Raw genomic sequence first — 288,358 nt, 5'->3', positions numbered from 1 at the left:
CAGGTCAGAGGCACCGGCAGCACCCCACCCAGCTGGAGATTCCCTGGCGGCACCAGGTAGTAGCCGGCAATGTAGCACCCTTTTCCAGGGCCACGCAAGGAGCCGGGCATTGGAGTTTGGAATGGGGAGCGACGAAAGTGCAGAGGCCGGCACCGCGGTCGCCCTCACCCCTCAGTGCCTCCGGCCCCCAGTCGACCCTGGCTTCTCGCCGCTGCCCCCCCTCCCCCCGATCTGCCCCCCCGATCCACCCCTTTCTTCAGCTCCTCCCACAGTGGTGGCTGCAACGGCGGCGAGCGCTTGGAAAAAAACCTTCTTACAGCGGAGGTCGGTGAAGCTTCTTTGGAATGTTGGGGCCGCGTGCACGCGCGCGCGCTCCCCATCCCCCTGCCAGCCCACCCGGAACATTTAAAATAAGAAAAAGCTTTGCCGGCCTCCACAGAGAAGAAAGGGAGAGAGAGAACAAGAGAGAGAAAGAAAGGAAGAGAGAGAAAGCGAGAGATAGCAAGAGAGACAGAATGAGAGAGAGAGAAAGAGAAAGAAAGAAAGAAAGAGAGTCAGCAAGAGGGGGGAAGGAGGGAGAGAGAAAGAGAGCAAAAGAGAGAGGAAGGAAGGAAGAAAGAAAGAGATAGCAAGAGAGACAGAATGAGAGAGAGAGAAAGAGAAAGAAAGAAAGAGACAGCAAGAGGGGGAAAGGAGGGAGAGAGAAAGAGAGCAAAAGAGAGAGAAAGGAAGGAAGAGAGAAAGAAAGAGATAGCAAGAGAGAGAATGAGAGAGATAAAGAGAAAGAAAGACAGAGAGTCAGCAAGAGGGGGGAAGGAGGGAGAGAGAAAGAGAGCAAAAGAGAAAGGAAGGAAGAGATAAAGAAAGAGATAGCAAAAGAGACAGAATGAGAGAAAGAGAAAGAAAGAAAGAAAGAGAGAGAGAGAGAGAGAGAGAGAGAGACAGCAAGAGGGGGGAAGGAGGGAGAGAGAAAGAGAGAGGAAGTAAGAAAGAAAGAAAGAAAGAAAGAAAGAGGGATGGAGAGAGAAAAAGGGAGGAAGAGAAATTTTTTTGTCCAAACTTTTTTGCCCCCCCCCCGCTCAATGTTCCCCAGGATTTTGAAAATGTAAATAATGTGCCGCGGCTCAAAAAAGGTTGGGAAACACTGCTCTAAACTTCCCCTAAACTCTGCTGAAAATGTTACCTAGCCTGGCAAAAACAAAGCAAAAAAACCCCATTCAAAAACCAATCCACAAGCTGGGAGACCAAAATTTCAAACTCATCCTTTTAATGGTTTCTGCACCCTAACATGGGATGAGCAGAGAACACTTAAATAAAGCATTAAATGGCAATGAAAGATAGATTAGATTTAGCAATCATTACTACCTTGTAATTTTTTTGCATGCTACCTTTCCTTTAAAACTGTTGAAGTGGAGGGATTTTGAACTATTTTTAAGAACGTTGGGATCTGTCGATAGATTGCAAGAGGGGGGAGGAAGAATTCATCAGCCAATGGTAAAGGCCATTAACATTTTCATCATTTTTATTTTATTATCTTTAACACATTTTGTTTCCTTAGTTCTCTAATATCAAGTATAAAAGCTGCAATACATATAAATGGGGAGGGCTCAAAAATATGAGGGGCTCAATATTCCATACAGCCCTACCAGTTTTGACTATGCTTGCAATGTCAATTAATAAAGTAAATGAAATGTGTATACAAATATTGGGATAACATACCAAATAACTAATATAAAGGAATTTGTGGATCTTTTAATATGAATTATTTTAAGGAGTATCCTTCTGGGTATAGTTCCAAGTGGGGAAAAAGACACTGGGTTCATGGAATCAATTCAAGCTTCGAAAGAAGGTTTAAAGGTGGACAGGAGCACATGGCATGAGTTCCTGGACAGAAAAGGTGGATCACATGCTTCCAGATGTTGGGTGAAGAGAAAAAAAATATTGCTGAGACTCCGTGAGCTTTTATAACCTCTATTGGGCCGCACCTCAGGGTTTCCTATTTCTGTGTAAGAAATGCACTCTGATAGACAGTTAGACTCCCAGGGTCCATGCAGGGGTAACTCTGTAGGCTGTTTTTGAGTTCAAGTTTGACTGACCCTTGCTAGATGATGGTGTAATGAAAATGTTTGGGGCAATTCCCAATGTATGTATGTATGTATGTATGTATGTATGTATGTATGTATGTATGTATGTATGTATGTTTGTTTACTTACTTACTTACTTACTTACTTACTTACTTACTTACTTATTGGATTCGTATGCTGCCCCTCTCCGCAGACTCGGGGCGGCTAACAACAGTAATAAAACAGTATATAATAATAATCCAATACTAAAAACAGTTAAAAACCCATTATTATAAAAATCAAACATACATCCAGATATACCATGCATAAAATTGCAAAGGCCTAGGAGGAAAGAGTATCTCAATTCCCCCATGCCTGGTGGCAGAGGTGGGTTTTAAGCAGCTTACAAAAGGCAAGGAGGGTGGGGGCAATTCTAATCTCTGGGGGGAGTTGGTTGCAGAGGGCCGGGGCCGCCACAGAGAAGGCTGTTTCTGAAGGTGGCAGATCTTTGTTATGTAGAATAGACTAGTCCAGACTATTAACAAAGGTGGGAGGGGATGACCCTGATGGCACATTGATAAAGGTGAAGGCTACTAAGAGTGAGTCTTTTTCTGTCTAAAAGCATATTTCTAGGGATATTCCATATAGTATTCTACCTTTTTAATATTTTCTAGGTTATTTTATTTTTCTAGGAAAGGGATGGATATTAACTTCCAACAGGAAAAAAATAACTGCTACTCATTTACCTATTACTCATTTACTCAGGGGTGCTAGGAATTATAGTCCAATAATGTCTATAGGATCACAATTTTTAAGAAAAAACATTTCTAGGGCATTTTTGACATCATTGAACCTGTAAACATGGAAAAACCAGCACCCTTACACCATTTTACCTTGTCAGGCTTAAGAAAGTATTCCTGGCTCTAAGCAAAAACCCTATAAATTCTTCCTGACCAAAAATAAAGAAATATTAATGATTCCAAAACAAGCAGGATGACTGACAACAAGCAGAGAGACTTGGTCCATTCAATTACTTTAGGCAGACTAATCAGCAGAAAAGCAACAAAATAACTAGCTGAAACTGTAGATGTTTCATAGGCAATTAAGGACCCATGTGTAACCCCATCAATGTTCCACCACTTGTTAAGGAAACAATGGCAATTTCCAGCACCACTGTTTGTTACAAAAAAAGTGTGGCTTTTTGGAACAATATAATGGCTCCATTGTATACATAGAAATTAATCGGGTTTTCTTCCTATGGTCTAAAATTCTTAATAGGAAATCAGAGCCCTAGAATTTTGTTTCTTATTTTACAGTTCAAAATTCCTAGAAAAGACCTTATTTTCTACTGTCCTCTGTTCCTTATTCTATAACCTGGACCCAACTATCAGTGCTTTAATTAAAGTGTATAAACCTCCTTTCACAGAATTGGACTCAATTTTTACCATCCATAAAATTTAATGAAATACTAGTTTAAATATATCAGTGGAAGGCAAAGATGAAGCTTTTTTATATATAAAGGAATAGACGTAATGAGACAAGAAAAGGAACTGTTACAGTATGTAAAACAGCTTTGCATGTGTGTTAAAATCCTGGAACATGAGTATAAGGATCCACCTGAAACCACCTGGGTAAGAATAAAAAAGGAAAAATAAATGGTGGGTGCATGTTATAAACAACTGAGCAAGACTAAAATCTAGATAAATTGATCCTGGACCAGATTATGCAACAACATTGCTAAGAAGGCCTCAAGAGTTGTTAACCTAATCCTACATAGCTTCTGCTCTGGAAATCTCACACTACTTACCAGAGCTTACAAAACTTTCACCAGACCCATCCTCAAATACAGCTCATCTGTCTGGAACCCATATCACATCTCAGACATTAACACCCTTGAAAAATGTTCAAAGATACTTCACAAGAAGAGCCCTTCATTCCTCCACTTGAAACAGAATACCCTACAAAACTAGACTTACAATCCTGGGTCTTGAAAGCTTAGAACTATGATGCCTTAAACATGATCTAAGAATTGCCCACAAGATCACATGCTCCAATGTCCTGCCTGTCAAAGACTACTTCAGCTTCAACCACAATATATTCAAGCTTAATATTAATCGCTCCAAACTTGACTGTAAAAAATATGACTTTAGTATTCAGGTTGTCAAAGCGTGGAACTCATTAGCAGACTCTGTAGTATCATCCCCTAACCCCCAACATTTTACCCTTAGACTATCCACGGTTGACCTCTCCAGATTCCTAAAAGGTCAGTAAGGGGCGTACATAAGCACATTATAGTGCCTTCCATCCCCCGTCCTGTAGTCTCTCCTATATCTTGTATTTCTTCTCTACTATATCCTCTATAACCTTCATTGTGTATTATTGTGCATTGGACAAAATAAATAAATAAAAATAGGAATGGTATTTTTGAAGCAGAAATCATGGTTTTAAAACTTTGTTCCAGCACACGCTCACTTCCACGTCTCTTCCAAAGAAAGGAGTTGAGTCTCCATGCCCTATTTCCCACAAATGTATTCCTTTATAATGCCTGGAAGTGACATCACGCTTCAAAGAGCTAAGACTATAAATTAACACCTTCTACTCTGTAACTCTTCTTGCCTCTTAGCATTCTTCTATAGCAAGGATTTATCCACTGGTTTTCCACTCTCATGTCTCCTTCACTGTCTGACTGGGACTACTCTCCCAATGTCACCTCAACTCCTTCTAGTGGTTCACTCAAGTCACTTTCTGCTTCATTCTTGTTATCATCTTCCTCTGGCAAATCCCCTGGTCCAGGATACCCAGAGTGGCTTGGGTCATCCTCCTCAGAATCTGACATGACCTGAGATGGACAAGGAGCACTCACAACAATAAGAGATCATAGTACACAGCAGTATATGACATTGCATAAATTTATGGGTACTCAAATTAAGAAAAATCATTGACAAACTAGAGCATAACCACAGGAGTGCAGCCAAGATGATAAGGAGCCTGGAATAAAGCACTTATTAGGAATGACTGTTAGTTATGGATATATGATAGTGAAGATTGCTATCTGAACACTTGTTGTTTAGAACAGAAGAAAACTTCTTTAGGGTTGTTCCTAGGTTAAAATAAAAAAGTTGCAGATCTAATCGGAAATCAGGAAAAACCCATTTATAATGGTAACAGCTATCTAGCAATGGAAGAGTATTCATTGGAGATATTTAAGCAGACCTTGAATGGCCTTCTGTGATGGGTACTATACTAGTGCATTCTTAAACCAGGTAGTGGTTAATAGATTAATTCCAAGGTCCTTTCTAATCCTGACATGCAATTACTCTGTGATAGCTTTAATCTGTGATAGTTATTAATCTGACACTCATTCAGAGTTATTTCTTAAGAAGATGAAGCAATAAACCAAGACAAATGTGACAGTTATTTTATCACACACTATTTTCCCTATTTAGCTGACTACTATTTTATCAATGAATTGATTATCTTGTGGAAGCTGATGAATTCACTGTGGTTGATACATAAATGCACACAATTAGGCACGATGGATATCCTTGGTCCACAGAACTACTACAGTCATTCACTAATATCAGTTATTATCTTAATAGCAACACGAAAAAGTCAAGGTGGTGGTCTATCTTGCAAGGATAAAGTGTCTTGATTACTATTGATCTTAGTCCCTGAGATTAGAGCTAGTTAGAAATTGGAAATTGTTTTTTCATGATGGGATTTACAATTTCCCATTAGTTTTGCAATTATCCAACCAATGATACTCTATTCTTTTTAAAATGCTAAAGCAAAATGGATTAAAAGGCAGGGTAATGGTTGTGTCAATAAATGATACATCTTCTACTCCTTTTGGCTGATTTTCTTATGATGCTCTAATATTTTCATTCACTGTTTATACCACTGTAATTAATGACTGATCTTTCATAATTATCAGCCTATTTAACAAAAAAGAATTATGTTCTTGCTGTCTTATATCCCAGTTGTCCTGCACTGTTACCCTGACTAGAAATCCATGATGCAACCAGAAATAAGTACAACCATTAATTAATGCAACTTTTAATTATTTTACTCTGGTAATCTGAGATGAAACATTTTGGGTGGAAAGGCAACATTTGTTTTTCTAATCCTTTTTGTTAATTTTTCAATATTTATTTGGAGCTTAGTGGAATGTATTTCTAATTAGAAATGCATAAGATTTCACTGTTAATTATGATTGTTCTCCAGTAAAATGACATTTAAAGCCGACATGTTGGTTTTCATATGACACTGCTTTGGACTGTAGATTGGAGGGATGATGTATAGTAAAATTCTGTCTGAAGGTAACCTTATTCATTTGCTAAATTCTACAATATAAATTTAAGAAGAACATTTATTGCAGTTGTAGATAATCTAATCTAGTTTTTAAATATATTCTAATTTAATTATTCCTCTTTCTTTGTAGAGGTATTTAAGCTGTATTCTTTAAATAAAATAAAGAGCTACTGAAGAAAACTATTTCACACCTTAAGTTTAATATAAGTTCAACTAAGAATTTTAAAATGGGTACTGGTCAGGTTTTTAAAAAAATTATCATCTAGAATGAATAAATCAAAACATGCATTTAGAATATAAAGAACGCCCCTCTTTTTATAGCAATGTTATGAAGGAAAAATGCTCTTAAAATTGTTTCAAAGATGAAAATTCTTTTGAACCCATTACAGTCCCCCCCCCTCCATTTTTAGTCACAGGTTGATCAAGAACTGTTACCTGATGTCCTGCTTTGCAGCGTACGATCTTCCTGTGTTTTAAAAACTTACAAGTTAATGTGGTATGCAGAAACACCTACTCACACTACTAGAACTTTAAAAACTATATTATCTCTATATTATGAGATGTAGAAAGAATATAATGAACCATGAATGTGTATTGTGTTGTTTTCATATGCTGCCTTTAAAGCATTTTTTCTTCTAACAAGTCCTTTTCTTTCTTTGTTTCTTCTTCCATAAATGCTCCCTTGTATTATTTTTCCCAACGTGGACTCCTTTATGATAACAGCATGTACGTCTTTTATTTTTATGTTGTTTTCTCCCAGCCTTATTTTCATTTCTTTGCCCCTCTATGCCTTTGTTTGTAGTTTCTTTTATTTTGTAGAGGAGTCTTAAAAATTTGCATATAATTGTTTTATAGTACTTGTAAACTTGTAATTCAAATTCTCAGAATTTGCTGATTGCTGCCTAGGAAATTCTCTGGGTTAAAGTCTAAATATATAAAAGTTGCTACTCTAATACATCTATTAAATAGAATAGAATAGAATTTTATTGGCCAAGTGTGATTGGACACACAAGGAATTTATCTTGGTACATGTGCTCTCAGTATACAAAAAGAAAAAATAAGTTAGTCAAGAATCATAAGGTGCAACACTTATTAATAGTCCGGCTACAAATAAGCAATCAAATCATATTAGGAATCAGTCAATATAAATTGTAAGGGTACAAGCAACAAAGTTACAGTCATGTTGTCATTTGTGGGAGGTAAAGGGAAAAAGGAGAAGATTAATAGTAGTGCAGACTTAGTAAATAGTTTGACAGTTTTGAGGAAAATATTTGTTTAGCAGAGTGATGGCATTTGTGGGGGAAACTGTTCTTCGGTCTAGTTGTTCTGGTGTGCAGTGCTCTATAGCATGGTTTTGAGGGTAGGAGTTAAAAAAGTTTGTGTCTAGGATGTGAGGTGTCAGTAAATATTTTCACAGCCCTCTTTTTGACTCGTGCAATATACAGGTCTTCAATGGAAGGCAGATTGGTAGCAATTGTTTTTTCTGCAGTTCTAGTTATCCAAATGAAAAATACTTCATGAAGAAACAATTAATTTTCTATAGGGATGTGTGTGTTTGTGCGCGCGTGTGTGTGTGGAATGAGTTTACATATCTATCCCATAATATTCTGAAACATATTATGATTTTTTTCACCTGGATTTGAAAAAGACTAGTTCCATGACGAGACAGCAATATAAATGGAATAAATAAATGGCATCTCAGATGTCAATTTCCCCTCATATTTTGATGGTTTGTAATTCAGAGGCAAATGATGCATTAAATGTCAGCATTTTAAGTGGTTTCACTAGTCATTAACCCCTAATTCTCATTAGCTTTCCAAAAGTATAGAGGTGTAGGAGGGCAATGAATGATGGTTTGTAGTCAGAGTGTGATGTGGTTGCAGAAGAACAGATAAAGAAAGACTTACCTTACTCTAATTGAAATTTTCCATAAAAGGAAAATATACTCCTGCAAGCCCTTTGCTTTATAAAACTATGTATAATGTGAAATACTGAGGGATAAAACCGTGGGCCTTGAATTAGACAAGGGATTATTCTGTGCTACCCATGATGTACTTTGTGTATTTCTTTTTACAGATTGTATTATATAAATAAATAAAATATACTCCTGCAAGCCCTTTGCTTTATAAAACTATGTATAATGTGAAATGCTGAGGGATAAAATCGTGGGCCTTGAATTAGACAAGGGACTATTCTGTGCTACCCATGATGTACTTTGTGTATTTCTTTTTACAAATTTTATTATATAAATAAATAAGAAACTGACCATTTTTAGCAGCAATGTTTTTCTATGATTCTCTTTGTCCTTTTCCTCAATGTTTTATTTGAAAATGTGCCTTTCCTTGAGAGTGGAGGAAACACACAAACAAGTCAACATCCTCATCCATTGCTCTGTGATAAATGACTATTTTGTGAATGGTCCACTGCTCGGATCATTCTCTAAATAAACTATCTTCTCATGACAGCCTTAGTTTGAGAATGGTAAAAAATGTTTATATATTCTAAATTCTAACCCTTTGTCTTTGAATAGTGTTGGTCCCTATATTAAGTCAAAGAATCTATGGGAAATGTAGATTAAAAGTATTCATATTGAAAGAAATCCACTTTAATTTTATAGGATGTGCCTTTAAAAATGTAATCCCATTTATATAATTAATTATTGTTCACTTAGATCCCAATATTTGACTTAAAATTCTTTATTACTTAGTTGTTTGAGTTCCCTGAGATACAAGTTTATTTTGTTTCTGGGCACATGGAATTCAATTATTACTAAAAGTATTTGAAAGAAACCAAGCTTGCCTTGTTCATGATTCTTCTTCATTTACTGAAAAACCAAGAGAAGAAAACTAAAGTAATTGTAATAGGAAAAAAAACATTGTAAGAGATAATTAAAGTACAAAGGTTTAAGATCTAGAGTTGCAACCTAGTCATAACTAATTTATAAATAGCCATCTGTTTTCCAATTTGCTAACAAGGATCAGTGAATTTCCAGGTGATCCATAGAAGAATTTTAATGAGTTTCGTTTCCAGCTGAAAGAGCAGTAGGAAAAAGGATAAAATGGAGCAAGAAGCATGGTTCAAGTGAAATTGCATCTTTTAAAAATATGAGTTATATCTAACAGACTATTTAAATTAATTACTGTTTGGCACATTATAATCTGATACATTAATGCCACTAGTATTTTTGTTACCTTTTATTTTGTTACTAATTTTTGTAAAATTAGTAAATCTTTGCAACCTTAACAATTGCATCTTAATTTATACCATACAGAATAGCTAAGATTAAAATGTATCTATTTAAATCAAGAAAGAAAATTTGGATTAACTCCACAGATTTCAGTAAAAATAGTTTTACGTACAATTACATATACAGTGGTACTTCTACTTAAGAACTTAATTCATTCTGTGACCAGGTTCTTAAGTAGAAAAGTTTGTAAGTAGAAGCAATTTTTCCCATAGGAATCAATGTAAAAGCAAATAATGCATGCAAACCCATTAGGAAAGAAATAAAAGTTCGGAATTTGGGTGGGAAGAGGAGGAGGAAGAAGAAGAGAAGGACAGTCCCTGCCCAGAGCGAAGTGAGTGTTTTTTTTCTCTGGGTGCTGGCAGAGGTTTATTCCCTCTCCAAGCACCTAGAGAAAGGAAAATGCTTTGTTCGTTCTGGACTGCCAAAGCCTCCTTAAGCACCACCGAAAGGCTCCTCTGGCAGCCCAGAAAAGCCCAAGATGGCTGGGATTAAAGGGGGAAGGGCAGGAAACTAGCCACTGTGCCGCTTTCAAATTTCCTGGGAAATTTTTCCAGGCTTGGGTTCTTAAGTAAAAAATGGTTCTTAAGAACAGGCAAAAAAAGTTCTTATCTAGAAAAGTTCTTAAGTAGAGGCGGTCTTAAGTAGAGGTACCACTGTATTTTGCACATTCTGTTTAAATAAGCATTTAAGGCATTCATAATACCCAATAAGCCACTCTAATTTAAGTTTGGACTAACAGTTATTTTATTGGGCAGGAATATATAGCACATTGACATTAATTTGATAAGTTGATATAAAATAAAGATCATGACTTGTTTTTGTTGAAAGTAATTTAAATGTACTTAAAAAGTGGAAGGAGCTATGTGCCATAGAAGCTTTTAAATTATATCTTCTCACTTTTGCTAAGGAATCAGATAGCCATAGTGTTGAGTTCTAAAATGAGAAACATATAAATCAGTTACTCCATCTCTGTGTCAGACATGGGATCAGTGCCGACATTATGAATTTTGTATAATGAGGTTCATGTTTCAAAACTTTCAATGGCAAGAGTTAATGGATACCATTAATCCAAATCTGAAATCCAATCCTTAGAGTTGCAACTTCATTCTAAAACTCTCCAGGATGCTTCCAATATAATAACAAGAATGAAGACTTCAATGGATTAATGTAAGTTTATTGGCAAAACCAAGAAATCTGAGACAGAACAGAAACATCTTTCTTGCAGAATATACTGAATATGTTCTTGTCCTTGGAGCAAGAAAGACAGTTAAGGTATAATTGCAACCGTGTTCAGATATTATTCATTTCAGTGGAAAGGAACTCTTTGGTTTTGTATTTCAATATATTTATTTTTATTATTCATAAAAAGGTAGAGCGCAGCTTTGCTATCTAATAAAACTTTAAAATAACAGAAATGGTGATTATATAAATTATAGTAAATATGATTGTGTACGTGTATGTATCTTTTCTATACATTTATTCCCATATATTATATGCCAGTTTGTATAGAGTTCTTTATAGAAAGGGTTTTTTTTAATTTTATAGAGCAACAGTTTGGTGTAGTGGTTAAAGCAGCACCTAGAACAGTGATGGGAAACCTTTTTTCCACTTTGGTGCCAAAAGAGTGTGTGTGTTATGCACATGTGTTCCCACACCCATAATTTAATGCCCCATGTACCCTGTTCCCTTGCACATGCACACGTGACCCTACCTGTGCTGCCCCACCTCCCACACATGCACATATGTTCCCCCCTCCCTCCTTCATTTCCTGCTCCGAGTCTTCGGAGAGGGGCGGCATACAAATCTAAATAATAATAATAATAATAATAATAATAATAATAATAATAATAATAATACCCTGTTTCCCCCGAAAATAAGACATACCCCAAAAGAGATTTTGCAGAATTTGCTAATATAAGGCACACCCCCCCCCCGAAAATAAGGCGTAATCAAGTTTACATACAGTATGGTGGAAAAACATACGGTACCATTCAAAGCTGTTCATAGCGGTACCATAATAATGTGGCATCCCCTGCTGGCCCCTTCCATCGCTTTGTACCATCCAGTACAGCAGACACAGTCTGATGTTGTCTCACCGCCATTACAGTCTCCACTACAATGCATAGACTATAGTTCCTCTGGTGGCCGGAAGCTGCAATAGCGGGAGTATACTGTTGTACCATATAAGTGCCATCGTTTGTGTGGGTGGGTGCCATACTGACAGGTACCATACCGTAATCAGTATACCGTACGGTACACTTTCTTTGGGGGTGTCAGCTTTTCTGCCTGTGAATTTGTCTTATTTGAGAAATATAAGGCACCCCCCCGAAAATAAGACGTAGCACAACTTTTGGAGCAAAAATTAATATAAGAGGAAACATGGTAATAATAATAATAATAATAATAATAATAATAATAATAATAATAATAATAATAATAATAATAATAATAATAAACAACTTCCTGTGGCCCAGTAGGCCTATTTTTTGCCCCCCACTAGGCTCTAGAGGCTTCCCTGGAGCCTGGGGAGGGTGAAAATATCCTTCCTTTCCTTCACCCCCAGAGGCCAAAAACACTCTCCCAGAACCTCCATGCAAGTCAAAAATGTGCTGGAACTGAACAATGACTTGCATGTCAGCAGATATGGATTTGCATGCCACTTGTGGCACGTGTGCAATAGGTTCACCATCATGCACCTAGAAACTGAGAGACCTTGAGTTTTAATCCATTTTAGGCACAAAGACAACTGGGTGCCTTGGATTAGTCATTTGCTCTTGGCTCTAGAAGACGGAAATTGCAAACATTTTGGAGGAAAAAAATGCCAGGAAATTGCAAAGACTTATGAAGGCAGTTTCTGAGATTTTCATTATCTATCTATCTATCTATCTATCTATCTATCTATCTATCTATCTATCTATCTATCTATCTATCTATCTATCATCTATCATCTATCTATCTATTTATATTTCTATGCCATCCAACTCTCTAGGGACTCAGGACAGCTCACAACAAAAATGAACCTGAATCACTATAAAGTTTCAGAGGGAGCTTGGGAAAATTCCTGACTCGTTTGTCTGTAGTCTGGCTGAGCCACTGGTGACGGCATGGAATAAGGCCGCATCAGGGACTCTGGACTGGATTGCACCTTTGCAGCATCTCCGAAGCAGTAGACCTTGGAGATCTCCTTGGTTTACTAAGGAACACCAGGATGAAACACCAAAAAAGATGCCCAGAATGACTATGCAGGGTCAATGACTCCGAGTCAGACTGAACACAGGTAACAGCTTTTATTAAGACTTACCTGGTGGCAATAGAGGCCGCAAAGTCTGCGCACTTTACCACCCTTATTGTGTCTGCAGATTCTTGCCCATCCACCCTGTTAGGGTAACCCATCCCCTTCTTCCTAGGGACCTTTGCGCAGGTTCGTGTGATATATCAGTTGCAGCTCTACTTTGACCAGGAGGCTTTGCACACAGTCACTTAGGCCCTCTTCACCTTTCATCTTGATTATTGCAACACACTCTACATGGGGCTACCCTAGAAGAGTGTTCGGAGACTCCAATGGTCCAGAATGTAGCTGCGCTAGCTGTCATGGGTATACCTTGTTACATCCATATAACCCCTATGCTCTGCAAGCTGCACTGGCTTCCTTTAGTCTACGGGCACAATTCAAAATGTTGATTATTACCTATAAAGCCCTACATGGCTCAGGGCCAGACTATTTACAGGACCGTATCTTGCTGCATATCTCCCAGAGACCAATAAGAGCACACAGACTTGGCCTCCTCCAGGTCCCGTCGACTAAGCAATGCAGGTTGGCAGGACTGTGGGGGAGGGCCTTCTCTGTTGTGGCCCCGGCTCTATGGAATCAACTCCCCACCAATGTCCATATTGTTCCCACCCTTCTGGCCTTCTGCAAGGCCATGAAGACCTGGGGGGCATGAATTAACAACTATCATGGCCAAATTGTATGAATGATTAGTATTCATGTTGTTGTGATTGGTTAATTTATGAGCTTTTAATTAGGGTTTTATAGTCTTTTAGATTTTAAATGTGACTTCCTTTCATTGTTTTGTATCTACTTTAGTGTTGTAAGCTGCCCTGAGTCCTTCGGAATTGGGCGGAATAGAAGTTAAATAAACAAATGAACAAACAAACAAACAAATAAATAAACAAATAAACAAATAACCATAATAATCTGGCCCTCCCACCCCCCAGAGATCACCACCCCCACCCCATTATCCCTCTTCTTCTCTGGCAGATTATTCATGCCAAGCCAGGCTCCATAACATGGTCCCCACCTGATTCTGTTTGCACACTTGGCAGGGAGGGCTCCATCTTTCATTCTTCCAAATGTAATCACTCCAACCACTCTACACATTCTCACACTTACACCCAACCCTGCACCCCAAAGATAAGGTATCAATGTAAAAACCACATTGAGTTAATGCAGAGACCTGCAAAGAAAGCATGTATGGCAACTGCCAAATCAGCCAGAGTTTGTCCTTTCTCTTTGGTGTCTGCTGTAACAGATGGTAGCTCTCAGGGGAGGAAATATCCTCTGCACTTAAATGAAATTTTCAAGAAAACCCTATAGTCCCATAACTGACTTGTTTGCATAAGTTTTCACTTGGATATAATCTTTAAAAAGGGTGTCTTTCATAGTTTTATAAGGCTTAAGAAGGATAAAAGGACTCATACTAATTCATAAATGCTTTAAAAATGTGCATCTACCACCTTCTGAGTATATATACCTATACATAAGGGATAAAAAGGAGATATTTTATGTCTACTAGTGTGACTTCTATACTAATGTATTATGCAAGCTCTGTAAAAATTGAATTTTATTCCTGTTTTGGCCAACAAATAATATTTGATCTTATATAAATAGCTGTAGCTATCTTCTCCACATATCCAGCAGGCATAAGAGAGTACAGTGGTACCTCTACCTACGAATTTAATTGATTCTGTGACCAGGTTCTTAAGTAGAAAGGTTTGTTAGAAGAAGCAATTTCTCCCATAGGAATCAATGTAAAAGCAAATGATGCATGCGATTGGGAAAACCACAGGGAGGGTGGAGGCCCTGTTTCCTCCCATGAGATTCCTAGAGAGGCTTCTCCCCACCATTGCCAGCCCTGTTTCCTCCCAGGAGATTGCTAGATAGGGCCCAGAGAGGCTTCTCCCCACCTTTTCCAATCCTGTTTCCTCCCAGATGATTCCTAGAGAGACCCCACAGAGGCTTCTCCCTGCCTTTTCCAGTGACAGTTTAGGAGGCTTGGGTTTGTAAGTGGAAAATGGTTCTTGAGAAGAGGCAAAAAAAATCTTGAACACCCAGTTCTTATCTAGAAAAGTTCATAAGTAGTCCTTGGAAAGAGGCGGCATACAAATCTAATAAATTATTATTACTATTACTATTACTATTACTATTACTATTACTATTACTATTACTATTACTATTACTATTACTATTACTATTACTATTACTATTACTATTACTATTACTATTACTATTACTATTACTATTACTATTACTATTACTATTACTATTACTATTACTATTATTATTATGTCAATAAAACACAGCAAACGAGATCACTATGCTGGATTTCATATTTCATCACCAGTCGGGCGCTTCCCAAGCACCTAGGACTGTGTGATGTTGCAGCGAATTATGTTTGCCGATCCCAGTAAAGCAGACTTTTGCAATTGACAGATGGAGAGTTTGTCAATTCCGATGGTTTTCAAATGTCTGCTGAGATTCTTTGGCACTGCGCCCAACGTGCCAAGTACCACTGGGACCACTTTCACTGTCTTATGCCAGAGTCGTTGCAGCTCGATTTTTAGATCTTCGTATTTCACTAATTTCTCTAGCTGCTTCTCCTCAATTCTGCTGTCCCCTGGGATTGCAATGTCGATGATCCATACTTTCTTTTTCTCTACAATCAGGATGTCTGGTGTGTTATGCTTCAGAATTCAGTCAGTCGGAAGTCTCACAGTAGTTTTGCTTGCTCATTTTCGACCACTTTTTCGGGCTTATGATCCCACCAGTTCTTTGCCACTGGTAAATGATAGTTCTGACACATGTTCCAGTGGATAATCTGTGCCACAGCATCATGTCTATGCTAGTAGTCAGTCTGTGTGATCTTTTTGCAGCAGCTGAGTATGTGACCGATTGTTTCATCTGTTTCTTTACAGAGTCTGCACTTTGGATCGTCTGTTGATTTTTCAATTCTGGCTTTGACAGCATTTGTTCTAATGGCCTGTTCTTGTGCCGCCAGTAGTAGTCCTTCTGTCTCCTTTTTGAGTGCTCCACTTGTAAGCCATGACCAGGTCTTTTCTTTATCCACTTTGCCTTCAATCTTCTCCGAGAACTGGCCATGCAATGCTTTGTTCCGCCAAATGTCCATACAACATTGAGTTACAGATTTTCTATACTGGTCCTTGGTTTGCTTCACCTTGAGAAACTTCCTATTGTTGACCTCCATCAATGCTGACTCTTTGCTCTCCTTCACATAGTCAGCTAATGCATGCTTCTTTTGTTCCACTATTATTATTATTATTATTATTATTATTATTATTATTATTATTATTATTATTATTATTATTATTATTATTATTATGTCAGTACAACACAGCAAACAAGATCACTATGCTGGATTTCGTATTTCATCACCAGTCGGGCACTTCCCAAGCACCTAGGACTGCGTGATGTAGCGGCGAATTATGTTTGCCAATCCCAGTAAAGTGACCTTTTGCAATTGACAGATGGAGATTTTGTCAATTCCGATGGTTTTCAAATGTCCACTGAGATCCTTTGGCACTGCGCTCAGTGTGCCAAGTACCACTGGGACCACTTTCACTGGCTTATGCCAGAGTCGTTGCAGCTCGATTTTTAGATCTTCTTCTTGTTCTTGTTCTTCTTGTTCTTCTTGCTCTTCTTGCTCTTCTTGCTCTTCTTGTTCTTCTTGTTCTTCTTGTTCTTCTTGTTCTTCTTGTTCTTCTTCTTGTTCTTCTTGTTCTTCTTGTTCTTCTTGTTCTTCTTGTTCTTCTTGTTCTTCTTCTTGTTCTTCTTGTTCTTCTTGTTCTTCTTGTTCTTCTTCTTGTTCTTCTTGTTCTTCTTGTTCTTCTTGTTCTTCTTGTTCTTCTTGTTCTTCTTGTTCTTCTTGTTCTTCTTGTTCTTCTTGTTCTTCTTGTTCTTCTTGTTCTTCTTCTTGTTCTTCTTCTTCTTCTTCTTCTTCTTCTTCTTCTTCTTCTTGTTCTTCTTTTTCTTCTTCTTCTTCTTCTTCTTCTTCTTCTTATTATTATTATTATTATTATTATTATTATTATTATAGTAGACGTGTTCTTATGTAGAGGTACCACTGTACTCACCAGTTTTACTTGGATGTCTAATCTTGCAAATCTTATTCTTTATAATGGAAATGTAATAGCAAGAGAAATAGCATTCAGACTTATATACCACTTCATGGTGCTTTTATAGCCCATTCCAAGCAGTTTACATGGTCAGCATATTTCTCCCAACAAGCTGGCTACCCATTTTGCTCATCTCTAAAGAATGGATGAATGAGACAACCTTGAGTCTGGTGAGATTTAATCTGCCACATTGTAGTTAGCTGGTAGTTAGTAGAAGTATCCTGCAGTACTGCATTCTAAACACTGTGCCAACAGGGCTCTTATAATTATATTCCAGCTTTAGTATTAATAGAGAGACTAAATGTATATACAGTGATGCCTTGTCTTACAAACTTAATTGGTTCCGGGACGAGGTTCTTAAGGTGAAAAGTTTGTAAGACGAAACAATGTTTCCCATAGGAATCAATGGAAAAGCGCTTAATGCATGCAAGTCCAAAATTCACCTCTTTTGCCATCCGAAGCGCCTGTGTTTGTGCTGCTGGGATTCCCCTGAGGCTCCCGTCCATGGGAAACCCCACCTCCGGACTTCTGTGTTTTTGCCATGCTGCAGGGGAATCCCAGCAGGGGAATCCCAGCATCGCAAAAATGAGCGCTTTGCTGGCAAAGGAAGTCCGGAGGTGGGGTTTCCCAGCAAAGGGAGCATCAGTGAAATTGCAGCATTGCAAAAACACCAAAGTCCTTGAAACCCCACCTCTGGACCTCTGTGTTTTTGTGGTGCTGCGATTTCACTGAGGCTCTCCTCGCTGGGAAACCCCACCTCCCGACTTCCGTTGCCAGTGAAGCACCCATTTTTGCAATGCTGGGATTCCCCTGCTGGGATTCCCCTGCAGCATCACAAAAACACGGAGGTCCGGAGGTGAGGTTTCCCATGGAGGGGAGCCTCAGGAGAATCCCAGCAGTGCAAAAACGGGTGCTTCGCTGGCAACAGAAGTCCGGAGGCGGGGCATCCCAGCGACGGCGGTGGGTTTGTAAGGTGAAAATAGTTTGTAAGAAGAGGCAAAAATATCTTAAACCCCAGGTTTGTATCTCGAAAAGTTTGTATGACGAGGCGTTTGTAAGATGAGGTATCACTGTATATGTCTTCATCAAAGTTCTTTTAACTTTTTAAGAAATACATTCACAACTTCTAGTTTGGACTAGAATTCAGTCATCTAAGTCTTTGCACTTGAAACTGAGGTTAAATTGATGTTATTTGAAAACTGTTTTGCTTAATTGACATAACAAGGCATTTTAGTGTTACCATGGATCAGAGACAACTAAATGAGACTTGTGTAACCTATCTGATTAATGTTTGGCCTCAATTGGCTTTAAGAGAGTGTTGTCTGAGGTGAAAAGGGTACTTAATGTAGGTTGGTATAAACAAGCCCTTTTTAAATTGAGCTTGTTTATGACATCTTTTTATTTTTATTTCCAGGAGTAAAGGAATACATTTATTCCTGCATGATGAGAAAAGCAGAACCCATGTCATGTGATCTTCTTCACTGAATCTTCCATATAATCTGATATATAGTTTTAATAATGCCTGAATTAATATGCATGACTGATCAAAAGATGAAATTATTTTCCTTTTGGGTGACAGGTGAGTAGAAATTTTCAATGTAAATTTTGATGAAATGTCATTCTATCATTTAATATTGTAGATTATAATTGTTTTATATTTCTTCCTTACTCAGATATTTTCCAATGTTGTATTTATTGTGGACTTTGTAAATAAAGTTATTGATTACATTATTGATGAGTAAGGTATCAACATTTCTATGGATATTTAACTTAATTGACAACTATTATTTACACTAGCAAGTTTTCATAAAGAATTATATTTAGAGTATTTTGCAAAAATAAATGGATTTAACCCTTGATAATCTTTTTAGAGATAAATCTATCTTAAATTCACTTTAATTCTTTGCCATTCTTTTCCAAATTTCAAAATCAAAGTATTCAAATATTTGTTTTGCACTTTTTGAAGTAGTCAATGTAATGTCAAAATTCTAAAACAAAATCTGAGTGATTTTGAGTGTTTTATGGATGTGTCTGTGTAAAAACAAAATGTAATATCTGTTAGTAATGTGTATACCACAAAAATTATTCAAATTTAGTGAGTTGATGTTGTTCAAACAAAAATGGTATCAATTAAAATGATTACAGTATTCTCAGGTTTCTAAGAACCAGGTAGTAAGACAAATGTTTATGCTTACAGAAGAGCCAATCAATTATGTTTATGATCAATTGATTATGTTTCAAGCATCTTCCTATATTGAATAATGACTTTCGTGCCTTGATACACACAGTTGGAGATATATATACCCCACCCTTAATTAGGAGAGAGCATAGTAGGAATATGCTATCAGATTTGGGTTCTAGCGAGTGCAATTTTTGAAAGTTTGTACCTACTGTGTACATGATGTGAAGAGTTTTTATATAATGCATGATGTATATTTCCTAAGCAGAACTGGAGTTTGAGTTCTTAGAATCATAGAGCTAAATCACCAAATTCAATTTCATATTTAGTCCAGGCATCCAAATTGTTCCAAACAAATGGCTTTCTAGCCTTCAGTGCTTACCACTGTATAACTGAATTCACTAGCAGAGTATACCTACCATTTTCCTATATTCAACTTTAATCTGCTTTCCATAATGTAAGAATATTTTTTGCAGAATTGGGTATCTGAGGAATACTCCAAAATGAAAATCAAAACAATTGAGAATAACTTTTTCAGTGTGAAATTGGTTAGGTACTTGAAATTTGTTATTCATATTTCATCTCATTTTTCTCATGTTCATATCTGATCAGTTTTAGAGTAGATTACAGACTTCAGATTGCTTTGATCAACTTAATGAATTATTTTGTTTCTGAAAGTTTGCAGCAGTGGGAATATTGACTTTTTGGGATGCATGACAGATCCTTGAATAGTGTACTGCTTTGTGGTAAAAATTGAAGCTTCAGAACTGTATTCTGTCTCCAGTGCTTTTCCATAGCTGAAAAAGTTTAGATTTGCTAAACTGTACATTTTAATGAATCCCTAAATAAACACAGAAGCTGATACTACTATGCAAATTAATAATTGCACTCTTAACTATTTATATGCAAATAGTTACAAATCCAAAAGAAATAATAAAATTTAAATTTAGGTGACTAAATGTGTAAAAATCTTTGTCTACAATTTTCATAAACCTGTGTGGCAATTATCTATGGAAATTCTCAGTGACCCAGGTCATGATTTTTTTATTTATGTATTAAGTGTCTACGCCACCCATTGCACCTACAGTGTGATTCTAGGAGGCTTACAAATTACAAACTTTGGTTGTTTCAAAGGTGTTTTATTGTCTTGTGTTGAGAAGATGGAGATATAACGTCTGTATGATGTTACTATTGAACACAAGTATAGGCTGTTGGGGATGAGTCTGTGTTGCCTGCATCTCAAGTTGAAGCACAACTAGCTCCTTTGGTCTGCAGGTTTTTTGGAAGTTCATTTGTATTCTTGCATCATCAAGATATCCATCCCAAAGTGTGTGGCTAAAGGTCTATGGAGATTTTAAGTTATCCAGTCATGATTATCCTAGTTGAATCTTTGAAGCATTCAAAATTTGCAGCTATCCTAATTGGGCCTCTGTGAAACAAAAGATCCAGTAGGACCAACTTTACCACAGACAGAGACAAAGAGATCAACAAATGGAACAACATTATCATTCCAAATGTTGCAGGAGTAGCTTGGGAAGATTTTAAAAAACCACAGCATAATGTATACTTTAAATCTCTCCTCCCTCTCTTTCTGTCTCCTACTTGGGAATAATTCTAAATCCTTCCATTAATTAAAATTCAGATAATCATAAAAAACTTTATACTTGACTATAAATGAATGATTTTTGATATATTAGTCAGAAAAAGAAACCTAAATCAGCAATATATAATTTATATCTTGGATTTAAGATTGACCCAAAGTTAGTCTTGCATTCAATTCAATTCAATTTATTAGATTTGTATGGCGCCCCTCTCCAAAGACTCGGGGCGGCTCACAACAATTGTTTTTTGTTATGTCCGAAGTTATTAAAAAGGAATTGTATCTAGGTAAATTTCTAATAGTTGTTGTTAAGCAGAAATCATCAAATGTAATGTAAACTGTTTACCTGTTTCCTATTGGTTGTTGTATTTGGCGCCAAGATTGGATAGCTGTCAGCCGCCGCTTGTTGCTGGGCTAAATGTTATAAATAGGACGGCTTCTGGTCTTACGCGTCTTCTGCAGAGAGCGCGCCTAAGCGAAAGTGTTACAGCCGCTTGTTAACCTCCTGCTGTGAATAAAAGAAGAAATAGTTAGAAATTGTGTATCGCATTTATTACAGTGGCGACGAGGGTCTAGAGGTGATTTTTTTCCCCACAAAAAATCATAATGTCGACCCCATCGATCATTCAACCTCCTGAGCTATTTGACCCCGAGAGGTCAACTTGGACTGCCTATATGGCAAAATTCGAAATATTCCTTGAGGCAGCAGGAATGAAGGATGCTGAAGACGGCAGGAAACGAGCTTTGTTTCTTAATTACTGTGGCTCCCAAATTTTTGATTTAGTGGGTACCTTGACTGATCCAGAACCCGCTAACTCCGTGCCATGGGACACATTGAGGGATAAATTGGCATCTCATTTTAAACCCACGAAACCTGCGAGGGTTTACAGGCATCAGTTCTCGCGCACAGCCCAGGCTGAAGGAGAGTCTATCAACCAATTTGCTACTCGTCTTAGGACAATTTTAGCAAAATGCCAATTCGAGAATCCTGAAGCACGATTAATGGATGCCATCATTTTTGGCATGTGAAATGTGACAATTAGAAACAAACTGCTGGCAGCAGAGGATTCAACCCTACAGGATGTCATCAAAGCGGCTCAAACAGCTGAGGTAGCCGAAGCCGCTGCAGCTGACCTGAAATCCAATGACAAGCTGCCAACGGTTTGTAAAATTTCTGACGCTCATCGCACCCCAGGGAATCGTCCCCACGACTACCATCCTGCTGTCAAATTCGAGGACCACCAGCGAGGCAGCCCCATCAACCGTTCCCGCCCTGTGCCGGATGCCGCGGCCAGCACCCAAGATCCCGATGCCCCTTCAAAGACGCCTTCTGCCGCCGATGCGACAAGCGCGGCCACATTGCCGCCGTCTGCCGGGCCACTCTACCTGATGACCTCTCTGGCAACCAAGATTTGCTACCCACCTTTTCTTCCCAGTGCTATTATCGCCCCTTCAGGCAGCAAGGCAGAGGGAGCAGACGTCCGTGGAACCCCTGTGGCACCTATTTCTCCCCCCCTAATAAAATTATTGTCCCACTCCTCCTAAATCACCAGCCTTGCCACATGGAACTTGACACTGGCTCAAAGTTTACTTTAATGCCGTGGCATAAGTTGCGGCTCTATGTGCCAGCGTTGTCTCGAGACTCTTTACAGCCACTGGACATTGCAATTAATGACTTTCAGGGACACCCTATTCAGGTATTGGGGAGAACTAGAATACCTGTCACTTTTAAAAATGTCCACCATGTGTTGCCAATCTTAGTTGTTGAAGGGGCAAATCACTCCCTGTTGGGACTGGATTGGATGGCTCCCTTGGGGTTGGCTGTCACTGGCCTCCACAAAATAACCACCTGGGGGGTGCCTAATTTCATCCACGAATTTCCGGAGGTATTTCAAGAAGGTTTGGGTATGTACAAGGGTCCTCCTATTTCCTTTTCCTTGGATCCCACTGTCCCCCCCCTTTGTTTAAAACCACGGAGGGTACCACTGCCCTTATTAGAGAAGCTGGATGCACAATTACAGAAACTGCAGGTCCAAGGCATCCTAGTCCCTGTTGAACATGCCCCTTGGGAGACCCCTATAGTGACCCCCTTGAAGCCGGACGGCTCACTCAGAGTATGTGCAGATTATAAATCGACCCTTAACAAAGCGTTGCAGCACAACTCTTACCCCATACCAGTTGTACAGCAGTTGCTGCATACCCTAGGGGCTGGGAAATTGTTTGCAAGGCTGGACCTTGCCCAAGCATACCAGCAATTAACCGTTGATGATGCCACAGCAATGGCACAGACAATTGTTACACACCGGGGTGCCTTTAAGTGTACACGGTTACAATTCGGGGTCAGTGTGGCCCGTGGTATTTTTCAAAGGTTGATGGAAAGACTGCTAAGTGGGCTTAAAGGGGTAGTCCCCTATTTTGATGACATCCTAATTTGTGGGGACACCCCTGGGCAGTTGCATGGCAGAATTAGGCAAGTACTTTCTCGTCTACGGGATAAGGGTTTAAGACTTAAGCCTGAGAAATGTGTGTGGGAGACACCCTCCGTTGATTTTTTGGGATTCCGTATAGATGCACAAGGAATCCACCCCACTGACGATAAAATTAAGGCTATCAAGGATGCACCAGCCCCCACATGTAAAGCAGAGCTGCAAGCCTTCTTGGGGCTATTAAATTTTTATTCCGTTTTTTTGAGACAAAAGGCATCCGCAGCTGAGCCGCTTCATTGGCTCCTCCACAAGGGGGCAGCTTGGGAATGGGGTGAAAAAGAACATCTAGCTTTCAAAGCTGTCAAAAATCTTTTGACATCGAATAGTGTTGTTATTCAATACAGCTCGACCCTACCACTTAGACTCACATGCGATGCTTCACCATACGGTGTGGGTGGGGTACTCGCCCATGTATTCCCTAACGGGAAAGAAGCCCCAGTGGCTTATTTCTCAAGGACGTTATCCATGGCCGAACGGAACTATGCCCAGATTGACAGGGAGGCATTGGCACTGGTGGCTGGGGTGAAGAAATTTCACCACTATTTATTAGGACGACCCTTCCAATTGGTCACTGACCACAAACCTCTATTAGGTCTGCTAGCCACTGGTCGCCCTACTCCTCCATTTATGTCCCCCCGAATGTCTAGGTGGGCAATATTCTTAGCTGGGTATGATTATGTTCTCATTCATAAAGGAGGCTCAATGATAAACCATGCAGATGGACTTAGCCGCTGCCCCTTAGGTCAGAGGGTAGAGGACCCAGCCCCTGCAGCTGGTGTCCTCCTCATAGATTTAAATACTGACCCCTTGGTTACAGCCAAAGAAGTGGCTATTGAAACAAAGAAGGATCCTACCTTACACAGGGTGCTACAATATATTTTAAAAGGATGGCCACCCAATGGAGAAGACCCCGGGGTGGGGGAATACAAAGCTAAACGGTTGGAGCTGTCAGTCATGCATGATTGTATTCTGTGGGATGACAGAGTGGTCATTCCCACTACTCTAAGGCCACAGGTCATGAAGATGCTACATCTGGGTCACCGGGAGTGGTCAGGATGAAAGCCCTGGCCAGAGGCTATGTATGGTGGCCTGGATTGGATAAAACAATTGAGGATTGGGTTGCCACTTGCGCACAGTGTCAAGAAACGAGACCAAATCCGCCAAAAACCACCCCTGCACAGTGGGACATGCCCCAAAGTCCATGGTCAAGGGTACACATAGACCTGGCAGGACCGGTAGGCAACCATATGTTTCTAATTGTAGTGGATGCATACTCAAAGTGGTTAGACATTATTTTGTTGGAGTCCACTACCTCCACTGCTGTTATAACTGCTTTAAGAAAATTATTTTCAATGCATGGGTGTCCAGACGTTCTAGTGTTGGACAATGGACCCCAGTTCACTTCAAGGCAGTTTGAGGTGTTCTTGGCACATCTAGGGGTCAGACATGCTTTAACATCGCCCCACGCAGCATGGTCTAATGGGATGGCGGAGAGATATGTCCGTGTGGCCAAAGAGGCCATTAAAAGGTCATCACCAGGGGAGATGCAAGAGAGGCTGGACACCTTTCTCCTTACTCAACATATTACACCCAGTTTAACCACCAACAAGAGTCCAGCCGAACTGCTTATGGGGAGGAAGTTGAGGTCTCCCCTGGACAGACTGAACCCCTCTTTTGTACAATTCAAAAATGTAAATATGTCTATTCCAGAAAGGGCAATGTGCGTAGGTCAACCAGTATTTGTTAAAAATTTTGACAGGGGCCAACAATGGGAACGTGGCACGGTGACCGAGCAATATGGCCCAAAGACTTATATGATCAAGTTAACTGATGGACGCCTATGGAAACGACACATAGATCACATAAGGGGAAGACAGGAGACAGCCAGTATGAGACAAAATGGGGATAACAATAATAATGTTATCCTACTCCTACTCCTTCAGTCCCTGCAGGGAGTTATAACAGACCCACTACTCTAAGGGCAGAAACCAGGAACAAATAGACTGGGACTTACCTGGGCACACTGACCTCTCCAGCGCTGCCCCTTCTCTGCCGCATGCCAGTCGTGGAGAATCGTATTCATCAGGACATGAGGAACCCTCCTCTTCCGTAGACACCCAAGTATCCCATGATACTCGCCGATCAGAAAGGACACCCAGAAGACCTGCCGGGTTGGATGATTATATTACTTATTTGTCAGAATAATCGGTAACAAAAAACTAACCAGAAGGGGGAGGGGTGTTATGTCCGAAGTTATTAAAAAGGAATTGTATCTAGGTAAATTTCTAATAGTTGTTGTTAAGCAGAAATCATCAAATGTAATGTAAACTGTTTACCTGTTTCCTATTGGTTGTTGTATTTGGCGCCAAGATCGGATAGCTGTCAGCCGCCGCTTGTTGCTGGGCTAAATGTTATAAATAGGACGGCTTCTGGTCTTACGCGTCTTCTGCAGAGAGCGCGCCTAAGCGAAAGTGTTACAGCCGCTTGTTAACCTCCTGCTGTGAATAAAAGAAGAAATTGTTAGAAATTGTGTATCACATTTATTACATTTTTTGTGCTTACTTTATGGATTTTTCTTGAAGCTTTTATGAATGTAAAAATACTGACAGCTAGATTCCAAACTACTGTTATAGAAAATACATGATACAATGGTGGTACTGAAATTTTGCAGCCATTATTTAGTTCTGTCCATTCTGGATTTTAGATATAAAGGCAGATTCTTATAAAAACGATTCACAAAATGAAATTTTAATATTTAATATTTCTATCTAGGTATATTTCTATAGTTACAATTTAATTTATGTAAAATAGATTTATTTTTGGAATATGTGCTTAATGCATTTTGCTTTTAATGCATTGTAAAGATGGTTGTAAAGATTTTATATTATAATGAATAGACTATATAAACTATATCTATCTACCAAACATCTGTACCTTATCTATCAATAAATCTATCAATCTATCCACTTACATAGAAGATGAATATTGAAGAATATTTAATAATTTGGGGTAAATGTTTCATTTTGTTACATTGCAAATAAATAAATCACTGTTCAATAATATTGCTTTTGACTGTTTTCTGAAGAAATATTTGCCTGCCTGGATTATTTTCCTACTAAATGATAGAATTATCAATTATCTTTGTATGTCTCGCTTTTGTATGCTTTAATTCTTTTTTAGCATAGGTAAGGTGGCCGTGATCATTATATTCATCTTTGTTCAACTCATACTTGCTGACATCCATGTGCCCTGCTGGCATTTTTCTAGCAATCCAGTTTTATGCACTGTTTGCATTTGTTCCAGGAACACATGCACACATGGCATTTTCAAAGAGAATGAATTAAATATGAAAGGAATAATCGTGACTCTCCTGACATTCATTGGTCAGGGGACAATAGTGACTGACTGACAGAGTGTTCTCTAATAACATTATGGTGAATCAAAGCTGTACAAGAAAGAAACTTCCTAAAATAGAAAAGTTTGAATTGCAGGCGATTTGGTGTTTCATTGAATGGGATAGAAAGTGGGAATCATATGGTAATCTCTTTTAATTAAAAGATCAGATGGTACAAAGTTGTAGATTCCCGTCATGGATTCTATCCTGCAGTCTGCATAAGCTGCTTAAATTTTATTACAGTACTGATTGTCAGTGGAGAAAATTTACAATAGCAGCATGCTTTCAATCGTGTATGAGGTGAATCTGGATAACAGTTTAAATGATCAAGCAGTTCTAAGGAAAAGGGAGCCTCTTTGACATTATCTCACGTTGGTTCTAAAGTCCTGTAAAAATGACAAAGTGACAATACATGGCAGTTAACGATGTAATCATTTAGAATTCTCAGAGATTTTGAATCCCAGGGGCAAAGGTAAATAAATATCTCCCTGGATTAAAAGCTTTACATTTTAGCTGTCTCTGGAGTACCATTTTTCATGACATTTGGAAGTAATTTAAAAGACTTTGCAATGATATTGGAACTAGTAAGTACTTTTTAAAATTAATTATAGCTATAAACCAGTGCCTTATTTTAGTAGAGCGATAAGTTAATCACATTGTACAAAACAGAATTTGGCAGTCACACACTGTGTCTATTTTGTAAGAAGGAAGGATCCGTTTGGAATTGAACAGGATACTTCACTATCCATTATGATGATTCAAAGAACATATAAAAATGTTTTTTTTCCCCTGAGTTGATTCAAAACTACAAATCAATGGTGTAAAATGATGTTTTGAATTTGTCTTTCAAATCAAACCCTAAGAGAGCCGATGTGATGCAGTGGTTAGAATGCAGCACTGCAGGCTACTTAAGCTAACTGCTAGCTGTAGTTCAGCAGTTCAAATATCACCTCTGGCTCAAGGTTTACTCAACCTTCCATCCTTCCAAGGTAGGTAAAATGAGGACCCAGATTGTTGGGGGCAATATGTTGATTCTGTAAACTGCTTAGAGAGGGCTGTAAAAGCACTAAGAAGTGGCATATAAGTCTAAATGCTATTGCTATTAAAAGTTCATGTTTGAGACTTTGACCATTTTGTTGGAACAGCATGAATTTTTTTTATCAGCTTTTTGAAGTTTATTGAGTTTCAGATGAATATCAAAACAAGCTAAAAAATAAAATGTCCTGTTAGCTAACTAATAATAATAATTAATAATAATAATAATTTATTGGATTTGTATGTCTCTCCTCTCCACAGACTCGGGGCAGTTAACAACAATAATAAACACAACATGTACAATCCAATAATAAAAAACAACTAAAAAACCCTATTATAAAACCAAACATACACCCAAACATACCATGCATAACCTGTAATAGCCTGGGGGAAGAGCTATCTCAACTCCCCCATGCCTGGCGGTATAAATGAGTCTTGAGTAGTTTACGAAAGACAGGGAGGGTAGGGGCAGTTCTAATCTCTGGGGGGAGTTGGTTCCAGAGGGCTGGGGCCGCCACAGAGAAGGCTCTTCCCCTGGGGCCCGCCAAACAACATTGTTTAGTCGACGGCACCCGGAGAAGGCCAACTCTGTGGGACCTTATTGGTCGCTGGGATTCGTGCGGTAGCAGGCGGTTCCGGAGGTAATCTGTTGAACATCTTGTTAGATGACTACTGTTAGGTAGTCATCTAGCAAGAAAATCACATGTGTAAAAGAATCCAAAGTTAATAAGTTATAACGTATCAGTTTAATTAATAAGTATGGAATGATTGATATTTTTGGATCTAAGATTCCTTTCTACAAATGAAAGGGTTCCTTTCATTAGTAGAAATAGCCAATTCTTCACTTAAGAATTCCTATTCATTTCTCCTTGTTTCTGAAGATCCATCAACATTAGTGTTGGGCGAACCGAACCCGCACAATTCGAGTCCGTACCGAATTTTGTGGTGTTCGGCATGCCGGACCTGAACCTGAATTTTTGAAAAAATTCATGCTTCGGTTCGGCGTTTGTGCCGAACTCTGCGAAAGCCACCACCCGGCTGTCCTATGCTAAGAAGAAGAGGTGGAGCCGGGCGCCGGTGGTGGCAGAGGAAGATGAACACCAGGGAGCTGTCAGCCGGTCGGAGGCTGGGAGGGAGGCACAAAAGGAGCTGAGGAATCCCTCCCATGAAGAGATTCTGGGGCGGAGCTTTGACGTCACGTATACCGGCAGGTTGCTAAGGACGCCAAGGTGATCATATCCTGGATTCCATGGAATCCAGGAAGTGATTACCTTGGCGTCCTTAGTAACCTGCCGGTATGTGTGATGTCAAAGCTCCACCCCCGGAATATCTTCGCAGGAGGGATTCCCCAGCTCCTTCAAAGGGAGGTCTTTTCATGTAATTTTTTTTTTTTTACGAAAAAGGACACCGCAAAATGACCTCTCTTTGCTTGCGGTGCCACTGCAGCGTCCTTTTTCGTAAAAATAGAAATAAATAAAAATTAAAAATCCGTTAAAATAAAAAACGATGGGATTCTGGGGGCGGAGCTTTGGTGCCATGGACTGTTTGGATTCGGGTTCAGGTTCGGCCGAACTTTGCATAAAGTTCATCCAAACTTGCCGAATCCAAACACCGTTGGGTTCGCCCATCACAAATCACCATCTCACACACTATTTATAAAGTATTCTGATACTTATATTTTTGAAGCTATGAGTAGCTGTAAATATTAGAATTTACAGCTCTACTTGTCATTTGCTCATAAGATCATCCAATTCCAGAAGTTAAATTTGTAACTGAAGTATAACAGGATTTTCAAAATCTTCAGTCAAATTTTGAACAGAGAAGCAAAGTGGGTAATTTCTCTAAATGTCTACAATAGAAGGGAAACAACTGCACCATTTCTTAGCATTTTTCTTTCTACTGACAATAGAATTGCTATTGAAAAAGCCTAGACAAAAGGTACTGTCATATCTTTCTTTGGAATTTAACTGCTGCATAGGGAAATTAGGCAGGCTTCAGATCACTGAGAGATAATAGAATGAAAGTCTTGGATGTTCATTTGCACCACATTTGGAAGTTTAAAAATACCTCACTCTGTGGATTCTGTTCTGTTTTGAAAGAATGTTTGAATTGAATTACCTTTGAATGAATTGAATTAAAAAATGCAGATTCAAAGTAGTTCCACTACACAAACCTGACCAAAGTTGTGTGGCATTCCTTGGACAGACAAAGTCAAATAATATCTTGCCTGAAACTATCAACTATCAGACCTTCGATTTCTTCTCAGCTTTTACCGAAGCAGTACTATATTGTATAGTATGTCTTATCTAAATAACAACATCCATATTTTTTATAATAAAAATCACTCCTATTTCTTTAGAATTATAATAATTGTTTCTCCATGCATGTGCAGAAGTCAAATGTTGTGCAAAAATGAGCACACGATTTCCGGGTGGGTGGGTGGGGGTTGCTTCTGCACATGCGTGAATGCAAAAAGACCCAGAAGATGGGAAGAAGAGCTGCCGGTTGCTCTGACGCGACCAGGAAAACAAAATAAGAACTGCCAGTCCTCTCTGGTCCATTCGCCTGCGTGGCGTGGGATGGAGGGATGAGCCGGCAGAGCTGCCCCTCGCGGCAGAGTGGGCAGGCCACTCATGGCAATGCTGGTGGATGGCAGAGGCTTGCGGCATGGAGAGGGATTGTGGCACAGTGGGGGTTGTGGCACGGTGGAGGGGTGAGCAGCTAGTCTGTCAGCTCACCCCTCCATCATTCCACAAGCCCCTGCCATGCCATAAGGCCTTGGTAACCCCCGGTGCCACCACAAGCGTCCTGCCCACTCTGTGGTGAGCGGCTGCTCCATCGGCTTGCACATCCACTACACTATGACCCTCCACCATGCTGTAACAGTCCAATGTGCCGCTAGCCCCCGCCACACCATGACCCTGTGCCATGTCACGACCCTACACTGCTCCACCAGCCCCTGCTCTGCTGCCAGCCTTCGCCGTGCCGCCCCCTGGCCCCACCATGAGTGGCAGTTCTGTCCATTCGCCCCTACACCATGCCATTCTAGGCTCTGCAGTGGATTCGGCTGCTGCGCATGTGCAGCAGCTGAACTTTCACGCAGACATTCTTGTGTCAGTGAGATTTGGGCAAAAATTGCTGATTTCTTTGCTTCCGCGCATGCGCTGAAGGAAAAAAACTGGTAATTTTTACCAGAATCGTGCCGGTTGCATGTGCACGACACGTGCATGCCCGGTAGTGATGGAGCAAGGTTACACGCTCCATTTCTGCCAACGGAATGGCGTTCCTGCTGTTCCAGTTAGTAGCCCATGCCTACTTTACAAACAAAACATTACAACTGGTTATTTATGAGGCAGCACTTTTGGAAACACCATAGATCCTTGGATAACTATACCCCATTCCAGCCCTGAACATGTTACTTGTGGCCCATACATATAATAGCTAGATGCATTTCTGCAAGTGAAACTTCCCTCACTCTGTGCCTCCCCGGGTTTTGGTTATGCAAGTCACTCAGCTTATTGGATTCTTCCAGGAATGAAAGCATAAAAATAAAGAGATCCTAACTTCTAGTTTCATTGAAAGTGTATTCAAAAGGACACTGAAAGGCATAAAAATATTCTTTAGATAGTATATAGCTCATAGCACTTTTGATTCTAAGATACATAAAAGTCAAAATTACAAAGGTGAAATTTATTCAAATTAATAAAATGTAAAAAACTAATGATGGAGTCACAGTGATTTCTACTGAGAGTGATTTTCTCATTTAAAATGTCAATAAGACTGAAATAATTATACATTTTAAAAGTGTGATAATTTGCAGAGTTTAAATTGCAGGGGTGAAACAGGCAAGGAACTTTACTAATCAGTAGTTATTAGTTTGAATTGAGATGAAAGCCTTTCATAATCCAACTGATTCTTGGTTCTTTACCTATAAGTTTTTCATGCTTTTATATTTTGGTCTTGTTTTAGATTTCTTTAAAAACAAAGACTTTATTTTAGTTAAACATAACAAATAGCACTGATTAAACAACAAAAGATGCCTTTTGAATGTAAATAAGAAGTTCTATTTGATATCCTTACGGATAAAAGCCTGCTCAGGAATTATATGTGTGTTTCAATTCAATATCCGAGTGTTATTAGTGAGTAATCCTTTCCATCTTTAAATCATACTGGTGATATAAGTAGTAAAATGGTTCTAAACTGGCAGTGTAATTTTTAGCAGTATGAACTCTTTACAGCAGTGGTTCTCAACCTTTCTAATGCCGCAACCCCTTAATATAGTTCCTCATCTTATGGTGACTCCCAACTATAAGTTTAGCGCCAATTCTTCCAACAGATATTTAAGCTGATTGGCAAGAGGTCAGAGGGACACTCCCCTGTAAACACCTGATTGGTTGGATTGTAAAAGTATGTTCCGAGATGCCAGAATAGCTTTAGTTGCTAACATCATTGGAAATTTGTCTTTTCCCATAGTCTTAGGCGACCTCTGTGAAATGGTCATTCGACCCCCAAAGGGGGCCTGACCCCAAGGTTGAGAACCACTGCTTTACAGGAATGTGAATGTTTACATGTGATATTAAAATTATAATGCATATGGATGTGACCATATATGAGTCTTGAAGGAATCATTGTGAAAACACAAATATTATTTCATTGCTTGCATCATCAGCAAGGCTAGGAGAAGAGAGTTGCTAACTGTTTCTTAAGTGTCAGATTGAACATGTGAAGTTAATATTGCAGTATTTGGATTTTCGATAGAATTTTCTGAACTCTTCTGGAAGATTAATTCTAATAAACAGATATATAGTTATCTGGAATAAACACAGCTGAAATCACTCCTGAAATATTTTATTTATTAATTAACTACAAAATAGTAGCAATATAAAATATCAAATGTTGACAATTCATGATTTCAATTAGCAGAAAAACTACATGAAATATGTGATTTAAAAAAGGAGAGAAAAAAAGGAAATTGTGCAAATATACAGTACAGTCTTTTAAACAGAGCTATTTACAATCACTTATAATTTTATATGCAATAGTGGGTAAAACAGCTTAAAAAAATTTAACGGGATGCCTGGAAATCTTCCTTCTTACCCATAATTTAAAATTGTAGTTAAATATTTGTTGGGGCGTATCAAATACAAATATTCTTCTACAGTTGTACAAATAATACATTTAGTTTCATCAATCCAAAGATACTGTGATGAATTCCAAATAAATAGCATATAACCCTGATGGCGAACCTATGGCATGCATGCCACAGGTGGCTCATGGAGCCAAATCTGCTGATACATGAGCTGTTACCCTAGCTCAGCTCCAGTGCACATGTGCATGCCAGCCAGCTGATTTTCAGCTCACACAGAGGTTCTGGGAGGGCATTTTTGGCCTCCAGAGGGTCTCTGGGGGGAGAGGCGGGCATTTTCGCCCTCCTCAGTTGCTAAGAAAGCCACTGGAGCCCGGGAGGCAAATATGGGCCTAAAGGCTGGGAAAAATTATGGAAAATAAATTATAAGATAACACTATCTATACCTTACAAAGAAAATCTATACAAAATGTTTTTCCGTTGGCACTACGCCCCGGCAAGATTAGCTAAAATTCATACTAATACAAGTAACCAATGCTGGAAATGAAAAAAGAGGTAGGAACCTATTATCACATGTGGTGGCTATGCGTAGAAGCAAGGAAATATTGGAACCAAATTCAGATCTGGATGGAAGAAATATTAGGTTATAAATTAGAGTGGAATCCTGAAATGTATTTACTAGGAATAATTAGAGGACAACACAGTAAAGAAAATTATTATCTAATAATCCATATATTAACTGCAGCAAGACTGGCATTTGCGCAATTTGGAAGCAAGAAAAAACGCCAAATGAAGAGATGGTAATCAAAAAAATATTAGACTGCGCTAAATTAAGCAAATTAACTTACGAAATGCAAATTCAACAAAATAAAAACTACTACAGAGTATGGGAAAAATTGTATAATTGGATCGAGAGAAAAAAGAAAAGCTAGCAGCAAAAGACTATTATGTACAGTAAATGGAATTGTAAAAAAATCAATTTGTGTTCTATGTATATAGGGAAATGTAAATGTTTAATGTTAAATGTCTGTGTGTTGGTTTGTCAAAACTCAATAAAAAAAATTAATTTAAAAAAATGGGCCTAAAGGGCCCACTGGAAGTCAGAAAATGGACAGGGATTGTATGCACATGCACAGGAGGCATGGCAGCATGGGGAGCATGTGGAGGGCATTGAATTATGGGTGTGGGTATGCACATATATATGCTTTCGGCACCGAAGGAAAAAGAATGTTCACCTTCACTGGCATATAACCAAAAGAGAATGTGTATCATTCTGAAACTATGATGAAAATTCTGTGAATGTCTTACTAGACTTTGGAGCAGGTAGATTGATTGATTTATTTATTTATTTATTTATTTATTTATTTATTTATTTATTTATTTATTTATTTATTTATTTATTTGTTTGTTTGTTTGTTTGTTTGTTTGTTTGTTTTGTCCAATACACAATAATACACAGTGAAGGTTATAGAGGATATATACGAGTAGAATGTATCAAAGAGAGTATAGAAGAGAAATACTGTATAGGAGTAAAATATAACTAGAGAGAATAGCAGAAAATATAAGAGATAAAAGATATAATAGATAGATGATGGATAGAATAGATAGATGAGATAGAAGAGAAGATATAGTAGATATAGGAGAGACTAGGACAGGAGACGGTAGGCACTCTGGTGCACTTATGTATGCCCCTTTTATTATAGGATTATAGGATAAAAGATGAGAGAGCTGGAAACTGCAAAGGAAATTTTTTGCATGGCCCTTTTTTATTGCTACAAAGAACAAAGCAATCTACATACTCAGCCTAGCTAATAAACTTTGTCTGTCAATGGGGAATTATTATGCTATCACTTTTACAAAGTACATATGTTATAACTCTGCCCGATTAATTTGAAAACTTTTACATCAGAATTTTGATCATGTCCACATATGTTCCTTTTTCATATTAGAATGAAAAAGGAACATATTTTCATCTTTTACAAGCACACATCCTTTTAAAGTAGCCTAATTTGTTCAGTAAATCAATAGTATGTCAGTCTGTTGCAGACATTACTATATGGTTCAAAAGTTTGGCCATTTTAATCCAGTAACTGGCTTGGGTCAATGATGATACAAAATAAATATACTGTGAAAACAAAATGGTTTTAATATATTAGATCTTAACTGCCTTTAGGGTTTTACATGCTTTGTTAAATTGAAATTTCATACACAAGAGATATATCCAATATCATGGTGTTCCTAATATCATGCTTTAGCAATAATTTCCTTTCCTGGGAAAGAGGTGAAAAATAAATGTAATTGCTTAAATTCTGAAAAATGTTTTTCCTTGAACTCAGTGAAGCACAAAGATGAATAGTGTATTACGAAAGGGAATTCAGCTCTGTTTATGTCTGCTTGTACTGTGAAATTGGCTGTTTGTGATCTCTACAGACTGGTTTTATTTTCAACATTTTACATTATAGTTCAAACCATTAAAATGGTGTGAGTAAATGTCATTTTGGGTATTTTTATGGTTATGAAAAATATTGTGCTTGTTTTTCATAACTTTGGGATCTGGTATAATAAATGTAATTAAAAAGCACTAAAAATAAACAGCAATAGATTTAGATTTAGACTGATATTTTCAATTTAAACTAATTGTTAGAGACTATTAAGGTAGATAAAATTGTTTTTATCTATAGTCGTTCAGTTCTTTGTCTCACCCATTAGACACATCTTGATTTAAATGTTTTAGAATTATATTGCTCTGAGGATTAGAGAATTGTTGGGGAAACCTTTGCTATCTCTAGAAATAAAGTTCAAATATGACATGAAAACTAGGATATGCTGCCCCGAGTCTTCGGAGAGAGGCAGCATACAAATCTAATAAATTAAATTAAATTAAATTAATTAAATATGCACTGTATAGTTTTAAAATTCAGATTCATCTGAATATTTCTGTTTCAGCATGGCAGTGGAACCATTACAGCATCAAATAATTAAGCTTTAAAATGCATGCATTCGTTAGATATTGTAGAAGTTCATCTTGGCTATTCTAGTACATTAGTTTTTAACATGTGGTCCGCGGAGCCCTGAGGGGATGCAATTTAATCACAGGGGATTTGCAAAGGCATGAAGAAATTTTATGATTTAAATTTTGAGTTAAATCTTGGTGGTTGTTCTGTCTGGGTCACTCCGGAAGCTATGACCAACCCAAAAAGATAAGCCAGACACACCGGTAGAATCCAAACACAGTTTTATAATGGTAAAGAGAAAAGAAGCCAACAGAAAATGTCCTTACAAATCAGGAAAACACTGGAACTCCAAATGGATACATAAAGGCAATTGTTTGTACAGAAACACAGAATCCTTGATGCCAAGATGAGGCTGTAGATAACAGACATACATCTCTCACGGGTCTTCAAGACTGCTGGGCCACGAGCCAGGAACAGAAATGCTGAGAGACAATGCAGATTACAGCAACTCCCCTCTGATAACAGTCCACACTGCCGAAAGAGTTTGCCTGCCTTTTAAACCCTTCCCTGCTAATGAGGACCACACCCAACCCCCTGGTGTTCCTCATTCAATGCTGATAATATTTCTTCAATTGATTCCTCCTTTGATCTATGCGTCTCTGTCGCATACTAATGATATCTTGTGCTTCGTCACTCAATGACTCCAGAGACTCCAAGCTACTGGCTTGAGAGAGCCCCTCCCCAGGGCTCCCAGGCCGTTCTTCCTCGTCAAGTTCCTGACTGTAATCTCCCCTGTCCGACTGCCCAGAGCTCTCCTCTTCGCTCTCATCCTCCCCCTGGCATGGAGCCAGCAGAGACGCAGTTGGTCTTTCATCTGACTCAGGCTGAACCACAACAGTGGTCAATGCCCATGAAGTTTATTTAAAGGGGGTATGTGGTGGAGAAAAAGTTGAGAACCACTGTTCTACAATATGTAGTTCTGATAAATCTTTTAATTAAATTATTTTTGAGCCACTACCTTCTATAAGAATCTGAAACCTTCAAAACAAGACATATGCAATATTATGTTCAAATCTGGTAGATTTCTGAGATTCCATAGATCACAGATGTCAAGCTCGATTGTGTCACGTGACGTATTGTGACATATCGTGACTTTTTTTGCCTTTGTGGCAGGCCTGCCATAGATGTTGATTAAAAAGAATAACAATTTCATTCACAAAATTTGAGGAGAGGAATAAGAAAAATTAATACAAGTAGTGAGATAAAGGAATAATAAAGAAAATATGATGTGCGTAGTAAGGGCACTGTAGAATCAACCAAAGCATTCTCATGAAAATTCAAAGTATGAAATGAACATCTTTGCATATTCTTTAAAAATAAAAGTGAGACTCTAATTTAAAAGAATCAAAAGTCTACTATAATATAAAAGAATCAATATTCTTTTATATTCTGCCATATTCAGAGACTTATTTTGTTGACACTGTAGTTCTCTGTTGATACCAGATTATTAAAATAACTTTTTCAGAGTGAGGTACATTCCGAAGGCCATTAGTTTCGAGAAACTGATTTTTGGAACTTTTCTGATTCAAATATAATAAACATAATAAAAACAGAACAAAATATTATTGTACAAAACTGTTTGTATTTTATTAAGCTGTCTGTCTCTTATACAAAATAATAGAAACTATTGTTAATTGTTATGCCACATTTATAAACAATTCTGAGATTTTGATAGAGGATGTTCTGCAGTGAAATAAAAGATAATCTTTTACTGGTGAAATAAACTACAGCTCAAATTGTGCATTATGTGAACATATTGCAACCAGAAACCTGCATATGATATCGAATGGATAGATTATCACTTGTGAAAGCAGTAAAATATAATGATTCCCATTTTCAGAGAGAGGTCCTGATGAATTGTGGTCTTAAGATTTTATTACTACATTCTACTCCTTATGTGGGCCAAGATAGATGTTTTGTTTCAGATAAGACAAGGCAAGATTTTGTTGATAGGAGACAATTTTTATGGTTAAGTGGTATAGTCACACAAATATATACACACACACATATAGACAGACACACATTTATGAAAGTGCACATTACTGTCTTTCCACAAAGTGAGATTTTAGTAAATAAAGCTGCTCATGCTTTGGAACTCAAGTGCAATAATTCAAATAAACCTAGAAAATAGAAATTGATACCAATTTATTATAGTGTATTATAATAGGTTAATTGTTATGCACTATTAAAAAATATTGATGTTCAGATCCCAGCCAGAAAAGTGTAATGTCTGGACACTGAGAGAACATAAATAAAAAGTCTGATATCATTGGATCTTACTTTGAATAAAATGATTGTTTGGCCTTTGGGCTTCTATCAGAGTGATTGATGAAGGGTTTTCTTTTCTTACTGTACAAAATTCAAAGTAATAAAAAATGTATCTGATACTTCCAATCCTGAATGTTCCCAAAAGTTTCCCTCCCCAAAAATGATTGAGGACTACAAATACAGAATGTGAAGGACAGCCGGCTTTGCAAGAATATATGAAATGGTAATATTGGCTGCAGAGAAACCAGACTGAATTCAAAGGGACACATAGCTGTAAGATATGTTCCTGTAGTAAATGTTAAAACCCCATTATTTAAAAAATTACAAACAATAAAAGCAGTATTCATTTTTTTTAAAAAAAATAGTACTTAATCTTTTTTTTAATAGTGACTGAATGGGGTGTTGGTCTTATCTGATACACTCCTTCTCATAGGGTGGAGTCATCAAAGAATGGGTTGACCTCATCTGTTCAATATGTAGGACTGAGTCTGTCAGAATTGAAATGCCCTGCCTCTGTTGCTAGGGCTCCCAGCTTTGGCGAAGATGAAGGGACAGACTCAATGTGTCAAAGATCTCCCTCACCAATTGAGGACCAGACAGTCTTTGGGTGGGATTGGATGCTAGCTCCTCCCTACGAGAAGTAGCTTATCAGGAAAGCCCAATACCCATTCTCCATAGTGAGTGGAGCTAATATCCAGGAATGGGACATACCAAAGTGGGATGCCCTATGGATGAGCTACAGTCTAGTTTGAGAACTGTCCCTCCATATGGACCCACTGGAGGACCTGGTGGCTGAATGCCATCTCCACCAAAGCAAAGATGTCCAGTTTGTAGTGCTGCCCTGCAGATTTCCTCAAGTGAAGCCTGCGTTGATCACACCATCAAGGTTGTTGCACTCCGAGTTGAGTGTGCTGTCACATGTGCAAGTCTCAGAAGAGACTGAGGTTCAAATGCTTTGATTATGGTTCCTCTCAGCCATTGATCCACCATTATTATTATTATTATTATTATTATTATTATTACTACTACTATTATTACTATTAATTGTATTTCTATGCTGCCTCTCTCTGAGGACTCAGGGTGGCTCACAACATATAAAATATATAGCACACAATGTTTTAAATCCAATGTTCTTGCTGGAGCTCAGGCATTGTAGATAGCACAGGGCCAGGTAGACTGCCCATAACTCCAGCAAATTGAAGTTGCACCTTCTTTCAGCTAGGGTCCACCAGCCCTAGACCATGTATGAATGGAAGTGCATTCTCCAACTGAATAGGTTGGTGTCTGTGGTCACTGAAGAATGACTATGGCTTCCAGATTTAGGTAGGCAGTTTTACTTCTAGGGAGCTCTAGCATTGCTGAGGATGCATGCACAGTACCCAAAATTCATTAAAAAAATGTAAAAAGCCAAAAACACTACCAGTGCACACAAAGTGGTTTGAACTGAGAGGAGCCCATCCCTGCTCCTGTCAGTTGCAGATGGCATTGGGCCTATCCAGGAGAGGACCACTGTCTTTGGATGATGTCCACAGAGAGTTTGGGCAATGGTATCACTTCTGCCTCAGCCATGGGCTCAGAGAAGAGCATGTCAGTTGGTGTTGCTAAAGGTTCTATTGGGTTAGCCCTTTGGTCTCCCAAACTAGCAGAATTCTTGGCTTTGAATAGCAAGGATTTTAATTTTGTTTGCCACTGTTCTGACCAGTCATCTGCAATTGCTGTACATTGTTGTGCTCAGCCGCTATTGATCAGAGGTTAGAGCCCTTGCTTTAGTGTCAGCCTGAGAGTACAAGCCAATATCAATCTCCTAGTGGACTTTCATGTTAATGCACAGACAGGAAAACAGCTGTTAGGCAGTGCGCTGTCTCTGAACTCTTAGTTCACATAGGAGACTTGGCCATTAGCCATTTGAACTGGGGATAGCCCCTCTCTGGAGCACAAAGCTCCTGTAGGCTAGCAAGTCACTCAAATGTGAAGCTCCTGCAACCTGATGAATTGTCGAACACTGGCTTGTTTGAAAATGCATTGGCAGTTAGTTCAAGTGGAACACAGAGCTCCTGTGGCCAAATTGTTACTTGAGTGCAAAGCTTCTGCGAATGGAGTTGCGGCTTCAATGCAGATAGGTTCCTGCAAATAGTTGTCTTTCTATTGGCCTATGGAGGAAGCACAAGCTCCTTACAATTGCAACAATCTCCAAAAACCGCTAATGGAACATAAGCATCAGATGGTAACTGTCTGTGGGCTGCTATTTTAGATGTGGAGTGCAGAGCTCCAAGGCCACAAACCACAGTACTGAGTTAAGGCATCGGGCAGACAAGGCATGATGCCTCTTGCCAAGTTGCCCAGCCTGCAGAAGATCTACAATGGAGCTCAAAAGATTCTGTGGCAGACTGAGAAGCCTAGGCCTCCAATCAGTCACAATACCACAAAGCTATCAGGCATGGAGTTTTAAGGCCTTTCATGAATAGAGCCAAAGCACTGCGCTGCAACCAACCCAGCAACTCTACCAGGTGGATTGGGAGTAATCTGGGGAAAAACTCACTGATAGAAGTCCTTCTAAGTTTCCAATTTCATCCAGAACTTAAATCAGGGATGGGAGAAACTTTGACATGTCTGTCCAGTCTGAAAACTGAGTCAAAGCTAGTAGTCCTAGCAACAAAGTGGGCATTTCAACTCTGACATATTCAGTCCTACATACCAAACAGATGGGGTCAACCCATTTCTGGATGTTAGCTCCACCCACTATGGAGAATATGGTATTCTGTCCCATAGTATAAAAAATGTAATGCTGACTTCTAAAAGATGAAAAATATTTCAATATTCTAGGCCATTCTTCTATTCTAACAAATTCCCTTGTGTGTAAGAGAATCGCTAGCATTCTGTAATACTTTATATATATCAAATAAACATATTCTGTCCTATAACCATTTTCAAATCAATAACATAAACCAATCTTTCATTATTCTTGATAGAAAAACAAGTTGATAAGAAGAATCTTAAAGCACTGGATTTTTTCCCAGTAATGGCAATCACTGTCTATTCAAATGATAGAAATTTATGCAGAAAAATTGCCAAAGCTTTTAGCACTCAAGTAAAAAATAAGAAGCATCAAGTACTATTATAATTTCAGAAAATTATCTCCAAACTTCAATTTAAAATTCCCTAGCATTCTTAGTGAAATATTTAGTTATTCAATTCAATCAATCCTCCCCCCCCCCAAAAAAAAAAAATTAGCTCTTTTTAGCAATGATTATAGATAAATTAATTACCCAGGTTTCTAGTCCTGGGCCTTATTATATATTATATTTCAAATTGCTGAAATAATATATACATTATGAAATAGATATACATTGTAGATATACATTATGAAATAGATTCTATACATACACAAAGAGACATGATATTGTCTTTCTTGATGTGTGTACTTGAGTTAGAGTATGTGTGTGTATGTATACAAATTGAAACTTGTTTTATTAAATTATATTTTAAAATTTCTCTTCTCATATGAGGATGTTTTCACCATAAACCAGGAATGATAAAAGTGTTTCATTAAGTTCGCTTGTTCTCATTCATTAAACTCTTGAATGTATTTACTTCTTTGAAACACCTAGGGTTACAGTTTTGATGTAAATTTTATCATTTTGTTTTAATTATCCTGTTTATCATCCTGTTTTAATTTATAGATTGGTTCTACCTTGGCAGGGGCTGCATGTGGATGTGTGTGTGGAAAAGGTGTTGGGATGGATTGGGAGTGACTGAGTCTAGAGGGGGGGATGAGTGAGCCAGAGGCAAAGAATGGAGCACCCTCTGCTGAATGTTTAAAGAGAAGCAGATGGGGACCCAGATATAACCCTTGGCTTGGTATGACTGGGGAGCCTGACCTGCTGGGAAGGAGGAGGGTTGTAGATATGGGGAAGGGGATCTATAGGGTGTTTGAGAGCTGGAATATCACAGTCATAACTGGGAGAGATAGATATGGCAAGAAAGAGGTAGGCTGTTCTCGGGGAACTAGGTGATTACTTGTTCGGGCCTCTCTTGTATACCTGGTGATTTGGGATGTCAGGACCCCTGGCCTCAGGTTGCTGTTATTTAATGTCAGGTCTGTTGTTAACAAAGCCCCCCATTCAGGTTTTAATTCTGAAAGAGGAGGCTAACCTGTCATGCATAACTGAGACCTAGCTGGGTCAAGAGTAGAGTGTTCCCCTCTCAGAGATCTGCCCAGATGGGTTTCAGGTTTTATATCAGCCACAACTTCAAGGAAGGGGTGGTGGAGTGGCAGTCATTGTCTGGAAAAATCTTTGTCCTCTTAGGATCCCTGTCCCGGAGATTGTTGGGTGTGATAGGGAACATCCCACTCTTGACCCAGCTAGGTCTCAGTTATACATGCCAGGTTAGACTCCTCTTTCAGAATTAAAACCTGAACCGGGGGGGGGGGGGGGCTTTGTTAACAACAGACCTGACATTAAATAACAGCAACCTGAGGCTAGGGACCTGACATTCCAAGTCATCAGGTATACAAGTCTGGACTCAGAGGTTCTGCTGGGCTTGTTGTTAACATAGATGCCTCCCAGCTTTGCTACAACAGCCCTGCCTACACTTCTAGAGGTGGTAGCCGGGTTGGCGGTGGAATTCCCCAGGCTTATGGTGCTTAGGGACTTCAATTTGCCATCACTTGGTGATCCCTCAGGTGCAGCTCAGGAGTTCATGGTTTCCATGACAACCATGGACCTGACCCAAGTAGTTCAGAGTCTGACTCATAGGAGGATACACACACTCGACCTGGTCTTCCTCTCAGGGCAGTGGAGAGATGACCTGAAATTAAGGGTTATAGATTCTTTTCCCTTGTCATGGTCAGATCATTTCCTGCTGAGGTTAGATTTTAGAATACTACTCCCACACCACAGGGAGCAGAGCTGATTAAGTGGCTCTGCCTCAGATGCCTAATAGACCCTGAAGGGTTCCAGAAGGAGCTTGGGGTGATACAAGATTCCCCTGTCCACAATCCAACTGAGTCCCTGGTAGCTGTCTGGAATATTGCGGCATTGGGTCACTGGACTGGATTACATCATTGTGACCTATCTATGGTGATGGATCCAGGAAAGCTTTCTGGTTTACCAAGGAGCTCCAGGAGATGAAGCACCAGAAGAGATGTCTAGAGCAATGCGTGAGGACCAGTAACTCTATTTTGCCACCCGTATCACTACTAAGTAAGTCCTAATAAAGGGTCTTTATTAGGACTTCACTGAACACTTTTAAGAGCCTTTATTAGAACTTATTTAGTGGTGATATGGGTGGCAAAATGCTCATATTTTTCTGCACTTGTTACATCTGCTGATTTGTGCCCTGCCACCCTATTTAGGGTCTCATTCCCTCCTTGATGGAGGGGGAATGGATTAGCCTCTGCAGGGTAGAACTGAGGAGTTTGCACAGTTTCTATCAGATAAAGTTGCTCAGATTGAGACCTGGACTCTGATTGGGAAATTCTGACCAAGTTGACAGGGGCAGACCGTAGTCCTATTATATGGGATGAATTAGAGCCTGTGACTCCTGAGGAAGTAGACAAGGCTGTGGGAGCGATGAGTTCCTCCACTTGTTTGCTTGACCTGTGTCCCTCCTGGCTGGTTTTGGCCATCAGGGAGGTGACACAAGGCTGGATTCAGGCTTTAGTCAACACGTCCTTGAGTGAGGGGTCCTTCCCACAACCATTAAAAGAGGTGGTGGTGAGACCCCTCCTCAAGAAGCCTTCCCTTGATCCAGCAGAATTAAAGAACTTTTCTCGAGTCTTCAACCTTCTCTTTGTGGGAAAGGTTGTAGATAAGGTGATGGCATTTCAACTCCTACGGTCATTACATGAAATGGATTATTATTCTTTATTATTCTTTATTAGATTTGTATGCCGCCCCTCTTCGAAAACTTGGAGAGGATTATCTGGACCCTTCTCAATCTGTCTTCAGATCTCGCTATAGCATGGAAACTGCTTTGGTCACACTAATGGATGATCTCTGGCGAACCCGAGACAGGGGTCATTCCTGTATCTTGATGCTACTTGACCTCTCAGAGGCTTTCAATACCATTGACCATAGTATCCTTCTGAGACAACTAAGGGAGCTAGGGTTGGGGGGCACTGTGTTGCAATGGTTTTCCTCCTATCTGGTCATTCACAGTCGGTGTTGGTATAAGAACAGAGGTCAACCCCTAGACCCCTTGTTTGGGAGGTACCTTAGGACTCGGTCTTCTTTCCCCTCCTATTTATTTCTACATGAAAGCACTGAGTGAAGTCATCTGATATTTGGGGTGAGGTATCAGCAATATGCTGATGATACCCAGCTGTATATCTCCACCCCATGTTAGTTCAGTTAAGCAGTGCATGTGATGTACCAGTGCCTGGAAGCTGTGAAGTCTGGATGAGTGTTAACAAGCTCAGACTTAACCCAGACAAGACCGAGTGGCTGTGGGTACTGCCTCCTAAAGACTGTATTGATTGTCCATCCTTGGCTCTAGGGGGTGAGAAATTTTCTCCCTCAGAACAGGTTCACAATTTGGGTGTCCTCCTAGACCTACAGCTAAGATTAGACCAATACCTAACAGCTGTGGCTAGGCGGACCTTTGTACTGGTTCATCTGGTGCACCAATTGTAACCCGACTTGGATCAGGAGGCTCTCCTCACAGTCACTCATGCCCTTATAACCTCACAGTTGGAATACTGAAATGCACTCTACATGGGACCACCCTGAAGAGTGTTCAGAGACTACAATTGGTCCAGAATGCAGCCCTGCTTGTGTTTTTGGGTGCACCTAGGTACACTCACATTACCCCAATCTTCTGCTAACTGCACTGGCTCTCTATTGGTCTCTGGCCTCAATTTAAGGTGTTGGTTATTACCTTTAAAGCCCTATATGGCTGAGGGCCAGGTTGTCTTTGAGATCCTACAGAGTAGGTGTCTTCCAGGTCCCATCAGCTAAACAATGTTGGCTGGTGTGCCTGGTGTGCCTTCTCTGTGGCTGCTCTGACCACTCTGGCACCAACAACCTGCTGAGAGCCGGACTGCCCCCACTCTACTGGCCTTCTGGAAAGCACTGAAGACCTGGCTTTTCCAGCAGCCGTGGAGCCAGTGATCTCACAATTTATGTGATCCAGCCTTAAATGATATGTTATGCATGTGATTTTTAAACTGTTTTTTTTCTTTAATCTTTTATGATGTTTTAAATGTATTTTCTATATCCTGTTGTAAGCTGTCCAGATTCCTTTGGGAGTTGGGCGGCATAGAATTAAATTAAATTGAATTAAATTTAATTTCTGTTCTTATTGAAAGGCATGAAAATAATTCCCAATCTCATCTTCCATGAGGACATAGCTTAAAGAAAAATATTGTATTTTTATTCAGATTGTGAGAATCAGAAGCATTTTGATTCTGTCATAATTTATACTATTGTTTCATATGTGCATTTAGTATTAAGCAAAGTTCAGACCACTTGACTTTAAAATTAATTCCTTTGATATTTCAGTGGAAAAGATTATCACTTACATTAAATTTCCTCAGTAAATTAATGACACAAGCAGTTTTAACTTAATTAAATTATACCATTTATTATATAACTCACTCTGTAAGGTGGTTCATGGAATTTTTCTTCGGATTCTCATTCATGCTTATTCCACAAACTGGATGAAGGTGCTAAATTAATATAAAGATTTGCACATGATACTTTGTTATTCTTGAGATATTAACATGAAACTAACTTGCCTTATGTTTTAAATTAGTATGTTTAAGACCTGGGTCTTAAGTCAGGGATGGGTTCAAATTCTTTTTACTACCACTCTGTGGCTGTGACTTATTTTGTGGATGTGATGCCGTGTGATGGTGGGTTTGGCTTGTGGTCATGTGACAGGGTGGATGCTGGGTGGTCATGTGACAGGATGGTCATGTGAATGGGTAGGCATGGCTAACTTGACATCACTCACATTAAGCGTTAGGGTAAGGATGCCTGGCCTCTTTTCGCCTCAAATGCCTCAATGAAATTCAATTTCTCTATCTATTTACTACAGCTGCACAACATAATTAAAACAGGAAGGAGGCAAGGACAGAAAATAGGAAAAGGGTATTTTTTCAGCCACTTTCTGAGACTGAAAAGTTGATGGGACCCAAGCAGAGATGGATTCTAACTTACATCACTACCAATTTGCTTCCTGAAGATGGTGACCACATACACAGTGCCGGAAACTCGGCTTCTGCACATGCTCAGAAGAAAAATAAAAAAAAATAATAAAAAATTAAATTAAATTTAAAAAAAGAAAACTGAAAACTAGATAGCAGCTGCCTGAACAGTGCCAGAAACTCGGCTTCAGCACATGCTCAGAAGAATTTTTTTTTTTAAAAAAAAGATGGCAGTGCCCATGGACTGGTACCGGCCGATCCATTTCAGTGATATCATTGTGATGTCACCAGCGGGTCACTAAGGGTTCGGGAAAACTGGTCCCAACCATGAGGAACCCACCCCTGGTATCAATATAGGGGACTAAATTCTGCCAAAATATATTTTTACAGACTAGCAATTATTTCAGCAAGACAGGAAATTAAACAAAAAGGAGTGTTCTCCATTGTCATCTGTTCGGGAACAAAATACAAGATTGCCTTGCTCTGGTTGTGCAATGCCTGCCAAATCATTCTGCTCAATGATACCAGGAAAAGATCTTACATTGAAAATACAAACTATCTTATGAACTCTATTGATTCTAGGACACAAGGGATTGATTCACATTTCTAATATATATGATTAACAAAGACATTTAATTGGCATGCTGAGCTATCTGCTTTGGAGATTTATTTTACTTTTGTATTGTATCACATACTTTAAATATTAAAACAATCAACCCTATTGTAGTGTGTTAAAAAGGTCTATAATTATAATGAAGAAAGTCTGATTAAATTGGAGCACATTCCATTTAGAATTGCATTGCATTGTGTTCAGATAACTGTTGATACACTCTTCTTATTTCAAATCAATTGTCCTTCAGAATATGAACTTCTCTGGATAACTGCCTGAGGATAAGGAATAAGTCCAAGCATCTCTATTTCAGAAAGTAAACTAATTAATAAACCATGAAATAAGAAAGCAGATGTAGCATCAAATTGCCAGGTTTTGAAAACAAAATATCTCTTTTGTCATTTGAAAGAAACCAAGGTAATTTAGCTAATTTTAAATTGATTTAGAGTTTTAAGATAGATGTTCTTTTAAAGAATGAACAATAATCCCTTTCAGGATTGTTTCAATTATATATTGCAAACATGGGGAAAAATAATGTCACTGTCACTTTTATGATCCAAGACTTTGATGAATCAGCTGGAAATCTGGATGTGAACACTTAATTCTACAAAGTTTTATACCTATACTTTGGAACCACAATCATGCAGAGTTCAGTTTAGTATAGTAGCTCTTCACGATATATATTGTGGCCTTCACTATCTTCAATCTAGTCTGTATTTAATCAACAATGGTGCTTCTAGATATTCATGTTTTTTTTATATCTTCATTAGTAAACTTGAAAAACCCATTTTGTTGATTTCACATATAATTTCCAATTGGTTCCACCTATTTCCAATTGGTTTTATCCCCTTTGGTACAATGAATATAGTGGCCGATGGCTTGACCCCTTGTAAAAAATACCCTATCTGTTTATGAATGTCTGACAAATTGCAAATATTACTACAATCCATTTGGAAAAGGGTTTCAGGATGTCTTCAGTAAAAGTGAGCTTATCTTCAATGTCTCAGGTAGTAACATCCACTTTTATTGCCATATATCTTTTAAGTTTTACAATATTATATAAGATCACCCTCCATTCAGTGAAAATAGAACTCCATTTTATCTATTACATTTGAATGCAATATGTGAATGCAAACTGCCCAAGGAGCTGCTGATACAGTTCTATAGAGGAATTATTGAGTCTGTCATCTGTACCTGTATAACTATCTTGCTTGGTTCTGCAACCCGACAGGACAGACACAGACTTCAGAAGATAATTAGAACTGCAGAAAAAAAAAATTACTACCAACCTGCCATCTATTGAGGACCTGTGTACTGAACAAGTCAAAAAGAGGGCTGTGAAAATATTTGTAAAACCTTTACAACCTGGACATAAACTGTTTCAACTCCTACCCTCAAAATGACACTATTGAGCACTGCATAATAGAACAACTAGACACAAGAACAGTTGTTCCCGAACGCCATCACTCTGCTAAACAAATAATTCCCTCAACACTGTCAAACTATTTACTAAGTCTGCACTACTATTAATCTCATTCTATCTCTTCCGACTAATGACTGTATGACTAACTTTGTTGCTTGTATCCTTACAATTTATATTGACTGATTCCTAATATGATTTCATTGCTTTTTTGTACCTGTATTTGTACCAATCATAAGTTGTACCTCATGATTCTTGATGAATGTATATTTTATTTTATGTACACCGAGAGAATATTAACCGACAAATTAATTGTTTCTACAATCACATATGGCGAATAAAAAAATTCTATTCTATTCTGTTCTATTCTATTCTATTCTATTCTATTCTATTCTGTTCTGTTCTGTTCTGTTCTGTTCTGCTCTGCTCTGTTTTGCTCTGCTCTGCTCTATTCTATTCTATCCATGGGGTGAAAGTGATATACAGTGTTCCCTTGATTTTCGTGGGGGATGTGTTCCAAGACCGCCCACGAAAGTCAAATTTCCGCGAAGTAGAGATGCGAAGTAAATACACCATTTTTGGCTATGGACAGTATCACAAGCCATCCCTTAACACTTTAAACCCCTAAATTACCATTTCCCATTCCCTTAACAACAATTTACTCACCATTATTACTGGTATTCACCATTGAATAAGACACTTAGTAATCCTGATATTTATAAACATAATTATTTATTAACAATAATTATTTTTTGTTATTTATTTGCAAAAATTATTAGTTTGGCGATGATGTATGACGTCATTGTGTGGGAAAAACCGTGGTATAGGGGGGAAAATCGTGAAATATTTTTTAATTAATATTTTTTGAAAAACCGTGGTATAGGCTATTCGCGAAGTTCGAACCCGCGAAAATCGAGGGAACACTGTATATTCAATTCCCCCATCCAGCTTCGGGGGGGGGCATACTTTATTCCTTCCATTTGGCAGAATGACTAAGGACTTTTAAAAAATTTCTATACAATTTCAAGATTCCCAGAGTTAAGCAATAGTTTAAATAGTTTAGTTGTCTGAACAATCACTTTAAAGTCCTCTTTGGCTTTGGGGTGTAATTTGCAGCCAGATGAAGGGATGAGGAGAGGCACTTCAGAAGCACTCCTCCATTTCCCAGGAAGGCCAAGAATAAAAGGGATCATTTCTCTGTTTTCCACACAGCCAAATCTTAGCAAATTGGAGTGAAGAATCATGGCTGGGGTATTGAGGTGCAGATGGGTTATCACCCAGATCTTCTATCAAGCAGCAGCTGAGCTGATGCTTGAAACTTCCTCCAACCAGGTGAGATAAAAGAGTTACCTGAGGGGCTCTTTAAAGGCGGGTAGAACATTCACTGTGAGATGAATCATGAAAATGGAGAAACCTTCAAGGAGAAAAAAGCATGCATCCCTGGCTACAGACTGGGCCTTGAAGATGGGGTTTTGGGGAACAGGGGGTGCCATTTATATTTTTTCAGATACAGCCCTGATTGGCTAAAGGTGATGTTTTCCCATCCTTGGAGGCTAGTTCCACCTACTATAAAGAAGAGCACCCAAAACCCTGCACTTGCTATACACACTCTTTTGTTATTTTGAAATTATTAACAGGTCACACAAATAGTAAATATGAATTCAGATTTGCAGATTTTTGTTTAGCTTTGTACCATGTAAATTTGTTCCTGTTTTTATCTATTTGCAGGTTGGTTATTTAAAACATGCAATTTAATTGAAAATGGATAAATCTTTTCACGACGCACTTCTATGAAGTACTGACTGTTGACCATGAATTTAAATACGAGTATTAGAGGGTACTTATCTTCTTAAATCCAATAGATATGAGGTCTGGTTTTCAAGAGGAAAAAAACAAACTTTCTTTTCTTTTTTTAGAGAGGTACGATGGTAAATAGAATGCTTGGGGTTGATTGCTCAAGCAAGCAAAATGTTTAGAAGTGTTGCATTGGTGTATTATTTCTCCCACACAATATCTGCCTTCTGTAGCTTTGGAATTGAGTACCAAGTTTGAAATATTCCATGATTTTTCCACAAATCAGTCCTATGAATACATATTATTTTTTCCAGTGCCTTACTACACATTCATAGTCTTGGTATCTTGTAAAACTCATGGGAATTACTAGAGACAAGCTAATTTAAATATTATTAACCTTTTTTTTCAATGTGACAGCACTAATACAGCAGAATAATCAGAATAAATTTATCTGACAGAATCAGTAATTATCATTTTGAACTCCAATTAATTCTGAGAAGCCAAGACAAAATTCAGATCTTTTCGTGAACTTATCTACACATGCATGTACATAAACAGCCATACAAATATAAACCCTTACTGTATATATCTACAGTACATACACAACCTTTCCTAAATATTCAGAATAGTGCAGTGTAATTAATAAAATAATAATATATGTATTTAGCAGCTTTTCCCCCCAAGTAATTTTATTTTCTGCTATAAAAAAATTAAAAAGTGCAACTGCTAATAAAATCCATGTCTCTGAAACAGATACCTCATTATATCTTTGCAGTTTTTAAGTAATATAGCTTTTTATTGAGAGAGTCCCATGAATATGGAAAAATGGATTAAAAAATTTAAAAAGTAATCTGAATCATTTATTTCTAGCACAGCATAAATCCATTATCTTAAAATTAATGACTCCTTGCACACATTTTATCTCAGTACTGAATTTCATTAGAATTTGTGTTTGTTCTATGAATTTATATTACATTAATGATAAATATTTGTTAATCTAAACAATATTTTCTGATCTATGACATTAATATTTTCCTACAACTTTGGAATTTATGAGGAATTGAAAAATGTTTCTATCTTATGCAAATAGGTCATGTATTGTAGCTACTTATTCTGAAGCAATTAATACTTCTCTTTGTTGTGGGTGGCTTTGAGCCAACTCCTGCTCCAAGGACTGTGGGGGTTGATGTGGGAGAATCCTCACATTATCAGAGGCCAGTTTTACTGCCAACAGCTTCCGACAGCGAAGCGTCTGTGTCAGGGGAAGATTCTAGTGAAGTAGGATCAACGGAGGAGGTAATTACAGGGAGCCCATTAGCTAATTACCCCATTAGTGAACCATCATCAGCTTTATACTTATTATATTCAGAAGAGGAGGCATTCATAGATGTTCGCAGACGCAGGTTGATGTCAAGGAAGGAACAACTGCGCAAATATTATAGGAAATAAGGGAGAACACCTGTGGTTGGGGCAACCATGCTAATGGAGCTGCTGATAAATTGCCAGTGGTGTTGTCTCTTGGCGTGGGAGTTTATTCGTTTTGAGAGAAAGAGACTTGTTTTTTGCTTCAGAAATTTACAAAGACTTTTGGGAACAGCTTCAGGATTTACAAAGACTTTGTGTAACAATTCACAGTTACGTTTAAGTGTGAGGACTCTTGAAGGGGATGTGGCTGTGACATCTTCACAGCTGCTTTTTATCCTTTGCTTTTGTTTTATGTTTTTCACAGCATTCAAGGCTTGTTGTATGTGGGACAGCACTTTGGCTGATTAAAAGTGCGTTTTGGATAGTATTTTCCTTTTCATAAACCAACTTTGTTTACTTTACAAATGTGTGTGTTTGAATTTCTTCTTTGGACTTAATTGGGGGGCTTGTAACGTGAAGCCCGGCATAACACTCTTTACCTTATCAAAAGTTTGACTTTCTGTATTTCTTCTTAGGTAATTTCATTGAAGATAAAGCAGGCTGCACAAGAAATTTACACCTTTTGGGAGATTTTTATCTGATTTATTTTATGACATTGTCTGTATTTGGGCAATAAGTCAATTTATTTCTGATTCTGTGTTATTTCACTGAAATCATCACAAAACAGGTATTTTCCTTTGAATCACTGCAGGTCTACTGATCATGTGGGAATCCAATTTCCCACTTGATTCACCATGCCTTTAATTTCTGTTCCTAAGCCGCCCATTACTCCTATCCCTTGGAAGTTTAGCATCTTATTTCTGGAGTATATCTATCTATTGTTATACTGATTAACTTTTTTTCCTCCCTCAGAATTAGCTATTGTAGCATCCTACAACGATAATCATAGCCAACTCTACAGCCAAAATTTCCAAAATTGTGTTAACAAACTAGTATCTCACTTTCACAATTAAAAAGAACTTTTAATACATCAGATGACCGAAGAGTTTAGTGTTTGTATTTTTTATGATTGACATTTCCTCCTGTAATGTCCTACAACCATCAGACAAAAGTACTTAATTCTATGTACTAAGATACATGTATCTCCATGTGTAGGAGGATTAGCAACTTTTAACATTTCTTCTTCCAATCTTTTGCAAAGCCTTAAAAACCTACCTCTACCGGCCGGCATGGGGGCCGTGAGTGATGAGACTGTGGTGATGCCGATATGAGATATGATTGCATTGGATGAATGTATGTGAGTGTTCATGGTTCTTTTAAATGTTTTTTAGTAAATTTTCATATTTTAGAGATATTAGATTTCTCATATATTGTTAAATGAATGTTGTATGCCGCCCTTGGTCACCTCAAGAAGGGCGGCATAGAAATCTAATAAATAAATAAATAAATAAATAAATAAATAAATAAATAAATAAATAAATAAATAAATAAATAAATAAATAAATAAATAAATAAATAAATAAATAAATAAATAAATAAATAAATAAATAAATATTTTATGTAAGCATTCTTTTTCTTGAATAGACTTACTTTATAGTTGGTCATAGCTTCGGGGATACAGATAGTCTTGACTTATGACCATTTAGGGACCATTTGAACTTATGACAGTCCTGAAAATAAGGGACTTAGGACAAGCCATCACTCTTATTTATTTATGTATTTATTTTATTAATTGGACTTATATGCCGCCCCTCTTCTTGGCTTGGGGCAGCTGACAACATTTCAATAAAAAGACAATATACAAAACACTTCTAAATCCAATTAACAGAACAATTAATTTAAAATATTTTAGAAAGCTAAACATTGAAAAGTCAAACATTCAGAAACATACTACACTGTTCCCTCGATTTTCGCAGGTTTGAACTTCGCGAATAGCCTATACCACGGTTTTTCAAAAAATATTAATTAAAAAATGCTTCACGGTTTTTTTCCTATACCACGGTTTTCCCCACCCAATGACATCATACGTCATCGCCAAACTAATAATTTTTGCAAATGAATAACAAAAAAATAATTATTGTTAATAAATAATTATGTTTATAAATATCAGGATCACTAAGTGTCTTATTCAATGGTGAGTACCAGTAATAATGGTGAGTAAATGGTTGTTAAGGGAATGGGAAATGGTAATTTAGGGGTTTAAAGTGTTAAGGGATGGCTTGTGATACTGTCCATAGCAAAAAATGGTGTATTTACTTCCGCATCTCTACTTCGCGGAAATTCGACTTTCGCAGGCGGTCTCGGAACGCATCCCCTGCAGAAATCGAGGGAACACTGTACAGCATCCTACACATTCACTGGCCAGAGTCTAGTGACTCCAAGCCTGGTGGCATAAATACGTTTTCAAATCCTTACAAAAGGCAAGGAGGGTGGAGGCAGTGTGAATCTCTGGAGGGAATTGATTCCATAGGGCCGCCCCCCCCAAAGAGAAGGCTCTTCCTCTAGGACCTGCCAGGTGACATTGTCTAGATCAGTGTTTCCCAACCTTTTTTGAGCCACGTCACATTCTTGTACATTTACAAAATCCTGGAGAACATTGAGCGGAGGGTGGGGGGGCTAAAAAAAGTTTGGACAAAAAAAATATCTTTCTTCCTCCCTTTCGCTGTATTTCTCTCTCTCTCCCTCTTTCTCTCGCTCCCTTCCTTCCTCTTTCTTTCCCCCCTCTCTCCATCCCTCTTTATTTCTCCCTTCCTTTCTCTCTTTTTTGCTCTCCTTCTCTCTCCCTCCTTCCCTCCCTCTATGTCTTTCCCTCACCCTTCTTTCCCCCTCTTTCTCTCTCTTTTGCTTTCTCTCTCTCTCTATCTTGCTTTCTCTCTCTCTCTTGCTGTCTTTCTCTCTTTCTCTCCCCCTCTGTCTCCCCCTCTCTCTTTCTTGCTATCTCTCTCTTTCTCTCTCTCTCTTTCTCTCTCCTCTATCTTTCTCTCTCTCCCTCTCTTGCTATCTCTCTTTCTCTCTTTTTTGCTATCTCTCTCCCCTTTCTCTCCCTCTTTTGCTCTCTTTCTCTTTTTTGCTTTCTCTCTTTCTCTTCCCCTCTCTTGCTATCTCTTTCTCTCTCTTTTTCTCCCCCCTCCCTCTCTCTTTCTCTCTCTCCCTCTCTTGCTATCTCTTTCTTTTTCTCTCTCTCTTTCTTTCTTTCTTTCTCTTTCTCTCTCTCTCTCTTTCTTTTTCTCTCTCTTTCTCATACACCACACCGCAGCAGCAGCATTGGGCAGTAGCCATGGGGCAGTGGCAGGGTGGTCAGCTGTGAGGCGGAGCTTCTGAATGGAGGCACTGACGGCGGCTGGACGTGCTGCTAGATGCCGTACATGCTGGCGTTGCACTGGGCATGGGTGTGGGGCTGGAGCCTCCGTCCCGGCCCAGCCAGCAGGCAAGTGCCAGCCACGCAATTCCAGCATGTCTAGCCGCCGCTGTCGGTGCCTCTGTTCTGGAGCTCCGCCTCACAGCTGACCATCCTGCCGCAGCCCCATGGCTACTGCCGCTGCCACTGCCCTCCCGCTGCGCACCACCCTCCCACTGCCACCGCCCTCCCACCAGGCCCCAAAGCTCACCTGCTGCCGCCGCCAGGGAAGCTCCAGCCGGGTGGGGTGCTGCAGCTGCCGGAAAACTTGGAAGGCGCAAAGAAGGAAGCTCAGCTTCTGGTCTCACAACTTTTTGCTCTTTGCACTCTCAGCAAAAAGTTGCGAGACCAGAAGCTGAGCTTCTTTCTTCGTGGCACACCTGACCATGTCTCGCGGCACACCAGTGTGCCACGGCACACCAGTTGGGAAACACCGGTCTGGATGACGGGACCTGGAAATGGCCAACTCTGTGGATTTAACTGGATGCTGGGATTCGTGCAGCAGAAAGTTGTCCCTCAAGTAATCTGGTCCCATGCCATGTAGGGCTTTATTGGTCATATCCAACACTTTGAATCAGGTGCGGAAACCAATTGGCAGCCAGTGAAGTCCGCGGAGTACTGGAGAAACATGGGCATACCTTGGCAGGCCCATGACTGCTTGCGCAGCTGCATTCTGCACAATTTGTAGTTTCCAAACACTTTTCAAAGTTAGCCCCATGTAGAGAGCATTGCAGTAGTCAAATCTCCAGTTAGAACACTGTTTTTTTTCCTTTTTTATAATTTTTGAAATTTCTATGCATGTGAATATTAAAAGCCAGTATGGGACATTGGTTAAAACATGGAACTGGGACAAAACGATCCAGGAAACCTCCCATTAAACTTGTTCTGCTTTGGGCCTACCGGATCAGAACACAAAAGCCCCCACAAGCAAAGGATTCAATTCAAACACTTTTTATATCATTAAAGATGCTTTAACTATATAGTTAAAGGTGGGAGGCAGGAGCAGACCTTTCAGTTCATGTTGGCAGAGACCTCTCTCAAATTGGCCAAGAGATAACAAACCCCAGCAGCTGAGGGGCAGAACCAATTAGCACATTCTTCCTTTAGATAAGGTCATTTAACTTTATTCTTCCTTTAGATAAGGTAAATTACTCACATATCCTCACAGATCTCCGGGTTTCCACAGCAGTTTCTCAGCCTGGCAGTTCTGGGACTCTGGATCAAAGTCCTCCACCATGACGAACATGGAAACCTCACACCTCTTTACCCAGAAACCCTCCCTTATATACCTTATATACTGGGTGTGGTAAACTATTTCCTAGAGCTATAACTAACTAGACTACCTTTCATAGACTCACTTTATGAACTTTTTCCCATAAAGATATTCCTGTCTGCTTCTTGACTTTCTGACATAATAGGGGCTCCTGACCTCCCATGTCCCTCTTCACCTCTAACTCAGACATTACCATCCTTGGGTTTTCTATAGTTTCTGGAGGTTCCTCCTGTTCCAATTCTCCCTCACTCTCACTCTGATCCAGCTGGCAAGAACTCTGGCCTAGGTACCAAGATGGGCCCAGCTCATCCTCCTCAGAATCTGTCACTGACCCAGCCGTGGGCCACTCAGAACAAAACTGAATGAATTTAATGTTTAAAATGTTTTGAGAATTACCATCATCAGATAATTCCCGAAACCTTTGTTCTTTCATTAGGAGGAGATATTGAAATCTCCCATCATTACTAGATAAATGGTCAAAGCAATGGAAACTGCAGTTTAATGTTTCCAAATGTAAAATAATACACTTGGGGAAAAGGAATCCTCAATCTGAGTATTGTATTGGCAGTTCTGTGTTAGCAAAAATTTCAGAAGAGAAGGATTTAGGGGTAGTGATTTCTGACAGACTCAAAATGGGTGAACAGTGCAGTTAGGCGGTAGGGAAAGCAAGTAGGATGCTTGGCTGCATAGCTAGAGGTATAACAAGCAGGAAGAGGGAGATTGTGATCCCCTTATATAGAGCGCTGGTGAGACCACATTTGGAATACTCTGTTCAGTTCTGGAGACCTCACCTACAAAAAGATATTGACAAAATTGAACGGGTCCAAAGACGGGCTACAAGAATGGTGGAAGGTCTTAAGCATAAAACGTATCAGGAAAGACTTAATGAACTCAATCTGTATAGTCTGGAGGACAGAAAGAAAAGGGAGGACATGATCGAAACATTTAAATATGTCAAAGGATTAAATAAGGTTCAGGAGGGAAGTGTTTTTAATAGGAAAGTGAACACAAGAACAAGAGAACACAATCTGAAGTTAGTTGGGGGAAAGATCAAAAGCAACATGAGAAAATATTATTTTACTGAAAGAGTAGTAGATCCTTGGAACAAACTTCCAGCAGACTTGGTAGATAAATCCACAGTAACTGAATTTAAACATGCCTGGGATAAACATATATCCATCCTAAGATAAAATACAGAAAATAGTATAAGAGCAGACTAGATGGACCATGAGGTCTTTTTCTGCCGTCAGACTTCTATGTTTCTATGTTTCTATCAGCAAAGAGTAAATAATCTGAGATGATTATTTGATTGACAACTTTTTATAGCATCTCGAAGACTGAAAGTTTTCCAAATATCCCACTCTCTTTCAGTGAATCTGCTGGATTAGAGTGTTTTCTGTCAGTGAAAGGATGCTAATTAGAGACAATCTAATATTCACTCCTATTTCATTCAGTGCATCTTCTACTAGATTAAAAAGTTTTCTGTCAGTGAGAGGAAGCTAATTAGGGACAATCTATGTTCTTTATTTGGGAAGAGCACTGGTAAAGGATGCTGTGATGCAAATTATTGTCCATTAGAGGTGTATCATGCTGTGGAATTTTGACAAGGTACAGAAGGCAAAACACAGGAATATTTTTCAGAGGTGGCATGAAAGCTCAATTTTCAACTGACTGGCTTGTACAGTTTATGCAGATCCATAGGTTTCAGGTAAAAGGCACAAATTACTTTTGTTTCAACTACAAAATTATGCAGCTGTAGCACTGGGGAGAGGAAAATAAACATGAGAATAATAGATATTTTATTATCTGAAATGCCTACAGTGTAGAAGTGAATGGATGTGGTCCAACATTCTTAAAGTGCTGATTCCTGTGAATCTTTGATTGTAGAGGGAGAATTTCTTAGCTTTGTTTCTGAGATGAACACTGTGACACTCTATAAAATCTGCATGATTATAATGCTGTCTTAATTAAAAACATTCCTTTTTTTCCACACAGCTGTTAAATGAATGCTTGGAGACCTTTAAAATTCTTTTTTCTTTCTTTTCTCTGTACTTTCTCTGGCAAACTTATTGAATACAAAGAAGCTATCTATGTTAGAGATTTGTGTTAATTATAAAATTGCATGAATAAACAGTGGATAAATGTTCTGTAGTCACTTCTTCTTTTTCCCATTTGAAAAGGTGTGAGCGGTGGTCCACAGAGAGGCTTTGCCTTATATTAATGGAGAAGCAACATAGCTGCTTGAAGCATAAGTTTAAAAAAATGGTGTATACTTTTAAAGCACAGTGCTGCAACTTTGAAATCTTGTAAATATTATAAAATAAAAAAACCTTCCTTTTTATGACTGTATAATCCCTTAATTCGTGGTAGAATTGAGGTGACATTATTGAAGGTGTCCATAACCCTGGGGGGGGGGGAAATTATTGACCCCCTCAGAGAGGGTCTGCAACTTGGGCGTCCTACTCGATCCACAGCTCACATTAGAGAAAAATCTTTCAGCTGTGGCGAGGGGGGCGTTTGCCCAGGTTCGCCTGGTGCACCAGTTGCGGCCCTATCTGGACCGGGACTCACTGCTCACAGTCACTCATGCCCTCATCACCTCGAGGTTCGACTACTGTAATGCTTTCTACATGGGGCTACCTTTGAAAAGTGTTCGGAAACTTCAGATCGTGCAGAATGCAGCTGCGAGAGCAATCATGGGCTTCCCAAGGTATGCCCATGTTACACCAACACTCCACAGTCTGCATTGGTTGCTGATCAATTTCCAGTCACAATTCAAAGTGTTGGTTATGACCTATAAATCCCTTCATGGCATCGGACCGGAATATCTCCGGGACCGCCTTCTGCCGCACGAATCCCAGCAACCGGTTAGGTCCCACAGAGTTGGCCTTGTCCGGGTCCTGTCGACTAAGCAATGTCGTTTGGCAGGACCAGGAGAAGAGCCTTCTCTTTGGCGGCCCCGACCCTCTGGAACCAGTTCCCCCCAGATATCACAGTTGCCCCACCCTCCTTGCCTTTCGCAAGCTCCTTAAAACCCACCTCTGTCATCAGGCATGGGGGAATTGAAATTTCCCTTCCCCCTAGGCTTATAGAATTTATACATGGTATGCTTGTATGTATGAGTGGTTCTTTAAATTGGGGTTTTTTAGATTATTTTTAATATTAGATTTGTTTTCATTGTCTTTTTATATTGTTGTTAGCCGCCCTGAGTCTTCGGAGAGGGGCGGCATACAAATCTAATAAATACAAATACAAATAAGGTGAGCATTTGCTGGCCAGGTGCTCTTCCTGACACCATACAGAATTTACAGCAGCTATTTCTTTTCTTTGCTCTTTAGGAGAGAAATATCTGCTGCTTCCAAGACCGAACTCTCAACATTGACCAATAGTGTTATTTACATGTGCATAAAAGAATAATTTGCTAGGATAATAGTTCCCAATCAACAATCTGCAAATCACTGAAGGCTGTTCCTACTACCAGTACAGAAAAAAAAAGTGTAAAATTCTTCAGAAAGTCTCTTTTTTGGTAATGTCACTTTAAATATCATGACATTTTGGCAGGAGAATCAACAAGCCTAAGATATGATAGCCTTATAAGATTTGGAGACTTATGTATGGAACTGAAAAGGTTTTTTAAAGTTTTTTTTTTAAAAAAATAGTATTTTATTTTTAAATGCTGTTTTTTGGGTTGGCAATAAGAAGTATACTTATACAGAAAGAAGAAAGTGATTGGGGTTCAGACACTGCCTTTTGATATTGTAACTGAGTTGAAAATAACCTTGAGGAAGAAAAAAGATAATACACAGACTTACTTACATTTCCAAGAAAAATGAGGGGGGGGGACATCTTACAATAATATTAATAATATTAATAGGATGCCTATCCTATGATTTAAGAAATATATATATATTGTCGGCTATGAATAAATTAACTGCCTTGGAAATGGTCCTGGGTTGGGCCGAGAGGCAAAAAAGGAGCTGTGAAGTTCCTTCAATATACCAGGGTGATTCGACACAAATAACATGTAACCCTTCCCTAGTACAGATCTGAAGGGATTGAATACTGTAGCCTAGAGGTTAATTCTCTGTCTTACAAGGCCAAGGTTGCAGGTTCAAATTCCAGTGAGGGTATGGCTAGCTGATGAGGACAAAATGAGGCAGAAATATATCTATCCTAGTCTCCCTTAATTTTCAAATTCAGCAAACACATGTGACACACACACACAAACACACACACACACACACATATATCAGAACTGATGATGGATGAACCAGTTTTAAGGCTTATTTTATTGACAATGCAAGTAGTTTTGACAGTAATCACAATTGGGATAGGCAACTCTATCATAAGGCACCATGGCAGCTAAAGAAAACCTCATGTAACTATGGTGGGATGTAACCAGTACCATTTCCCATTCAGTTATTAATTCAATCATCTTGGTCATTAAGTAGAATATTATCCAAAGCATGGCAAAAGGCAATGGATGGAAACTGATCAAGAGAGAATGAACCCAGAGCTAAGGAGAAATTCCCTGATAGTTAATCAATTATTCAGAGGAATGATTTGCCTCCGGAAGTTGTGGGTGCTTCAGCAATGGAGATTTTTTAAAAAAAAGAGATTGGATATTTGTCTGAAAGGGTGTAGGATTTCCTGCTTGAACAAGGGGTTGGACTAGAAGACCGCCAAAGTCCTCTCCAACTCTGTTCTTCTGTCCACATTCACCATTAACTTTCTTTGTCAAAAGCTGGTTCCGAAGCATCATAAACAAATGATGATTATGTGACTTTGGGACCTGCTATGATTACAAAATGCAAGGATCACATTCAAACTGCCCCCTCCCCCACCCCACTATTGTAAGTATGAATGATCATTGAAGGATGCAGGAAGCAAGGGCTACTTCTACAAAGGTGGGAGCTTTTCCTATCTATGTACAGTAATATAATTAATTCTTCATAACTGTTGATGCACCTTTTTATATCCTTTAAAATTCTCTGCCAATCTATGCTAGATCTGCAGGTCTGTGATCACTGCTTTGGGTCATTTTAATAAAGACACCTTATTTACATTGTTTTGTTTCATATTTTAATGGATCGTTATTATCCCACAACACATGGACTATGAAGAAAATCCACAGATTTTCTGTGCTGCACTTTAGTGGACATGCACTTGGTGTCTCAATATAAAGCAGCATGTGAAGTAAGGATAATGGTAGTTAATAAATTAAACTGTCTTAGGCATAGAGTAATAACTCATGTGTTTTGACATGCAAATATGTCTATAGTTTACCTAGAAAACTTTCATTCTTGTCATTCCAAGAAGCAGATGTAGATACTAGTCTTTGTGAAAATAGAAGATGCTCTTAAGACCAAATCTAAGCCTGCTGGTCATCTTGCTGGTTTCCCTTCTGTTGATTTCACAAACAATTCAGCTCTATTCTTGGTTCTTGTTCACATTCTCTGCAGTTATTAGTCAAGGGTCCACAATTCAGGATTTTCCACATGATGGAAAATAAAATCTTTTAAGCCAATAATAATGGCAAATTCTGATCAAGTTGGGCAGACTGAAATCTAAGTCAACTTTCAAACAAATGTCAAGTTTTAGTCTTCCTTTAATATAGCCTGACTGAAATGGCACAACTAGGATATATCTCAATAGGGCTACTTGTCAGATCTTTATTGTGCAAATTATTTTTTTAAAAAACAATGATTCTACGTATCTTCTGCTCTGGAAATCTCACACTTCTGACCAGAGCCTACAAAACCTACGCCAGGCCCATTCTCGAATATAGCTCATCTGTCTGGAACCCTCACCACATCTCAGACATCAACACTCTCGAAAACGTCCAAAGATACTTCACCAGAAGAGCCCTCCACTCCTCCACCCAAAACAGAATACCCTACGAAAACAGACTAACTATCCTGGATCTTGAAAGCTTAGAACTGCGGCGCCTAAAACAAGATTTAAGTATTGTCCACAAAACCATTCGCTGTAATGTCCTTCCGGTCAACGACTACTCCAGCTTCAACCGCAACAACACAAGAGCATACAACAGCTTCAAACTCAATGTTAATCGCTCCAAACTTGACTGTAAAAAATATGACTTTAACAATCGAGTCGTTGAAGCGTGGAACTCATTACCTGACTCAATAGTGTCAACCCCCAACCCCCAACATTTCTCCCTCAGACTCTCCTCGATTGACCTCTCCAGGTTTCTAAGAGGCCAGTAAGGGGCGTACATAAGTGCACTGATGTGCCTTTCGTCCCCTGTCCAATTGTCTTTCCTTTCCATTTTATCATATATATTCTTTCCTTCCCACCTACTTCTCTTCCTCTTCACTTCCTATCTTTTATATATCACTTAATGTCTATTCCCTTTCATATGTATTGTATATTGGACAAAGAATAAATAAATAAATAAATAAAATAAAAAAATAAATAAATAAATAAATAAAAAAACAATGTTGAAATCTCAGACTACTTCCCCAAATTGCACTTTTCCAATGATTGTTTTGTTCTGCTGCCCCAACTTCATTGTAAACAGTTAATATAGATTAGATTACCTAGCCTTATAGACTTCTCAGATGTGCTTTTATTAAAAAGTTCTAAATATCTACCTTCGATATAACAGTGAGTATTTATGGCAGAGGCGCCATTTTTATTGGGCAAAGGTTATGTTTGCCCACATAATTAAAATTCAACAGATAAGGTAATAACTGTTTAGTATTTAGTACTTTTCTAACAAACTAAACATTAGGATTTGGTAAGAAGATATTAGGGTGAGGGATAGTAGTTATAAAAGAAAGGGGACAAAGTATAGATCTCACTTAAGATCTACTTCCTATCTGAAGACCTCCATTGTAGATAAAATCAGTAGGAACTTAGGCTTCACACCACAGCTGTTCATATTACATCTGGCCACTTTGATGCATCCTCATTACATTTGTAGATCATCAGTCAGTGTTAATATGTATAATTGATGTATGGTTGACCATTGATGGTGATGTAGCCTGGATAAATTTTCTTGCCTTTCTGAAGATCTGCAGCAGCATAGATGCCAATGCAGAAAGCAAAATGCAATGATTATTCTTGATGCCTTTGCACAGATAGGATATGTTATTCAAAAAGAACTTCTATCTGATATTTTACTATAGGGACACATTAATATTTCTTGTACAATCATAGAGTCACTGGTGGTGTAACTGTAAAATAATACTAAATCAGAATCAGTTTATCTGAATAATCTATTTATATGTCCAGACCATTTTCGATGACTAACCTAGTATTATTATATAGGGTTTGAACAACCAGTAGTTGACAGTAATGCTTCCGTTTCTCTTTCTTGACTTCTAATAGTCACATATAATATATAATATATAATATAAACTACATATCATATGATACAATATATATCTTTGTAAATTACATATATGATGCAATATAATATATTGTATTTGATAAATATATATAATAGGACTATATCTAATAAGAGAACTAGTAGAATCCTAGTCAAGTAGTATTTTTATATTTTGAACTAAGACCAAACTGTGTTTCTTAGGTGAGAAACCTGAGAACAGAGAGCAGATATATTCTTAAAAACTAGGATGCAACCTTTAATGAAAAAAAATTAAGGGAGAATATGATGATGAGGAGGAGTGTACAATATTACAATAATAATAATAATAATAATAATAATAATAATAATAATAATAATAATTATTATTATTATTATTTATTAGATATAGGATATTCAGCTGAACTTTTTTCTCCACATACATATTGAAGGGGCTCATTAATTTTATGAAATCCCATTGGATTGTTGGGGTAGGGGTGTAATTAAAAAAGGATTAATTAATTCTGAAATTAATGAGGGGCCTGATGGCTATTTGGGAAGGTGGTGGTTGAAGTTCATGGCATGCAGACAATTAACTCCAAAGAAAATTTTCCATCCTATTTGGACAGGTAGTTAATGGACATGAGCTAATGATGCAGAGAAGTTAAGCTGACTGATTCTCCCTTCAGTATTACAACAGATGAATTAAAATCCTATCTCAATACAAATTCTAATATTGGATATCAGACTTTATGTAATGATTGTTCTGAGCAAAGAAAAAAAAAGAAAAGAATCTTAGGAATCCTGACATCTATTTTTCTATCTTAGTCATTTGATAAATGCTTTAGTTAAGCCAGTGTTAAATCAAGGGCATTCCGGTTATGATGTTCATGGATAGTAATCTTATTTTTCTTCATAAATTGTCTTATTTCTTTCTCATGTGCCACCTGAAAGATCAGGAATCAACTATTAAATGGTTTTTTTAAAAAAAAATATTATATAGGGATATAATAATTCCACTACCTACTACCCTTCCCTTGAGTGTAGAGTTTCTGGAAATGGTTTCAAATCTAAAAATATTTCTGGCAGAAATAGTTGCACCAGACGTCTTAATTATTATGTTTCCAAGGAAATGACAGCCTGCCTAAAAGAAGCTGACAAATCTTCCCTGCAGCTATGTTCTTTTTATATTGGAACTTTAAGTTATTATAAATTACTCAGGACTGAAACTGGCTTGAACACAATGCATCAGATTTAAACCAGCAGGCAGGTTATGCCTTGGGTCCATTAACTCTTCATTGCCCACAGTACATCTGTCTCCATGCCATGTGGCTGTTTAAAAGAAACTAGGCTAAGGATTTCAAGGTTTTCAAAGGAAATGATGAAAGGTTGCCTGCAGCCCCTCCCTTTGCTAGCCTACACCTATTCATTTCAAGTTATCAAAATGAACATGAAAGCTCAGTACGCCATTTGGCTGGAGCACTCCTCTGCTTGCTGTTCTCAACAGCCGTTGTTTGATTTGAGGCATGGCTTGATATGTTGACTGCCAGATCTGCACATCAAAAGACGCATTCAATCTCCATGCCTGCTAGCTCCTAGTTAGAGGTGAAAGGAAAAGGCAGGAAAGTGCTCTGGCATTTGCTGTGTATACTATAACAATGTTCAAAGTCAAGTAAACATACTGAACTAGATCCTGCTGAGCAGATGCTTTGGGGACTGCAGTGTCACCCCAAGACTTTTGGCCTGCCAAATTAACCTATATAATCTACAGGAATAAGAAAGGGAATCAAATACCTTTGCAAAAGAAATATTTTTGGAAGCTTCCAGTGAGTATTCATGACAAATTCTATGTCCCAGAAGAAGGCATTGTGATGGAGATCAGCAGCCAGCACTCTGTCAATCTGCATGACAAGTCTAAAAAAAAATAGAGAGATGGTGAGATTGCCCACTTGCATACTGGTCAGCTGCTTCTCATGAGTAGACTATAGGAAGTGCCACTTCTCTTCCTGCTCCTGTTAACAGTGGTGTCCCTCAAGGTAGTGTTTTAGGACACACACTAATTCATACTATACATAAACGATCTTTGCGATTGCATCACTAGCAATTGCGTTCTCTTTGCAGATGATGTCAAACTATACCACCGACAATGCTGCTACCCTTCAAAAAGACCTTGACCACGTAGCAGAATGGTCTAAAACCTGGCAACTTCAAATCTCCACCACTAAATGCTCTGTCTTACGCATTGGTAAAAAGAATCAGAATACTAAATATAAACTTGGAGGAATTGAACTTATTGATAACCCTCAATCTGTCAAAGACCTTGGAGTACTCATATCCAATGACCTAAGTCCTAGAGCCCAATGCAACAATATTGCCAAAAAGGCTTTAAGAGTTGTTAACCTAATCCTTCGCAGCTTCTTCTCTGGTAATTTTGAACTGCTAACAAGAGCTTAGAAAACATTTGTCAGACCAATCCTAGAATACAGATCGCCTGTATGGAACCCACATTGCATATCTGACATCAACACAATTGAGAGAGTCCAGAAATATTTCAGAGTCCTTCATTCCTCTTCTCACAACAAAATACCTTACTCCACCAGACTTGAAATTCTTAGTTTAGACAACTTACAACTCCGTCATCTCCGTTCCAACTTAATTATAGTTCATAAAATCATATACCAAAATGTCCTACCTGTTAATGACTACTTCACCTTCAACCACAACAACACATGAGCACGAAATCAATTTAAACTAAATGTCAACCGCTCCAAACTTGACTGCAAAAAATACGACTTCAGCAACAGAATAATCAACGCCTGGAATGCACTACCTGATTCTGTGGTTTCTACTCCTAACCCCAAAACCTTTAATCTTAGACTATCTACAATTGACCTCTCCTCCTTTCTAAGAGGTCTGTAAGGGGCGTGCATAAGCGCACCATTGTGCCTACCGTCCCTGTCCTATTGTCTTCTTTTGTTACTTCTTATCATTACTTATCTAATGTTTAATATGTACAAATTATCACCCTATAATTGTTTGACAAATAAATAAATAAATAAATAAATAAATAAATAAATAAGAAGAACTGATATTTCTGAAGTTAGCTCATGAGTTGAAGGATTTAAATTAAGATCAAAGTTGTAATGCAGTTAATATGGACATAGGTTCACAAGGGCTGATATTTCTTAACCACTTTCATATTAACTAATTTAACTAAGCAGGGATTTTTTTTTAAAGGCATCTGGATAAGAACATTATGTTAACGTATGCATTCACCGTCATTTTCGCCCAATTGGGTGGCACATGTATTCAATATGTTTGCCACTTTGAGTTAAAGTGTTTGTGAAAATAATAAAGGTGGGATAAAATAAATCATAAAGCAAATTCCTCCACTGCTATCTCAAAATCAAGCAAGTCAGGTAAGAAAGTTGTGATGCAGCAGGCCAAAAGATTCAGTAGAGGTAATTCTACCATGTTTTCCCCAAAATAGGACATGTCCTGAAAATATGGCCAAGCCTGATTTTTGGAGTGGGCATATATACCGTATATGCCCCCCTGAAAATAAGCCTTAGTGAAGGGATGAGAATGGGCAGCACAGAAGGCAGCCCTTCCCTTCCCTGGGCAGCTGGTAGCAGTTGGGCCCCTTAAACCTGACCTTTGGATCAGCTGAGCTGATCAGGAACGTCCCCTCTGTTCTCTCTCCCCCCAGTGTTTTGGTGCTCATCCACCTTCCATCCATCCCCCTTGCCTGCAAACTCCCACCTGCAAACTCCCGCCTGCAGGAGAGCAGCCTCCCTTAACCTCTTGCCCTTCACTGCCTTCTGCCCTGGTTGCCAGAAGAAACAGCAGCAGGTGGCAGGTGGGAAAATCGCAATACATTAGTGAGATTTATTTCTAAATAAAAAAAAGAATAGGACATTAAAGCCAATGCATTCATTTAAAAGATGTGTTTTAAAAAACAAAATATGATATCACTGATTCTTGAAATACGTTCATATTTTTGAAAGAATTTAGAAATATATTTCAACAAACTCTATTAATTTTAAATCTATTTTTTTCTAAACTGATCTCACCTTTTTAGAAACTGCAAACATTAAATCTATTTGCATTACATGAAATAAGATATAGAAACATAGAAGATTGATGGCAGAAAAAGACCTCGTGATTTATCTAGTCTGCCCTTATACTATTTCCTGTATTTTATCTTAGGGTGGATATATGTTTAACCCGGGCATTTTTAAATTCAGTTATTGTGGATTTACCAACCACGTCTGCTGGAAGTTTGTTCCAAGCATCTACTACTCTTTCAGTAAAATAATATTTTCTCACGTTGCTTCTGATCTTTCCCCCAACTAACCTCAGATTGTTCCCCCTTGTTCTTGTGTTCACTTTCCTATTAAAAACACTTCCCTCCTGAACCTTATTTAACCCTTTAACATATTTAAATGTTTTGATCATGTCCCCTCTTTCCATTCAGTTCTCCAGACTATAGAATTCATTAAGTCTTTCCTGATAAGTTTTATGCTTAAGACCTTCCACCATTTTTGTAGCCGATCTTTGGACCCGTTCAATTTTATCAATATATTTTTGTAGGTAGAACTGAACACAGTATTCCAAATGTGGTCTCACCAGCGCTGGTGGTGATATTATAATAATAATAATATTATGATATTAATATTATATATTACAATATTAATATATCCCTAACTGATCAGTCTTATCCTAAATCTTTCTCTGTATCAAAATTTCAATCTTTGAGAAAAATCTAATGTATCAGGAAAAAAATAGATATATAAAAATAATTGGAATATTGAATTGCTTGACATAAAATTATTGCTCATTTGTACACATTTTATCTGCACTTAATTCATTTGAAATGTGAAAGTAATAAAACACAGAGATACTCTTATAGCTTTTATTAACTATCCTATATTCATAGAACTTAGTGCTTTAAATCACAAGCTCAGCTATTCTACAGGAATTCTATTATGTAGGACAACTGCATCCATTTATACATCCTAGTACTTTGAAATGTACTTCAAACTAATTTCCAAGATAATTTTCCTGTGAACAAACATATTTCAGAGGAAATTATTTTATTTTCAATGTACCTGGTAAGTAGGTATGCTGAAAGTCACTGCCATAAGGTTAATTTTACACACAAGAAAAGAAATATAACTTCATGCAAGACATTCTCTTACTAACCTATTTTGTTACTTATTTTAAAAGTTATTAAATTTATTATTTATCCAAGCTAATACTGGACTAACACTGATAATGTTACCTTTTTTTGGCTAATGAAATGTCTGCAAGAAAACAACCAAGCTCAGAAAGTCCCAAAAATCCCTCATTTCAACTGTGACCTACAAATATTTTTCTTTATTGGTATCTTTACAATTAATTGTCTTCCAAAATTTGGCAATCAAACATTTTTTTTACTAAGTCTGCACTTCTATTTCTACTAGTTTTTTTCTCATCATTCCTATCACCCTTTTCTATCACCACTGAGGACTGTATGACTGTAACTTGTTGCTTGTATCCTAAAATTTTTATTAATATGGATTGTTTCTTTGTTGCTTATTTGATCCCTATGACAATCATTAAGTGTTGTACCACATGATTCTTGACAAATGTATCATTTTCTTTTATGTACGCTGAGAGCATATGCACCAAGACAAATTCCTTGTGTGTCCAATCACACTTGGCCAATAAAGAATTCTATTCTATTCTATTCTATTCTATTCATCAGAATTGCAAAACTCAAAATGATTAAGTCATCTCCCACCCATAGCGACCCCCTGGACAACATTTCTCCAGGTCTTCCTGTCCTCTACCAGCTTCTGGAGTCCATTTAAGCTCATGACTACTGCTTCATTGACTTGATCCAGCCACCCCATTCTATGTCATCCCTGTCTTCTTTTCCCAGCATGAGGCTCTTCTCCAGTGAATCCTTTATTCTCATTTGGTGGTCAAAGTATTTGAATTTCATCTTCAGTATCTGGCCTTCTAAAGAGCAGTCAGGGTTGATCTCCTCTAGGACTGACCAGTTTGATCACCTTGCAGTCCAAGGGACTCGCAGGACTTTTTAGGTTTATTAAGTATGTATGTGTGTGTGTGTGCGTGTGCGTGTGTGTGTATGTGTGTGTCACATACTTTTGCTGAATTTGAAAATTAAGGGAGACTAGGATAGATCTATTTCGGCCTTGTTCTGGCCTCATCAGCTAGCCATACCCTCACTGGGATTTTATATGTGTGTGTGTGTGTGTGTGTGTATGCATAGTATGATAGATTTGAAAGACATACTATCCATATTACTGATAAGACAGATATATGAATAAGTGCAAGTTACGTTAATGTGCTTAATACCTTCACCCACTTTATAAAATTATTCAGAATAGAATAAAATAACAGACTATTACTTAATGTTAAGAAACTCCAGGGACAAAGCTGAAATTTTTATCAGAATGCTTTGAATGCCAAACTCTTTAAATATCTCTAAAATTAAGTCTGTTGTGTTGTGAATTGTATCTGTTAAATTTGCAACTGTAGATTCGTAAGAATTTTCCTGAATGAATTCTTCTTTAATAAAAATTTGCCCTTATTCACCATTCCTTGAAACTGGGAAGGAAAAAAATTGACATTTATGAAAAAAAAAATCAATTATAGATGCCATCAGGCTTGGATATCTATTAAAATTCAAATGTGTGAGTATGTTGCTTGTCTCTTCCATATTAAGGGGCTGCAAAATGTGATGAAATGGTCAGCATCTGCTATTTAGTACTGTGCTGGGTTGTGCTACCAATTGATTATTCTGAGGTAAATTTATTGGCTTAGTTGGAAAGCAAGTAGATAGATCAAAATGACCTTGATAAGGAGAAGATAGATTTAATCTAAAAGATCCTTTATGGTGGAACTTTTACCTAACAAGCTTTCCATGTCAAATCCTATAGCTAGCAATAGAGTAAAAGTGAATTGCATGCCAAAGCTGGAAAAGTGGAAACTATGTTTCATATGAATCAATTTGTTGATTTCTATTAGAGCAACCTTTCTAGAAGAATCCACAATGGAAATGAACATTAGGTCAGTTCATATTACCCTCACATTAAAAGTTTTAGGAGTTGCTTCACAATCCTTTAACTTTTCTATGTAGTAACTTTCTTGTTTTTCCCTTTAAAAAAAATCCTTGTCCCACTTTTGCTTTAGAGGGAAAAAACCCCTTGCAATTGGAAAGTTGAAGCCATAAAAATCAAAGAAAAAATAATTCTGAGTACACCTTTGGTTTCTGATAAGTTTTACTTTGTCTATGTAAATTCAATAAATTCAAGGCTTAAAAATGTCTTTAAAACATTTTGTCTTATTTTTGATGGCTGTTCCTATGTAATGCACTTTTGTAAAATAAATTAGTCAAGATAGGAAAATTAATTATAGCTTTAGTCTCATTATTAAAGCCAAAGCACCTTTGTCAAGCAATAGTTTTTAGTATTTTTTTGGTGCATTTATGACATCCTGAAGTTAGTTAACTCTAAAACACTCATGAGAGAAATACTTTCTAATGATCAAATATAATCTCTGCCTTTAGTCTTTGTTTGGTACAAAAGGCAGATGTGCTAATTAATACATGTCAAAAAATTAAACATTAAATATAATTGTCTTTTGAATCCTGTGAATTAAACTGCCTACATTCTCTTATTGAAATTACTAGGAATAATAATGGCATTTCTGAGAATTTGCACTGCTTATGTACTTCCTATTTGAAGACCTCATTGTCCATCCTCAATACATGGGAATACATTCACATTTTTAAAACTAAATTACTGTATAAAATGTGCCTGATAAAAAAATTATTCATATAAATAACTAAAGTTAGAGAAAGCGTAGAATTCAATCCCTTGTGATGATTTAATCTATTTTGTAAAAGAAAAGTTGCTTGTATTAGGAAAAGTAATTGCCAATGTTTTGAGAAGTAATTTTAATTTTTTCTAGAACTTTCCCTGGATAGCAACAGTGCAACAGAAAGTCTCTTATAATGAAAAGTATGAAAACTTTTAAGTGTGTAGATAAATGTAATCTTTCTTAGTCTTGAATAAACAGTTATTTATTTTTGGGGAATTTTATAGTTGCATTGCACTATATGAAGCTAAACCCATTAGCAAAAATATCACCTGAGGTATGTTTCCAATTGCTAAACAGCTTGGGCATTATCTGAACCTCTTATCCATAAAGCACTTAAAACGACTTTGTAATGAGATTTTAGAAGGACATGGATTGATTAGCTTTAATTCTCATTTAGGAAATGATACCCCCTCCAAGATTTTAATGTCTGTTTCACTAATGCCCATAGTTTAAACCTTGTAATATATTTAACTCTGATCTGGCAATGTTCTTCAGAAGAAATGTCATTAAGGTTGAAATGAGCTGGATTTAAATGAACTGGATTCAAATACAATCTTCCAGTACAATGGAATTAACAAATGCCAGCACTGATAGTTCTATATATAATTTCTAGTCTGTCCTTCTTAACCTTCCCTCTCTATATATGTAATTAATTACAAACTGAATTGATTTTCATTATATTGAATTGTAGGTCCTATACTATAGGACTATTATAAAAATATGGCAAAACAATTGAAATAGAAGGGTTTTTTTGTTATCTAATATTCATCTGAATTTTGCAGCCCAGGTTCATACAACATAATCTATATTGTGTTCCATGCATTTTGATTGTTATCGTGATATAGGAGTAATTCTAATTTAAAGCAATGCATCAATTTCTTAAGCCTCATGGTACTGAACACCTGATAGGCAAGCAGTGGGCCTAGGGAATTTGAATTAATGTATGTAATATGCAAAAAAAGCAAAACGTTATATATAGCCTTTATAAGCAAAGTTAAACTCCACTTAGTTCAATAAAACTATATTCTAGTGTTTATAGCATTCCTGCCTTAACAAATTTCAAATTTCAAATTTCCAATATATATATTTCTCATTCTGCACTTTGTATTCAACTCTCACTAATTTTTTTCTTATTAATGGATATTGGAGTTGTAAGTTCTATTTTCATGTAATATAGACTTCTTTACATATGAAACAATATGACAGTTACCTTTTGAAATGGACAAATGATCTATTAGTTCATAATATATACAGCTCAAATTTTAATTTACTTGATTTTTAAAAAACAGTTTCCTTGAATTTGAAAAGGAATACATGGATAAGACTAAGTTAATCTCTTTTCCATTTTTTTTGCATCGGACCAGAATATCTCCAGGACCGCCTTCTGCCACACGAATCCCAGCGACCGGTTAGGTCCCATAGAGTTGGCCTTCTCCGGGTCCCGTCGACTAAACAATGTCGTTTGGCGGGACCCAGAAGAAGAGGCTTCTCTGTGGTGGCCCCGACCCTCTGGAACCAGCTCCCCCCAGATATCAGAGTTGCCCCCACCCTCCTTGCCTTTCACAAGCTCCTTAAGACCCACCTCTGTCGTCAGGCATGGGGGAATTAAAATTTTCCCTTCCCCCTAGGCTTATAGAATTTATACATGGTATGCTTGTATGTATGATTGGTTCTTTAAATTGGGGTTTTTAAGATTATTTTTAATATTAGATTTGTTTACATTGTCTTTTTTATTGTTGTTAGCCGCCCCGAGTCTTCGGAGAGGGGCGGCATACAAATAAATAAATGAATGAATGAGTGAATGAATGAATGAGTGAATGAATGAAAAGGAAGTTCTTGTTTTACATATAGGAAAGCATTATAAACCATTATAAATATTTCTCTCTTTCAGTGATAATGTACATTCTATTACCTTGGGGTTAATCAACAGTATCTTTACGCTTAAGTGAAAGATAATATTTGTGGAGTCTAATAATTCAGTCGTATGGTCTTATTGATGTGCACCCTAGAGTCCTTAAATCAGGATAAAAAATTCTGCCTCTCTAATAAAAATGCCTATTGATTGATCTTTAGTTTCAATGCAGGACAAGTTAAAGAAAACACTTGATGTTTCTGGCTGCATTCTTTCTCCCTTTGATAGAACAGTCTCTCAGAATGGGAGTGTGACTGCTTAGATATCATAGACTAGAAATAATTCTATGCCTCTTTATCACCTGAGTTATTTATGAATAGGGGTCTACTCCTTTATAAAACAATATTAAGTCCTTGTTCTCAAACAAAATGAGTTTAATATTTGATTAGAGTTGCAAGGCATTAACAGTCCAGATAGATATTAATCTTCTCAATGCTCCCATCACCCATCTCCTCCCACAAATGACTGTATGACTGTAATTTTGTTGCTTGTATCCTTACAATTTATATTGACTGGTTCCTAATATGATTTGACTGTTTATTTGTACCCGAACTATCATTAAGTGTTCTACCCTTTGATTCTTGATGAACTTATCTTTTTTTCTTATATACTCTGAGAGCATATGCACCAAGACAAATTCTTGTGTGTCCAATCACATTTGGCCAATAAAAATTCTATTCTATTCCTATAATATTATATTATAATATTTTGATATTTCCTAGGATATTTCATTTTTATAGGCGAGGGGTAGTTGATAACTTTCTGCAATGTGATCATTTAACACTAAATAATTTGGAAAGGCAGCTAACCAACCATTAATGAATCATCTAACCTGGAAAGCAACTTTTTGAGTTTTCATAGTAAAAACTTGCTAACCTCTAGCTCAAATGATGAGAAAAGAAACCTTCAGTGCCAGTAAACCTTGGGTAATTTTAAAGGATTAATTGCTAAATTGCCAACACAGAAAATGAGTACAGTATTTATCTGCAGGGAAATAGATTCTGACATCAGAACATATCATTGTTCTTTCTAGAGATTAAACTATTTGTAATATAAACAAAACAAAACAAAAATCTAAAGACCTTGAAAACACAGATCAGTCTTGTTAGTGGAACAGTTAAAGCATAGTTGTTATTGATTGGTAGCACATTCCTTAATTGAAATTGCTTTTACACATAATAGTCTCCAATAAGCTTTTTTCTTTGTCTACAGTATAACTAATGGCTTTCTAGCAATTGTCACAAATGTCTGAATAAATAAGGCTGCTGCTAATTTAGGGTTACTTGTTGTGTGTCTCTAGAGAAGTATACATTTAGATAATTGTGGACAAGGTCAAAAAGTTGTAGTTCAGAAAATTAGAACTCAACTGTATTGATTTTGTTTTTGGAACTATAAACATGCAAATGTTAAGGACATATTGTTCATTTCGTGCTATCATTAAAAGCAAAATTTTACAGTAGTACAAATTGGTAGTCACAAACTTGATTGATAATGTGAATGGATTAAATATAAAATTTGAACTTGAACTTGAGTTAAATATATTGGAAGCAGTTTGCTTACAAAACAAGAATAAATATGAATAAAAATTAGCACAGTTTGAAGTGAATGGTTCTGAGGCTTTGAACTTTCTTAAAGCAGTAACTATCATGGTTACAACAACTTTCCAAAGGAATCTCATATTCAGATATATACAAAAACAGGAATAATGATTCCATGAAGAATTTTGATGTTTGACAGTAGTAACTCTAGTTTAATTTGCAATAGTGTTTATGAAACCTCTTTTTCAAAGACCTTCCTATGAAACTAATGTGTCTATCAAAATAGGATCTGGTTTGATTTTTGCTACAAGATTCTTAATTCTATTAAAGGTAGGGCAAAAGTTAATACATTAACATTTTTTTAAAATGCTTCATTCTGATCTCAGATGATATTTTAATGAAAGAATGAATTAATTTAATGATTTGTTTTCTTCTTTTAAACTCCAGTGGGGCTTACTTTGTCTGTTTGTTGTAGAGCTTAACATCCTACTAACTGTTATGAATATTACAAAAGTTGAAGCCTCTCAGTAGATCACGATGTAAATATTGATGAAAGCTGAGGTGAATTTTAAAACTTATTAGTTTGTTCCTGGAAGACTAATTATGGTGGAAGCAATGGTTCTGAGCCCTACACAAAAGCAGAACCTACAGAAGTAGGAATACATTTTGTTCAAGGCAGTATAACTATAAGGGTGATTTTACTTTGTTTCATTTCACACTGTCTTATTTAATGGTCCTGGGATAAAATTATTTTAATAAATAATATAATAGAAATAGAATCCAGTAATAAGTACTGGCTTTTTTTAAAAAAAAAAAGTAAAAAAGATTGAAGAGCAAACTGTTTCTTTGAAGATTTTTCTAATTCTACCAATGCTTGTGCCTGTATTCTCAAGAAAAGCAGCCATAAAAATATAAAAGAATATAGTTTCCTATCAAAGGTACTTTATTGAATATTAACCCAGCTGCCAAACTGCTTTGCTTATCTCATCGTGGCTGGGAAGAACATCTTATTGTCCTCATAAGAAACTTATATACAGAATAGAAAGCCGTTTGAAAATAAATAAAACATTTCAATTATTATTTATTTACTCAATGTATGGCTGCCCATCTCAACAAGTTCCTCTAATTGAGGAATAATTATAAAATTTAGTTTTTTAAAAGTGATCATAATAGATATATTAAAATATGCAAAACATCCAAGGAAAATGTTATGATCCATCATTTTTAACAAAACCACGAGACACAACCCTCAAAAATATAATCATAGAAGCCCAACACAATACAATCCCTATGAAAAAGAAAAACAGGAAAACTAAAAAGAAATCAGCATGGCTAAACAGACAACCTAAAAGAAAAAAAAAGCCAAATACAAAAAAATGGAAAGAAGGACACATAACCAAGGCAGAATTTCAACAAACAGCAAGAATCTGCAAACAAAAAAATAAGAACAGCAAAGGCCCAACATGAACACTACCTAGCAATCAAAGTCAATGACAACAAAAAAAGCTTCTTCCAGCACATAAACCATGAGAAGAAAATCAAGGAAACAGTCACTACACTAAAAAATGAAGCTGGTAAAGAAATCACAGACAACAGAGCTAAAGCACAGCTGCTCAACCCCTATTTTGCATCAGTCTTCATACAAAAAGGAACCACCAACCAACCAACCTGAAACTAAACTGCAATAAACAGGCCTGGAACTGAACTCAACATAAATAAAAACACAGTAAGAGATCACTTGTGCGAGCTCAATGACTACAAATCGCCAGGACCAGATGGACTACACCCCAGAGTCCTAAAAGAACTGGCAGACACCATTGCGGAACCACTTCTCCTCATCTACCAAAAGTCCTTGACCACAGGAGATCTACCGGAAGACTGGAAACAAGTTGATGTAGTCCCCATCCACAAAGAAGGTAAAAAGACTGACCCAGGTAACTACAGACCAATTAGTCTAACTTCTATACCTGGAAATATACTGGAGAAAATAATCAAAAAACAACTTTGCCACTACCTAAAAACAAACAAGGCAATATCCAACAGCCAACATTGGTTTGTTAGAAACAAATCATGCCAAACCAATCTCATATAATTTTTCAACACCATAACCAAATCAGTAGACCAACACAACATAGTTGACCTCATATACTTGGACTTCTGCAAAGCTTTTGATAAAGTAGATCACAATCTCCTAATCCACAAATTAGGAAAAAATGGGGTAGCTACAACACATGCAGATGGATAAACAGATGGCTGATTAACCGCACCCAATGAGTTGTCCTCCACCTCTCCAAATCCACATGGAAGAATATAGGCAGTGGGGTACTACAGGGTTCTGTCCTGGGCCCTGTGCTCTTCAACATTTTCATCAATGACCTAGATGAGGGAATAGAGAGGGAACTAATCAAATTTGCAGATTACACCAAGCTTCCTGAGATAGCCAACATCCTAGAGGATAGGCTCAAAATACAGAAAGATCTAGATAGATTAACACTGTGGGTCCAAACTAACAAAATGATGTTCAACGTCAAGAAGAGTAAAGTCCTTCACCTAGGTAAAAAAAAACCCCTAGACACGCATACAGTCTGGAAGGAAACCTACTTAGCAGTAGTGATTGTGAAAGGGATCTCAGAGTCTTATGGATAATCAACTAAATATGAGCCAGCAATGTGCAGCAGCAGCTAAAAAGGCCAACACAATCCTAAACTGTATCAACAGGGGGATACACCCCAAGACCAGATATGTATTAATATTACTCTATAACGCCCTGGTCAGACCACATCTGGAGTACTGCATTCAGTTCTGGTTGACACACTTCAAAAGAGACATAGAAACTCTGGAGAAGGTACAAAAAAGAGAAACCCATTATTAGGGGACTAGAAACCAAGACTTATGAAGACAGATTGCTGGAACGGGCATGGATTGCCTAGAGAAAAGAAGGGCCAGGGGGGACATGGTAGCAGTCTACAGGTACTTGAGGGGTTGCCACAGAGAGGAGGAGGTCACGTTGTTTTCCAGGGCACCAGAGGGCCAGACGAGGAACAACGGTTGGAAGCTGACCAAGGAGAGATTCAACCTAGAAATAAGGAAGAACTTCCTGACGGTCAGAGCGATCAACCAGTGGAACGGCCTGCCAGCAGAGGTTGTGAACTCCCCAACCTTGAACATTTTCAAGAGGAGATTGGACTGTCATTTGGCATTTAGGATTTCCTGCTTAAGCAGGGGTTGGACTTGATGACCTGCACGGTCCTTTCAACATGCACACACATATATATACATAAATACAAATAAAATAAAATAAAATAAAATAAAATAAAATAAAATAAAATAAAATAAAATAAAATAAAATAAAATAAAATAAAATAAAATAAAATAAAATAAAATAAAATAAAATAAAATAAAATAAAATAAAATAAAATAAAATAAAATAAAATAAAATAAAATAAAATAAAATAAAATAAAATAATAAAATAAAATAAAATAAAATAAAATAAAATAAAATAAAATAAAATAAAATAAAATAAAATAAAATAAAATAAAATAAAATAATAAAATAAAATAAAATAAAATAAAATAAAATAAAATAATAAATAAAAGTTCTTATTAGAGGCATAAGTGACCAGGCTCAAATTATCACATTCAGGACATATTATATGAGGACCTAGCTTTAATGAGAAGTGTATATTGGTGGGAATGGTGAAAAGAAGGAGTAGAAGACTGCCATTAGTTGTAATAGTGGTGGAAGTAGAATTGGAAGACTTGAAGGCCCACGTCTTGGGAACCGATTATTTTAAAGGGAAAAAAGCTATTCAGTAGCTAATAGACTTGATAACATATAATAATTCAATCAGTTGATACTAACTTAAAAATCCATCAATTATAATTTTTAACTCTAAATATTCAGTGTTAATTTGAATATTCAAATATTCAAATGTTATAAATATTTCATAATCTTAATTTGAAAATGCTAAATCTTCATTATAACTGATGATTGTATATGATGGCTTTGTTGTTGTTTTTGAAATTAATTTACTGTTCAATTATTTACATTTTCAAATGAATTTTCCTATTAATTATTAAGTCATTCAGTATTTTTACAATTCTGCTTTTTTTCCTCAATTGAAGACTATTTTTGAAATGATGAACAGTTAAAAATGTGTTACTAAACAGCAAACAAGGAACATTCCCAAACACCGTAGATGTTTTTCCTCTTCAAAATAACATTATTGAAGGTCTGATTATGTTAATTAAAATTACTGAGGAATCCACAATTGAATTTACTTCTGGGAGAAATGATAATATGCCCTTTAAAACAAGAGTCCCTTTTGAGCTGCAGTAAACTTCAGATGTTAATATAGCAACCCTACTTGAAATTCTGTGACCTCAGCAAATATCAAACATATTTCTAGCAGGTTTAAAATATGCTTCTTAAATATGTCACTCAATTCAATCTTTTAAAGTTTAACCTGCTGTTCCTGTGGTGCACCTGTGACTACTTTTCATAAACCATGCATTCAAGCAACATCAATCAACATCTAAACATTAATTCCCCACTGATCCCCCCCCCAGCCATTTCTGGGTTGATATAGCCTTCTGAGTGTTCCATCAATGAATTTTAAAAGCCAATTTCACAGTTAGCCTTCCATTATTCAGTCACTGCTACTTCAGTTTTCATATTTTTGAATTGAAGCGGTGCATAAATTTTGAATTAAAATGGTCCATAAATTAAGACTGAAATCCAGTGTTAACATGAACTCACAAATATCTCATTGTGAACACAGACCTTTTCTATTGATGTGGCTACAAACTTAGTAAAAAATGCAATCTCTGTTTCTAAAACAGACAATAATAACCAGTCTCTCAGAGCCATAATTACAGCTTTTTTAGATAACATAAGGAGAAGTATATCCAAAAATCAGGGTCAAGATTTTTAATGACATTTAATGTTAATTATTTCATTTGTGTTTACATTTGTTGTTCTGTTGGGCTCTCTAGTAGAATCCTCCAAAAAATTCACAGGTACAAATTTAAGACACACACACGTTTGAAAATTCAAAACAATGTTCTTTATAATGAAAATTCACTTAAACTAAGCCCTCTTTTGGTATAGCAAAGAGCACTAGTATCCAAACAAACTGGTAATTTATACAAGTCCCTTATCAGTCCTGTGATACTTAGCTTGCAGCTTTGAGGCAATTCAAAGTCCTTCTTTCACAAAGTGAAACATACTTTGCTCTGGTTTAGTTTCAAAGCAGGGAAAAATCAGCACACAAAAAGGCAAAGTCAGTAACGCAGTCATGAAACACAACGATCAGATAACCCTCCACAATGGCCAAACCCACAGGCTGCTATTTATAGCAGCCTCACTAATTACCACAGCCCCACCCAACCACAGGTGGCCTCATTTTCTTTGATAATAATCTCTCAGTTGTTGTTGCCTATGCATCGCTCTCCGCATGCGTGGCTGTATCATTAACTCTTGTTCTGAATCCAAGGAGGAGCTAGATAATTGATCTCCTTCTGAGCTGTCTGCCACACTCTCCTCCTCCCTGTCACTCATGTCTTCTTGGTCAGAGGAGCCTTCATCATAAGATTCCACCGGGGGCAAAAACAGCCCTGCAGCATGTGGATGTCTCCTCCACATCCACAGTCCTTGGGGCAGGAGCTGGGCCAGAGCTAACCACAACATTTGTTAACTTTTACTTTTGCAAGCCAACTATGGTAAAGAAGGAGTAGATGCTTATATTGTAGAATATTTAAATAAAATGTGCATGATAGGAGCATATCGTTTAAATGTTTAAATTTAAATATTTTCAGTAAAATGATAATATATTCAAATTTATAAATCAGCATGATTTATAATGCTTTCCATTGAGGATGGCCTGCACAAGTCAGAAGGAGGGCGGGTGAAAAGAACTAGAGACCTCTCACATCACGGACACAAACTGTTTCAACTTCTTCCCCCAAAACAAAGCCATAGGACATTGCATGCCAAACTAGACACAAGGACAGTTTTTTCGCCATGCCATCACTCTGTTAAATAAGTAATTCCCACATTACTGTCAAACTACACACTAGGGCTGAATTACTATTACTCTTCTCTTTCTTATTATATATTTCCTTATGACTATAACTTTGTTGCTTGCATCTTTTGGTTTAATTGTTATATTTTGTATCCTAGTATGATTTATGTTGATTTGTTATTTAGTATCCTATGACTATCACTGAGTTTTATGATGAATGTATTTTATGATTATGATCAGGATTTATCACTTGTTGCTTGTATGTACACTCAGAGTTTATGCACCAGAAACAATTCCTTCTGTGTCCAATCACACTTGGCCAATAAACATTCTCTCCTCTCCTCTCCTCTTCTTCTGTATTTAAGCCCTTAAAAACTCATCAGTCTTCACAATTTATCATTGTCCTTTTTATAGGGTGGATGGCCATCCTACCAAACAAATGACTTTTCTGCAACTCTTCACCATTGTCATTTTCTGTTGTGAAACTAGAGGCATGTCTGGAAATAAGCATACCATACCCTGTTTCCCCGATAGTAAGACACCCCCGATTGTAAGACGTATCGGGGGTTTCAGGGGGGTCGGCTAATATAAGCCGTACCCCAAAAGTAAGACATATGTCTTACTTTCGGGGAAGCACGGGGGTATTGCCAGGGGGGAGCCCGATGACGTCGCTTCCAAGCTCCCCACGCACCCCTCGCCTTCGCCTCGCCGCGGCGCCACCGCCTCTTCCCCGGCTTGGCAAAGCGAAGGACGGCGCTGGTCTGAAGCGAGCCGAGCGGGCGGCGCTCGTCCCAGCAACCGAGTCCTGCTGAGGCTCGGCTGCAAGCGGCCAGCGAGGCCGACCAGCTCTGAGGTGAGCGGCCGGAGCTGCGCCCTCCTTCGCCCGCCTCCTTTCCGGCAGGCAGGTGGGGCTGCCCAACTGCGCAGAGAGGCTCCTCCCCTCCAGACACACGCTTCCCCGACACGCGTCTGTGGCTCCACGCGTGCACGCCGCTTGGAGCCCTGAGGTTGAACTTGGAAAAGGGCTCACGAGGCTCCTGTCCCGCGGCTGCCCTTCTGGACTCTGGGGAGATGCCTTCGGGAACGCGACCTTTCAATTTTTTTCCAATGTAAGACATACCCCAAAAGTAAGACGTAGTGGGGCTTTTGGGGGTAAAAAGAAAGTAAGACACTGTCTTACTTTCGGGGAAACACGGTATTTTTCAGAGTATAAGATGCAACCCCAAAAGAAGGTGAAAACTGCACAGGAAGTAATAAATTTCACTGTATGCTACAATTAGATCTATGTGTTTGATTTATATTTTTATAACAGGTTAAATAAAGTGTTTCTCTCACAGTACAGGTCATTTTTGAAGTAGCCATGTTTCCTGTTATTCAACAATGCAACCAAAATGAGGCCTTAGAGGCCGGTCATTGTTAGTAGCATTGTGAGTGTTTGGAATTTAGTTAGATTTTAAATTTCCTTGAGTTTAAAAACTTTGTTTCACACAAGTCAAAAATATGCTTTTTCTTCCGTCAGTTCTAATTAATCTGGTAGCAGAATTTGCTTTAATTTTTTTTTATCCTGTGACAAAAAACATTTTTATGGGCTGACTGTGCTATTCTTATATTTGTTTAGTTATAAGCTGATAAAGTATTGTGCATAAATATTTAGAACACCTTAATGACTTCCAGTTAAGAAGATTAACTTCAATAAAAGTACAAGCTGGCTTATTCTTCACATACTTAGTTGGCAGGTTTACTGTTATTAAATAAAACACACAAAAACTATCACAAATACTTTTTTATTCAGGTTAAAACATATCGGTTCTTGTGTGTTATTGAGAATGTAACTTCAGTGAGTTCCCAAACTTAAAAATATGCACTACACATCTGCATTATAGACAGAATTGATAAGTTGCTGAGTTGTCAGAATATCAAATAGAAAACCTATATAACTTTGTTTACGCACTTTGTAGAAGGTTGCCAGTTACAAAAAAAGGATGTGTTGTACATATGCATTAAGAGGAAGCATCTATTCAGCAGCCATCAAATTCCATTTTTGTCCTGTTCTATTTTGCTCTCGGTTGTTCTGAAGGAAATCTGCTGCTATTTCTTAATTTCATGTCTGTTTGTAGAGACAGTCTGCTTCCTGTAGCTAAGCTTAGTTCTGGATCATTGGTTACTTTGAATATTTGAGTGAATTTTTAAAAGGTAGGCAGTATTCCAATGTCATCTAGTTTAGGGGTAGACTAAGTCTATATTTACAAAAGGAACAAAGGACTTTTAAAAGTTATCCTTAGTTCGCATAAGGCAGAATGATAGCTTTTTAAAAGTTACTCTTAGTTTCTATAGGGAGGCATGATGGCTCAGTATTTACAGTAAAACACTGGGCTTATCAGCTAGAGAGCCGACAGTCTAGGTTCGAGACCCAAGTATCACACAACAGAGTGAGCTTCTGTCCTTCCTTAACTCCTGCCAACCTAACAGTTCAATAGCTTGCAAATATGAGTAGACACTTGGTACCACTTCAGTGGAAAAGTAACAGTGCTCCATGATGTCATGCTGGTGATGTATGACTATGGAAATGTTTTCAGACAGTGCTGGCTCATGGTTCTTGAAATAGACATTTTTTAAAATTTATTTGAGGAATATGACTACATATTCTACATACATACATACAAAGACTACAGTCATTCAAACACATGATGAACTTATGTCTATTTCAATTTTAATTTAAGTTTAAGTTATTTAAACTCAACTTAAACTTAAATTACTGCAGAAATGGGGGAAATCAAAAGGATGTGTGTGTGTGTGTGTAATATTATTCTTCATTAGCTGTGAGCAATTACTGGCAAAAAGGCCCCAATTGTTTTACATACGCAGAACTTTCTGGCTGAGTATGGTTCTTTGAAAAGGTTATATTGTAAAATACAAAGTTAGATTGTTAAATATTATGTGTATTTGATTGACAAACATGGTTCGTTAACATTTATAGATGGTTAAATTAAATGTAGGAGGTTTGGTGCGAGAGGTTCTATATTAAACACAAAATGTAGATGATACTGCTTGAAAAAAATGTTGTCATTTCAAAAAAAACCAAACAAACCTAAAGGGAATGATATCATTTGTGCAATTTCCTTATATAATTACAAATCATCAGGTAATCCATTTTACTAAAGAAAAATAAACTATTAATATAACAGATGTTATTATTCATACACTGAAGGCTCTCATGTAAATAATAAATGGCAAATATAAGATTATTCACCTCTTCAGGTTTATTGGATTTCCTTTTTTAAAGTGGGGGTGGGCATTTAATTTTTCCAAAGGACCATATGGGAAACTGGGATGCATAAGGACAAACATGTGCACATAGAAAAACTAAAACAAAAATAGCAGTCACTTTCAATAAAAGCCGTGCAGTTGTATTGTACAAATGGTGTAAATTTATTTACCTTCAATTTCTAATTTATGATTGATCTCATGTGGGCCAGACAGTGACAGTAAAAGTGGCAATAAAATGCCCAAACCTCTACTAAAGGGACTAATTACTTGATGGCCACAATCAATGCAAATACCTTTAAGAATTCCATTGTACGCAGTAAGATGTATTTCTATGAAAGTAGGTGAATGATCGGGCTTCATGATTTTTAAAAACAGAAAATATTCTAATCTAAGCTATGTGCAATATATATAATATATATTGCATATACAGTGGAACCTCGACATACGAGCAGCTCTACTTACGAGCTACTCGAGATAAGAGCTGGGAGGGGAGCGACATTTTTGTTCGCCTCCCGAGCTCACATTTGGGATACGAGCGCCAAGGAGCTGTCTCCTGAAGCCGAACGCTAACTTCCGCGTTCGGCTTCAGGAGACAGCTCCTTGGCGCTCGTATCCCGCATGTTTTAAAAGGTTGCAGCCGGCCTGGGGGGCTCGGGGGGGGGGTACTGGCAAGCCCCCTAGGCCGGCTGCAACCTTTTAAAACACGCGTGCCGCTTCGCAGCTGTCTCCTGAAGCCGAACGCTAACTTCCGCGTTCGGATTCAGGAGACAGCTGCGAAACGGCTCGGGTGTTTTAAAACGTCGCAGCTGGCCTGGGGGGCTCGGGGGCTTCCCCCCGAGCCCCCCAGGCTGGCTGCGACGTTTTAAAACACGCGCGCCGCTTCGCAGCTGTCTCCTGAAGCCGAACGCTAACTTCCGCGTTCGGCTTCAGGAGACAGCTGCGAAGCTGTATGACTGGACTGTTTAACTTGACTGCGCTACTTCTAAAGTAAACACTATTTTATAAACTTTAATGTATCTGTTTTGTATGACAATAAATTACTCATATCTCCTGGATATCTGATGGAATCCTACATTTCCTCTGTGCATGTCCTTGGTAACTCAAGAGTCATTCTGCACATTCCTTAACATTATGGACAGCTGTTCCAGGTAAACCAGACTGAAAACACGAGTAGATGACTTAATTCTACTTCGTTCTAAAGCAGGGGTACGCAATTAATTTTGCCGTGGGGCTGCATGAGAAATTGGGATGGTTTTAGAGGGCCACACTAATATAATTAACTCAGTTTGTATATGTGTGTGTGTGTGTGTGTGTGTGTGTATATATATATGTAGATTGTTCTGAGTTCGGGTTTTGCCCCGTGTAATATTTTGAGTGTCTATGCGACGTTTCGGTGAAATCACATTCACCATCATCAGGCTGAAGTTGTAAGCTTCGTGCTGCTGTAAATATAGAATGTTTGCAACTGCCATTGAGGGTGGAGATTTGGTTTGAATGTAGCAAATAGATTGGGTGACTATGTTTTAATGATTTGATTGGTTGGTATCTTGTGATTCTTGATAAATGTATCTGTAACTTTGTTGCTCGTATCCTCATGATTTATATTGATATTGTTTCCCAGTATGATTTGTACCCTATGACTATCATTAAGTGTTGTATCTTGTGATTCTTGATGAATGTATCTTATATTTTTATGTACACTGAGAGCATATACACCAAAGATAAATTCCTTGTGTGTCCAATCACATTTGGCCAATAAAGAATTTCTATTCTATTATTCTATTCTATTCTATTCTATTCTATTCTATATTTTTCTGAAAATCTGAACACTATACCCACCATTACAAAATAACTATGCTAGTGATATTGAGGATGCAAAGATATTCTGATATACCATATAATTAGTGTGCCGACATCTTAATAAATATCTTAAGAGGAAGGAATAATATCACCTTCAAAAATCTTGAATATGTAGAATCTTATACCAGCAGTAGTCTACAGCATACAGGAAAGAATGACATTGAGAATGCTTCCTTTCTTATACTAAAAAATTTCTTTAATTATTCAGATTTCCTAGTGCCATTGCATTTAAAGATATCTAGAATAGCTAATGAATCTGTCTATGTCCATGGATAGAACTGAACAAGTAAATGTCTTGAGAGGCAACAACTGATGACTTGATTCTTGCCAAACTGGATCACTATATTTATTTACTAGGTTTAAAGGAGAGAAATTTAGAAAATTGAATCATGACTCAATTCTCTGAATCTACAATTGTATGATGATGAAATGCCTCTTATTTATGAAGAAAAAGGCAAACATTTCTTCTTCATGCACCAACATAATATCAGTCTAATCAATAATGCTATAGAAACTATTGAATGGGTTAGTCAATATCTACAATGGTTGCACCAATGTACACAATACAAAAATATTTTTCTTTTATCATTACCTGGAAGAGAGAAATTTTAATTTAATTACGGTTTAAGAGAAATGTTTTTCCCCATCCATCTAAGAAAACTAATGCAATCCTTTTTTAAAAAGTGATATAAGAAGCTTTTATTGTATCCTGGTGTTCATTTTCTTTGATATGACTTTCTTCAATATATAAAATAGTACAATAGCATTTTTGTTGTGATAGTCAGGGTAAACATGTTAACAAAGGTGTTTGTAAACTGATAGATCAGTTTGAAGTACATGGATAGTTTTGTAGTAAGCATTTACACTAACTTCAAGCAACAGTGTACAATTGTGACAATCTCAATTAACAATGGAGCTAGAAAGGTTGAAAAAGTACAACCAAATAAATAGCAAGGTACATCAGTTGCCCTTTGAGGAACATCTGTTCTGTCCAGTATTTTTAGCTTAAAGAAGAAGGCAAGACATGATAGATGCATAGAACTATATATAGAACTACATATGGTGTGAAGAATCTGAAAAGATGTTAGAGCAATGTTAAAACATGTGATTATCTACTGAAATGGAACCCTAAGTAAGTTATTTAAGTTTGACAAAAGCAGTATTTATGTACACGATTCATGCTTAATGGTGTTTGTAGTGTCAGATAAAGTTTTAAAAGAGCTGGACAAATTTCAAATGACCATTCAGTGGGTGTAACATGGAAGGAGAGGAATCATTATTCTGCACAAATTTGGGAGCTTCCAGCATGCATTGGCCACTGCATGACACACTGTAGACTAGATGGCTTTTCTTATGCTCTAACACAACTTCTTCTGGCTTTAAAATATTGATAGTAAATGGCAGTCACTAAAAGAAAAGGAAAACCACATCTATTTTACAGATATATTAATCACATTTCTCTGGTTCCTTCTATCCTTCAAGTTAATCTTGTCCGTATACCACTTCAACATGTATTGCTTTTATTCTGAAAATGTGTTATTTCTTTCTAAAGATCTCATAAAGACCATGTAGACAAAGTTTTCTTTATCTTTCTATTTACTAAATACATGAACGTTTCTTTTCCATAGACATTTGTAAATGGATTTTCATTTATTCTTTTTGTGGAGTCCTTGGTGGTTTTATTCTTTGCATGTATATCAATTTATTCCTTATCCTACCTTCTGCCACCAAATGGCAATTAGCCTTCCCCCCCCATTCCTTATCCTACCTTCTGCCATCAACAGTTAGCCTGCTTCCCTCCAATTCCTTATTCTATCTTCTGCCATCAGCAAACAGTTAGCCTGCTTCCCCCCAATTCCTTATTCCACCTTCTGCCATCTACAGGCAATTACCCTGTTCCCCCATTCCTTATCCTACCTTTTGCTACCAACAGACAGCCTGTTTCCCCCCATACTTGATCCCATAAGGGATAGGTGTCCCAGTTATTGAAGAATTACCACATGAACCACTACAGTAGGAGAAGCATTGTGGGAGGAGAAGTTGTCCAAACCCACATGGATGCTTGAAAGACCATTGTCTGTTACACTATCATGTTGGAGGAGAAATACCTCATTAAAAAACCTTGGCCCAGCTGGTAGTACCTTGCAAGGGCCCCTTTCCAGGGTTACAGGAGAAGATGGTTAACCATTTTGTTACATTTTGGTAAACAATGTCGGCTGGCAGGACCCAAGGGAAGAGCCTTCTCTGTGGTGGCTCCAGCCCTCTGGAATCAACTCCCTCCAGAGATTCAAATAGCTCCCACCCTCCTCGCCTTCCTTAAAATGCTGAAGACCCACTTTTGTCACCAGGCGTGGGAATAATTACCATCTTTCCCCCTTTTTTATTATGTTTTTGGCCTTACTGTATGATAGACTAGGTTGAATGTGTATGACTGCATAGTTAGGGATTTCATTATGTTATTAATGCCTTCTTAAATTGATTTAATTTTTTATTATTAGATTTGTAATGTATTGTATTACTGTTATGCTGTGAGCCACCCCGAGTCTTCGGAGAGGGGCGGCATACAAATCTAATAAACTATAACTATAACTAATTTTGAAGGGGGGAAAGGGCTCTGCACCCCAGTGGCAGATAAAGCAACAAAACCATCTTCTAGGAGAAGGGAAACCTCCACTGTCTTGTGGCTATATCCATTATTAGAAAAAGCTTCAGGAGTAAACTTTGAGGCAAAATCCAGAGCCGGAGTCCTGGAAGCAGTTTGTGACTATGTACAACCATGTTCTGATAACTCCTGTGATGCAGCTGGAACCAATTGTATTGACTCTGCTGTTCGATTGGATTATTTCAGTGACAGGAAGAGAGGGGATCTTCTGCTTAGGTAACAGTCTATCCTCTGCTAATCAGCAAACTTGTATTAAATAAACAAAAAAGGGTTACTCAAAACAGTTCTTAGTGTCCAAAAACAATGATAGTGCAAGGCTTGCTTCAGCCACATACAAAAACACAGGCAAAAACAAAGACAACCTGGAATGAGCAAAGACGTTTCAGGAGTCCTTTTGAATCTTTGAAGCAAACAGCAAGTCCCAGAGTTTTCACCTCCCACTTGTCTGAAAAAGCTGGGTTGAAAACTCCAACAGAACAGAAACTTCAGAGCAGGAACCACAAAATAACACAGATAAACAGCCACAGTTTGCCTTGGGCCGTTGTTCCCCTTTATACATTTAGCCCTCATTAAGGGAACCACACCCAGCCCTCAGTATAAGAACCACGCCCAGCCCAGGTGCTCCTATAATGACTTGTAATACTCCTTAAAGCAATTCCTTCTTTGCATAGCTCTTCGGCTACGCAGATCAATATATTGATCTGCAGAAGAACCCAGGGACGAAAGACTGTCTGAGGGACTGCATGCCAAATCCCCTGGGCTGTCTGCTGAATCCTGCATCCTAGTGGCCTCGTCCTCCTGGCTGTCTGCCATGTCTTCCTGGCTGTCTGCCACATCTTCCTGGCTGTCAGCCAGGATATCACAACATCCTCTACCCAGTACTTGTACTCTAAAGAGGTCACTCCAGCTTTGCTTACAGCACTGAAACAACACAGAAAGCAGCCGTCACTGGTTAGCATTAGCATTTTAGACTTATATAACTCTTCATAGTGCTTTTATAGCCCTAAGCAGTTTACAGAGTCAGCATATTGCTCCCAATAACCTGGGTCCTCATTTTACCCACCTCAGGAGGATGGAAAGCTGAGAACTTTGAGCCTGGTGAGATTCGAGCTGCCAGCACCTGGCAACTCAGTAGAAGTAGCCTGCATTCTAACCATTGTGCCACCATGGCTCATAAGTTAGAAGTAGTTATAAATCTTTTCTTAATTGGCATAGAGAGCAATGCCAGGGGCTGCTTTCGATGGTGGGAGAGGTCCATATGCCTCATTGGCATAGTAACAAGCAGACTGATAACTTTGCACTGTGCAATAACCATAAGAAAACATTAGTCTTAAACTTGGGCACGTGGAATATTTGGACAATGAACATCATTGAGTGTCTTCCTGTCTTGGAAGAGCTTGCCAGTGAGCCAACCTTAGAGGAACTAAACACAGCTCTGGACTCCCTTGCCTCAGGCAAGGCACCCGGGAAAAATAATATCCCTGCCGAAGTTTTGAAGTGCTGCAAAGAGATCATCCCCTCAGAACTGCATGCAATCATTTGTCTCTTTTGGAGGGAAGGTGAAGTACCGCAGGACATAAAAGATGCAAATATCATCACACTATATAAGAACAAATGTGACAGGGGCGACTGTAACAACTACTGCAGCATCTCTCTTCTTAGTGTGGTAGGGAAGCTGCTTGCCCATTGAAGAGGCTCCAGGTGCCTGCAGAGAGAGTCTACCAATATAGTATTTTCTCTTACACAGCTGCAGGAGAAATGTAGAGAACAAAGACAGCCACTTTTTGTAGTGTTTATAGATCTTATGAAAGCTTTTGACCTGGTTAGTAGTGATGGCCTTTATAAAATCCTCCCCAAGATCAGCTGTCCACCCCAGCTCTTCAACATTATCAGGTCCTTTCATGAGGAAATGAAGGGCATGGTAGTTTTTGATTGCTTATCAGATTCCTTTGGCATTCAAAGTGGAGTGAAACAGCTGTGTCCCTGGGCCAATCTATGCGGGATCTTTTTTGCTGTCATGCTAAAGCATGCTTTTGGAACTTTAACAGAGGGAGTCTTTCTCTGGACCAGATCAGATGGAAAACTCTTTAGCCTCTCTAGATTAAGAACGAAGTCCAAAGTCCAGCTGAAATGCTTACGGAATTTGCTCTTCGCTGACGATTCTGCCATTACTGCTCATTTTGCTGAATACCTTCAATGATTTATTGATTGTTTTAGCAAGGCCTGCCAAGATTTTGGATTAACAACCAGCTTGAAAAAAATGCAAGTCATGGATCAGGATCTGGATTCACTTCTCCATATTATAATCTTTGCACAAGAATTGGAGCTTGTCCATGATTTTGTGTATCTTGGCTCAACCATTGCCAACATTCTAGATACTGAGCTGAATAAACGTATTAGTTAAATGGCTACCACATTTTCCAGACTCAGGAAGAGAGTATGGCTTAATAAGAAACTAACAGAACATACAAAGATACAGGCTCATAGAGCCTATAACCTGAGCACACTCTTGTTTTGCAGCAAGTCTTGGACCCTTTATGCACAGCAAGAGAGAAAATTAAATACCTTCCATATGCGCTGTCTCCAAATATCCTTGGCATCACCTGGCATGACCAAGTTCCAAATAGCACAGTCTTGAAATGTGTTGGAATTTCTAGCATGAAACAGCGACGTTTTCACTGGCTTGGGCATGTTGTGAGAATGGATGATGGGCAGATTCTGAAAGATTTCCTGTATGGTGAATTAGTGCAGGGAAAGCACCACAGAGGGAGACCATAGCTGTGATATAAGGATATCTGTAAAATGATTTAAAGGCCTTGAGAATGGACATTAACAGCTGGGAAACCTTGAACTTGTTCAGCTTGGAGGCTAAAGACGCAGCCTGGCCTTCTCCATTTTGAGGAGACACTTGTTCGGCATGCTGAGGCAAAGAGACAGTCCCAGAACTAGCAAAATCTAGGGCCAGGCAAGGGACAGAATGGATAGGCCCTCATATGCTGTTCTGGGAACTCTTTCCAGAGCATGATACCATAGTCTTTCAAGACTGAAGGTTGCCAATAAAATATCAAGTTATTTTTTTCATACTGGTGGTTCACTTTTGAAAGTAGTCCATATTCATCCATCCATTACATATTCTTGCCCTATATGACCATTTTGCAAATAACCAATTTGAATGCATTTAGATTACTTTTTCTCCTGGTGCACCAAACCTGCATTTCCATATCTTCCATTGAGTCTCCCCCCTGCCCCCATTTTAACAAGAAATTTCAATATAACAACAACATTAAAATACTTGATCTGTTAAGCATCAGATAAAAAACAGTGAACAAAGATACAGGTTCATATAACACATAGATTTATTTTAAAAAACTAAAATCTATATAAATGGCTTCTAAAGTTTTGTTTATATAACTCTACTAAGATGAGAAGGTTAAAACTTTTAGTAGTATAAGAAGGATTGCATAGAGGCAACATTAAGTTTATTGGGATTTCATGTCTTTATTTCATGCCTAGCTCAAAAGTACATACTGAACAAGAGATCAAATTTGTAAACAACTTATCCATAGAAAATAACTTTAGAGGAAATGGAATGACAAAGTGATTACAAACATAATAAAGGAACTTCAGGCAAGGCAGATACATTTGCCTTATTGTATCTTTATTGTACTGAAAAAAGATTTTTTTAAGGGATTGTATCAATTCATGAAACAATTCAGACATTTATTTATTTATTTTATTTATTTATTAATTAGATTTGTATGCCACCCTTCTCCGAGGACTAGGACATTGTTCCTAACCTTTCACTAAACCAGATGTTTGATAAATCATTTTTCTTATGCTTTTTGTTTGTTTTAGTCACTGTCTATTTCAGACTTTTGAAGCATACGTTCAGACATCCTGAAGTATATTTTCAGACATCCTGAAGCAGATCTTCCCACTGTTTCTGCTATTATGTTTACTGCTATTGTGGTTCTTCTATTGAGTTTCTGATAATAGTATAAGTCAACAAAAGTTCACAAAGTTTTAATGGCCTTCCCATAACCAACAATATAAAGGTGGCTAAGGGGCTATACATCATAACAGCAGTTTATAAGCATGTGTGAACTAATATTGGGATCTTTATTCAAACATTGTTAAATGAAGTTCACAAAGTAAACTTTCTGGATGCTTATTCAGAATACATAGAAGAAAGGGAAATGTGACAAGCTAGTCATTCTACAAGATATGTGAAAAAGTTAATGCAAAAAATGAAAAAGGGAAATAAGTTGTTGAAGTTTATATACTGTATTTTTCAGAGTATAAGATGCACTGGAATATAAGATGCACCTTAGTTTCTGGGGAGAAAAATAGGGAGAAAATATGCTTACCAGGTATTCATCTGGCTAGCGTCCTTAGTCTGGTCAGCTTCAGCACATTATTTTATCCCCCAGGTTAAAGGCTTTATTCTGAGAGAGTAACAATGAAAGAGCTTGCAAACCCGTAAGAGCTGGTAACATTATTAGCAGCTGGAAAGAAACAGTCTGAGCAATTAGAGCAATGGGAAAAAAACCTGCAAAGACTTAGGGCTTGGAAAACATTCTTCTTTGTAAAGAGTAACAGTGAAAGAGCTTGAAAGACGCAAAGAGCTGGGAACATTGTTAGCGCCTGGTTAGGGCTGGAAAGAAACTTATTCAGAGCAAGTTTGAGTAATGAAAGAAACCCTGCAAAGACTTAGGGCTTGGAAAACATTATTTGCAGAGATAAACAATGAAAGAGCCTGCAAGGCAAGAGCTGGGAGGATCATTAGCAGCTAGTTAGGGCTGGTGGAAGAAAGTTATATTCAGAGTATAAGACACACCCTAAATATCAGCCTCTTTAGGGAGGAAAAAGGTATGTCTTATACACTGAAAAATACAGTATATTTCCATGGAATGAGTAAGATAAAACTAATATAGTTATTTTCACTTGTATTGTTACAGTTCAGTAATTCCATCAACACATAATTAATTTCTGTAATTTATTGCCTTGAATAATGATTGTGACCACAAACATTAAATATTTTTTAAAAGGTCAGTTCATGGAACAACCTTGCCCAACAGTATCCCATAGGAAAAAGTTCAATATTCTTTTAATCATTCACTCATGTCAGACTCTTGGTGACTTTATAGGTGGGTGTTTTCTATGCTACCCTGTCTAAGGTGACCTGGTCAGAACTATAATATTTATTGAGCTCTGTGATTTTTGAGCTTCATTCTTCCTGCAGGTATTTCCTTAGCCAAATTTAGTATGTCTATCCCTACCCTAATTGTCCATCCACACCCTAGCTGGGCAAACAAATAAAACAAGCTCAGAAATCACCCAAAGCTCCACATTTCATACATACAATCCATATCCATATCTATATCTGCAATGAGGAGCTACACTTACCTCTGTTTACTGGGATGCCCCTGGGTGGGGGGCAGGTGTGGGAAAGACGGTGGAGGGCATGGGCATGTGGATGGGAGTTGGGTGCACATGCCCAGAATGAGATTTGCTTCCTATGCATGCACAGAAAGTGAAATCTAGCATGAGGATGCGTGCAACTGCAAGATTTTGGCTATTTTTGCTGCTTTTTTGCTTCTGTGCATGCGCAAAAGCAAAAATCTGTGAAAATTGCTGAAATCTCAGTCGCGCATGTCCTTGTGCAAGATTTTACTTCCTGCAAGCAAATCTTGCACTGGGCACATGCGCCCCACCGCCATTCAGCTGGAGCTGAACGTGCAGCTCTATTTCCGCTACCAGAATGGAGTCCCCCCAGTCCTGGGAGCACCCTGCCCCTCTCTCTTCATCTGTGTCTATGTCTGTGTCTGCGTCTGTGTCTGCATCTGGGGCTGTGTCTGGATCTGGATCTGGATCTGGATCTGGATCCGGATCTGGATCTATATATAGTAGGAGTGTCGGGGTGGGAATTGTGGGGTGAGGGTGGGTGAGGGCTTAATCAGTTTTTAACTAGGTTAGAAGGATGAGAATAATGTACTAAACAGAATTTTCTTTCAAACCATTTAATAAATGCATGACAAATTATTATGAATAAAATAATTTTTACTCCCAATTTTACTCTGATTTTATTATCCATTTTAATGTATGTATTTTATTCCAGCAGGAATAAGCATATAATATGTGTTTATTGCAAGCATCTGTAGTATTTTTGGTTTATCTCCCATAATTAATGATGCATCCTGCACACAATATATAATTCTATTTTGCTCCAAGCAAACAAAAATTTCTGTTGTCAACAATGCAGTAAATGCCAAGTATCTTATCCTGAACTGAATTCAGAAATCCGTTACAGTAAGATGGTTGATAGCCAAGTAATCCTTGTCCAATCTCACCTCATTTTTTGCACCAAAAAAGAGACAAGTATACATTCAGCAAAGTTTTGTCCAGGGAAAAAGGTTGTTATAGCAATCTTAAAGCAATTTAAACTTGCTGACTTCCATAATACCCAACCTAATTAAATATTTGTTTTCATATTATGTACCCTTTTTCCTTATTAAAAATATTACAGTCTATTATGTAACATACAACAGTAATTCCATCTACTTCCAAAATATCTATCTATCTAGACCTTATAATTTGAAGCTATGGTTAATATAAGCATAATCTGAAAAATGACCTCTAGTGGTTTCATTCATATAAAAGATAAAACCTATTGAGAAACCACAATAGCAGGATTTACACACCTCTGTAAACCGAAACAAACCACATTATGGGTTGTCACAATGCAGGAAACTAGCCACATATTATTTACATCCTGAAAACAGAACTTGTCTTGGTGTGATAGATGCAGAACTCTTACCATGTAGGGGCACATCTAATAAATGTTGAATCTATCTCCCATGGATACTATTGTTGATATTAAGGTTTCAGTGGCATCTTTAAATCAGCTGCACACAAATGATACAAAACACTGGCTGATTATTTGGTTGTATGTTCCCTTTGAGTCAAAGGATATATTTCACCTTGAATAGGCTGTTAATGTCACTCATCTATTTTTTTTAACCAAGCTTTGTGAATCAGAGCAAAACTTTTATGATATTCTGATGCTCATTTTAAAACAAAACAAAACTACCTACATAGAAAAATAACACTGAATATTACACATAGAACACATTCATGAACATGTGGTCCTTCCTAAGAAGGTGCTTATTATATGCTTTCTACAAACATTGAGTATAAGCTGGAGTTATGCCCAGACGTTGTGTGTAATGTAATCTGCTTGCTGAACCTTTAAAAAATGCCTGATGTCCAAGTTAGAAATGTGCTTTGAGTAATTCATCAATAATGCAACAATCCCTGAATGAAACTGTATCTTCTTACTTGGCAGCATAGTAGAAAATTGCCTTTGCCCATCGTGATTCAGATTGTTCCCATTGGACATATGCCATGGACAGTACTTCCAGTAACCATTAATCTGTCTAGAAATAAATAAGTAAATGAATAAATAGCATCTTTTTCAAAGTAAAGAATCCTAATGTCTTTCCTATATTCATGCTAACTCTGAGAACACTAGCACCATTTGTTTTATCCAAAATTAATGGCAGCAAGGAATAGTGATAGGGTACAAAAAGCAGTAATGTGCCATGTTGGCAGAAATATAAATTCTTCCTTGCTTAAAGAAAATTGATTGTTACTTCTACTATATCCTTGATCATCAATTTTCTGTGCAAATGTCCTCTTGCTAGCTCAGATCTATTGAGACTTTGGTATTGAAAAGACTGGCAACAGCACAAAAAAAGAAGATAGTTGACTAAATTATCTGGCCCAGAAATATCTTCTTCAAGAAAAGATATACCACTGGGGTTTTTTTTTAAGTCCCCCCCAAAGTCCCCACATTTCTTCACCAAACTTTTAATTTATTTAAATTTATTGTGGTGTTTAATTTTGCTTTGATTTAATTCTCTTGCTTTTATTGTTATGCTATATCATTTCATTTCCCACTGCTGTGAACTGTGTGGACACAAAACTGAATACAAAATAAATTTATTTAATTAAATTAATTAAATATATAGTTCCATATAGTCTATCTAAAAGGGGGGAGATTGGGAACTAATATGAGGGACTCATACTTTCCTGCAGAAGCTACAAGGCATTATGTAAGCTGTGGAAAAATGCTTTGCATTCTGCAATAGTTACATATAACAAATTATTATTATTATTATTATTATTAATTAGATTTGTATGCCGCCCCTCTCCGTAGACTCGGGGCGGCTCACAACAATAACAAAGACAATGTAAGAACAAATCTAATAATTTAAAAAACACTAAAAAACCCCATTATTAAAAGCAAGCATACACACAAACATACCATGTATAAACTGTATTGGCCCGGTGGAGATGTCTCAGTTCCCCCATGCCTGATGGCAGAGATGGGTCTTAAGAACTTTATGAAAGGCAAGGAGGGTGGGGGCAGTTCTAATCTCCGGGGGAGCTGGTCCCAGGCTCTTCTCCTGGGTCCCACCAAACGACATTGTTTAGTTGATGGGACCCAGAGAAGGCCAACTCTGTGGGACCTCACCGGTCGCTGGGATTCGTGCAGCAAATTAGAAGCAGTGTTGCTGCTGGTGGACACATCCCTTGGTTCTCTTAACATCCTGTCATGTGACTACAACATTTTTAAACAAACATGTTTTGTTTAAAACATCTCCACCCCATGCCCAGTCAACGAAGCGGTGGAAGTGATGTGCCGGTGCCTGGAGGCTGTTGGGGCCTGGATGGGTGTCAACAGACTCAAGCTCAACCCGGATAAGACGGAGTGGCTGTGGGTTTTGCCTCCCAAGGACAACTCCATCTGTCCGTCCATTACCCTGGGGGGGGAATCATTGACCCCCTCAGAGAGGGTCCGCAACTTGGGCGTCCTCCTCGATCCACAGCTCACATTAGAACAACATCTTTCAGCTGTGGCGAGGGGGGCGTTTGCCCAGGTTCGCCTGGTGCATCAGTTGCGGCCCTATCTGGACCGGGACTCATTGCTCACAGTCACTCATGCCCTCATCACCTCGAGGTTCGACTACTGTAATGCTCTCTACATGGGGCTACCTTTGAAAAGTGTTCGGAAACTTCAGATCGTGCAAAATGCAGCTGCGAGAGCAGTCATGGGCCTACCTAGGTATGCCCATGTTTCACCATCACTCCGCAGTCTGCATTGGCTGCCGATCAATTTCCGGTCACAATTCAAAGTGTTGGTTATGACCTTTAAAGCCCTTCATGGCATCGGACCAGAATATCTCCGAGACCGCCTCCTGCCGCACGAATCCCAGCGACCGATTAGGTCCCACAGAGTTGGCCTTCTCCGGGTCCCGTCAACTAAACAATGTCGGTTGGCGGGCCCCAGGGGAAGAGCCTTCTCTGTGGCGGCACCGGCCCTCTGGAACCAACTCCCCCCGGAGATTAGGACTGCCCCTACTCTTCCTGCCTTCCGTAAACTCCTTAAAACCCACCTTTGCCGTCAGGCATGGGGGAACTGAAACATCTCCCCCTGGGCACGTTTAATTTATGCATGGTATGTCTGTGTGTGTGTCTCTTAGCATATGGGGTTTTTTAAATATTTAAATATTTTAAATTGTCTGATTGCTTATGATTTGTTACTACATGTTGTGAGCCGCCCCGAGTCTTCGGAGAGGGGCGGCATACAAATCTAAGTAATAAATAAATAAATTAATTAATTAATTAATTAATAGCAGAACACTGAAAATTTACAATACAACACATTTTCTCATAAGCAGTGATTTATTATAGAAGAAGGGAAGGTCTAGTGCTGATGTTGCAGACATGGCAAAACTTTGAAAAGGGATTGAAGAAGAAATAATTTTTGTAATGCAAAATGGAGGAGTAATGTTTGGCAAACTATTAGATTTGATTAGATATCACTGCTGAAGTTTGCTAATTTGGAAAAATGTGGTGAATGCAAAAATGGTTTAGTCAGCTTTGCAACTGCCTTTTTTATTGATTTAAGAAAGGGAGATGCTTCCTAAATTTAAGTAAAACTTGTTGCTTTTAAATTGGAGCATAGTGAGATTTGGAGAAGGACATCAAAGAAATGCATCATCGAACAAAATCTTCTCTATAGGCTCCTCGATGCCCAAGGCTGAAGAAAAAAGAAGGCTGTACAATGACCAATCCATGAGAGAAATAATGTCAACAGTGCAATCAAAACCCTTCTTACCTCTAGCACGAAGTAGAAAGCACATTTAGAGATAGAAATGACAGCATTTAACTATAGCTGATAAGGTAGCCAAAGACACATTGATATTGCTTTTACTATCTATAGAAATAGTGGTAGATACTTTACTGGTAGATAAGCAATTCCTTAGTAATGTTTTGGCACCATTTAAGTTGTTTATATTTTCAGTAGAAGAAAGTGTTCCTTTTAAAATGGCCTGGACAAGGGAAAGGGGATACAAGAAATTGGAAAGAAGACTTAGGTCCCATATAGTTATATATGGCTTCTATAAAGAAATGATTACTCAGACTAAAAGCAGAAAGTGGTCTGACTTCCTTTGCTGTATTAATAAAATAATAATAAGTGATGCCTTATGTGCTGTGCCTGCATCAAATCCCGTGAATCCACAAAGGCTTCTCCCATAGAGCTGCCATACTGATGCCTGTGGGTTCTTGTGGGTTCATGCAGCACTGACACATGAAGAAATAATAGTGAGTGGTAGACTCTCATGCATGATGGGCAACCACCACTTCTATTTTTCTTCTCCCGGTCCATACCAACATCACTATCTCAGCTATATATAATTATTTTATGTTTATGTTTATTATTAAATTATAACTAAGAGAACTGTATATGGCTATTATTATTCTTGTTTTACCACATGTATAGGCTGTCTGTCATGCCCCCACTGAAGTTTGACTCTGTGGAGGAAGATCAGTGAGTGAAAGGGCTGGTCCATTGGCCTTGGAGGAAACTGGGGAAGGGCAGAGTCAGTCCAGGCAAGGTTGTTCAGAATTAGTTAGGCCTTCAGGCAGGGAGGAGAGACAGACGAGGAGCAAGACCCTCTCCTGATGCAAAGATTTGGATTGTGCAGAGAAGGTGCGACTAGCACAGATGGAGTAGGCCACTTGCAATATACCCAGTTTCACCAGGTATTTTGTTTGTTTGTTTGTTTGTTTGTTCGTTCGTTCATTCATTCATGTGTTTGTTTGTTTGTTTGTTTGTTTGTTTGTATTTATATGCTGCCCCTCTCCAAGGACTGGTGTATACCTGGTGATGCTGTGGGTAGGGGCATTTGTCAGGAACAAATGCTGAGTTCCTTAAGTGTTGTACGAGGAGGACGTTTGAACTTTCCAAGAATCTTTGCATTCCTCGTTGGTGTTCTGGACTAATTATCTGAATTCTTTGCTCCCTGAACTCCTTGCTTTGCTCTTGTTTTGCCAAATTCGTTTGGATTTATTGCCCTGCAGCCTTGGTGCAGACAACTCTGGGCTGGACTAATTGCAGCCAGAGGCTACTTAAGGTTTGTGTGGAGATTTGTTCTCACTCTGCTCTAAGACTTGCCAGAAACCTGGGAGCCTTTGGGAAGATTTGGAGCAATAAAGGGACTCATTTGAACTGCTGGCTGTTTGTGTCTGTGGCTGCCCTGGGTCATCACACTATCTTCATAGACAACATTTTTTTAAAAAGGTGAATATTCAAGGTGGTCTTGAAATATTTAAGACACACTGTGCTGTCTGACCATAATTTTGGTTACCTGGCATTTCCAAGATCACAAATCTATTTCTGCAAAGAAATAAAACTGAGATATGTGCGTGTTATCACCTTTGTGTTCAGAATATGTGTGTGATTAATGAAAATTGTCAGCATTTTATACCTCAAACACAATATCCACTTGCTCAAAATAAAATCAGACAACTAGGAAACACTGAAGGTTTTTGCTTTTGTGAGATTTTAATTATTTGATGGGATAATTGAGGGTGGAAGTGGGAAGAAAGAAGGGAAAGAGAAATGAATAGCAAAATTGGCAAAACTAAGATCTGACAAATATCCAGAGACAGACAGAAGAGTATGTGAAAAGCAAATCGGTTTTTAATCTTATGTGTGGATTTGGAAAAGGGCAGAATCACGTAATCCAAAAAGGAGACCAAAAGCGATGAACCATACATTTTAAAGGGGTTTTTTCCTTTTTGGCTGATCTCTGTCCTCCAGAGAGCATTTGTAATAGGCTGAAGGGCAAACAAATTCAAGTAGTAGAGGTGAAGAAAAGAAGGCAAAAGAAAGGGGGGGGGGAAGGCCTTCCCTTCTCCCCATGAGGTTGAATTTAATCTAAATTTCACATTACCAACCCACTGCTCAAGACCTCATCAGTATTTTTTCCATATGTGGTTTGCAGTGTTATGTATACAGTCAGTCACAGAAACAGTAAAAATGATTCAGAGCTTCAAATCAATTTATTATTCCAGATTAGGTGCCTACTTCCCAATTCATTCCCTTGTTTAAGGCCTGTCTGTTAATTGTTATTCCTATTTTCAATACTTATGTATAGGTATATCTAAGCTGTCATTAAATACTGTTTTTATGTTCATGAGGAAATCATTCCTCCATTTTTTAGACTCTTGACTGTGTTCAGGAATTCCTGAGAAATCAGTTTTACTGAGGTAAATTTTCAGTCACTGGATAGGAATTGTTATGTGGCCTTGTGAGACATCAAAAGCCGGGACACTTTTATTCAGCTTTGATGCATTTCGCTCACATAATTTGCTTTGCCAAGAAACTTCTAGGTCAGGCAGAATTGGCTGAAAACAGAAGCCAAAACAACCCTATAAAATGAAGGAGGAGGAGGTTAGAAGCAATGCTTTGATTTAATGCATCAGACAGTCAGACTGATTTCAAGCACATTGACCTATATTGCTATTCTGTATGAACATAAATATAAGTAGTTCTCAGTATCACAACAAAGAATGATGTTTCAGTAAAGAAGTAGAAAGTAGAACAAAATAAAAAGTCAGGTGGGCACAAAAGCTTTTGAAATGGTGAAGAGAACATTTGAACATATAATTGTTATATGTTCAAATATACTGCATGAGTCAAAAAGAGGGCTGTGAAAATATTTACTGATCCCTCGCATCCTGGACATAAACTGTTTCAACTCCTACCCTCAACACATTGCTACAAAGCAGACCTGGACATCTGGCCTGCCCACTGTCTGTAACTGGCTTGCCCGCTATCTCTGACAGGTTACCTGGAGGAGAAAGCCATGGAGTGGGGGGGGGAAACAAGTGCCTCGAATGAACAGGACAAAAAAGCACCTGCCAACAAGGCTCTCTTAGAGCCCCACCATCGCGGGACAAAGCAGGCTCGCCATTTTTAGTCCCGTTTTGCTACAGGAAAACAACAATCCCTCCTTCCTCACGTCTCTCTCCTCTTTGCGGTGCCTGACAAAAGGCAGCGGGTTGGGAGGGGGCCAGTTGCTGAGGCTCAGGGCCGCAGCAGCAGCAGCCCAACCGCGGCGGGAACAGGCTGGGCAGCCAAGATGGAGAGGGGGAACAACAGCCCAGAGGATAGAATTCAAGGGCGGAGGGCTGCTGGGGGAGGCGGCGGTGGTCTGACACAGAGGGGAGGAAGGCCGGTGGACGGTATCATGCCATATTGGGTGTTATTGTGCCATAAGTGAGTGTTATTGTGATAATGCGGGGGCAGGGCCAGCCGGGAGTGGGGGTATGGGCTACTGGGGAGGGGCAGCACGAGTGAGGAAGTTAAGGGAGGACGGAGAGGAGAGCAGAAGGGCAAATAAATAAATAAGGAACAGGGGGAGGTTTGCACTCTTTGTGTGTGTGTGTGTGTATATATTGGGGGGGAGGGTAATTTGGGAGAAAGAAAACAAGGAAGAGGGTAGAACTGAGTTAATTCTATTAGTCCGGCCCTCTAAAACCATTCCAATTTCTCATGTGGCCCCATGGCAAAATTAATTGCCCACCCCTGCTACAGAGCACTGCACACCAAGACAACTAGACACAAGAATAGTTTCCCCCCAAAAAACCATCACTCTGCTAAACAAATAAAAAAACAAAGGTCCAAAATAAATTTATAAACTGCCAGGGAATTATAATTGTTATATAAATCTTATTGTTAATTTTTTTCTTTTTGAGTTAAAGGTTTTTTGAAATACCAGAACAAGTCAGCTTGGAATAAAGTTCAAATTGTATCTTTTATTTCAACTTATTCTGTGCATTATTTTATTTTATTTTTTAAAAAACAATTTATTCCAAGAGTTTTATATCTTTCACACAAAATAAATTGTGGATGAAGTTTTAGCCTGAACTGTACATAGGCAGTATTTTCAAAGAACATTTTAAGCTGGTATGTTTGTGTAATATTTAATATTTTTTCAAAAGAAGGAACAAAAAAAACTTCAAGGGAAAGCCTTTCAATCACCTTTCTATTGGAGACCAGGGTTATGTGCTATTAAATAGAAATAGAGAACATAAGCACACACTAAAAAAAAAGGCTAGGATGCTGAATTACTTTAAGAAACTGGAGAACATCTCAAGTGTTTAATTCTAAGTCAGGGTTTCACGTTACACAAAAGATTTAGGTATACGTATATTATAATTCAATTTAATAAAGATGCCAGCTTTTGCTTATAGCATAATTGTTTGGGCAGATACTTTTTTTCTGAAGAGTTTTGTAAGAATACTATGCCAGAGGTTAAGTGTAGAAACCTTGATTTCAACTACATAGCTAAACAGAAATAAACAATACCCACAGCAATAATAAATGTTCAAATGAAATAGGGGAATTTTAAATCGAATATATTGAGTTTTCAGGTTGGGCTTCTAAATGATTTTTGTTTATAATTATGTTTTTCTTTTTGAACCAATTAGAGTAGGTAATTGGCATGGCATATAATCAGGAACTCATCCATCACACAGTACTTGAGTGTCAAACTGCCAAACTTCTAATTGACAAGCCCAGTGTCTTAACCCATAGAACACCAAAACACCCCTAAAGATATTAAATAAGGCTACAATTTAAAATATATATTAAGCTCAAAGGTAATTCATCTTCAGTATTTTTATTTAATACCAGTAACCAAAGGAACAGAAAACTATAATCTAGATATTTGTTTCATTTGTATCAAAACTGTAGAGAGAATATTTGATTCAGTGAAGCCTAAGTCATTCAAAATATTGCTAACTCTACACAACAAAATATTGCTAACTGAGGCATCTATCACATCCAATGAGCTCTTGGCTCAAAATAGGCAGCAGAAATAACTGTTAAGGTATAAGAAAATATTTATCCTTGAAGAAAGAGGCGTTTAATTTATGAACAAAACTCTTTTGTATATTACTGTTAATTAATCCAGTTAAGAACTATATACAGTACATTGGATGGTGCCAGTCCTTCAGAATTTGAACTGGCATTTTAGTATTTGTATTAGTAACAAGAATACAACTGTTCAAATTCCTACCATGATATAATGATTATTCCTGGGTATTCAACAGCAAGGGATTTGAGTTTATGGACTTAAAATATAATTTGAGAACATACAAGACCCTAGAAATTATATAATTACTCATGAGTTAAAATAATATTACAGTATTTGTAATTAAATACAATTGATTTGTACTAAGATTTGAAATATGGCAATTATAATTGGAGGACTCTTCAAATTATCTCTAACTTTATTTCTTATTTAGACTCTTTATAACAGCATTTCTTTGAAAATGATATTCAGTCTTTATGCTGTCCCAACATATTGGTGAGGGTTGGAGATTAAAAAAGACAGTATACACATTCTAATGTTTGTTTAATTTTTACATCAATCATTTGATGGATTGTATTTCCTAAATTCTAAATAAATGTATCTTCATCTTACTGTATAAAAATGATATAGTGATTCAGTCTAGGTGCTCTGTAGGCCTCTGAATAATCTTAGAAACATAGAAACGTAGAAGATTGACAGCAGAAAAAGACATCATAGTCCATCTAGTCTGCCCTTACACTATTTCCTGTATTTTATCTTAGGATGGATATATGTTTATCCCAGGCATGTTTAAATTCAGTTACTGTGGATTTGCCAACCACTTCTGCTGGAAGCTTGTTCCAAGCATCTACCACTCTTTCAGTAAAATAATATTTTCTCATGTTGTTTCTGATCCAATTATAATTGCCATCTTGTATTTTGTGGCACAGTATTGATAAGAAAGCCAATTATATATTAATTTAGATTCTTTGGTTTTATTAATAGTTCAAATATTCACACTTAAAGGGTATTTTTCCATACTTCTTATGACAAAAATGTCCATGGCGCCTATGCGATCCTGAACATACAGCAAAGGCTACAGCTATATATTCTTTTATTTTATTTTTTATAACCACTGGAGACCATTATGTGCCAGCAGCTTATAAATTATTTATAGTTCATTTCTTATATAAAACGTAACTTTTTTAACCTTGCTCAAGTTAAACTTGTTAGAGTAATATTCTAGCTACTTCTATTGCTTTTCTAACGCTTCCTTAGAATTAGAAGTCAATCTGATGATAGGTAGAATTGAGAGTTCAGTTAAGTATATTTAATTACAGACTTAGATTTCTCTGATGCCTAATTGGCCTTATCTTCTTAATTTAGAGAAATGGTTTTCAATCAAAGAGGGAGCAATGTTTTTATATCAAAGCTTCATCAGTTGGATTTACAGCTTCTTATTTACACTTATCAAAGTTATGACCAAACAAGATCATTTTTGAACAACATGTGTTCTGTTTGTGGACTGATTAAACATATCCTTTATTTATAAGGTATAGATTACTATATGCTAAATGCCTTAGCTAACTAATAGACCCCGCCCATAGAAAAACTGTTACTTTGGCTTGCTGGAACTTTTCTGTTGGTTTTATTAAAAATAAAATAAGAATTATCCAGCTGGAAATAATTAAAGCTTGAATTATCTTTGAAGTTCAGAATTCTTCTTAAAGCCAACAATGTTCTTTCAAATGCAACACAATGATCATGAAACTAGAAGCCATTGTTCTCTGCATGGGGTGTGGCTCTGCTCACTCTTAAATACCATGAGGGCATGGCAATTAGCCCCCAGCACTACTCAAGTGACGCTTCTCTTAGCCAACCATTCCTGTCTTCTGGATGCCCTCCGAACTCTTGCATCTAGAAGAGGCTCCTCCTCTTCCCCTGAGTCACTCATGCCAGGAAATACAAAGTCATTCCTGACAGAAAATGCTTACTCACTCATGCCAGGAAATGCAGAAGTCCCTGGTTGTTCTGACCATGACCTCTTATCAATTTCACTGTCACTCTCAGGTTCCAGGAATACAGGATGCCTGCCTCACCCCTCTACAGTCTCTTCATTCTCTGGGTCCATAACTATTTGCACAGGATGTGAGCAAACCATCACACATATACATATACATATATATCTACTTATATATACACATACACATGCATAACATAACATTGTATTAAATTATATTGCATCAGTGTAGATATGCTGCATGCAATTGTATTGCATTCAGATGCTTGACAGCCCATAGATAGAAGCTATTTTTTAGCCTGTTAGTTCAACTGACTATTCTTGTATTTCTTCTGCCTAATTTCAATTATCAAAGAAACCTATTAAGAGAGGGGAGGGAAGAAGGAGGGAGGAACAGAGGCAGTAGCGGGTTGCTACTCGTATGGATCAGGATGCTGCACTGGTAGCCAAAACTGAGCTGTGCTCCACTGCACTGGTAGCTGCACTGGTAGCCAAAATTGAGCTGCACGCATCCAAGTGAGTTTTTGCTTCTGTACATTTGCAGGAAGCAAAATCTTTCAAGGGGACACATATGTGAGATTTTGGTGATTTTTTTTCTTCTGCGCATGCAGCACTACTGTAATTAAAGTATGGCTTGCGGAACTTTGTCTCTATAAACAGGCAGAAATCACCATGTTTAGCCTAAATCTTCCTTGTACTGATTGCATTGCCATGTTTCTCAAGATAACAGAAGCCTCAAGGTTGTTCATGTGGGGATATATATATATATCACATGTTTTTTGCTGAGTATATATATATATCCTACATAAAAAAACATATAGCCCCTCCCTGGTACAGAGCTGGAAGGGATCAGGTCTGATGGCTCAACTGCTAATTCTCTGCCTTACAAGGCAGAGGCTACCAGATTGAATCCCAGTAAGGAAGGGTGCGGCTAGCTGATGAAGCCAGAACAAGGCCGAAATGGGACCATCCTAGTCTCCCTTAATTTTTTTTAAAAAAATTTCCAGCAAAAAACATTTGATACATACAGAATATAGTTGTCGGCTATGAATAAATTAACTGCCTTGAAATGGTCCTGGGTTGGGCCTAGAGGCAAAAAGGAGCTGTGACGTTCCTTCAATATACCAGGGTGATCCGACATAAAAAAACATATAGCCCCTCCCTGGTACAGAGCTGGAAGGGATCAGGTCTGATGGCTCAAATGCTAATTCTCTGCCTTACAAGGCAGAGGCTACCAGATCGAATCCCAGTAAGGAAGGGTGTGGCTAGCTGATGAGGCCAGAACAAGGCCGAAATGGGACCATCGTAGTCTCCCTTAATTTAAAAATAATAATAATTCTAGCTAAAAACATTTTATATATATATATATATATATATATATATATATATATATATATATATATATATATATATATATGTTTTTTCTTATGTCGGATCACCCTGGTATATTTTTAAGGAACGTCACAGCTCCTTTTTTTTGCCTATAGGCCCAACCTAGGGCCACTGCAAGGCAGTAATATATTTATAGCCGACAACTATATTCTGGGGTATATACCAGGGTGATCCGACATAAGAAAAAAACATATACCCCTCCCTGGTACAGAGCTGAGAGGATTCAGATCAGATGGGTCTAATTGCTAGCTCTCTGCTTTACAATGCAGAAGCTTCCCAGATCGAATCCCAGTAAAAGAATGGGTGTGGCCAGCTGATGAGGCCTAATAAGGCCGAAATAGATCTATCCTGGTCTCCCTTAATTTTAAAATTCCAGCTATAAACATTTAACACATACAAAATATAGTTTGTCGGCTATAAATATATTACTGCCTTGCAGTGGCCCTAGGTTGGGCCTATAGGCAAAAAAAAGGAGCTGTGACGTTCCTTAAAAATATACCAGGGTGATCCGACATAAGAAAAAACATATACCCCTCCCTGGTACAGAGCTGAGAGGATTCAGATCGGATGGGTCTAATTGCTAGCTCTCTGCTTTACAATGCAGAAGCTTCCCAGATCGAATCCCAGTAAAAGAATGGGTGTGGCCAGCTGATGAGGCCTAATAAGGCCGAAATAGATCTATCCTGGTCTCCCTTAATTTTAAAATTCCAGCTATAAACATTTAACACATACAAAATATAGTTTGTCGGCTATAAATATATTACTGCCTTGCAGTGGCCCTAGGTTGGGCCTATAGGCAAAAAAAAGGAGCTGTGATGTTCCTTAAAAATATACCAGGGTGATCCGACATAAGAAAAAACATATACCCCTCCCTGGTACAGAGCTGAGAGGATTCAGATCGGATGGGTCTAATTGCTAGCTCTCTGCTTTACAATGCAGAAGCTTCCCAGATCGAATCCCAGTAAAAGAATGGGTGTGGCCAGCTGATGAGGCCTAATAAGGCCGAAATAGATCTATCCTGGTCTCCCTTAATTTTAAAATTCCAGCTATAAACATTTAACATATATATATATATATATATATATATATATATATATATATATATATATATATATATATGTAGATTGTTCTGAGTTCGGGTTTTGCCCTGTGTAATGTTTTGCATGTCTATGCGACGTTTCGGTGAAATCACATTCACCATCTTCAGACTGGAGTTCCAATCTTTGTGTTGTTTACAACAACACAAAGATTGGAACTCCAGCCTGAAGATGGTGAATGTGATTTCACCGAAACGTCGCATAGACATGCAAAACATTACACAGGGCAAAACCCGAACTCAGAACAATCTACATATATATACCCGTGAAAATTTACGAAAACATATATATATATATATATATATATATATATATATATATATATATATATATGTCACATGTTTAAGCTGAATTTGAAAATTAATATATATATGAAGATTGTTCTGAGTTCGGGTTTTGCCCTGTGTAATATATGTATATACATATACATATACATATACATATACATATACATATACATATACATATACATATACATATACATATACATATACATATACATATACATATATATATATATTTGTAGGCTAAATTTAAATGATATTTTTATATTGCTCATAGGATTTGGCTTCATTTATAATCAACATATTGCAATTTTATTCTAAACTGTACACCTTTGAAAATTATATAGTGAACAGCATTCTATTTTATATAAATTGAAAATAAAGGAAAAGCAAACATAATCCTAGGAAGAAGGGTGAAAACATTCACACAGTATAAATACAAGATTAATTCAACCTGTTATTAAATTTATTTTATTACAATCACAGTCCATAACATGAATTAGCATATCCAATAGAAGGTTTTTAAAAGTTAAAGAGTAAGGATATAAGTCTTAAAAATGGTGGAAGAAAGTTAAATTGATGATGACATACAAAGTCCTACATGACATCGCTCCAGATTACTTACGGGACCTTCCTTCTGCTGCATGAATCCCAGTGACTGGTTAGGTTCCATAGAGTTGGCCTTCTCTGGGTCCCGTCAGCCAGACAATGTCGTCTGGCGGGGCCTACAGGAACAGCTTTCTCTATGGCCGCCCTGGCCCTCTGGAATCAGCTCCCTCCAGAGATTTGCACTGCCCCCACCCTCCTCGCCTTTTGCAAGAGTCTTAAGATTCACTTATGTCACTAGGCATGGGGCAATTAGATCAACACACACACACCCATTTACTAAATGTGATGTGTGGTTGTGAATGAATTGGCTGACTGATTTTAATATATTGGGATTTTAGTTGTAATTTTTAATTCATTAGATTTGTTGTTGTGGCATTCAAATAAAATAAAATAAAATAAAATAAAATAAAATAAAATAAAATAAAATAAAATAAAATAAAATAAAATAAAATAAAATAAAATAAAATAAAATAAAATAAAATAAAATAAAATAAAATAAAATAAAATAAAATAAAATAAAATAAAATAAAATAAAATAAAATAAAATAAAATAAAATAAAATAAAATAAAATAAAATAAAATAAAATAAAATAAAATAAAATAAAATAAAATAAAATAAAATAAAATAAAATAAAATAAAATAAAATAAAATAAAATAAAATAAAATAAAATAAAATAAAATAAAATAAAATAAAATAAAATAAAATAAAATAAAATAAAATAAAATAAAATAAAATAAAATAAAATAAAATAAAATAAAATAAAATAAAATAAAATAAAATAAAATAAAATAAAATAAAATAAAATAAAATAAAATAAAATAATAAATCAAATCAAATAAAATCATCCGTAACCAATGTACAATTGTAATTAATTAATTAAAGTTCCTGAATAATGTATTAGTCAAATCTTACAGGCACAGATCCTAGCTGCCTGATAGCTAATAATTGTAGCTAACAACATAATTGTGTGAGACCAGATCTCCGGGCTATTTGTTAATAGAGCAGTAGTAATTTCAGTCCTAGTATGACTGGTAGCATTTAAAAAAGTGTGAGTGTCTTCAGGTCTTTGGACCTGCAGAAATACAGCTGTTAATAAAAAGCTATATTACTAAACTTTCTTGTAACTCACAGCCTGGTGTTCATTGGCACAAGCTAATATGACTCTATGTAACTTTGAAAACACAATATCAGATAAATATCTAGTTGACTTCTGAAGCTGAATTATCCAGGAAAATCTTGCTCAGAAAAAGTCGCAGATCTGTCTGAGACTGTTCCACTATTCTCTGATTATCACTAGTTAAGAGAATCATCATGCTTCCCCCCCACCCCCCAAAAAAGAGAGACAGCTTCTCTTCAACTTCTTTGGTCATTTACCATGAAAATGGAGACTAAGTCTTCAATGCAAAACCTAACTTAATCTTTGCAAACCAAACTCTAATTTTGCCCTAATCAGACTGTTTTCTAAATGTAAAACTATATAGGGAGACATAATTTGCCATTGACAAAAGCATTTGTATATTGTACATTTGAGCAACTCTGTCCAATTGTATCTAGATTCTAGATGAGTCCAAATCTGTGTTCTTCAGAAGAGTGGATGAGAACTTCAAAGAGTTTTATAGCAGTTAGGATGAAATGTCTCCATGAAGATACAGATAATGCCTATCAATAAATGAAACGATTCCCTCTGCATTTTCAGCAGCATTGTCTAGGTAAGTGCCCTAAGAAGCCAAGACACTGAATATCATAAATTGATGTGTATGTTATGGCAAATGTCGTGATCTCACTGTAATTGATGGTAAAGCATTCTTGACTACAAAAAGAGGTCAGGACATAGTGTTCTCGTATTTGTAGTAGCGAGTGATGGCAGTACCGCATTGCCACTATATGATAGAAAAGATATGTGCCTATATGTCTGCTTAGGTGGATGGTCATAATAACCCAGATGTTACACAAAGAAATTCACATTAAAAATGGAATAGAAAGGTGGCCAAAATACAGCCTTATTTTATTTTAAGTCTTTCATTGGGTTTCTTAACTGACTTAAGATACTATGTTTTACAAAGATATTATTTGACTTTTGTGTAAGTAAATGTGAGTCAGTAGAGGATGTCTCTAATTAAAACCATACTCTAACTCTGGAAGTAGCATCTAAAGTAAATAAAAGCTGATATGATATAAAGATGACTTTAATTGCCTTACATATTTTCACACAGTTCTGTGGTTTACAGAATTGAGAGGAAAAGAAACATACTGGATTCAAACTGGCAGAGCAAAATCCAGATCTAGAAGCCAAGGGGAGAATGAGATAAACTGCTACATGAGATCATTTAAATTACAATTATTTCTGTGAGCATCTTTACCAAGGAAAGAGGTTACAGATTTATAATTGTAGATGGTATGTTTTTTTAAATTTACTGCAAATAATGAGATTACTCATTTATCATTCTTATAGTAACAGAGAAATTGTTAACTTGAAGAAAGACAGCCTGAAAGACATCAGTATAAACACATTGTTATTCAATAGTTTATTGTTGTTTCAAGTTATTCCTGTACATGTAACACTATCTGTATAACTCTAGGATTACTTTTTTAAAAAACATAGATGCTTAAATTATTTTTGTCAGTTCATAATTAGAATTTTACTTTTTTGTTAGTAAATTCAGAAAAAGAGAAACAACCCCTCCTTATTGTTAACAATAGGCTTATAATAATGAACTGTATTTTTTTAAAAAAAACAATAACAGAGTTTGCATCACCTCTGCATTCGTGAGGAGCTGCCTTTCCTCCAGCCCTCCTGGGGCAGCTCTCCTCCACGATGGTGGTTACTCCTCCAGCATCCCTGCCAGAAGCAGCAGCATGAAACTACCACCACCCCTTCACCTCTCAACCCCAGCAGCAGCAGGAGCAGTGGGCGGGGCAGACAACTGCCCAGCCAACAAACTTTGCCCCAATGCCCCATGCACCTAAGCCAGCTAGACGTTCTGGACCATGGACACACATTAGTGCCATGGGCTGGAGGGCTGAGGCCATACAAGAAGCTCACCCGGGCAGGGAGGGAAGCCCTGGCCTGCTCTTCCTTGCCGCTCTCCTCCCCTAGGAAGTGAGTTCTGGGATCCCCTCTCTATGTCTTTGGGCATGCGAGCTGTTGCCTGTTGCTGTTCCAGACTCCAGCATGCTGGCCACGTGGTCTTCGCGCATGCATGTTTGCCAGAAACCAGAAGTCCAGTGGCTGGGGCACATGTGTGCTCCAGAAACTGGAAAATCATCTTCCCGGCATGTGTATGCACATCTGGAGTCTGCTCTTCTGGAGTTTCTGGTACTCCTCTGCGTGTGAAAAACATCTGATGGTACACTGGAACCCAGAAAAGCAACAGGCGATGGTTTGCATGCCCAGAGAGACAGCTCTGCATGCCACTTCTGCCATGGGTGCCATATAGAATAGAATAGAATTTTATTGGCCAAGTGTTATTGGACACACAAGGAATTTGTCTTGGTGCATATGCTCTCAGCGTACATAAAATAAAATATACATTTGTCAAGAATCATGTGGTACAACACTTAATGATTGTCATAGGGGTCAAATAAGCAACGAAGAAGCAATATTAATAAATTAAGCTATGCCCAAAGTGTGATACTAAAAATTTAGGTAGCCCATCACTGGAGAAGGGGCAAGGTATTGTGTGACTGGCTGGGAAACTGTAATGGAACATTGAGAATGAAGATAATATGACCACTTCAGCAACCCAGCAGCAGCCTGTAGTACTGAAGCACTTACAATTTTCCCAAATTTTATTCCTTTGGTAATCAGGAGTCCTAGATTTGGACACATTCTGTAAATTAGCCTCTTGGTTCAAAAATTGTTGCCTTACAATGCATCATTGCAGCCAGTTAAAGGTCAAGACAATGGGAGTCTCACTAGCATATAGATTACAAACTATTTTGCACACTTCAGTTATTCACAGCACTTTATTTACTCTAGACAACAGTTTATAAACACTGAGTCAAAATTCTAAGTGGTAGAATTTAGGGGTCATTGTTATAACATTAGCTACCCATTTCTTGTGCAATTATAATCTCTGGAATGAAAAAAGTACATTTGCTGAACCGTATGGTGATTCAAAGGTCACTGGTGATATATTAACGTTTTATTCCTGAGATCAGAAGCGCAGATTATTTTGTGCAAAGAATATGTGAAACCAGTAAATCATATCAGGTATGTTATGATTGAATAGTAAAATTCTATTACAAATGAGCTCTTGTTGAACTATGTTTAGTATGGGTTAAGATTATAGTTAAATCTGTTTGCTTTATAATCTCTGTTGCTAATTCCCCACCCAACAATTCATCAGAATGACAGGCAGAATTCTTTTTGAGAATCAACATTTCCAATACAACCTATTTCCAACTGCTCAATAGAGAACAAAAAAAAAAGAATGATGATTTGATAATTTAACCTTAGACTGTCTACCGTTGACCTCACCCCATTCCTAAGAGTTCTGTAAGGGGGATGCATAAGCACACCAATGTGCTACCATCCCTCTCCTAATGTCTCCATGTATTTGTAACCATCTCATGTACTCATAACCATGTTTATATATTTTATGTATTCACAATCATGTTCATACTTATTCTCTAATCATATATATGCAGGACCAAACAAACAAACAAGCAAGCAAGCAAACAAACAAACAAACAAACAAACAAACAAACAAAACTAAAATCTCAGTAATAGGATTTTCTTATAGGATTCTATTTATCTATGCAAACCGCTATAGATATAAGCCAGATATTGGGATCAATCTGGGGATGGAACCAAGTGTGCTATCTAAAAACATTAATAATGTTAATCAGATGGAAATGTCAAGATCTGGTTTATGTGAAAAAAAATTGCATTCTTTAAAAAGTGGTTCAAACAGCTTCAGAGTTCCTGCCTCAAGGCATTCACTCAAAACCGGAATACTAGATTTTTGGCTTATTCAGTTCTCAAGATTCTGTATATCAATCCTTAAGATTCTTAACAATAACTAATGAGTCCTTTGAATCCTTCCTTTTTAGTTGCTCTCTACTATAGATGTTTGATAAAGGACATGTTGCAATAGATGAATGTCAGCAATATCAGTAAGGTAGCCTGTCACAGAATTGTGGAAAGACTTTGGACAATCCCATAAGAATATTCAGTTTCAGCATGATGAAAATGAATGGATATCTTTGATTTACACTATTCTTTCCCAATCAGATCCACTGTCCAGGAGTTAGGATCTCTGTGACACTATCAAATAAATTAAAGGCTATTTGTGTGATGCAGAAAATGCATTAGTTAACTTCTTAAATATGGATTTTCAGAAACAAGATTCTAATGCTGCATAATTTTTATTATTGGGTAGCCAACCACTGTTGTACGGAATATATTAAAGACTGTTGGCTAAGACATGTTAGCATTTTCTCTAATGCTTCTTTTCACTCTGCTTAAACTAAAAGTTTCTGAGCTATAATATTCTTTCTAGGTAATGTCCTTCATAATCACCTGCATTTAACTTAATGGATATCTCTTTCACAATGTTAAAAAAAAGATTACTTTAAGGTGCTGTTCAATTTTTATGACCTTGACTTTATTTCTTTTTATTTTTATACAATTCTTGCTTGCTTTCTCTTTACTCAATACTTTTAAAGCCAGTTGCTATTAATATTGGATTTTGCCAGCACCTGCTGCAATAGATTAGATAAAAAGAACATCAATGAAAGTTGGAAAAGATCAGGCAGTTAGTATTTTTCTTGTTGTTAAAAACATGAATGTTAAAATGTAAAACAATATTTTGATGATCCAAGCACTTAAGTTAGAATAGCTCCAAAGATAGCGTAGGGGATGGGATAGTGAAAAGCAGGGGAAGACCATATAACCCACATTTCAAAAGTCTTTCTTATAAAAACACATTGATTGATGTTGCCTGAAAAAGAGATAATCTGAATTTTGACCTTCTTTTTTAAAACTGTATTTCAAAGTTATCAGAAATTTAGAACCTTGCCCTTATCCACTTCTTAATATATTTAATATCTAGGGTGTTTTCTTTTAATGTAAGGATATATGTTTTTAATGACCCATCAGGTACAGTATCTGTGCTTAGGACATATCTTAGTGATGTAACAAAAGTCACCATTGTCTTTCAAGATGAAATCTCTTGAACTGTCTTTCACAAACATAAATTGGGATTATTTAGGATGAAAGATAGATTGAAATGTATGACAGCAAGATAATCTAACTCATTCAATGCATAATTTCCTCAACTTTAAAGTTGCCATGTCGTTTTGCTGCTTAAAGTTAGACAAATAGGTCAAAAACATTTTATTTATTTATTTTATTTTATTTATTCTTTGTCCAATATACAATACATATGGAAGAGAGTAGGCATTAAGTAATATATGTCAGTTAAGATCTGTGGAATGCAAGTAAATGTAATGAATTTAAATGACCAATAGTAGATTCTGGTTTAATATTATAAAGATTACTGAGATTTTAGTTTTGTTTGTTTGCTTGTTTTTTTGTTCCTGCATATATATGATTAGAGAATAAGTATGAACATGATTGTGAATACATAAAATATATAAACATGGTTATGAGTACATGAGATGGTTACAAATACATGGAGACATTAGGAGAGGGATGGTAGCACATTGTTGCGCTTATGCATGCCTCTTACAGAACTCTTAGGAATAGGGTGAGGTCAACGGTGGACAGTCTAAGGTTAAAGTTTTGGGGATTTGGGGAACAAACTACACAGTAAGGTTATGTATTCCAGTTTGTATGTGTTGTGTGCTCCTCTGTTGTTGTGGTTGAAGCTGAAGAATTCATTGATAGGTAGAATATTGTAACAGATTATTTTACATGTTACACTTAGGTAAGATTGAAGTTCTAAATTCTCTAAGCCCAAATTTTCAAGTGTGGTGGCATAAGGTATTCTGTTACAAACAAGGAGTGGAGGATTCTTCTCGTAAAATATATCTGGACATTCTCAATTGTATTAATGTCCAATATGTAGCGTGGGTTCCAGACAGATGAGCTGTATTCGAGAATTGGTCTAGCAAATGTTTTATATGCTCTGGTTGAAAGTACAATATTATCAGACAAGAAGCTATGCAAGATTAAGTTAACTACTCTTAATGCCTTTTTGTCAATGCTGCTGCAGTGGGCTCTGGTACTTAGATCATTAGAGATGAGTACTTCGGGTACTTAACATACATAAAAGTCATTTATGTAATGCATAAAGTATGTTGGTCATAAAATGCTGCCTTGGGGGACACCACTGTTAACTGATATAGGATTTGAAGAGTGCTTCCTATTTTGACTACTGTTGCCTGTTTGACAGGAACACAGTTCTACAGAGGAATCATTGAGTCTGTCATCTGCACCTCTATAACTGTCTGGTTTGGTGCTGCAACCCAACAGGATCGACACAGACTTCAGAGGATAATCAGAACTGCAGAAAAAACAATTGCTGCCAACCTGCCTTCCATTGAGGACCTGTATACTGCACGAGTCAAAAAGAGGGCGGGGAAAATATTTACTGACCCCTCAAATCCTGGACACAAATTATTTCAACTCATACCCTCAAAACGTCGCTACAGAGCACTGCACACCAAGACAACTAGACACAAGAACAGTTTTTTTCCGAACGCCATCACTCTACTAAACAAATAATTCCCTCAACACTGTCAGACTTTCTACTAAATCTGCAAAGTCATTTTATATCTTTGAAAACAAACACAGATAACAAAAACTGTTCTTACAAACTGTTCTTACAAAACTGTTCTTACAAACAAGCTTCACAGAAGAGTCACGACGGCCAGACAATACAACAGGCTTCTTGCTGGCACACACACCACTGTAGATAATAAAACCCACGCCTCCCCCAAGTTTTCAGCCTTCGAGGCCACAAGCCAGAATCAGAGACACCAAGGATCGAAGCAAGGTCACAGGACTCCCAAAAGATAACTCTCCACAATACAGGAAGGGCGGGCCTGCCTTTTCAACCTTTCTGAGGAGAACCACACCCAAACCCAGCTGTTGCCTATTAGGGATGGAAATACCTGGCTAATTATCCCCTTCCTTGTGCTGCCCTTCTCTGCCTCATATCTATGATGGCTTGTGCGTTCTCATCTAATGACTCCAGGCTACTCGCTGGGGAGAGCTCCCCCCCGGGGGTCTCAGGCTGTTCTCCCTCCTCCTCCTCCTGACATTCCTCTTCCCCGTCTGCCTGGTCCTCCTCCTCCTCCTGTTCCTCGTCCTCCCCCTCTGAGCATGGAGCCGGCAGAGTTCCAGCCGTTCCCTGAGGAGCCTCAGGCTGAATCACAACACTATCAATACGGAATGCATTAATTTGGATTCCTACATTGAGTTGAGGGATGGATTTCATTGTCTAATGACAACCCTCAGTTCTAGGATTCTGAAACACATAAGTTATTTGAAAAGTATTTTTCCTGTGTGTGTGTGTGTGTGTGTATTCAAATCCCAGTAAGAGGGTATGGCTAGCTGATGAGACCAGAACAAGGCTTAAATATATCTATCCTAGTCTCCCTTAATTTTCAAATTCAGCAAAAACATATGACACATATAGACTATAATCTGTCGGCCATGAATAAATTAACTGCCTTGGAAGTGGCCCTGGGTTGGGCCGAGAGGCAAAAGGAAGCTGTGATGTTCTTTCAATATACCAGGACGATTCAACAGAAAAAAAAACATATAATCCTTCCCTGGTACAAAGCTGAGGGGACTAGATACTGTAGCCTAGAGGTTAATTCTATGCCTTACAAGGAAAAGGCTGCAAGTTCAAATCCCAGTAAGAGTATATGTCAAACTGATGAGGCCAGAACAAGGCTGAAATAGATCTATCCTAGTCTCCCTTAATATTCAAATTCAGCAAAAACATGTGACAAACAGAGAGAGAGAGAGAGAGAGTTGATTTTCTGTCAAAATCACTGTGGTATCCCCAAATATGGGTGGAAGCAACTTTCCTTTCCTTTTGCCTCTTGGCCCCACACAGGGGCCATTCCAAGGCAGATTTTTTTTTAAATAGACAGCTATAATTTTACATGGTCACATATTTTTGCTGATAAGTGAAAACAAGGGGAGCTTAGTATAGATCTATTTTGGCCTTGTTATGGCCTCATCAGTATACACACCCTTACCAGGATTTGAACCTGTAGCATGATGCATGCAAGGCAGGATATTGACCTCCCAGCTGATTCGGAGCTGAGCCTATAGCACAAAGGTTAATATCCTGCCTTGCATATATATGTATATATATTTTCTTACATTACCCTAACTTCAAAATGTGAAAATATTTAACTATCAATGCCATTTATTTCAGTTGCATTCTTAACATATGCTGTGATTATTTTTTAATAGTTTTTCCCCCCTCTGCTTGTGTCATCTAACAGTAATGCTGACCTTTGCAGGAGTCATGCTCTGCAGATAATACAGAAACTGGGAAAAATATTCTGATTAGTGATATGAAGAATGGCATTTTCAGGATAGAGGTGACATTTTATGAGTTGGAGTACTAGCAAGTATTGTGCACATTTCAGTGAGAGGTTTTGTAAAATCCGTATGTCTAACAGAGTCACTTTGAAAAAGACGAGATGCTTATCAAATCACAAGCCGAAGTGCTTATCTGAAGTCATTGTATGTTCCTGAAGCTTTCAAAAGTGTATCTACAGATATCTTCTGGGATTTACCTATGCATTTCCCCACATGGCTTGATATACTGAAAAGGGATTTTTCAAACATCAGCTCCCAATTCAGTCAATTTCTTATATATTTCTATTTTGTGAAACCATTCATTATATGGGTGTGACAGGGTAGACTGGAGTTGGGGCACATTGAGAGAAATAAATATGAACTTTTAGGTGCTATTTAAATTAAACAAGTGCTAACATCATTTTACTTCTTTAAAATGAGATATATAAAAGTAGTTAATAATTGGAATATAGGATTATCTTTTTTTTTTTTTAAACCCTCACCATTATTTCAATTAAGATGATAAACTGACTCCATTATCACAGTAAGTGACTACCACATTCACCGGTCTGATCGCGAAACCTGTAGAGGAGGTGGAGTTGCAATCTTCTATATGAAATCACTGGACTTAAAGAAAGCCCAGGTTAAACAAGTGCTTTACCTTCCAGAAACGATCAACTGTGAACTAACCTCAGACACCACACTTTGCCTCATCCTATGCTATAGAGCCCCTGATTATGACATCTCACATGGGAACAAACTAATCTCATTACTTACATGGGCAACCTCCTACCCACATCATCTCATATTTCTTTGCAATTTAAACCTACCACATATTAACTGGTGTCTAAATGAATGCACAACTGAACCAAATCACTCAGCCCTCTACAATACTATTACTAGTCTAGGACTAGAACAACTAGTTACTGTCAATACCAGACTCAACAACTGTCTATAACTCATCTTCTTCAACAGTTTATACTCAATTTATGGATTTATACTCTGTCCTTCACATTTTTAAAAAGAATCAAAATACTAAATACATACTTGGAAGAACTGAACTCATAGATGAATCCTCACTCAGTCAAAGACCTTGGAGTACTCATATTCATTGACCTAGATGCTAGAACCCACTGTAACAGCATTGCCAAAAAGCATTAAGAGTTGTAAATCTAATCTTACATAGCTTCTTCTCTAGAAACACTGAACTGCTAATCAGAGCATACAAAACATTCATCAGACCAATTCTTGAATACAGCTAACCTGTATGGAACCCTCATTGCATATCAGACATTAATACAATTGAAAGAGTCCAGAAATATTTCATTAGAAGAGTCTTTCACTCCTCCTCTCGAAACAAATTACCTTATTCTTCCAGACCTCAAATACTACGATTAGACAATTTACAACTACATAACCTCCGAACTGATTTAACTGTTGTTCATAAAATCATACACCAAAATGTCCTCCCTGCTAGTGACTACTTCACCTTTAACAGCAACAATACAAGAACATGCAATAGATACAAACTAAATGTAAATCACTCCAAACTTGACTGCAAAAAATATGATTTCAGCAATCGAGTGGTCAGTGCCTGGAATCCACTATCTGACCCTGTTGTTTCTCCCCCCCCAACCCCAAACCATCAACCTTACATTATCTACAGTTGACCTCTCCCCTTTTCTAAGAGGTCTGTAAGGGGCGTGCATAAGCGCACCTTTGTGCCTACCGTCCTTGTGCTACTGTCTTTTTGTCTTTTCTATCACTACTTTCTACTCATGTTATGTTAATACAAACTATAACTCTATAGTTTGTATTATATATTTGAATATATAATATATATACATTTGAATAAATAAATAAAGAATAGAATAGAATAGAGTAGAATAGAATAGAATATTCGTAAAAGATTGAAATACTACTCAAGGTACATCCAACCCTCCCCCATGGAAACAGAGTCAGAGAAACTACCAATCAGCCATGTGACAGTGATATTGCTAATAAATAGAAACATAGAAACATAGAAGACTGACGGCAGAAAAAGACCTCATGATCCATCTAGTCTGCCCTTATACTATTTTCTGTATTTTATCTTAGGATGGATATATGTTTATCCCAGGCATGTTTAAATTCAGTTACTGTGGATTTATCAACCACGTCTGCTGGAAGTTTGTTCCAAGGATCTACTGCTCTTTCAGTTTGGCTGGGGTGATGTAGGATTTCCTGCTCAGGCAGGGGGTTGAACTCGATGACCTGTAAGGTCCCTTTCAACTCTAATAATAAATAAATAAATATTTTCTCATGTTGCTTTTGATCTTTCCCCCAACTAACTTCAGATTGTGTCCCCTTGTTCTTGTGTTCACTTTCCTATTAAAAATACTTCCCTCCTGAACCTTAAATGTATGCACTCTCAAATATTTTTCACAATGGAAAGTTATCAATAAAATGTGTGATGTGTAGACTATATGAATGAAGGAGGACATGAGAAGACACAATTTAACATAAAAGAAAATATTGTTAAAGATGAATAAAACGTCAATTTAAAGCAATGCCATAAAAACTGTTTTCTAATCTTCCTTTCTTTCCTGTGTGCTAGTATTACAATATATGCCAGCCATACAAGATCCATCAGATGAAGAAACAGCACTAGACAGGCCTAAAATTGCATTTATCCGAATGACTATATAACAGAATCTGACAAGTTTGAATATGCTTTTCCCTCCCCGCTCTTACCTCCTTGTGAATGGGGAGGGCTCTCTGAGATGTTTTCATGAATTTCTTTTTATCTGCTTATGTATTGTTGCCTTGGTAATAATTTTGCCCCTCTCAATTTAGGTCATCCTTATATTCTTTACATCACTTCACCTAAACAGCTGCACATATCACATTTTGATACTTAAGCAGCTGAAGACAACATTGTATTACTTGACTGTAGCAAGCACTATTGTAAAAAAAAAAGATTATGGGAATAGTTGTTGCTATTTGCAATATTTTTTAAAAAAAGAATTACTCTCATTCCCTTTCTTCCCCTATTCAAAATAGAAGAGGCACGGAGAATTGAGTGTTTGACTAGCCTAGGGTCGGCATCCAGATTCAGCATCAGGAGCTAGCATGATATTGCCCAAGCATAAGTCAAGAAAGAATTGAGAAAATATAACAACCAAAGGAAAATGGCTAGTTAGCAACCACTGAGCAATTTGTCAAGAGAATGATCATGTTTCTGGCTCATCTCTTCTAAACACAGTATGAACAGTTGACAATTTTATTCTGGCAATATGAGATGATGATTTGTGGGAAATAAATCCAACTTTCACTGAACTCAAGCAGAGGCTCATGCTGCATATATGATTCATTAATCTTGATGTTATATATTCAGAAAGATAAACAACAAGGGTAAAGCATTATGCCAGGCAGTTTAGGTGATTTTATGGCCCAGATTCAGAATTTTACATCAACAAAGCAATGGGAAAAATTCTTCTCTATGATCCCCCCCCCCCCCGTTTGGTTAGGAATAACTTTCAAATAATTAAAACATTCCCATAGAGTCTCTTTGATTTTCTTAGAAACAATCCGTTTTTTAATTTAAAATAATTAATGTCAATATTTAAAATATTTAAATATCACATTTTTGTGATATTTAATTTCAACTATGAAGAAAAGTAGGGTGCATCAAAACAAGCATTGTGATCCTAAAATAACTGCTTTCTCCCAAAAAACCCAAGATATTCTGATTACACACATACATACATTAATACATACATACAGCATATGTACACACACACACACACACACACACACACACACACAGTGTATATATTTGAAGACTAAAGCAAATAATAACGTAAAAGGAAAAGGATAAAATGAGGAAATAGTGAGATATTTTTGCTTATAAAATTTAGAATTTATTACTCATTGATTGAATAATCAATGGATTATGTAAAATTAAAATTACTGTATCATTCAATTCAATTCAATTCGATTTATTAGATTTGTATGCCGCCCCTCTCTGAAGACTCGGGGCGGCTCACAACAATAATAAAAACAATATTCCAGCGAAAACAAATCTAATATTAAAAAGCACATAAAACCCTATCATATTTAAAAAAGCAAACAAAATATACATACCCATTTTAGGAGTTTACACATATGTTTATATATATATATATACCAGGGTGATTCGGCACAAAATGTAACCCTTCCCTGGTACAGAGCTGAAGGGATTGGATACTGTAGCCTAGAGGACAATTCTCTGACTTACAAGGCAAAGGTTGCAGGTTCAAGTCCCAGTGGGTATGGCTAGCTGATGAGGCCAAAATAAGGCCGAAATAGATCTATCCTAGTCTCCCTTAATTTTCAAATTCAGCTTAAACATGTGACACATACAGATAGACTTGTCGGCTATCAATTAAAAAAAAAATTAACTGGCTTGGAAATGGCCCTGGGTTGGGCCAAGAGGCAAAAAAGGAGCTGTGATGTTCCTTCAATATACCAGGGTGATTCGACACAAAATGTAACCCTTCCCTGGTACAGAGCTGAAGGGATTGGATACTGTAGCCTAGAGGATAATTCTCTGACTTACAAGGCAAAGGTTGCAGGTTCAAGTCCCAGTGGGTATGGCTAGCTGATGAGGCCAAAATAAGGCCGAAATAGATCTATCCTAGTCTCCCTTAATTTTCAAATTCAGCTTAAACATGTGACATATATATATATATATATATAAACATATGTGTAAACTCCTAAAATTCTCAACTATATAATACCTATATTGATGTCACCACTATTTATCATTACCTAAGATGAATTTACATAATTTTATGGGGGGGAAAATGGGGAAAAATTTAAAGAAAAATAATCAGTTAAAGGAATATTCAATTCTAAATTCCTTCCCATTTATACATGCTAAAATTGCTTCTGGTTTCTGTCCTTTTATAAGAATATCCCTCCCCCCAAAAAACCCATATTCTAATCACCTATGTTTACCTTGATGACATGCAATGTCGTATAAGGCAGGGTATCAAACTCAAATGCATCACATGCTGGCCACCCAAACCCCCATTTTACCGAAGAGGAAAAAGTGATAATACATCAAACTGCAAGTTTGAAAACTCTAGTATAAGGGGAAGCCATGCTTGCTTATATTTAACCATATGTCTTTTTGGGTTGTAATTTTTTTCAATACTGCATATTCCACAAGTCCCCCCCCCCCCAATTGATAGCAACTATCTATTTTCAAATGTTGAACCAAAACTGTCCATTTGCAATCAGCATAAAACTTAATAAATAGTGAAATTTAAAACCTTTTTGTTCTTATCTATCTATTCTTGTACCATGGCCATTGGTGGCTTCCTGTTGAATCATTTTACTGCGTACCAGAATAAATAAGATCACAATTCATAATCATCCTACTATTTAAAATAAAAGAACAAATATTTTGTATATAAAAATATCTTAAGCTGAACTGATATAAACAAAAAGGGGGAAAATCCTAAGTAGTTTGGATTTTTTTTTTAACAGCAGGATGGAAATTTAAATTTAAATGAATATTTATGAATTAAATCAGGCTAACACAAAGGAATTTTGCAGCATAAAACTAGATCTTATTATCAATTATGGTTTGAGTTAGAAATATATATATATGCAAATGAGATCATGTTTCATAAATATCGCTTATTATGTATTTGTTATTGTATTTGTATGTATCCCTGTGTTTTGTTCCCATTTTTCTTTGTTATTGTTTTATAAGCAATAAAATGTTTCAAAAAGTTTTATGAGTAGCATGTATCTTTCAATATTTTAAATTTTTCAATATTAAAACAAGCAAACTTTGCTTTATTTTGAAGATTGAAAAAAGACTTTGGATCTTACCCTACATGAAAAAATAAATGGATTGTCTGATTTAAAACAAATATATTATTTTTTTCTGCAAGATCTTATTGTGTTACCCGTTTAATTATAATATTCCTTACTTCCAATTTTGATCTTATAATTTTGTTACTGTGAATAACGTTTTAGATATTTTTACTGTATTTAATGAATGATGCCACTCTCAACCATTCAGTAAAAGTCTTCTTCTTTTATTATTTTATGTTTATTGGAGACATAATGTACATTTTAAAAAATGTTCACGGGCTTATAGCCATCATGATTATTTTTATTCCCTTTTCATATGTCTCTTGTACTTTCATACAGTTTTCTCAGCAATAGAATGTAAATTATTAAATCAGGGGGCAGCCACAGCCATTTCTAATTATGATTAATGAAATTGCCTAGTAAAATTAATAGAAACATTGTTTAATGGCTGTAAATGTTATTTATCTGATTAAAAGTGGTTAATCGGTATGCTAAAGCAGATTAACTATATGCTAAACTGTATGCCAAACCTCCAACCTCTCAGACATGGACTGGCATCAATCTGCAACCTGACTGACCATAGAAGCGAGTGCAGGATCCAGGCAGAGTATGAAGCCATGCCCCTCCTTTAGTCTGCAGAAAAAGCCCCCAGTCTCTAGCCCTTCAAAGATTCGGGGCCACTATGCTAAACAATGGTTTCTTCTTTCTCTTATTGAAAACCTCTTCATAAATCAGTATCAATGTACTATTCAATCACTCCTAATATTTATGCATATTGATATTAAGGATGAACAGACAATTGTATATCCAGGATGAATTTTCCATATTTATGTTCATTTGATCACATTTTTATATTAAAACATAAAATAAAAAATTGAATATGCATGTCAATATATATTTAAAATACTTATTTAAGGAATATCTGTTCTTTCAAGAAAATTATTTCATAAATGTATCTTTTCATGTTTTTAAATAATTAAATGAATTAAGCCAAGGTTTAATGTTTGTAGCTCAAAAATATATAGTAAGGGATTAGAATTTAGTACAAGGAAAATTTTTCAGTCCCCATTCTTCCTCTTATGGCATTATTGTATGCCTGATATATTACCAGTAAATTGTTAAAACTAAAATTTGCAAATGGTGTTTAAAATTACAGAAAATTGTATCTGTTAAAAAATAAACACAGTTGAAAAGTTTTGCTTAATCTATTTAATGAAGAATTCTTTTGCTGAAATTGACACCCAATAGTTAATTATGTTTACTGTTTCTTAATGCATTCCTGTTCTTTATATAATATTTTTTGGGTGAAAAATTATGAAATAAGGATGCTTAAAATCTTTATATTTTAAGACGATTTCTGTTTTAAATACTACTTACCAATATACTTTCTTGTTTGTATAAAGGGCAAAATGTTTTCTTTGTTCTAATATATATAATTGAATATATACTTTGGCTATTAATATGCATTGTAGTGCACTCAATGATGTACAGTATATGTGCCGATATTAATAAAACACTATTGTACTTCTCACTGTTGATAGCTACAATATTCAGCTGAAATAAATGCCAATTATTTAGCATTTATTTTTAGCCTTTGCTGGTTGTAATAATTTTCTGAGTTTTGCTAACAGAGAAAATAATTTCTGTGAATCGTAAAGAAAGCATGAGAAGCCAGAAGTTTAAAAATTGCACTCATTGGCTGCAGTTCCCCCAGCTCCATGCTTCCGTGACAACTGCAGAAAAACTGGGGTGATGCTAATCTGAGAGGACAGTCATGCCTCATGAAATAATCATTACTGCTAATCAAATCAGAGTGAAAACCCACACTGTGCATCACCAGAGTCATGTCATGCATTGAATATTTCATGACATGGTGACTCTGACCATTACCAAACATTCTAAATTGCTCTTTGTTGTGGATATACCTAAATATTCCAATGCAGTCAAACTGGTATGCAGGAAGACCAGTAAGCATTTAAGCAAACCTTTAGAAGTAATTGTAAATATATACAACATGATACTTGCTAGATCAGATAGTGGCTTCAGTCAGTCCCCCTTGTTTTGTCAGGCTACTTGTCTGCATGTATAAGCGGGCAATATGTCACAGGAAACCTAATGCCCCCAAGATGACATATCTATTTTGGCTGCTGAAAATTGAACTCAATCATGGATCAGTAGAAACATCAAAACACAATCAAGGATTGACATCAAACCTGCAAGCCAGGAGATGTCCTCAGGCAAAAAAAAAGGTGAAATTGAAAGCACAAGAAAAGAGAGCCTTTGTTTGTCTTAAGTGCTATAGCAATTATTTTTGCTGAGTTGTCTCAAAGATCTTTTTGGTAATTCTTTAGATATGGATCATCCCACCAGGGCTAGTAAAAGTGTAAAATGAAATAAGGCAAGATGTTTCCCTTCATGATTTTTATTTCTCGTATCAATACCCAGTAATTAGCCTTGGAACTTTTCTTTTTTATTTTGCTCTCCCCACCCCATTTATTTATTCCTGAAAGTTCAGTGGAGAAATTCAAGAAGGAAACAAAAAAATTAAGATAAGTGTCTTGATAAAAGGGGAAAAAAATATTATAACTCATAATATTCACTGCTCATTGCTCATAGAGAGTTTTATCATTAATTGCCCCGGTATAAATGTTCTGAATTGGTTTGAAAAGTCATCTCATAGTTTAGTAGGCATTCTCAGAGTCCAGAAAAACATACTAGATTTTAGGACTGCCCACCAAGACGTCTTCTGTTTTGTAGACAGTTATGCTGGTGCAGGAAATCAAAAGAATATTGAAGAAAGCCTTTGTGACATGACCAAATTCAATACATTCCTGTAGGGAAGAATATTAATATCATTACTAATAATATGAGTCAGTCACTCATTAGAATAAGTGACAAACTTGTGTCAACAATTGTTCCATCTATTTATAGATGTAATAACCCCCACACCCATGACATTCTTTTTACAACTCAGATTATTGCCATTGGAATGACTGATTAATTATGCTGTCACATAATCCATTGGGAAACAAGAGAAAGCTGTTAGGCAGAATACACCGAGTCCTAAACTACTTGTCTCAGTTGAAGCTGAACAGTAATTATTAGTTACTTGTTTCTAATAAAGTGTAACTTCTCTTCAGTGGGTCCCATTAGTATGAACTCCGCCTGAACATGTGAATATATACATGTGTATGAATCAGAGAGAGGATTTATTTTTTCAGTAACTGCCAAAATGTTATAATATATAATGTCACATTCTTTTAAAATAACAGAAACAAAAGTAAAACAAAATTATAAATTCATATATAATCCATGTTTTTTGCTGAATTTGAAAATTAAGGAAGACTAGGATAGATCTATTTCGGCCTTATTTTGGCCTCATCAGCTAACCATACCCACAGGGACTTGAACCTGCAACCTTTGCATTGTAAGGCAGAGAATTATCCTCTAGGCTACCGTACCCAATCCCTTCAGCTCTGCACCAGGGAAGGGTTACATATTTTCGTGTCGAATCACCCTGGTGTATTGAAGGAACACCACAGCTCCTTATTTGCCTCCCGGCCCAACCCAGGGTCATTTCCAAGGCAGTTAATTTAATTGATAGCCGACAATTCTATCTTTATGTGTCACATGTTTTTTTTGCTGAATTTGAAAATTAAGGGAGACTAGGATAGATCTATTTCGGCCTTAATTTGGCCTCATCAGCTAACCATACCCACTGGGACTTGAACTTGCAACCTTTACCTTGTATGGCAGAGAATTATCCTCTAGGCTACAGTATCCAATCCCTTCAGCTCTGCACCAGGGAAGGGTTACATATTTTTGTGTCGAATCACCCTGGTGTATTGAAGGAACATCACAGCTTCTTATTTGCCTCCCGGCCCAACCCAGGGTCATTTCCAAGGCAGTTAATTTTATTGATAGCCGACAATAATGTTGTGTCACATGTTTTTTTGCTGAATTTGAAAATTAAGGGAGACTAGGATAGATCTATTTCAGCCTTATTTTGGCCTCATCAGCTAACCATACCCACTGGGACTTGAACTTGCAACCTTTGCCTTGTAAGGCAGAGAATTATCCTCTAGGCTACAGTATCCAATCCCTTCAGCTCTGCACCAGGGAAGGGTGACATATTTTTGTGTCGAATCACCCTGGTGTATTGAAGGAACACCACAGCTCCTTATTTGCCTCTCAGCTCAACCGAGATATATATATTAATTACAAACTAAGAGGAAAAAAGTAGTTTCTCAAGTGTAAGATTTTTGAGCAAGGTAATTGTGCCAAGAAATTAGAAGTAATTTGGTCCTTACTTTCTATATATCTTCATGTAGTTTCCATTATTTATATTAACAATTATAATTTTATAACAAAATTACCAAAGATATGACTTCCTAAGAATCATAATAGTTATTTGGACATTCAATGGTGAAGAACGTAAGGTTCTACATTTAGGCAACCCCAAATGCATAAGTACAGTATGAGTGGTACTTGTCTCAGTAGCAATAACTATGAGAGGGATCTTGGAGTCCCAGTGAACAATCACTTAAATATGAGCCAGCAGTGTGCTGCATCTGCCAAAAAAGCCAAATCAGTTCCAGGCTGCATTAACAGAGAAATAGAATCAAGATCACATAAAGTATTTTTAGCACTTTATAATGTTTGATAAGATCACACTTGAAATAATGCATCCAGTTTTGGTTGTCACAACGTAAAAAAGATGTTGAGGCTGTAGAAAGACTGCAGTAAATATCAACAAAGAAGATTAGGGGAACATATAAATAACAGTTGCTGGAATAGGGTATGTCTAGGCATCAACCTATTGTCCAAAGCACCTGAGGGCAGGACAAGAAGCATTGGATGGAAACTAAGGAGAAAAGCAATACATACACGCACATACTATGGCATACAATATTTAGGGTAATGGAAGATTAGAGTCGTTTCCCTAACAAAAATGCCCTTCACCCATCAGAAATGATACTGAGATTGGTGTTTTCAGGCTTAATGTTGACTCTTTCATTTTTGCAGCAGATCAAGAAGATTGATGCATTAAACCAGCTTTTCCAAGTTCAATCAGGTTTAAGGTAGTAACGAGGCCAAGCTAGCATCTCTGATTGAATACTGAAGGTCAAGATTTCTGAATGCTGTCTCTGTTTATAAATAAACTACCTATTGTGATATACCCCAGGATGCAATCCCAAGGATGTTTTCAACTTTTATGTTGTCAGAAAATGGTAGCTTTATTTATTATGATGAAGCTTTACAGTGCACGTAGATAGTAAGTGTGTCAAACAGGCAACATATTTTGAAACAACTGTGACACTTCCCCAATTTTTTTGAAAAGCAAAAGTCATGATTCCATATTCTGAACTGACAGAACATTAAATGAGGAAGGCAAAGGGTCAAATCACTCAACCCACTTAGGATAATACAACTGAAAATCTGTGGTTCAATTGCCGCTTCTGCTTGGAAGGGAAAACAAATATGATCAGTTGTAAGTGTATAAGCCCTTGACACTTCTGTCAAGGTGAAGCCTTTGTAAACAAGGAATTTGCTGTAGATCTGCACGAATATCAGAGAGAATGGAAATTTGTTGTGCAAGATCTATTCGCCTGTGACTGGCCCAAGGCTCAAGTTCCTGTACTAGAAAAATGAGACTAAATAGTCATCTGTACAATAAATGGTTTTTAGTTGTTACAACTTTGTCATATATTACAATATAATGAAAGTTGCTTCTACGACATCTATTTCTCATGCAAAAACTCTTCACTTGCTTGAATTGTGGTCCAATTTTTTATTAAAAGAAATAGAGCCTTTTAAGTTAAAGCTAAAAGCTTTGTCCATATCAAGGAAGTTGTAACAATTCTTGGTTTAAAAGGAGCAATGTTTTTCAAACTTGGCAACTTTAAAATGAGTGGATTTAATTTCCCAGAATTCATGGATGGTTGGAGAATTCTGGGAGATGAAGTATACATATCTTAACATTTCTAAGTTTGAGAAATGTTTATAAAAGGATATTCTCTATGCAGACAGAGAGGCTCTACTGGGATATACAGTGTGTTTATGTGTGTGTGTTCATTAATTCATATATATTCACATTTGTCAGTTGCTGGGCTAAATAGTCCTTTGCAACTTTGATTTACAAGCTATTGTTTCAATGTTTATTTCTCCAGCTGGTACCCTCATTCTTCTTTCCTCTCACTTTCATCTAGCTATGTCAGGTATCTGACAAAATGTCTCACAAACATTTTTTGGCCGTCAGATGTCTCTGGTTCTATTTTCTTATATTGACATGGGATTTAACCATTTTTAGGCAGGAAAAACGCTTATTTTCATTATAATTGCTAAACTAGATAGCCAAATGGGGGTTCAAATTTACAGAAATTGCCACAAGATGAGATCTGCATGACACATACTTAAGATATACTGTGGTACCTCGTCTTACAAACTTAATTCGTTCTGTGACGAGGTTTGTAAGGTGAAAAGTTTGTAAGATGAAACAATGTTTCCCATAGCAATCAATGTAAAAGCGAATAATGCATGCAAGCCCAAAACTCACCCCTTTTGCCTTATGCTGCTGGGAATCCCTGCCTCTGGACTTATGTGGCCAGCCGAAGCACCCGTTCTTGCACTGCTGGGATTTCCCTGAGGCTCCCCTCCCTGGGAAACCCCACCTCTGGACTTCCAAAGACTTGTGATGCTGGGATTTCCCTGAGGCTCCCCTTGCTGGGAAACCCCACCTCCGGACTTCCATTGCCAATGAAGCACCTGTTTTTGCACTGCTGGGATCCCCCTGAGGCTCCCCCCACTGGGAAACCCCACTGGGAAACCCCCACTGGGAGCCTCAGGGGAATCCCAGCAGTGCAAGAACGGGTGCTTCGGCTGGCCACATAAGTCCAGATGCAGGGATTCCGGACTTCCGTGTTTTTGCGATGCTGCAATTTCCCTGAGGCTCCCCTCACTGGGAAACCTCACCTCTGGACTTCCATTGCCAGCGAAGTGCCTGTTTTTGCACTGCTGGGATTCAAAGCAGCGCTGGCAAAAATGAAGGGAATCCCAGCAGGGGGAGCCTCATGGGAATCACAGCAGCGCAAAAACGGGCACTTCACTGGCAATGGAAGTCCAGAGGTGGGATTTCCAACTGAGGGGAGCCTCAGGGAAATCGCAGAATCACAAAAGCACGGAGGTCCAGAGGTGGGGTTTCCCAGTGAGGGGAGCCTTAGGGGAATTCCAGCAGTGCAAAAATGCTGGTAATGGAACTCCAGAGTTGGGGTTTCCCAGTGAGGGGAGCCTTCAGCTGGCAACGGAAGTCCAGAGGCAGGGCATCCCAGCGGCAGTGGCTTGGGTTTATAAGTTGAAAATAGTTCGGAAGAAGAGGCAAAAAAATCTTAAACACTGGGTTCGTATCCCAAAAAGTTTGTTAGATGAGGCGTTCGTAAGACGAGGTACCACTGTATTTGGAAAAATAATAAAATAGAAAAGCAGCAATCTAAAACAGTATTATTCCTTATACTGGGTTCCACTGATAATGCTTTCTTTAAATGATTATATTATATACCAGTGGTGTCAAACCCACATTGTCGACTTTCCCCCCATTGCTAAAACGGGCATGGGCATGGCATTGTGTGATGAATCTGGCACATGGCCTGCGAGTTTGACATTCCTATTATATATAATATTTATTTATTTATTTATTTATTTATTTATTATTTTGCAAGTACGTATTGGTATTATATAAAGATATAACAATGTTTATATGCTAGGAAGAGAGAATGTTTATATACTAGGAAGAGAGAAACATTAGGACAGAGGATGGTAGGCATGCTGGTGCACTCATGCATGACTCTTATTATATACGTGCTTATAATATATTTGCCAATATACTTATATAATATATTTGCTGCCCGTGACCATTTAGGACTGAATCAAAGGTTGTAAAAGCCAAGGTATTTCCCACCCTCCATCTCTTTTTATGAGGGGCATGATTAGATTTAGCGTGCCTGCCTTCCTGTTATGTCCATGCGCTGTTAAATGACTTCCTCAATCAGGCCCGTAGGACAGGAGGTCCTTGGAGGCTAGCTCCCCCATTTCAGAAGTGGCAGTTCAATAAGAAAAGAAAATTACAATACTCTAGTTGAACATATTCAATATTCATAGATGGTCTAAAATTCCACTATCTCTAATGGGTAAAATTGCCACAATCAAAGGGAACACTCTTCCTAAACTATTATTCTTGTTTCAAGTTGCTCCAATAAAACTTCCAAAAACCTTATTCATCAATTTGAACAAAAAAAATAGTAAATTTATCTGCTCAAAAAAGAAAGCAAGGATCAAATTAAACTTATTACAAGACCATAGAAGCAGAGGAAATTTTGGTCTACCAAACTTCGAACTGTATTACCAAGCCGTGATTCTTAAATGGACACAAGATTGGATACAGTGATCCCCCGATTATCGCAAGGGTTCCGTTCCAAGACCCCTCGCGATAATTGATAACTCGCGATGTAGCGGCACGGAAGTAAAAACACCATCTGCGCATGCGCACCCCTTTTTCCATGGCCGCACATGCGCAGATGGTGGAGTTTGCATGTGGGCGGCGGGGAAGACCCTTCGGCCGCCCAACAGCTGATCTGCTCCGCAGCGTGGCAGCAGCGAGGAGCCGAAGATGGGGTTTCCCCGTTGCCCAGGCAACGGGGAAACCCCATCTTCGGCTCCTCGCTGCTGCCGCGCTGCGGAGCAGATCAGCTGTTGGGCAGCCGAAGGAACCTTCCCTGGGTCTTCCCACCGCCCAGGCAAAGGGGAAACCCCAAGATCGCTTGCCACTTGCCCGTCACCCGCTCGCCCGGCCGCTCGCTTGCCGCTTGCCCATTCGCCCGCCCGCCCGGCTGCTCGCTTGCCGCTCGAGAGCAAGAGGGGGAGAGATAGAGAAAGAGAGAGAAGGAAAGAAAGAGATGAGAGAGGGAGGAAGAGAGTGTGAGAGGAAGAAGCAAGATAGAGAAAGAGAGAGAGAAAGAAAGATGAGAAAGGAAGGGAGTGACGTCATCGGGTGGAAAAATTGCGATATAGCGATTCGCAATGATCGGGATCGCGAAACTCGGGGGATCACTGTACTCCTAAAAAACTCAAGAGTCTTACTTTGGAAGGCTTTGACCTCCAAACTGGTTGGCCCACATTTTTAGGAGCTGCTAAATACAAAAACATTCATATTTCATATCACATTACATACAAAAAAGTATAATAAATAATTGGAACCAAATAAAAAAGCAATATTACCCAGAAACCCCTAAGTGGATTTCCCCTTTGGAGGCCATAACCTACCCAACTTTGTGGACAAAGGACAGGCTAATTAGATACAAATAGATTCTAGATGAAAGCAATGACTTATTACCCAAACAGATCCTGATGACCAAGGGAATTAAGTTGGATTGAGTAAATTATCTCCAAATTAAATCAAAACTTAAGGAAGATGAAAGACACTTCGTTTTCCAAAATTATAATGAGCTTGACAAGATCTTCCTGGGTCAGAGGTTAAAATCATATCTAAAATTTACAGTTTACTTCTTAAACAACTAATGGTAGATGAGCAAGTTAAACCATCAATGATAGCATGGGCCCAAAATTTCGGTTACCCCATATACTTAAACGAATGGGAGAAAGTCTGGAACTCAAACTATGAATTCACATTGGCAACTCCATACAAAGAAAATCTTTATAAAATGATTTACCATTGGCGCCTTCCCCCAGCACGTATAGCAAAGATGTTCCCCAATATAACATCTCTTTGTTGGAAATGTAAAAAAAACAATTGGAACGTACTATCATTGCTGGTGGACATGTCCAATAGCAAAAAAATACTGGAGGAAAATTAAACTATATTTAGAAAAGATCACAAAATAAACCATTCACTTAAAGCCTGAAATGTTCTTACTTGGAATATGTAAACAAAAACTTAAAAAAGAAGACAGATACTTAATTTTGTATATCCTGACCACAGCTAGAATACTATATGCACAATACTGGAAGGAAAATAATACCCCATCTACCTTACACCTCATAAATAAAATACATGAATGTGCAGAACTAACTAAAATGACCTATGAGACACATCAGACTGGGATTGTTGGTATAATTGACTGAAACATTACAAATATTCCCCCCAAAAATTAATTAAAATGGAAAAGCTCTCTTTCACCTTTTTTAGAAATATTCCAAAAGAGACAAATCTGAAATATTATATACAAGAGAAACTACGAACCTATCGATAGATGGCTATCCAAAAACTATTAGGAACATTATAAACTAAAATGGCTAGAAATAATCCTTAAAGTTGCAATTTAGTTGACAAATATAGTTGACAAATCAATAGTAAAGATCTTTGGATAGTATCATTACAATTCTATAGAGTTTAAATTTGACTATATAAATTCCAAATATAAGCAAAATAAGAATGAAAATGTAAATTATGTTAATCTCAATTTATATATGTTATCCCTACTTAGTGATAAATTACTATATATTAACTTGATATATTCATGAAAATCACTTTTTATTTTTGTGACGTGTACCACCTACACATGTGTACCACCTACACATGTGATGTGTACCACCTACATTTTGGAAATGCTCATTTAACGTTTTGTTATGTCTTATGTGTTATGTTTGTTTGTTTTTTTCTTTTTTATAATCAATAAAATTTACTTTTTTTAATAAAAGAGAGAAATGGCGTATCGCAGTATACCAATACCCTTCTCCAAGATGGGAGGAGCTAGCCTTCAAGTGTGGGACTTGCCAAAGCATCCCTCTACTGCCCTACATTGGACACTCCATCTGAAATCGGTATATATATGCTTATAGTTGCAAATACATAATGGCTTGAATTCAAAAAGGTAACAAATAACCAAGTAAAGTTTACACTTTTTACAATAATTTGTTTTTTTCCATTTTTCATAAATTAAGCTTCACAAAATTGTCTGTAAAATATTATATTAATATACACTAGGGTAGTATATATTAACAAAATAACATGTATGCAAATGCAGGTGCAACGTATAGCATATGCTATATAGAGGTGTTATTTGAAAGTATTTGTTCTATTATGAAAGAGTGCATATGTGTGTGTGGATATTCATGCACAAAAATATATACACAGTTGTTTATTTATCCAGTAGTATGGTTAAAATATAATGTGATTGTGATCCAGACTTTCTGCAAATTTTCAAGATATACTTTTTGCTGGAGAGACGGAGTAACGACACGGACACCAGAGCTGGATTTAAAATTGGGTCATTTTTATTAACATAAATTTGCATAATTTATTCAAATACTTTGCATAAATTAGCATAAACAACTATGACCCGGAAATGGACCTGCAGGGTCAAACAAATACTTCCGGGGCGGAAATGACGTTATGCCAGCAAACATTCCTGGGCAACTCATGGGCGTATCTCGATGCAAGGTCCAGGTGAGGGCCAGGCCGTCACCTGTGACCTTTTCTGCCATGCTGTGCATGAGGGGGGTCCCACCGGCTAACCCGAATCGGGGAATTAAAGGTGCAGGACCCAAAGACAGGTTCCCCCCTGCTGCTCAGGCAGAAACTCCCTCCATGAGCTTGCGGAGAACCTGTCAATCATCCCCAAAGATGCCCAAGGGAGAACGCGCGGTTGCTAAACCACCCAATTTTCCGCCCCTAACCTGCCTACCCAAATGACCAAAGGTAAGCCAATTAACCTAATTAATGCAAGCACCCCCTAACCGCACATCCGTCACCCCAGTGTGGAATGGGCGAAAAAACAGCTCAGCTAAGAGGCAGAACTGCAAAAAATTCCCATTCGGCCCCCTAAGGGCGACCCCGAATCACACTGCAAAATAGTGGAGGGCGGGCGGGTGTCTGCTCAGGAGCTCAGTCCGGGCGAAAAGGGAGAGCCCCGGGCCTGCTCGCCCTTATATAGGGCAAGCAGGCCCCGCCCGGACCAATCAGGGCCTGGCCAATCAGGCCCTGATCTCCCGAGCGAAGTCTCGCATCGCGAGACTTCGCCCGGGATCCAAAATGGCGGCCGCCATGAGGGACCGTGTCTCCCGGTCCCTCCAGCAAAGCCTGCCTGCCGGGTAAGTCCGGCGCTGCCCTTGCTGGAGAGACGGAGTAACGACACGGACACCAGAGCTGGATTTAAAATTGGGTCATTTTTATTAACATAAATTTGCATAATTTATTCAAATACTTTGCATAAATTAGCATAAACAACTATGACCCGGAAATGGACCTGCAGGGTCAAACAAATACTTCCGGGGCGGAAATGACGTTATGCCAGCAAACATTCCTGGGCAACTCATGGGCGTATCTCGATGCAAGGTCCAGGTGAGGGCCAGGCCGTCACCTGTGACCTTTTCTGCCATGCTGTGCATGAGGGGGGTCCCACCGGCTAACCCGAATCGGGGAATTAAAGGTGCAGGACCCAAAGACAGGTTCCCCCCAGCTGCTCAGGCAGAAACTCCCTCCATGAGCTTGCGGAGAACCTGTCAATCATCCCCAAAGATGCCCAAGGGAGAACGCGCAGTTGATAAACCACCCAATTTTCCGCCCCTAACCTGCCACAGGAGCGGGGGTCAGATCTCTATCTTGGCCCCCCGACTCCCCCCTCTAGCTGCGCCAGCTCACGCAGAGACCGCTGCAGGTCCTGTAAGAAGATGGCGTTCCCCTGCTCAGACAGGTGAACGCCATCATCACGGTAGAGCCATGGCTGGTCTATTGATATAAGGGGATGAGGTACTACCACTCCACCCAATTCTCTAACCGTTTTACCCATAGCCCTATTCACCCGTCGCCTAGCCCGGTGAATGGCCCTAAGGGAAGAGGCATCCCTCCACACAAGCCTAGGTAATATTTCTGACCACACCACTTGCGTGGTGGGCCAGACCTCACGAAGCCTTCGCAGGTCTTCGCGTGCCTGGATGAGCAACGCCAGGCCTCCCAGTATGCACAGGTCATTGCCACCTAAGTGCAATACCAGCCACCTGGGTGCGGCCACAGGACGCTGCCCACCCAGACCCCTTTGGGCGCGACTCCAGGAGCCGCCCCCCATATTGCCGGGCGCAGCCACAGAATGCTGACCGCCCAGCAACGCCGGTAGGAGACCCTCCCACCGCATACCTCTCCGGCCCATCCAGGTAACGTTGACCCACCGCCCCAGGGACAGGTGGGTCCCGATGGTGCTCCTGGCTGCCGCGCGGCCGGCCCAGAAAATCATGCTGTGGCCACACAGCAGCGCCGTCGGTTTCGTGTTAGCCTGGGGACCTGCAAGAGGACACAGACACAGAGAGGTTACCTAGCCTAAGCCCTGCCTGGGATCCTCAGCGGGCCTAACATAACCCAAATATGCCGCTGACCGCCAGCGGCCGATCTCCCGAATCCGATGGGCCGGGAAACCAGAAAGTGCCGCGCTAGTGGCGGCGCCGATACGGAACGAATGCGTTCCATAACCGGCGGGATCCATGCCCACCTGGGCCATCGCCCTAGATACTAAAGCCCAAAATTGGAAACGGGTCAGAGGGGTACCGTCACAATGCCTAAACAGGTACCCCTGACCTGACCCCCTCATACCACAATAAAGCCGTAGGGCGGCCACCGGACACACCGACTGGTCGGTGGCCGCACTAAGTTGTAAGGTAACCCCTCTGCGCAGCTGATCCGTTTTAGACCTCCTCACTACAAGGGACACCCCCCCTTGTCTAAAGGCCAGATCAGCGAACTGGAAGGCCCGGAGCGAAGTGTCAGCCTGAGACGAAGCCATGGCCTCGCTGACCCGAAGGGCCCCAAAAAACATGACACACGCCGCTGCCCTAAAAAGACGGGCCTTGTACAATGAGGAACACAGACTGTCGAAAACCACGTTGATTAAAGACAGCTGCTCCACCGTCAGGGCCTGACGAGTGTCACCAGGGGCCCCCGCTTGCTCCCTAAGCCAGCCTTCCAGCATCTTCCGGATGCGAAAGTCACCCGAAAGATCTGCAAACCCCCCCGCCTTGGACAGAAAGGCGAGGCCGGCTAACCGGGACCGGATCGTCCTAACTGACAGGCCACGCTGCCTAAGTTGGACGCAAAACTCGGCCAAATGCTCTACAGGGACAGGCCAACTAAGCTGGTAACCCCTGCCCTGCCTAAACTCCCCAAACTCCTTACCTGCACGCTGGTATGCCCTGAGGGTGCCGGGCGCTACAGACAAGGAGATTGCCCGGGATGCCTCATCTCTCCACCACTCTGGATCCCCCCCAGACTCCAGAGGTGGCTGGGGAACGCTTCTGGCAACTCTCGGGCCCATGGGGCCAGGGTCCGAAACCTGGACAACTGACCACGGGACAAGGCATCAGCAACCCCGTTATCTAACCCGGGGACATGCTTAGCCAAAAACAATGCGTTCAGAGACAAGGACCTGTGCACAAAATGGCGGACAAGCCACATGACCCTGTCGCTCTTCGAGGACAGGGCATTCACCACATGGACAACCGCTAGGTTGTCACACCAAAAGTGCACGGTCTTGTCCCTGAACTGCTCCCCCCAAAGCTCCAAGGCCACTATTAAGGGGAAGAGCTCCAAAAACGTCAGGTCCTTAACCAATGAAGAGGCACTCCATTCCGGAGGCCATGCCGACCAGCACCACTGGTCACCTAACACCACCCCGAAACCACAAGTCCCCGCGGCGTCAGAGCAGAGCTGCAACTCAGCTTCCAACAGAAGCTCGTGCCTCCAGAAAGACAACCCGTTAAATCTGTCCAAAAAATCCCGCCATACGCCGAGGTCAGCCCTGACCCCAGCGCAAAGGCGGGTACGATGATGGGGCAAACGGAGCCCCTTCATCGCATCATACAACCTCCTGGAAAAAGCCCTTCCAGGAACAACTACCCGACAGGCAAAATTAAGAATGCCTTACAATTCCTGAAGCTGCCGTAGGGTCACCTTCCGGCAGCCCAGGACCTCATCAAGCTTCCGCTTAATCTTTACCAACTTCTCTAGGGGCAATCTGGAAGATTGCCCCTCTGAGTCCAATTCAATACCCAGAAAGGTAATCCTGGTGGCGGGGCCTTCGGTCTTCTCAGAGGCTAAAGGCACCCCTAAATGAGCACAAAGGGCTTCGAAGTCCCGCATCAAAGCAAAACATTGCTCCGAATGCACAGGCCCCGCCAACAGGAAATCATCAAGGTAGTGAACGACCGTACCCAGACCACTTTGCCTCCTGAGCGCCCACTCCAAGAAGGTGCTAAAACTCTCGAAAAGCGAGCACGAGACAGAGCACCCCATGGGCAAAGCTCTGTCCACCTAATAACCCCCCTCGAAATGGAAGCCCAACAGCTCAAAGTCGTCTGGGTGTATGGGGAGGAGCCGGAATGCCGACTTAATGTCGCATTTACCCATAAGGGCTCCTACCCCACACTTCCTAACCATAGTCACGGCTGCATCAAAGGATGCATACCGGACTGAACACAACTCGTCAGGAATGAAATCATTCACTGACTCCCCTTTTGGAAAAGACAAATGGTGAATCAACCTAAATTCACCACTCGCCTTTTTGGGGACCACACCTAAGGGAGACACCCGAAGATTCGGGAAGGGCGGCTCCGAGAAGGGCCCGAGGACCCTGCCTTCGGCAACCTCCTTCCCAATCTTCTCCCTAACAATGTCCTCATGACCAACAACCGACCTAAGGTTGTCAGACATGAAGGCCTTCCTAACACCCTGGTAAGGGATCCTAAATCCCTCTGAAAAACCTAGCAAGAGAGAGGCCGCTCTCGAGCGAGGGTGGTAGTCGCCCAACCAACCCTCAAGCACCACTAAATTAATTGGGCTGGGCCCCTTTTCCCCCAGTAGGTGGGGGAGGCTTTGGGAGACCCGAGCCTTTCTTTTCAATCCCCTTCTTGGGGCGGGGGCACACGGCTGCGGAATGGTTTCCCCCACAACTTCCGCAGGCGTGACGAAACCTGCAAATGGGGTGGAAACACGCCCCTTTTGCAGCGAACTCGTGACACACTAAAGAGGCCCCTTTTCCAACGGCACCCGCCACGGCCTTGGCCGGCGCGGGCGTCGCGGGCTCCTCTTCCATAAAGTGACCGCTATCGGTCCTATCACAGCCCTCCTTCCCTGACATATGCGTGGCCTGGAACCACAGGTCCGGTACCACCATATCCCAAGGCAAGTAGGGGTCATGGGCAATACGCATCCTGAACCCCTTGTCGTAATGCCTCCATATGGTGCCCCCATATTCAAAATGGGCCCTCGCTATAAGGTCGATGTACTTCAGCAAGGCAGCGGCCCTACCCGGCTGCCTCTGAATTACCACCGACACAAAGGTCAGAAAGGCATACAGCCACGAGCTGAAGCATTTCGTGACCTTTGTCTTTTTAACCTTCTCCCCAGGGACCACCTCCTTGTCCTGTTTAGGGACCTCCCTGTTCAAAATGGAGAAAAGATCAACGTACTCACCCCGCCAGATTGCCTCCTTAACTGACGGGTGAAGATGGTACCCTAAAGGTGTCGCGGGCAACCCACAAGGGATGGCCCCAGGCTTGATGCTGGCGAACGGGTCCCACACAGTGGTGGCCCCCGAGCCCAGCACCCCAAGCCCCGGTGGATACATGAACGGGACCGGTGGCATAATGGCTGGAGGAGGAGGGATCCAACCCCCCACCCCCCGCCCCAGGTGGGACAGGTACCCCCGGCGCCCCCACTGGCGGAGCCGGCGGGGACCAGACCTGTCCACAGGTGCCTGCAGCAGACCCCATGAAGCTGTTGCCACCCCCCAAAGCTGGCGGGATGAACCCGGGACCCTGGATGGGCAGGAGCGGTGATGTGCCTACATGTGGTGCAACCTCACCTGCCCCGTAAGGGGTAGAAGCCATCCACGGTGGGCCCATCCTGGTTGGGCCCTGGAACGATGACCACTGCCCAGGCTGGGCCATCTGCCCAGCGTGGCCCGTCTGCCCGGTGCTGCCCGTCTGTCCGGTGCCAGCCATCTGCACGTCGTGGGCCACTTGCCCTGCTGGGGCCGACTCCTCTTCGGGGTCTGCGCCCCATGCTGCGGTGGCAGCCGAGGAAAGCCCCTCCGGGCCTGCCCCCGACCGCCACCTCTCCAAATCGTCGAGCCGCTCCAGGACCCTGGCCCAGGAGAGAGAAGGGGACACCTCGGGTTGAGGGACTGTGGGCATAAACCCTACCCCCCCCACCGGGATCCCCCCCGGGGGCCCCTCTGCCGCCGCCCGAGCCCGGGCAGACGGCCTGGCAGCCCTCCTAGGCCGCACCACAGGTTGGGCCGGGAGGGCCTTAGCTGGCCGCTTTTTAGGGGCCATACCACCAAAATCTAATTTTACACAATAAGGAATAGGGCGGGACCAAGCCCTCCCCCAGCGGGCCCTGCACCACTTGAACAAGGCCTGCCCGAAACAGCAGGCCTCAGTAGTGCAAACCCACCCAGGAAGCCAATCCCCCCTCCCAATGGGCGACAAGGCCCAACACCAGGCCTTTATCCCAGGCCTCAAGCCACCCAGCGACCCCCGCGGGCCCGCGAGGCCACCAGAAGGCAGCACCTCCCTCCCTCCAAAAGGAACAATGAGGCTCCAAACCGGAGCGGAGCCCAGCCGATGCTGGCTCCGCTGACGCTGTAAAAGGCTTTTCGCCACACCACAGGCCACTAAAATGGCGCCTCGCACGAGGTCGCCAAACAAAATGGCCGCCGGAGCAGAACGACTGAACGTCTGCTCAGGAGCTCAGTCCGGGCGAAAAGGGAGAGCCCCGGGCCTGCTCGCCCTTATATAGGGCAAGCAGGCCCCGCCCGGACCAATCAGGGCCTGGCCAATCAGGCCCTGATCTCCCGAGCGAAGTCTCGCATCGCGAGACTTCGCCCGGGATCCAAAATGGCGGCCGCCATGAGGGACCGTGTCTCCCGGTCCCTCCAGCAAAGCCTGCCTGCCGGGTAAGTCCGGCGCTGCCCTTTTCCTGTCTCATTCAAATTTTAATTTTAACTACAGTGAAATGCAGAATTAAAGAGATCTTAATATTCTGACATATACAAAACAAAACAAAAAAAATTCCTGTAATTTTATTAACATTATTAAATAATTATTATCATTTTAAATTAATCTAAGGTCCAGGAGGGAAGTGTTTTTAATAGGAAAGTGAACACAAGAACAAGGGCACACAATCTGAAGTTAGTTGGGGGAAAGATCAAAAGCAACATGAGAAAATATTATTTTACTGAAAGAGTAGTAGATCCTTGGAACAAACTTCCAGCAGATGTGGTAGATAAATCCACAGTAACTGAATTTAAACATGCCTGGGATAAACATATATCCATCCTAAAATAAAATACAGAAAATAGTATAAGGGCAGACTAGATGGACCATGAGGTCTTTTTCTGCCGTCAGACTTCTATGTTTCTATGTTTCTAACAGTACAACTATGTATTCCAAATGCTAAGATTATTTATTATCTTTTTTCTTTTCTACACTCACCATAAAACTTTGCAATACCACATAGTTTTAGATGTATGCACTTATGGCCTTTCATTGGTTGCACATTTTACCCTTCCAACAAGTGTTAAGAGTTTTTCTTATTGATTCTCAAGCTAAGCACTTTCTTTTTCTTATTTCTTTCCATAGTTTGACCTGTGACCCTGGCATCCATTAGGATACCAAAACAGCAAGGTGTAGACACATCGACTACAATGGAATAGAATGAAAATGACACTGTCTCCAGCTAGGGATGCATTAATAGACTTGAATTCAAACATAGAAAAGGCAATTTTTTTCCTGCTGGGAAGCAAAGTCCTCAAGAGAGCCATCTCAGACTGAAAAACATGATATGAAAATCAATAAAGGCCCTATTGTGCTAGTGATGTGCTCGGGAAGTGTCATTTTATATTTTGCTAGGGGAAATCTGAAAGCTATTTGCTGATAATAATTGGATAAAATCCCTTTCATTATAAGGTCAGTTTTGCTATTCAACATAAAATGTGAAAAAAAATAGAGAAAAACTAATTTTCAAATAAGAACAGATGTGTTTATATATATTAATTACTATAAAAGTATTACTTTTTAAAACAGAACTAGTTATCTGTTCCACAAGGTTAAGATACACTAATTTGCCAGTTTTAGTTCAATTACATAACTTGACTTCAGATTTTTGCAGCGGCATGAGCTATTGACACGCACAACTGCACAAAATTTGAATTTCAAGCTACTATATTCACTTTTGAATTCATTTAAAGAAGGTACAAGTTAAGAAGGAAGAAAGGCAGGAAGGAAGTGCGATTGTGTTATTATAAAACACAAATAGTACATTATATTATTTGGAGACAGATAACTATATATTATTGACTAGGAATTATAAACACTGCCAAGTTAGATAACTTAAAGTTAACAAACTTTTAAATATAAAAAAAGAGTTTATGTAAACATTAACTAAGCTTTCCAAAATGTTAACATTGCAAAGTTGTTTAAATGATTTGTCACATAACAATGGTTTATAACAATGGTCACATAACAATGGTTCATTTTAATATTTAATATTAAAGCAATACTGCATTTTTAATTATTGTTATTTGTTCTGTCTGGGTTCCCCCAGATGCCAACACCAACTAAAAAGAGTATCCAGACACGCTGATAAAAAGCAAAGTCATTTTATATCTTTGAAAACAAACACAGATAACAAAAACTGTTCTTACAAACTGGAATGCTATGAAGCTTCACAGAAGAGTCACGATGGCCAGACAATACAACAGGCTTCTTGCTGGCACACACACCACTGTAGATAATAAAACCCACACCTCCCCCAAGTTTTCAGCCTTCGAGGCCACAAGCCAGAATCAGAGACGCCAAGGATCGAAGCAAGGTCACAGGACTCCCAAAAGATAACTCTCCACAATACAGGAAGGGCGGGCCTGCCTTTTCAACCTTTCTGAGGAGAACCACACCCAAACCCAGCTGTTGCCTATTAGGGATGGAAATACCTGGCTAATTGTCCCCTTCCTTGTGCTGCCCTTCTCTGCCTCATATCTATGATAGCTTGTGCGTTCTCATCTAATGATTCCAGGCTACTCGCTGGGGAGAGCTCCCTCCCGGGGGTCTCAGGCTGTTCACCCTCCTCCTCGTCCTGACATTCCTCTTCCCCGTCTGCCTGGTCCTCCTCCTCCTCCTGTTCCTCGTCCTCCCCCTCTGAGCATGGAGCCGGCAGAGTTCCAGCCGTTCCCTGAGGAGCCTCAGACGGAATCACAACATTATTCATATATGTTTTTAAAAAGGGCGGAAAGCTTAAAATGGTATTTTCTTTGTACCCAATCATTTTTCCGCAATTATATCTGGAGTGCAGGGTTGGATGTTTTTTCCCCCAGCACTTACAATACAAACATACTTGGTTGTCTCTAAACTCTTTTTAATGTTTCAAAAGCTTAATTTGAAAGAAATTTTGTTGTTATTGTTGATGATTCATCTGAACAACTCAAAATTAGAAAGTCTTGGTGATCTACTGGATCAATTCAGATAATTACTCATTTTGTATTCATTTAAAATTCCTTAAAGGTTTTGGGAAAATTTTAGCAAAAAAATATGCTTATGTACAAAAGGCAATGGAGAAGCAGCCAAGGATAAATCTGAAGAAAAATCCCAACAAATATGAAAGAATAACAGCTCCTATGTACCATCTTTCTTAACCCTAGGGACATGTGAAATTTAACATCTGAAAAGCTGATAGAGAAAATATAAGAAACAGTTGCATAAAATTTAAGAAAGAGATATCATTTTTCCACTGATATTGACTTCACACAAAACAAATTATTATGTTGAAATACTGAACCTTTCTGAATATTGTGTCATATGTGGAGTTCAAAATAATCCTTTTGCCTATGAATCAGTCTGTCTGTGTGTGTGTGTGTGTGTGTGTGTGTGTGTGTGTGTGTGTGTGCTTTGTCCCTTTCCTAGAAGGAATGTTATCATGTTATGCATTACATTTCAATCTAAATGAAATGTATAGTATTCACAGGGTATGTTTTGCAAACACTTACAACATGTACCATATGACTTAATTACCAAAAATTGTTGGTAATTGATAATAAAAGCTGTTCTTACTATAATGTTTTGCATAAAAGCCTTAAAATAAGTAATTTCCAACCACTTTAGATGCATAATTTGAGTGAGATCATAGTACATTCCACAATGCAGGCACTCATATTCCATTATACAACAGAGCATACATATTTTTTTCTTAGTTGACTGCATCACCAAATCACGTTTGCTCTTAATCAGCAACTGATTCAAAAGGAGTTTTTGAAATATTCTGCCTGTCATGAAATGTCTAAAGCTGCAGATTCCTGCAGCACTTCTAAAACTACCATCAATGCCCAATGTACTTGAAAAGTATTTCGACTTACTATATGTCCCAAAATAAAATAAAGTAAAAGATTGATATACACTACTTGGATCAGAGGACAGTTCCTCCTGATATGGACTGGTTTGTCCAAACCAATAATAATAATTAATAATAATAATAATAATAATAATAATAATAATAATAATAATAATAATTAATAATAATAATTATTATTATTATTATTATTAATTATTATTAATTATTTATTATTATTATTATTATTATTATTATTATTATTATTATTATTATTATTATTATTATTATTATTATTATTATGTCAGTACAACACAGCAAAGGAGATCACTATGCTGGATTTCATATTTCATCACCAGTCGGGAGCTTCCCAAGCACCTAGGACTGCGTGATGTAGCGGCGAATTATGTTTGCCGATCCCAGTAAAGCAGACTTTTGCAATTGAAAGATGGAGATTTTGTCAATTCCAATGGTTTTCAAATGTCTGCTGAGATCCTTTGGTACTGTGCCCAGCATGCCAAGTACCACTGGGACCACTTTCACTGGCTTATGCCAGAGTCGTTGCAGCTCGATTTTTAGATCTTCGTATTTCACTAACTTCTCTAGCTGCTTCTCCTCAATTCTGACATCTCCTGGGATTGCGATATCGATGATCCATACTTTATTTTTCTCCACGATCACAATGTCTGGTGTCAGAATGTCAGAATTCGGTCAGTCTGAAGTCAGAAGTCCCACAGTAGTTTTGCTTGCTCATTTTCGACCACTTTTTCAGGCTTATGATCCCACCAGTTCTTTGCCACTGGTAAATGGTAGTTCCGGCACAAGTTCCAGTGGATCATCTGTGCCACAGCATCATGTCTATGCTTGTAGTCAGTCTGTGCGATATTATTATTATTATTATTATTATTATTATTATTATTATTATTTAGATTTGTATGCCGCCCCTCTCCGCTGGTCACAATGACATCATAGAACTGGTTTAGCCTGTGTCAGTCCATGAATGTTTTGGGGGAGGGGGATTTTTTCCTTCTGTGTATATGCAAAAGCCAACTTTTGGACACTGCACTGCATCGGCATCTTGTTTTTGGCTTTTGAGGAGAATTTTTTTTGGTACATGTGCGGAAGCGAAAAAATTGCTGAAATCGCACTCACATGAGCATCTCCTTATGAGATTTTGGCATGTTTTTGCTTCCTGTGCATGCACAGAAGCAAAATTGCATGGGGAACGTGTATGTGGGAGTGTGGGCATGCCCAAATGAAGGGGATGCACATATAGTGCACCAGTTTTCAGGTAAGTTTTCAATCCACTGCTGAAGCAAAGCAGCAGCAAAATAAGTTAGAACATCCTGACTTGGATTTTGGAATCACATAATGTAAATATGATTGGTTTCATGTTTTATGAGACAAGACTGCCATATTCTTTCACTTCCGGTTAGGAAGAGCAAGCAGGACCCACTCTCCACTAAACATTTTCATTGATTGATTGATATGTTATAGGGTAGAGTATTTTTCTTTTCTTTTTTTTTCCAGTTCAGGGTCCTTTAAATATCAGATAAACCACATCCACAATCCTATACTGTAAGTAATTAGCTCGGAAAAATCCCCACACAAAACAATAGTTTGCTACTTAACAAAAATGTGTACAATTATAATAAAATATACTACCGTATTTTTCAGAGTATAAGATGCACCAGAATATAAGATGCACCTTAATTTTTTGGGAGGAAAATAGGAGAAAGAATCTGCTTACCAGGTATTCATCTGGCTAGCGTCCTTAGCCTGATCAGTTTCAGCACATTATTTTATCCCCTGGTTAACGGCTTAAAAAAATTATTCTGAGAGAGAAACAATGAAAGAGTTTGCAAGCCAGTAAGAGATGGGAACATCATTAGCACCTAGGGAAAAAAACAGTTGGAGCAAGTAGAGCAATGGAATAAACTCTGCAAAGACTTAGGGCTTGGAAAGCATTCTTCTTTGAAGAGAGTATCAATGAAAGAGCTTGCAAGCTGGAAAGAACAATGTTAGCACCTGGTTAGGGCTGGAAAGAAACATTCAGAGCAAGTAAAGCAATGGAAAAAAATGCCTACAAAGACAGGGTTTGGAAAACATTCCTTGCAGAGAGTAACAATGAAAGAGCTTGCAAGTGGGTAAGAGCTGGGAACATCATTAGCACCTGGTTGGGCCTGGAAAGTAACATTTGGAGCAAATTAGACTAATGGGGAAACAAAACCTGCAAAGACTTAGGGCTTCAAAAACATTCTTTGCAGAGAGTAACAATGAAACAGCTTGGGAACATTAATAGCAGCTGGTTAGGGCTGGAAAGAAACATTTGGAGCAAGTAAAGCAATGAAAAAAAATTCTACAAAGACAGGGTTTGGAAAATATTCTTGGCAGAGAGTAACAATGAAAAGCTTGCAAATTGGTAAAAGCTGGGAACATTGTTAGCATCTGGTTAGGGCTGGAAAGAAATTTACTCAGAGCAAGTTAGAACAATGAAAAAACCCTGCAAAGACTTAGGGCTTAGAAAACATTCTTCGCAGAGGGTAACAATGAAAGAGGTTGCAAGTGGGTAAGAGCTGGGAACACAGTACCTGGTTAGGGCTGAAAAGAAACTTACTCAGAGCAAGTTAGAGCAATGGAAAAAAAGCTGCAAAGAGTTAAGGCTTGGAAAACATATTTGCAGAGATTAACAATTAAAGAGCCTGCAAGATAAATGCTGGGGAGATCGTTAGCAGCTAGTTAGGGATGGGTGGGGGGAAGCTACTTTCAGAGTATAAGATGCACCCAAATTTTCAGCCTCTTTTAGGGAGGAAAAAGGTGCATCTTATACACCAAAAATACTGTATACTGTATTCCCAAACATTATTGAGTTATATTGTTAAGTTCAATTGGTGTGGCTTGGTTCTGATAAATACTATATTGAGAATTACTCTGACAAATTAATTGAGAGATATTAATATTATCTGAAATTATGTCCCAGATCTTCAGAATCTGATCATTTGAGGACTGATGTCAGTCTTGAAGTTCTTATCTTGATAAAAGAAATTATTCTGAGAATTTGGATGTCTAGTAATATTACAATCACTTTTTGTCAATGTTGAATTATAAACTTCTTTGATATTTTCTCCATTTTTAAGGGAAGTTTTACTCAAAAAGAGAGCTTTGATATTATATGATGGAGTCCTTCTCTCCATTAAGGTCAGATAGTAAGGCAAAGTGCAAAACATTTTGAAAAGGATATCACTGTCTTTTCTCGCAAGCTGAGGTTCTAAATTATGTTATCAGTGGTAAAGCTCCATGAAGAAATTTCAAACAGAGATAGCTCAAGAGTTACAGTTAATTTAATTCCATTGTAGATCTGGAAAAGGGGCTGCATTTATATTACTATATCTATTTTTAAAATGCTGTTATATTTTTAAAGTTTGACAAAAATCTATTTGTGAATTTTACATTTCAAAAGGACTTTTTGAAATATGTGGTAAAATATGTGAATACAGAAACTACATACACAAACACATACATTCAAACAGAGTAACAAATAGATATAAATGTTGCTGATTGACTGGGAAAAAAATCCAGCATACAATAGATTTGGTGTTAATACCCTGACTACCAGTAGATATATTTCTAAATATCATAAAAATAAAATGACCTTATATAATATCAAAGTAAAACATAACTTAACCCTGCTGTTCTATTCGAAAAAAATTCCTAGTGATATGTTCGGGTCACATACGACCCGGACCGAAAACTCTTCATTTGAAGTGCTTATGTTTGGTCAATTTGAAAGCTTTTTTCACTTGGAAAGTAGTCTGAACATTTCTGCACACAATGATATGAAAATTGAAATGAAAAAAGTAAATCTTATTGGTTTATTTTGCGGATATAATGCATGCCCCCCCCCGTTTTTGTGAATTTTTTTCAATTTATGGATAGTTTTGCTTGCAAAATCCATTCTATTTTATTAAAGTTGGTGTGGGATTGGTAGCTTGAACATTTCTGAACATAATGATATGAAAATTGAACTGGAAAAATTGATGCATATTGGTTTATTTTGTTGATGAAATGCATGCCCCCAGCGTTTTTTTTGAAATAGTCTTCACTTTATGAATAGTTTTGCTAGCAAAATCCATTCTATTTTACTAAAGTTGGTGTGGGATTGGTAGCTTGAACATTTCTGAACATAATGATATGAAAATTGAACTGTAAAAATTGATGCTATTGGTTTATTTTGCATATAAATGTATGCCTCCCCCCCGTGTTCAATTATTTCAATTTATATAAAAATTATGCTGTTAATTTGAAACTTACAAACTTTTTTTTAGTAAAATGGATTTGTTTCATAAAATTAGTTCTCTGGCTACAATGTGGTTGATTTTCAAAATATGTATAAAAAGTGACAATAATGGCACACAGCAAGGCCGAGGGGGGGGGGGGTGGCCCTTTTGTGGCAAAAATAAACCAATAAGAACCATTTTTTCCAGTTCATTTATATTTTTCTTATATTCAGAAATGTTCAATTTAGTATATCAAACCTTTTGGGGGAAAATTCCTTAGGGATTTGTAGCCCTAAAAAATAGAAATTGACACGAAATTCAGAAAGGATGGGGGGAGGGGCTTTTTGATCAAAATAAAAATATAAGTCTCAATTTTTCCAGTTCAATTTTCATATCATTATGTTCATAATTGTTCAAACTAGTTTTCCAGTTGAAAACGTTTTCAAAAAGATCAAATTCAAGTACCTAAAAAAATTCTTTTTGGTCCGGTCACATACGAACAGAAACAGACTCAAAGTGATGATTTTTTTTTGCCCAGAAAACAATTAGCCACCACCCCAAAAATATTTTTTGATGATCAGCATTGTTAAATTGAGTAAATGAATGCCTAAGATTTTAAAGAATATTTCGGATTTGGAGCATAAAAAAATAAAAAGTGAAAATGGTTGCAAGCAGCCGAGGGGGGGTGGCTTATTTCTGATGTTAAAAAACCAATAAGAATCATTTTTTTCAGTTCCTTTATATTTTTCTTATATTCAGAAATGTTCAAGCTACCAATCCCACACCAACTTTAGTAAAATAGAATGGATTTTGCAAGCAAAACTATCCATAAATTGAAAAAAAAATAACAAAAACGGGGGGGACGTGCATTATATCAGCAAAATAAACCAATAAGATTTACTTTTTTCATTTCAATTTTCATATCATTGTGTGCAGAAATGTTCAGACTACTTTCCAAGTGAAAAAAGTTTTCAAATTGACCAAACATAAGCACTTCAAATGACGAGTTTTCGGTTCGGGTCGTATGTGACCCGAACATAACATTAGGAAGTTTTTTTGCCCAGCAAAAACTAAGCCCCCCACCCCCCAAAAAAAATTCTCATAAAGAGAACCCCTGAAATGATGAAAAGTCATGAAATTTCAAGTTTCAGATATGCAGGGAAAATGTTTTACCGGGGACTCAAACTTGGTTTCGGGTCACATAGGACCCGAACAGAACAGCAGGGTTTTTAAATAAACAAAAATGGCATATATACTCTCATACGATGCATGAGATAAAAATTCTTAATAGAATTTTAAAGCAAATAAAACATCTTCCTATGCTTAAGTAAGTTTAACACATTATATTATTTTTGAAACAAATGTTACCTTAAACATCTTAATCAATTAACTACAAATAATTTGCATAACATTTTACTTTTGACAGTTGTAAAATTTGTACTCTACTGCCTTTATAACTATGTCATTCATTCTTGAAGCTGTGCAACACATATGAAATACTGATAACTTAGACTTCATTCAGACAGCAATTTTCTTTTTTAAAAAAATTGTTATTGAATATTTGTTTCTAAAATTTGATGTCAACTAAATGAGGTAGCCAAGATGTGTTCCACTTAATTTAAATGACAACACTAGAAGCTGGCTAGTATTTAATGAACATCATAAAATGATAGCTATATATTTTTCTGCTTGGTATCTGTCAGTTGTTGAAATTATATGAAACTACCAGATTTATATCTTCAAATATGAGTTCCTGTCAACAAAGTGAAAAGCAAGAGAAAAACTGAAGCTGAGAAACAACATACAAGTCATTAACCTCTTCTATATATATATTCTCCCATCAGTCCATCTATTTCCTACCCCTTTCCCTTTCTAATTTCTTTTTTCAAAGTCTCTTTTTAAAGAAAAACACCTGAAAAAAGAAATCCAGATTTCAGGGGAAATATGGTAGATGAAGGAAAGATTCTAGCCATCTTGCTCGCTGTTCTTACAAACTGTCCTGTCCTGTCTGTCAAGAAAGCAGAATTTTCCAACTCAAACATCCATTATAATAATGTATAGCAAGGATTTATCACCTCGATAGATCTCATTTTGTGTACAATTTTTTTATTGTACATTTAGCCCCCAACATAACAGTCACCATGGGGACATTTCATTCTAATTTAGAGGATCATATATAACTTTTTGAAATGGCCCTTTCATTAAAAAATGAATTGGAAGGCATTATATTAATCCCCATGTGGTTTTAAAGAAATTGACTTGTGCGGAACATACCGTATATAGTGTGGAGGGCAGCTACAGACAGATATTTTTAAAGCTGGAATCTGCTATTCCAGCCTCCTAAGTACTGTCCTAATATCTTTGTGAAATGATTTTTTCCTTCAAACTTCAGTCTTGCAATTATTTTACTTTCTAAACCTAACCCTAAAATACGTAGGGAAAGAGTGGAGCATATCTGGTGTTAAGATTTGGAGTGGATCAGTCTCTCTAATAGTGCTCACCCTTCTTCATGGGTGGGTTCCTTCCACTTTGGACCAGATTGCCTGAACTGTTCGCGAACTGTTAGTTTGATAAAAATAAGGACCCAGATTGATGGGACAATATGCTGACATTTGTAAATCACTCAGAGCATGTGTAAAGCATTATGGAGTAGTATATAAATCTAAGTGCTATAGACCATGATACCAAAAGACACTGCAGTTATTTTTACATTTTTCTATTTTTTCTGAAGTTTTATTATCATTTTTTTTAATTTATAAAATTTGTAGACTGCCCTACTCCCAATAACTCTGTCCCATTAGTTAGAATATTTCTAACTGAATGCAGGCTACATTTTCCAGGGTTAAAAGTATGAGAATAGAACATTATTATTTCAGTGTAGATTAAATAGAGATTATTCTCGTCCCAATCCTGATGACCTTTCACAAGCATTGAAGATATGAATTTGCATCAAACAAAGAGATCTGATAATATAATAATGAAAGTGAGCCCGTTTGGTCATCATTGGATTTACAGGGTTTTCTTTATTATTAAATTAATATATGTAATAAGTGTTGTTATAAACTTGATTATTTCTTACTATGCTTTTATTCTCTTTTTAACTTATTTATTTATTTATTTTATTTATTTATTTATTAGATTTGTATGCCACCCCTCTCCATAGACTCAGGGCAGCTTACAACAGCAATAGAACAATTCATAACAAATCTAATAATTTAAAAACATTTTAAAAAACCCATTATTAATCAGACATACAAACAAAGATACCATACATAAATTGTATAGGCCCGGGGGAGATATCTCAATTCCCCCATGCCTGGCAGCAAAGGTGGGTTTTAAGGAGTTTAAGGAAGGCAAGGAGGGTGGGGGCAGTTCTAATCTCTGGGGAGAGCTGGTTCCAGAGAGTCAGGGCCGCCACAGAGAAGGCTCTTCCCCTGGGACCCCCCAAATGACATTGTTTAGTCGACGGGACCCAAAGAAGGTCAACTCTGTGGAACCTAATCGTTCGCTGGGATTTGTGCAGCAGAAGGCGGTCTTGGAGATATTCTGGTCCGATGCCATGAAGAGCTTTATAGGTCATAACCAACTGTTATGCGTATGAAGGTATTAAGTCATGCATATGAAATGGGTGACCTTATAGACGTATTAAATAAATAAATAATTAATTAAATGTGGAAATACTGCATCATGTGCTAAACAAAAAAAATGTCAGTAGAAATTGCAACAGGATTTAAGTTCCTTGGTCCTATTTTTATAGCAGTTGTGTAATAGAACAAGCAGAAGAGCAAGATTTTCCCAATAGCTTAAAAAAAACCTCTACGACATGTGTTATGCTTATAATAATAATTTAATAATAATAATTTATTATATTTGTATGCTGCCCCTCTCCGAGGCTTAGCATTAATAGTCAATATCTCAGTAAAAAAAATATCTCAATATTTTCATTCTCTTGGCAATATTCAACCTTAATCTGAATCTGAAGTAAATCTAACTAAATTCAGGGAAAGTTACTTGGAGTTGAATGTATAGGATTATTATTTACCTCTTATTCTTTATTACATCCATATACATAATAATGTATCTCATAAATACAAAATTAAATTCCACATTTAACTGAAGTATAATATAACTTTAAAAATTGTTATAATTGTGTCATAGATACAATTGTTAATATACCCATTTTCAAGGTCAAGTTGGAAGAAAAAGAGTGTCAGGGGAAAATATCAAACACAGAAGCTCAGCAGGAACTCCAGCTGTGAACAGCTGTGACTAAGCTGTTGACCATATTTCATGCTTAAGAGCTATTCAGCTGGTAAAAATAAAAGATAATATCCCCGTTCTAGTCAATACACAGTTGAAAGTATGCAGGGCTTTGATCACCAAGCCTATCCCTAAGATTGTCTTTAACCAGACATTTGTAGTTGTTTAGTTGCAAATGAAGATCCTAGGAGCCGTAATGGCACAGTTATAATGAAGTATTACAGGCTTACTCTGCCTACTGCCAGGAGTTCAATCCCAATTGGCTCAAGGCTGATTCACCCTTCCATCTTTCCAAGGTTGGTAAAATGAGAATCAAGATTGTTGGAGGCAATCTGCTGACACTGTAAGCCACTTAGAGAGGGATGTAAAGTATTATGAAGTAGGTGCTATTGCTGCTATTGCTATAGCTTACCAATAGCACAACTTCCCATAGTACTGCTCCACTAATGCTGTGACAATGAAGGGCTACCAAAATGTTTACTACCACATTGTGGCCATGGCTTATGCAGGACGTCCTGCATTTTCTTTCAACATCTTTCAGTGCAAGTTGGGTGCTCTGGGGTAGAGCTCCATTTTTGCTACCCCACTGCATCCTCCCCCCTGGGTCCGGGCAGTAGCCCAATCCTGGCTGTGAACCATCATTGAACTCTAATCACATTGTTATTATCCTTTCTATTACTGTACTACGTTCTACTTAGGTTATGCTATGTTATGTTAATATGTACTATAATATTATACTTGTTTGACAAATAAATAAAATAAAATAAATTTTTACTGAAAAAGATGAGGGGAAAGCAGGAAAAGAATAATCTTTTCCCTTTCGTTTACTTTTTTTTTAAAGCAAGCATGGAGGTTCTAGAAATTTTTTCCCACCATTCGATAAGTGTTTTACAAGCAGCACAAATGTTGGTACTTTCTCCTACTAACCAGCTCAGTGATAAAAGCTGCTCTGATTCAAGAAGAGATGTGGAGTGCTGCGGGTATATCTGTGTATGCCTGGAGGTTACAGGGGTTTTTTTGCGAAAAGAAGAAAAAAAGACTCAGGTCTGAGAAGGTAGTGTGAGATAGAAAAGATTACCTGGAGTTCTGGAAGAGTTGACAGAAAAACAAAAAGAGGAAGCTACAAGCAAACTGGTTAAAGGAAGAACAAAGCCATAAATTAAAGAATAGAAACAAACAAACACACACACACAGACACTGAAAATATGACAACATTCAGCCACAAAATATTTTTGGGAGGTGGTTGGGGAAATCAGCTACAAAGGTTTCTCACACTACTTACCAGAACTTACAAAACTTTCGCCAGACAACTCGAATACAACTCATCCGTTTGGAACCCATATCATATCTCAGACAGTAACACCCTTGAAAATGTCCAAAGATTCTTCACTAGAAGAGCCCTTCACTCCTCCACTCGAAACAGAATACCCTACGAGACTAGACTTTCAATCCTGGACCTAGAAAGCCTAGAACTAAGATGCCTTAAACAAGATCTAAATATTGTCCACCAGATCATATGCTGCAACGTCCTGCCTGTCGGCGACTACTTCAGCATCAACCACAACAACACAAGAGCACACAACAGATTTAAACTTAATATTAAGCGCTCCAAACTTAACTGTAAAAAATATGACTTCAGTAACCGAGTTGTCGAAGCGTGGAACTCATTACTGGACGCCATAGTGTCATCCCCAAACCCCCAACACTTTACCCTTAGATTATCTACGGTTGACCTATCCAGATACCTAAGAGGAGGTCAGTAAGGGGCGAGTACAAGTGCACTAGAGTGCCTTCTGTCCCCTGTCCTATTGCTCTCCTATATCTCCTATACCTTTCTTCTATTCCTATATCTCTTCTTCTATTCTTTCATTGATATGTTCTATTACTATATCTTCTTTTCTATTCTTTCTTAGATATATTTTACTATGAGTATCTCCTCTATAACCTTCATCATGTATTTTACTATGTGTGCGTGTGCGTATATATATATATATATTTATGTCAAATGTTTTTGTTTTTTTTTAGCTGGAATTTTAAAATTAAGGAAGACGAGGATGGTCCCATTTCGGCCTTGTTCTGGCCTCATCAGCTAGCCACACCCTTCCTTACTGAGATTTGATCCGGTGGACTCTGCCTTGTAAGGCAGAGAATTAGCAGTTGAGCTATCAGATCAGATCCCTTCCAGCTCTGTACCAGGGAGGGGCTATATGTTTTTTTATGTCGGATCACCCTGGTATATAGAACGAACGTCACAGCTCCTTTTTGCCTCTAGGCCCAACCCAGGACCATTTCAAGGCAGTTAATTTATTTATAGCCGACAACTATATTCTGTATGTGTCAAATGTTTTTTTTTTAGCTGGAATTTTAAAATTAAGGGAGACTAGGATGGTCCCATTTCGGCCTTGTTCTGGCCTCATCAGCGAGCCACACCCTTTCTTACTGAGATTTGTAAATGGGATATATATATATATACACCCGCTAAAACCCTCATTAAATAAATAAAAAAATAAAAAAAATAAAAAAATAAATTTTACTATGAGTATCTCCTCTATAACCTTCATCATGTATTTTACTATGTGTATACCCACTAAAACCCTCATTGTGTATTGGACAAAATCAATCAATCAATCAATAAATAAAAGAGGGTGAAGGAGAAGACTGAAAGTGAAAAGTAATAGAGTTGCTGACATGAACACAGCAGCATTTGCTCACACTTTTGGCAGAGGCTGCTGAAACAGCTTGCTTCATAGGTGGCCTATTCTTTCCCAAATTGAAAGCTATGAATAGGAAAAAATGTGAGAAACTAGGGACACAGACCTCCAGAAATTGTACTTAGGCATTTTATAAATAGAAAATTGGATAGTACTGTAGAAATAAAGTTGGGAATTAGGAAAGGAGAAATAAGATGGATATAAAGTAAGAGAGTTTTAATAATATTTTGTGATTGAAAACCATTTTAAGACTTTTAAATAAAAACAATTTAGAGCAGGCAAATCTCAATTCATGTATCTGTATTCAATCCTACTTGTTATGTATTACCTAACACCAATCTATACATCTATAACTCAAAGCACACTGACATACCTGATGTTTCTTTTATTGATATACAGTGTGTTCCTGTGTGTGTGCGCAAGCACACACACACACACACACACACACACACACACTTCATGTTATTACAATATATTTTCTTTCCTTCACTTGACACTAAGGTCATGAAACCTTGTTTACATTCTTTATATCTCCATAATGATATTCAGGGCCTGAGGAAGTAGACAAGTGGATAAGTTGACTCTTCATAACTGTGAGCTAAGCCACCCAAAATGACAAGTGATTGCATTTTAGCAGTGATGAATTTTTTTTGCCCTTAAAGAAGGGGGTTCCACCATTGATGGACCAAAGCACACTAGCAATTTTCATCCAGTATCCAATCTCCCCTTTTTAGCAAAGGTTGTCAAGAAAGTGATCATACAACAGCTTTAGAGGATGCAAAATGAAGTAGATTATTTGGACTCTTCCCAGCTGGGTTTCAGACCAGTGTTTGGTATTCAAAACAGCATTGATCATGCTTTTATATGACCTCTGCTGGGAGAAGAATGGAGATAGTGCATCCTTTCTCATTCTAACTGACCTCTGTCAATTGGAATGAAATGTCCGAGGTAATGGAGCATGAGTCTTTCAATATGTCAGCCCTAGGTGTTAGCATCACTGGCTATTGGCCAAGGATGTACACTGTTTACCTCTTCTGTTGAAAAAGTGGAATTTGAATTGAAAGAATAAATATTAAATAGAACTCAGAAGATCAAGAAATTATTTTACAAACTAAATCTATCTCTTCTAAAGATTTCTATTAATAAGCATAATAGCCTTAAACCTTTTAAAATATTACCAATTGAATGAAACTCCAGTAAGACACATTTTGATAAAACCAGCTATTCAAAATCTTTTGATTAAAATCCTGGTCAAGCCGTAAAGCTTCAAGTTGTCAAAATATCCAATTATTTTATTTTTTTCAGATATATTACTACTGAAAAGGGATTTTTAACCTGCTTAGCTTTTGATGTCAAAATGATGGGAACTATTTCACTTGCTTTGTTATTATAGCACATAATGCATATTTCCTGATGCACTTCCTTACTCCTTCTGACAGCAAGGAAGAAGAAGACTTTGCTGTTTTTAATGCTTCATTCTATGACCATGGTTGTGAGTGTGGCTGTATGTATGTGACTAAACCACAGTATTGCAATAAAGTTGGAAAAATAAAAACTACTGATGCAAATTAAGAGACATGTTCCACGAAAAGGAAGGAAATAATTAGCAAGCACCCGTTTGTTATTTTGTCCAATTTATAGTATTTCTTCGCAAATGTCACATTTCCCCATTTGTTCTTCCAGATTGACTATAGTTTCCCTGACCCTGATTGATTGACATTAATCAAGACAAGAAAGGTTTTCCAAATCTCACTCCTATAACCTGCTATAACATGGGTTTTTTTTCACAATCTGATTTCTGAGGGTGGAAGATCAGCACAGTAGGGTTTTTTAATCGAACAGTCTGCAGTCTACTTTATGCTTTTATGATCTCCAGGGGCCAAAGGACTGCGTTCTCAACTATGTTCAAATCTTTAATTAAAATGCCAGTCTAAGTGAAATAAAGAGGAAAGATGGGATGACATCCATTTTTGCCTGATACTACAACTCTTTATACACATTTACCATGAAGTAATTCCCAAATTACTTCATGTTTTATTAAAATAACTTATTCTTTTATTTTTTGAAAATATGGATAGCTTGTCAGGATGAAAATTTTAAACAATGTTTATTTATTTGTTTATTTATTTGTTTATTTATTTGTTTATTTATTTGTTTATTTATTTGTTTATCTATCTATCTATCTATCTATCTATCTATCTATCTATCTATCTATCTATCTATCTATCTATCTATCTATTCGATTTTTATGCCGCCCTTCTCCTTAGACTCAGGGCAGCTTACAACATGTTAGCAATAGCACTTTTTAAACAGAGCTAGGCTATTGCCCCCACAATCCGGGTCCTCATTTTACCCACCTCGGAAGGATGGAAGGCTGAGTCAACCTTGAGCCGGTGATGAGATTTGAACCGCTGACCTTCAGATCTACAAGTCAGCTTCAGTGGCCTGCAGTACAGCACTCTACCTGCTGCGCCACCCTGGCTCAATGAAGTATCTGCCCCTGATAAGTTCGTGATTATTTAAGGAAACTTTTATAGGTATGTTTACTAAGAGGAAACAATAAATCTGATTCTGAGCCAGCATGTCTTAGGAAAACAGGACTTTCCCAAAAACTTTGAAGTTACTGAAATTTAATTAATTGTATTCTTTAATCCAGCAGCACAGTGTGATATACAGTAATTGTCTGCTGTTGTCTTATGACTGAATGTAATGCTGATATCCAATTGATTTGTTATGATATGGTTGGAATAGCAGTGGGTAATAGCAGATGATAATATTCATAAATATGTGCGTTGGTTAATCAATAGTTTTCAACATAAACCAGTGACTATGCGGCTTCCTAGAGCTGCAGGACTCTCCATAATCTAATCACATTTTAGATCACATTGCCTCACAGCTACTTCTGTACAGACAGTCTTTGGAAACAGATAGTTGCTATCTGTGGACTCATGTTGCATTCAGCTACTGATATCAATAGCTCCATCTTGATATGACTGACTCCAATAAAGGAGATTGTGTTTATGAAGTGTTCTGGCAAAGTAATGCTGAAATCATTACATTCCTTTCTTGATGTCTAGGTAGTCTAGACCTGGGATCTCAAGTCAAGATTCCCATCATGGCAAAGATATATAATACATACTTGTTTCAAGATAGAATGGATTGAAAACAAACCATACATGGCTTATCCAGTTCCAGAAGTCATAAATAATTGGTGTATTTCTCAAAGCCAAACATAATTTAAAAATTGTAACAATTGGTTGATTGTTTTTGATTTCTTCAGGGCTTGAACTTATTTGACTACAAAGCTATACTTAATGTTGTATTGAAGATGGATTCCCTTCTACCAAAGGGAAACTATCAGGGATTTAAGGATACTTGGAACATGAATAATCTAGGAATTCTTCTTTGCATTGGTATATAATATTTGTAATGCTGAATATTTGGGCAACAAATAGTTTTATGTTTTCAGCATATATGTTTTTATTTAGTTTTAAATTTTCTGTAAGATACCCAGGGTAATTTGTAATTGGGTATCCAGAAAGAAAGAAAGAAAGAAAGAAAGAAAGAAAGAAAGAAAGAAAGAAAGAAAAAGGAAGGGAGGGGGGGAGGGAGGGAGAGAGAGAGAGAGAGAGAGAAACTTTATGTTTTCTTTGCTGATTTGGATCTCCCATTTTATTGTTATATATTTTTGAAAGAATGTAAAAATTGATGATACAAATAACGTTCTTTTAGAATTCAAATATGACAGGTACTTTCTTTTTTATTTTTAGACACTGAAACAAAAGCCTTTATGTGTGTTATCCTTTATTATTATTTCTCCAAAAAAATAATAATTTGACCATACAGTGGTAACACCTCATTGCAGGATGATAGAAGCAATCAAGCATTTGTTTTGTAAATATACCACCCACAGAAAAGTAATAGAAATACTGTGATTGTGTGTGGATTATTCACCAAAATGCCACTTGATGAAAACATACTGTATGTTTCAAGAGAAAACCAAGGAATGATCCAACTTTTTTGGTTAGTGAAGACTTAGAACATGGGTCTTTTTCTTTCAATCTAGCACCTTAAACTCAAAACTCTGGCACTTAATCATACATAGGACACAAAAATACTCATTGAAAGATCCTTTATTTACTTTTACATTTCCAACATTCATTTGAAATACTTTTATACATTCTTGACAACTTATATTTTGTATAAGTTTAATGTTTTATTTTTGTTTTTATTACATAAAGAAATATATCTATTTACAGATCAATGCCCATTTTTGGTATACATTTTTAAAGGTTTTCAATTATAATGCACATAGGTAGAAACATGCAATGGGAAGGGATGGATTTTACATCAATCTCAATTATTATGTGTTAATAATTAAAAAGAAGGGAGGAACAGAAAAGAAAAGAGATTTTTAACATGTAGCCATCTTACATGATTAACCATATGGTGAGATACTCAATAATTCGGTACAAGTGTGATCTAAGGCTTACAGTTCTTCTGTCTTATATCTTTTTTTAATCCATTCATACCAATTTTCCCATATTTTAGTTGATTCCATTTCTTTAATTCCCTTAATATTTCTAGTCATCTCATCCATTTTCTTTATATTTTTTCTATGATTTGTGCCTCTGAGGGTATATTTTTACTTTTCCAACTCTGGGCATAAGCTATTCTAGTGGCAGTAATTATGTACATAATTAGATATAGTACATGTCTAGGATATTTTTTCCCCCCCAGATGCCAAGTAAAAATCCCTCAGGGGTAAATTCTATCTCCTTTTCAGTTATTTCAATTAGCCATTTATGTATAATTTTCCACATCCATTGTACTTTGGGGCACGTCCACCACATGTGGTAAAAGGAACCTATTACTTTACTGCATTTCCAACATGTTGGAGCATAATTTGGAAACATTTTGGCGATTCTTGAGGGAGGGAGGTGCCATCTGTAAAATATTTTGTACAAGTTCTCCTTATAGGCCACTGATAGGGTTATTTTGCTGGTGATATTCCAAGTTTTCTCCCATTCTGCTAGGTGGATACTTCGGTCTATGTTTTTGGCCCATGCTAACATTGGTTCTTTTACTATTTCTTCCGGATTATCATTTTCCAATAGGTAATTGTATAATTTTGTTATATTTTTTTATCTGGACCCAAGAGAATTTTATCTAATGTGTTGAAGGATTTTCCTATACCTATTCCATTTATATCTTTATTGTATCTAGATCTGATTTGGGCGTAGGTCCACCAATCCATTTTAATGTTTTGAATATCCAATTCTTCTCTAGATTTTATTCGTCTGTCCAGGTGTAGTATTTCCTTGTAGGTTAAGGATTTTGTTGGGTCAATTAAATTAGGGTATATAGTAGCCTCCATCGTTGAAAGCCAAAGAGGAATTTTTATATAATACTTCCTTTTAATTTCATGCCATGACCTTAATAAAGATTTTCTTATTAAATGTTTAATGAATGTGCTTGATATTTTGTTATCGTCCTTCCACAAATGGGCGTGCCACCCTATTTGAAGGTCAGGGCCTTCTAATGTTAGTGTTCTTTTATTTGCTAGTTATATCCAATCTTTTATCCAAATTATAGAAGCCGCTACATAATAATGTCTAAAGGCTGGGAGCCCTAATCCTCTTCTTTTGTTGTCTTGAATATATTTTAACCTGATTCTGGGTTTAGTTTTTTGCCATATAAATTTTGAAGTAATTTTGTTAAGTTCTCTGAAAATTTTTGTGTCTAAATAAATGGGGGCTGTTTGATAGGTATAAATACTTCGGGAGAATATTCATTTTGATAGCTGCGATTCTTCCTAGGAAAGATAGTTGAAAATTTCCCCATTTTTCTAAATTTTTCTTTGTTTCTAGTGTTAATTTATCATAATTGTCATAATTTTTTTGATCGATGATACTTTATTTGTTAGATTTAAGCCCAAATATTTAATATTTTTTGTAGCCTATATTTTTTGCAGAGTGATGGCATTTGGGAAAAATTGTTCTTGTGTCTAGTTGTTTTGGAGTGCAGTGCTTTCTAGAGTCATTTTGAGGGTAGGGATTGAAGCAGTTTGTGTCCACAATGTAAAGTTTCTGTAAATATTTTTACAGCCCTCTTTTTGACTCACAGAGTATACAGGTCTTCAATGGAAGGCAGGTTGGTAGATTTTTTTTTCTTCAGTTCTAATTATCATTTGAAGTCTATGTCTGTCTTGCTGTCAAACCGGACAGTTATAGAGCTGCAGATGACACAGACTAAATAATTCCTCTGTAAAACTTTATCAGCAACAACTTGGGCAGTTTGAGGTTTCTAAATTGGTGCAGAAAGAACATTCTTTGTTGTGCTTTCTTGATGACGTTTTTGATGTTAGTTGTCCATTTTCCATCTTGCCATATGGTAGAACTTAGAAATTTGGATGTCTCTACTGTTGATACTGTGTTGTCTAATATTGTAAGAGGTGGAAGTATGGGAAGGTTTTTCCTAAAGTCTATCACCATTTCTATTATTTTCAGTGTATTCAGTTCCACACTGTTCCCATCGCACCACAAAGTTAATTGTTCAACCTTCCATCTGTATGAGGATTCATCATTGTCTCAATGAATCTGATCACTGTTGTGACATCTGCGGACTTCAGTAGTTTAACAGATGAATCATTAGAGATGCAGTCATTGGTATAGAGAAGTGGACAGAGGACACAGATTTGGGGGGGAGGGCTGTGCTAATTGTACAAATATCTGATGTGATTCTGCTTAGCTTCACCTGCTGCTTCCTGTTTGTTAGGAAACTTATGATCTACTAACAAGTGTATTCAGGTACTGATAGCTGATTCAGTTTAGTTAGAAGAGTATTTAAAATGATGATATTGAATGCTGAACTAAAGTCTACAAAGAGGCCCCTTGCTAGGTCTTTGGAGACTCACAATGTTGTAGGATGTAGTGCAGAACCATATTAACAACATCATCTTTTGATCTGTTTGCTCGGTATGCAAATTGCAGGGGGTCTAAGATTGGATCCATGGCGGTTTTCAAATATAACAGCATTAGCCTTTCAAAGGTTTTCATAACTACAGATTTTAGAGCAACTGATCTGTAGTTGTTCAGTTCCTTGATGTTGGGCTATTATTTCTAGCACAAAGAACATAACAACTGATAATTGGAAGATAATGAAATTTAAAAATGTACAATTTGTCAAAGCAATCTGGACAAATTAGGTACATTTCTATAATATTTAGCTATTTTACTACTTTTCTTATTAATTTATCTCTTTCTTGTATTGCTTGTTGTTCTGCAGCTTCTTTTGGGAATAATGGGAGGGAGGAATCCACCAGTCTTTTTGAACAGTCAAAAGTCTGAAAATGACAGCATTTAAATTTATTGATCATTTGTTCTATTGTTGGTTATGTTAACATAAAATACTGTGATAGGTCATTGATAGGGCTAGTTAAATAAATCTTATCCCCAGAAATGACTCTAGGCAATCTTAAATCCTAAATACAAAATGTAAATATAATTACTGCTGTCACTCCCCTACCTGTTCTTTCTCATTCTGCAAAGTGACAGAATGGAATAAAGACCCTCAAATCATGGCATATTCAGTTCAGCCCCACATGAGTTCAGGGTCATATTTTTAAGAAAGTGAATATAGGGTTTCATGTAACTGAATTCGCCCCACATTGCACATTCCACACTAATTGACAGCTTTTCAGAACACAGTAGATATACAGATATTTTCCTCTTTTTTAAAAAAAATGGGAAAAAACTCCACATTTATCTTCTAAGCCTACAGAGTATATCTATGATGATTCATTCTGCTTGTCAAAGCTATCGAAGGTCATCTGCTTCTGTAATGTCTAAATGGCTTTTCCTGCAATGAATGTGAACCATCTTAAGATAATATATTTGATAAGGGTGGGTGGGGGGAAGCTGTAATCTTTATCCTCTCAGGGGGTATGTGATTTCCTCTAATAGCATAAAATTTAGGCTACGTTATTTGAGATTATCTTGAAGAAAGGATTCTGATGCTGAAATATACACGGAAGCTAAGATAATGCTTGATTAAATGTGTATAACATTATTGATTCAGTTGAATTTGAAACTGGTAAAACAAATTGCTGCATTTTCTCTGCCTCTGTTTCTGGTCTGCTCGAAGTAGTAGAAGAAAGAGAGAGAGAGAGAATGAGAGAGAGTGTGAGAGAGAGAGAGAGAGAGATAGAGGAAGGAAAGGAAAGGAAAGTCTCATACACACAAAACTGCTTTGGTATGTATACTTATACCTGCAAGTACTTGTCAAAACTTTCAAAGGGTGCCTATCTCTGTGATAGCCAAGTGGTCATTTTTGTGCTCTTTGAGAGCATCTGACTATTGTTTGGGTCAAAGAGCATCTTTTTTGACAGGTAAGTTTCAGGACTGAAAAGCTATTTTCTGAGAAATTGTCTGAATTTTATGTATTTCTTGCTGGAAAAGGACAGGAAAATGTATATGCATCACATGAAGTCCACAAACACAACTATTCTTCAATTAAGCAAATGAAATAGAACAAACAGCAGAATAGCAGCTGTTTGGGTTTCTAAATGCTGATTTAGATCTTATTCTTCTCTGGGATTCATAGAGCTGTTGATATTTAGTGATTTCTAAATTATCTATCTTTGCACAGTTGCAGATGCTTGCATATGGACTAAACGTAAAAAGTATCATATTTTACATGCAAAAAGACAGAAGGAAATTACCTTTTACTTAGTGTTTGTAGCTTAGAATTGCCTGCAAAATGCTAATTAATAATTCTTTGAAAATTTAGACCCTGATAATTTTATAAGCATTCCTTGATCACAATGTGTTTTTTTTTAATTTAAACTACTAAATCATCCAAGGATTTGCATTGAAATTAAGCTCATGGAGTTGATTTTAAATAAATTACAGTTCTAAATTTATTTAACAGAACAGTTGCTGATTTATCCAGAAATAATTCATCTCTATCATGCCAGTGTGGCATAGAATCCGGTTGCTCCATATTTTCATGCCTATTATTTTCCAAAACATGCAAACCTTAATTTTCCTACTTGTAAATTTAGTATTTAATTAATATTTAATTTTGATTTACATATTTAGTTCAGTTTGTGATATTCATACAATATTTAATGTAATTGGCAACACCAGTCAACCTTGATGATTTTGAAAGAGTTGCCTAGGGTTCAATCTGGATAGTATTTGAAAGGGAAACTGTTCAGATATTCTAGGTTTGTAGGCCAGATAGAAAAGTTTAAAAAAACAAACAAACCCAAACATTATCCAGGAAGAAAGCAAAGACAAATATTTCTGTACTGCTGCCAGGACTCAGGACGTTTTAAACCTTTACTCCTAATGCGTGATTTTATATGGAAATTTCCATATTAAAAAAATCATCAATGCATGAGTTTATATGGAAATAACTACATTTATATAGCTGTTTGATATTTGAGATATACATGTTTGATCATACATAATAGATGCTTGTATCATATTGTGTATGAATGCATGCATAAATATCAAATTTTCAGGCAGTGAATGAGAAATATTAAGATTTACAGCTAGATATCATGGATTGTATACTTAGGAATCACACAAAGTCACTGAAAAGAAGAAGGAGGGGGAGGGGAGATTTTTTAAATTGTACTAATTCTTTTTATTCTTTTTGTTACAGTTTCAGTTAACAAATTCCATCCTTGCTATTTCTTCCAGTAAAGTCTAATGATCAAAAAATAAATCCTCCATTTACATTCAAATTATATTTATTAACTTAAATGAATTGTGAAGGCCAGCATATACCACTGAAATTTGTAAGCCTCAAATCAAATTAAAGCATAAAAGTCTTGTCAGAATGCTTCATTCTCTACCCAATTAAAACAGGAAATAAAAAGATATACTTAAAAGGATTATCATCATGAAGTTACAAATGACCTGGCAATGAGACAAAGCAATTACAAAACTATTACATGGCTATTGATAAGACATGCTGGATTTACCACAGATTTATATGAGCTGGCCCAGACATTTAAATTCTTTTATGATGGAAAAGTTATTTTTCTCCAAATGAAAGATTCCTAGCAGTGGATGGATTTCATGAAAACTAGGAAGAATATATTTACAACCCTAATCTGGACTGGAAGAGATATATTAAGCTCTGTGACTCAAGGATCCTATCATGTCTGTACAAATACACACCGTATGAGGAACAAACAGGACAAACTGAAAGTCTTAATTCAGGAAAGTAAATATTATTAGCAAATATTATTAAAACCTGATGGAATAAAAGTCATGAGCCGAATGCAGAATTAAAGGGTGTAACTTATGAAAAGGAAAAGAAGAAACAAAATGAGGATTGGCATTAGATATGAGGGAAATGTACACAGGAATTCAGATCTAAGACTCTAAACAAGAGGATCCAAGAAGCTAAGTAAGAGGATACACTTTGTCTAGTAGGATGAATATTATAAAGTGACAAACTTGTTAGTGCACTCATGGACTAGATTACCAAAGTTTTGGAAAAGTTGCTAACAATGGGAAACTTCCAGAGATCCAAAGGTTTTGTGAAGCTCTTGAAATGAGGACTATAATATTGTGATACAAGTTCTGCCTTACTTAAGTGTGTCATTCTAACATAAACACAAAAAGGTCAGAATATATGTCACAATCACTCACCTTGTGTTATTTGCTCATCTTACCTCCTTTCACAGGCAAATGCCTCTGAAACTTTATCAGTAATTGATCTTCTATTGAAAGATCTATTGAAAGATCTATTTGGCCAAACTATGCCAAAACTATGCCAAAAACTATAAAGTCCAGGAAGGGAGATTTGAAAGCGCAATGCATATCAGGAGTTATGAAAACAACAGACTATGAACAGAGGTTGGTTCCTCCTTGTTTGATATGGTTTACCTGAATGGGTAGCAACCTGCTGGTGATGTCACAATGATGTCATGGAACCAGTTTCGGCCGGTGCCGGTCCATGGAAGCCAACATCTTTTTTTGAATTTTTTGAATTTATTTTTTGGAAGATTCCCTCCCCCCCCCCCGTTTTTTTTCCTTTTGCGCATGCACAGAAACTGAGTGCATGCTTCACCATTTTGTTTTTGGCTTTTTTTTGGGGGGGGTGTTTTTGGATTTTTTGCCACTATGCATGCATGTGCATACAAAGCGCGGATGCCAATGAGGCGTACCCACATGGCGTGGGAAGAAATCAAAAGGCAGCGAGGTAAGTTAGAACCCACCTCTGGCTATGAGGGTTTTTTTTTGCTGTCAATCATATCAAGATTTGCAATACATATTTTCAAACCTTCATTAACTCAATACCCAGACCACTGATTTTTAAAAATCTCTCTTGTCTTTTAACTGATTAGAGTAATGCATTCTCTTATAATGTTGCCAAGTTTTGTTTAATGTAGCAATATTTGACAGAAACTCACTAGGAAATGTTTGACATAATTAAACTTGTTCCAAGTTTAGAAACAATATTTAATTCTTACAGTAAATGTCCTATTTATCTGTTTTCCTAGATATAATTACTCTACTTTAGTTTCTTCCCTGATACTAAAGGCAAAAATCTCATTCTAATGACATATTATTCTAGAAAACTGACGCATTCAATGTACCCTCTAAGCTCCTTAGATCTAGTCTTTCTAGAATTTTGGAGAAATAAACCAAATAATGTAGTGGTCCTTTTGCTGGAGAGACGGAGTAACGACACGGACACCAGAGCTGGATTTAAATTGGGTCATTTTTATTAACATAAATTTGCATAATTTATTCAAATACTTTGCATAAATTAGCATAAACAACTATGACCCGGAAATGGACCTGCAGGGTCAAACAAATACTTCCGGGGCGGAAATGACGTTATGTCAGCAAACATTCCTGGGCAACTCATGGGCGTATCTAGATGCAAGGTCCAGGTGAGGGCCAGGCCGTCACCTGTGACCTTTTCTGCCATGCTGTGCATGAGGGGGGTCCCACCGGCTAACCCGAATCGGGGAATTAAAGGTGCAGGACCCAAAGACAGGTTCCCCCCAGCTGCTCAGGCAGAAACTCCCTCCATGAGCTTGCGGAGAACCTGTCAATCATCCCCAAAGATGCCCAAGGGAGAACGCGCGGTTGCTAAACCACCCAATTTTCCGCCCCTAACCTGCCACAGGAGCGGGGGTCAGATCTCTATCTTGGCCCCCCGACTCCCCCCTCTAGCTGCGCCAGCTCACGCAGAGACCGCTGCAGGTCCTGTAAGAAGATGGCGTTCCCCTGCTCAGACAGGTGGACGCCATCATCACGGTAGAGCCATGGCTGGTCTATTGATATAAGGGGATGAGGTACTACCACTCCACCCAATTCTCTAACCGTTTTACCCATAGCCCTATTCACCCGCCGCCTAGCCCGGTGAATGGCCCTAAGGGAAGAGGCATCCCTCCACACAAGCCTAGGTAATATTTCTGACCACACCACTTGCGTGGTGGGCCAGACCTCACGAAGCCTTCGCAGGTCTTCGCGTGCCTGGATGAGCAGCGCCAGGCCTCCCAGTATGCACAGGTCATTGCCACCTAAGTGCAATACCAGCCACCTGGGTGCGGCCACAGGACGCTGCCCACCCAGACCCCTTTGGGCGCGACTCCAGGAGCCGCCCCCCATATTGCCGGGCGCAGCCACAGAATGCTGGTCGCCCAGCAACGCCGGTAGGAGACCCTCCCACCGCATACCTCTCCGGCCCATCCAGGTAACGTTGACCCACCGCCCCAGGGACAGGTGGGTCCCGATGGCGCTCCTGGCTGCCGCGCGGCCGGCCCAGAAAATCATGCTGTGGCCACACAGCAGCGCCGTCGGTTTCGTGTTAGCCTGGGGACCTGCAAGAGGACACAGACACAGAGAGGTTACCTAGCCTAAGCCCTGCCTAGGATCCTCAGCGGGCCTAACATAACCCAAATATGCCGCTGACCGCCAGTGGCCGATCTCCCGAATCCGATGGGCCGGGAAACCAGAAAGTGCCGCGCTAGTGGCGGCGCCGATACGGAACGAATGCGTTCCATAACCGGCGGGATCCATGCCCACCTGGGCCATCGCCCTAGATACTAAAGCCCAAAATTGGAAACGGGTCAGAGGGGTACCGTCACAATGCCTAAACAGGTACCCCTGACCTGACCCCCTCATACCACAATAAAGCCGTAGGGCGGCCACCGGACACACCGACTGGTCGGTGGCCGCACTAAGTTGTAAGGTAACCCCTCTGCGTAGCTGATCCGTTTTAGACCTCCTCACTACAAGGGACACCCCCCCTTGTCTAAAGGCCAGATCAGCGAACTGGAAGGCCCGGAGCGAAGTGTCAGCCTGAGACGAAGCCATGGCCTCGCTGACCCGAAGGGCCCCAAAAAACATGACACAAGCCGCTGCCCTAAAAAGACGGGCCTCGTACAATGAGGAACACAGACTGTCGAAAACCACGTTGATTAAAGACAGCTGCTCCACCGTCAGAGCCTGACGAGTGTCACCAGGGGCCCCCGCTTGCTCCCTAAGCCAGCCTTCCAGCATCTTCCGGATGCGAAAGTCACCCGAAAGATCTGCAAACCCCCCCGCCTTGGACAGAAAGGCGAGGCCGGCTAACCGGGACCGGATCGTCCTAACTGACAGGCCACGCTGCCTAAGTTAGACGCAAAACTCGGCCAAATGCTCTACAGGGACAGGCCAACTAAGCTGGTAACCCCTGCCCTGCCTAAACTCCCCAAACTCCTTACCTGCACGCTGGTATGCCCTGAGGGTGCCGGGCGCTACAGACAAGGAGATTGCCCGGGATGCCTCATCTCTCCACCACTCTGGATCCCCCCCAGACTCCAGAGGTGGCTGGGGAACGCTTCTGGCAACTCTCGGGCCCACGGGGCCAGGGTCCGAAACCTGGACAACTGACCACGGGACAAGGCATCAGCAACCCCGTTATCTAACCCGGGGACATGCTTAGCCAAAAACAATGCGTTCAGAGACAAGGACCTGTGCACAAAATGGCGGACAAGCCGCATGACCCTGTCGCTCTTTGAGGACAGGGCATTCACCACATGGACAACCGCTAGGTTGTCACACCAAAAGTGCACAGTCTTGTCCCTGAACTGCTCCCCCCAAAGCTCCAAGGCCACTATTAAGGGGAAGAGCTCCAAGAACGTCAGGTCCTTAACCAATGAAGAGGCACTCCATTCCGGAGGCCATGCCGACCAGCACCACTGGTCACCTAACACTACCCCGAAACCACAAGTCCCCGCGGCGTCAGAGCAGAGCTGCAACTCAGCTTCCAACAGAAGCTCGTGCCTCCAGAAAGACAACCCGTTAAATCTATCCAAAAAATCCCGCCACACGCCGAGGTCAGCCCTGACCCCAGCGCAAAGGCGGGTACGATGATGGGGCAAACTGAGCCCCTTCATCGCATCATACAACCTCCTGGAAAAAGCCCTTCCAGGAACAACTACCCGACAGGCAAAATTAAGAATGCCTGCCAATTCCTGAAGCTGCCGTAGGGTCACCTTCCGGCAGCCCAGGACCTCATCAAGCTTCCGCTTAATCTTTACCAACTTCTCTAGGGGCAATCTAGAAGATTGCTCCTCTGAGTCCAATTCAATACCCAGAAAGGTAATCCTGGTGGCGGGGCCTTCGGTCTTCTCAGAGGCTAAAGGCACCCCCAAATGAGCACAAAGGGCTTCGAAGTCCCGCATCAAAGCAAAACATTGCTCCGAATGCGCAGGCCCCGCCAACAGGAAATCATCAAGGTAGTGAACGACCGTACCCAGACCACTTTGCCTCCTGAGCGCCCACTCCAAGAAGGTGCTAAAACTCTCGAAAAGCGAGCACGAGACAGAGCACCCCATGGGCAAAGCTCTGTCCACGTAATAACCCCCCTCGAAATGGAAGCCCAACAGCTCAAAGTCGTCTGGGTGTATGGGGAGGAGCCGGAATGCCGACTTAATGTCGCACTTTCCCATAAGGGCTCCTACCCCACACTTCCTAACCATAGTCACGGCTGCATCAAAGGATGCATACCGGACTGAACACAACTCGTCAGGAATGAAGTCATTCACTGACTCCCCTTTTGGAAAAGACAAATGGTGAATCAACCTAAATTCACCACTCGCCTTTTTGGGGACCACACCTAAGGGAGACACCCGAAGATTCGGGAAGGGCGGCTCCGAGAAGGGCCCGAGGACCCTGCCTTCGGCAACCACCTTCCCAATCTTCTCCCTAACAATGTCTTCATGACCAACAACCGACCTAAGGTTGTCAGACATGAAGGCCTTCCTAACACCCTGGTAAGGGATCCTAAATCCCTCTGAAAAACTAGCAAGAGAGCGGCCGCTCTCGAGCGAGGGTGGTAGTCGCCCAACCAACCCTCCAGCACCACTAAATTAATTGGGCTGGGCCCCTTTTCCCCCAGCAGGTGGGGGAGGCTTTGGGAGACCCGAGCCTTTCTTTTCAATCCCCTTCTTGGGGCGGGGGCACACGGCTGCGGAATGGTTTCCCCCACAACTTCCGCAGGCGTGACGAAACCTGCAAATGGGGCGGAAACACGCCCCCTTTGCAGCGAACTCGTGACACACTAAAGAGGCCCCTTTCCCAACGGCACCCGCCACGGCCTTGGCCGGCGCGGGCGTCGCGGGCTCCTCTTCCATAAAGTGACCGCTATCGGTCCTATCACAGCCCTCCTTCCCTGACATATGCGTGGCCTGGAACCACAGGTCCGGTACCACCATATCCCAAGGCAAGTAGGGGTCATGGGCAATACGCATCCTGAACCCCTTGTCGTAATGCCTCCATATGGTGCCCCCATATTCAAAATGGGCCCTCGCTATAAGGTCGATGTACTTCAGTAAGGCAGCGGCCCTACCCGGCTGCCTCTGAATTACTACCGACGCAAAGGTCAGAAAGGCATACAGCCACGAGCTGAAGCATTTCGTGACCTTTGTCTTTTTAACCTTCTCCCCAGGGACCACCTCCTTGTCCTGTTTAGGGACCTCCCTGTTCAAAATGGAGAAAAGATCAACGTACTCACCCCGCCAGATTGCCTCCTTAACTGACGGGTGAAGATGGTACCCTAAAGGTGTCGCGGGCAACCCACAAGGGATGGCCCCAGGCTTGATGCTGGCGAACGGGTCCCACACCGTGGTGGCCCCCGAGCCCAGCACCCCAAGCCCCGGTGGATACATGAACGGGACCGGGGGCATAATGGCTGGTGGAGGAGGGATCCAACCCCCCACCCCCGCCCCAGGTGGGACAGGTACCCCCGGCGCCCCCACTGGCGGAGCCGGCGGGGACCAGACCTGTCCACAGGTGCCTGCAGCAGACCCCATGAAACTGTTGCCACCCCCCAAAGCTGGCGGGATGAACCCGGGACCCTGGATGGGCAGGAGCGGTGATGTGCCTACATGTGGTGCAACCTCACCTGCCCCGTAAGGGGTAGAAGCCATCCACGGTGGGCCCATCCTGGTTGGGCCCTGGAACGATGACCACTGCCCCGGCGGGGCCATCTGCCCAGCGTGGCCCGTCTGCCTGGTGCTGCCCGTCTGTCCGGTGCCAGCCATCGGCACGTCGTGGGCCACTTGCCCTGCTGGGGCCGACTCCTCTTCGGGGTCTGCGCCCCATGCTGCGGTGGCAGACGAGGAAAGCCCCTCCGGGCCTGCCCCCGACCGCCACCTCTCCAACTCGTCGAGCCGCTCCAGGACCCTGGCCCAGGAGAGAGAAGGGGACACCTCGGGTTGAGGGACTGTGGGCATAAACCCTACCACCCCCCCAACCGGGATCCCCCCCGGGGGCCCCTCTGCCGCCGCCCGAGCCCGGGCAGACGGCCTGGCAGCCCTCCTAGGCCGCACCACAGGTTGGGCCGGGAGGGCCTTGGCTGGCCGCTTTTTAGGGGCCATACCACCAAAATCTAATTTTACACAAAAAGGGAATAGGGCGGGACCAAGCCCTCCCCCAACGGGCCCTGCACCACTTGAACAAGGCCTGCCCTAACAGCAGGCCTCAGTAGTGCAAACCCACCCAGGAAGCCAATCCCCCCTTCCAATGGGCGAAAAGGCCCAATACCAGGCCTTTATCCCAGGCCTACAAGCCACCCAGCGACCCCCGCGGGCCCGCGAGGCCACCAGAAGGCAGCACCTCCCTCCCTCTACAAGGAAACAATGAGGCTCCAAACCGGAGCGGAGCCCAGCCGATGCTGGCTCCGCTGACGCTGCAAAAGGCTTTTCGCCACACCACAGGCCACTAAAATGGCGCCTCGCACGAGGTCGCCAAACAAAATGGCCGCCGGAGCAGAACGACCGAACGTCTGCTCAGGAGCTCGGTCCGGGCGAAAAGGGAGAGCCCCGGGCCTGCTCGCCCTTATATAGGGCAAGCAGGCCCCGCCCGGACCAATCAGGGCCTGGCCAATCAGGCCCTGATCTCCCGAGCGAAGTCTCGCATTGCGAGACTTCGCCCGGGATCCAAAATGGCGGCCGCCATGAGGGACCGTGTCTCCCGGTCCCTCCAGCAAAGCCTGCCTGCCGGGTAAGTCCGGCGCTGCCCTTATTTTTGTTACCTGGTTTAGTAACAAACTATTTGCAAGAAAACAACCAAGTTCAGAAAACAGCAAGGAATCCACAACTGAAGAAATATTATAAAAACTGCCTAGAGCCCCTTGTGTAACTGTGCCTCATATTTTTAGCGATAATAAATATAAATAAGAAATCAATTTATTTATTTATTTATTTATTTATTTATTAGATTTGTATGCCGCCCCTCTCCGTAGACTCGGGGCGGCTCACAACACAATAAAACAGTTCATGACAAATCTAATAATTTACAATTTAAAATTTAAATTTAAAATATTTTTAAAAACCCATTTTTAAGCAGACATACATACAAACATAAATACATAAATTATATATAGGCCCGGGGGAGATATCTCAGTTCCCCCATGCCTGACGACAAAGGTGGGTTTTGAGGAGTTTACGAAATGCAAGGAGGGTAGGGGCAGTTCTAATCTCTGGGGGGAGCTAGCTCCAGAGAGTCGGGGCCACCACAGAGAAGGCTCTTCCCCTGGGGCCCACCAACTGGCATTGTTTAGTTGACGGGACCCGGAGAAGGCCAACTCTGTGGGACCTAATCGGTCGCTGGGATTCGTGCAGCAGAAGGCGGTCTCGGAGATATTCTGGTCCGATGCCATGAAGGGCTTTATAGGTCATAACCAACACTTTAAATTGTGACCGGAAATTGATCGGCAACCAATGCAGACTGCGGAGTGTTGGTGTAACATTGGCATACCTGGGGAAGCCCATGACTGCTCTCGCAGCTGCATTCTGCACGATCTGAAGTTTCCGAACACTTTTTAAAGGTAGCCCCATGTAGAGAGCGTTACAGTAGTCGAACCTCGAGGCATTTTAGAGTTTACATATAAATAAAATTGCATAAATTATGCAAAGTATTGCTTCCTTACTTTTTGGAGATACAGTTTCCTTTCTCGCTTTTGACACCATAACAGATAACACTGCCTAGCTTTAATAGATCGTTAAAAGGAACCCAGGGTTTAGAAGAGAGAACAGAGATATCCTGAGGCTATTTGCTAGATGAAAAGTTGAAAGAAAGAATTCATAATGTTGCCTAGAAAATTCATCCATATCTTCATGAAATTGCCAGAAGTCAAGTATTCCTTACGTTACCTAAATTGAAACCTTACTTACTTCTTAACTTTAAAATATTAAGACAGTCAGTGCAATAATGAAAAGGCAGGAATCCAGATTGTATCTAGATTGTATCTAAACAAACAATTTCAGTAATATTAAGAGAATATTGTCCAACATGCAACAATATGGATGAACCATATTTCTTGCATCATTAAATTGGCTGTGAATTTTGCAAGGTTTGTATGGCTTTGAATGGGCTCTTGCTTGTTATTTTGTATGGGTGAGCACACAGTCAGTCATAAAGTAGTCATGCACAAAGTTGCAAAAGTGGCATTGAGCAGTTTCCCACAGTTTGGAAATTGTTACAGTGATATGACTGCTGCAATGATTCAGTCGCACACATTAGTCCCATTTCCCACACCTCCAGAATGTTTTTTAATGCTTTGCACAGCTCCTTTCCAAAATTAAAATCTAATAAACTTCCATGAAAAACACCACACAACATCTTGATTATTTCTTTGCATAAGGCAAAGATAGCTGAACAGGTTTAACAAAAAAAGTGCAAATTATTCATTTATGACCAAAACATATAAAAAATCATAAACAGAATTTATAGCTCAAAAACACCAAAACCAAAAATGTCACTAAATGATTTGATTGGGTATTTTTTTTTAAAAAAAATTATTTTAAAAATATATTTTAATGTAAGCCCTGCATTTAAAAAAAAGTTATGCTATTAAATACAGGGAGGCATCACTACAATTGTAATTTGTTTGTAACATGACAGCACAGTTTATTATTCAGTACGTATTAATAAATCATTGTAAAAATTGTAGTATTGCACTGAGAAAGGCGAAATGCTGACTGCCCTATATGGAAAACGAAGTTCATTTCAGTATATTTGCTGCTTTGTTCATTTCTCTTGGGTGTTTTTTCAAATCATTTAAAGGCATCATTAAGCAGCACTGAATGAACTGGATGTGACCCTGATTTTCTTAAAAAAAATATGATTCTAACTTTTTAGCAAAGTATTACCTGTGCTCCTTATCAAACAGGTCGTTTACGCCCCTCCCCATCAAAGCAAACTCTGGCAGCTTAAGGTAAAACTATCTTCCTAAAAATGATAAAAATGCCATTGCTGTGAAATTGGAAAAACAAGCTATAATTGTGTGGAGTAGAAAAATACAGACTAATGTAAAGGGTCCTAATGGTCAACCTTCTTTATTTCATTAAGATTGGATTTCTCAAAATGAAATGACTTGCTTGAAGCAAAGATTTAATAAATCCCCAACTAACTATAGATTGCATTAAATTTTCAGGAACTTTAATCTCCTAACTTTCTGTGCACATTGGTGCATATTCCCATTACAGAGATAAACTAATTTTTCTGTTTAAAAAAATCAAATCACAAGGAAGGACTTATATAATATGCTCTTATACAGCTCAATAGGCACCTGCCAAAGGCTATTTCTTTATCTCACATTTTGGGTAGTTTATTCTAAGTACAAACATTGAAAATCACTAATTCTAGCCCCTTTCTGAATTTTTGAAGAAAGAGAAAGAATGCAATGCATCTAACCGACTTTATTATTTTATTGGTAACAAAAAGATGAACTAAGAATAAATAAATAAAGCATGTGACTCAATCACACACAAATACCCCCTTTAAACATTTACCTTTTTTTATAACTTTGTATGAATGAAATGAACAATATAAAATTGATAAAGAAGAATCTAAGAGGTGATGAGGTGGTCTGACTACAAAAGACAAGTCTTGAATGAAAGTGAAAAAAAATCTTTACTTGGAATCAAAGAGCAGATAAATTCAATGCCAACCTGGATTTTAATGGGGGAACATTTTGTTTGAGGATGCAGAAGTTAGCAGTTTTTCTCCTTCATCACCATCATCATATCACATCTTTCCAAGCCATGGGAATCTTCAATGATATCTTGACATCCGGACTCAGGAATTATTCCTTTTAAATTGAAACTGTAGATTTCACAGAGATTTCATCCACTAGGAGCATATTGTTAATACTGTATTAATAAAGTTTCTGGCTATAACAGAAACAAAGGTAGATATATATAGGGGACATTATTCCACTTTTAATGTTGGTAATTTGACCACACAGTTTATCATTTAGTAGCTGTTAATGAGCCATTACAAACAATGCAGAATTGCATTGGGAAAGTGGAGGTGCTGACTGGTTTATATGAAAAGCAAAATCCATTTTTAGTGTATGTAATTTAGTTCTTAATATTTATAGTTTTAATAGTTTTAATGCAATTTTTAATTACTTAGGTTGTTTTATTTCTTGATTGGGAACTTCCAAAAGTTTTGTATAAGTTAGGCAGTTATATAACTGTTTTAAATAAATAAAAATAACAAGCTCTTTGCTTTTTAAAATAAATCTGTTCACACAGCAGTGAAGGAATGAAGGTTGGCTTAAATGTTTTTTTCTTTAAATTTTTAATATCAGCTAAGGAAAAAGCTGCTTATAGCTGAAATATAAAAATATTTATATCTGAAAAATATAAATGGAATGGAATATAAATAGAAACACTGTTATTACTTTCTAGAAAGAGCTAACAAAACATAATATGATGGATATTGTGAAATACCAACTGTTATTATTTTATAATTATTATTTTTTGTTACAAGTTTAATATGATTGCATATTTGTCAAAGGAGTTTCATATCAATTTTGTTTCAAATTTTTCAGCAGAATATATGATGGTCAAAAAGAGTGGTCAAATATATGCAATATTTAATTTAAACACTAACTTACTTGAATGATAGATTTCCTATTAAATTCTGAAAAAGGCAAATAACATACCGTATTTTTCAGAGTATAAGATGCACTGGAGTATAAGACCTTACTTTTTGAGGATGAAAATAGGGAAAGGAATCTGCTTACCAGATATTCATCTGGTTATCATCCTCAGTCTGGTCACCTTCAGCACACTATTTTATCCCATGGTTAGGGCTTTAAAAAAACCTTATTCGGAGACAGTAACAATGAAAGAACTTGCAAGCTGTTAAGAACTGGGTTCATCATTAACACCTGGCTATGGCTGGGAAAAAACTTATTCGGAGCAAGTTAGAGCAATGAAAAAAATCCTGCAAAGACTTAGGGCTTGGAAAATATTCTTCACAGAGAATAACAATGAAAGAACCTGCAAGATAAGAGTTGGGAAGATTGTTAGCACCTAGTTAGCATTGAAAAAAAAGCTTTGAAAAAAGCTACACTTAGAGTATAAGACAAACCCAAATTTTCAGCCTCTTTTAGGGAGGATAAAGGTGTGTCTTATATTCAGAAAAATACAGTTAATAACATTCTTGTAATGCAATCATTTCAATACATAGGTGCAGACAAATCTAAAAATTATCTTGGTTAAATGCTTTATTTCTTTATTTGAATATGGCAATGGTAAATTGTTGGAAAGATGATCAATCTGATTTATAACAGTGAAGTTCAAATACTATTAGATATTTGTAGGAAGAGTAAATATATTTTTTGCTTTATAATGTGGTAATTTATATCGTTATACAGTGTTCCCTCGATTTTCACGGGTTTGAACTTTGCGAATAGCCTATACCATGGTTTTTCAAAAAAATTAATTAAACAATACTTCGCGTTTTTTCCCCTATACCACGGTTTTTCCCACCCAATGATGTCATATGTCATCGCCAAACTAATAATTTTTGCAAATAAATAACAAAAAAAATAATTATTGTTAATAAATAATTATGTTTATAAATATCAGGATCACTAAGTGTCTTATTCAATGGTGAGTACCAGTAATAATGGTGAGTAAATGGTTGTTAAGGGAATGTGAAATGGTAATTTAGGGGTTTAAAGTGTTAAAGGATGGCTTGTAATACTGTCCATAGCCAAAAATGGTGTATTTACTTCCGCATCTCTACTTCGCAGAAATTCGACTTTCGCGGGTGGTCTCGGAATGCATCACCCGCAGAAATCGAGGTAACATTGTATATTGTAATTGAAATTGTTTTAGAAAGAATTTTAAGTGACTAGTCCAAACTTTTTTCTTTCCTTTAATAATGTCTTTCCTCTTTAATAATGTCTTACTTTGTGCACTAGAAATTGTCTAGTAATAGTTCCAATCTTTGAGAAATGAAATTAGAAATTGCCTCAGTTATGACTTCTGTGAGGAAATACTGGTCGGTGTTTCATTGTCTTGCATGCATGGATTAAAGGCATAGCAATAGCATTTAGACCTACAGTATACATTGCTTCATAGTGCTTTTACAGCCCTCTCTAAGCTGTTTACAGAATCAGCATATTGCTGATAACAGATTGGATCCTCATTTTACCACCTTGGAAGGATGGAATGATGAGTTAACCTTGAGCTGGTGGTGAGATTTGAACTACTGACCTACAGCTAGCAGTTAGGTGAAGTAGCCTGCTGTGCTGCACTCTAACCACTGTGCCACACCGGCACTTCTCTTCTACCAAGGCATGATACATCACTGTGTAGATGAAGAGGTTGATCATGATGATGATAATGATCAAATATTTTGTTCATTTGTAAAAGGATAATGATGGCTTATTTCAGGTGGGTTCCAAATATTATCCAATCATGTAATCTGTAGTTACTATTATTAGATTTTGATTCTGTATTAAAACTCTCTTAATTGGTGTGGTTTATAATAAACAAAGAGATTGGGCCATGTATGTTGTTTTATTTGATTCCTTGGCTATATTTTCCCCAACCCAGTAAAGGAGTACCAAATTTTTTATTACCATACTGTGGGCGTGGCTTATGCAGAATGCCCTGCATTTTCTTTCAACATCTTTCAGTGCAAAATGGGTGCTCTGGGGGGGAGCTCCATTTTTGATACCCCATTGCATTCCTCCCCAAACCCCCATTTCTCAGTAACCCACCTCTGCCCAAATCATTAATTTTAAATATGACTGTTTTAGGATCAGGTGACAAGGCTTAAAATTCATTTCCAGTCATGGTGCTTAGAATCATGGTTAAAAAGTATACTCCTCTACTCTCTGGATATTCCCAGGGATGGATCCTCCCGGTTCTGACTGATTCACCCAAACCAGTAGTGGCCCACCAGTGATGTCACAATTATGTCACTGAACCAGATCAGTCAGTGCCAGTCTGTGGGTAGCACCATAGTTTTTTCCAAAAATGGTTTTTTTTTCCAAATTTTTATTTACTTATTTCTGGCTCTGTGCATGCTCTCTTTTTTTATTTTTTAGAATTTTTCTTGTACTGCACATCCACATGCAGCCACATGGAATGGCCATGCGGCATGGGAGAAAGCAAACCAGCAGTGATGTAAGTTGGAACCCACCCCTGAATATTCTCCCATTGGAAGCAAGGTCTACCACCACACAGCTGGTTTTCTTGAACAGCCTAAAAATATGGGTTTGCTACTTCATCTGCAACCCTCATAGGAATCTGCTATTGTGGTAGTGACAATTTAGAGAAAATCATCTTGGCTTTTAACTTTTAAAGTCTGCGGAGAGGGGCGGCATACAAATCTAATAAACAAACAAACAAACAAACAAATAAATAAATAAATAAATAAAATAAACTTTAAACTTCTCTATTTAATTTTTTAATTTTTAATTGTTTTTAGCATCTTAAATTTTGTTAATATATTATAAGCTGCCCAAAGTTGCTGTATCAGTGAGATTGGAGGCATAGCAATTAAATAAATAAATAAATAAATAAATAAATAAATAAATAAATAAATAAATAAATAAATAAATAAATAAATAAATAAATAAATAAATAAATAATAATAAATAAATAAATAAATAAATAAATGAACGAACGAACGAACGAACGAACAAATAAATAAATAAATAATACACTCACTGTGATTAAGTAATATGAATAGTACTAACACACTATGAGAATGTATTTCTGTGAATTTAACTGTCATAACTAAAGATTGTGTCTCCAAGAAGACCTTTAAGTCATTCCACATATAATATCTGTAATTCATTTTTAACAAGCAGTAAAGCCCTTTATCTCCTGCCTAACTTACAAGTTGAAACCACAAAACTTTGACTTCCTGAAATCTACGCATGATAAGTATTATTATTATTATTATTATTATTATTATTATTATTATTATTATTATTATTATTAATTGGATTTGTATGCTGTGCCTCTCCACAGACTCGGAATAGCTATCCATAGAAAATGGTAATCTCACAATCTCTATTTTTTTCCTCTGGACAGAATGCCATCCCCATCTTCACAGGTATCTAGTGCACCTTAACCAGAAGTGAATTATATTTTGTTTTATATGTTTTGGTGTGTGTGTGTGTGTTTGTATGTGATATTTTCCTTGCATGCTATTGATTCATGAGTGATTAGAGAAAATCCATTGCAGAGTCTTCATAAAATATAAATGCTAGATTGTTGGATTAAGAATTCATGTTTAATTTTATTCATCATTCAGTCATTCATTCAGATTTCATTTAATAAATGCAACTTTCAGTTTATCATTATGCACAGATTAATCATGGTGATGATGACTTCTGTTCATCATGATTTTCTCTGTTTACTCTAAAATAAATCTAGAAGAATTGCCTTTTCCATGATGGCATTGTCTCTATGGAACATTATCTCTGGAGCAGCGTTCCCTGTAAGCTGCGTGTGTGTGCACGCGTGCGCCCCAAAATACCCCCTCGCACACCCTTTTCCATGGGTGCGTGCTCCCCATCCCCCTGCCAGCCCATGGGGTGGGGCGGGGAGGCACTGGAAGTAGAAGGGAAAGGAGCCGCAGCCGCCCCTGGCTCCCCATGGTGCCTCCGGCCCTCTCGTGCCCCTGGCCTCTCAGCCCTGCCCCCACCCAATCCGCCACCTCTCCTCCTCCGCCACCTCCTGCCTTGGGGTGCGACTTCTCCTACAGCAGTGGCTGCAGTTTCGCCTTATCCACTTCTGCGCTCCCAACCAGGGGGCTGCGAGAGAGGGCTTTCTCCATGCGCTTCGCGAATGCTCACCCTGCCGCTCTCACAGCCCCTTTGCTGGGAGCGCTTTCATCCCGGACCTTTCAGCAAGGGGGCTGCAGTAGAGGCAGGGCAGGCGTTCCCGAAGCACTCGGAGAAAGTGCTCTCGCAGCCCCCTCGCTGACAGAGAAAGAGAGAGAGGGAGAGAGAAAGTAAGTGAGAAAGAGAGAGAGAGAGAAAGGGGGGAGAGAGAGATAGCAAGAGAGAGAAGAGAAAGAAAGCAAGAGAGAGAGAGAGAGAGAGCAAGAGGGGGAGAGAGAAAGAGAGAGAAATGACTCTTGATTTAAAGCATATGGTAAAAATAACAGAGAGAAAAAAACCCCAGCCGTTTGTGTGTGTGTGTGTGTGTGTGAACTCTTGAATCATTTCCAATAGCTCACCTGTTATTGGAAATGGTTCAAGAGTTCACACACACACACACAAGGGGGGAGGAGACAGGGATGGAAAAAGAGAAGATAGTAATAATAGTAATAGATTTTGGTTTTGTTTTATTATTAATTTCTTTTAATTTCTATTTATTTATTTATTTATTCATTTATTTATTTATTTATTTGTTTGTTTGTTTGTTTGTTTATTTATTTATACTTCTATGCCACCCAGTCCCAAAGGGACTGCGACTCAGACACTATACTTTTCCGCCCACACCGAAAAAAAATTAGAGGGAACATTGCTCTGGACAGTTAAGATTGGGCCACACTTTGACATTCTTTCACAATCCAGATGACACAATTGTGCCAATGGGCCTGGAGACCCAAAAATGATATGGTGTCTATCAAGTATCTCATCTGATTGTTGTCATCCTAGGGGTGAGGCACATTACTTTTTGTACTGTGGTTTTAGCCTTGAAAGCTTTCTGGAGTCATTGTAAATTGGATGGTCATATACATTTTCTTAAATAAATAAATAGTGAGATCAAAAGATGTTTGGCAAGGATCAGAAAATTGCTCATACTGAATCCACTTGAATCAATTTAGATCCAAAAAGTAACATCTTACCTAGTTGAATGTCATGCAAGTGCATATTATATGAGTCATATTTTCATCTAAAATATTAACCAATCAATTTGTCAGCCTCCATGTGGGATGATTTAAAAACCTGTTTGACGTTTAACAAAAACAATGTAAATTTGTAGATATTTTAATGATTTATTAAGAAAAGAAACAGCAAATTGACTGATAATATGTAAAAGAAGGAAAATATCATTTTTCACACCAGCAAGAAGAATGTGTATATTTGCAACAAGACAAATTGCTTATTTGGCAGAAATATGGTGTCTATCTATGCATGTTGTTTTTATTAAGCCACAAGTGAAATAATCCATCAAGGCAAGCAGCCTTGATTTTATAGAAAATTTCACATTTGTATAGAAAATATCCCACATATATTTTATTTTAATAACTTAAATTGTTTCTTCTTTTGAATAAAATAACCAAGACTCATTACATTACAAATAGTAAATTACATACTCACATTTATTTAACTTAAAGAAACAACAGCCTCCAATCAGTATTTCATAGAGAAATAAGAAAACAAACCAATGGCTTACCGAAAAAAAACAATTCAGAGTTTTCACTCAAAGTCAAATGACCGTACTCAAATTATCAGCCATTCCAGTACCCTGGATATTTTTCCTTCATTGGCCTATTTGATGTACAGCTGCTTCACTGATTTGCATACAATTACCATAAATTGGCACCTGTGAGCTGAAATGGCAAAATATCACTTCTGATTTGTTAAACAGTATTGTCTCAAGACATTTTGCTAGCATAGATATGTCAAGACACTGTCCATTTGGAAACCAATTCTTAATCCAGAGATGTATAACTTTGGATGGGGAAAGGCACTTGACTTTGACTGGCATATTTGGACTTACATTCCATAATGTAAGAAAAGGGAAGACAAAAATGGTTTGGTTATTGTTGTGGTTCAGCCTGGGACCCCTCCGGGAATGGCTGATTTGCTGTCGGCTTCCAGCTCAGAGGGAGAGGCTGAGGACCAGGAGGTGCAGACTGACGAGGAAGCGGAATCCCAGGCTGAAGAAGAAGGACAGCCAGAGTTCCACCAGGGGGAGCTCTCCCCAGCAAGCAGCCTGGATTCCCTGGGGGAAGATGCTCATGACATCATAGATATGCGACAAAGGAGAGCTAATCAGAGACGAACTCAATTGGCCAGGTATTTCCAGCATTAGAGGTCACAGCTGGGTTTGGGTGTGGTGCTTGGGAAAGGATAAAAGGCGGCCCCACCCTTCCTGGCTTGTGGAGTTTTATCTTGGAGATTCGTGAGACCTGTCTGTGAACTTTGGTGGCTACAATCCTGGTTTGTGCCTTGGACTATTGAAACCTTGGGGGGGGGGTGCCAGCAAGAAGCTTGTGAAATTGACTGGACATCAGGACCCTGTTGTAACGTATTGTAACCTGTCTGCTGTGAAGACAGGTTTTCCTTTGTGCTTATTTTTTCCTGCTATAAAATACTTTTGGGATTTTACCAGAGTGTCTGGCTGTTTTTTCAGTGGGTGTGGAGGTCTGGGAAAACCCAGACAGAACAGTTATAAAATAATATACCTGATTAAGTATACCTTATTGAAGAAAACCACCACCACAACAAGACCACAACAAATGGTTGTGCTTATTATTACTATTATTAATAGTAATCATGTTATTAGTATTAGTATTATTATGGTTTGTCGCACAGTCAACAAGTTGTTCAGACTGAATTTGGCATTTTTGTCTACCTGTTGAATTCTTTCTAAGAACCTGAGAAGATAGTTCTAGATGTTTTTTTGGTGTTAAAGATATTGTTGTGGGATGGAAGTTATTCTAAGTAAGTCATCTTTTGCAGTTGATTGATGGTGTTTTTGTCAGTGCTGATAGTGTTAATGTGGTCTTTGTTTTGGGATTCCTCCCAAGGCATCTATTACTATTGGGACAATTTTGTTTGCTGCTGCTACAGTAATTCTATTTCTATTTCTATTTTTATTTTGTGATCTTCTCTGGGTCAAGAATTGGTTTCTGAATTGGTGTTCTCTGCTCGTCTGCTGTCTTCAGGTACTGCCCCTAACCAATTTTTATTTGTTTATTTGTTTATTTGTTTATTTGTTTATTTGTTTATTTGTTTATTTGTTTATTTGTTTATTTGTTTATTTGTTTATTTGTTTATTTGTTTATTTGTTTATTTGTTTATTTGTTTATTTGTTTATTTGTTTATTTGTTTATTTGTTTATTTGTTTATTTGTTTATTTGTTTATTTGTTTATTTATTTGTTTGTTTGTTTGTTTGTTTGTTTCTTTGTTTCTTTGTTTCTTTGTTTCTTTGTTTCTTTGTTTCTTTGTTTCTTTGTTTCTTTGTTTCTTTGTTTGCTTGCTTGCTTGCTTGCTTGCTTGCTTGCTTGCTTGCTTACTTACTTGCTTACTTACTTACTTACTTACTTATTAGATTTGTATGCTGCCCCTCTCCGTAGACTCAGGGCGGCTAACAACAATAATAAAACAACATATAACAAATCTAGTATTTAAAATAACTAAAAACCCTTATTAAAAAGCAAACATGCACACAAATATACCATACATAAATTGTATAGGCCTGGGGGAAGAAATATCTCAATTCTCCCATGCCTGATGACAGAGGTGGGTTTTAAGGTGCTTACAAAAGGCAAGGAGGGTGGGGGCAATTCTCATCTCTGGGGGGAGCTGGTTCCAGAGGGTCAGGGCCACCACAGATAAGGCTCTTCCCCTGGGTCCCACCAAACAACATTGGTCGATGGGACCCAGAGAAAGCCGACTCTGTGGGACCTAACAAGTCACTGGGATTCATGCGGCAGAAGGCTGTCTCAGAGATATTCTGGTCCGATGCCATGAAGGGCTTTATAGGTCATAACCAACACTTTGAATTGTGATCAGAAACTGATCGGCAACCAATGCAGACTGCGGAGTGTTGGTGTAACATGGGCATACCTAGGGAAGCCCATGATTGCTCTCACAGCTGCATTCTGCACGATTTGAAGTTTCCAAACACTTTTCAAAGGTAGCCCCATTATAAGTGTTCTTGTCAACACTAGTTAAGTCTGGATATTATGTGACCAATGCCTGTCTGTTTGAATTCTAAGGTCCCAGGGTGATTTAGCTTCTCCATTGTGTATGACTTCCTCTATTTGATGGTCCCACTAGATCTTACTTGAAGGCAAATGATATTTCTTGCAGATCTTTCAAAGTAGCATTATTGCTAATTTGTCATGCACTTGCTTGTAGTCAGTATGTGCAACATGTACACAGTATGTGCATTTCAGCTGCTAATGAGGTGGTCCACATTTTTTTCAGTTTCTTTGTACAGTGATCCCCCGGTTATTGCGTCCCCGACCATTGCGAACAGGGTAATTTGCGATTTTTCAACCCGGAAGTCAAAATACCATCTACGCATGCGTGCCCTTTTTTTCTATGGGCACGCATGGGTAGATGGCAACCGGGAGATCAGCTGCTGGGTGGCTTCCCTGGGTCTTCCCCCTCTTGCTGGCATCAGCGAGGAGTTTCCCCACCGCCCACGCAAACTCCTCGCTGCCGCTCGCCCGCCCTTCGCCTGCCCATGCCGTTCGCTCCCCCTCTTGCTGGCGGGAGGGCAAGAAGCCCTCCCCAGCACCCGCTCGCCCGCCCTTCGCCGCTCGCCCGCCCTTCGCCCTGGCCGCTTCTTCCCAGCGGAGAAATTCCAGCCCCCGCCTGGTCCCGCCCGATCCTCCTCCCTGAGGCAGCTCGCCCTCCCATGGCCGCTTCCTCCACCCTCCATCGCAAGCCCTCGCCACCGCAGCCAACGCGCGCTGCGATCTTCAAGCCCGGCTCTTTCGGCCCAGCATCCCGGGCCAAGCAGCTGCCTTCCGTGACTGAGCCTGGCTGGCCCGGAAGATCGTAGCGCGCATTGGTTGCAGCGGCGAGCGAAGCCAAGCCGGCAGCAATGTCGCCGCCGCTGCAGCCAATGCGCGCTACGATCTTCTGGGCCAGCCAGGCTCAGTGACGGAAGGCAGCCGCTTGGCCCGGGATGCTGGGCCGAGAGGAGCCGGGCTTGATCCGCTGAGCCTGGCTGGCCTGGAAGATCGTAGCGCGCGTTGGCTGCAGCGGCGAGCGAAGCCAAGCCGGCAGCAATGTCGCCGCCGCTGCAGCCAACGCGTGCTACGATCTTCCGGGCCAGCCAGGCTCAGCGGATCAAGCCAGGCTCCTCTCGGCCCAGTATCCCGGGCCAAGCGGCTGCCTTCTGTGACTGAGCCTGGCTGGCCCGGAAGATCGTAGCGTGCGTTGGCTGCAGCGGCGGCGACATTGCTGCCGGCTTGGCTTCGCTCGCTCGCCGCTGAGGAGCCGAAGATTGGTGGGCGGTGCGGCTCTTTTAAAACATCGCCGCCGACATGGGGGGCTTGCTAGCACCCCCCCAAACCCGGGTTGGGGGTTTGGGGGGGGTGCTAGCGAGCCCCCCATGTCGGCGGCGATGTTTTAAAAGAGCCGCACCGCCCACCAATCTTCCGCTCCTCGCTAGCGCTGCGGAAGTTTAAAACACCATCTGCACATGCGCAGATGGTGTTTTTACTTCCGCAGCGCTACTTCGCGAAAACCCGCTCGTTGCGGGGGGTCCTGGAACGGAACCCTCGCAATGAGCGGGGGATCACTGTATAAGCATCATTTGCTATAAGTTGTTGTCACCTCAATTCTGGCTTTGCATGCATTTGTTCTTAAAGCTTGGTCTTGTGCAACCTGAATTATCTCCTCTGTCCCTTTCTTCAACATTCTTGGTCTTAGCCAATGCCAATTTTTAATGTATTGACCATGTAATGTTTTTTTTCTTCCAATGTCTCTTTTCTCTTCATTTGGTTTTTCTTGTACGCCAGTTTGGTTTTCTCAGACTCAGCAGGCATTCTTGATATCTTCAGTGAATCTTCTTAAGATGTTTACAGAATCAGCATATAGACCACCGTTCCCTGAAAGCTGCGCACGCGCGCGCCTGCGTGCCCCAAAATACACCCCTGCGCGGCCTTTTTCACAGCTGCATGCTCCCCATCCCCATGCCAGCTGTGGGGAGGGCGGGGAGGCGCCGGCAGCAGAAGGGAAGGGAGCCGCGGCCACCCCTGCCTCCCCACAGTTCCTCCGGCCCCTCGGCCTTTCGGCGCTGCCCCCGCCCACCCCCTCTGCTCCTCCGCCACCTCCTGCCTTTCGGCGCGGCTCCTCCTGCACCCGGAACACACACCCTGCCTGTCTCACCTTTGCCGAGAGCACTTTCGTCCCGGGGTCTCGGCAAGGGGACTGCAGGAGAGGCGGAGCAGGCATTCTCTCAGCGGAGGCCGTCGAAGGTGATATTCAATGTCGGGGGCACGCGAGCGGTTGCGTGTGCTCCCTATCTCCCTGCTAGCCTGCTCGGAATATTCAAAATAAGAAAAGCCTTCGCCGGGACTGTCGCTCAGACACTATACTTTTCCGCCCACACCGAAAAAAAATTAGAGGGTACATTGATATAGACTCCAACAATCTGGGTCCCCATTTTATTGACCTTGGAAAGATGGAAGGTTGAGTCAATCTTGAGCCAGTAAAAATCAAACTGCTGGCTGTTGGCTGTTAGTCTAGAATACTGCATTCTAAACACAGCCCCTATTGAATCCAAGTAATGGGTTGCTTATTGTCCTCAAATAATGTGGTACATTTCTCCAGCATAATTATCTTCATGAATTAAATTTCTTAATGCATTTTCTAGACTGAATCCAGAAGAAAAGAAAAAACTAACAAAATATTTTAGCACAAAGGATTATCTTAGTTAACTATAACTTGTTGTTGAATTGTTCATACTGATTTAGGACTTCTAAATAATATAATTATTATTTTCAAGATTTAGAAGTCTACACAATTCAACCAAACTAAAATTCTGATGGCATATGAATAAGACAAATAATAAATCAAAATAAGACAAATAATAAATCAAAAAGGAAAGAAATAAACTTCTCATCATAAAATAAAACCCCATTATAATATATAATTTTTTTAAAAAGGTGACCAGCACATAACAGAATTATTTAACTCTCAGTTCATCTCACTATATAAAAATGCTGACCAGATAGATTTTCTGCCACAAAGTACAATGTTGAAAGGATTAGGTTTGATATGTTTTTCATTCTACCCTCATATCAAACTAGCCATTTCCTTGTTGGACTGTCAACCATTTGATCATTTTACCTGTCCTCATTCCACATCTGCCAGCACTTAAGGCTTTTCTTTCCTTTTATGAAGAAACTGATGATCTGGACTTGACTCGGTCACCTCAAATTCACAGGATTTTCAAGTGACAGTCTGTAAGTGATATAACAAACCAATCTGTTCTAAATGGAATGTTTCCCAACAGAGATAAAACCCTATCTTGCTTTTTTTTTTGTACAAGCTACAAAGACAGGATTTGATGCACACAGTTACAAAATAGCAAATAAAAAGGAAAACATATTATTTATAAAGCAAAAAATCAATTGCTACAAAGTAACATATAATCATATAAGAGAATGGTAATTAAGTGAAAAACAGATGAGTGTTTTGATTAGATCTTTAAAAAATCACCTGGCAATGAACAAATACAACTGATGCTAAATATATGATTCATTTTGATAGATCAAGAAATTTCAGAGAGTATCTTGTATCACTTAAGGCAGTGTGCCGCGAAGCTCCTAGGGAAGCTCCAGCTGGGCGGGGCGCTGCCGGCGCCCCTGCCTGAATGTCGTCCTGTGGATGGTCTTGGGCTTCGCAGTCGCTTCCTGGTTCCCTCTCCTCCCACCGCCTGTGTCTCCCGCCGTCGCCTCCCACCAAGCCGGCGGACGTTGCCGTGAGTTCCTCGAGTGGGAGCTGCCGCTTCCCTCCGGCCAGCCCAGCCACGCTGCCGTAGAAAGCACAGAGGTTATTGCCACCGCTTTTGCCTCCATTTAGGGAGCCACCGTGGTCACCGCGCCTTTTCCTCTCGCTCAGCTCAACCACGATGGCTCCCTGAGTGGAGAAAGAGGTGGTGGCAATAACTTCTGCACTTTCTACGGCAGCGTGGCTGGGCTGCCTGGAAGGAAGCGGCAGCTCCGGCCCGAGGAATGAGGTGCTGGCGGTAGACACAGGCGCTGGGAGGAGAGGGAACCAGGAAGCAACTGTAAAGCCCAAGACCAGCCACAGGATGACCTTCAGCCAGGGGCGCCAGGACTGCACGCAGCCATGGTGGGAGTAGCATGAGAAAGAGAGGATTTCATCCCACGAGGAGACGCCCACCGAGCTGCAGGTCCCGCTGCTGTCACCTTCTTTCCCTCCGCCTCTTTCTCCTCATGCAGCCTGAGCCCGCCTTTGCGAGTCCGCCCTGGCTTTTGCTTCGCCCCATGATTTCCCCGCAATATCATCCAGGCCACCTCTTGCCTCCTTTTGAACTGCGGGAAAATCTGCGGATGAAGCAAAAGCCAGAGCGGAAGAGAAGCGCGGGGGTGGGGAAGGAGGAGTGCCCCTCAGTGCTTCCCCTCCGCCAAGCTACCTGCTTGTCCTCACGCCTCGTTGCTACCTCCTGCCTTTTTCCAGGGGCCTTTGGAAGGTACCCAGGGAAGGGGGGGGATTGGGGGTGGCTGCAGCGGCTTCTCATCCTCCTCATCCGGCTGCTAACGCCCGCCCGGCCCCTCTTGCAGTCCCTTCACCGAGCGCTTTTGTCCCAGGCTGTCAGCGAAAGGGCTACAGGACAGGCGTTCTTCTCACAGCTGAGGCAGGATTTGGAATGTCGGGTGTGTGTGCGTGCGGGCTCCGCATCCCCCTGCTACCTGGAATTTTTAAAATAAGAAAAACTTTCGCCGGCCTCCGCAGAGAAGAAAGGAAGGGAGAGAAAAAGAGACAGAGAAAGAGAGGCAGAGAGAGAGAGAGAAAGAAAGAAAGAGAGATATAGCAAGAGAGACAGAGAGAGAGAGAGAAAGAGAGACAGAGAAAGAGAAAGAGAGAGAAAGAAAGAGAGCTAGCAAGAGAGAGAGAAAGAGAGACAGAGAAAGAGAGACAGAAAAAGAGAGACAGAGAGAGAAAGAGATAGCAAGAGAGACAGAGAAAGAGAAAGAAAGAGAGAGAAAGAAAGAGAATGAAAGAGAGATAGCAAGAGAGGCAGAGAGAGCAAGGGAGAGAGAAAGACATATAGGGAGGGAAGGAGGGAGAGAGAAAGAGAGCCAAAAAGAGAGGAAGAAAGAAAGAGGGATGGAGAGAGAGAAAGAAGGGAAGGAAGGAAGAGAGAGAAAGAGTGAGGGAGAAATAGAGCGAAATGGAGGAAGATTTTTTTTGTCAAAACTTTTCTTTAGCCTCCCCTCCCCCCCTTCAGTGTTCCCCAGGATTTTGAAAATATGAATAATGTGCCGCAGCTCAAAAAAGGTTGGGAAACACTGACTTAAGGAACACAACAGAACAAGAAAAATAAATAACCTATCTACCTCTAGTTCAGATAAGAAAGGAATTAATTCTAAGCATTTTCCGTCCATCCATATTTCCATAACAGCAATTATATTTCATTACGATTTTTTAAATACTGTATGCATTTAATTTTTTTTGAAAAAAAATATATGTAATTTTAAAGTCTCCCTCATAGCCACAATTTCTCTGTTTAGTTGAAAATGTTATTACTAGTTTCTTACTGAAATGTTAGCATGTCAACATTTTGTAATGAGGTAGTTTTTCCTACAAGTTGTACACATGGCTACTATGTTACCTGCAATAGAAAGAAAGAGTAAATGCAGTACAAACCGTGCCAATACAAATATAAACAGTATCAAGATTGCTTGTATGCAACAATTTCATCTATCCCACCCTGCATGAAAGAAAAAGAAAATAAATTGCTTGAACCCTCAATCCACTATCTCAACATAGATCAAAGTTACTGAAGCCTATCCTGTATAAATTCAGTTACTTACTTCAGTTACTTCAAATTCTGTCTCATCCTAAACTATTATCATATTATCATGGGGCTACCTTTGAAAAGTGTTCGGAAACTTCAGATCGTGCAGAATGCAGCTGCGAGAGCAATCATAGGCTTTCCTAAATATGCCCATGTTACACCAACACTCCGCAGTCTGCATTGGTTGCCGATCAGTTTCCGGTCACAATTCAAGGTTATAGGTTATAGGTTATGACCTATAAAGCCCTTCATGGCACTGCACCAGATTACCTCAGGGACCGCCTTCTGCTGCACGAATCCCAGCGACCAGTTAGGTCCCACAGAGTGGGTCTTCTCCGGGTCCCGTTAACCAAACAATGTCACTTGGCGGGGCCCAGGGGAAGAGCCTTCTTTGTGGTGGCCCCGGCCCTCTGGAACCAATTCCCCCCAGAGATTAGAATTGCCCCCACCCTCCTTGCCTTTCATAAGCTGCTTAAAACCCACTTCTGCCTCCAGGCATGGAGGAATTGAGATACACTTTCCCCCTAGGCCTCTACAATTTTATGCATGGTATGTATGTATGTATGATTAGTTTTTATAATAATGGGTTTTTAACTGTTTTTAGTATTGGATTATTTTTATGTGCTATTTTGTTGCTGTTGTTAGCTGCCCCGAGTCTGTGGAGAGGGGCGGCATACAAATCCAATAAGTAAACAAACAAACAAACAAACAAATAAATATTAGGGCTTTAAATAGGTTTTTGTCAAATAGAAAAGACACATTATGAATTCTCTGTTTCCTTGTGTTGGAAAATGAATGAGATGCTGCCTTGACATATAAAATAAATAATTACAGAGGATATAATATGATTGTTATATGTTATTGTGACCAAGAATTATTACATTTCTTACGTAATATTGTAATATTATTTAAGAGATCATAAAATCATCCTGGCAGAGATAATATATTTGTTTCATGCTTTCCAAAAAATGGCCTTTACTGTGAAAATCTTGACTACAATATAATTCTTCACCTATTTTCAGTTAACCTATTGCCCTTCAGTCTCTTTTACCTATTAAAACTAATGTAAGTATACAGAAGGCATGCTAAATAGGTTAGGTCCTAGTCATAAATGTTCATAATGAAATGAGAAAAGCTGCTAAAGAAAAAAGAAAAACATTTGCAAAATCCAGCTCAGCCACTTGGATTGTTCTGCTGTACTCTTAGAGACTTGGAAAGGACCTTGAAAATCTTCTAGTCCAGGGGTGTCAAACTCAAGACCTATGGGCCAGATTTGGCTCACAGGGTATTTAGATCTGGCCCACAGAGCTGGTCTGGAAAAATCAAAGAACTGGTCCACCGTGCCTCTGCTAGTGAAACATGCACAGGAACAAACACGGCCTCCTGCACCCTGTTTTTAGCCAGGATGGTCTCTTATAGGACGCTGCTATCCAAATAGGGGCATGGGAGTCTCCAGGGGCCTCCCTGCCCTCTGGAAACCAAAATGGAATCTCCACGGGCCAAATACAGCCCTCAGAGGTTCCATTTGGGCCTCCAGAGGTTCCCCCTGGCCTGTTGCAGAACAAAATGGATCCTCCACAAGCTGGATCTGGCCTTCCCAGACTCCATTTAGCCCTCCTCACAGACTGTGCCTGCTTTGCTAGCATCCTGGATTCCATTTATTCTGCCATACCCAATTTCACAGAACTTTACTGTAGTTACTTTTCAAAGAGCTCCACATGAGGCTGATCCAGAAGCTTTTATTCAGAAGCCTATGAATAATGTGAGATGTAAGGAAAATGGCTCTCCCCAACTGAATAAAAGACCGGCTTCTCTGCCACGAGGGTCTGCTGGGTCCAGTCTGGCCAGTGATAAGCAACCCCCTGATTGCTGCTGATTGATTAGTCCAAATGAACAGCTTTCAGGGTTTGGGGTTTGGCAACCAATCAACAAGGGGCTTGCAGTTCAGCCCAATGAGACTAAGTAAGCAAACCCCTCATTGGCTGTTGCTGATGCTTCAATCCCTGAAGCTGTCCTAAGTCTGCTGTGCTTATGCCTCTTTTACTACCAGAGGCCTGCTGACCACATGACCCCAAGATGAAGTCTTTTACTCAGAAATTGGAGAAAATGTTTTCTTTAGATTTCATCTTCATGCAGCTTCTGAATAAAACACTTTGCCTTCTCTGCCAGTAGGTCAGCCTCTTCTGGAGCGCCAACAATCTTCAAAATTAAGTAGCCCATGAAAAATTGGATGGGAGGCGTAAGTGGAATGCTGGATCTTAGCAGAGCATACCCAGTCTGTGGAAAGATGGGGAGAAGCAATTGTGGGAACCCAGGGGAGCATAAGGTATATCAGTAGATTGGGAGAGGTCTTAGATGGCCTGCTCCAGAATTAGGCCCTGCATGCTCTTCCCCACTCTGAGACACCTCCTGTGCATTTAATGACCTGTACATTCAATTAACAAATGCATTGTGGAAAGCAAGGAGTGGTCATGTTCATTTAGCGTGATTCAATCAAACCAGTTATGAATATAATTGGCCGACTCTATTACATTTGTAAATCAAGGTTTACCTTTATAATGGAGTGACATAATGTTTCAGGGAAATCCTGCCTTAGCACTTGGCCACTACAGGTATCCCCACAACACGAATCCTGTGTCACACCCACTCTAGCCATCATGACTACATTCTCTCCCCAGCCACACTCACAATGGTCCTCCAATGTCAAACATAAACATAATGCAGCCATCAATGAAATCAAGTTTGACACCCCTGTTCTAGTTCAATTCCTTGCTCAGGCAGGAAATCCTATATCATTTTAGACAAATGTTTTCACAATCTCTTATTAAAAACAGTTACGGAGTCAAGTTCTTTCATTGATTAATTGTTCTAATTGTGAGGAAATTTCTTCTTAGTTCTAGGTTGCTTCTCTCCTTGATTAGTTTCCATCCCTTGCTTCCATCCCTTGCTTTCAGGTGCTTTGGACTGTCTTCCTTGTAGAAGCCCCTGAGATATTGGAACACTGCTATCATGTCACCCCTAGTCCTCCTTTTCATTAAACTAAACACTGATGCTGTTTCTTAGTGGTCTAACACAGTGTTTCCCAACCTTTTTTGAGCCGCGGCACATTATTCATATTTTCAAAATTCTGGGGAACACTGGGGGGGGGGGGGCTAAAGAAAAGTTTGGACAAAAAAAAATCTCTTCCTCCATTTCACTCTATTTCTCCCTCCCTCTTTCTCTCCCTTCCTTCCCTTTTTTCTCTCTCTCCATCCCTCTTTCTTTCTTTCTTCCTCTCTTTTTTGCTCTCTTTCTCTCTCCCTCCTTCCCTCCCTCTATGTCTTTCCCTCTCCCTCCTTCCCCCCTCTCTTTCTCTCTCTCTCTTGCTTTCTTTCTCTCTCATTCTCTCTCCCCTCCTTTCTCTCTCTCTCTCTTTCTCTCTCGTTCAGCATGCCGGCAACAGAGAGAAAAAGAAAGTGAGAGAGCCGGAGAGAGTGGAGGGAGAGAGCCGGCGGCTGTTGTCTTCGCCTCCGCCCGCCGGCTCTGCAGCTAAGAGGCAGCAGCGATCAGCCCCCTTGCCCTCCCAGACGTCCCCAGCGCCCAGCCACACGCCGCCTCCCGTTAGCCCGGCTGACTTTTTCCTGCTGCCGTTTTCTCTTCATGGCGCAAAGCCACAGTCCCGGACTCCTGGATCACTCGCTTCTCCAGCCAGCAAGCCGGCTGCCGGAAAAGCATTGCACTTTTTCAATGCGCGGCGCTTTCCTGGGCAGATGGCTTTGCTGACCGGAGAAGCGAGCAATCCGGGAGTCCGGGACTCTGTGGCTTTGCACCATGAAGAGAAAACGGCTCAGGCAGCAGGGAAAAGTCGGCCGTTTTCTCTTCATGGCGCAAAGCCACACAGTCCCGTACTCCCGGATTGCTCGCCCCAAGGCAGTAAGCGGCGGCGGAGGAGAGGGGGCAGATCATGCCCCAAGACAGGAGGCGGCGGCGGCGGAGGAGAGGGGGTAGCTTACGGGGAACGGTGCTCGCAGCTGTCCCCCGGCTACTGCCAGATGCGGCTGTTTCCAGCGCTTTCCTGCTGGGCCCCAAAGAAGGAAGGTGGGAAAAAGGAGGCGCGAATAATGAAGCTCTCCTTTTCCCACCTTCCTTCTTTGGGGCCCAGCAGGAGAGCGCCGGAAACAGCTGCATCGGGCAGTAGCCGGGGGACAGCTGTGAGTGGGAGCTCCAGGTCCGAGGCACCGGCGGTCCGGCACCGGTAGCACCCCGCCCAGCTGGAGCTTCCCTAGGCTTCGCGGCACACCTGGCCGTGTCTCACGGCACACTAGTGTGCCGCGGCACACCGGTTGGGAAACGCTGGTCTAACACATGGCAACTCCAAATCTCAATTAGCAAATGCTCTGTCCTACACATTGGGAAGAAGAATCTGAACTCCAAATACGAACTGAATAATCAAATTATCACTGATAATCCCCACTCGGTTAAAGACCTTGGTATACTAATAACAAAAGATTTAAGTGCCAAAGCCCACTGCAACAATATAGCCAAGAAGGCTTCAAGAGTTGTAAACCTAATCCTACGTAGCTTCTGCTCTGGCAATCTCACACTACTTACCAGAGCTTAAAAAACTTTTGCCAGACCCATCCTCGAATACAGCTCATCTGTTTGGAACCCATATCGCAACTCAGACATTAACACCCTTGAAAATGTCCAAAGATACTTCACCAGAAGAGCCCTTCACTCCTCCACTCGAAATATAATACCCTATGAGACTAGACTTTCGATCCTGGGTCTAGAAAGTTTAGAACTAAGACGCCTTAAACAAGATCTAAGATCATATGCTGCAACGTCCTGTTGCAGAAACACAGATGTTTGATGCCAATAAGGGACCAGAGACCACAGGAGGATACAGGATACAGGATACAGGTTTATTTGGTGCATGCATCAGGTTCAGAAGATATAAAAGCAATGTCTGAACGACGTGGATTGCTTTTCAGGGCTCTTTATACATTTCCAAAGGAGTACAAAAAACACACAGTATCAGCCAATCAGATACTAGTTGTCAACGTTTCCTTATACAGAAAGTAAAAAGAGGTTATACAATGTAGGAGATACAGAATGTACAGAATGTACAGCAAAGAGGCACTTGCGGTTAGATTGTGGGTTCCTGCATGGAGCTATATGCCTTGAGAGCAGGTGGCTCCTTCCTGAGTACATTTCGTGGTTACGCGTTCAAGCAGGAGATGCACCCCACCCGGGCACAGAGGAAACAGAGGTGTGAAAACGGAAAGATCCTTTTGCCCAGCTCTCAGCACTTTAAGAATGCTAAGAGTACAGCAGATATGTAGGACAAAGGTCATATATCAGAAAAAAACAGAATTCAGCAAGAGATGCAATATAAAATGATATCAAAGCAAAGCCCAGCTTCCTCAGTCCTGCCTGTCGGCGACTACTTCAGCTTCAACCACAACAACACAAGAGCACACAACAGATTTAAACTTAATATTAACTGCTCCAAACTTGACTGTAAAAAATATGACTTCAGTAACTGAGTTGTCGAAGCGTGGAACTCATTACCGGACTCCATAGCGTCATTCCCAAACCCCCAACACTTTATCCTTAGATTATCTATGGTTGACCTATCCAGATTCCTAAGAGGTCAGTAAGGGGCGAGTACAAGTGCACTAGAGTGCCTTCTGTCCCCTGTCTTATTGCTCTTCTATATCTCCTATACCTTTCCTCTATTCCTATATCTCTTCTTCTATTCTTTCATTGATATGTTCTATTACTATATCTTCTTTTCTATTATTTCTTAGATATATTTTACTATGAGTATCTCCTCTATAACCTTCATCATGTATTTTACTATGTGTATATATAGATATATACCCACTAAAACCCTCATTGTGTATTGGACAAAATAAATAAATAAATAAATCCCATTTTTTAGAACTGCATGCAGCTCTTTGGGCCCTCTACCACAGTTCCCTGCTCCTTAATGGATTGACTCCACCCCTCAACCCTCTTATTTCAAAGTGGCAGGAAGTGAAGGCTGCTTTATGCACAAATGGGGCACAAAGGTAGGTAGACTTTGTAGTCTAAGGATACTGTGGGTAGAATGCTTCATCAATGGGATAAGATACAAAGGGGCTGACACAAGTCAAGAACATTATGTGGAGGTTCTGGATATGTGTGCGCTTGAGGAAAATTCACAGGGAGCTCACACACAAAGGTTGCCTAGGTTGCTTAAGTACTCCTCCAGGTACGTCGACTAAGCAATGCAGATAGCATGACCATGGGGGAGGGCCTTCTCTGTGGCCACCCTGGCTCTATGGAACCAACTATCCCCTGATGTCTGTACTGCTCCCACCATACTGGCTTTCCATAAGGCCATGAAGACCTCGCTTTGCCAACAGGCCTGGGAGGCCATGAACTAACAACTGACAAGGCCAAACTCTATGAATGGTATGAATGCATACTGTTTTATAATTAATGGGTTCTTTTTAATACAGGGTTTTATAGTTTTAGATATTATATTCGACTTCTTATTGTTCTGTATCTATTTGTATTTATATTATTACTGTAAGCTTCCCTGAGGCCTTCGGGATTGGGCAGCATGGAAGTCATAAATAAATAAATAAACAAACAAACAAACAAACAAACAAACAAACAAACAAATAAACAAACAAACAAACAAACAAACAAATGAATAAATGAATGAATGAATGAATAAACAAACAAACAAACAAACAAACAATAATAAATAAATAAATAAATATTATTGAAATACTTTACGTTCAAGCTATGGTCATAAAATTTGTCATGTTACCTGAATCTAGTCTGCAGAAGAGTAATTAATATAAGAATAACACTGCTGATTCAGTGGATTGGATTGTTTAACAATTAAATTGCAAGCAAACCTTACACATTTTTTCATTAAAGCCAGATCAATTATTTACACTATTTAAATATACTAACTATATAGTTTAGTTTTATGCTTATTGTTGTATCACTTTACTTCACAATGATTTAAGAACATTCTCAATTAACATCTTTGCAAGTGTTATATATTGCAAAGAAATTGTATTGGCAGAGTTATTTTCAATTCTGTCAATGTAGGGGACCTGCTCTAAGACATTTGAACCAAGTGAAAATATTTGGTTTTCATGACTATTTTGAACAGGAAATTGTGTGAAAGTGTTTTGATCAAATGCACATTTTTAAATACAAAGTTTTCAAATCCAATGTTGCAAGGAAAACGCTAAGGGCATTTAGATTTAAATGCACTCAAGATAGACTTAAATCCCAATTTAAGTCCTGCCAACAAAATTGAGTTTATATGTATAGAAAAAGTAGATTGACAATAAATTGACAATCATTTTATGATGAATATGACTTTGAATTTGATGCTAGTTAATTCTCTCTGAATAGGCAGATAATTATAAGTTACTTACCAAAACCTTAAGCACTTGACTGCTGTTATTTATTTTAAAAGTTACTAAATTGAAATTCCCAGGTTTGGGTTAAAAAAATAAGCATTTGATTTTGGGCTCAAATAAGCTCATGAGATAAAAGAGATAACATCAGAACATATATAACATACCAAAACAGCAGAAGTGATCATTTGGGGTAGCAATTCTAAAAAGCAAACTCACAAATGAGAAAAAGTTCTAAATTGTTTTTAAAATAGAGATGAGCATTTAAGATTCTGTGAATAACCTCTGAAACTTGATTATGGAGGTGATTTAGTGGCCCATAATCAAGTTTCAGATGGCATCTATTTTTATCCATTGCTATCCAACTTTGACCCCTCTTCTTGAGGCATAGTTCACATATCATAATAGTATAGTATTCACTTTTTGATATGATCTTAGTTTTAAGAAGGTATAGATTTACTTCTGTAAAAAAGGTTGTCTCTTTTAACCAATTTCATAGTTAAAACAAAAATAAAGTTCCTAGCATTCTCTAATAATATTTATCTATTTAAATAATGTATATAATTACCAATCTGCTAAAAGCAAAAACGTTAGTAACTAAAATGGTAAGAAAAGTTATGATAACTGCTACTTGGACAGATTCGAGATGTCTTCTTAGCAAAAATCTAAAGGTCATTTTTAGCAACCATTCTATCTAGATAGCAATTTTAGTTATTTTCTCATGGTATTTAACTACAGTCATACCTTGTCTTACAAACTTAATTGGTTCTGGTACGAGGTTCTTAAGGTGAAAAGTTTGTAAGACGAAACAATGTTTCCCATAGGAATCAATGGAAAAGCGATTAATGTGTGCAAGCCCAAAATTCACCCCTTTTGCCAGCCGAAGCGCCCGTTTTTGCACTGCTGGGATTCCCCTGAGGTTCCCCTCCATAGGAAATCCCACCTCCAGACTTCTGTGTTTTTGTGATGCTGCAGGGGAATCCCAGCAGGGGAATCCCAGCATTGCAAAAACAAGCGCTTCGCTGGCAATGGAAGTCCGGAGGTGGGGTTTCCCATGGAGGGGAGCCTCAGGGGAATCCCAGCAGCGCAAAAACATGTGCTTCGCTGGCAACGGGAGTCTGGAGGTGGGGCATCCCAGCGGTGGCGGTGGGTTTGTAAAGTGAAAATAGTTTGTAAGAAGAGGCAAAAAAATCTTAAACCCTGGGTTTGTATCTCGAAAAGTTTGTATGATGAGGCATTTGTAAGATGAGGTATCACTGTATTTTGGAATCAGCCGAGGTTGCCAGATACTATCACCTGCTGGGATTGTTTCATCCTGCTCCTCAGGTTAAAAAAAAAGAATATTTTATATTAGATTAATACAAATTTAATGCCTTTATTTCTATACACACAAAAGAAAAAAGATGGAGAGTGAAGATGAAAAGGATGAAAAAGTGTGTAGTTTATATTAGTTAAATATTTATAAGGATATTGAACTCTGCCTTTGGGTAGTGTACACTAAAAGAAACATGTAATGCAATGGGGGGAAAAATCCATGAAACTCCAGAGAAAAAACAACCCAAAATATATAATCAAGTATACATGACTGCTTCCCATTCTAACCCAAAGCTTTTAAAGCTATTTTAAACACTACCAGTGTATGGACCAGACCTAGAGGTGGGCTGCTAAGGTGCAACGGTGACGTTTGCTCACCACAATTCTGTCCGGCACAATTCTGCTACTGCAGATGTGCAGGTAGCAGAATTGTGCACGGAGATGCAGGTGTTTTGGCACACTTTTTTCTTCCACATGCACTCAGAGCCACAGGGGTGAGCACACACCTTAGCAGCCCACCTTTTACCAGACCTTCCTTGGGAAGGATACTGTTGCTAGATATTTGGCATTTTACATGTAGGACATTAGGGCAATAATTATAAAGAAACAGAATAAATCCAAATCTATCCCTGTTTAAGTATATCTATTTTGTCAAATGCACACATTATTTCTCTCTGTCTCTCCACATAGACACACACATACACCCCCCCCAATTGTCATATAACAATCTCCCCCTAATATATTCATGCTTGTATTAGATATGGGATGGGTGCAGCCTTGGAGAGATGATAAAAGATATTTTCTTCACAAATGCCTATGTATGCCCCAAATTATTTTCTCTAGATTGAAATGGATGATCTAAGTAAATCAATTTTCTTCAGTGCTTCGATTTAAATAGAATTGCTTTGACAACCGGCACTGAATTTACATTCGAACTGTATTGTAGTTAAGATACACCCTAATACATTCCTCTAATATATGCACATTTTATGCAAAATTCTCTAACATAATTACTGCATCACTTTCCCTAAAACATTTTGTTTCCTTATAACTTTTACAAATGAATTGTTGCTGTTGTTATTTATTAATAATAAATGAAGACAGACTTCTGGTGCATAGCATCCTCAAATATATGCACATTTTGGCAAGGCAACACTAGGTTCCCAATGGATATCATAAATTATGAACTGTTTTGTGCTGTGATGGGATTTGGGTATCATATTATTTGGTTAAAAACAAAACAAAAAGAAAACAACATATTTTAAAAAGTTTGTAGCAGTAACTTTTTCTTAACCACTCTTTGGAGCTATTAGAATTTAGAGACATGCTAAATAATAGTTATTGATAGTTTCACTTCCCATGAGTCTGTCTAATCTCTTATATATCTGATGTGAAGACTGGATATATGCCGAAAGATTGGAAGAATGCCTACAAAGAGAAAGGAAAGCAACGTAAATGCAAAAACAGTAAGGGAATTAGCTTGTTAAGTAAGTGTATCTGGGAAACAGTTTAGAAAATTCTAATCAAAAGGTAGAAAAAGTAACAATGACTAAATTTTAGGAAACACTGTATGGTTTTAGATTGGGTAGAGTGTTTTTGCTCCTCAGCAAATCACGGGCAATTGCATTCATATGAGAAAATTTCCAGGGTGTTTGTTAGTTTAGAGATAATATATGATAAAGTGAGAATTTAATTATGGAATATTTTGTACAAATTTGCACATGTATTTAAAGTGGTATATAATAAAAATCAAGCAAGCATGAAAATTAATGGAATATTAGCAAACAGTTCAACATGAAGCAGCAAACAAGGAAAAAGTGTACAATGCTCATTTGATTATGTTTAAAAATTATGGATAATTCAGCATTGTAGCAATGCTTGTGCTTATTTATTAAAAGATGTAATATAAGATATACCACATATATTTATGCAGATTGAGTATTGTTGGCTGAAAACCAGAATGATTTGCCCTGAATGTCAATAGATTGTATTTAAATTTAGATCTGAAATTAATGACTCCAGGACAAAATTAGAGAGGAAAAATACATGGACACATTTTAAGACCTGCAAATGGCAATATAAAGATCATGGGCGGTATGTAGCTGGCTGTGAGAAATGAATATTTGTTGAAGGAAGTGACAATGGCTAGTCTTCTATAAAACCTTTGCTACAACAAAGTGAAATTGGGCATGTCAGAGGAAACATAAACGCTGAATGCAAAGGAAAACGTTTACTTGAGAAATATATGTAGTAAAAGAAGAAGAGAGAGAAAAATAAATAGGTGCAGAATGAAGTGAGTTGAATATAAAAGTGAGTGACTAGTATTAAAGAAGTCTATTGAGAAGGACAGTCATAACGAGACAATGAATGGAACTGAAGTAAGGACAAATATATAAAGAGATAATGAAAGGATTCAGAAGAGGAAGGAGATTAGTCATCTGTATCATCCCTGGATTCTGAACAAGAATTAATGACACATCCACACATGCGTAGAGTGATGCATAGGAGACAACAACTGAAGGATTATTACAAGAGAAAATGAGGCCACCTGTGGTTGGGTGGGGCTGCTGTAATTAGTGCTACAGATAAAAGTGGTTGTATAGAAATGATGAGATCCTCAAAAAGACAGAAATAAATTTAAATAGCAAAAAACAATTTATGAAGCGATGTGTGGATATGATAGAAACAACGTTGGTGTGAAAGAATAGAAAGATGTGAAGAATATAGTGAATAATGTTTGTGTAAACCATTACAGCTTTTTTTTTGGTATCTTGTGAGTTAACAAGTTGTTTAATTATATTTGTTCATTTTTTTTGTTTTGATGTTTATGCTGAAAAACAAAATTATGATGTCTGTAAATAAGCATATAAATTTACAGAGATTATAAATACTAACCCAAAAAGTATGCACATATGTGTTGTGGTTAGCTCTGGTCCAGCTCCTGCCCCAAGGAATGTGGAGGTGGATGGCATTTGGCAAACAGCCCAGGAGGAGATCAGTCATCTGTATCATCCCTGGATTCTGAACAAGAATTAATGACACATCCATGCATGCGTAAGAGTGATGCATAGGAGACAACTGAAGGATTATTACAAGAGAAAATGAGGCCACCTGTGGTTGGGTGGGGCTGCTGTAATTAGTGCTACAGATAAAAGTGCAGCCTGGTGTTTTAGCCTCATGGCAGTTTATCTGATTCATTGTTTCATCAAGATTGTGGTTTTTGCTGTTCAGGATTGTGTGTGTGGACTCTCTGGACTTTAGAATTGGACTCAATTTCTCAGTTATTGGGTGAGCAATTGGACTGCATTTAACCTGTGCCTTGTGTGTACCAGAAAATCCCTTTGACATTTAAAAAGGGAGCTGTTTCTGTTTTTCTGTTTATAAAAACTTTTGGATTTTCCTTTTATCATGTGGTGTATGTCTTCCTGGACTAATTACCCTGTAATTAAGGGCGGTTGAGACACGCAGGCAGAACACATATGTATCCATACTTATTATTAAATACGCATTGCATTTTGTAATTGGCTTATACACATGGCTTTTCTTTTCAAAAACTACAAAAGTAGATAAAATTTTGTGCCATTCCATTTATTAATATTTTTGCAGTTTGTGTTTACAAATTTCTCTCCAAACGCCACTTGTTCCAAATTTAATATATTTCCAATTCAGATTATCGACAGCTTTTGGGTGTCTAAAAATATTAATGCCACTTATTTATCTGGCCGTGCTTCATAGTATTCTAATATATTTATTATTGTCCTAAAATTATTCTTTATTTGCCCTTTGGAGAGAAACCCATTTTGATCTGAATGAATATACTTATTATTACATTTTTGAATATTTATGCAATGATTGATGCAAATAATTTATAAGTGGCATTCAATAATGAAATTGCCCTATAATTCTTAATTTGTTGTTGGTCTGAATCTTTTTTTTTTTTTTTTGAACTAGAGTAATCAAAGCTTCTGTCCAAGAGTTTGATGTTGTGGCTTCCATTAGTATCTGATTAAAAATTTCTATTTCATCTAGTGGTTCTTGAAATGTCTTATATAATTCTACCAGAAATCCGGGCCTGGTGTTTTGTTTTGTTGGGTTTTTTGTCCCACTTCTATTAGTTCTATTTTAGTAATTATTCGATTTAATATCTCTCCTTGTGCCTCTTCTAATTTTGTTAGATTCATTTTATTACAAATAGTGTTTAATATCTTCTCCAATATATTTTCTTGAGAATATAAATTCTGGAAAAAAATTTCTACTATACTTTTTACTTCCCCTCTTCTATAATGTATCTTCCCCTGTTCATCTTGTAATTGATGTATTATTATTTTTCTATTTATCTTTTTAAAATTCATATGCACACCCCAGTTTGTTTGTATTTTTTTTTAAAAAAATTGTTTTGTCATTTTAATTTGCCAGATCAACCTGCATAGCCAAATTTAACTTACCGGTAAATCTTATTATGTTCCTTTTTAAAATTTTCTTGTTTTGGGGGTCTTCTTATAAATCTAATTCTAATCTTTTAATTTCTTCCTGCCAATTATCTTGTTCCTGTTTTTTAATTTCTTTTTTATTTATTTATTTATTTTCTATTATAAGCCCCCTTAGATACACTTTTTCAGTGTTCCATACTGTTCTGTCGGGCTGTCTTGTACACTCCTCCCAAAAATTCACAGGTACAAATTTCAGACACACACACACATTTGAAAATTCAAAACAATGTTTTTATAATGAAAATTCACTTAAACTAAGCTCTCTTTTGGTATAGCAAAGAGCACTCGTCTCCAAACAAACTGGTAATTTGTACAAGTCCCTTATCAATTCTGTGATACTTAGCTTGCAGCTGTGAGGCAATTCACAGTCTTTCTTCTTTCACAAAGTGAAACACACTTTGCTCTGGTTTAGTTTCCAAGCGGGGAAAAATCAGCACACAAAAGGTCAAAGTCAGTAAAGCAGTCACGAAACACAACGATCAGATAATCCTCCACAATGACCAAACCCACAGGCTGCTATTTATAGCAGCCTCACTAATTACCACAGTCCCACCCAACCACAGGTGGCCTCATTTTCTTTGATAATAATCTCTCATTTGTTGTTGCCTATGCATCGCTCTCCGCATGTCTGACTGTATCATTAACTCTTGTTCTGAATCCAAGGAGGAGCTAGATAATTGATCTCATTCTGAGCTGTCTGCCACACTCTCCTCCTCCCTGTCACTCATGTCTTCTTGGTCAGAGGAGCCTTCATCAGCAGATTCCACTGGGGGCAAAACAGGCCTGCAGCATGTGGATGTCTCTCCCACATCCACAGTCCTTGGGGCAGGAGCTGGGCCAGAGCTAACCACAACACCTACATTTTGAAGTAATGCTTCTTCTTTTGCATTTATGCTAAAAATATATGTTAATTTCATTACTTTTTCAATAAATTGTATATATTGTTTCTCTTTCAATATTTCTTTATTCATCATAGATATCTTTCTTTTCTTTTCCCCTTTCCAAATCATCCAGATCTCTCAGTGGTGCACAGGCAGATACTGTGTTTTGCTGCTGTGCATACACAGAATTTGGTTTCTTAGTTATGTGCATGGACATGCATGCCTGCATATAATGTCAGGAAGAAACTGGTAGCAAGGTAAGCCAGAACCCACCCCTGCTCTGAGACATTTAGATTATGTGTCTATTATTGAGTTCAGATGTTTTTTTCACTCATTGATTTTGTAAGGGAGCTCACATATCTTTGTCAAGGTCATCTTCCTTACTTATATGCAAGTATAATGGAATAATGGAAATGATGGTCCAGAACAAAATGACTCCAATTTTCTTTTCATATCTTACAGAAAAAATGTAGATAGATCAGGTTTGGCCTACACAAACTAAAGTTCTATTGAATACTTTTTTCAGATGAAATAAATCCTACCATTTCCTTTTTCTTTACTATTTAAAAATGAATGGGTCTGAATACTTTCATATAAACTTCACACTCAAGTAATTTTCCCCTCTATTAATTACATCAATGCAAATGGTTCCTTGTTATTTAGACATTTCTGCTTCCCTAATTTCAAAAGGAGGTGATCCATGAATGACAAATAGGAAGCCTTATAGATTCATGAGGTGGAGAGATGCATTATTCATTAAGAGAGATTTGGGGAGGAAAAAAGAAAGAACAGATGTAATTTACAGTGCAGGAAGTGGCAGCAACTGCAAACTGCAATCTATCCAAGTTTTACTATGCAGCTAACACTATTATCTAATAATAATAATAATAATAATAATAATAATAATAATAATAATAATAATAATAATAATAATAATAATAATAATATAATAGCAAGTGTCACATTACAAGGATCTTGTGACATATCTAACTATATGTGATAAGGTTACCTAACATGAACATTCATCCATTTATTTTTTTGTCCAAATAGAAAGTGCTAATAGCAGTAATACTTCTGAAAAGCCGCCAAATATATAAAACAACTTATTGATATCATTTTTGAAAGTTACACACAAATAAATTTGACCCATGTGTAAAGAAATTATATTTACGTAATGCCTTACATGGCTTGGTTTAATTATTTGCATGTCAACTAACAATTTAAATTTATTTTGCTATGTAAAATGTAGGTATATGTTGATATGTAGCTGGATGGAAGAATAGAGAGATGATAAATAGATTTTATTTCAGTGCTTCTTCAGCTCAAGGACTTTAAGATGTGTGAACTTCAACTCCTAGAATTTGTGAGCCAGTCTTGGTGACAGGTTTCTGGGAGTTGAACATCTTAAAGTTCTTGAGGCTGAGAAAACTTTTCTATTTTTAAATGCACCATTGCAGCAAGCCAAGAGGGAAAAAAACTTTTAAAACTATAAGGTTAGATATTAATGTTATTCACTTTGATTGATCCAGTTAAAACTTCTTTTGCATTTTGTACATGAGATTTACTTGGACTGTGCTGTATGTTGTGACACCATACCACTTTTCAGAAAATACCGAAAGTGAAGATTTTCTATTTCTCAAAGGTTGAATTACTCGTAAAATGACACTCTCTTATTATTTTAATGTACCAAATCAGCCTCAAATTAAACTAAGCTGTGAATGCCATGGAAGCAGAATATAACTCATCACAATTCAACACTTTGATAAAACTGTCACAGACTAGGATACATCCTCCCACATATACCCTGGGTGAACATCTCAAATATTAATTAAGCATGCAAACATCTCTTACACTACTTTATATAGGGTCATGGTGAGACAGAATGCAGTATTGCAGGCTAACTCTACCCACAGCCATTAATTGGATCCTGATCAGCTGAAGATTAACTCAGCCTTCCATCTTTTTAAGGTCAGTAAAATGAGAACCCAGACTGTTGGGGCAATATGCTGATTTGTTAAATCGCAGTGGGTTATTAAGAGCTATGAAGGAGTGTATGAATCTATGTGCTATTGCTATGCAGCCAATGTGACCAAATCCTTGAAATGTAATGGTAACATAATCAATATTTCAACTTATTTATTTTACTTCAGAATTGGCTTGAGCAAAAAAGTGGATATCCAATACCTTTCCATAGTAACACACAAGCGTGAATGCACTTAATATCTATGGAAAGAGTCAATTTGGATGCATGATATCACCCTTTCCATTCTCTGAATTTTTCAAATAGCTTTTTTGGATCTGTCTTTGCTCTGTTCTATACATGTCAGCTAACATTATTGATATATTGTAAATGTAATCATATGTTGTATCACTAGTTTTATACTTCATGAAAAGTCAACCTAAAATCACTTCCATGAGATAACATTGCAGAATTATCTGCTCCCTTTCTCAATCCCTAGGCTTAGTCAAAAATACTATATATACCACAGTTTTTATGCATAAAAATTGTCAATTTAAAATACTGAACTATATTTTTCTATTCTCGGATGACTAATTACCGTATTTTGTTAAAGTAATATAAACTTTAGGGAAGACTCAAAATACTTCATGAAAGGACAACACTAGAGTGAATAGATTTTTCTGAATCCAGTTATTTGATAGTCATTGTATGCAGATTTCCATCCTTCAAAAAAAAATTATACTTAGATTTCTTTGATTGTTTGTATAACATCTGCTGTTAGAAATTTAGTGATGAATTGGTTTCTAAGATTGACCATGTTCTTACAGTGATTAATGAATGACACATTTTTCCAAATCATAAAAAGCTAGACTTATTTTGACTTAAATTATTAACACAGTTCATACTGTGTTAATAATTTACTGAACTTGAATAAGTTGATCGCTCCCAAAAAAGTTCAGAAGCAGTTTTGCGTTAGGTAGTAATGAAATCAAATCAAATAAATAATGTATACACTCTAGATCAGTGATGGCGAACCTTTTTTTCCCTCAGGTGCCAAAAGAGCATGTGCACATGATATCATGCATGCACAAGTACCCACATACATAATTCAATGCCTGGAAAGGGCGAAAACAGGTTCCCCCACCTCCCGGAGGGCCTCTGGAGACCGGAAACAGCCTGTTTCCCAACTTCTGGTGGGCCCAGTTGGCTTGTGTTTCACCCTCCCAAGGCTCCCAAGGCTTCACTGGAGGGTAAAAACGCCGTATCCCATCCCCAGGAGGCTCTCTAGAAGCCAAAAGCATCCTGCCAGAGCTTCTGTGTATGCCAAAAATCAGCTGTCCGGCACACACATGCACATTGGAGCTTAGCTAGGGCAACGGCTAAGATGCCAGCAGATATTGCTCTGCATGCCATCCGTGTGGCACCCGTGCCATAGGTTTGCCATCACTACTCTAGATGCAGTGAATGTCTCTGAAATAGTGAGCATGTATGACATTTGGAAATGCATCCTAATTTGACTTTGCCATTCACAGTCTGTTAAAGTTTTGCAGAAAATCTTATGGTAATTTGCTTTATCGGTTTTCATCTCAATGTAACCTATTCTGTCACTTATGGGCTTGGCCATTGATAGCCTTAAAAAGTAAAGTTGAGAAAAGAAAAATCTCAAAGCATCCAACTGAAAGGTTTAAACTAATAACGAAACAATCTTATATACTGAATCCATTAGTTTCTCCAACCTCCACTCATCTTTGCATTAACTTAAGTATATTCATCTACATCAACTGCTGCAGACCTTTAGTTTCCTAGTTTACAAACAAGTCTGTGGTTGGGTTCAAGAAAACATAAGTACAAATCCCATTTAGATTTTTATCTCTGAGCGAATAAAAACAGGGCTTCATTATCCGTCTAATACTCTTCAATACTATTCAGTTTATCACCTGAAGAAGGCTGAGATATTCTGCATTCTATTATAGATATTTTCTCCAATCAGGGCCACCTAATTTCCTTTCTTTGATAAGGCCTTCAACTCAAATTCATAAATTTTCAAACAAAAACGGAGAGGTCCAGAGCATAGTGGCATACACCGATATCATCTTTTCTAGCATATGTAAGCCAGGCAATCCCAGAAACCTCAATGTTATATTTTGGGTAGAACTTTAATTTAAAATGTTCCACAATATCAACATTGCTCAGCTGCATCCAGACTGGGGACATCATTTTCCCTGTATTTTGCCAAAGACTGGAGTACTTGAGAGTGGTTGACAAAATACCTTACTCTGCCAGACTTGAAATTCTTGGTTTAGACAACTTACAACTCCGTCGTCTTCATTTCAACTTAATTATAGTTCATAAAATCATATACCAAAATGTTCTACCTGTTAACGACTACTTCACGACTACTTCACGACTACTTCACCTTCAACCGCAACAACACACAAGCACGAAACCGATTTAAACTAAATGTCAACTGCTCCAAACTTGACTGCAAAAAATACGACTTCAGCAACAGAGTAATCAATGCCTGGAATGCACTACCTGATTCTGTGGTTTCTACTCCTAACCCAAAACCTTTAACCTTAGACTATCTACAATTGACCTCTCCCCCTTTCTAAGAGGTCTGTAAGGGGCGTGCATAAGCGCACCACTGTGCCTACCGTCCCTGTCCTATTGTCTTCTTTTGTTACTTTTTATCATTACTTATCTAATGTTTTATTTGTACAAATTATCACCCTATAATTGTTTGACAAAATAAATAATAAGTAAATAAATAAAATAATAATAGTAATACAGCTATTCTACATCAAAGATTTTTTCATTACATTTATATAACAAGGCATTGCCCATTGTACTTAATTATGTGGTCAAGATTATGGACCCTGCAGAAATGAATAGACTTACAATGAAAATTAATGATAAAGAAGACTTGGAGTTTTATAAAATCTGGCGAATTTTTTAAGAATGGATTGAAAATAAAAATGGATTATACCAATTTTGTGGCCAATTCCAGCTTGGCCAGAGAACAAGCTGTGTTCTCATTTCTTGCATTGATGAAAGATGGCTACTAAAAGTATCTCCCTATGTTTTGAATCGATACTGGAACTTAAATCAAGGTGAATGAAGTAACTTTGCCCGCAAAGAATGACAAAATAGTACTCAATGTAAATGTATGTTTATTTGTTTTTATTCTATATTTGTACAACACTGTAACCCAAATCCCCAAAAATACCCCCCCCCCCAAAAAAAAGCCAAACACAAAATGGCATCACATGTGTAGTGCTGAAAACTCGGCTTAGGCGCATGTTCCTAGAAATTTTTTTTCTCAAAAATAATTTTTTATTATAAAATATGGTGGTGCCCATGGACCGGCACCGATTGAACTGGTTCCATGACATCATCTTGCTGTCACCAGTGGGTTGATGTCATCAATAGGTCTGCTTGTTCAGTTTAGGTACAATGAAGGCAGAGAAGTCCAATAACATTATTCACCACAAAGCCATATCACTGAAAAAAAGATATCCATGTTCAGATTGATATGACACAAGAGCTTTTTCCATTTGTTCTCCTGGTTATGGTATGTCCAGTGGTAACAGAATTGGCTTAATTGGCTTAATTGGCCTAAGGTTAATGGCTAATTGTTCCAACATAAATTTTTCTAATCTTTTAGCAGTATGTCCAGCATCCTACAAAAAAGCAACAATTTTATCTAAAGGAAGAGCATTACATAGCATCTCAAGCTAAACAGCGTCATCAGAATAAAGTTAGCTTATAAATAATTAAAGTTAGATATTATTTTCATAGCTTAGCGTCTTCCAAATCAGTGCAAGAAATCAAACATATTAAAGATAGCAAGTTTAAAGAAGACTGTCGCAACATTAAATGCTTAGAAATTTCCAGCTTGCCAGATCCTGTTATGATCTCTAAAATATCAAAGCAAGTTAAGTAAGGATTTCATCAATATTAATAGGATAAAATTATTTAGAAAAATAAAAATAATTATTGGAATGTAATATGGATACTGTAATTGGCCAAATTAATTTTAGAAAATTTCAGTACCGGTATAAATCCACTATGCATACTTTCTGTACTGACATTTGAATCTAAACTATTCGGTCCATCATATTTCACACTTCTTAAATATTTGTGCAATTTTTGACCATGGTAATAATTAAATGCTTCATTTTCAATGCATATCTTTGGACATTACTGAGACAATTGCAATACTACATACATATATACTGTACGTAATGCAATGAACATCATTAACATATTTTTAAATAGCCATAAATATCTAGGTAATAGGGAAAAACAATTTTAATCTAGACATACATGACAAGGTTAGGTTCTAAGACATTTTAGTATTTCTTAATCAGCTTTAAATGTATATATACATTCTATACTCTTCTTAACTTTTTTTCTTTTACAAAGAAATGATATTTTTCTTTGAGTGAAGGATTGCATTGATGCTTATGAAAATATTTAGTTGCTTTTTATATGAGTGCATCTAGAACCACTCATTTATCTGCCTATCCCGTAGAAATGATCATTCTCCCTTTGATATACATAAGCTATTTTCCTTAATTTTTAGTAATTTATTGTTGATTTTAGAAGGGAAATGAAAACAACAATTCTAACAACAATTGCTATAAACATAATATATACAATTATAAAAGATCTGAAATATATAGCATCTTTTTTCTGCCTTCAAATCAGATTAATACATATATTAGAGGGTTTTTTCCCCCAAGGCACCATTTTATGCAGACTCTTGTGCTCTAGACGATTAAATATGAAGCCAAGAATAAAAATCATTCATTTGTTTTCATTCACCTGTCTTAAATTGTATCCTCTGTTTTGAATCTGACATACATTTTACTGCTAGTATATAAACAGATATGCAATTTTTCTCCCTTCCGAAAGAAGTATTGTAATCTATCTACACCTTTGGGTAACTAATACATTGATGAGGCTTCTTTGTTTATATGAACAAGAAAGGAATATTATTAGGAAGGATATGAAGAAAAATCAATTTCTACAACAGAAATAAAATTTGGCTTTCAAAAAATGCCCATCAAGTATTTAAAAAATAAGGCAGAATTCCTCTAAATGTCAAAAAGGTATGTACTGCTATTTATTTTTGTTTGCTTGTTTTATTCATGGGAACATGCACAATACTCTGAACTTACTAAAACCTGTTCTTGAAATAAGGAGAATAGGAGCAAATGCTTCTTACTAATATTGAAACTGCAGCATTTAGCCTAACTTGACTATCATTGCAGCTGTCATTTAAATATTATCTTGCATACATCACTGGAGATACTGACAATTCCTCTTTTTTGCAAAGCTCATCTGAATAATGTGAATAAAAAACAACTGACATTTCAAAGGTGAATACTGAGGCATTTCATCTAGATTCTATCCTGGCCACTAGGGTTCTGCTAGCTGAAAATTCAGATGTCACATCTGACAGTGACAAAAACTGGCAGATTTCCTGACAGTTCAGATGATGGATAAAAAGAGAAGACACAAAATCTACAGGATTTAGCCTTAACTTGCTACTTAACAGAAAAGAATCAACAGACTGGAACAATCACCAGCTAAAATGTCAAAATGGCTAAGGCTTGCTCATAGATGTTTTGAGCACTTAATCCCAAATCTGTATGTTACATTTTGGATTTCAGGGTATGTTTTTTTTTCTTGTTGCTTAAGACAGAAAAAAAAATAGCCAACCACAATGTCTCTGTCAAAAAGGACTTCGCCTGGTCTTTTCAGAATTTCTATCAATGAAATTGATCTCAAAATTTCCACATAAGATGCAGTAAGAAGACAGGCATTGAAATCTAACTCCAGATGAGTGATTTAAAAAATAATAATTGTGGGGAAAGAATTTTGGAAACTAATGAAATAAAGGTAGACTAAAAAAGAATAGAAGTTCATTTAAATTACTAACGAAGGCTTATAGTGTCTTAATATTCTGAGCTAAGTCCTTATAGTCTGTCATTCCTTAAATTTATCTTTGGACACAGATACAAAATGAAGTGTATGAAACATCAAAGTGTATTTTCATAACAAGGATGGGATTGGTTGCACCAATGTTATCATTTTAGGAAGAAAATGGTATAAAATGTTTGGATTTTGCCAGAACTTTCAGAATGTTAATGGACTCTAGTTTATTTTTTCCCAACTTTAGACATTTGGATAATGTAGCGCAGTGTTTCCCAACCTTGACAACTTGAAGATATCTGGACTTCAACTCCCAGAAGTCCCCAGCCAGCAAATGCTGGCTGGGGACTTCTGGGAGTTGAAGTCCAGATATCTTCAAGTTGTCAAGGTTGGGAAACACTGATGTAGCAGATCCTGTACTGCCAGGAATTGGTCCACTAATGCATTATTCAATTCATATATGATTCTATGATTCTTTTAACAACATTCAGAACAGAGTCTGCAACTCAAGACAGGCGAATTCAACAAATGAATGAATTATTGTCATTCCTAACTTCCAAAAGACCCAGTTCCTATTTAATCATCCAGAGCACAGGTTGCATAAGATTGTCTGAGTATACAATAAGCCACTTTGATGTGAGTTGGTCAGCTTTAAATATAAAATAAACCATTATTGAATTAATGATATAAATAAAGCTTGCTACAGAGATTTCTTTTAAAAATATTGATATCCGGCTTATTACTCATGTTGTGATCAACAGATTTTATAAATGATTGTCACTAATTTTTCTTATAGTGTATTTAATATACAAGAATGGGCTTTCTTTTATTCTATTTCTGTCTCCTATATATGCCCATTCGCATTTGCTTTAGTTTCAGTGTACTTTGCATAAATACTGGGTAAAGTGCGATAGCTGCAATGTTTCACCTTTTAAAGCAGCCATAGTGGGGTAAATCGGAAAGCCTGTTTCTTTTAAGAAAGAAAGAAAAAAAAGCCTGAATGCCTCCCCAAATCCTAGAACGGCCAAAAGTAATGATGGCTGACACATGCCATTGCAGAATGATGCAGTCTCTGAGCCTTGACAGAGCTGTCCTAGCTGATCAGATAGCAATTTAGGCAGTTGGAAATCACTGTGTGAATGGCTTTAATGAGAAAAACGTTTACATTAAAGAAGTGGAGCTACGAAGTATTAAATCCATTTCAATCACATCTTTCCTAACAGGAAGGGAGGGAGGGAGGGAGGGAGGGAGGGAGGAAAGAAGGAAGCAAGGAAGCAAGGAAGGAAGGAAAGAAGAAAAGAAGGAAAGAAGGAAGGAAGGAAAGAAGGAAGGGAGGAAGGAAAGAAGAAGCAAGGAAGGAAGGAAGGAAAGAAGGAAGGAAGGAAGGAAGCAAGGAAGGAAGGAAGGAAGCAAGGAAGGAAGGAAGCAAGGAAAGAAGGAAGGAAAGAAGCAAGAAAGGAAGGAAGCAAGGAAGGAAGGAAGGAAGGAAGACATTTATTTATGTATCTGAACTGTGACAAATGGTCTGAAAAAAGGTTTTTATGCAACAAGAAGGGGTTTTTTTAAAACCCCTTTCCCTCTGTAATCTTTCTTTTCAAATGCTTTTCTCTAGATCAAGCAGAAGCCATCTTACTTAGTACATAATTCCTTAAAAGACATCAGGCCTTTTTGCTTTTCACAGAGAAAGAGTTCCAAAGTATAGAGACAGCATTAGAGAAAGCTTGATCTCCTGTCACCAGCAGACAAGCTTGTAAGAATTGGAAGTGAACCTGGGAACTAAAAGACCAGGCAGAAAAGATGGATTAAAATAGCTAAGCCGACTATAATCTTTTCTTATCTTAAAGAGGGCTTTTTTTAATAACTGGATTGACATATTAATAACTAAAATCTCAGAAAATATAGAGATTTCAATGGATAATTTTTAGATTATATAAAAACACTTTTAAAAAAAGCTTTTAGCTGATGTAGCCATTATATATTGGAAGGCAAGGAAGACAACAAAATTGAGATCACCAAAATGGGAACACAAAAGAATAAGTTAAAAAAGCTGGATATGGAAAATCTGAGACTAAAAAATTCTGGATAGTGCCTCTATTATGGGATTTACAAAGTAGGGCAGTGAAAGCTTTGAACACTGCTCTTAAATGTCAAAGACTGATAAGGGTCAGAATCTTCAATGCCATTTCAATGATTTTAGGGGATGATTTTAAGTTGAGATTGTGGAGAGCAAAAAGAAGAAAAGTAAAGATCACAATAAAAATGATTTTAACTATTTTTTTCCGTGAAGTGAAAAGGTTTTTACTCTTCTTTTCCATAGTCAAAACTGCATCTGATAGAAACAATCATATGGGAAATAATTAGATATTTATCTTAAGCAATTTGCTGAAAAGAACCATCATTTAGAAGATATTATGCTGAAGCTATTTAAAAACTTCTAAGATGAGATAAAATTGAAATAAACTTTTAGGCAAAAAATCTATTTTGCTCTATTTTTATGGAGATTTTGAGTTCAAATAACATATTTATTGGCTTCAAATGGTGTGTGCTATTTAGCAATAGCAGTAGAACTTAGACTTATTATACTTATTATACTGCTATACAGTGCTTTACAGCCTTATCCAAATGGTTTTACAGAGTCAGCATAATGTTCCAACAATTTGAGTCTTCATTTTACCTTGGAAAGATGGAAGACTGAGTCAACCTTGAGCCTGGTGAGATTTGAATTTCCAAATTGCAGGTAGCCAGCAGTCAACAAAATTAGCCTCTAACACTGCACTCTAACCATTGCGCTACTGCAGTTCATTTAGTTATACCCTGTTTCCCCGATAGTAAGACACCCCCGATTGTAAGACGTATCGGGGGTTTCAGGGGGGTCGGCTAATATAAGCCGTACCCCGAAAGTAAGACATATGTCTTACTTTTGGGGAAACACGGGGGTATTGCCGGGGGGGGAGCCTGATGACGTCGCTTCCAAGCTCCCCGCGTGCCCCTCGCCTTTGCCTCGCCGCGGCACCACCGCCTCTTCCCCGGCTTGGCAAAGCGAAGGATGGCGCTGGTCCGAAGCGAGCCGAGCGGGCGGCGGCTTGCAGCGAAGGCGCTCGTCCCAGCAACCGAGTCCTGCCGAGGCTCGGCTGCAAGCGGCCAGTGAGGCCGACCAGCTCCGAGGCGAGCGGCCGGAGCTGCGCCCTCCTTCGCCCGCCTCCTTTCCAGCAGGCAGGTGGGGCTGCCCAACTGCGCAGAGCGGCTCCTCCCCTCCAGACACACGCTTCCCCGACACGCGTCTGTGGCTCCATGCGTGCACGCCGCTTGGAGCCCTGAGGTTGAACTTGGAAAAGGGCTCACGAGGCTCCTGTCCCGCGGCTGCCCTTCTGGACTCTGGGGAGATGCCTTTGGGAACGCGACCCTTTCAATTTTTTTCCAATGTAAGACATACCCCGAAAGTAAGACGTAGTGGGGCTTTTGGGGGTAAAAAGAAAGTAAGACACTGTCTTACTTTTGGGGAAACACGGTACTTGTGTGTTTATATGCAGGAATTCAGCAATGCACATTAATTAATCTGCATAGTTTATAAAATAGTTTATAAAATAGAATAACATGAATAACAATATTATTACTCTAAACATAAATTTAATATAAAGATATAATAACTATAATAAATTTTATGGAGAGTTGATAAAGCACTAATTATAACAAAAAATAAATTGTTTTCATTAATCAAAATAGATTTTATGGCATTCAGCCAGGCTACTTGGCAAAGTCAATTCTGAGTCAGTTTTAATTTTTATAGACTTAAACTTTACCATTCAAGTATACCGTATTTCTTTTTCAACATCATAATCCCAAACAGAAAGCATTGGTTTACCTCCATTTTATTGTATCCCAATTTGAAGGCACTGAAATTCTTTGCTAAGGTGAATGCATGCCTTTTTTTCTTAACCCTGCTATTCTGTTTAAGAAAAGTAACAAATCTTATGTTCCCGGGTCACCCTGACCCGGACCGAAAACTCTTCATTTGCAGTGCTTATGTTTGGTCTTTTTGAAAGCTTTTTTCACTTGGAAAGTAGTCTGAACATTTCTGCACACAATGATATGAAAATTGAAATGAAAAAAGTAAATCTTATTGGTTTATTTTGCGGATATAATGCACGCCCCCCCTGTTTTTGTGAATTTTTTTTCAATTTATGGATAGTTTTGCTTGCAAAATGCATTCTATTTTACTAAAGTTGGTATGGGATTGGTAGCTTGAACATTTCTGAACATAATGATATGAAAATTGAACTGGAAAAATTGATGCATATTGGTTTATTTTGTTGATGAAATGCATGCCCCCCCGTTTTTTTTAAATAGTCTTCACTTTATGGATAGTTTTGCTAGCAAAATACATTCTATTTTACTAAAGTTGGTGTGGGATTGGTAGCTTGAACATTTCTGAACATAATGATATGAAAATTGAACTGGAAAAATTGATGCATATTGGTTTATTTTGCACATAAAGTATGCCTCAATTATTTCAATTTATATAAAAATTATGCTGTTAATTTCAAACTTACATACTTTTTTTTAGTAAAATTGATTTGTTTCATAAAATTAGTTCTCTGGCTACAATGTGGTTGATTTTCAAAAGGATATTCCAAATATTTCTAGACAAATATGTATAAACAGTGACAATAATGGCACACAGCAAGGCCGAGGGGGGGGGTGTGGCCCTTTTGTGGCAAAAATAAACCAATAAGAACCATTTTTTTCAGTTCATTTATATTTTTCTTATATTCAGAAATATTCAATTTAGTATATCAAACCTTTTGGGGGAAAATTCCTTAGGGATTTGTAGCCTTAAAAAATAGAAATTGACACGAAATTAAAAAAGGATGGGGGGAGGGGCTTTTTGATCAAAATAAAAATATAAGTCTCAATTTTTCCAGTTCAATTTTCATATCATTATGTTCATAAATGTTCAAACTAGTTTTCCAGTTGAAAAAGTTTTCAAAAAGATCAAATTCAAGTACCTAAAAAAAATATTTTTGGTCCGGTCACATACGAACAGAAACAGATTCAAAGTTATGATTTTTTTTTGCCCAGAAAACAATTAGCCACCACCCCAAAAATATTTTTTGATGATCAGCATTGTTAAATTGAGTAAATGAATGCCTAAGATTTTAAAGAATATTTCGGATTTGGAGCATAAAAAAATAAAAAGTGAAAATGGTTGCAAGCAGCCAAGGGGGGGGGGAGGCCTTATTTCTGATGTTAAAAAACCAATAAGAATCATTTTTTTCAGTTCCTTTATATTTTTCTTATATTCAGAAATGTTCAAGCTACCAATCCCACACCAACTTTAGTAAAATAGAATGCATTTTGCAAGCAAATCTATCCATAAATTGAAAATTTTTTCACAAAAACGGGGGGGCGTGCATTATATCCGCAAAATAAACCAATAAGATTTACTTTTTTCATTTCAATTTTCATATCATTGTGTGCAGAAATGTTCAGACTACTTTCCAAGTGAAAAAAGCTTTCAAAAAGACCAAACATAAGCACTGCAAATGAAGAGTTTTCGGTCCGGGTCAGGGTGACCCAGGAACATAAGATTTGTAACTTTTTTTGCCCAGCAAAAACTAAGCCCCCCACCCCCCAAAAAAAATTCTCATAGAGAGAATCCCTGAAATGATGAAACTACATGAAATTTCAAGTTTCAGATATGCAGGGAAAATTTTTTACAGGGACTCAAACTTAGCTTCGGGTCACATACGACCCGAACAGAACAGCAGGGTTTTAATCCACCCCCAAACAAATACAAGTATATTATCTAATTTCAATTTAATTTAAAAGAAACATGAAACTGTATGTTAGGTGTTAAGGAGTAAATTGTGCTACCCCTGCACAGAAGAAAACATAAAGGTAGCAGATATCCAGCTAATAGAGCCAGGGCGGCGCAGCAGGTAGAGTGCTGTACTACAGGCCACTGAAGCTGACTGTAGGTCTGTAGGTCAACGGTTTAAATCTCATCAACGGCTCAAGGTTGACTCATCCTTCCATCCTTCCAAGGTGGGTAAAATGAGAACCCGGATTGTGGGGGCAATATGCTGGCTCTGTTAAGAAGTGCTATTGCTAAAATGTTGTAAGCCGTTCTGAGTCTAAGGAGAAGGGTGGCATAAAAATCAAATAAATAAATAAGCAAGCAAGCAAGCAAGCAAGCAAGCAAGCAAGCAAGCAAGCAAGCAAGCAAGCAAGCAAGCAAGCAAGCAAGCAAGCAAGCAAGCAAGCAAGCAAGCAAGCAAGCAAGCAAGCAAGCAAGTAAATAATCCAGCGATATGAGCAGTGTACTTCAAATAATCAGACTGTATACATTAAATGTATAAATATTATTTACATTAGGCAAATATCAGTAACAGTAACAGTCCTAGTCATTCACAAATACAGCAATCAATATTCACAATACATATACAGACCAACATTAGAACACATAGTTGTTACTATGCACAGTAGTCCTTACAATAGAAACTAGCATAGAATCAGAGAGATATCAGAGACAGTCTCACTAGGAAGAGTGTCTCAAAACTCTAGGCTTTGAGAAAGAAAGAGGCCGCTAACTTCCTCTAATAGCTGACTGCACCACCAGCTCTTAAAGCAGTAGTGTGCTAATTCCTTTAACCATACATTGCTGGCTTAGATTATATATTTATACAATGCAATATTACTGTGGTGAATTTTGTATGCTCAGTGACATTTTTTAACAGAGTCAGAGAACATTGTTCAAGATAAAGGATTACTTCTAGAAAATGGATATTCATGGGATAACTATCTACCTAGTCTGTGAAAATTCTCTAAAATAAAAGGTTTGGAATATGCAAAAGTACAGATCATATATCATGTTTCAAATTGAAGCTGCTGTTCAGGCACAGACAAGTAGACACAGCCAACAATAGTTACTGAAAATTCTGCAAAAAAGTGGAAAAATGTGTTTTATTTATTTATTTTCCTAACTCATTGATATTTTTTATCTTATCTATTAAAAAAAGCAATTGACTTAATAATTCAAAAAGAGATTTCCATGAATTCTGAAGACTATATCTTGAACAGTGTGCATGGTACTATAACTACAAAGCACAAGTTAAAATATGCACATACATATATGCTACCATCTATCAGATATCCTATTTCTTTTTTTAAAAAGTTATTTTTTATTCAAAAACTTGAGAGTTGAATTAAATATACCAGACAATGCTCCTTATTTTAGATGGCGTGGAATAATTTGTTGTTTTATAGAGTGCACTAAAGCAAATAAACACAAATTCTTTGCTTTGGCCCTTTAAAAAGAAATGATTTATTCTAGTTCTTGGTTTCCAGCCACTTTGTTGGCTCTGTTCTTCTTTTAACTGCTGGGAAAGTACAGCATTCAGAAGAAATAGGCATCCCTCATTAAATACTAACAGAATTAATTGGTGGCAATGACTACATTAAAATCACAATGAATCATTAGTCAACCATTCATCCAGAAAATGTATAATAAAAATAATGAAATAAACATTTTCTCTCTCATTACAAAGGCAGGAGGTTATCACACCCTGTTGCTTTTATTAAGAGTGGTCTCTAAACTAATCTTTTCATTTTTAACTTTTCAAAACTGAAAGTTCCTGTTGTTTGAATTCTATATAGTAGAACCTCGACATACAAGCTGCTCTATATACGAGCATTTTGAGATGCGAGCTAGGAGGGGAGAGATATTTCTGTTCTACTTACGAGCCCAAATTCGGGATACGAGCGCTCACCGCCTGTCCCTGTCAGCGGCCCAGCCACCTTCACCCGTCCGGACAACCGCCAGAGGGGCTCCTCCGGAGGGGTGCACGGGGAAGGGCTTGAGCCGCTGCCTTCTCCTTTCCCCATGGGAGCGCCGCACCTCTTGTCTGCCCGGCCTGAAAGGCACGAAACTGGTGCTCATGCGGGGCGGCCCGCCTGGAATGCCAGCAATGCCGCCGGGCCGATTGCCGAGCGGGGGCGGGGCATGGGAGGAGGTGAAGGCACCGCCGCACCGGCCCCCTAAGGCCGCTCCGCCCGGAATGGGGCTCCTCTGGAGCCTCCGTGCATCCTTCCGGAGGAGCCCCATCCCAGAAGGAGCGGCCTGAAGGGGCCGGTGCGGCGGCCCCTCCGCCTCCTTCCGCGCCCGTCCCCACTCGGCAATCGGCCCGGCAGCATTGCTGCCGTTCCAGGCGGGCCGCCCGGCATGAGCACCGGTTTCGTGCCTCTCAGGCCAGGCAGACAAGAGGTGCGGCGCTCCCACGGGGAAAGGAGAAGGCGGCGGCTCAAGCCCTTCCCCGTGCGCCCCTCCGGAAGAGCCCCTCTGGAGGAGCCCCTCTGGCAGTTGTCTGGGCGGGTGAAGGTGGCTGGGCCGCTGACAGGGACAGGCGGTGAGTGCTCAGAGGGGGCACAGCCCGGAGCGAGACTTGCCCTCCGCTGCGGCTGTTGCTCGTCTGCTTCCCTCTCCCTCCTTCCCCACCGTGCTTCTGCCGCCCCGCTCTGCTTCCCTCCCTCCCTTCGCAGCCTTTGTGTTTTTGGCTGGGGTGGGGGGAGCAGGATGACCTTCCTGACTGCATGGCATCCTGCATGCAGGATGACATGCATGGCAAAGGAGCGGGGAGGATCGGGAGGCTCAAGCCTCCTTCGGTGGTGGCGGCCGGTTTCTTATTTTTGGGCTTGCACGCATTAATCGCTTTTCCATTGATTCCTATGGGAAACAATGTTTCGTCATACTAGCTTTTCGACTTACGAGCCTCCTTCCCGCACCAATTAAATTCGTAAGTCGAGGTTCTACTGTACTACTTTACAAATTAGTTTTCAGTGTTTAGGTCCAAGTCAGAAATAGCTCCTATACTTTCTTACATAACAGTAGACTAGTCAATATAGGAAAGGGCTATGTCCAAGGAAGCATATCCTGAAAAATATTGCCAATCCATGCTGGGATTGTCTGCCATTTATAGCAAGCATTTCAAGAGCTCTTCAGTTGTGGTGAGGCTTCCCAATGGCCAAATAGAATAAAATGATCCAAGACAGGATATCTTGTTGTTTTCTCTCTTGGAGGCAGGGGTGCACTACTGGCCAGAGCGGGAGGAATGTAGTGGGGTAGCAAAAATGGAGCTCCCCCTCAGAGCACCCAGTTTGCACTGAAACATGTTAAAGAAAATGCAGGGCATCCTGAATAAGCCATGCCCACAGTGTGGTAGTAGAAGTTTTGGTAGCCCTTCACTGGTTGGAGATCTTATTTCAGTTTAACCTTGGAAAACATACCATATAACATACTAGATTGAAAGATGATGGGTAGAATCAGATATCTTTATGGATTTCTGGATTTTGTATTAGACCTATTAGATCCAGCTTCTTTGCAATGCTTAAATTTCTGAGGTTATGCAAAATAGGGAAGCTAGCATGTAAAAAGAAGATAAAATTCCAAATACTATCATATGAATAAGTAGTATTTTTTTAAAAGGATGTGTTGAATTCAGTTTTTCACAAATATTTGCTTTGTAAAAAGAAGTTATTCAGTTGGATACTGTATGATTAACCCATTTTATAGGTTACATTGTCAGTTTTACATTAATTTCCTACATCTGGAACAAGCTGAAGATATATAGACATCTAAAATTAGCCACAGAGTTCTTGATAAATGAAAATAATATGAAACTATTTCACCTGTATTTTTTATATCTTTATATTTTCTTTCACCAATATTGAATTATTTTGAAAAATCAGATGGGGGACATGTAATATTTAATCTCAGGATACCATATCTGGATATAAACCAATTGCATCTATTACAAAATATATTGTCAGATATTTATGACATATGTTATTATCAGAAAAGTTACCACACCTAGTTAAAGCCCAAGAAGATTGTGATACATATAAAAATTGATTCTTGACTAAGGGAACACCGAGAAATGAAATATGACATTCAATATAATACCAGAAGCAAAAGTGATACGTGATAAAAATTATAACTAAAAATAGTGTCTTCTGCACCAAATAATGTGTATCAGTTGAAAAGTCACTGTTTAAATATATTTTCTTGAAATTAATTTTATACATGCAAAGCTGACAACTGTAATGAATACAAATCTCTTGCTAACTTTGCCATTCAAAATTTACTTAGACTGAGTGAAAAGTGGGTATTCAAAAATAGCATTTTGTCTGAAGAACCTGTTTCTAAATTTGGAACATTTATTAAACAAAATTAGCAATATTGCATAAATTATATGTATGAATCCTCTAAGCCAAATAAGTCAATATTCAACTACCTACTATATTAAAGTCTGGGAATATTTCATATCTACATGATCTTCTATTAATTATCTGTCCCCTTAGGCAATATTTTAAAGATTACTTGCAAATGATGCTAATAAAATGTATATATTCATTTATTTTAAATGCATCAGCTTCATATATACTTTCTCCATTTTTTTACATATCAATTTACACGTGTTTTGTACAAAATGTTTAAGTATATTTTATATAACTTTGTGGTTAATTTTACTTTTTTGAATACTTTTACATCCCTTTATATTTATACAAAACTAACTGATAAACAATTTTAATGATACAAATTATATCTCTTAAAACATCATTGTGTAAAGTATGAAATGATGTAGGTTAAAATGGATTCACAAATTTATTTACTATTGCTAAGAAGAATATAATAATATTGTGATTCCATAACAGCATCATTAATAGTTACAAAGGCTCCTAATTTTCCCCATTGATAGTTAAAAATAGAATATATTTTGCTCATGTATTTGGTTGTGATTTGTTTAAGCAAAGATGATGATATTGAAAGCATTAATAACAAAACTTTCTTTCTACACCTAATATTATCGTATCAGTAATATACTACACAATGGGATAGTTCTACCTTCATCAGAATCATTACAAAATAGTTAATAAAATAAAATATCTTAAGGAACAAAGCAATTTCAAAATAAGTGCAAAGGTTCTATTTACTTTAAAACCAATCCCAAAATCTTCAACCTTACATTATCTACAATAGACCTCTCCCCTTTTCTAAGAGGTCTGTAAGGGGCGTGCATAAGTGCACTTTGTGCCTGCCGTTCCTGTCCAAATGTCTTTTGCAGAAGAGACGGAGTAACGACACGGACACAAGAGCTGGATTTAAAACTGGGTCATTTTTATTAAAATAAATTTGCATAATTTATTTAATTAAATTAGCATAATTAACATAACTAACTATGACCCAATAATGGACCTGCAGGATCAAACAAATGCTTCCGGGGCGGAAAATGACATAGAATAAACTTCCGGGGCAACTCAATGGGAGTAGCTCCATGCTAGTCCAGGTGAGGGACCCCTCCCTCACCTGAGACCCTGCCATGCACTTGCATGTGGGAGGTCCCACCGGCTAACCCCTGAGACCCTGCCATGCACTTGCATGTGGGAGGTCCCGCCGGCTAACCCCTAACAGGGAAATTAAATGTGCAGGACCCAAAGACAGGTTCCCCCAACTGCCCAGGCTGTCAACACCACAAGCTTGGAGAGAACCTGTCAATCATCCCCAAAGATGCCCAACGGAGAACACGCAGTTGCTAAACCACCACCCAATTTTACGCCCCTAACCTGCCTACCCAAATGACCAAAGATAAGCCAATTAGCCTAACAGGTGCAAGCACCCCCTAACCACTTATCCTTCTCCACAGTGTGGAATAGGTGAAAAAACGGCCCGGCTAAAAGGCCAGACCGCCAAAAATTCCTATTCGGCCCCCTAGGGCAACCCATAAGAGCACACTGAAAAATAGGGAGTGCGGGCGGGTGTCTGCTTGCGACGATGTCCGGGCGAAAAGGCTGAGCCTGGGCCTGCATGCCCTTTTATAGGGCTGGCAGGCCCCGCCCGGACACGTCATAGATCAGGCCATCCTGGCCTGATCATCGGCCGAAGTCTCGTGATCTCGCGAGACTTCGGCCGAACAAACATGGCGGCTACGCCATGTGTCCATTGTGTCTGCCTCGCCCTCTTGCAAAAGGCACCGGCAGGTAAGTCCGCCAGCGCTATTTTTATCTTTTCTATCTCTACATTATACTTATGTTAAACAATACTATATTTGTATCACAAATTAAATAAATAAATAAATAAATAAATAAATAAATAAATAAATAAATAAATAAATAAATGAATGAATGAATGAATGAATGAATGAATGAATGAATGAATGAATAAATAAATAAAAAGTCAGGAAGGGCATTAGTAGCTTTTGAGCTGTGTACAACACCACTCTTGAGCAGTTGCTGAATTTTCTTTTTTTCTTTTCCTGCTATTTTTATCCTTACACACATACACACAAACAAAAAAAGGACAGAAATAGATGCAATAGGTCTTCACATCATTGAAGGATATTGCATCAATATATATATTCATCCCACTATAGAAAAAAGTCAAGTTAACCCAGATGACAAAGCATTTTGTTTATATCTGTTTTAAACAGACTTTAGGAAGAATCTGGGACAGAGAAGGAAAATTTGTCTGTGTTTTTGTTTCTTTTTCTTGGAAGTCTACAATTTAATTTAATTTAATTTTTATTTATTTGTTTGTTTTCTTGATTATTTATTTGTCAAACATGTATAAGATAGTAGTAGTTTGTATCAACATAGCAAAAAGTAAAAAGTAAGGATAAAAGAGGACAAAAGGGCAGTAGGACAGAGGCAGTAGGCACAGTGGTGCACTTATGTATGCCCCTTACAGACCTCTTAGAAATGGAGAAGGTCAACTGTAGACAGTCTAAGGTTAAAGTTTTTGGGGTTTATTGAAGAAATCACAGAATCAGGCCTTTCAGGCATTGTTCACTCTATTGCTGAAGTTGTATTTTCTGCAGTCAAGTTTGGAGCGGTTTACATTTAGGTTGAATTTATTACGTGCTCATGTATTGCTGTGGTTGAAGGTAAAGGAGTCATTAAGAGGAAGGACATTTTGGTATATGATTTTCTGAACTACATTTATATCAGATCGGAGACGACATAGTTGTAAATTGTCTAATCCCAGTATTTCAAGTCTGGTGGATTTGATACGGCACTTGCTATTTTGACCATCTGTTGTCTTTTAGACAGGAATACAGCTATCCAATCATGTAGGGGTCCAGAGATGCCATACGATTTTATTTTCAGAAATAGTTTGTCATGTACTACTGAATCAAAGGCTTTACAAGTCTATGTAAATTGGATCTATTGTTTTACCCTGATCAAGTTAAGGCTCCATATGTTTTTGCAATGTAGGAATTTCAGATTATAGGATAATTTTTTTTTACTGAAACCAAATTGTTTGTTGGAGAGTAGGTTATTAGTTTCTAAGTGGAACTAATGGACTGGTTTATGATTTATTCCATGACTTTGCATGTGGCACAACCCAAAGAGATTGGTCTGAAATTTTCAACATTACTTGGATCTCCTTTTTTAAAAATAGAGATGACTGTGGCTAGTGACCATAAATTGGGTAAGGAGCTAGTCCTGAAGGATTTTTTACAGCTTTATTTGCATATTCCACATTCACACACTGTACACTGCACCTTCTGAGAACAAAACTTGTCACAGTTTAAGAAATGGGCATTTTATGAGACTCAAAATTCTGGAGTCTATAAGTTTGGTATGTTTGTATATTTATACAGAAAGTCTGACCCGAAGAATTGTTATAGGACTCCTAAAGGCAACACCTTGGAAACATGTGGTGAATAATATGTATTTTTTATTTTAAAAAAAGCAATAAAATGAGGTGTTATTAGTCAAACCATTATCATGTTAGGGAAAAGGTAGTTTATTCTAATAAAATACTTTGCTTCAAATATTCTGCAGGAGAATCATAAACATTGACAAGAATGTTTTATTTGTCTCAAGTGTCCAAACAAGCTATGAAGAAAATCTATTTGGCTAACCAAAGAACAGATGGTAAGTAATGGGAAACATTAAACTGAGTACACTCAGAATTACCAAATAAAAAAAGTGCCAGGTTGCATTTCCTTCAGTTTTGATAATGTTTAGAAAAGAAATGATCACTTGAGAATAAGACAAACTCCCAGACCATTTCTTTTAATTACCTGCATGGTCTTATTGTAAACAGAAGAGTAAAAGACAGTAAAGTTTAACATTTACTTTGGAGAAATATCATTTCTCAGTTTCTTCATTTGTTCTTTTCCTTAAAATCCTTATGGACCATTGAACTTCATATGGATTTATTCTGTACTTTAAATAGCAATATTATTGAACTATATTAACCCAGAAAAGCCTAGTGTTCAATACTGTAAGGGACTAAGTGTTGAGAAGAGGTTACAAACTACACTGCACAAGAAAACAAGCCAGACAATAGATTACTTGGGATTGTAACAGGCCAGCAATTCCATTATCTTTTGTTCTTATTTCTCAATATTTTTATTATTCAACAGATTGTTAAGAAGAACTTTGGGAATCTATCTGTCTGCCATCACCACAAAAATGTCTAAAAAACTGGACACAGACCAATCAAATGTGATTCTGGGAGATACGACAACAAAAGAAAAGATCAAATAGATTAACAGAGTAATAAGGAACCTTGCAGGTCATCTAGTCCAACCTTCTGCCTAAGCAAGAGACCCTGCATCCAGAGGTGGGTTCCTCCCGGTTCAGAGCAGATTGCCTGCCCTGGTAGCGACCTGCTGGTGATGTCATGATGATGTCACGGATCCAGTTTGGTCGGCGCTGGTCCATGGGTGCCGCCCTTTTTTGAGGGGGGAGGGGTGTCTGAATTTTCTACTGTTTGCAAGTTTTTTCCTCTGCTGCTGTTTGAAAAAGGGCTCTCCTTACCACCCCTGGGTTTATACTTACCTTTATTCCTTTGTGCAAAGCACAGCTGATCAGCTCCTCAGCTATGTTTTGGGATGATTATAAGTACTGAACATGTGCGGAAGCAGAATTGCATGAGGGGACATGTGCACTCTCATTCTGCTCACATGTGTGTGCAGAATGTCATGATGTGATCTGGTGGCGAAGGTAAGTAGAACCCACCACTGCCTACATCTGCCTCTACCTAGGATTGAACTCATAACATTCCAATTGTAAGGTGAGATCTCCACGTATAGGCCCCAGCAGTCCATATTTATTTATTTATTTATTTATTAAATTTGTATGCCGCCCCTCTCCGTAGACTCGGGGCGGCTCACAACAGTAATAGAAAAACAATGTACAATACAAATCTAATAATTAAAACTAAAAACCCATGATTTAAGAAAACATACACACAGCATACCATACATAAACAGTATAGGCCTGGGGAAGTTATCTCAGTTCTCCCATGCCTGATGGCAGAGGTGGATTTTAAAGAGCTTACGAAAGGCCAGGAGGGTGGGGGCAGTTCTAATCTCAGGGGGGAGCTGGTTCCAGAGGGTTGGGGCCACCACAGAGAAGGCTCTTCCCCTGGGCCCCGCCAAATGACATTGTTTAGTTGACGGGACACGGAGAAGGCCAACTCTGTGGGACCTAATCGGCCGCTGGGATTCGTACGGCAGAAGGCGGTCCCGGAGATAATCTGGTCCGATGCCATGAAGGGCTTTATAGGTCATAACCAACACTTTGAATTGTGACCGGAAATTGATCGGCAACCAGTGCAGACTGCGGAGTGTTGGAGTAACATGGGCATACCATATCAGGTCAGGGCAGGCCAAAGTTAGGAAGAAAATCCATATATTTTCCAAAAACACTTTTGTAGGAGATGCAGTTGGGTAACAGATTGCAGGGTCACTAAGTCCATCATTTTCAACAAACACCTCATCCTTACTTGTCATGTGACCCAAAATTGTTAAGGAATTGAGAAGAATTCTGAAAACACATTTGGCATGATTACCTTAACTGATTTATTTTGCCATACAACAATGCCTTTTCAATATTTCCCACTGATTTTTAAACTATCCTGTTTGGATACAATTGAAACTGGCTTAAATAATCATATTTAAATAATAGTATATTATACTAAAAATCTACATACAGCTCAGAAATTACTATTATATTTAATGAGGATTTAAAACATGAACAAGTCTCTTTCACGATGAGCACATGTAAGCGACTAACATATCATTGAATTCAATACCCACTGAACTCGGTAAGGCTTTGTTCTTATTAAAAATAGCAATATCACTTATATACTGCTTCACAGTGCTTTACAGCCTTCTCTAAGTGGTTTTACAGATTGAGCATATTGTCCCCAACAATCTGGGACCTCATTTTATTGACCTCAGAAGGATGGAAGGCTGAGTGGTGATATTTGAATTGCCAAATTCCAGTCAACTAACAGTCGTCAGAATTAGCCTGCAGTACCACATTCTAATCGCTGCCCCACCATGACTCATATGTGAAATTTAAAAGCATGTAAAAGAGATGGTGGTGGGTTTTTTTATGCGAAGAATATTGGAAGGGCAAGTGGAAAAAATTCAGCAGTTAAAGCAATATTACACACTTTTAAATGAAGAGATGAAAGAACACGATGGCTCAGATAACAGATAAAAGAATTACAGACTTGGAAAGAGATTTTGGAGGTCTTCTAGTCCAACCCCTTCAGGCAGGAAATCCCATACCATTTCAGACAAAGGGTCATCCAAACTGTTCTAGATGCTGGGCTTGCTGGCTGGAAAGTTGACAGCTCAAGTTTGAAACCTGAGTGCAATATAATAGTGTAAGCTTCCATTTTTGCCCAAACTCCTGCCCATGTAGCAGTTCAAAAGTAGACCACTTCCCATTTTAGTGGGAAGCTAACAGCATTCCATGCATCTATGCATTCAGGCTGCAGGATCACGGAAAGGGTTTTCATACAACACTGGCTTCCCTGACTGAAAGATGGAAATGAGCACTACTTCCTAGAGTCAGACACAACTATTTTATTTATTTTTATTTTATTCTTTGTCCAATATACAATACATATGGAAGGGAATAGACATTAAGTAATATATATAAAGATAGAAAGTAAAAAAGAAGAGAAGTAGATGGGAGGGAGAGAATATATATGATATAAGAGATAAGGAGAGAATATATATGATATATATATATATATATATATATATATATATATATATATATATATATATATATATATATATATATATATATGAAATAGATAGATAGATAGATAGATAGATAGATAGATAGATAAGGAGAGAATATATATGATATATGAGATAAGGAAAGACAATTGGACAGGGGACGATAGGCACATCAGTGCACTTATATACACCCCTTACTGGCCTCTTAGGAACCTGGAGAGGTCAATCGTGGAGAGTCTAAGGGAGAAATGTTGGGGGTTGGGAGTTGACACTATTGAGTCCAGTAATGAGTTCCACGCTTCGACAACTCGATTGTTAAAGTCATATTTTTTACAGTCAAGTTTGGAGCGGTTAATATTAAGTTTGAATCTGTTGTGTGCTCTTGTGTTGTTGCGGTTGAAGCTGAAGTAGTTGTTGACCGGAAAGACGTTGCAGCATATGATCTTGTGGGCAATACTTAAATCGTGTTTTAGGCGCCGCAGTTCTAAGCGTTCAAGACCCAGGATAGTTAGTCTATTTTCGTAGGGTATTCTGTTTCGAGTGGAGGAGTGAAGGGCTCTTCTGGTGAAATATCTTTGGACGTTTTCGAGAGTGTTGATGTCTGAGATGTGGTGTGGGTTCCAGACAGATGAGCTGCATTCGAGAATGGGTCTGGCATAGGTTTTGTAGGCTCTAGTCAGTAGTGTGAGATTGCCAGAGCAGAAGCTACGTAGGATCAGGTTAACAACTCTGGAAGCCTTTTTGGTGATATTGTTGCAGTGGGCTTTAGCACTTAGGTCATTTGATATTAGTATTCCAAGGTCTTTTACTGAGTGTGGGTTGGCTGCAAGAATTTGTTTATTCAGTTCATATATGAGGTTTGAGATTAGACAGAGGAATCTTTAACTTTAAAGGAAGATATGGAAAAAAACCAAAAAAGAGAATAAACAAGAATAGGAGATGAAGTCATCACCATTTAAACATTAAAGTCATGACTGTTAGTTTTTCCTTCCATCACCTATAAGGATTAGATATAGCAACATTAATTATCACTAAAAAGACTTCAGAAGTTGTTTTTAAAATCTGACTTTATTAAACTTAATCTAAATTCATATGATTTTTTTCTAATAATGCTAAGCTTTTGAACACAACGTGGGCTTTCATTGAGATAATCCTAAATGTTGAAATTATTTGAATAGTCTCTTTTTCCCTATGATAAATAGGGTGATAAAAACACACTTATATACTTTGTCAGAATGAATCTTTTAATTGCTATCTTAGCTGAAATCTATTTAAATGCTGTTTATGGGAGGCAGTGTTCTGTGAAAACAGGTTATATCAGTCATTTTACATTAGGTTTGCATCATTACATGTATCTATTCTCTTTTTACCTTCTCTGAGTAAAAAACAGTACTCTAAATTTGCAAATTGAAATTTTAATCACTACTATGAAATTATAGTTATCTATAAATAAAATCTGCAGTATTTCCAGCTGATAAAATAACATATATAAAAAAGACATTAGTCTTACTTAATTTTTATCCTTACTGAAACAAAAATTGGAAAGAAGGATTGCCTATATTCTGAAGATTATGGGTTGCTTTTCTTATGTTTGAGGAGGTGCAGTGGATCAGGGGTGTAATGATGTTGATGCTGATGTCAGCTTTGGGAGTTTGAGCTAAACACTGCCTGGGAGGATGAACGTTTGTGATTCACCTCAGCTTCTGTGTCTCTAACAGTTTGAAAGCATGTTTTATGCAAGTAGATAGATATGTACCAATTAAGTGGAGAGACAAGCAGTCAGATTCCTGACCGCTCTGAACCTTCCTGATTGCAGCATCCATTTGCATGAAAGCTTCAGGAAAGGAGCAGCCCTTGGGTGATGCTACAGGAAAAGCTATCAATCTTTCCTTCTGGTGCAAAGCCAGCCCACCTTCCTATGGGCACACATTCCTGTAGCACAGTTTGGGAAGCACACAAGCATGTCCTATTAGAAGGCTGGTACCTTGGCAAGCCATAACAAGACTGGTACCTTGGCAAGCCATAACAAGGCTGGTACCTTGGCAAGCCAAACTACTACTGCAATGTAATTGTGGTTTCCTGACTACTGTAACAACATCGTATCATCATCACCACTACCACCGCCACCGCCACTACAATAATAACTTACTCAGAACTACTTAGATGCTACCTTAACTGCTCTTAGGTTCTTGGTTAGATCTTGAACTATTATTTATACTAACTAGTATTTAGATTAGATTAGATTTATTGGATTTATATGCCGCCCCTCTCCGCAAACTCGGGGCGGCTCACAACAAGGTAAAAACAATTTACCAGTCCCAGGCTAGTGAATCGAATTGAAGATTATCCATAATAATACTTATGGCTTGTCCAGGCCTTTGGATACTGTTGTTTTATGTATGAACCGTGCCATTTTTGTTTACAGAATGATTAGTACATGATATATTCTCTGCTGAAAAATAGGTTACCAGGTTATTGAAAACTATATCTTAAACTAAACAATTCAGCTACCGGTATTTTATTGTCACAACCTGTCATATTAAGTAGTTTGGAAAGAACAATTGTTTATTTCTGAGGTGCTTTAGGAAATGGAAATAAAAAGCTTCAATTACTTCTGCAAATATGCTAATCCTCACAGAAATTAAATTAAAGAATTTGAAAGTTAAGGTTAAAAGTTGGAATGCATATTAACCAAAGTGAATAAAGTTTTGTACAACAATTTTGTAGCTATTTATTTATTAAATAAATGTAAAACGAGATCATGGCTAAAGTGCTGCTAAAACACAATGTCTCACTCTCTTTGCAAGAGGGAGAGGGAGAGAGGGAGGGAGGGAAAGTGCGAGGGAAGAAGGGAGAGAGAGAGACAGAGACACACACACACAGAGGGAGATTCTACACAACGTGAAATAGTAGTCCTCTAGCCCAGCCATGTTTAGCTTTTGAAAAATAAACCAATCTGTTAATAAAAAAGATATTTTTAAAGGAATGAAAAACAATTAAATTAACTATATTTAATTAATAAAATCATAATTAAATATAATGTGAGGCTCTATATACATGAGTAAATATGATTTTAATCTCAACTAAATCTACTGAAACTGCTTTGGTCATAGTGATGAATGATCCCTGGCAACCCCGAGGTACTCCTCTGTCTTGCTGCCCAGACTACTCAAGGAGTTGGGTGGCTTAAAAGTCAATTAAATTAAATTAAATTAGTTCAAGAGGAAGTACTATAAACTAGTAGATAGCTATTTTTTAACTTCCTAATTTAGGCCTGAGAAGGACTGGATTATATATATTTGTAATGCTATTTTTCAAAATTGGTTTTAAACATAATTTTATAATAATCCATAATCATGAGAAATAGAACCATTGTAACTTGATCTCCATTACCTGAAATTAGAAAAATTAGATCAATTTCACATATATTTGGAATAGCCTCATATGCTCACAGATATAATATTGCATATCAATTAACTTTTTCTGTTTTCCCACTTTTACCTAATCCATAGATATCCTTCACTATTTCCAAAGGATAGATTTATTAATTTGTTCATAGAATTATTATTATTATTATTATTATTATTATTATTATTATTATTATTATTATTATGTTAGTACAACACAGCAAACAAGATCACTATGCTGGATTTCGTATTTCACCACCAGTCGGGCGCTTCCCAAGCACCTAGGACTGCGTGATGTAGCAGCGAATTATGTTCGCCGATCCCAATAAAGTGGCCTTTTGCAATTGACAGATGGAGATTTTGTCAATTCCGATGGTTTTCAAATGTCCGCTGAGATCCTTTGGTACTGTGCCCAGCGTGCCAAGTACCACTGGGACCACTTTCACTGGCTTATGCCAGAGTCATTGCAGCTCGATTTTTAGATCTTCGTATTTCACTAATTTCTCTAGCTGCTTCTCCTCAATTCTGCTGTCCCCTGAGATTGCGATGTCGATGATCCATACTTTCTTTTTCTCCACGATCGCAATGTCTGGTGTGTTATGCTTCAGAATTCGGTCAGTCTGAAGTCGGAAGTCCCACAGTAGTTTTGCTTGCTCATTTTCGACCACTTTTTCGGGCTTATGATCCCACCAGTTCTTTGCCACTGGTAAATGGTAGTTCCAGCACAAGTTCCAGTGGATCATCTCTGCCACAGCATTATTATTATTATTATTATTATTATTATTATTATTATTATTATTATTATTATTATATTATTAGTCATGAAACCTGTCATAATTCATTTATTTATTATTTATTTGTATGCCGCCCCTCTCTGTAAATATGTTTCATTTTAACCCTATATTTGATCCTAACTTCAGAAACTAGTAAAGAGTTTTTTGGACAGAAGCTTAAAAGCCTCTGTTCCTATACATAAGTAAAGGAAAAATCAATCAAAATTATGATGCTAAAGTTTGCTTTTGATTTACTTAGAGGCTGAGATGAATATTTCCCTCCAAGATCTGATTTAATGAATGCTATTGATTTCTCCTTTTATAAAGTGGAATATGAGCCTTGCTGACTGCACGTGAAATTTGACCTTCACGTTCTTACAAGGATTGCAAAGAAAATCAGGCAGGAGGCATACAGGAAAGTTGCAAGGACAACAGCCTAGAGAGATATCCTGAAAAATATTGCAGAGAAATAAATCATTGGATTAAAAAAGTAGAAGAAAAGCACATTATTCTTAAAACAAGGTACAAACTATAAGAAAAAAAAAATCAATCAATTGAAATAAAAAGTAAAATATATCGAGAACTGCATTAATTAGAAAACAGAAAATAAGAACAAATAAAAATTATTCATTTGCAGATAATGTTATCAAAATGCCATTAAAATACACAAAATAATAAATAAATTATATACTTTCTAAACCTTTTAAGACTGCTTTTTAAATAATCAGTAAGTTTGGGTGGTTTTTTTATATATGTACTATTATATATCTGTCAGTTATGACTCTGATATAGGTAAATAATATTTGCTCTATTGCACAAAGAACTTTTTTAGAAAATATAAGTGACTTAGTTAATTTATCTAAAGAAGTAATTATAATGCAGTTTCTTTTCTCTGCAAAATATTTTTAATGGTCCCTGATCAGTAATATTATTAAAAAATGTTCAACAAGTTAGTATATTTCATAATATATTTTGAATTTAAATAAATAATTACACCTTCTTCAGTCAATGTCTCTTCCACAGCACTAGATCAGAGAAGAAAGATACGTTTTAAGAAATTAAAAATCACTTAATTAACTCAGTAATTCCACTTAATATGGCTGCCTTAATATAGCGGCAAAGTCAGCCTTGTCATACAGAATTTACTGCCAAGGCCTTGCAGTACAGAATACACAAAGAAACTCTAACAGCTGTGCCATACCAATTGTTACATCATGTGGGGAGAGAGAAAAGAAAGACTGGGAAATGTAATATAGCCTTAACATTATATTTTTAATTCAGTGTGATTGTGATCTGTCACAATTTAACAGAGAAAGGACATATTTTAGTTTGTGGCTGAATAAGAATGTTCCAAAAACAGATAAATATGACATTTCAACAATCTTGAATTATGATGAAGATAGGAAAGGAACATTGTCTTTAGATAGATAGGAAGATAGACCTTTACATAGAAGACAAGATAAGTAGATTAAGTTTATGAATTGTTATCTCAGGTTTCAAAACAAGAATACTAAAGGTATTTCCCAGTTTTGAATGACATTTCCCATGGAAAACCAGTTTCTAATTTCATTTTTTACTTGGCTGATTTACATCTCTTATCCTTATTGCATAGGAACCTCTAGAGCAATTGCCGGGTCTGGTTCACCCAAGCTTGCAATTGGTGCCTGTGAGTAACTATTTAAATTTTTCAGAATGCCATGTAGTGTCTTAATACAGTATATATTTCATAGCAGGACTGGAAAATTGAATGTTAGTAGCTATTCTATAGTGTGAAGGTTATTCTACCTTCAATTCTAAAATAATAAGGAATCTGTCTGAAATAATGTTTTCTAGTGTCCTTGATAGCAATCTATTTGTTTTCAGTTTAAAGCTGGGGTATTAAACTCATGTTGTCATGGCGGCATCATGTGATGTATCTAGACTTCCTTCCCTTCGCTAAACCAGGTGTGGGTGTGGCCAGTGCATGACATATCTGGCGTATGGGCTAGGAATTAGTTTGACACCCTTGATTTAAAATATTGGATATGGCTTTATCATTTTAGTGATATTGAACTGTGGATATTATTATATACAATTAGTTATTCTTATGACCAATTACTTTTTTATATTTATTTCAATAAGATAATGAAAATTTTAAAAATACCAAATTTAGCTTGTACAAATATGTCTTGTATCCAGTGACAATATTCTACAATACAAATCATTTCCTTCCAACAATGCACATTCCCCTTTGTATGAATGTCAAATGTGTTGGTCAAGTGCTTATAGAAACTCTTGTGCAAACAAAAACATTTTATTCCTTTCACCATTTAGAGGACAACCACTCCTAACAGGTTATGCTCCCCCACCCCCCATTTAAGTATTGCTCTCACAATTTTTAGGCCAAGTGCTACAAATTGTCCCAATTAGGAGTTTGCGTTTTATGGCCTATGATACCTGCTTTTGGCCATGCAGGGATGTATAATTCTGCAATTAAAACTCCCCATATCTTTAGCTTTTGCTGCTAGCATAATAGCCAGATTATCCACAATTTTAAAAATCTATTTTTCTAAACCTACCTATTAGAATACCTGGTTTCTTGCTGGATCACAATTTTCATAATCCCTAATAATTGACAGACCCAAAAATGGTTTATGAAGTTATAATCTGTCTGTTTATCTCAATAATATAAAATAACCTGGAGATTTATGCTAGAATATTATGTTTCTGGTTAATGTATCAGCATGCTTTTGTTTCCCACAGTATTGATATGCATCTCACTGTAGGATATTCAAAATGACACAACAATATCCAGATCAGTATCTAACATTTCTCATTCAACTCAGTTACGATGAATTCTTCCATTTTATCTCAATAAGGAAAATTATGTTTGAAGGAAATAAGGTTTTTTGTAGTATGTCATATAAAATGATTAAATTATTCAACATATTGTGGAAAAGAAACACAACTTGCTTATCTTATCCAGATAATTATCAGAATTTCTTACTGGCAAAAGTCTTGTTCCTGTTCTACATTCATTCATTTTCTTGAACTCCATTATTCTTTTTTCAATTTGACAAATTAAATTATAACTAAAATAAAAAACAATTTTATATCATAGAACAGAGGCACATCGGAACAATCTGCTTACCCACTGCTATGGTCACTTTCCTCTTATGGAGGCAGATACAGGTAACATAGTGTTCCTCCCACTCCTAACCCATTAGAGAAACATCTTTCAGCTGTGGCGAGGGGGGCATTTGCCTAGGTTCGCCTGGTGCACCAGTTGCGGCCTGATCTGGTTCGGGAGTCACTGCTCACAGTCACTCATGCCCTCATCACCTCGAGGTTCGACTACTGTAATGCTCTCTACATGGGGCTACCTTTGAAAAGTGTTTGGAAACTTCAGATCGTGCAGAATGCAGCTGCGAGAGCAATCATGGGCTTCCCAAATATGCCCATGTTACACCAACACTCTGCAGTCTGCATTGGTTGCCGATCAGTTTCCGGTCACAATTCAAAGTGTTGGTTATAACCTATAAAGCCCTTCATGGCACTGGACCAGATTATCTTAGGGACCGCCTTCTGCTGCACGAATCCCAGCAACCAGTTAGGTTCCACAGAGTGGGCCTTCTCTGGGACCCATCAACTAAACAATGTCATTTGGCGGGACCCAGGGGAAGAGCTTTCTCTGTGGCGGCCCCGGCCCTCTGGAACCAACTCCCCCCAGAGATTAGAATAGCCCCCACCCTCCTTGCCTTTCGTAAGTTCCTTAAAACCCACCTCAGGCACGCGGGAACTGAGATATTCTTTCCCCCGAGGTTTCTACAATTTATGCAAGGTATGTTTGTATGTATGATTGGTTTTATAATAAGGGTTTTTAGCTGTTTTAGTATTGGATTGTCACATGCTGTTTTTACCACTGTTGTTAGCTGCCCCGAATCCATGGAGAGGGGCGGCATACAAATCCAATAAATAAATAAATAAATAGTAAAAGCAGTCTGATTTGAAACTAGTGCTTGGATCTAAATTATATATATATATATTTCCCTCCCTCATTAAAAAGTAATTAAAAAAAAAACACTAGTAGTTGATCCAAGGAAGCCTTTATGGTTAGTAATTTCCCAGCCAAAGCAGTAAAAACTGCCACTGTTTTTAGTCCTCATTATTTCCTTTGATTTCTCCACATGTTTTTGAAACTTGCTCACCTTCCTCTGTCCTTTTGTCCTCAGTATTTTCCATTGTTTTGTGCCTTATAAAGAAAAACCAAGACAAGAACATAACCTCAAATTCATAAAGAAAAAGCCGCTGGTAGTGAAAATAGTGAAAGGATAGATAAATGAGAAGACTCCAGCAAGTGTATTTATTAAAGCAACATTGGATCAATCCACAGACTCGCTGCGTTAGTACTGGTGTTCATAGGAAGTTTTTTTTTAAAAAAAAAAACCCACAAGAAATAAAAAAAAGAGTGAAACAAGGTTTGTATAGCATAGAAATGCAGGTAAGCAAGAAGAAAGCAAACAGAATGAACTAGTGAGACTGGACCAATTTTGGAAAGGAAAGGAAAGGAAAGGCAAATGAACAGTATGCCCATCCAGTAATGTTTCTGTTACTTGTGGAGAGACAAGCAATACTTGTGAAGAGACAAGTGTTGTGGTTCAGCCTGAGTCAGATGAAAGACCAGCTGCGTCTCTGCTGGCTCCATGCCCGGGGGAGGATGAGAGCGGAGAAGAAAGTGACGAGGAAGAAAGGCCTGGGAGCCCTGGGGAGGGGCTCTCTCAAGCCAGTAGCTTAGATTCTCTAGAGTCTCTGGAGTCATTGGATGACGAAGCACAAGCTGTCATTAGTATGCAACAGAGACGCATAGATCAAAGGAGGAATCAATTGAAGAAATATTATCAGCGTTGAATGAGGAACACCAGGGGGTTGGGTGTGGTCCTCATTAGCAGGGAAGGGTTTATAAGACAGGCAAACTCTTTTGGCAGTGTGGAGTGTTATCAGAGTGGAGTTGCTGTTATCTGCATTGTCTCAGCGTTTCTGTTCCTGGCTCGTGGCCCAGCAGTCTTGAAGACCCGTGGGAGGTATATGTCTGTTATCTCAACAGCCTCGTCTTGGCATTAAGGATCCTGTGTTTCTGTATGAACAATTGCCTTCATGTATCTATTTGGAGTTCCAGTGTTTTCCTGATTTGTAAGGACATTTTCTGTTGGCTTCTTTTCTCGTTACCATTATAAAACTGTGTTTAGATTCTACCGGTGTGTCTGGCTTATCTTTTTGGGTTGGTCATAGCTTCTGGAGTGACCCAGACAGAACAACAAGTAAGACCTGTAAGACTAGTAATGTTTCTCTTACTTGTGGATAGACAAGTAGCAGGGAAATGACCAGATCCTACATTTGTCCTACTTTGGTACTGACTGCCAGCCCAATATTGCTCTCAATGAATAGAAATCCTGACTTGAATTTCTGACATTAGCTTAAAAATAAGCCAGGAATAGCATAGGAGACTTTGTTTGCCATGAGAAGACGTCCCAGATGAACAGCAGTTTTTGCAGGTTATAATTCTTAACCCTCAAGGCATTATTTGATCCAGTATAAAAAGTTGAAGCAATCAAAATAACATTGTTCCAAAATAGTATTTTATTTTGTAGTTTTAAGTTACAATACTGCTATTCTACTTGCCCTAATAAAGAGTCAATTATTAGCTATTAATGATGCTGAGAGCCATCTAGCGGACAACTCAAAGCAAGTTTGGATGGGACTGCAGCACTTAACCAATAACAAGGGTCATACGATGAATGAACAGACTGAAAAAATAGTTTCTATCTGCGGGCTATCAACTTCTGAATGCAATGTATGCTATGCACAAATATGCAGAGGGGCAGCATACAAATCTAATTAATAATAATAATAATAATAATAATAATAATAATAATAATAATAATAATAATATAGGATTATGTGTCTGTTAGTATGATCTATTAGGTTAGTGGTTCCTTCCTCTTTGTTTCATTTATCAGTTATTGAGATGTATTTTGTGTTTGGGAGGGTGCAGTGGGAGAGGCTCATCCAATCTCATTATACACAAGTTATGCATTGACAATAAAGGTTGTAATTTGAATTTGTAAAGCTTCATCATGTTATTTTAATCTGTTTTGACATGATGATTTTGTATATAAGTAGTGTGTGTGTGTGTGTGTGTGTGTGTGTGTGTGTGTGTGTGTAAAATTCAAATACTTGGATGGTGATGAAAACAGGATATGTGACTTTTCAGGACTATTTTGGATTTTATTTATTTAATTTTGCAAAGTATAATGGAACAAACTAATAATTCCTGAACTGATTTCGTCAATCAATCTTGAGAGCTCTAGGAACTGCAAAATATGTCACGGGGTTTTCCTGTGGTTAATGTGTTCATCCAATTGTTCACTCTTAGTTTAAAGGATGACTTGAAAACCGACCTATTCATTTAATGATTGTGTGTTTCAGTTTAAACTGTTTGCTGTTATTGCGGCGCAGGCGGAGTAACAGTCGGACACAAAGGTGTGGGTATAAATAGGGTCACTTTTATTAAACAAAATTCAAATTAACTATTTAGCCAATTAAACCACGTGACCTGCAAAGGTGCATAAATCAAATGGGGGCGGAGTTAACTTTCCAACAAACTCAACTGAGCAACTCTAGGGCGAAAGCTCCTTGCCCGGGTGCAGGGTCAGGTAAAATTACACCTGCCCCCTGCCCAATGCTACGCCCCCACGGCGTGTGGGATGGCTCGCCACTGGTCTCTGATACGCCACAGGCAGCGAGCCACAGGAGCGACCCCCTCCCCTGAACCCAAGCCGGTCGAGCCCTGTAATCCGAGAAGGAGATCGCCCCTCACCTCAGTAGAGGTGCCCCTAAAGGAGATCACACAGTTGCTGCTTACGCCCATTTCCGCCCCCTTTCGGCCACAGCAGGGGGTGAAATTATAAATTTATTCCCCCTGCTCCCCCCCCTGCACATGAATGTGCAGGCACCTCTGCAGGTCCGCTATGAATTTGTCATTCCCCTCGTCTGTCAAATGTACCCCGTCCCTTCTGAATAAAGCTAACTGTGATACTCTGAATGTTGGGGAGATCTATCACTCCACCCCCCGTCTGGAGTACCCATTCCTTCGCTGCCCTGTTGACTCTCTACCTGGCATCCTCCACCACCTTGTGCTCTTGGCATACCACCACACCTCCGATAATACATGGTATGACATGCGTGTGTCAGTCCACCTTTCCAAATTCACCAGCAACAGGCGGTTGCCACCAGTGGGCCACACCAAACAATCTGGGTCCGGCCCCTCACTGCTCCCAACTTCCACAACGGGAGAGGCCCGTCTCATATGGAGACCTCCGAGCTCAAGCCCCTTCCACTGAAGCCCCAGTGACTCCGCAACCTCCACATTCCTGAAGACAATGTTGCAGCTGTACATCCAGCCGACATGCCACGCAGTGGCCGCCGTTCGCTACTGTGGGCAAAGGAAGGGCAACTCCGTCGCACTTTGCGCGTAATAAAGTGGAGCAGGGCCAGGACCTAGAAAAACGATAAGAATAACAAGACAGTGTGAGCCACCCGCTCCCAAAAACGCTTGTACTCAGGTGCACGAATCTACGCCATGAAAACCCACTGACTTCGATCCGCCACCGTATTCGCTACTTTGCGGAGAAATCGCTGAAAACCGCAATCAGTATTGCTGAGGGAATACCACCCGATACCTGCCCATCCTCCCGAAAACGGCCCCCACTGTTATTTGCTCAGTGGAGGCCCGTATTATGGTACAAAGGGAACCATTCCCTGGCTTCCTCGCTGTACCTGGGCTGGGTCCCTCACACCCAGGCCTCTGTCCTGTTAGATACGCCTGGCCGGTGATCAGTCCACCATCTGCGTTACTGGAGACTTCGAGCTCAACCAATGCGGTTGCCACAGCCCCCAATTTAACATCGATTTCCTGGCCCAGGGAACCGTACCCGATCCACTACTGTGCGACCAGGACAGCACCTGGCATACCCCCGTGTCCCAAAGGCCATAGTTTTGGCTGTCGAGTGAAACGGCCTTGCCTCGCTGGGTGAGAAGCTGGGTCTCCACCAATGCCGCTGCCCCTGAAACTGGGTAAGGTATAGCGGCTTACTAATTCTCCCCCATCTGTGTCCCTTCCCTGGACCATCCCTTGATCGTTCCCCCCGTCCACAAATAGTTAGCCACCGGGTCTTTCGTTAGGAGAGCTAAGCCCCCCCTTGTTGCCCATACACGAGGGCGTGTAACCGTGCGGTCCCCACCTGCACTCCTTTGCTTGATCGAAGGCGCCGCCCACCATTCTGGGTACCCTGTGCCCCCGCCCATGCCATGTGGCTGCCAACCACCTGCCCATGCGCACATACTCCCTGTTAACAAAACAGGCCTTCTGTTGCTGTCTCGCTTCCCTGCCGCAGAACCAGCTGTGCCACCGTCGCAGCCCCATGTTCCTGTATTCCTCTCAGGCAGTCACCACACTCTTCTTCAGCCTTAAATTGTCTGGGAGATGAGCCAATAAGCTCCGTGGCCCTGCTCGATCCCCCAGGGAGTAGAATAGTAGCGAGAAATTTATGCAGAGAAGCAAAGGCCCCTGAAAATGCCTCCTTTACCGTAAGCGCATGAATTAGCTAAACCAACCTGACTTAATCATTATAACCATAGTATTAATGTTAACCTCCTGACACCCCCCACTTCGATAAATCTGATGATAATAACATTTCATAATTATTCTTCCCTGAAACAATTAGTACCATGCTTAATAACCCATCTTAAGGTCAAGTCAACTTAAGCGTGAGTTCGACTCAGATGACCGGAAAACTTAGCGTTCGTGCAAGCCCCCCATACCAGGAAATGACTACACCGTTTCACTGAACCACTAAAGGTGGCTGCGATAAACTGGCTAATTCATTCATTCCTTCAATTATGCAATTATCATGCCGCCCCTTGTCCCTAGACCCGTGGCGGCTCACAAAATGTCGGCCGCAGCCCCTTTCACACAGAGCCCGGCTATTGCCCCCACAATCTGGTTCCCCATTGCGTACTTCCGCTAGAATTAACCAGAGATTAGGGGATTTCCAAACTTCGGCCTGGTAATGACCTGGGAATCTGCCGGCTGTAGTTATGATATTAATAGTATCTCCCAGTTTTGTTGGTACAGAAAAAGGCCTGCTTACCGACTGCACCCGTAATGTTATGGCCCCCAGTACAAAATGACATTTAGACCTGTGGCAAAATTCAGAAACATTAGTAGTGAGGAGCCACCAACAGTCATGCCTATAGTGACAAAACCCTACCCCCAGCGTCTGGGGCAGTATTAGTGCCTTAACCCATAAAACATCTTGTAAAAGGCGGGAGTGCTTCCCTGCTGGAATGTCCCTCTTACCAATGTCTGTTTCCTTATGGTTCTTGTCCCGAATGGAACTGCCATAGCGTACCCCAGGTTCAAAGTGTCCTGAAGTATTTGCCCACATCGCCCAAACGTCCCTTGCCAATTTTACTACCTCCCCATGTAGCAAGGTCAACAGGTACCTCTTATGGACCATGTGCCCGGGCCAAAGTGGCCAATGAGAGAAACATGGAAGATCGATGGCAGGAAAAAGACCCCATGGTCATCCAGTCTGCCCTCACACTCTTTCCCGTATGCCATCATACAATGGATATGTTTATCCCAGGCATGTCTAAATCCAGCCATTGCCGATCCACTGCCCATGTCTGCTGAACGATTGTCCCAAGGATCAACTACTCCTACAATAAAGCCATAAAATAATAAATAACAATGACAATGACAACACACAAGGCACCCAAGCGGACAGTGCACACAGATACCCTCAAATCTGCTAGAGACATAAACCGTTACGGTGAGGGACTGCGCCTCGCCTGCTTACCGCCAGGACGTGTATGTGTGTGTTCCAGGCCTTGCCCTAACTGGGGAAAGGTGGGAACCACCCTGTGGGCAATCCCCCTCCTCGCAATAAGGGCATAGTGAAGCTGGTGTCCAGCTAAATTACTGGTATCCAGCTCATAAATCATAAATTAAAATTAATTATATCCCTTATAATGACAGTAATAACAATCATAATAACAATTCATTAATTTTGCATGTCGCCCCCCTGCCACCGACCATATATATATATCTTGGTTCTCTCATTTGTAAACCCTAAACTCACCACTAGGACTAAAATAAATAACATGAATTAATAGTATATTAAATAAAACTGAACCCAGTGGTTCAATTAATCCCACCACTTAATCAGCTAAAGCTCCCTAAAAAGGGGGAGGAATTAGTTCCCTCAAGCACTGCGTTCATCCATATCCCCAGTGTAAGTTCCTCCTGATTCCAGTGGATTAATAATAATTATTACCTTAATTATGTGTGTGTAAAATTCCTTGTTCAATAATCAGTCAAGAATGAAATGCCTCTTATCTAATAACTGGGTTGCCCTATTAACTATATGCAAAATGAGATCGGGGAATAAATAGTTCACTATTGGCATTGTAGTTGATAAATTACCCCTTTGCCACGAAATGGGGGGGGGGCAAACCAGCAGTTAATTTTATGACCAATTAATAAATCCCCCGCCCTCAATCCGGGCTGCCGTGACTCAACCAAATTAATCCTGTGGGGTTCCGTGAAGCAAACAACTTCTGCCCACAGCTGGAACCATTCTCCCAACCGTTCACTACCATATGAACTGATTTATGCAATAATAATGATAATAATAATAATAATAATAATAATAATAATAATAATAATAATAACAACCACAACCAGAGTAATTTAATAGATTTGTATGCCGCTCCTCTCCGAAGACTCGGGGCGGCTCACAGCAAACGATGTGTACTCATTTAACTGGCCAGGGGCAACGACCATGGAAAGCACTCCACCACCAGGGGAAACGGGCCCACCCACGCGGCGTCAGCCTGGCTGGTATTAATGGGGGAGGGGCCGCCAGGAGGCAAGAACCCCCCCCCCCCGCCGCGCAGAGTTCCGACCCCGAACTCTGCGGCCAAAAGGAAAAAACCACCACGTGGAGGAAGGGCGAACGGCCTCTCCACAGCCGTCGCCCACTCCCCAGTTCTCGCCCGGGCCTCCCTGACTGAACGCTCCAGGCGCGTAGCCGGCAGGGCCCTCAGAGCCCTAAGTAACCACCCGGCGGAACACCAGCCCGGCAAACCCGGCCGGCAAGCCGTCGACGCCCCGCGCACCCTGCCGCCATTTACACGATGCCACGGGGGTGGGGGGGAGGAGGGGTGCCGGCACAGCAGCCATCTGACCCCCTCCTCCCCTTCCCAAGCAAGCCGCCGGCGAATCCTGCAATTTTCCGGCCGGCGCCGTCCTGCGCGCTGCTGGCAACGAACAAGGAGAAGCGATGTCGCCACGAACGGCCCATGCACGGGCGCTGGGCGCCGCCGCACCCCCACCCCCGTCGACCAGGGCCGCCCCCGGCGATCGCCATCGATCCCGGGGGCTTCACAAACCGTCCACCTCAGTCCTCCCGTCGGGGAGAAAAGCGCGCTGGTCCCCCCTCGCCGTTCAGTCCTGCGGCGAGATCGGGGGGGAGCAAGAGATGTCCCGCGCCAGCGGGCAGGAGGCACTGCGCCACGAGGCAGCCCCTTTTATAGGGCTGCCTCCCTCCTGCCCGGTTCGCTGGGTGACCGAGCACCCAAACGCTGCGCTGCGGCCCCCGGGGATGACGTGGGGTCCGCACGCTCCGCCCCAACATGGCGGCCTCCTTCCCCGGCCCACGCCGCAACCCTCGCCAGCGGTGAGTCGCCAGCGGCATTCCCTGCAATAGAGGCATACAGTTTTAAACTTGCTTTTTTCTTAATTGAAAGTTTTTATATATTACCATTCAAAAACATTAAAGCATAACGTTAAAAGATTTCCAAGGCAGCACTATAACTCTTAATAAATTAGAAGTCTAGTTTCAAAAGATGTTGGTTCTCTTCCGGAGGAAGATTGGATATAAATTAAATGTTCATAGTGATTGCTTTTCCAGTTTCTGACCAATTCAGGACAAAGCTGTGTTATGTGTAATTAATTTCATCAGACTCCCACAACCCTTTTTAGCTGGTTCTAAAAAAAAAATCACTCCTGATAACCCCATATTGCATCAGTTTAGGTTTATGAAGAAAAACACTTCATAAAATGGCAGTACTGGGGAAAGCATGGGTTACTTCACAGCACAAATTACGAGATAATTCTTATTTTCACTTCTACCTCAACTTTCAAATATAACCTTTTGCTGAGATTTAATGTCAGTACTGCCTATAGGGATAAAACTTCCTTTGTGCAGAAATAGAGCTAACACATAGGCATCATGTTAATTGGATTACAAATCTCATTAGTCCTGATCCCCTTGAATATAAGAGCAAGGAGATATTTTAAACATAAATTTTAGTCAGCTGAAGAAGCCTGATATAAATTCGACACTGACTGTTTGGACGAGACCACATCGTCTGAATTCCTCTGTCCATAGCTTTAGCCCTCAAGGAGGAACTATCTCAGGGACCGCCTTCTGCTGCACAAATCCCAGTGATCAGTTAGGTCCTACAGAGTGGGTCTTCTCCGGGTCCCGTCAACTAAACAATGTCGTTTGGCGGGACCCAGGGGAAGAACCTTCTCTGTGGTGGCCCCGACCCTCTGGAACCAACTCCCCCAGAGATTAGAATTGCTCCCACCCTCGTTGCCTTTCGTAAGCTTCTTAAAACCCACCTCTGCCGCCAGGCATGGGGGAATTGAAATACTCTTTCCCCCTAGGCCTTTAAAATTTTATGCATGGTATGTCTGTATGTATGTTGGTTTTATAATAGGGGCTTTTAACTGTTTATATTGGATTGTCATATGCTGTTTACTACTGTTGTTAGCTGCCCTGAGTCTACGGAGAGAGGTGGCATACAAATCCAATCCAATCAATCAATCAACATAGTTAGGGGCCAATTCAACTTGCCTTGCATTGTGCATCTCAATAAGAAACTTTTTAATACAATTGAAGCCAACACATCCATTGCAGCAAGGCCAATATTACCATGAAGTTGGAAAGAGGCCTATCCTCATTTGTTGTTACAGCACAAAGAATACTGTTGGACCTTCTAAATCTTAGTTCCCCCATGATATGGCTTCCTTAGGTGTCAGAAGCATAGCTTTCTTGGTTTCTTAAGCGGCTTTTTTAATCTATATTTCACTATCTGGGAGAGCCAGTTTGTTTTTCCTCATCAGCTGAATCCAGATAAAGAAGCAGAACAACAATATTCATTCTCATTTAGGTCAGTGATGGTGAACCTATGGCACCGGTACCACAGGTGGGACGTGAAGCCATATCTGCTGGCATGCGAGCCATTGCCATAGTTCAGCTCCAACATGCAGGTGTGTAGCAGACAGCTGATTTTTGGCTTGCAAAGAGGCTCTGATAGGGTGTTTTGGCTTCTAGAGAGCCTCCGGAGGGATGGTGGAGGCTATTTTTACTCTCCCCAGGCTCCAGGGAAGCTTTTGGAGCCTGGGAAAGGTGAAATATGACTCTACTGGCGCCACCAAAAGTTGGAAAACAGGCCATTTCAGGCCTCCAGTGGGCCTGGGGGGGTGAGGGAAGCTGTTTTTGCTCTCCCCGGCCATTGAATTGCGGGCACTCCTACATGCGTGATAGTGCACATGCACATCTTTCGGCACCCAAGGAAAAAAAGGTTTGCCATCATTGGTTTAGAGCATGGATGTCACCATCCGGTGACATTCTACAATGTTTTTCTGATTCACTGAGTTGGGTTGGGCATGGCCTGCATGTGATACCTCTGTCCCATGGGCCTCCAGTTTGGTACCCTTCTTTTAGGGCATCAAAGGTGTACTGAACTGACTCAGTCCAAAAGCACTGGTGAGCTAGTGATTGGAATTTTCTATCTTCCTTCCCTTTGTTGCATGAACCTCATGAGTTCTATTTACCACCAGTCATCAATAACTAAGACCATGAGATGAAAAATACATCAGTCTTCCTTTATGTATAGACTGGCTTTTATTCTATTTTTCTTTCATTTCATTGAACTTCTGATCCCCAAAGTTAAGCTGTATGTGCTAATCAGTATGTGTCTAGAGCTTACTTTGTCTGAGGCAAAGAAAAGGTTTCTTTGGAGTATATGCTAAATTGCTAAAACCTACACTTCATATGCTGTCTCATTTCTAGCTCTCAGAAGTTCTTCACTGTTGCCTCCTCCTTCTGGATTAAATGGAATTTCACCATTGAATTCTTGAATTATTCAGCATTAGTTTCTTTCCTTTCATAGCCATTTTCCATTGACTATTTGAATGCTTTGTATTTATGTTTTCACTGCTATTTCTTTAACTCAAATAATTCTTTTAAATGCCATTTCCATTTGATTTCTATTCTTCAGTTAGTGTTACTTTCTCCTAAGAAATTCTAACTCAATGGTTAGAATGCAGTACTGCAGCCTTCTTCTGCTGACTGCCAGCTGCCTGAAATTTTGCAATTCAATTCTCACTGGTTCAAGGTTGACTCAGCCTTCCATCCTTCCAAGGTCGATAAAATGAGATCCAGATTGTTGGGAACAATATGCTGACTCTGCAAACCAGCTAGAGTGGACTCTAAAGCACTTTTAAGTGGTCTATAAGTCTAAATGCTATTGCTATTAGTATCACTATGCCCACTAATATTTTTCACTCTGTTGTTTCCACAGCCCTTCTGAGAAGTTTTTAAATACTCACTAATATATCATGAGATGATTCCTGCCAAAGACATTTAAAATGAATTTTTCCTCTCACATATTTTTAATAAGCCAAACCCTACATTTTAACAATTAAATTAATTTTTATTGAATTGTGCTTCATTCCTGTTTTGATTTCAGTCTGATTCGTATAATACTTGGAATAAAGGAATTCTCATTGCAAAACATATCCTCTTTATTTTCTCCTCTACATTTCGACACTGCACGCAGTTTTCTTTCCTCATCATTTTTATCTCAGCAATAAGTAGATAAGCTTTGGAAGTAACATGAAAGACATTCCACAAGTCATTCTAAATTTATGGCTAAAGAAACAAATAATAAATCACACATTATGCTTATGCTTCAGAGTAAGTTCCGAACGCAGCCATACTTTTGCAAGATTGAAACAGATTCAACTTCTCTTCCATTTCACAACCGGATGTGACATAATTCATTAATTAATTGCTCTCTACTATTTCCACTCTCTTTCTTCCCTGCGTTTTTGCCACCTTCGAAAACGGGCATCCCTCCATCTGTGGTCTCCCGCATTTGAGACTCTTGAACTCATCTGTGTGTCATTAGCTCTGTGGTCTACGCTAACATTGCTAACTGTCGGTAGAGCAGGGAGATTTATGATCTCTAAATCCCACTCATCATCCTCTGAATCTGAAAACTCCTCCTGCTGCAAGGGAGTACACACAATTCCTAACACTATATTCTTTATATCTCAGTTCCAGATATAATCTGTAATATTTCCAAGGAATACCAATAATCTGATTGCTACTGTCCATTTTTTGTATGTATTGGCTTCTACTACTTCTTCACTCTTGTCAATAATAATTATTATTAACTGCTTGCATTAAATGTCAAAATATGCAAATCCTTCTAATGACTCATTCAATAGTTTTCCTTGTCTTTGATAGTTATGCTTCCAAATCCATAATTTTAAAACATTTATCTTTTTTCATCTTTTCTTATTGCCAATGTTCATAACCTTATAGCACCACTGGAAAGGCCATTGCTTCAGCTATTCTGCGCTTTGTTGTCATTTAAAAGCCCTTATCTTTCATATGTGTATCTAAATTTGTCACTGCCTTGTCCTTATGATTAATCTGCTCATTATTTCTTTAACACACTGTCCATCTTTATCTATTCTTTGAACACAAGAAAACAAAATTATCTGTCACCTTCATTTATTTGCTAACAAGTCCATGAAGCATGCGGTTACCTTTGTATTCTTAATATTTAACTTTAACACAGATTTTTCCCTTTGCAGTATTAGTTCCATAAAGAGTTTTACTAAATCTTCTTTAGTGGTAGCATCTGCATAAATTAAAATGTTTTTATTCTAGTTGCCATCATTTTTACTCTTATCTTTTTTTCCAATGTATTTGTTGTATATTAAAAAGGCATAGAAATATTACATCCTTGCTTCATACATTTAATGATTTCTTTATGCTGACGTGAGATGAACGGTCAAACTTTTTGTTTAGTCAATAATCAATAATGCAAAGACAATCTTTCTTTAAGTCTTTTACTCAATCAATTATTATAATTCCTTAGTTTTTTAATTTTAAAATTAGTTTTAGGTTTAGATAACATCTTACTTTTTTATTTTCAAAAGGTTTTCTGAAACTTTCCTGTTCAATCAGCATATTCTGAGGAAATCCATCCTTAATCCTCTTGATAAACCCATGTAGCAATCCACGTAGGAAGCAGGAAGATATAGATGCATACATATATGTATATATATATATACAGTGTTCCCTCGATTTTTGCGGATTTGAACTTCGCGAAGTCTATACCACGGTTTTTCAAAAATATTAATTAAAAAATATTTCGCGGGTTTTTTCCATATACCACAGTTTTTCCCGCCCAATGACATCATATGTCATCACCAAACTTTCGTCAAACTTTAATAAATATATTTTTTAATAAACTTTAATAAATAAACATGGTGAGTAATAATCTAAATGGTTGCTAAGGGAATGGGAAATTGCAATTTAGGGGTTTAAAGTGTTAAGGGAAGGCTTGTGATACTGTTCATAGCCAAAAATACTATATTTACTTCCGCATCTCTACTTTGTGGAAATTCAACTTTCGCGGGCAGTCTTGGAATGCATCCCCTGTGAAAATTGAGGGAACACTGTATAAGTGAAAATTACTGACACATTATTCATGAAATCTCCAGAACCGTAAAGCCTACAAACTTGAAATTTGCCACATATGTTAGTCTTGCGTTTTAGGTGCTCACTAAGAAAGGATTTTTCAAAATGACCACTGAAGCATGAGTATTTCTTATATTATTATTAACAAGCTCTGATGCCAAGGAGTTCTACTCCCACCTCCCACTTGAAAAGAAATCTAATCCAAATGCAAAACACAAGCAGAGGATTTTCAGTTTTGCTTTTGCTTTCACATAGAAAGCAGCTTTATTATAGAATCGTTGAGCTAAACCACACACAGACTTCTTCCTGTCTCCTTCTTGCTCACACAGCAAATACTGTTTTAGTTTCCAAATACCACTGATTCACTGGTCAGATGAATACCAATGGATGCTGGTAGGCAGAGACAGATTTCCTCCCCTTATTTTCCTCCTCAGTTCAGACAAATTTGTTCCTTCTACTGTAACACCAGTTAAAGGGAAAAGAGGCAAAAATGCAGGAAAAGATTTATAGATGTGATTAGGAAAACACAAGTAAGGGAAGCTGCCTGTTTCTCTCATGACCAGTTCGATTTGGCATGCTTCAGAGTCATTTCACCTGACAGCCTGGTCATCCTCCAGCCAGACAGCAAAACCAGGAATGTTGTTTACAGGGAGTCCAGACCTCACATGGCAGCCCTTGGTGGAAACAGAAAGGGGCGGGGAATAATCTGCTTAGCAAGTTGTGCCAGGAGAAAGCGCACTCAGTAGTGATCCTTCTCCCCAAAGTATCTGGCAGCTTTTCAGCCTAAAAGGAGGGCAAAGAGCATGGCGACTGGTTAGTCTGGGTGACACCAATTTCAGGTGCTCAGTGCCACTGCCCTTATTGCCCCAGAGCAGTAGCAGGTTGCCCTTGATTTAAAGTGATTGTGGCTGCTGCTCTTGGAGGCACAAAGTAACCAGGGAGCCTGCAAGGTCTGGCCTCCTGCATCTCCGAGCACCCCTGAAGCTCCATGCAGAGATCCTGGATCCCCTTCCAAAGCCTGCATGGGAGGCAGTGTGGTGGTGCCAAGCATGAGCCCTGGCGGGCACAGTGTTAGGCAAGTGAAGTCACTGCTGGAGCGTGACAAAATCTCACCTGCTATTGCTCATATTACTTCTGTTAATATTATTGTTATTAATAAAAGTAAACTATATTATTTCATAAGGGCACAAGAGTTTATTATTTTCAGTTTGGCATTTGTCATGTATTCTTTTACACGATCATAATAAAAGTGATTATTGTCGGCATGCATGCTTTTTGGTAGATCACTTCTGTGGAAATGAAATCCAGGTGAATTTCTTTGGTACTCCCATATTACATTTCTGTCTTTCTCTAAAGGGCATATGATAACGCCCATGACTCTTCTGTCTCATTTTATCCTCATGACAACTTTATTAGATTTCTTTGCCTGAGAGAAAATGTCATTAAGTGTACGTATTTCATTGTCAAATGTGACCTCAATGCTAGTCTTCCTTGCTCTTATTTGATACTCTAACCACTGTACCACTTAGATATATTTATTGATATTGATATTCTCTATAGATCAAATTATAAGCAACACCTAAAGTCAGTAACTTGCGTTAGTATCTTTAAACCATTTATTAATAAAATATTATATTTTGCCCTTATCTTCTTTCATATGCTTTGGGACATAAATATAATAACTAGAAAATATCTGAGGGAAAAAAAGTCTTATTTCCATTTTTGTCCTCTTTTGAAAACTGAAATAAGTAGCATTAAAAAAGCAATCATACTGAATGCTTAGCTGATGTATTAGCAGAGATATAAGATAAGATATTTACAGTCAATAAAACCAAAAAGTAATTACCTGGACAGTTTGCTAGAGATAATGATTTGGTGATTGCTGAAAAACCTAGATTATCCAAATGAACCCAAATAGTAAAGGATTCAGTGTAATATGACAAAATACTATACACACCTAAAAGAAATTATGCTATACTAAGATACACGACACAGACCAAGGGGAGACAACTCAATTTATTGTTTAGAAGCAGGGTTAAGGAAATTTCTCTTTTTCAGAATGCTTTGATTGAGCACTCAGATTGAAATTTTGTTAACCTTGTCTGAAAACTTGCACAGCCTTAACGTAGATCAAATTAAGCTCATTGTAAGAAAAACAAGGTATAACGCCAGGAAATACCATCAAATTGTAGTCATCCTAACAATTTTTGGCGTGGTACATTAGGATTTTAGACCAAATGCAGTTTTATTTCTTTATCAAATTGTCTTAATGGCATACAACATTAACTCCCCCCCATAAGTATTAAAAAACAATCATAATTAAAAATATTAAAAGGCCAAAATTATAGAAGAAAATGAATGTTGACCACAGTCCTTAAAATGTGCATTCCTTACAATTGCAATTTTGCTGAAGCTTCAGTTTTATAGGGGCAGAGAAACTAGAATAATGTAAAAAATTATATACTTTTCCCTTCCTAAAGAAATAAATGTCATGCATGTATATAACCCTAAGAAAATTATAGTAACAGCTTGGCATTGCTTTGGAGTAACTCGCTAAACTTCATAGATAGATTTTGTTTGTCATTTAACTATTATGTAATTTGCTAACATATATAAATATGCTATATATGGTGACTAGGATATGTATACACACATGCATGCACGCAGAACTTTTTACTTAATATTTTTTAGTAATTGCCATATAAGTACCTGTTGTTATTAACCTTATACAGGTTGCAAAGGACATCATATAGTTATATTCCTGCTGTGTATTGCAAAATGTTGAACAATCATGATTGATGCTGCAATTATAAAGTTAATGGTTTTGTAAGTCATTGCAAAGTCATCTTTCAGTTAAACATTAAGATTAAGGTTTTAAAAGTGAAGAAAGCTATTTTGACCTTTAACTTATCATGTAGGTTTTATGTGAAATATAAACTAGTATTAATAAGGATGAAGAAAAGCAGGATCACACTGTCTTTTGAATACAAATTCATTATATTACTAAATTGAACATCTACCTATACCATAGCAGATCACTTAATCTTTTCTGAAACATTTGAGAAGCCACTAATTGCTTTTCAAACTTAAATCAAAATGAAGTGTGTGATTCTTATGTTTGCAAATGGTCCATAGGATATTATCCCAACCATATTTCCAATGAAATGGAATGCAAGATGATTTTCTTCAAGCCAACCGTATATTTTATTGTGTATAATATACAGATAATTTCTGATATTTAGAACAGACCAATGGTGTTCTGTTTATTTTGTAGTAGATAACATTAGGTAAGGTTAATTTTTAATGAAGATTTCTTACAATTGTTTAGAGATTTCTTCGTATTGAATGGACATCACTTCAAAATCTCGGTGGACCTAAGGTCCTAATGAACACATATCATCTTAGGACCTATGTAGGCACAAGCTGCATTTTTATAAGTCTTCATTGTGGTAATAATATACAGGTGAAACTCAAAAAATATTAGAATATCATGCAAAAGTTCATTTATTTATTTATTATTTATTAATTTGACTTCTTTGCCACCCAATCTCATGGGACTCAGGGTGGTTAACACCAATATAAAAATATGATGCAATAGTGAAAAAAGTCAAATAGTTTCATGGATTTTCACAGAGCTTTGCAGGAGTGTTTCTGAGGTAATGATGAAGTGGGCAATTATCGGAGCTTCTTGGATCTTCATTTGCTTCCTTGCAAACCTTTCTAGGTAGGGTTGGTAGGGATCCTCAGCTGGAGCTTCTTGGAGTTTGGTTGTCTCAGTCGGAACTTCTCAGTCAAGCATTTTAGGGTTTCTTAGCAATAGTTTTTGAACTCTACGGAGCTTCTCAATGTTCAAGCACTCTGGGGCTTTCCAGCAATCTCTCTGAGCCTCATGGAGCCTTAGCTGGCATTCAGGCATTTCTAGGCTTCTCAGCAATCATTTGTTTTTGAATCACTTCTTGATGGTTGTTTTCAGCTATTGTCTTCGAGTATCACTATGCTTTTCCCTTAGTCTTTCTTAATTTTAGTTAATTTCCCTTAGTCTTTATTAATTTTAGTTTCTCATTATAACTTCACATTTTACATTTACACACCTCCTGACTTTCAGTGATTCAGAGTAGTTTGCAATTGTTAAAAAGCAATCTTAAAAAACAAGGGATGAGACAAAAATCATAAAATCGCCTGGTGCACCAGTTGCGACCCTATTTGGACCGGGAGTCACTGCTCACAGTCACTCATGCCCTTATCACCTCGAGACTTGACTACTGTAACGCTCTCTACATGAGGTTACCTTTGAAAAGTGTTCGGAAACTTCAGATCGTGCAGAATGCAGCTGCGAGAGCAACCATGGGCTTTCCCAAATATGCCCATGTTACTCCAACACTCCGCAGTCTGCATTGGTTGCCGATCAGTTTCTGGTCACAATTCAAAGTGTTGGTTATGACCTACAAAGCCCTTCATGGCACCAGACCAGATTATCCCAGGGACCGCCTCATGCTGCACAAATCCCAGCGACCAGTTAGGTCCCACAGAATGGGTCTTCTCTGAGTCCCGTCAACTAAACAATGTTGCTTGGCGGGACCCAGGGGAAGAGCCTTCTCTGTAGTGGCCCCAGCCCTCTGGAACCAACTCCCCCCAGAGATTAGAATTGCCCCCACGCTCCTTGCCTTTTGTAAGCTGCTTAAAACCCACCTCTGCTGCCAGGCATGGGGGAATATAGATACTCTTTCCCCCTAGGCCTTTACAATTGTATGCATGGTATGTGTGTATGTATGTTTGTTTTTTATAATAATGGGTTTTTAACTGTTTTTATTATTGGATTATTATTATATGCTGTTTTATTATTGCTGTTAGCCGCCCCGAGTCTCCGGAGAGGGGCGGCATACAAATCAAATAAATAAATAAATAAATAAATAAATAAATAAATAAATAAATAAATAAATAAATAAATAAATAAATAAATAAATAAATAAATAAATAAATAAATAAATAAATAAATAAATAAATAAATAAATAAATAAATAAATAAATAAATAAATAAATAAATAAATAAATAAATAAATAAATAAATAAATAAATAAATAAATAAATAAATAAATAAATAACAGCACAGCAAAGTAATAATAATGACAAAGAAAACAAACCCAGAGGGAAACAGAAAGGAAGAAAGGGGTAACTTCAACCAAATTCTTCAAAGATTAGAGTAAAGGTCTGTAAGGTCATTCAAAATACTGGCAGCAGAGCAGTGGAAGAGGTAAAAATCTTAAATTATTTTACTTCCTATCCCTTTTATACCAAATAGAGTGAAATGCAGCTCATTATAACATTTTTTTTCAATTCACTCTTCTTCTCCTAAGTTTAATTCATGTTTTGCTAACTCCTGTTACCATATTGCTTCAGCAAGGTTATCTTGGTGGTCCTCTCCAGGAAGCAAGATTCAGATAGTCCCATTAATTAGATTTAATGTCACAAAGAAGGAGGTTCAATTACAGTATATTGTAAACTAAGTAATAAAACAGCAGTCCTCATTTATTAATGAGCACATTAAAGCAAGCCTCAATCAGCTGTTTGAGTATCTTCCACATGGATTCTATATCTGATAGACTGAAGTCTATCAGCTATAAGAGATAAGAGATCTTAAGAGATAAGATGTGTATCTGTTCCTCATTTGTCGTGTTTTGAATAATTCTCTTTTCTTGCCCAGATTATATCCCTACATCAACTTTGTTTGCATTTCGTACTTTAATATTTCTTAATGTGTGGAACCTGGAACTGAACACATTGTTGAAAACAAGACATTATTATTTTGCAGGCTGATGGGTGGAAGTTTTATCAAGGCCCCAAGGTTATTGTTGCTGATAGAGCTGATGGGACTTTTCTGTTTATTTCAAATCATTTTTATACTAATTCTAATATTTTTTTAGAGCGCACTTCACAAAATATTCCACCCAACAAATCTTTTTTGCCAACATTGCTTCAAGCAAGAAAGATTGGCAACAAATTTGCTTTTAGAAAACTTCAATTTTTGCTTGATTGGGTGATCAGAGTCTATGCCAAAAATGCTTCTTCTATTCCTGTTTTCATTTATTTCCCTGCAAATGTTCTCAAGAGTTACAGTGATGATGATGATGATGATGACAACGATGACAAGTAGAAATGCAATTATTACCAATAATAACCATGACTAGTTCAGAGTAACAGAGTAACAGAGTTGGAAAGGATCTGGGAGATCTTCTACTCCAACTCTTTTCTCAAGCTAGAAAACCTATACTATTTCAGACAAATGGTTGTCCAATCTTTTCTTTAAAACCTCTAATGTTGGTGCGCCCACAATTTTTTAAGGCAAGTCATTTCACTGATTAATTTTTATGTCAGGAAATTTCTCCTTTATTCTCCTTTGAGATTCAGAGGACCTTTTCATTGGAGACCTAAAAGTAATTGTTTATTTATTTTAGTTATTTAGCTTGTCATACATATACAAGATAACAGGTATAAGGATAAACATTAATATGAACACAGGAAATGGATATGAATAGTGGGGACAGTAGGACAGGGATGGTAGGCATGCTGATACGCTTACCCCTTACAGACTTCTTAGGAATGGGGAGAGGTCCACGGTAGACAGTTTAAGTTGAAGCTATAGGGTTTGATGATGTAACAACTTGTTGTGGTTCAGCCTGAGTCAGATGAAAGACCAGCTGCGTCTCTGCTGGCTCCATGCCCGGGGAAGGATGAGAGCGGAGAGGAAAGTGACGAGGAAGTAAGGCCTGGGAGCCCTGGGGAGAGGCTCTCTCAAGCCAGTAGCTTGGATTCTCTAGAGTCTCTGGAGTCATTGGATGACAAAGCACAAGCTGTCATTAGTATGTGACAGAGATGCATAGATCAAAGGAGGAATCAATTGAAGAACTATTATCAGCGTTGAATGAGGAACACCAGGGGGTTGGGTGTGGTCCTCATTAGCAGGGAAAGGTTTATAAGGCAGGCAAACTCTTTTGGCAGTGTGGAGTGTTATCAGAGTGGAGTTGCTGTTATCTGCATTGTCTCAGCGTTTCTGTTCCTGGCTCATGGCCCAGCACTCTTGAAGAGCAGTGGGAGGTTTCTGCCTGTTAGCAACAGCCTCGTTTGTCATCAAGGATCCTGTGTTTTTGTATCTATTTGGAGTTCCAGTGTTTTCCTGATTTGTAAGGACATTTTCTGTTGGCTTCTTTTCTCTTTACCATTATAAAACTGTGTTTGGATTCTACCAGTGTGTCTGGCTTATCTATTTGGGTTGGTCATAGCTTCCGGAGTGACCCAGACAGAAGACAACTGAGTCAGTAGAGCATTCCAGGTATTGACTATTCTATTGCTGAAGTCATATTTTCTGGAAACGAGTTTAGAGCAGTTCACCTTGAGTTTGTATCCACTGTGTGCTTGTGTATTATTGCGATTGAAGCTGAAGTAGTCATTGACAGATAGAACATTGTAGCAGATAATTTTGTGTATTATGCTTAGGTCAGTCCATAGGCTGTGTAGTTTTAGATTGTCCAAGCCCAAAATTTCAAGCTTGGTGGCATAAAATATTCTCTCAAACAGGTCACGAAACAGGATTACTGGAATACTTTTTTCTTATTATAACCTGTAAAAACATAATCTTGAGTATATGCCAAAGTTTTCCTCTTTGCTCTGTTACATCGTGCAGAATAAAAGCAGAGATATTTTGAGTGTTATAATCAGATTCTAACATTTTCCTTTTTTCAGGGCTTAAATGTTGTTTTATTTCTTGTACTTACTAATTCTTCTTATATTTCTTCACCAGCATTTTCTTTATCCTTCTCTATAAATTGGTAGCAATGCAAAAGGACTTAAAATGATTAAATACTTAATTTCTACTCTCTTTCTCTTAAGAAAAGAGGCAAGATTTTTCTCTTTATCCAGGATTTTTATGTTCATTAATAATGATTTTAAGGTTACGTTTCATTAAAAATCAATACTTACTGATGGACCTCAAGCTAACTAAATAGACCTCATACATCTTATTCAGTGCATAATAGGCACTGATCTGTTGCAAATTCACCTTTCTCTAAATTACCAGCATTTAATTCCTCTCCCACCTGTTTATTGTACTCCAGAGGTGAAAATTTCACAACCTATATTGATGTAGTATATAAATGGTTGAAGCAATACATATATTAGGAAAAGAGCTGGGTTAAGTAGTTCTTGCTCATCAATAGCCTATTCTCATTATGATTAAAAGTACTATATTGACTATATGAAAGGAATGGGATCGGGAGTGGAAACTAGTTCCCAGAGTTTTGTCTCATAAAACAATTGGATTCATGAGTTGTAAAAGTAAAGTTTCTTCATGTGATACTTGTGATGTATGAATGGACACCAGATGATTTCCTAAGCAGCAAATATGATATAAAGGATGACATTACTTATTGCAAACCCCACACAATCCCTCACATTTGAAATTGCATTAACTACTTTGTATGATGCACTTAAATTAATCTGCACTCAAACAGTATTACTGGGTAATTCAAGGATATGCATAATTACTATGATGTTGCTAAGGTCCATTAATAAGAGTTCATCGAGAAGGACTTCAGAACTGTTGCCATAAAAATTTCAATTGCAGTACAGGTCTACAGACCAGCTTTTTAAATATGCTTTTCTACATCTGAAGAAAATTCCCTGGCAATGAAAAATAACAGGCATAATATTAAATGCTTACTGGTCTGTTACATAGCTTAGTCAATGCTGTTTGCTAATCTATGTGAAAATTTGCTCCAGGAAAATTTTAACTAATTATATAATTAAGTAATTATAACTTCTGAGTTACATCAGGTATTTTAGAACATATAATAAAAATGTACAGTAGGAAACCTTTGTAATATCACTTTTTTGGATGCATAAGTTTTGTTGTATAGATATAAAACTAAAACTTCAGGAACAACATTTTCTTATTTTATTTTTGCATATAAATATTTATTCCAATTTCATATTTATATATTGCTATGGAGTACTTTATGAAGCTGACATGGGAATCTGGTAAATTAGGTCAAAATTGATACCAAATTATTAAAACTGTTTTGGATTGTGAGCTTGTTTGATAAATTATAAATTATGAATATGTGAAATTCTAATTACCCATAAAAATAATATCATGTATAATGTATGCAAGCATGTTTCCACATAGAAATATAGTTAATATTTGCAACCAAATCCACACTCCGATTATGCATATTAGCACTGTAGGAGATGATTTCTTGTCAGCTACAAATTTGACTCAAATGAAGCAATTCTAAAATTTGATGGCCTCAAACCAGAAATGAAACATAATGGTATTTCTTTGTGAGTAAATATCATATATTATAGTACTGTAGCATAACCCTGACAGTCTGGATTTGCATGCCAAGCATTTGCTGAATTTTAACAAAGAGGATTATGGATGTCAGGATACATATAGATATTGCCACTATTATGTGTTCGGGAGATGCAAAATGTACTACGTTGCATTATTAGAGCTGCTGCTATCATTGTTATATTGTTATTATTATTTTTATTGTTATGCTTGCATTTGAACTTTGAAGATGACAAGATCTGATTGTAATAAAAAATTAAAAGAATCAGATATTTAAAGTAATTCGATATGCAATTCTGTAAACAATGGTGTAATGCTAAAGCCTGCAGCTGCTTCCCTTTTTGGCAGAATAGGATAAAAATAACAAGGATATATAGACTTGCATAGTACACTAACCCTGAAAGATTTCAGCTGGATAATTTCAAGGATTTCAGAGCAGAGATTTGCATCTCTCTTACAGCAGAGGCAGCAATGACTAAGAAAGCACTAATCGACCCCAGCAAATTCTAGAAAAATTGTGCTTAAAGAAGAAAGTGTCCTTCTCTAATTTAGAATGAACACTTTGTAAAATTATTTAAAAAATATTTTTAAATTATTTTTAAAAACTTAGAAAGATCAAGTAGTATAAATAACATCTGATCCCTTTGTGATTCTCCATAATTTGTTAAAGATCTGTTATCCGCTGCTGGTTAAACATTTGTTCTGATTATTTATCATCAAGTTAGTGTTGAGTCTCAATGAACCCATAGATAATCTTTCTCCATGATAATCTGTCCTTAATCTGATCATTCAGATCTTCCAATGGTGCATCCGTTGTAATTGCAGTAAACCATCTACCTTCCCGTTGGTCATGCTATCCCTACTTTTTTTGGAAGTTTTCTGTAGAGACCCAGATAATTACATAAGTCTGAAATAGAATAATTTTTGCCTTTTTTTGGTTTAATACATATTCACATTAGCACTAATCTCCAAATATTTAGCATTATGACAAAGCTTTAACCTTAGAATAAAATTATGAAAAAACAAGTTGTACAAATTAATTTAATTAGTCCCTAGTATTAGGGTTTTTTTAAACTGAATGACAGCAATAAAAAAAAGAAGATGGTATAATAGGGAAATGGACTAATCTATCCAGTAGAGTCCACGTCATCTCCCAAAAGTTTCAGACACAATATGTCATCTGGTTTTAAACTGCTAGAGTAAAGACAGTATCCTCCTAGCAGAAGTCTGAAATTATTTTCTCATGGTATATGTTCTGGTTTCTGGTAGAAATTTAGCAATTACAAATAACTCTTCTTAAATGCATTATTTCATGAATAAAGAAACTCCATTTATTTCTCTGCTCTTCTGGAATTCAAACACATTTCATACAGGCACTTATCTGTTGGTCCATTATCTCCCTTAACTGCATTTCTCACATTCCTTCTCCTTCTCCACTTAACAAGATTAATTTTCCTAACAGAATGATTTCTAAAACAACTGTTAATCAACACAGAATACTTTTGCTTACTTGGGAGCGGCAAAAAAACCCTCCATTTTTCTCCTCAGCAATGTTGAAACTCCACCCTTCTTCCCCTCTGACCCCCTGACGTGCCAAATATATCACTACAGTATTTAACCCATTCCTCTCCTTAATATCTTCTTCCAGACACCTGTTCTCTATGTTTTTGGGCCCTTCTGAATTTAGGGTTAACCCAGCAAGCGTCTGATTCTCCCTCGCTAGATCCGGAACTCATAGCCCCATCCTGTGGCTGGCCTCCCACCTGTTCTACTACCTGCAACCCCAGGCCCCCCACTAATTCATAAACACTATCTGAATCCGAGTCCTCAATATCTTCATCATCCGCCAACTGACCAGGAGTATGTACAACAGTATATATATCTTTAAGTGTTTATTAGATAAGTAAAGATCATTGGCTCATCTTTCCTTCCATGTATAAAATAGGCTGGCACTTTTTCTCTTTTCCTCACAAAAACAACTCTTAGAAGCATCTCCTTTTCCTTGGATGACCCATGGAACTGACTGCCACTTTGCACAGGAGAGGCGGAGCAAGAGATTCTTCAGACTGCAAAGGAAACTTCATCCCTGCTCTCCATTCCAAGTTGTCCCCAAGGGCTTCCATCAAGGGAAAAAGAATACTCTTTTTTGGGTACAGGGACAACGGTTCCCCTTTTCTCTGAAGCCACAAAACCTGCTAGTTGCTGGAAACATATTCTTTCAATTAAACCATTTGAGGTAATTTGGTTCAGAAATTATTGCCTTTTGATGCCCAATTGAAAACATGAGAATGGTAGCATATGGATTCCTTTTGTAAGTGTTATAGCCATTTTGCATTTCTGATTTCACATTACCTGAGCATGTTTATTTTTTTCCATCTGCCTGCCTCTTTTTCTCTTTTTATAAACATTTTTTCCTCAAGTATGTTGCCAATAAGAATTTTACAGAGTATCAAGAAAACAGTTTGCTAATTATTATTAAGTTAGCAGGGACCAAATCTCTGACTGATATTTTATTAATGGATTCTAAAAAGGAAATATGAAAATCTCTGTAGCTGAATTAAAATCAAATCAAAGATAACATGCAAAATTGTTCCAGTTTATTCCCCAATACACATATATAAAAATAATAAAAGTTCATACATATTGTATCTCAGGAGAGGACATATTTTATATTTATGCCAAAGTATACACTATATATGGTTAACAAAGCAAGATATGACTTTCCGGGTTTTAAATTAAGCTATTGTTTTTAATTTACATTTCATAGTGTAAAACATGGTATCCAAGAGTCTGCTATTCTTGGTCTGCAACTGCTTGCTTACTTAAATCAGGAGAACAGGTTGGGGCAAAGATACCCCAGATGTAAGAACATTTATTTTTTCTATCTATCTATCTATCTATCTATCTATCTATCTATCTATCTATCTATCTATCTATCTATCTATCTATCTATCTATCTATCTATCTATCTATCTCCCTCCCTACCTCCCTACCTACCTACCAACCAACCAACCTACCTCTCTACCAACCTACCTCTCTACCTCCCTCCCTCCCTCCCTCCCTCCCTCTCTATCTATCTATCTATCTATCTATCTATCTATCTATCTATCTATCTATCTATCTATCTATCTATCTATCTCCCTACCTCCTACCTCCCTACCTCCCTACCTCCCTACCTCCCTACCTCCCTACCTCCCTACCTACCTCACTACCTATCTACCTCCCTACCTATCTACCTCCCTACCTATCTACCTATCTACCTATCTGCCTATCTACCTATCTACCTATCTACCTATCTACCTATCTATCTACCTACCTACCTACCTACCTACCTACCTACCTATCTATCTATCTATCTATCTATCTACCTACCTACCTACCTACCTACCTACCTACCTATCTATCTATCTATCTAATCTATTTTTTCAATACCACCCTTCTCCTTAGACTCAGGGCAGATACAACATGTTAGCAATAGCACTTTTTAACAGAGCCAGCATATTGCCCCCACAATCTGGGTTCTCATTTTACCCACCTCGGAAGGATGGAAGGCTGAGTCAACCTTGAGCTGGTGATGAGATTTGAACCGCTGACCCACAAATCTATAGTCAGCTTTAGTGGCCTGCTGTACTGCACTCTATCTGCTGTGCCACCTTCCCATATATATCCTGTATATGGTAAGGAGTCTGTTTGTCCAACCCATGGGCTAAAGATGGCAATCTCCAAAGAAGTGTGCTTGATTCCCAGTCTTCCAGTATTTAGGAACATAATAGAAACCCATATCTTTCCAAGTATTTAACTGTTGAACTGATTTTAATAGTATTAATTTTGATTTTAATTCTGTTAATGTTACTATATGACTGTTGATTGATGTATGGAATGTAAACACAATATGCTAGGGACATTTGAAATTCCAGAAATATGTTGTTTTCAGAGACACTTGTTAGCACTGTCTGCAATATGCTGCTGATCAAATACTTTTCCTGTTTACTACTATATTTTTTAGCTACTTGAAAACACTTCCCTGTTGAGATTTCACCAGTCTGAACTATCTTCAAACTTCTGTACTAATACTGGATTGCCATCATGCAATTTGCAATCAGAAGTTTTTTTCATGTTTTTAAAAATCTCATATAACTATCCATTTGTGAACCTATAAAACCATCTGTAGCCTGCTGTGAACAGCTTGAAAAGCACTGTCAACTAACAACTTTTATAATTGGTCTAGGGGTGTATTACTGTTGTTTTAAGAACTGTCCCAGAAATCTCTTTAACCCCTTACTTTATAAAGTTGTTTGAATAATCCTCATTTGATTTCACTGGAACACACTAGGTTAACACCAACTCCCCCAGGTAAACAAGACAAGAGACATGATTAGATGAACTGGTATTACTATTGTAAGTTTATATTAACAGAATCTTGTAAGTCTAAAAGTACAAATCAACCCTGGCGCTCAGTGGGATGACAGATGTTGCAGCCAGATCACCCTCACATCTGTAAGTCCAAAAGTACACATTTCCTATACCACTAGATCCTTCCAAAGTTTTTTTCTGTAACTATTAGACCACTAAGAGAGAGCCCCTCTTTTATCTGATGTTTCTTTGGCACCAGTGTGCCTTCCGTCCCCTGTCCAATTGTCTCTCCTTATCTCATTTATCTTTTCTTCCTTTCAAATATGTTCACCTATACTTTTATATCTTTTCTTCTATTCTTTTCTTTACTGATATTATTACATATCTTTCTCTTCAATGTGTATTATGTATTGGACAAAATAAATAAATAAATAAAAATAAATAAATAAATAAATTGTCCAATGTAATTGACACATTTCATTACACTTACTTAATATCAAGTGAGCAGGGGTGGCTCAGTGATTAGAGTGCAGTAATGCTGGCTACCAAATTATTATTTTATTATTATTATTTATTAGATTTGTATGCCGTCCCTCTCCGAAGATTTGGGGCGGCTCACAAATCTGACTGTAGATCTGCAGGTCAGCGGTTCAAATCTCATAATCGGCCCAAAGTTGACTCAGCCTTCCATCCTTCCGAGGTGGGTAAAATGAAGACCCAGATTATGGGAGCAATATGATGGCTCTGTTAAAAAGTGCTACTGATAATATGCTGTTATGCCCTTTATAAAATAGACATCATAAATAGACATTAATTATTGTTATCATTATCACAAAATACTAAGATCCGAAAATTGAAACTGAAAGATTATAGCACAAACCATAATGTGGCCGTGGTATTCCCATTGGCTATTCCACTGGATGCCATACCAAAAAACAAGCAAAAAACAGGGCAGGACTTTAAAAATCTATATATTGACAATTTTTCTATCTGTCAATTGCAAAATGAGACTTGCTTGGATCCACATGTATACTTTGATGATGCGTTCTGATATTTTAGATTCTTGGGAGAATTGCATAGGAAAAGGTAACCCCAAATTGTATTATTATGCTGCAGTTAGAATATCTGTTTTCTGATATATCCAGATTATGTTGATGGTTCATTCTATTTCCTATTCTTCCAGCACAAAATAATATGAACCAAAGGAATATACATTGATTAATTCCTTATGCTTTCTTATGCTTGGTTAGCTGCAGAATCCTTTTTTCATGAGACTATAGTTTATCTAATGTTCAGATATTGCATTGTCCATTGACATATTATTAATATGAATAAAAGAGAGATAAAGTAGATTTTGAAATACATTGCACAAAGTGACAGCTACTCCTCACATACAAATTCCATTGAATATATCCTGGACATGCAGAGACATTAACAGAAAGATTATGCCACATTTGTTAGAGGACAAAGTAGTAATGAACTGTAATTCATATTCTTAGTAAGTGGGCAGTCAAAGGATATTCTCCAGGGAATGATCCAAGTTCACAATGTGAATTATTAAGAATTCTATTAAGAACCTTCAATTTTCAACTGCCTTAATGATAGAAATAACTTCTGGAAGCACTATGAAATTTTCTATAATGGATACAATATGTGCATGAAGTCTACCCTGTAACTTAATCCCAATAACAATTTCTTAAAACAAGGGGTTCATTTTCTAAGATACAATATGCTATCTTTAGAGAAAAAAATCTTAAGTTCTATAGTTTATTCTGTGTCTATATAGTGTAAATTTAAGCAAATAATAATCAAATTCCTCTCCTGATGGCTTCCTGCTTGCAATTCGCTGGCCAGGCTGGCCTAGAAGTGGCATGTCCCTTGTCCCAGGCTGGATACAGGATCCAAGGCGAAGTGGAGGTCAAGCTGGCAGCAGCCCAGAGCAGAGCCTGAAAAGTGGCTGGGTTTTACTACCCTGTTTCCCCGAAAATAAAACGTACCCCAAAAGTAAGGCATGTCAGAGGTTTTGCAGAATTTGCTAATATAAGGCACCCCCGAAAATAAGGCGTAGTCAAGTTTACATACGGTACGGTGGAAAAACATACGGTACCATTCAAAGCTGTTCATAGCGGTACCGTAATAATGTGGCGTCCCCTGCTGGCTCCTTCCATCGCTTTGTACCGTCCAGTACAGCAGACACAGTCTGTTGCTGTCTCACTACCATTACAGTCTCCACTACAGTGCGTAGACTGTAGTTCCTCTGGTGGCCGGAAGCTGCAATAGCGGGAGTATACTGTTGTACCATATAAGTGCCGTTGTTTGTGTGTGTGGGTGCCATACTGACAGGTACCATACCGTAATCAGTGTACCGTACAGTACACTTTCTTTGGGGAGGGGTGTCAGCTTTTCTGCCTGTGAATTTGTCTTTTTTGAGAAATATAAGGCACCCCCCGAAAATAAGACATAGCACAACTTTTGGAGCAAAAATTAATATAAGACAGTGTCTTATTTTCAGGGAAACATGGTATGTACATCCCTTACCAAAAAGCCTGCAGCCACTGCCTCTTTGCTGGCATGAGAAGCCTCCAGCTGCCAGTCTTTGCTGGTGCGAGAAACCTGTAACTGCCGAACTTTGCCAGTGTGAGGATCCTCCAGTCACTGCTGCTGGCTCGGTTCCAGCCAGACAAAAGATGGCAGCTGGAAACTATTCACACTAGCAAAGAGGCAGTGGCTGCTGCAGGTCTTGCACATTTGTGCCAGAAAAGAAGTGGCAGTTGGAAGCCCTTCGTGCTGGCAAATAATGGTGGCTGGAGGCTTCTTGCACCAAAAAAGACTGGTGGCTGGAGGCTTCTTGCCCACACTTAAAATTCTCCCCCTATCTCTGTGCGTGCATGCAGACCTTGTTGGGTTAGCTACTTGGCCCATAAGCTTTTGGGCAGAGAGAGTTTTGTGCACATGGAAGTTAACCCACCAAGTAGCCACAGTTAACCACTATACCTAATTGAAATCTTCAATGAAACACAGCAGCGGGCTTTCTTGTAAAAATATATTTACAGTGGTACCTCAAGATACGAACCCTCATCTTACGAACAACTCGTGATACGAACCCGGGGTTCAGAAAAAAATTGCCTCTTCTTACGAACGTTTTTCGAGTTACGAACGCCAAACCTGAACTTCCAGGTTCGGCGTTCGGAGGCTCCTGGGAAGCAGCCCGGCTGTTTTAAAAGGTGACTGCTGGGCTGGGGGGCTTCCCAGCATCCCCCCGAACCCTGAACCCGGACGTTTGGCAAAAGTTTGGGGTTCGGGGGGGTGCTGGGAAGCCCCCCAGCTCAGCTGTCACCTTTTAAAATAGCCGTGCGGCTTTCTAGGAGCCTCCCGAAGCCGAACGCGGAAGTTCGGGTTTGGCGTTCGGCTGCGGGAGGCTCCTGGAAAGCCGCCCGGCTGTTTTAAAAGGTGACAGCTGTGCTGGGGGGCTTCCCAGCACCCCCCCAACCCCGAATCCGGAAGTTTGGCAAAAGTTCGGGGTTCGGGGGGTGCTGGGAAGCCCCCCAGCCCGGCTGTGAAATGCCTCTCGTAGCAGCTGGTAGAGCAGCTAGCATTTCACCCAGGCAAAAAGAAGCCGCGGAGAGGGGCACGCCTTCTGCCTGGGAAGTCCAGCCCCATCATCCCAGAATGCCGGACTTTTTGCAAGGGAGGGAAAGTGAAATGCCGCTCGTAGCAGCTGCTAGAGCCACCGGCATTTCACCTTCCCTCCCAGGCAAAAAGAAGCCGCGCTGCTGTTCCAGTCGCCCGGTCCTCTCCTGCCTCCCGCGCCGATGTTCCCCACTGCGTCGGGGGCTGCCAGCCCCGAATTGGATGCACCCTCGCCACTACCGCTGCCGCCGCGCCCACTGCCCACCCTATCCTTGCTGGAGGTCTAGCCGGAGCCGGAGCCAGGTCCATTTGGCCGCGCCTCCTCGCCCGCCGCCCAGCCACCCAGGATGCTGACCTGCTACCTCGCGGCGCGCCCGTCACCGGCCCGATCGTGCGCCTCCTGCTTCCCCCCCAGCCAAAAATACAAAGGCGGTCTGCCGCTCCTGCGGAGCAATGGGAAGCTGAAGCCGGTGGCGGTTTCAGCCTCCCTTTGCTCCAAGCTCCGCCCTGCCTGTCTTTGGCTGGGGGGGGGAGCAGGAGGACCTTCCTGATTCCCTCCCCCCAGCACTTCACCCAGGACAACAGGCAGGGCGAAGCAGCGTGGGGCAAAGGGAGGCTCAAGCCTCCTTTGGTGGTGGCGGCCGGCTTCCGGGTTTCTGAGTTTTGGGCTTGCATGCATTAATTGCTTTTCCATTGATTCCTATGGGAAACAATGTTTCGTCTTACTAACTTTTCACCTTACGAACCTCCTCCTGGCACCAATTAAGTTCGTATCTTGAGGTACCACTGTACTTCTCTTTATCAAAATGCTTCTCTAAATAAACTATCATACAATACTTTTATATAACTTTTATAATATCCACCACTGCAACCACTAAGCACTAAGCACTAAACTACAAACCACTCTATAATAAACCACTCTGTATCAAACACTCTGTAACAAACCACACCCATTCAAGGGTGTTCCTCCTTATATAGCAGTGATGGCGAACCTATGGGTGCCTCAGATAGCACGTGGAGTCATAACTGCTGGCACGTGAGCCATTGCCCTAGCTCAGCTCCAACATGCATATGTGTGCTGGCCAGCTGATTTCTGGCTCACACAAAGGCTCTGGGAGGGCATTTCAGGCTTCCAGAGAGCCTCTGGGGGAATAGGGTAGGGCATTTTTACCTTCCCCTGGCTCCAGGAAAGCCTTTGGAGCCTGGGGAGGGCAAAACACGAGCCTACTGGGCCCACCAGAAGTTGGAAAACAAGTTGTGGGAAAGGGCGCTGGAGTCTGATCCTGGATGAGGAGGCCGACCTGGCATGTGTTACTGAAACCTGGCTGGGCCCAGAGGGAGGAGTTCCTCTCTCTGAAATTTGCCCAGCTGGGTTTCAGATATGGCATCAGCCTCGACCCCAGGGAAGGGGGGGAGGAGTGGCTATTATAGCCAGGGAGAGCCTTGGCTTGGGTAGACTCGTTGCTCCAGAGATTGCGGGCTGCGAGTCCCTCCTGGTGAAGTTGGACTTAGGGGTCCAGGTGGGCTTGTTTCTCACATACCTGCCTCCCAGCTGCATGTCACAAGCCCTGCCTGTGCTACTCGAGGAGGTAGCCGGGTTGGCGGTGGGGTTCCCCAGACTTATTGTCTTGGGGGACTTTAACCTGCCATCGCTCGGTGAAACCTCTGGACTGGCACAGGAGTTCATGGCCACCATGACAGCCATGGACCTGACCCAAGTAGTACAGGGTCCGACTCATGAGGGGGGCATGCACCCGACATGGTATTCCTCTCTGAGCAACTGAGTAATGGTCTGAGACTAAGGGGCTTAGAAGTGTTGCCTTTGTCATGGTCAGAACATTTTCTACCGCGGGTTGACTTCCTGGCTCCAATCCTTCCCCGCAGGGAGGTGGAACCGATTAAGCTGTCCGCCCCAGATGCCTGATGGATCCAGAGGGCTTTCAGAAGGTGCTTGGGTTATTCCAGATACACTCGTACACAGTTCGGCAGAGTCTATGGCTGAGGCCTGGAACAAGGCTGCAGCGGAGGCTCTTGACTGAATTGCGCCATTGCGACCTCTCCGCGGCACTAGACCCCGTAGAGCTCCATGGTTCAACGAGGAGCTCCGAGAGTTGAAATGCCAGAAGAGACGTCTAGAGAAGCGATGGAGGAAGAGTAAGTCCGAATCCGATCGAACACTTGTAAGAGCACATGTTAAGACTTACAAAGTGGCGCTCAAGGCGGCAAGATTCACGTATCATTCCGCCTTGATTGCATCAGCGGAATCCCGCCCGGCCGCTCTGTTTAGGGTGACCCGCTCCCTTCTTAATCAGGGGGGAGTTGGGGAGCCCTTGCAGAGTAGTGCCGAGGATTTTAACACGTTTTTCGCTGATAAAATCGCTCGGATCCGAGCGGACCTCAACTCTAATTGGAATACAGAGTCGACTGACAACGAGTCAGTTGAGGTGACTGGGGCACGTACTTGTCCACCGGTCTGGGAAGAGTTTGATCTGGTGACACCTGATGAAGTGGACAAGGCCATTGGAGCTGTGAGTTCCGCCACCTGTTTACTGGATCCGTGTCCCTCCTGGCTGGTTTCGGCTAGCAGGGAGGTGACACGGAGCTGGGTCCAGGAGATTGTCAACGCTTCTTTGGGGAGGGGGTCCTTCCCGGATCCCTACAAGGAGGCACTTGTGCGCCCCCTCCTCAAGAAGCCTTCCCTGGACCCAGCCATTCTCAATAACTATCGACCAGTCTCTAACCTTCCCTTTATGGGGAAGGTTGTTGAGAAGGTGGTGGCGCTCCAGCTCCAGCGGTCCTTGGAAGAAGCTGATTATCTAGGTCCTCAGCAGTCAGGATTCAGTGCCGGCTACAGCAAGGAAACTGCTTTGGTCGCGCTGATGGATGATATCTGGCGGGCCCGGGACAGGGGTTTATCCTCTGTCCTGGTGCTTCTTGACCTCTCAGCGGCTTTCGATACCATCGACCATGGTATCCTTCTGCGCCGGCTGGAGGGGTTGGGAGTGGGAGGCACTGTCCTTCAGTGGTTCTCCTCCTACCTCTCTGGTCGGTCGCAGTCGGTGTTAGTGGGGGGTCAGAGGTCGACCTCTAGGTTATTCCCTTGTGGGGTGCCTCAGGGGTCGGTCCTCTCCCCCCTACTATTTATTATCTACATGAAACCGCTGGGTGAGATCATCCAAGGGCATGGGGTGAGGTATCATCAGTATGCAGATGATATCCAGCTTTACATCTCCACCCCTTGTCTAGTCAGCGAAGCAGTGGAAGTGATGTGCTGGTGCCTGGAGGCTGTTGGGGTCTGGATGGGTGTCAACAGACTCAAGCTCAACCCGGATAAGACGGAGTGGCTGTGGGTTTTGCCTCCCAAGGACAATTCCATCTGTCCGTCCATCACCCTGGGGGGGGGAGTTACTTACCCCCTCAGAGAGGGTTCGCAACTTGGGCATCCTCCTCGATCTACAGCTCACATTAGAGAAACATCTTTCAGCTGTGGCGAGGGTTTTTTTCCCCCAGGTTCGCCTAGTGCACCAGTTGCGGCCCTATTTGGACCGGGAGTCACTGCTCACAGTCACTCATGCCCTCATCACCTCGAGGCTTGACTACTGTAATGCTCTCTACATGGGGCTACCTTTGAAAAGTGTTCGGAAACTTCAGATCGTGCAGAATGCAGCTGCGAGAGCTATCATGGGCTTTCCTAAATTTGCCCATGTCACACCAACACTCCGCAGTCTGCATTGGTTGCCGATCAGTTTCTGGTCACAATTCAAAGTGTTGGTTATGAGCTATAAAGCCCTTCATGGCACTGGACCAGAATATCTCCGGGACTGCCTTCTGCCGCACGAATCCCAGCGACCAGTTAGGTCCCACAGAGTTGGCCTTCTCCGGGTCCCGTCAACTAAACAATGTCGTTTGGCGGGACCCAGGGGGAGAGCCTTCTCTGTGGTGGTCCCGACCCTTTGGAACCAACTCACCCCGGATATCAGAGTTGCCCCCACCCTCCTAGCCTTTTGTAAGCTGCTTAAAACCCACCTCTGTCATCAGGTATGGGGGAATTGACATGTTCCCTCCCCCTAGGCTTATAAAATTTATGCATGGTACGCTAGTGTGTATGATTGGTTTTAATTTGTGGTGTTTTTAAAATTAATTTTAATATTGGATTTGTCTTACATTGTATTGCTATTGCTGTGAGCCGCCCCGAGTCTGCGGAGAGGGGCGGCATACAAATCTGATTAAACTTGAAACTTGAAACTTGAGTGTGAGGGAAGCTGTTTTCACCCTCCCTGGGCAATGAATTGTGGGTGTGGGCACTCGCGTATGTGCAATAGCCCACACACGTGGTCTTTCAGCACCCAAGGAAAAAAAGGTTTGCCATCATTGTTATGTAGGATACAGCCCACCACGTTGCAGCACAATTAGCAAATCCATGATTATATGCTGATTCAGCCTCTCCCATGATTACAAACCATTTACTTGCATTGTGATATTACCTTCAGAAATGAACTTATTTCTGACAAACATCACTGAAGCCTGGGACAGTGAAAAAAAAAAGGCCAATAGGGCAAACCAGAAGTTCAGAAAAACAGATTTCCAGTTTTGTTCATTGTGCTGCTTTTTGCACTCCAGACCCTTTTCTGGTTCATGTGCCAAAAGCGTGTGTGTGTGCATATGCTAGCATGCATGCACATGCCCACATCCATTCCCTCCCCCTATGCATGCATACCCCACTCCGAGTCTCCGGAGAGGGGCGGCATACAAATCTAAATGATAATAATAATAATAATAATAATAATAATAATAATAATAATAATAATAATAAACTATTGTATGGACAGTTGGCGGAACAAAGCATTGCATAGCCAGTTCTTGGAGAAGATTGAAGGCAAAGTGGATAAAGAAAAGACCTGGTCATGGATTACAAGTGGAACACTCAAAAAGGAGACAGAAGGACTAATACTGGTGGCGCAAGAACAGGCCATTAGAACAAATGCTGTCAAAGCCAGAATTGAAAAATCAACAGACGATCCAAAGTGCAGACTCTGTAAAGAAACAGATGAAACAATCGATCACATACTCAGCTGCTGCAAAAAGATCGCACAGACTGACTACAAGCATAGACATGATGCTGTGGCACAGATGATCCACTGCAACTTGTGCTGGAACTACCATTTCCCAGTGGCAAAGAACTGGTGGGATCATAAGCCCAAAAAAATGGTCGAAAAAGAGCAAGCAAAACTACTGTAGGACTTCCGACTGACCAAATTCTGAAGCATAACACACAAGACATCCTGATTGTGGAGAAAAAGAAAGTATGGATCATCAACATCACAATCCCAGGAGACAGCAGAATTGAGGAGAAGCAGCTAGAGAAATTAGTGAAATACGAAGATCTAAAAATTATTATTATTATTATATAACGACTCTTGCATAAACCAATAAAAGTGGCCCCAGTGGTACTTGGCCTGCTGGGAGCAGTGCCAAAGGATCTCAGTGGACATTTGAAAACCATTGGAATTGACAAAATCTCCATCTGTCTATTGCAAAAGGCCGCTTTCTGGGATCGGCAAACATAATTCGCCGCTACCTCACTCAGTCTTAGGTGTTTGGGAAGCGCCCGACTGGTGATAAAATACGAAATCCAGCATAGTGATCTCGTTTTCTGTGTTGTATTGACATAATACTAATACTAATAATACTAATAATACTAATACTAATACTAAAACTACTACTACTACTACTACTGCTAATAATAATAATAATAATAATAATAATAATAATAATAATAATAATAATAATAATAATGCTGTCCCCTGAGCATGTGCACAATTCCCCCCATACCTACGCATGCACACAGCCTTCACTGAAGCCCAAGATACTGAAAAAACGACCAAGCAGCCAAACTGGAAGTTCAGAAAAACAGACTTCCTGTTTGCCCATTGTGCTATTTTTCACACTTCATAGTCTTCAGAGAAGCTTTCTGAAGCCCCAAAGTGTTAAGTAAAGCACAACGGGCAAACAAGAAGTCCATTTTTAAAACTGGTTTTCCTGTTGGACTGTTTTTCATACTGAGGGGCTTTAGGAAGCTTCCCTGAAGCTTCCGTGGTGCAAAAAACAGCCAAATGGGCAAACTGGAATTCTGTTTAACGGTGGATTTTTTTGCACTCTGGGGCTTGAGGGAAGACTCCAGAGGGCGAAAGGGCCTTCCCCAAGGTCAAAAATCCACTGGCTAGTGCGGCCATGCGCTTCTGGAGCTGACATAGAGTAATTCCGTGTGTGCCCTCCGATATGGCTCTGTATGCTACCTCTGGCACACATGCCATAGGTTCGCCATCACTGCCTGAGAAGGATTCTCATAAATAAATAAGTAAACAAACAAATAAGAAAGTAAATAAATAAAATAGTTTGCTTCAATGAAGCATTTTACATCACAGTTGCTATCTTGATTAGCACTCTGAAGTCAAATTGAACCACTCCTTTGTCAATCATCCCATCAAACATTTTCACAGCTTTACAAAAAATAGTGAATACCAATTGCTTGAAAGTAGGCCATATATCTATTTAAAACTCAACAAGACTCACAAGTTTCTAAAGCTAGCAATCTGAGAGAAGAGCAAGTGGGTTACTACTACATAGTTAGTAGCATGTATTCATTTTAAAATAAAAAATAATTTATCTGCATTTAAGACTGAAAGAGTTATACTGACATATCTTTCTTTTGTATCCTGTCTACTTTCACTAAGAATGAACAAACCTTCCAAGTTAAATTTCATTCACTTTCAAAGTTTTTTTTTAAAAAACCTTAAAATTGAGATCTCCATTTGTATGTTTGTATTTTTTTAAAAAAATATGCGTGAAATTTCAAGAACCCTTTGTTCTCATTTCTCTGAATTTCTCCACATACTATATGTGTGTTTATTTTTTCTGAATAGATGCATTTTATATGCTTTATATATGTTCTGTATTGAATTGGGCAAAATATTGATTTTCTATTCTTTTATACAGGAATTTTCCCTTGGATATTAAATTTTTATTACCTGCAATAATTTTCCTAGATTTACTTTCACTGCAGATATCAGTTCACCCTTGGCAATAATAAACTATAATAAACTCTTAATTCCTTTCATTACATTTCCTTCATTTACTAAGCAACATTCTGACTCATTTCCTTCTTTTGAGGCATTAAGTCTCTGCTACAGTTCTCAGTACTTCATATGTCTCATTCAGGCAAGTTCGCAATGAATAAATACTTGGAACTAATTTAATTCTTTTCAGTTCATCTGATCATATCACTATTAAAGGCATTTCATAAAAGAAGCATTCTGTGAGTCTGACAGATTATGTTTTCCAACATTGTAGGATGGAAAAGTCTATTATATAGGACTCCCTTCCTATAAGGACAAAAGCTACATGTGCTTTTTAGGAACAGTTCTGATTTATATGACATTTTATTGACATAAAGAAGATAACCACCAGTACTGAGATGCCATCTGCTACATTAGATTGCTTATAACCTGATAATAATAATAATAAAGAGAACATCAAAAAATCTGTTCTGGTTCAAATTTATACCTTTTTTGTCATTCCATAGAAAATACAAAAGTTAGCATGTTTTCCTTCTCTATCCTCACTAAACTATGTCAAATTTGTTTTATTTATTTAGTTATAAAATGTATCTGGCAATCTCACACTACTTACCAGAGCTTACAAAACCTTCACCAGACCCATCCTCAAATACAGCTCATCTGTTTGGAACCCGTACCACATCTTGGAAATTAACACCCTCAAAAATGTCCAAGTACATACTTCACCAGAAGAGCCCTTCACTCCTCACTCGAAACAGAATACCCTATGAAACTAGACTTACAATCCTGGATCTAGAAAGCTTAGAACTACAATGCCTTAAACATGATCTAAGTATTGCCCACAAGATCATATGCTGCAACGTCCTGCCTGTCAACAACTACTTCAGCTTCAACCACGACAACACAAGAGCACGCAACAGATTCAAGCTTAATATTAACCACTCCAAACTTGACTGTAAAAAATACGACTTTAGTAATTGAGTTGTTGAAGCGTGGAATTCATTACCGGACTCGGTTGTGTCATCCCCTAACTCCCAATATTTTACCCTTAGACTATCCACGGTTGACCTCTCCAGATTCCTAACAGGTCAGTAAGGGGCATGCATAAGCACACTATTGTGCCTCCCATCCCTTGTCCTATTGTCTTTTCTGTATATCATATCTCTTCTCTTCTATCCCTATATCTTTTCTTCTATGCTCTCATTGATATATTGTATTCCTAAATTTTCTTCTCTATCCTCTCCTTGATATAGTTCACTTTGAGTATATCTGCTTTAACCTCATTGTATATTATTTTTATGTTTTGGACAAAATAAATAATAAAATAAAGTATTGATGTTTAATGTATGAGCAGAGTAATCCTTGTTTACCAAGGTTGTGCATACACAGAAATATTTATATTGAGATTAGTTGTGATCAGCCACGCACAGATATACTAACTGGAATTAAAGTTTACTTTGAGAAATAGCATCTTACTATAAACAGTCCAAAATGATACACATAATAGTCAGAATAACAATCCAAATATTATTAAGTACAGAGTGTCGCTTAGCAGTTGTCTTTGTCATACTCAGTAAACAAAGATATCAAGCCTAAACACATTTTAGGTATAATATATAACTACAACACAGAGAGATGGCAGAGACATTGCAGAGCATACATACAGTGAGTGTAGCCATTAACTGAGTAGCTTAGACAAAGCGAAACAGAGATATAAGCAATGAACTCTAGCTCCCTCTTATGGCAGTCTGCAACACCTCAGCAAATCAGACATAGCTCAGTTTATATCACATATTGCTGGTTTACATATTGCCAACCCAACTGTTTTGGACAGAGTCCTAACATTCTTCCCTTTGGGTAGGTCAATATATAATACCTTCAAAGCATAGTTTTCACAATACTATTTCACCCTGGGAAGTTCACCATAATGGAGCTGTCAGGCCGGATGTGCCTGGCCAGATGGAAGGCATGGGCCTATGCCATTAAAATGTGCTGGGATGTTAACGCTTCCACCACTGACTTTACATCAATCTTTGCATTGGACTCATTGTGTACCAAGATTCTGGCCTGATTGGACTTATTGCTTGTTGTTGTTGTTGTTGTTGTTGTTGTTATTATTATTATTATTATTATTATTATTATTATTATTATTATTAATTGGATTTGTATGCCACCCCTCTCCACAGACTCGGGGCGGCTAACAACAATGATAAAAAAACAACATGTAACAATCCAATTTAATAAACAACTAAAAACCCTTATTATAAAAACCAAACATACACACAAACATACCATACATAACTTGTAATGGCCTAGGGGAAGGAATATCCTAACTCCCCCATGCCTGGCGACAAAGGTGGGTCTTGAGTAATTTGTGAAAGACAAGGAGGGTGGAGGCCGTTCTAATCTCTGGGGGCAGTTGATTCCAGAGGTTGATGGTTCCTAAGTGTGCTTGCTTAGTTCACCCCTGATGTGGCCTTAGACATTTGAGATGTAGAGCCTATTACAATAGTCCCCCTGTTATTTGAATAGGGACTGAATGATTGAATGCAGGGAATCCTGGTCCAGGAAAGGCCACAACTGATGCACAATATGAAGTTGTCCAAAAGCTCTCCTAGCTGTGACTGCCACCTGTTCTTCAAACAGGAGTCATGAGTCCAAGAGAACCCCAAAATTGTAGGCTCTTTCTGGGGCAGTGCCACCCCACCCAGAGTTAAAGATGACAAAGTCCTAGAACCTGGAGTTCTTCAAATCCAAAGCAATTCAGTCTTACCAGGGATTAGTAGAAGGTGGTTGTTCCCCATCTAGGTTCCCCAACCTCCAGGCATTGCAAAAGGGCAGCCACATCATTACTCGAGTCAACAAAAGTGGAAATATAGAGTAAAAGAATTAATAAAAACCAACAAACCAATCCATCCATAACAAAATCAGATGAGGTTATGATATTATTGAAGGACTGACAATGGACATATACTCAGATATTCTTCAAACCCAAAGGTGAATTCCTTATCAATAGTATGGGACAATATGTAATTTAATAAAGATAAGTCTGGGTCGGGATTTGGGTCAGGATATGCATTTAAATAATAATAATAATTTCAATTAGTGATTTATTATGGAAAATTGAATTAAATATTCAATTAAGTAATTTGAAATCATGTTTCATTTTCTTCATCAGATATAGATACCTATACTTATGGAATCCTTGGTATTCTATTAACAGAGAGCCGGGGTGGCGCAGCAGGTAGAGTGCTGTACTGCAAGCCACTGAAGCTGACTATAGATCTGAAGGTCAGCGGTTCAAATCTCATCACCGGCTCAAGGTTGACTCAGCCTTCCATCCTTCTGAGGTGGGTAAAATGAGGACCCGGATTGTGGGGGCAATATGCTGGCTCTGTTAAAAAGTGCTATTGCTAACATGTCGTAAGCCGCCCTGAGTCTAAGGAGAAGGGCAGCATAAAAATCAATCAATCAATCAAACGAACGAACAAACAAATAAACAAACAAAGAAACAAACAAACTTGTCATGCCACAACATATAATTTTATATAACTGTTGCTCTCTAGTCCCCTCTAGTGGCTGGAGAGACAATAGACAACTATATTGTTTAGAGCTGACTCCACCCATTTACCAATCACACTCTCAAACCAAGTGCATACTGGGAAGCCAGACTCCATTTCTTTCAGCATTTGGAGAAGGCAGAAGTGGCCATTTTAATCTGTGGCACATGATCATCCAAGAACAAACTCACATCGCACGCATAGAGAATCGCTGATGAGATTCAAACTGCTTGTGTTTATTAATTGTTATGTTCAGCAGTAACTTAATACTGTTTATCTTATATTTTATTTTAAATGCTATTTTTAATTTTATATATGTCTCCCTATTTCCTCAGTTTCACCACATCTGTTATAATAAAGCATTCAGATTTATGCAAATGGTCCATTTTATTAGCTGCCTGTCGAGCTGCACACAGACAAATGTGTATTGTGGACAGAGCAAAACTATAAAGAAACTATCAGTCTAGCAGGGCAAATTATACTGTATATATAAAAACAGGAGCAAATCCCATACTCACTTTCAATGATGAAGTTACCTAGTTGGGCAATGAAAGGTCTGTAAGTAAACAACTAAACTCAGAGAGCATCAAGGTCTTCACAATTCAGCCCTAAAAAGCTACATATATTGCCTTCTATTTATATCCACACATTTTTTCCTCTGGTATATAGTCAACATTTCATTTTGGATGTGCTTTGAAAATTTTCTATAATACAAGGCCTCATTTTTCAGCGAAGAAAACACTACTAGTAGAAAGACCTTGAATTTAAAGAAACCTAAGCTCAATTTTCCAAACAATTTGCTTTTTAAAAAAACCCAAGGTACCCTGTATTTTGTTCAGCATAAATAGTATTTTAGCCAAAACTTTTCAATCAGAAAAGTTTCTAATATGATGTCCACATTGATTGATTTGTGTCTGTACCATTACTACTTTTCCTTTAGTCACAATTTATGAAAAAAACATAATCCAAAGGCACTTGTGGTAAGAACTCTAGAAATCTCTGCCTACCATCATGTTTTTCTAAGAATCTCTGATCATTACTATCCTTTTAGGGTTAGAGTTAGGGCTACCAAAATTTTTACTACCACACTGTGGGCATGGTTTATACCTTTTCTTTCAACATCTTTCTGTGCAAATTGGGTGCTTTGGAGTGGAGCTCCATTTTCGCTACCACACCGTGTTCCCACCCCACCCGTCTTGGCAGTAACCCACCCCTGGATTCAAACATTCAAAGAGTGTTGACTATTAGTTTGGAAAATGCTGTGTTATTACTTTATCAGATATTAACATGTAGTTGTAAGCAATTGTAAATAAGCTAGATACTTTACATTTAATGCTTATTTGTTTCTCCCTTTTTATTATTATAATTATAATTATTTATTAGATTTGTATGCCGCCCCTCTCTGAAGACTTGGGGCGGCTCACAACAGTAATAGAAACAATATAACAGTGAAACAAAACTAATATTAAAATAAAACATATCTAAAACCCCAGCAATTTAAAACCATACAACACATACATACCAAACATAAAATATAGAAGCGTGGAGGAGGATGTCTCAGTTCCCCCATGCCTGGCGATAAAGGTGGGTCTTGAGTAATTTGTGAAAGACAAGGAGGGTGGGGGCCGTCCTAATCTCCGGGGGGAGTTGATTCCAGAGGGTCGGGGCCACCACAGAGAAGTCTCTTTTCCTGGGGTCCGCCAAACAACATTGTTTGGTCGACAGGACCCAGAGAAGGCCAACTCTGTTGGACCTTATTGGCTGCTGGGATTCGTGCGGTAGAAGGTGGTTCCGGAGGTATTCTGGTCCAATGCCATGTAGGGCTTTAAAGGTCATTACCAACACTTTGAATTGTGACCGGAAACTGATCGGCAGCCAATGCAGGCCACGGAGTGTTGCAGAAATGTGGGCAAATCTAGGGAGCTCCACGATGGCTCTCGCGGCCGCATTCTGCACGATCTGAAGTTTCCGAACACTTTTCAAGGGTAGCCCCATGTACAGAGCATTGCAGTAATCGAACCTCGAGGTGATGAGGTATAACCATAGGAAGCAATATAATCTAAACTTTTTAACTGTAAATATGCAACCCTTTCTTAGCTGGTACTTTCTTGTTTTATTCATTTGCTAGATAGGATAAATAGTTACTTCAGAGCAATTGTGGAACAACTGTGTTGAAACCAATAGTTAATAATAAAATGATGGCAACTTACGCTGTATGTTATTACAATTAACTAACCTATCTTAAAAGTGTGAAAATGGCTTCTATCAAAGATTGGATGCATTTTGGCAGCTCAAATATGTTTTATTAGATTAATATTGATCTTGTTTATTCATTCATATTTTTCAGTGGCCTCAAGTATAATAATTGAGATGAAATAATCAGTCTTTTTAGAGAAATATTGCTTTTAAAAGGAAAAAAATAAAGTATGTCTTTCCAACGGATTTTCCCCATCAATGACACTCTCATACAAATTGCTATCCTCTATTTTAATATTTTCTATGCAGACATGTCCTTAATATAAGCATCTGCATAGACAAAATATTAATATAGAAATGCAAGTGCACATCTTTATAGTTATGAATGTTTTCTCTAACATACAGAGGTGGGCACAAATGAGAATATTTTCCTCCTCGCTCCCTCCCCCTTTATTTAAGCTAAATCTTTATTTAAGTGTAAGATTATTCTGAATATTAAGAATTAAATTGATCTGCTTAAAAAGGCATTCCCTCTCTTTCTCTCTAATTTCAGCTATTGGGGGCAGTAGTGTCTTTTCTCCCCTTTCTTTACTCATGTGATATAAGACGATGATCACTAATTATTTGTGGGGTGTTATTTTTTTAATTAAAAACTTTGCAAAGCATCTACAGTAACACATTTTAGTTCAAATCCCCAATATTTTGTTACTTTCCGATTGACTTGAAACAATGGGAGAAAATCAGTGGGATATGTTGTAGATGTCCTTATAATGTTGTCACCTATTCCTTATTATTTGGATAACTTTAGACTCCTAAAGAAGCTTTGGGTCACCGATAAATATTTTAAACTCTTTTAAACTCTGCCTAGCCAAGCAATTTGCCATGACTATTAGTTTGTTGAGAAGGTGGTGGCGCTCCAGCTCCAGCGGTCCTTGGAAGAAGCCGGTTATCTAGGCCCTCAACAGTCGGGTTTCAGGCCTGGCTACAGCACGAAAACTGCTTTGGTCGCATTGATGGATGATCTCTGGTGGGCCCGGGACAGGGGTTTAATCCTCTGTCCTGGTGCTTCTTGACTTCTCAGCAGCTTGCGATACCATCAACCATAGTATCCTTCTGCACCGGCTGGAGGGGTTGGGATTGGGAGGCACTGTCCTTCAGTGGTTCTCCTCCTACCTCTCTGGTCGGTCGCAGTCAGTGATAGTGGGGGATCAGAGGTCAACCTCTAGGTCTCTCCCTTGTGGGGTGCCTCAGGGGTTGGTCCTCTCCCCCCTGCTATTTAATATCTGCATAAAACCGCTGGGTGAGATCATCCAGAGTCATGGGGTGAGGTATAATCAGTATGCTGATGATACCCAGCTGTACATCTCCACCCCATGTCCAGTCAACGAAGCAGTGGAAGTAATGTGCCAGTGCCTGGAGGCTGTTGGGGTCTGGATGAGTGTCAACAGACTCAAACTCAACTCTGATAAGATGGAGTGGCTGTGGGTCTTGCCTCCCAAGGACAATTCCATCTGTCCATCCATTACTCTGGGGAGGGAATTATTGACCTCCTCAGAGAGGGTGCGCAACTTGGGTGTCCTCCTCGATCCATAGCTCACATTAGAGAACCATCTTTCAGATGTGGTGAGGGGGGCGATTGCCCAGGTTTGCCTGGTGCACCAGTTACGGCCCTACCTGGACCGGGAGTCATTGCTCACATCACCTCAAGGTTAGACTACTGTAATGCTCTCTACATGGGGCTACATTTGAAGAGTGTTCAGAAACTTCAGATCATGCAGAATGCAGCTGCGAGAGCAATCATGGGCTTTCCCAGATATGCTCATGTCACTCCGACACTCCTCAGTCTGAATTGGTTGCCGATCAGTTTCTGGTCACAATTCAAAGTATTGGTTATGACCTATAAACCCCTTCATGGCATCGGATCAGAATATCTCCATGACCGCCTTCTGCTGCATGAATCCCAGCGACCAGTTAGGTCGCACAGACTTGGCCTTCTCTGGGTCCCGTCAATGAAACAATGTTGCCTGGCAGGGCCCAGGGGAAGAGCCTTCTCTGTGGTGGCCCTGACCCTCTGGAATCAACTCCCCCAGAGATCAAGACTGCCCCCACCCTCCTTGCCTTTCACAAACTTCTTAAAACCCACCTCTGTCATCAGGCATGGGGAAATTGATTCCCCTGGTCCAGTCTGTTTTATGCATGGTATGTTTGGGATGTTTGATTGTTTTTACATTAAGGATTTTAAACTGTTTTAATAATTGGATTTGTATTATGCTTTATTGTTGTGAGCCGCTCCGAGTCTTCGGAGAGGGGTGGCATACAAATCTAATAAATAAATAAATGAGATCCAAACATTTCAATATTCATGTTGATGGATAAATATATCATTTTCCTTTTATGGAAGCAATTTAATGTAACATTAAGTTTCCTATAATGTTTGCAATAGTTACAATTAGAAGATTTGAATTCTACATCTCTTGTGTCAAAACTATAATGTATAAAAAAAGTTCTGAAGTTAATGAACTCTTGCTCAGACAATGCCAGCTATATAAAATCATCTCAGCACCAAATGTACTGTAGATATTTTTTTGAAGATAAATTCAACTGTAAAAAGTAAATATAGCATAGTAACAATAAAGCCTTCAGGCATTTGTGGATTTAGTTTTATATATTATACCACAAAAAATTCCCTGTTGCATTAAATTTTTAATATACTAGTTATTATAGAAATATATCTATCATGAATATATTCTTTCCATTTCAGTTTGAGCACACTCAAAACCATAGAAATGGTGGTAGACTTTAGGAGAAACCCTCCCATTCTATCACCTCTTACAATACTTGATAACACAGTATCAACAGTAGAGATCTTCAAACTTCTAGGTTCTATCATATCTCAAGACTTAAAATGGTCATCTAACATCAAAAATGTCATTAAAAAAGCAGAATAAAGAATGTTGTTTCTGCACCAACTCAGGAAACTCAAACTGCCCAAGGAGCTGCTGATACAGTTCTACAAAGAAATTATTGGACACACAAGTCTGGCATCTGCACCTCTATAACTGTCTGGTTTGATTCTGAAACCCGACAAGACAGACACAGACTTCAGAGGATAACCAGAACTGCAAAAAACCAAAAAACAACAACAACCAGTTACTGCCAACCTGCCTTCCACTTGTACATTGCACAAGTCAAAAAGAGGGTGGTGAAAATATGTACTGCCTCTTCGCATCCTGGACATAAATTGTTTCAACTCCTACCTTCAAAATGATGCTATAGAGCAGCGTTTCCCAACCGGTGTGCCGCGGCTCACTAGTGTGCCGCGAGACATGGTCAGGTGTGCCGCGAAGCTCCTAGGGAAGCTCCAGCTGGGCGGGGCGCTGCCGGCGCCCCTGCCTGAGTGTTGTCCTGTGGATGGTCTTGGCTTCACAGTTGCTTCCTGGTTCCCTCTCCTCCCATCGCCTGTGTCTCCCGCCGTTGCCTCCCACCAAGCCAGCGGCCGTTGCCGTGGGTTCCTCGAGTGGGAGCTGCTGCTTCCCTCCGGCCAGGCCAGCCACGCTGCCGTAGAAAGCACAGAGGTTATTGCCACCGCTTCTGCCTCCACTCAGGGAGCCACCGTGGTCACCACGCCTTTTCTTCTCACTCAGCTCAACCACGATGGCTCCCTGAGTGGAGGCAGAGGTGGCGGCAATAACCTCTGCACTTTCTACGGCAGCATGGCTGGGCTGCCTGGAAGGAAGTGGCAGCTCCAGCCCAAGGAATGAGGCGCTGGTGGTAGACACAGGCGGTGGGAGGAGAGGGAACCAGGAAGCAACCGTAAAGCCCAAGACCAGCCACAGGACAACCTTCAGCCAGGGGCGCCGGGACTGCGCGCAGCCATGGTGGGAGTAGCATGAGAAAGAGAGGATTCCATCCCAAGAGGAGACGCCCACCGAGCTGCAGGTCCCGCTGCCGTTGCCTTCTTTCCCTCCACCGCTTTCTCCTCATGCAGCCTGAGCCCGCCTTTGCGAGTCCGCCCTGGCTTTCGCTTCGCCCCATGATTTCCCCGCAATTTCATCCAGGCCACCTCTTGCCTCCTTTTGAACTGCGGGAAAATCTGCGGGTGAAGCAAAAGCCAGGGTGGGAGAGAAGCGTGGGGGTGGGGAAGGAGGAGAGCCCCTCAGCGCTTCCCCTCCGCCAAGCTGCCTGCTTGTCCTTGCGCCTCGTTGCTACCTCCTGCCTTTTTCCAGGGGCCTTTGGAAGGCACCCAGGGAAGGGGGGGATTGGGGGTGGCTGCAGCGGCTTCTTGTCCTCCTCATCCGGCTGCTAATGCCCGCCTGGCCCCTCTTGCAGTCCCTTCACCGAGCGCTTTTGTCCCAGGCTGTCAGCGAAAGGGCTACAGGATAGGCGGGGCAGGCGTTCTTCTCACAGCTGAGGCAGGATTTGGAATGTTGGGTGTGTGTGCATGTGGGCTCCGCATCCCCCTGCCACCCGGAACATTTAAAATAAGAAAAACCTTCACCGGCCTCCGCAGAGAAGAAAGGAAGAGAGAGAAAGAGAGAGAGAGCAACAGACAGAGCAAGATAGAAAGAGAGAAAGAGAGAGGGGGGAGAGAGAGAGAGAAAGAAAGAGACATAGCAAGAGAGGCAGAGAGAGAGAGAAAGAAAGAGAGACATAGCAAGAGAGACAGAGAGAGAGAAAGAGAGACAGAGAAAGAGAGAGAAAGAGAGAATGAAAGAGAGATAGCAAGAGAGGCAGAGAGAGCAAGGGAGAGAGAAAGACTTAGGGAGGGAAAGAGGGAGAGAGACAGAGAGCAAAAAAGAGAGGAAGAAAGAAAGAGGGATGGGGAGAGAGAAAGAAGGGAAGGAAGGAAGAGAGAGAAAGAGTTAGAAAGAGTGAGAGAGAAATAGAGCGAAATGGAGGAAGATTTTTTTTTTGTCAAAACTTTTCTTTAGCCGCCCCTCCCCCCCGTTCAGTGTTCCCCAGGATTTTGAAAATATGAATAATGTGCCGTGGCTCAAAAACGGTTGGGAAACACTGCTATAGAGTATTGTGCACCAAGACAACTAGACACAAGAACAGTTTTTTCTCAAACACCATCACTCTGATAATTTCCTCAACACTGTCAAACTAAGATTGCATTACTATTAGTCTTCTCATCATTCCTATCACCCATTTCCTCCCAGTTATGATTGTAATTTGTTACTTGTATCCTTATGATTTATATTAATATTGATTGTTTCCTGGTTGCTTATTTTACCCTATGACAATCATTTAGTGTTGTACCTCATGATTCTTGACAAATGTATCTTTTCTTTTATGTATGTTCAGAGCATATGCACCAAAGACAAATTCCTTGTGTGTCCAATCACACTTGGCT

This window comes from Erythrolamprus reginae, chromosome 4, assembly GCF_031021105.1.
Source record: "Erythrolamprus reginae isolate rEryReg1 chromosome 4, rEryReg1.hap1, whole genome shotgun sequence".
Taxonomy (NCBI): Eukaryota; Metazoa; Chordata; class Lepidosauria; order Squamata; family Dipsadidae; genus Erythrolamprus; species Erythrolamprus reginae.
The sequence above is the reverse complement of the archived record's forward strand: the minus strand, read 5'-3'. Positions refer to the sequence as shown.